We start from the raw sequence: 288,358 nt of genomic DNA on the forward strand, positions 1-288,358 counted from the left end.
TAAGATCCCAAAACATGCGATAAGGCGCGTTAGCAGCAGGGATTTAACACCTGCTCTTACCTGGTGTTAAGTCGGATGACAACCTGCACCATGAAAGGGAGTCCAGCCAAGAGCCATACCAGAAGAACAAAAGATGCCATGGAGCAACTGATCATGCAGCACAGAGCCCCAAGAGGACCACAACACCCACGGCCACCACCCGCCCACCCCTTAGACCCCCTCCAGGACTACCACAGAGGCAGTGCAGACAAAGACAGCGGACCTTCAGAAAAAATGCACCAGCCTCACAGACGGTAAGTAACAACTGAACACACCACACACCTCAACTCCACCAACATACAACTCACAACTCTGGGAATGCACACGTTATAAAATCACATAGAACATGACAAACAACATGCCCAAATACCAGAAACGACAACACAACTTACTGTGGCAACCTGGGCTAGCCATGTGCACAAGCCATCAACAGCTTGGCACCTCAGCCACACAATAGCAGAATGTGGGGAGAGGTGGGAACCAGGCATGTGCGAAGGAGGCAAGTGACCCATGAATGTGAATGTACACAATGCCAAGTGTGGCGTGGATGTGCAGGACAGACTTCAGTATGCAGACCACAGACATTTCCATGTCGACATACACTGCTGGTGTTTGGAGTGTACTGGACAGTGGAGGCAACCATGTTACCTCAGCCAGTGGGAAAAATCACGGAAATGTAGCTTGTTACGTCCCTCCCTTTAAGCGTGAGCGGAGTGGGCTGACCTGGCGTACGCAAGACCAGCGTAGGGGTGTGAATAAAAAACCCATTGCCCTGGGCGTGGTTCTCTTCCGGAATGGCCAACGTGTCTGCCAGTGCGGAGCCTCTCACCCCGCCATGAGGCCAACGCCGTGAGTGGTGGTGCCTGCGATCCTGTGCACCTGCTGCACCCCAGGCCCCTGGTCCCCAGACCCGTCTTGCCTGCCCCTGCGCACCCAGGCCTCCCTGCTCACCTGCCGACACTGGCGGGTGTCAAAGAGGGCCCACCACATGCAAGCTCCAAGCCTGAGGCCCGCGACCTTGGCAGCCTCCTCAAACCATCGCTGGCCTACGCAATACAGGCCCCCAACACTCCTTTCTCGTTGACGTACTCCACCGCTGCCTCCAGCCTACACTGCGGTCTAGTAGGTCACACATTTGGAACTGAGTCTTCATTTCATGATGGCCGAGTCCATATGTTAATGGGTCGTTTTATATCACTGTACTCCCTTTGATGTGGTGCCACCAACTCTGTGCATGGCATTCCAATGACACATGTCTATGGTACCTTGTTGACTACTGCCTTTGGCCTACACTGCGGTTCAGCACCGCAGAGTTATCTGTGTACTGCCTACACTGCGGTCCACCCGGCCTCACACAAATCCAGTCCAGTTCAGACCAGGCAGGACACGCACACGCTCGGACCAGGCATCGTCGCACACGCTCAGCTCTGGTGGTTTGACCTCCGTCAACCACAAATCATTGCCACATGCCATTCCAACGCCGTGTGTGAAACTTCTAGGAGGAGCTGGCTGAACAGCACTTGACCCGCGATGACCGTTGCCTCCGGCCTACACTGCGGTCAAGTAGGTCACACATTTGGAACTGACTTGATTTTTTAATGGTCGAGTTCATATCATTGTACGCAAGGAGAGGAGTAAGAGGAAGACGCGATTCAGTCCGGAGGAAAAAAGATCATCGTTATGGAGGTGATCGAACACTACCAACAACTGCTCTGGTGCCAATAACTCTGTGCATTGCAAGCCAACGAAACTTGGCTGTCGGCCCCTGCTGATCGCTGCCTCCGGCCTCAACTGTCGTCCACCAGGGCTCCCACATCAAATCGAGTCCTGGCCTGCCCGGACGATGTATCGCCGCTGGCTGCACACGCCACAACCGCCAGGACCACCTCCAACCAACAACTGCCAGAGTCGAAAGTGTCTTACAGCCAGACTATCAGAGTTGCTCACACCTGTCTTGGATGCCATCATCAGCTTGATACCATGCTCAGCTCTTCAGGTGCCACTAACTCAGTGAACCACAACTCATGGATCATTTCTGATTGAGTTTTGTGCTGTGGACAGCTCATGCAACATTGTCACCTCAGGCAGTGGGGAAGACCTGGGACGAAGATGAGGAAGATGAGGCAGGTGTAACGCACCCCACTGCAGCTGCAGCAGGAATATCCCGAAGCGACACAATCCTAGACAATTTCTTCACATGAACACGCTCAGCTCTGGTGCCCTAACCTCAGTGCACTGCAACTCACGGACACTTCTGTTTGAATATTGGGTGACCTCTGTACTTGCTCCGGCTACCACCATGATGCTTTGTGACCCTGGTAATAAAAAGTTGCAGGCGTACGTGCCCGTAGCCAGTTCAACTAACTATCAAATTGCGTCCGTGTGCTCATTACGTATGCATGATGGCCCGAGCCCTACCACATTACATTGTGCAGTGTACAGCGGACGCAACCATGTCACCTCAGGCAGTGGGTAAGACCTTGGACATGTAGCTTAGTCATCCACACTTTACACATAAGGAGTGGACTGGGCCGGCGTACGCAAGTCCAGCGTAGGGGTGTGAATGATTATCCCGGGCCCTGTGGGTGTGGTTCAGGACTGGAAATGTGCAAATGCGTGGGTCTCTGTCGCAGTGTGGGTGTCCGTTGGGGAGTGTAAGTGGTCCCTGATGGGAATTAGACACTCACGTATGTAATCTAGTTCAGCTGACATGAGGTCGAACGCCACCCGCACGTGTTCAGCCACCTCCTTCTGGCAGTCTAACACCTGGCCTTGGAATGTGATATGTGCTTCGGTGAGGTGCTGGGAGCCAGCCGTGGTGGTGGGTGCTTCCTGCTGTGTGGTCTGTGCAGGGGGTGGGGTCTCCTCGAAGCAGCTGGGCTGCCCTGCTCCTGGAGGTGGGTTGCCTAAGATGTCCAAGAGCTGTTGTAGGGTGTCAGTGTCGAAGGTGAGGAGGTCCTCTTCATCATCACTGATGAGATGTCTGGTCTGCTCTGCTGGAGGTGTTGATTGTCCCTCTGCAATGTGAATGGGAGATGCATTTTCACATTGTGTTGACATGTATGTTGACGCATTGTTCACGTTTATATACTGTTAGACCTGTCAGCCCTTTGGGTGGTCCCTCCTCGTCATTATTTATTTTGTCCCACTTCTGCCTCAAACCCTGTTATAATTTTTTTTCCTTTTTGGGAACCACCAGACTTGTTAGTGTTGATGCAGGGTCAGGGAGCCATTTTCCCTACCCCTGGAACTTCTGTCTGAGGGCCTGAGACACAAAATGGTGGCCATCCATTGTCACCTGAGACATAACCAGAACTCACTGGAGGTTTCATGAACCTCCTGGAACATTCTAGAATCCTGTGATAGTGGGAGGCAGTTTAGAATGTTGGGAGGCCATCTCAGAGGGGCAGTTGGCATCTGACTGGAGAGGAGAGAGGACAGAGATAGAAGGAGGTCGGAGTAAGGCAGCAGAGGTGGAAACCAGTGCTTGGAGTGGGGTCCAGAAACCCACCCTTGATGCTAGTCCCTACTGACCAAGCCCAGCCTAAAGCCCTGTGTGGGACCAAGACCAGAAGAACCATCGTAAGGATCTGAACATTTGGAACAGGCCTTAAAGAGGAAGAACAGCAAGCTTCTGACCTGTTCGGCGGTGTCCTCCTGGAGTCCTGATGTCGAGAAGCCTGGAGACCTGGGGCCTGAGGTAGAGAAGCGGCGCTGACAGAAAGCAGACGTCGTACCCGGAGCCGTCAGAGGTCGAGTGAGGGCGCCGACGGAGGTCGTGAAGAGGCACCGGAGGTCGAGTAGGGAGTCACCTGAGGTCGAGGTGAGGCGTCGACGGGGGAGTGAAGTCCGCCCACCGGAGTCACCGGAAACTGAGGTGAAGCGCGCCGGAGGTCGGGAGTGGAGATCGCACTCCGGAGACACCCGGAAGCGGGGAGACCGTGTCCCTGCGACGCCGGAAGGCGACATCGAGTCGAGACCGCCCAGCGACATCGAGTCGAGACCGCCCAGCGACATCGAGTCGAGACCGCCCAGCGACATCGAGTTGAGGCCGGCCAGCGACATCGAGCCGGGCCCGCCCAGCGACATCGATCCGGAGCCGCCTCACGGCGTCGACACGGCGCCGAGCGGAGCCGATCGTCGTGGAAGGGACAGTAAGTGGTAGAGGGGGCGTCTAAGGCCCCGTGGAGCCCTAGAGACCATCCTAAGGGTTAGAGGGGTGTTAGGACCAGCCTGGGAGTGCCAGGGGTGAACTGAGACTGGTACAGTGACCTCTGTAAAGGGCTGTGTAGTTGGAGGGCCAGATCTTTAGGTTACCCTCATTCTGCCTCAGCTTAAGCCCCAGCCTTGACCAATCTAGGTGGGACACCCCTATGCCATCCAAATGACCACAAGCTGTGTATGGGCAAAGTAAGACCAAGTGACCTCATGAAAGTGATCTTATCTGTAATTGTCATTGATTGCTTTACCTTAATTATTGAAGGTGCTTTACTTATTGTCTTCCACTAATTTATTCTTGCACTGTATTTATTGTCTGACTGTATTTATTTGCCGTCTGTATTTATTGCACCTCTATTTATTTCTTGCTTAATGATGACCTGAACCTATCTGTTGGAATTCCGAAGTAGTATTGTTTATTTGACCTGCTCTTTTGAAGGAAAATCCTATTGTATTGTATTTATGATGTGAAGCCTGCAACTAAGAGAAAATAAGATAAAGACATATATATTTTCATCTTGTCTTCCATAATTTTTACGGTGTAGTGTCGTTTTTGGAACGGATGAACGCATGGTTATTGTGAGGGTGTGACGTACGCTTAACACGGTGCCTGACCCCCAACCGCTCGAGCAAAGCTACCACTGTGCTGGGAACCTGGTGACCGCTAACCCGGTTGCCCGGTTTCCAACATAAAATTGGTGTTCAGCGGTGGGATAGAGTTGTGCTTGCGTCTACTCAACAATAACTTTGGGTAGTCCATAGGCCTACTCCGGGAGTTTTCTCCAAGCGGACTTCCTAATTTTGAGATTTGTTTTTTCCAAATTTACTTCTGGTGGTGGGAGGAGGTATTACAAAAGGTACCCCCCTGCATAGCTTCTGTAAGCAACTGTCTTCTATCCTGAGTGGGCAAAATGGAGTTTGTGTTGGAGGATGTGGAAACTTACACTGTGGCCCAACTCAGAGAGTTTTGTCAGCGAGAGGGGGTGTTTTGTCCCCAAGGTGCAAAGAAGGGTGTGCTCCAGACCAGCTTGAGGGGTTGGGGGGAGGCACGACGAGAAAGTAAGGTTGAGAAGGAGGACAGGGATGGAGAGACTGACAGCGAGGGGGCCGGTTTGTAACAATCTGAGGTGGGGAACCTATTAGCGGGGCCCAGAACACTTTCAAGGAAGGGCAGCAGTGTCTCTAGCAACGGCTTATTAGAAGCAGAATTAACTGACCGGAGGGAGAAAAGACAGCTCACCTGGGAGTTGGCGAAGCTGGAGAAAGAAAAGGAGGAACAGAGGATGGCTCACGAGTTGAGGCTCAGGGAGATAGATCTCCAGATCCTACGGGTCGGGGCACACACTGTTCCTAATGGTGGCAGCGAAGGCAGAGAAATCACCAGGGAACCCAAACCCTATCTGCCAAAAGACATAGTAGCCAGCTATAGTGCGGGAGATGACATCGCCAAGTGGCTAGCGGCCTATGAGGTCTCTTTAAGAGCCCATGGGGTTCCAGAGAAATATTGGGGAGGGGGATTGTATAAATACATGCCTCCAGCTGGCAGGGATACATTATTGGCCCTGGAGCAGGATGAGCAGACCCACTACCCCACCATGAAAGTGGCGCTCGTGAGGAAGTTTGGACTAACACCCGAGAAGTACAGACAGAAGTTCCGGGGTAGCCACAAACTGGGCACACAGAATTGGGTGGATTTCCTGGACTATGCAAAGAAGGCATTAGAGGGTTGGATACAGGGCAGCGAGGTGAGGGACTACGAGGGGTTGTTTGATTTGATGTTGAAGGAACACCTGCTCGAAAAATGTTTCCCCGAACTGCGTCAACACCTGGTGGATAGCAAGCTGACCAATCCCCGGAAGCTTGCTGAGGAGGCGGACATTTGGGCTAGTACCCGGGTGTCCACAAGGGGGACTGGAGGGGACTATCAAAAGACCGGACAGGGCGCCCCCCAGAAGAAAGAGGGAGGGGAAAAGAAAACGGAGTTCTCTAAGGGCCCCCAAAATAGTTTCCAAGGGAAGGGAAAGGGATTCACCCCTAGGGCTAACCCACCCAGAAACCCTAATCCTGGCCAGAGTCAGCAGCCAAGGGATGTCCATTGCTTCGAGTGCGGTGGTGTCGGACACTATAAGGGAGATGTGAAGTGCCCGAAAAGACCACCCCCTCCCATCGGAGGAAAGGCCCCCGGAGTAGCAAGTGTAGTGCTCGGGGAGGAAATGCCTTTAGATAAGGGAAGGGAGTGGGCGGGTGTCACTTTAGTGTCCCTGGGAGAACGGGAGATGGTTCCCAAGATCCAGGTGCCTGCAAATACCATAAAGTATGGGCAGTGGGTCACCATCAACGGCCAAAGAGGGGAGGCTCTAAGAGACACAGGAGCCAGTATGACTATGGTACGTGGCCAACTGGTGTCTCCAGAGCAGGTGATTTCCAATGTACTCCACCCTGCCGCGATGGCTGACGGCAGAATGGGCCACTATCCGGTGGCCGAGGTTCCATTTGAATGGGAAGGGGTTGCAGGGTTGCTTCGAGTTGCCGTAAGCCCTGCCGTGCCAGTCGATTGTCTGCTGGGGAATGACATGGAGCATAATGCTTGGAAGGAGGTGGAATACCGGACTCATGCTGAGATGCTGGGTACACCTGACTGGGCCTGTGTCAGCACAGGGTCTGCGACTACCCGGAGGGGGAGTTCGTTTAGGTGGGAGCCTGGAACAAAGGTACAGCCGGCTGCCGACCAAGGGAAGAACCGAGGGCAGGAGGAGCCTGCCTCGGCATCCGCGCCCCGTGTGACGGATAGGCCACCGGAGGTGGTGGACCAGGAGTCCGCGGAGGGGGATGTTACCGAACTGGAGAACCTACCCATCCCGGCCGAGTGGCACGTGGAGGGAGGGCCGACCAGGGAGGAATTCTGCAAGGGCCAGAGGGAGTGTCCTACCCTTGAGGGACTGAGGCGACAGGCCGAAGCCCAGGCAGCAGGGAACGTTGAGGGGAACTACAACATTTACTGGGAGGATGGCCTCCTCTACAGTGGACCCAAGGCACCCATGCACGGATCGTCACGGGCCTTGGTTGTCCCTCAACGTTATCGAGCCTTTCTCCTGGAATTGGCTCATGAGATCCCCTTGGCAGGACACCTGGGGCAAGACAAAACCTTTGCCCGTCTTGTCCCACACTTTTATTGGCCTCAAATGAAAGTGTCGTCCGACACCTACTGCCGGACGTGTGTGTCTTGTCAAGCCAGTGGGAAAACAGGGGTGAAGCTGAAAGCTCCCCTGGAACCACTTCCTGTCGTTAGCACCCCCTTTGAAAGGGTGGGCATTGACATTGTGGGTCCGTTAGATCCGCCTACTACAGCTGGTCACAGGTTTATCCTGGTTCTGGTGGATCATGCCACACGGTACCCAGAGGCTATACCTCTGAGGACCATTACTGCACCTGTTGTGGCTAGGGCCCTGATGGGAATCTTTACCCGAGTGGGTTTTCCTAAGGAAGTTGTGTCTGACAGGGGGACCAACTTCATGTCAGCATATATGCGGGCCATGTGGAAGGAGTGTGGAGTGACCTACCGGTTCACCACCCCTTACCATCCCCAGACCAATGGTCTGGTGGAGAGGTTCAATAAAACCTTGAAAGGCATGATCAGAAGTCTGCCTGAAAGCCTGCGGAGGAAATGGGACGTCCTCCTACCCTGTCTATTGTTTTCTTACAGGGAAGTGCCACAGAAGGGAGTGGGCTTCAGCCCCTTCGAGCTTTTGTATGGGCACCCTGTGCGTGGACCTCTCGGCCTGGTGAGAGACGGATGGGAAAGAACTCCCAGAAAGCTTCCCCAGGACGTGGTGAGCTACATGCTGGCCTTCCGGAGCCAAATGGCTAAGTTGTGGAAGCAAGCTTCTGACAACTTGGAAGCCAGCCAAGCAGTGATGAAGGCGTGGTATGACCACAATGCTCATCCGGTGGAATTGGAGCCTGGCCAGAAGGTGTGGGTGATCGAACCAGGAGAGCTTAGCGCCCTCCAGGATCGCTGGTCAGGACCCTTTGAGGTGTTGGAGAAGAAGGGTAAGGCTACCTACTTGGTGGATCTGAAGACCCCTCGCCAGCCCCTACGGGTGCTGCATGCCAACCGCCTCAAACCCCACCATGAGAGGCCCGAAGTCATATTGCTGATGGTGACTGACGGAGCAGAGGACGTGGAAAGCGAGCCTCTCCCCGACTTATTTGCGTCTCAAGAGAAGGATGGGTTGGTGGAGGGAGTGATTCTCTCCCCGTCCCTAACTCTTGAACAGCAGGAGGACTGCCGCCAGGTCCTGGGGCAGTACTCTTTGTTGTTCTCCCTTGTTCCGGGTAGGACTCACCTGTGCGTCCATGATGTGGACACAGTAGACAGCCCACCTGTGAAGTCAAAGATCTACCGGATGACAGACAAGGTGAAGGCCAGCATTCACAGTGAAGTCACTAAGATGCTGGAGCTAGGAGTGATTGAACCTTCCAGCAGCCCCTGGTCCAGTCCGGTGGTATTAGTACCAAAAGCTGTACCACCGGGTGCCCAAGCGGAACTGAGGTTCTGTGTGGACTACCGGGGACTGAACTCAGTAACCAAGACTGATGCTCATCCGATTTCGAGGGCGGATGAACTGATTGACCGGCTGGGAGCTGCCCAATATCTGAGTACCTTTGACCTTACTTCCGGGTACTGGCAGATCTCTCTGACTGATGGAGCTAAGGAAAGGTCAGCCTTCTCCACGCCCAAGGGCCACTACCAGTTCTGCGTGATGCCCTTTGGGCTCAAGAACGCACCTGCCACGTTTCAGCGTCTGGTGAACCAGATCCTCGCTGGAATGGAGAGTTTCTCTGCTGCTTATCTGGACGACATTGCCGTCTTCAGTAACAGCTGGGAGGATCACTTGCGTCACCTGCAAGCTGTTCTCCAGGCCCTGAAGCAAGCTGGTTTAACGATTAAGGCCAGTAAATGCCAGATCGGGCAGGGGTCGGTAGTGTACCTTGGACACTTGGTGGGTAGGGGAGCGGTGCAACCCCTCCAGGTGAAAATCGAGGCCATCATGGCCTGGGAACCCCCCAAGACTCAGACTGAGGTCCGAGCTTTTCTGGGCCTCACCGGATATTACCGCCGCTTCGTGAAGGGGTATGAGACCATTGTGGCCCCCCTCACGGAGCTTACGCCCAAGAAGCAACCTCGACGGGTAGTCTGGACGGAGGCTTGTCAGCAGGCCTTTGTGAAACTGAAGCAAGCCATGTGCGAGGCCCCGGTCTTAAGGGCCCCAGACTTTTCCAAGGAGTTCATTGTCCAGACGGATGCATCGGAACATGGCATTGGGGCAGTGTTATCGCAACTCAATGAAGAGGGTCTGGATCAACCCGTGGTCTTCCTATCCCGGAGACTACTTCCCAGGGAACAGAAGTGGAGTGCAATAGAGCGTGAAGCCTTTGCAGTGGTATGGGCTCTGAAGAAGTTGCGGCCATACCTGTTTGGCTCGCACTTCCTAGTTCAGACCGATCACAGACCCCTTCGGTGGCTGATGCAGATGAAGGGGGAGAATCCCAAGTTGCTAAGGTGGTCTATCTCCCTACAGGGAATGGACTTTCAGGTGGAACATCGGCCTGGAGTGGACCACGCCAATGCAGACGGTCTCTCAAGGTATTTCCGCCTTAGTGATGAGAACTCCCAAGGGGTTGGGTAGCTCTCCCCACTTTCAGCTGGGGGGGACGCGTGTTAGACCTGTCAGCCCTTTGGGTGGTCCCTCCTCGTCATTATTTATTTTGTCCCACTTCTGCCTCAAACCCTGTTATAATTTTTTTTCCTTTTTGGGAACCACCAGACTTGTTAGTGTTGATGCAGGGTCAGGGAGCCATTTTCCCTACCCCTGGAACTTCTGTCTGAGGGCCTGAGACACAAAATGGTGGCCATCCATTGTCACCTGAGACATAACCAGAACTCACTGGAGGTTTCTAGAACCTCCTGGAACATTCTAGAATCCTGTGATAGTGGGAGGCAGTTTAGAATGTTGGGAGGCCATCTCAGAGGGGCAGTTGGCATCTGACTGGAGAGGAGAGAGGACAGAGATAGAAGGAGGTCGGAGTAAGGCAGCAGAGGTGGAAACCAGTGCTTGGAGTGGGGTCCAGAAACCCACCCTTGATGCTAGTCCCTACTGACCAAGCCCAGCCTGAAGCCCTGTGTGGGACCAAGACCAGAAGAACCATCGTAAGGATCTGAACATTTGGAACAGGCCTTAAAGAGGAAGAACAGCAAGCTTCTGACCTGTTCGGCGGTGTCCTCCTGGAGTCCTGACGTCGAGAAGCCTGGAGACCTGGGGCCTGAGGTAGAGAAGCGGCGCTGACAGAAAGCAGACGTCGTACCCGGAGCCGTCAGAGGTCGAGTGAGGGCGCCGACGGAGGTCGTGGAGAGGCACCGGAGGTCGAGTAGGGAGTCACCTGAGGTCGAGGTGAGGCGTCGACGGGGGAGTGAAGTCCGCCCACCGGAGTCACCGGAAACTGAGGTTGAGCGCGCCGGAGGTCGGGAGTGGAGATCGCACTACGGAGACACCCGGAAGCGGGGAGACCGTGTCCCTGCGACGCCGGAAGGCAACATCGCGTCGAGACCGCCCAGCGACATCGAGTCGAGACCGCCCAGCGACACCGAGTCGAGGCCGGCCAGCGACATCGAGCCGGGCCCGCCCAGCGACATCGATCCGAAGCCGCCTCACGGCGTCGACACGGCGCCGAGCGGAGCCGATCGTCGTGGAAGGGACAGTAAGTGGTAGAGGGGGCGTCTAAGGCCCCGTGGAGCCCTAGAGACCATCCTACGGGTTAGAGGGGTGTTAGGACCAGCCTGGGAGTGCCAGGGGTGAACTGAGACTGGTACAGTGACCTCTGTAAAGGGCTGTGTAGTTGGAGGGCCAGATCTTTAGGTTACCCTCGTTCTGCCTCAGCTTAAGCCCCAGCCTTGACCAATCTAGGTGGGACACCCCCAAGCCATCCAAATGACCACAAGCTGTGTATGGGCAAAGTAAGACCAAGTGACCTCATGAAAGTGATCTGATCTGTAATTGTCATTGATTGCTTTACCTTAATTATTGAAGGTGCTTTACTTATTGTCTTCCACTAATTTATTCTTGCACTGTATTTATTGTCTGACTGTATTTATTTGCCGTCTGTATTTATTGCACCTCTATTTATTTCTTGCTTAATGATGACCTGAACCTATCTGTTGGAATTCCGAAGTAGTATTGTTTATTTGACCTGCTCTTTTGAAGGAAAATCCTATTGTATTGTATTTATGATGTGAAGCCTGCAACTAAGAGAAAATAAGATAAAGACATATATATTTTCATCTTGTCTTCCATAATTTTTACGGTGTAGTGTCGTTTTTGGAACGGATGAACGCATGGTTATTGTGAGGGTGTGACGTACGCTTAACACGGTGCCTGACCCCCAACCGCTCGAGCCAAGCTACCACTGTGCTGGGAACCTGGTGACCGCTAACCCGGTTGCCCGGTTTCCAACATATACAGACTGCATGACAATGTACATTGTGACTGTTTGGGACGAGATTACTATATGATGTGAGACAGTGGACATTTGAACTGCATCACTGATGTGAGGTTGTACACGTACATTTTCATCTCACAGTTTCCTGCTATGCCAGATGTGATTGGCCAGTTTCTACACACAAGCGAAACCAGTTGTGTCCTCTGTTCTGTAGTGAAAGTGTTGCAGTTTGTACCACATTGTCATCAATGTTGATGTGCTGTTATTGCTATGTGTGTGCTGCGTTGTGGGAGAGTCGCCCCTGCAGCTGTGATTTTGCTGCCCCTTATCCCTTTAAGGTGGTGTGCCTTTGACTTCTGTGCTTCTACAGTGCTGAGTTGTTGCAGACTTGGCTAATTTTGGCTCTTATTCGTATTTTGTACTCTTGGGCATGGTTTATCCGCAGATATGTTGTTATCGTCAGGGGTTGTTTGTGCACGTAGATGTGTCAGAGTGTGTCCTGCTCCTTTCCGGATGTGTTCCACACTCAGCCACCTCATTGTCGTAGCGTGCACCATGTCAGGATAATTGGACTGCAGCCATGCTATTCGTCATGCAGTGTCACTTGCATTGTCAGTGTGGCTCACAGACATGCAGCTTTGCTGGTTTTAACATGTGTGCATGGGTTGGTTGTGAGATTAGTGCTTTGTGGGGAGGGACCCCTTTGTGCCCATAGTGGACAGGATCCTACTTGGTGTTTGTATGTGTGCTGCAGTGTGCCAAGGGGATCAGGGACATGATCCAGAGTCATTGTGGGTGTGCAGTGTGCTCTACGCACTTGTGCATGTGTGCCAATTTGCCCATCTCACCCGTCCCCCCAGTCTCTGGTCGGTACTCAACCTGTTGATGTTGTGTCAGGTCATGTTGAGCAGTGTCCGGATCCCCAACTCCTGGCACTGTATCCCGACTGATGACTGTGGCCACCATTTTCTCCATGTCATCCAGCTCCTGGTGTGCCGCTGGACCCCCCACCTCCAATCTGCGTTGCTGCTTTCAGGTTGGCATTGAGTTTCTTCTTGGTTTTGCCCTTCACATCATTCCAGCGCCTCTTGACCTCTTCCATTGTCCTCCTCAGCGCTGCAACTGCATTCACATGGTCCAAGATGGTATGCCATATTTGCGTCTTTGTTGCCAATGACACGTTGGAGGTGACGGACAGTTGTTGGTAGTGTTCTATCACCGCCATAACGATTATCCTGTTTTCCTGCGGACTGAACCGCGTCGTCCTCTGCTCCTTGGCCTTCCGTGACCCCGAGGTTCCTTGCTGGTCGTCTGTGGGGCTTTTGGGGTTCGCGTTGTCCTCTGCACTCGGTCCAGGTGCGTCCATAGTGCTAAGCTGTTACATTTGTTTTAGGATGTTTTTTTTTCTCTACTTTTATGGTGCTTTTTCCCGCATGACGCGTGGGAATTGCAGGTCTGTCACTGGTTATCGCTGATTTTCGTATCGTGATTTGGGACATCGCACCTTTTTTCACGCTCGTATTTCTTATTTTTCCGGCGTTGCGTTAATTTTATCACGGTCATTAGGCACGTTATCGTGAGACTATCGCATTGTGCCGCCGGGTTAAGAATACAACGTTAACATGGCGTTATTTTCTCGCGATAGACTGCGATGTCAAAGTTGCGTTAAGCTAAGTTTCCGATAATTATCACAAGTTCTTGTGAATATCCCCATCATAGTTTCTTTTAAACATCTAAACATTAAATAAAATAACAAAATAAATTTTAAAAAACAAAGGCAGAAAATATCACAGAGCCCGTTGGAAATAATATTCTATCCACAAATTATATGAAATTATAATTATCTATTAAATTGGAAAAATGCAATTTGTGTATCGCAATTAAAAAAAAAAACATTAACCACTTAATATCAATTATTGAATAATGTATTTTAAAACAAATACCCACCCAATCTCCCGATAAACCTCCAACTTAAATGAATAGAAAAATAAAATGTAATAAACATATAATTGAAAATAGTTAATATAAAATGTATTAAACAGTCTACCTAACCAATAATCCAATAAGCTCAACAATCTTAAATAAAAATGTAATACATAATTAAACATAAAAAGAATAGTACCAATAACTAATAAAACATAACTGGCAAATGAAAATGAATTTATATATGTAAATATATATATATATATATATATATATATATTTTTTTTTTTTTATTTTTTTTATTTTTTTTTACATAAAGAGTACCCACCCTATCCCCTCTAAACCAAACAATTTATAGAATATAGAAAACAATGATATTTCCTTTAACAAGAATAATCTCAAAATAACAAATATAATAACACAATACATATAACAATGCAGTGGAATATTACAATATTACACAATACCTCAATATGTTGGTCCATGTTATTTTTCCAGTCACGTTATTTAGACCACAATATGTTTGATTGATATTTTGGTAAAACACTTGGCATCATTCACACCCTGGACTCTCAAGTTGGATCCACTCTCTTCCTTTCTTTTCAAGGACTGGCTCCTCCTTCTGTTCGAAGGACCCCAGTTTGTTCACATGGGTACAGCCAGGCCCCCAAAGGTCCCTTTCACTTGCTGAGTCCCCCATTGTCCCATACTGTCTACAGTCACTCAGTGACGTAGCTAGCCCTTAGACCGGACCGTTCAGTCCGGTCCCAGTGTCTGCCGCCCCGCGGCAGCCACATTGAAGAGCGGGGGGTGCTGGCCCATTCAGCAAGACTGTTGCCACCCCACACATTGAAGAGCTGGGGGTTGATTGCCGCTGCTGAGATGGCACGTAAAAGCTGGGGGGAGGATGGTGCCCCCAAAAACTTGTGCCACCCGGGGCGGTCCGGCCCACCCCCTTGCTATGCTACTACAGTCACTTCCTCCACATGGAGACTCTTAGGGCTCTACACACACAGCTAAAAGCATCAAAATTCACCAATGTGCCAGTGATACACAATCCAACTTGAAAGTTTCCTCCACTACAGGCATCCAATGACTTAAACACTACCTTCATCTCAGGCAGAGCTGGATCATGACAGCCAAAAGAGCTCCGAAGACAGCCCTAGGCTGGAGCCACATCAAGCTTCAAGTGAAGACGCGAATCCACAGAGAGTCCTGGATGACCCCAATTCTCTCTGGTGGTGCTGAATAACATACTGTTTCACAAAGGAAGGGGAAGGGAGACAGAGAACACTAGAGTGCTCTCTATAGCAGGTTGGTGATGGCAGAACCCAAACTGGAATGACAGCGGCGGGACCCAATGCCCGCTCTAAGATGCGAGAAGGAGTGAGCTGAATAACTACAGTAAAGGTATAGAGGTCCATAAGCAAACATATTCTAAAGGTGTAATTTGAGAGAAGATCTCAGCCCCACAGACCAGTAAGCTTACTCAAATCCTAGGTCGGTGGAGCAATCATGAGAGCAGATGTCGACCCGGTCACCAGTGAACTCACCCAAACCCTATGTGGGTGGAGCAATCGCGAGAGCAGACGTCTACCTGGTCACCAGTGATGATCCCCAGGATGCCCAAGTATCTGAAACTCCATTGGAATAGCAGATGGTTGATTACAGCACACGCACAAAAAGCCAAAAGGTGAGCAGGGAAAGGGTGTGTAAGGGAACTGGGAAAAGGACAAAAACAACAAAAGTGTAGGTCACCAAATCAGTTGAATAAACTAGTGAAGCGTGGAGACAGTGCAACTGTGAGTCATTGTCAGGTAAATAGGGTATGGAGTAAAGCTGTTTAATACCCTTCTGCCTCTATCGAGCCAGGAATGATTCACAAGCTGGAGGAGGTCCAACACCCACATGGGGGTTAGCAGTCTAGTTTTCCAACTTTCCGGTGATCTGTCTTCTGCAATCTCCACTTCATGTTCTGTCAGAGTTTAGTAACCCAGAAATTGTTACAAGGGGCCTCATTCAAAGGCCCCAGTCCCTTTTCTTGTTCTCTACTCCTTAACCAGTGACAAGCATACATGGGAAATGTCAGAGCAGTAGATTTGCCAGTCTGGCCTACCATATCAGATAGCACTGGGCTGCTGCTCAGCCTCCATTTTGAGTTGGATAAGATGTGAGCTATTTTGCAGGCCTTAATCAGTGAAGAATCTGGGAAGAGAGCCTTGTAGAGATGCTATGAGACACAGAGCTGTATAGCTGGTGTATCATGGGACAAGAATATTGTTTTTTAAGTGTATTTTAATATCGTAATTAATATTGTTGTTTAAAATATTATTGTATGTAATCTTGTTATTTTATAGTACATTTTGTGTAAATATTTGTTATTTTTTTTATACATTTTTAGGAATGGTATGTTTGGGTCAAGGGGAATATTGTGGGGAGAACTTTTTTGTTTATATATGTATGTATGGCTATAATCTCTCGAGTTCGACGAGTGTGGACTGCCCAGGTCTTCACGGTCTTGCTCTGCCAGACGAATGGGTGACCCCTTCCAGTAGCTCCAATGCCTCCTGAACTATCCACTAGAAAGCACCTAAGTGGATAGTGCCTCCCAGAAAAAGCCCCTGTTTGGAGGAAAAATAAAACCTTGCAAAAAAAAATTCCAGAAGATGGTCACCACGGGCAAAAGTAGTTGGAATTCAGGAAGTTCCAGAAACAGGAGCAGGATGGAACTTGCAGAATATCAGGACAGGACAGGAATCCGGACTAAGGAAAACAGCAGGAAGTGTAGAAACCCTCGGTGGGACTGACGAAGTGTTGCAACGCAAGGGCAAGGCAGTTCTGATCTCCTGTTATACACAAAACCCAAGAAATGACAGGGGAAAGGAAACCATGATTGAATGTGAAAAGACCATAGGGGAACTAAGGATGGCCGCCATGTTGGATACAGCAAATTACTTCCTTTCCAAGGAATTCTATAAAGAAGAAACACCAAGAGCATGGAGCTCAGCAAGGTACCTCCTAGCAGCAAGCCTCCAAGATCAGAACGGAGGCACTGAGGACAACACCAGTGGGTCCGGCTGCTGTAAGGTAAGCACACAAGACGGGAGCGGTGGCCTGCCGGACATCACCTCACCCTCACTGCAGAACAAGCATTGGCATAGCCAATAGGTCTCGCCTTTGGGACCTTATAAGTGTTTAGCCATGCAACAGTTGCATAACTAAATGCTTATAAGGTCCCAAAAGCGAGCCCTATTGGCTATGCCAAGCGGCCGTGCGGCCGCGAAAGTGATCGGGATCGCGATCAAACATCAAAGCGGCCGCGAAAGTGAAACTAATCACGGTAAAAAATTTGCGCGCCCGCGCTCATGCACTGTAGCTCTAGACTGGCCTGGTAGCACTTTTTGGAGCCCTCTCAATAAGTCTCACCAGACCAGCGCATGCGCTGGGTCAGGCGAGACCTAAAAAGCACATGCATAGTAAATTTAACCCCCTCAAAGTCCAAAGCTTTTCTAAATGTGGCTTAGCTTGTCATGGACATACACAATCTACCTTATTTGAATTCAACACTTTCCATAATGTGGCTTAGGTTGGAGTGTGAACAATAAATGTATCCCCTCAAAGTTCAATGCTTTACCCAATGTGGCATAGATTGGAGTGAGAATGTTAAATTGACCACCCCAAAGTCCAACACTTTCCCTAATGTTAGTTAGATTGCAGTGGGAATACTAAATTTAAACCCCTCAGAGTCCAATGCTTTGCCCAATACTGCTTAGATTGGAGAGGGAATATTAAATGTACCCCCTCAAAGCCCAAACTTTCCCCAATGTGGCTTAGATTGGAGTGGGAATAGTAAATTTATTCCTGCATGGGAAGGAATGCACGACATGCACTAGCGGTCCTGCTGCGGTCCTGTTTAAGACTCACAATGAGCCTTTAAAGAGCACCACCGCGGGGTGCCCGCCTGTCAGACCACAAAATTACTGGTAATCTGGCAGTCGGACTGGCGATGGTGAGTTTTGGGGGTCCTGTAGCAGAGCGGTGGCGTGCTGCCTGCTCCAGGACCACGGAAACATGTAATAAGGCCCTTAGATTGGAGTGGGAATATTGATTTTACCACATCACTGTCCAAAGCTGTGGCTTAGATTGGAGTGGGAATAGTAAATATTTCCCCTCAAAGTCTTACTCTTTCCACAATGTCGCTTAGATTGGAGTGGGAATAGTCAATCTTTTCCCTCAATTTAAAAAGCTTTCCCAAGTGTGACTTAGGTTGGAGTGGGAGCAGTCAATGTACCCCTTCAAAGTCCAACGCTTTCCCCACTGTGGCTCAGATTTGGGTGGGAAAAGTCAATCCACCACCCCAAATTCCACCACCTTCCCTAATGTGGCTTAAAATGAAGAGAGAGAAATACACTTACCCCCCTCAGAGTACAACACTTTCCCAACTGTTGCTTAGATTTGAGTGGGAATATTAAATTTACCCCTCCCCAAAGTCTAACACTTCCACAATGTGGCTTAGTTTGGAGTGGGAACAGTGAATCTTTCCCTCATCTTCAGCACTTTGCCCAAAGTGGCTTAGATTTGAGTGGGACCAGGAAATATGCCCCTTGAAAGTCCAACACTTTCCCCAATGTGGCTCATGTCAGAGTGGCAATAGTAAATCTACCGTCTCAAAGTGCAAAGCTTTCCTCAATGTGGTTTAGATTGAATTAGGAATAGTTAAATCTACTTGTCTAAAAGTCCAAAGCTTTCTCAATGTGACTTAGGGGATGATTACGTGTTTGGCAGTGTGGGAGCGGACCGCCACACCAGCTCCCCGCTCCCACATTGCCAAACTCGACCACCCGCCAGATTAGGAGTTTTCTCCTGGTCTAGTGGGCAGTGCTGTGGCAATCACAGGTGGCAAGCCTTAGGAAGGCACCACAATGGGAACACCAAAGCAAGTTCCTGCACGGCAAGGACTGTGAAATCCATGCCAAGCAGAAACTGGGGGTGCATACAGACAGCGGGACACAACATGTGCCCCCCTACATGCATCCCTGGCCCAAATGCAACAGGGGGCCCTGTGGGGCATCTTTAGTTTCCTCACGACCAGCCTTTTTATGGTGGGCTCACCACCATGAAAAGGGTGAATGTGAGGAAACTCGTAAACTGCTCGGCGGTGCCGCAGCGGCATGCTTGGTGGTGCCACAACGCTGCAAAACCGCTGAGGGATCATGAATCCCTGGCAGTTGCAGTGGTCCTTTGGTGATCCGACCGCCAAACTTGTAATCGGGCAGTCAGACCACTGGTGTGGTTATGACGGTCTATTGAACCGCCATAGCTATAATCAGGCCCTTAGATTGGAGTGGCAATAGTAAATGTAACCCCATCAAAGTCCAACGTGGTGCCCAATGTGTCTTGGATTAAACTGGCAATAGTAAATCCACCCCCTCAAAATTCAGCGCTATGCCTACTGTGAATTCGATTGGAGTGGGAATAATAAAATGCGCTCACTCAAAGATCAACGGTTTCCCAATGTGACTTAGATTGTAGTGGGAATAGTACATTTAACCCCCTCAAAGTCCAGAGCTTTCCCTAATGTGGCTTAGATTAATATGGGAATAGAAAATCAAACCCCCTCAAAATCCAGCCCTTTCCCTAAATTAGTTTAGATTGGAATGGGAACAGTTAATCTATCCTCTCAAAGTACAACTCTTTCCACAATGTGGCTTAGATTTATTTATTTATTTATTTGTGAGTTTGTACCGCGCTGGAATCGACTCCCAAAGGAGTATCTCCGCGCCTTTGGTCGGCCCTAATGCAAAAGGTAAAGAGGATCCAAGCAGTATATCATATTACTTTTGAAATAGGAAAGTTTGTAATTGTTTCCTGAAAGGGAGGTGATCATCGCAGAGCCTAAAAGATATTGGGAGGCTATTCCATAGAATTGGACCAGCAACTGATAGGGCTCTGTCTCCCTGTCTTGCTTTTTTTACTCTGGGTACACACAACAGAGCCTGCTCACTGGATCTCAGAGAGCGCATGGGTACATAGGGGGAGAATTTGTTGGACAAATATACAGGGCCTGTCCCATGCAAGCATTTGTGTATAACACAACAGATTTTAAACTTCACCCTCTGTTTGATAGATAGCCAATGAAGCTTGTTAAGAAGAGGTTTGGAGGGAGTACGAGGGGGCCGGATTGGAGTGGCAATAGTAAATCTACCTCTCTTAAAGTCCAATGCTTTCCCTAATGTGGTTTATACTGGAGTGGAAACAGTAAATTTACCCCAGTAATGTTCAACACTTTCCCCAATGTCGCTTAGATTGTAGTGGGAATAGTAAATCTAAGCCCTCCCTTCAAAGTCCAACACTTTTCCCAATGTAGCTTAGATTGGAGTGGAAGTAGTAAATCTACCCCCTCAAAGTCCAATGCTTTCCCCAATGTAGTTTAGATTGGGATGGCAATAGTAAATCTACCCACTTCAGAACACAATGCTTTCCCCAATATGGCTTAGTTTGGAGTTGGAATATTAAATGTACCCTCTCAAAGTCTAATGCTTTCCCCAATGTGGCTTAGATTGGAGTGGGAATAGTAAATCTACCCCCCTCGAAGTATAACTCATTCCTCAGTGTAGCTTTTATTTGAGTGGACTGGTGAATTTAACCCCCTCAAAGTCCAGAACTTTCCCCAATATAGCCTAGAAAGGAGTGGGAATAGTAAATCTACCCCCTCAAAATATAGTGTTTTCCACAATGTGGTTTAGATTGGAGAAGGAATAGTAAATGTACTTCCTCAAAATTCCATGCTTTCCCAGTGTGGCCTATATTGTAGTGGGAATAGTAAATGTACCCCCCCACCCCTAAAAGTCCAACACTTTCTCCAATGTAGCTTAGATTGAAGTGGGACTAGGAAAGCTAACCCCCTTAACATCCAACGCTTTCCTCGTTGTGGCTTAGCCTGGAGTGGAAAAGGTAAATCTATTCTCCTCAATGTACAACTATTTCTCCAACGTGGCATAGATTGGAGTTGGAATAATAAATACATATTGTTCAATGTTTTTTGTTTATAAATATCTTTTTATTGAGAGTTCATAAAGACAAAATCAATCGATACAGAACACATTTATAATAGAATTAATATGGTACGGAGCACGTTGGTACAAAAACATTTTCAAATTTCATCAATTCGGAACTCATAAAGTGCAAAGTGGAAAAATAGAAAACATAATCGAGTTTCAACGATTCAGATCTTAATTGTAAAGTGCAAAGTGCATAAGAGAAAACAATTTAGCAGACTGTTAGTTAATATGATATAGTTAAAAATTGAATGCTGTGAGAAGATCTGAAAAAAAGACTAGGTTTCAAACACACTCCAAAACTTCTCATATTTCTTAAGTGCCCCTGATCTCAGTGCATATTTCCTTTCCCTGCCCTGGATTCGTAGTAATTTTGCCTTCCAAGCCTGAAAGGTTAGTACTTGATCGGTTTTCCAGGACTGCAAAATAAGAGATCTGGCTATTAAAGAGGCTATGAAAAGGGACTCGTCGTAAGGAGTGTGGCTCATAGAGCAGCCTAGAACAGGAACTAAGTCGTCAAATATTATACTGGCTTTAAGCTCCAGGGAGAGGTATTTTTCAAATTCCTTCCAGAATGGCTGGATTTTTAGACATTCCCAGACAATATGTTTCCAGTTCCCTTTCTCCTCACACCGGAAACATTTATCGGCAACTAGGGGGAAGATACTGTGGAGATAAGAGGGAGTTCTATAAATCAACCATTTATTATAAAATTGCATGCGTCTAAAATTGGCACCACGAAAAATTGTTTTATTAAATTTATTTATCTTATCCCATACATACTGGTTGATTTCAATATTTTCCCTCTTCTTCCACCTCTCGATGATCTTACTGGAGGATTCCTGCCCTTTGTCTTCTTTTAATAATTTAATCCAAATACTCATCTTTTTTTAAATTTTATTATTCAAAGCTGTCGAGATAATTTCTTTGTGGTATAGATTTCCTATATCCAACTCTCTAAGCCTTGGATTGAGCATACAGAAAGACCAATTCAAGGTGGAATGATAGAGATGTACCTGTCTAGAAATTTCATCCCATGACTTCCACCTATTTCCGGTAAGAAAGTCTTCAATCTTTACAAAGCCATTTTCTTTCCAGAGATTTATTGTTTTACTATCCATGCCTCCCTCTTCTCCCAAGTTAAAGTTGTTCAAATCCGTTGTATTACTTATTCTAGGAATAAAGTAAAATTTCAAAAACTTAATTTTCTGTTTGAAAATCCACTGGAGGGACTTGTAACGAACTTTCTTTGGATCTTTTGTGGTTCTAATCGGATCAGATATTTTTACTTCTGACAGCATCTTCTTCATAAAAAAATTGTCTGCCTCGTTAATGTCTGAAAAAAAAACCTAAAACTGTGATGTGCAAAAGATGCAAAGTAATATTCTCTAATATTTGGAAGGGACAGCCCTCCTTGTGAAGAAGGAAGGTATAAAGTGTTGTGTGCAAGCCTAGGAGATTTTTTAGCCCAGAGAAAAGAGGAAATCAGGGCGTCCACTTTTTAAAAAAAAAGAGACCTGGATTACACAAGGTACAGCATCAAATAAAAAATTAAAAAGAGGTAGAACCGACATTCGTATTAATGCTGCTCGCCCCAGTAAAGACAGGGGTAATAAATTCCAACGATCTAAGAGAGGCCCAACCTTTTTTAGCGAAGGTGAGAAGTTTAATGAAAACAGATCTTCCAGATTATCCGATATGAATATTCCCAAATACCTCTTTGGGGATGGGTTATATATTTGCCTAAATTCTGGTGTTAAAGTGTCAACAGTGCAGTTTACTAGAATAATTTCCGTCTTGTTAACATTAATTTTATAACCCCCTAGTTTTTGGAAAACCGAGAATATTTTTAAAATTTTCAATTGACTAGAGGGTTTAGAGTCTAAAAAAAGGGCAATATCATCGGCGTATAATTTTATATTAGTCATGCCAGCTACTGGGGCTGTTTCAGTCCGTATATTCCTAATCGCAATCGCCAGAGGTTTGATAAATAACGCGAATAGGATTGGCGACAGGGGACATCCTTGTCGCGTGCCTCTTGTGACCAGACATGTCCCAATATTAGAATTGTTGATGATAATCTGTGCCCTAGCATTTAGATATAGATGTTTTAAAATAGTGATGAAAACCTCCGGGAAATTAAAACTGTGCAAAATAGCAAAGAGGCAGTCCCATGACACTAGATCGAAGGCCTTCTCCGCGTCTAACAGCCAGATTTGAGCCTTCACTTTATTAGATTTAAAAAAATCTAATGCCTCCAATACAAACCTTGTGTTTGAATGGAGATGCCTGCCTGCAATAAAACCACACTGATCGTTACCTGCCAGACATCCCACTATTTTATTCAATCGGTTTGCTAAAAGTTTTGTAAATGTGTAAAAATTTTGTAGTCTGTGTTTAGGAGACTTATGGGTCTATATGAATTTATATTCTCCTTGTCCTTTCCTTTTTTTAAAATGCTAACCACCACAGCTGAATGAAAAGAATCTGGCGGGGAGCCTCCTTGGAGTAGGTCATTCAGTAAAAGTAAAAATTCTTTATGTAAAGTTCCCCCAAACTTTTTTAAAAATTCAACAGGAAGACCATCATCACTGTTAGCCTTACCGTTGGGCAGGGAGCTAATCACCTCTACTAATTCTAACACTGAGAAATCCTCTGTGAGGTATTTCTTGCCCCCATCATCCAATTTCGGAATTGGCAGTTGCTCTAAGAACTCCCCAATAGAATCAGATGATGCCCCTTCGGTCGCTTGATAGACTCCCTCATAGTGTTTTAAAAACATCTCGCCAATAGAGGCTGTGGTCTTAGCATACAATTTTGTAATGGGGTTGATTAATTGATCTATTCTATTGCGAGCCTGCTTTTCTTTGGCTTGCCAGGCCAAGAGCTTCCCTGTGTATTCGCTCTCCTCATAGATCCTCTGGGCATAGAGATTACTATTAGTTTCACCTAGGTCATAATAAAAGTCCTATCCAAACAAAAGATGGGGACCCAGGAGCTGATTATGGTCCAGTGTTCACGCTCCTCATGCCTAGCGATTACAAAAAAAAGAACACTGTTCCTATGGTCGGGTGCAAATAATCACCCAGGCCTATCAAATAAAAGAAAAAGAAAAACCCAGAAAAAGGTAAAACCCCAGGTATAGTGCGTGAACCTACTAGAGAAGTGGGAAGAACATGTCCTTTTACTTGTTGCCCTCACACACCCCGAAGGATGTCATGCTTCATCATCGGGCAGGTGCTCCTCGTTGGGCCGGCGCTGCAATTCCCAACGGGTCCCCCGAAGGGTCGCTTTGTCGGAGATCTTTTAAGGACTGCCGGATGGTGCATGTGGGTGTGCGAGGAAAGTGGGTGCTCTATATAAAGGTGCATAGTAACGTGCAAGATAATTAAAAGCTGGCCAGGGAGTGTCATACAGCATGTGTAGAAATGATGAAACCCTAGGCAGCATAAAAAGGAATATTGTCCTAAAGGGCATAGTATGTCCTCATGTAAAGGGTCTAATAGGTCGACATGTTTCACGCCTTTATTGCCATACAGGTCATTGGCGTTTCTTCAGGACCAAAACAACAATTAGAGTGAAGTGCACGTGATATCCAAATTTAAAATATAGGTACCCTCTCAAAGTTTCAGGGCTGACAAGTAGGACTGTGTTATGGCTACAACCTATTGGTTGTGAACGCTCCTGATGTTAACCTAGGGGAAGAAACACAGGAAAGAAGACAAATTATGATCATCAGACTGGCTTGATGTATCATGGTGTGCCACGGTCGTGTGCACACAACCACACCCACAAAGACACATAAGGCAAAAGGGCAGAATATACTCCTATAAAACATCCAAGGAGGTGACTCAGCTACTGTAGGGTGTACTAACACATATCGGGTGTCTACTCTGTACTCACGATACTGGTCGGGGACCGGCTCCCATCTTAAAGACCCGTCCATCCATCCGCCAATGGTGCATTACTCCTGGCGGGGAAGCGGGCTAAATATACTCAGGGAAGTCGGAACCCGATTGAAATCCCCTTCCGGGGTGTCCGGGTGAGCTCCCAAGTCATGCGCATGCGTGAGATGCTATCAAGGATGCGCATGCGTCAACCAGGGAGACTACATCCGGTGACAAGGTATCGGCGTTCTAGTTGAAAAATGCATGTATAATGACATTGGCTCTCACCAGGCAGGTGTCGGGACACAAAAATTAGTGTGCAATAATACCCGCCACCCACAAGAGATGCTGGTGTGGCTGGGCCAGTATCTCTGCAAAAGAGTCAAACAGAGTCCCGTAAGGTAGCCCACACTCATTGTGGCTATAACCCCAGTAGCTAAGATACCTCAAACAGAGCAGGAGGTAGGGAAGTAGATATCCCAAAACAAGCCAATTGAATGAAGGCATGAATCTATGTATAAAAAATTAATATATAGAAAAAAATTTTATTATACGCCCGCAATATGGGACCAAAATGCCTAGTGTGTGAATAATAAAAGTCCCTCATCCTGCTCTTAGCCTTGTAAAGTTTTTGCCCAGAGTGCATCGATCTAACCCTATAGTGTTCTTGGGTTGCCTCCGTAAGATCAGTTTGAAGTTTTATTTTCTCCTCCTTTCTTGCCTTCTGCTTTGGTATTTCTTTAGATGTTATTAACCCACGCAGAGTAGCCTTAAATGCGTCCCAAATCGTATGTATTGGGGCAGTGCCTCTATTCTGTGCAAAAAACTGCTCAATGAATTCTTCAATGTCTGCACACCATTGAGGATCAAGGAGGTTAAGATTATTAAAAAAACATCTTCTAGCAGGGCTTATATCTTGTGATCCCAGCTTTACCTCCATGTAGACTGCCGCATGATCAGAGAAAGCATTAGACAGATGAGCATAATTATATAACTCTAAATCATGAGAGGTTAAAAAAAAAATCTAATCTAGATGCAGAGTTATACTTTGCTGAGTGGCATGAGTATTCTCGTTTAAGAGGATTCGAGAATCGCCAATGATCCATGATATCAAGGTCTAATTTACAAGTTTGAATAGCCAAAGCAGTTTGGGGTTTATTTTGACGACGATCTTTTTTGGAAGAGTCCAGTGAGGGATTCTGAAGAAAATTGAAGTCTCCCCCCCAGAATATTAACCCAGGGAGCCCTGTTATGGCATTCTTTAACTGCAAAATAGGCAAAGAGTCATCTAAAATTGGTGCATACATTGTAGCGAGAATTATGTCTATATTATTTAATTTACCGTGTGCAATTGCCCATCTACCTCTATGGTCTGTGGCTGTACCAGCCAAAGTAAAACCTACATGTTTTCCTATTAATATACATACTCCTCTCTGTGCCAACCCAGCTGAGGAAGAGATCTTATGGGCGGCCCAGTTCTTCAAAATTTTATCTGAGTCATCCTGATCTCTATAATGGGTCTCTTGTAAATAGATAATGTCTGGGTTAAAACATTTTAACCAGCATTCGATAGCATTATTTTTACGAACATTATTAAGACCATTTGTATTAAAAGAGATAAACTTCAAGATATTATTAATTCTTTCAGAGGAGACTGATAAAACATGCGAAAAGGCAGCCGTAACAGATAAATATGGCTAAGGGAATTTTAAACCTCAGCCTGTGTAAATGAGCATTAAGCAACATATATAGATAAGTAATCAGACAAGAACTACCGCAAATAAACTCTTTGTGCAAATAGGCAGATAGGGACTGCAGTTGTATACTAACAGCGGAACCTTGCTTTGTGCAAATACGCCAATAGGGAGCAGGAACATCTCTCTGAGCAAATAGGCAAATGAACAGTACAGTTGTACGATACCAGCAGAAACCTTTCTTTGTGCAAATAGGCGAATAAACAGTGCAGTTATATGAAAATAGCAAGACCTCTCTTTGTGCAAAAAGGCAAATGGATAATTCGGTAGTGCAACAATTTGCAAATGAGCAGCAAAAACCATTTCTCTGTGCAAATAAGCAAATAAACAGTGCAGTTATATAATAGCAGCAAAAACCTCTCTTTGTGCAAAAAGGCAAGTCAAGAGTGCGATTGTATAATAACGCCAAACCCTCTCTTTGTGCAAATGGGCAGACCATAACGAAACGTATCAGTCTAGATGTTAAAGCAAATGACCTTATCCGTACCATAACTGTGTTGAACTTAATATTAGAACAGATGATTCTTCAATGTATGAACTCTCTATTTTCCCCCCCCTGCAACACCCCCCTTCACCTCCCCCCCGCCCCACCCCCTCCCCTAGAGCGGACGGTACCCCCCGTGTCCCACTTCCGTCCTTCTCTGATGTTTCTTCTTTTTGGATGCCATGTCATTGCATCCTTGTGTGCTTCCTGTCCCCGCCATGGGCCCACCGTTTAAATAGAAAGACAATTAGCAGTGAGCTATGCACCTAAACCTTCGGGGAATGTCTGAGCTTCGTATAAGTTCGTAAAAATAAAAAACTTCCCTTTGGTCAGTACTTTAAGTTTTGATTGCTGCACAATCATAGCTTGGGCTCCCTTGCTTTTAAAAGAGTCAATCAGTTTAACGAAGTCCCTGCGTCTGTGAGCAGATGCTGCTGAAATATCTGAAAAAATCCGAAAGTTATTCGCACCATCGTCGTTGAATGATTTTTTAGAATATGCAGTATTTAAAATTTTCTCCTTTACCCTAAAATCAGAGAAATTAAGCAAAATTGTACGCGGATATTTCAGATTTAACAAGGAAGAAATAATGTTTTTTTTAAGCATTGTTTATTTTTGGTTTGTACCTTTACATGTGAAAGTAGTCTTTATGTGTCAGTGTAACATTTATAACATGCTATGTTTTACATTTTGAGTTATCAGGTGAAAATTGAAAAAATTGACACACTCTTTTTTCAGGTAAGTTTTATTTATTGCATACAGTAATTTTAGTAATATTTATTAGCATTTCAACATACATTGTCATACCTTTCTCATCAACAAAAAGATGTTTAAACATATATTTATTTTGTCTTTTTTCATTTATTTTTAAATATGTATCTTGAATATTTGAAATGTGTATACTTTCTTACATGCAAATATCATATATATTACATTATTATACATATTATATATGTACTTTATACATTGAATCTAAACATAATTATATTTTGTTTACATACATACAATATATTCTTCATGCAAACAATGTAGCAGGCGCAGCCCGTGCAGGTAAGAGCGGTGGGTGGGATTTCGACAGATGATGACGAGCAAAAATTAAATAATTAATTACTTTTCCCTCGTCATCGTCCGTCGAAATCCTCCCCCCCCCCCCCGCCAGTCTCACCGTTCTTACCTGCACGGGCGCAACTGCAATGTAGTTTATACATTATATATTCTTTTTAATATATTTTTACATTATTTTATATACTCTGTCTACCTTCTTAAAATAATTGCTGCTTTGAGAACAGTGTATGTGGTGTAACATGAGTATGCATAAATAACAAAACATCTTTAGGAGAGAATGAATCTTTATTTCCAGTCTTTAAATATGTAAGAATGTGTTTTGGCGACAAGCAAAACCCATTTGAAGCCCATCAACTACGATATTAATATTGTCTGTGCAAACAATTCTCTTAATTGATACCAGGGTAATACCTGTACAGAGTAATTAACAACTTCAAAGTAAACTTTTGCAGCGTCAGCACGGTTTTTCTATGTGCCTCGTTTTTCTTTCTAACCTAGAAACACTTTTTTGTTGATTTCTGCACATTATACAGCAGACGGTCGAATATGTCTACTGAAGGTAATCCTTAGTTATGCAGAAAATGCTGGGGTCTGAGAGTCGTGTCAGTTTTGTGACCCTGCTTATATGCAATATTTTGGGGGGTTTCGAGAGGCTATTGCATGTTTTGAAATACAATCATTCATTTCGTAGGAGCTGAAGAATCATTTGGGGGTGACTATGAAGGGTGACTTTAAATATCAGTGGGGGAAACTTTTACTTTGCAAGGGGCACAGATTTGTATTACATAAGAGTCTGCAGAAACCCTACTATACTAATAAATACCTGTTGATCTTACAGTTGCTAACATTTGAAAGAGGGCGGGCAGGAAGGGTGTGGCCCCAAGTAAATGCCAGAATTCCTTTGTCCTTGTGTTTTGGCATCTGAGCATGGGGCGCAACTCTCCTGGGGGCCAATTACAAGTCTGGCGGTCCACGGACTGCCAGACTCATGGGGGCTCGGTGGCAGCGGTCTCCCGAATGCCCTATTATGATTAGGGTGATAAGACCGCCATTGCCCCGCCACGGCCGCCACGGAACCGCTGTTCCCTGGCGGTGTTACAGCGGTAAGGAGGCATCAATATGCTTAGCAGGACAAGCATATTAGGAGTTTCCTCCCCACCATGGTCTTCATGTTCTTGACAACCCTGACGGAGAGGAAAGAAAGTGGGTCCTACAGGGCCCCCTTGTGCATCTGCGCCCAGGGGTGCAGGCGGGGGACACAACATGTGCCCCACTGTGTGCATACACCCCAGTTCCAGCACGGCATGCACTTTTCAGTCCATGGTGTGCAGAAACTGTTTTTGGTGTTCCCATTACATTTTTAGAGGCACCGCTGTGGGAAGGCCCAAAGAAAGGCCGCCAGACAGGAGGAAACTCCTCATCTGGCGGGTGGCCTGACCACGGCTTTGGCGATGCAGCAGCAAGGGGGACCCGTCAATGTCTTAATCAATGTCTTAATCAGGCCCCTGGTACCTAGGACACGGATACAGATTTAGCACCCTCAAGAAGGGCCCAGACCACATTGAGGTTGGGTGGAGAGAGTTTCAGGGACCAACTGGAAAGACCCTTACACACTGAGGCACAATTCGTCATGGGAGGGGTCACTGCAACTTTCCAAATGAGGGCCAGTGCAGACTCTAACCTTTAAAAGTGGTTTTGATGGCCATCACGAGGAAGGGTCTAGTCTTCCTCGTACTGCCTTTAGCAACCCATCTGCAGATGAGCTGTGTTTCTGCACTCTCCTGCGCATGCCCTAAGGCCTCAAATACCTATGGGCCGGGAGGAGATGAACTATTTCCTACACTACTTAAATACCATTTCCCCAGGGTGTGGTCATTATCATGCTTCCTATTCCCAAGCGTATCACTTGGAAATGAGGCATAACGTGCAAAACCAATATTTTAAGCATGGAATTCTGCCCGGGTTGTCATTTTCATGTCCTTTTCTCCCTATTCAATTTCAGCAGGTTTGACCGGCAGAACTCTGTCAGGGGAAGTCCAACTTTCTGATCCTGTTTGCACAGGGATTAAAATTCAAGACCCAGCTTGTAAGCAGGACCTAAATATATATTGCCGCACGTGCAGTAAACAGGCCCGGACTGGCAATGCCGGGCACCGGGAAATCCCCCGGTAGGCTGCCAGGGGTGGGAGACGTTTTTTTGGCAGGGGGCCGGTTTCATTGCTGGGGCCGGTTTTTTGGTCCGACGCGAGTCGCGCGACAACGGAGTTAGTAAGAAATCGGGCAAGCACCACTACTCTCTCTGTGTGTGTGTCTCTCTCCTCACTGCGCATGGGTGCAGGACAGAAAAAGCACAATATCAAGCAAAAATCAGATTAATTCAGTTCACTGACATCACTCCCAGGCTCTGGACTGATGATTCTACACACTGCCTGTGCCTGGGCTGCGCCGCCGCCTTCGCCTGCTGCAATAATTTATTATTATCAGTATCACCTGCAAATAGGAGGTGGGTCGTCACTCGAGTCGCGCTCGCGCGCAGTCGCAGAAATCGCGCCCGCGCGTGTGCGCGGACCGCGGTCTCAGTTCATCCACCTTAGGGTGGGGCGGCCGTCCCGTGTGGTGACATGCGCATTGGGCAGACCCTCCAGGATTTCGCGATTTCGCGATTTGCAAAAAAATCGCGAAATCGGCACTTTTGTAAAAATGCCACGATTTTTACAAAAGTGCCCGCGAAATCCTGGCATCCAGAGCAGACCCGCCCCCTCCCCTCTTCTATTGGCCCAGTGGCTCTTGCCACGGGGCCAATAGAAGGGGGGTCCTCACAGCAGGCAGGCGCGAGGTGTGATGTTTATCTACACCCCTCACCTGCCTGCTGTGCTGTTCTTTCACTGCTGCTGACGACTCACACGACTCACCTGCCTGGCTGGTGCTGGACTCGGCACTTTTGTAATCTCCTACGAGTAACTCCTGAATCCACCCACAGCCACTTCCCACCATCTTAGGCCAGAGTTAATATGCTATTCGTGGCCGTGACGTAGTTGAGGGCACGTGCTGTGAAAGGGGTTAAGTTCAGGTCGGCTCCTATGAAAGGAGATTTACATTGGAGTCTGTGTCTTCGGACTTTGATGTCACGTGACAGCTTGTTTGAAGGTCACAGACTGAGGTGCCCAGAGTTCAGACCGTCTTTTACCCACGCGTGTTTGGTACAACAAGGGAGTTTGTTTTCGTCGCCTTGTTGGCCTCACTTTAAAAGATCTCATTCTAGTTCTCTCTGGATGCATCTGCAGGGCTCGTGATTTGCACCCGGTCTCACCATCTCCGGGTTCACTGAGCGCCGTCACGAGCTGGAGGCCCGGTAACCAGGTAATCCGCTTGGAGCGGGCATCATGCCTCCGTGCCAGGCACCAGCAGCCCGGGGCAACCGGCAGATCATTAACATATATGCTAAGTAGTCTTGGGCTGAGGGGCAGCCCTGCTCAATCCTAGATTCTGGCTGGAGGTCTGTTTGTCTCTTGATGGGTCCGCCGGACAGCTGGCAAACACATCCGTTTTTCGATGCATTTCGCTCCTGTCTGGGTCAGTTGATGTCTGCAGTTCAGATCAGGTCGCCAACAGGAGTTAAAAGCTCTATAAACCAGGTATACCTTTCCCATGTTTGTTGTGCAGCGTGGGTGAGGGGCATGTGTGGGGGGTGCTCGGTGTAGAGGGAGGAACCATTGTGACTCGGATACCAAGTGCTGGGGTCACCTAGTGCATGGTCGGTTTGTTAATCAGACCCCCCAGATTTGGACTGCTCAGAAGAACTGCAAGATTAACACGACAAGCATACAGGTACCCTGGGCATGTATTCAGTAACAGGTTTATGTCCTATATGTAGTCTTGAAGACAAACAAAGTGTCTACATTGTAAATAAACCAAATATACATAGCTTTATGTTGTTAAATAACTCAAAAAACAAAGAGATCTGTGTTTGTTGTAGGTAAAACTGCCAAATAAAACGCCGCTAAATTGCCGCTAAATTTCCATATTTGTGCCGCTAAATTTCCATATTTGTGCCGCTAAATTTGCTAATCCATGCCGCTATATCCTGGGGGGTCTGATTGGGGTTACAACAATAAAAAGTGCACGTGATCCCGACGGAGGAGCATTCGATTCCAGAACAACAACACAGCCAGCCACTAAGAAGACAGAGAGACTGAGGGAACGAGGCACGGGCACCCCATAATTTATTTCTAATTCTAGCCTCTGCCTGCTGCCTGTCCCTCCCTCACTAGTACTACCGAGTGTCCGTCCGTCGTCACCCGCAGAGGTGAGTCAGTGTGTCTTTAGCAAATATGATAAATTCAACATGGCATAGCATTGGTTGGTAATGGCATTTGTTTGGCACTACTGTGGGCCGGGCCGCGGGCCGGGATTAAACAAAGGGTATAGGCCTTTCCCCCGGCCCAGGGCCTTGGCCTATCGCTTATACCTTTTTGTTGATCCCCGGCCGGTTCTGCGCAGCGCACTAGCGCCCTGGGCGGCCCCTGAGTCTGGATTGTGGATTTAGAGCAGGGCCGGCTTTAGGGCGGTGCGACCGGTGCCACCGCACCGGGTGCTGGCTTCCTGGGGGCACCGTGTTTGAAAGTTTATTATGCTTTTGAAGCACCTGCTGCAGCGTTTCTTTTCCCGCAATTACCAGGCCTCACATAAATGTCAAGATAACTGGTGTGATTAATTATCTTCCTGGAGAGAGCTCAGCATTTTGTATAGTTGAGGTTTTGACTTGGGTGAAGTTAGTGCAGAGGGTTAATATGCCTGCTGCAAAGAACGTGTACCAAGTAGATTACAGAGTGCGTATGATGTCAAAAGATCAGCTGGTTACTGCTTTCAAAAGAGGCATCCTTTTGTTACTTGCAATTTATAACTTAAAGTCCTAATATAGAATAGTGGGCTATTAACTTTCATCCTAGAACTGCATACACACTGCAAAGTATACATTATTAGATTATTAATGTTGCAAAAAGGATTAATTAGGCTAGAAATTGATTCTTATTATTAAAGAGAACTCCCAACTATGCGGTTTCTTTTTCGACTCTGAGTTTGTGCTTCTCCACACCAAGCACTCTTAAACTATACTGCCTACCAGTATGGATGACATGTGACTCCTACACTTTTAGTCCTTTGGCTTACGTAACATTTCCTATACACTGATTTACACTCGTATGATTGATTGTCTCTGTGTAATGTGTGTGTGATGCAAAGTGCTCAGACACCCTACACTGGTATGAGTGGCGCTATATAACTAATTCAATGCAGCTGAGAGAGTGTGGTTATGGACACTTGGTCACTGTTAAAGGGTGCTAGTGAGAGAATCCGTGGTGGAGGTGGTCATGACTCATGGGGGGGGGGGGCGCCAACTAACAATGTCGCACAGGGCACCAGCACTAAAGCCGGCCCTGATTTAGAGTCAGGCATTTAGATCACTGAGCAGGCCTCCTTGCTGTTCGTGAGCAGGGGCCTGGGGGGCAGACAACACAGCGGCGATGCCGACTGGTGCCGGAGCGAGGTGGTGGTGGTGGTGGCTGGCTCAGGCTGCCAGGCCTGCCTGTGCCTGCCAGCAAGACTCCGGCTATGCTAGCAGCACCACTACCTACCAGGCCTGGTTCTAGAGGGTGGGCCAGGCCCTCCCAAACATGAGCCTCCTTGGCCCTCGCAGTGAATCTGCCACCGATGTACAACAACAATAACAACTGTTAACTTGTGATTTACGATCCGGCTGCAGGGCAACCATTTGTCTGTTGGTAGTTCGGAATGCAGATAAACTGAATTTTATGGGAATAGCTCAGTGGGTTACTACCTCTGTCACAGATATCCTTGTGTTACTTGCAGTTCAGAAGTTATTATCTTAACATAAGACAGTGACCAATGAGCTGTCATCAAAAAACTGCATACAAACTTCGCTTTTTTGTGTTTCGATGTAGTTAGAACTTCTCCATTCTATCATTATTCTAATGTTACTAAAAAGAGTTTGTTTGGGCAGTTATACATTTTTATCAGTAAAGCCAACCCTGCCCACTGGAGTACTCTTTAAATCCTGACTTTGTGCTTCTCCCGACCAAACCCCCGTAAAATTTACTGCCCACCATGGATGAAGTGATTTCTACTCCTTGTAATCCTCATTGGCTTATGTGACATTTCGTGTAAACTGATTTATTGTCTCTGTATAATGTGTGCTGTTATGTAAAGTACTGTGACACCTTACACTGATATGAGTAGTGCTATACAACGAATGGAATGGGTATGAGAGAGGGGCAACGGAGAGATGAGGGGCACTAGTGGAGGGTGGCAGTGAGGGAATACCAGGAAGAGGTCATGGGGTGCTGGGAGCTACAGAGAGATGAAGGGTGTGGGTGGCAGTGAGGGAGTCAGAGGAGGAGGTCACGGGGTGGGGGGAACTACAGAGAGCTGAGGGGCACTAGTGGAGAGTGGCAGTGAGGGAAGCCGAGGAGGAGGTCATGAGGTGGGGGAACTACAGGAGAGATGAGGGGCACTAATGAGGGTGGCACGAGGGAATCTGAGGAGGAGGTGGGTCACAGGCTGGAAGGGAACTACAGAGAGATGAGGGGCACTGGTGGGGGGAGCAGTGAGGGAATCCGAGGAGGAGGTCACGGGGTGGAGTGGAAACTACAGACAGATGAGGGGCGCTGGTGGAGGGAGCAGTGAGGGAATCCGAGGAGGAGGTCACGGGGTGGAGTGAAAACTACAGACAGATGAGGGGCGCTGGTGGAGGGAGCAGTGAGGGAATCCGAGGAGGAGGTCACGGGGTGGAGGGGCTACAGAGAAATGAGGGGCTCTAGTGGAGGATGGCAGTGAGGGAATCTGAGGAGGAGGTCATGGGGTGGGGGGGCTACAGAGAAATGAGGGGCACTAGTGGAGGGTGGCAGTGAGGTAATCCGATGAGGAGGTCACAGGGTGGAGTGAAAACTACAGACAGATGAGGGGCGCTGATGGAGGGAGCAGTGAGGGAATCCGAGGAGGAGGTCACGGGGTGGAGGGGCTACAGAGAAATGAGGGGTCTAGTGGAGGATGGCAGTGAGGGAATCTGAGGAGGAGGTCATGGGATGGGGGGGCTACAGAGAAATGAGGGGGAATAGTGGAGGGTGGCAGTGAGGTAATCCGATGAGGAGGTCACGGGGTGGAGTGGAAACTACAGACAGATGAGGGGCGCTGGTGGAGGGAGCAGTGAGGGAATCCGAGGAGGAGGTCACGGGGTGGAGGGGCTACAGAGAAATGAGGGGTTCTAGTGGAGGATGGCAGTGAGGGAATCTGAGGAGGAGGTCATGGGGTGGGGGGGCTACAGAGAAATGAGGGGCACTAGTGGAGGGTGGCAGTGAGGTAATCCGATGAGGAGGTCACAGGGTGGAGTGAAAACTACAGACAGATGAGGGGCGCTGATGGAGGGAGCAGTGAGGGAATCCGAGGAGGAGGTCACGGGGTGGAGGGGCTACAGAGAAATGAGGGGTCTAGTGGAGGATGGCAGTGAGGGAATCTGAGGAGGAGGTCATGGGATGGGGGGGCTACAGAGAAATGAGGGGGAATAGTGGAGGGTGGCAGTGAGGTAATCCGATGAGGAGGTCACGGGGTGGAGTGGAAACTACAGACAGATGAGGGGCGCTGGTGGAGGGAGCAGTGAGGGAATCCGAGGAGGAGGTCACGGGGTGGAGGGGCTACAGAGAAATGAGGGGCTCTAGTGGAGGATGGCAGTGAGGCAATCTGAGGAGGAGGTCATGGGGTGGGGGGGCTACAGAGAAATGAGGGGCACTAGTGGAGGGTGGCAGTGAGGGAATCCGATGAGGGGGTCATGGGGTGGGGGAACTACGGAGCGATGAGGGGCGCTGGTGGAGGGTGGCAGTGGGGGAATCTGAGGAGGAGGTCATGGGGTGTGGGAGCTACGGAGAGATGAGGGGCACTGGTGGAGGGTGGTAGTTAGGGAGTCTGAGGAGGAGGCCATGAGGGGGAGTGGCTACGGAGAGATGAAGAGCACTGTTGGAGGGTGGTTGGTAAGTTATCTACAGAGAAAGAGGTCAAAAAGACTTTTGTACCAGCACTAAAGCCGGCCCTGTCAGAGCCTTTCTGTTTTTGTTTATTTAATTAACAGTCATGTGATTAGGACAACTGTAGAGCATACTTTAACATGCATGCTGAATACATTTACTGCTATATTCAATGTTTCAAGTTTGAAGGTGATTTTACTTTTGTTTTTTACTGGGAATAATGAAAGTGGAATTGAATGGTGGCTGATATGGGGCTGGGTCCCAAGGTCAGCTGTGAGATAAGGTGTAATGGAGAGGGGGGGTAGAAAAGTGGATAATCAAGTCTGTAAGGGATTGTGCTGCAGAGTGAGGGGTCAGGTGGAGGTAGTAATGAAGAGGGTTTCTCCCTGAAGGCTCGCACAGAGGGAGCCCGAGTAGAGTCACTTGCTAGATGCTCCCACCTTAGAAACCTCCTCTTCCCATCAAAGGGACATTACATGGAAGAAAAACACTTTTTTAGAGTGATAACATTTAGAAAGAGTGTGTTTTACTGTACATTATAAGACTAAGGAGAGATAAAAGTAGGGCCTAGAAGCAGGCCTGGCTAGATATATAAGCGATAAATCGGGCCAGCAGTGGCCCACCCGAATGTACGTTTGGCCCACCCAAAAAAAAATTCCAGGAGCCGGGCCTGCTACCTACACCCCCCTTTTGCAGGCAACGCTTTGGTTCCTCCTTCCACCGGCGGAATCCACTGCTGCCGTAGCGAGGTGGTGGTGGTGGGTGGGTGGCTGCCTGCGCCTGCCTGTGCCTGCGAGAGTCTGGCTATGCTAGTGCAGCACTGTGGATATGTGTGACTGTGCTCCCATTGGTGGCGCTGATGTGCTGCTTGACTCTTGGGGGGCTGTAACTGGGGCGAAGTTTGGGGTCAGCAAGTCTGCTTAAAATATATTTTTCAGCACAAGCCCCAACTTGGGGCTTGTGCTGAAAAATATATTTGAAGCAGACAACAGGGCTTTCTAGAGTTTATTTATTTAACATTTTTTTTAACACGACTGAGTCCTTTTGTTTTGTTTTCCACTGGCCACTGCCTGGTGTTGCCACTGGGCTCTGGCACTTGCGCCGCTTAGGCTAACGTGGGGGGCCTTTTTTAGCTCATGTTCAGGACAAAGGCTTTGTCCTGAACATGAAAGATAAGTCTGTTTTTTGGGAAGGAGTCCATGCCATGTGGATTACCGAGTTTAACAGAACATACTGCCAACCCGTGGCAGTCAGCCTGGTCGGCGCCACGTTCAATCCTTACATCAGGGTGGTTGTTTTAGTGTAGTCCGCATTGTTTCCTGAATTAGGTTAGATGTTTCAATTCGGTGTCAAATTATTGTGTGGTGCACATGGATTTTTCTTGTATCTAGATGTCATTGTGATTGTGCAGTCAGTATTCACGCTAAATAACCGATGTAGTGTGCTGAGAGACAGCGCATCTTAACCGGCTGCTAACACGGTGCCTGATTTTGTATTCGCTGTAGGAAGTGTGCTTCGTATTCAAGGCACACAGCGACAAGATGATGAGCTGCGCACAATATTTACATGCCTTTACTTATCTCAGTAATTTCAGCATCGCATCGACAATATCGGCGAGTGACCTCAACATAGAAGAGGGCATTGCATTGAACCACAGACATAGGCAAGTCAAAGGTGGCAGCTGCTTTTCTTTAAAGATGGTGTTTATTTTAGGGCCACACCCTTGCATTCTCCTCTCGCTGCCATTATGGGGATACATTAAATAAAAACAGTACTAGACAAATCACATCTCTCGGGAAAGCAGCATTTTATTAAAGCACTCCAAAGTGTGCCCCTCGTGCACATTCTTATTAATAAAGTTTTCACCAACTAATGCGAACAGAATTTGAAGCTGGCCTACAAGAAGTGTCTTATGGGCTCCAGGATCATTCGCGATTCTGATATAGGATTGTAATTTAACATCTTATGGTGCAGGTTATAGAGTAAAGGGCTTAGCGCTGCTACCATCTTCTTCAATGTAACTTTTGACCTCTAATGGGCCTTTGTACACTTGTATCAGTTCCATCTGTTGAAGGTCGCCCTCGGTGCGTTCCCTATGCGCTGGCTCAGTTGCTTCATGAATCATGACCTATATTTTGTTCAATTTTCCGGATTTCAGGCCTGATTTCACAAGAAAGGAGTTTGCGCTGGTAAAATGCGCACTTGCGTGTTCAGTGCTAGTGTCTCTTTTGAAAGTCGCCTCCTGCTGCTAGGGCCTGCTCTATTGCTGTGAGAGGAAACCGAAACGGCCCCAATCAGTTCTGCTTGGCTAGCGAGTTAGCACTTGGCAGCCATGTGCCAAACAACACTGACCCTGGCGCACATAAACAGACACACACTCAGGGAGGCGGTGACGTGCTGGTGGGTGCAGTGAGGGAGGTTTGGGGGGGGCAGGGCGTGACTATACCAGCAAGTTAAATCGCGCACTTCTATATGGTGCAGCTTTTTATGTGGTTGTACATTCTGAAGCAGCGCATTGATTCAAGAAGATAATCTGCGACCTCCCCCAAAACAGTGGCTTCTATTTCCGCGCTGTGTTCTTTATCTCGCAAGTACTGCTACCTCACTGAGGCCGGCAATCAAATATGTAATCACACAAATATGCGAAATCTATAGCAATTTTACACTGACTCACTTCATGTGGCCTGCCACTACAAAATGATATAAATAGAACATCATGCTGCAATAAGGAGGAGAGCCTGAGGCCAGATCACCTAAGAGGCATTGATTGGCACAGGTACCGTACAGTAGCAGAAATCACGCAGTCTCGTAGAAATAACACCGGCCTTCCGCATTGAAGTTTCTGCCTAACTTTTCAAAACATTCCCATTACAGTTTGCATTGCATTGCCTGCTCAACAATCTTGTTGCTATCTCTGAATAATTGTAATACTGATCTGTTGAGAATGGGACCAGATTTACCATACCACACTAAATGTCCACCACTGTGACCCCCCGCCCCCCCCCCATGGCACAAGATCACTAAATTGTACTGATAAGGGAGTTAATTGTATGTTATGGTTACAAGGCCAGTGTCATATGTTGAAATCCCCCAGTGATGCAATTAAAGCCAGGAAATGCTGGAGAGGAGAGAAAGGAAAGGGGGGAATAATGGAAATTTGGGGAGAGAAACTTGGAGGAGATAACGAGAAAGAGGTCCTGTTCACTCATAAGCTTGATAAAGGATCCATTTTGCCCTTTAGCAGCAGGTCCATGTACACCATAGTACCCCCTAGTAGTGGTTGCTCACTGCGCTTGCTCGATACACACCATGTGGGGGCTGGTCTCACTTTTACTTCTCTCTGATTTACTACTTGTGCCTATTTTTGGTGCTCTCTGAAAGAATGTCTATGGGTACATATGACTGGGTGGGTAACCTGGTGCTCTTGAAGGTCATCATCTACTATTTACTGTGGTTTGAAAGTTGATACAATTGAACATGTAATGAAAAATGTGCTGTAAAATTCACAATTTTGGTCGGTTGTTTTCCAAAATTTTCTTGGGGGGAGAACCCCCCAAACCCTCCTAATAGCGGTCAGGCTCGCTCGCTGCGCTCGCTCACTACGCGCTGGACGGGGGCTGGTCTGCCAAATTTGACGGGGGCTGGTCTGCCAAATTTTGCCAGGGCTGATTTCAGTTCCCAGTCCGGCCCTGGCAGTAAAGTGTTTTTTTTCCCAGTGGTCATGGTTCCCGCCTGGTGGGTATGTTCATGGCACACAATGGTTTAAATGGCTCATGTGTAAAGCATTTGTATACACTTGTTTGACAATTAAGCTCTTAAACTTCTTACAAAACAAGCACTGTCAAAGCAAAAACGTTTTCCCAGTGAGAGCTATTGGCTTTGGCAACGTTTTCTTGCCATGCCGTAGAGCAGCGCGGCTGCTGTGTAGCATGGCTAAAACGAATTTTTAAAAGTGCTATAATGTCGCTAGAATTAATACATTTTTTTATATGTTCATAAGTGCTACTCATGTCATAGCACTTTATGTTTAATTTTTAGCTCTGTGCTCCCGAGGCAACAGGGAGGGAGGGAGAGAATAATGCATCTGGGAGGAGAGGACAGGCGAGAGAGGACGGGGAGCACACCGATAGCGGAGGGGGCACAAGTGAATTTTGGAGCAAGCACAGACAAGAGGGTGGTCGGGTTGAGCTGGGGGCAAGCACGTGGACAACGAAGTATGGGGGTAGGGAATGGGGCATAAATGCAGGCAAGAGGGTGGGCTGGTTGGGCTGGGGAAAGCACATGGACAACGAGGTATGTGGGAGGAAATGCGGCATGCACGCAGACAAGAGGGTGGTCGTGTTGGGGTGGGGGTAAGCACATGGACAACTAGGTAAGGGGGAGGGAATGTGGCATGCACACAGACAAGAGGGTGGTCAGTTGGGCTGGGGGCAAGCACATGGACAACGAGGTATGGGTGAGGGAATGTGGCATGCACACAGAGAAGAGGGTGATCAGTTGGGCTGGGGCAAGCACATGGACAACGAGGTATGGGGGAGGGAATGTGGCATGCACACAGAGAAGAGGGTGGTCAGTTGGGCTGGGGGCAAGCACATGGACAACGAAGTATAGAGGGGGAGGGAATGTGCTAAGCACACGAACAACAGAGGCTGGACTGGGCTGGGGGCAAGCACATATGGACAACGAAGTATAAGGGGGAGGGAATGTGCTAAGTACACGAACAACAAAGGGTGGACGGGTTGGGCTGGGGGCAAGCACATATGGACATTGAAGTATAGGGGGAGGGAATGTGGCACGCACACAGACAACAGAGGGTGGTAGGGAGGGACTGGAGCAAGCAGACTGACAACAGGCAGTGGGCATGAGGTACTGGTGGCACGCACACACAATGGAAGGTGGTTGGAAGGGCAGGAGCAAGCCTGCAGACAACAGAGGGTGGGGAGGAGGGGCTGGGGCAAGCAGCCGGACAACGGAGGGTGGTAAGAGGGCTGGTGGCAACCATACAGACAGTGGAATATGGTCGGGAGGGGCAAGCATGTAGACAACGGAGGGGGGCAGGATGGGCTGGAACAAGCATATGGACAATGGAGGATGTCAGGAGGGGCTGGGGGGAGCAAACGGACAATGGAGGGTTGGGTGGGGGGTTGGTGCAAGCACACCAAGGTAAGGTAAGCAGGAATCACTGGGAGAGAACACTCTTTCAGAGTGCTTAAACAAAAAAAATAAAGTGGCACCTGAAAAGGTGAGTAGTCGTCTATGCTCCAGGGAAGGGACAAACACATGAAAGGAAGGAAGCCTACGTAAGCTTAAGAGTAAGAAGCAAGCAAATGAGAGCGACAGTGAAGCAAATTAGCATCTATTTCCTCCTGTAAGAGAGCAATAGGTCATGCAAGGGGCAGCACGTGCACTGTCTTAGGTGAGACCTAAAAAGGATTTCCAGAATTCCCACTTAAATTATCCATCCAGTTATGTTCCTGAAGGTGTTCACTTCTTCCATTGTATCTTGAGCCAATACTCCACAGAACTTTGAAATGTCAGGAATTGTCAATTCAATTCAAAAGCTTTATTCGGTATGTAAAAATACAACCATATAAGCAGAACAACACACATAAAATATATAGCAACCAAAAGTATCTTGTACACTGAACATGACAAAAGACAATATGTAAAAGCATTGTTAAAGTGCATAGTGCTTCCTTGAGTAATTCAGAATTAAACTTAGTTTACCAACAGAGCATCTACATTATATTTTTAACAAAGTGCACGTTCCATATAAAGTGTCTGGTATGTGCAGATGTACAAAAGGTGCTAAGTATAGATCAAAACCAAAAATACATTATTCATCCAGAATTCACTCAAACTACAAAGTACATATAAAAGTCTGAGCGCTACCTAAATGTGCAAAGTACATAACAAAATATAACTAATCAACACAGACTATGGACTTCCTTATATTCATGCATTTTAGCACATAGGATGCCACAAAAAAACAGGTATCAGGACTTTCCAGAGTTGTTAAAAACTTCATTGCTGATTTAGTAGAACGTATCTTATGTTTTAAAAGGATAGGTTTTAGATAAAATTTCCTAAAATGACAATAAAATTTGCAAAACAATAAAAAGTGACAGCAGCTTTGTTTTGAAATGTTATCACAAGGACATGGCATACTAGATTTGATCTTCATATCAGGGAATGAGACTAAATGATGCACAATCCCTAGCCTTAGGCGGGTTAGGACAAATCTGTGGGAGTTATGAGTCACAATCGCAAGATATGTCTGAAAACCTCTCCTTAAATTCAGATCAAGGTAAGAAGCAACAGTTATTAAATTACTGGACTGATTCTCTCTAGCCGCATTCTTATGTGCTAGAAACCTTAATTTTATATCTTTCTTTGGTATCAGTGCAGCTGCTTCGGGGTTCAGACGAATATTACAATCAAACAGAAAATTAAACCAGTGGTAAATATAGCTCAGCCATGGTATACGAGACACGTTATCAAGTTTCAAACAATCCTTAATGATTGTTTGTGTAAATACTGTCTCAGTTTTAGACCAGATGGAGCGCCAAAGTAACAAAGGGCGTAGTGCAGCTAGGTCCATGATAAAATCGATACCAGCTTCCATATGAGTTAAAATATTGGGAACTGAGGAGGGGGCACATAACAGTTTCTTCAAAAACTTATTTTCATCATTCTGTAGGCTATTAACAGAATGGTGTCCCCATACTCCAGCCCCATATAAAGCGGACGAAATACACCTAGCTTTGTAAATAGCCAACATATCTTTCATTCTCCTTTGCCCTAATTTGGCCGCGAATCTAAAAATACTACTGGTATTTCTATTCATCTTTAACCTCACATTCTCATCCTCGTTAGTCCATTTCCCGTCCCTAGAAAATGTTATCCCCAAATAACAGAAACTGTTGACCGATTGTATCTTAACTTTATCAATAAAGAAGGAAGAGTTAGATTTCATCCTCTTCCCACAGGTCATAACAAAAGTCTTAGTCTTATTGATTATCAGTTTCCTATCTTTGGTAAATAACACAAATCTATCTATTAGGCGTTGTAGGCCATTCTGCGTTCGTGATAAAAGAACCGCATCATCTGCGTATAGTAAAATAGGAGTAGCGCTTCCATCAATCACAGGGGCGTCTGAGGGCAATTTACTTAAAATCGAATCAATTTCATTTATAAATAGTGAAAATAAAAACGGAGCCAAGACGCACCCCTGGCGAATTCCTCTTACAACTTTAAAAAAGGGCGTGCATTCTCCCATAGGACCATAACGTACTTTACATGAAAGTCCGGAGTATAACCGGGCCAGAAAGTATACACACTCTTTGGGGGCACCCAGATCTAGCAGGGTGTCCCATAAAATATTGTGATCTACAAGATCAAAGGCGCTGCTTAGGTCTGCGAAACAGAGGAACAGATTACCATCCTTAGCAACAGTATATTTATGTATAAGGAGGTCTAAATTAACGCACTGCTCCAACGTCCCCAGACCTTTCCTGAATCCGAATTGTGCCTTTGAAATTATCGAATTGTCCTTGGCCCAAGTCTCAAGTCTATTTAAAATTATTCTGCTCATAATTTTTATAGATGCGTCTAATAGGGAAATGGGACGATAATTACTTGCCTCAGACCTGGAGCCCTTCTTAAAAAGGGGAATGAGTATAGACTGGCCCCAGGAAGTTGGCATCTGTCCCTCCACTGCTGCGTTAAATAACCTGGTCAGAATGGGGGCCCACAGATGTAACTCGGATTTATATAAATCCAGCGGGACCCCATCCGGGCCAGGCGCCTTGCCACCTTTGCTGTTACTTAGACCCTCATAGACCTCGTCCAGGCCAATAGCCAAGGGCAATCTTGGCCAGGTAAACTCATTATCCTGATGGGAATCTAAAATGGACCTATCCGGGTTAAAAATATTTAAAAAGTGATGCATCCACGATTTGCAATCAACATGAGAAGTTATTTCAGGCACTGTATCATTTTTTAAAAAAGGGCTGTTTATATTATGCCAATATAGTTTACTATCATTTATTTCGGCCGCAAAGCTGAGATTGTTCCAGGCCTCCTCTTGGAGAGCTTTTTTCCTCTTAATAAGTGATGTTTTATAAACAACACGACAATTTTTAATTATTGTACAGTTTCGAGGTTTGGAGCTCAACGCTTGTTTTAAAGCATGGAGAGCCTGAGTACAGCTTGTGTCAAACCAACCAGTGTTGATTTCTTTTTTCCCCTTATATGGTTTTGTAAGTAGATTGTCAATTGTTTCATTAATTGTACGTAGGTGGTCAAGTACAACATGCGGATGTACCTCATCACCAATACAATAATTTACTTCCATGTTGCATTTTCTTAAAACCTCCTCCAACAATTCATGAGGGACAACCTTTGTCCATTTAATCCTAAACCCATTAGGTCTTACTGCCTCAATATTATTAATACAATTATTGGCATCAATATTTTTGTGACCCCAACTGTGCAGTGATATCGAGATACTATTGTGATCACTTAAAGTTTGCACGTTAACACACAAGTTGAAGTATGCACAATCGTTAGACAGTAAAATGTGGTCAATATATGAGTTAGCTCCTCTTCCAGTAAAAGTTGGACAGTTTTCATTAGTACTGTTTTTCGTGCAGCTTAACATATCTAGGTCAAACTTAGCTAGCATCATATTTAAGGCGGTACCGTACGCACAATGTGGGAAGTGTAAACAATCGTTTTCCTCCGTATTACCGCATTCCCTTCTTAATCCACATAAGTTGTTCGTGGCAAAAGGACAAGGACTTATATTGAAGTCACCCACCCAAAGGACGATTGACTGATGGCCTGAAACTGCCTGTGTCTTCTCAATTTCTTTTTCTAGCTGAATCAGAATTTTACCTCTGTCAGCAGTGAATACATTATTATAAAAATTTATCAGCAACAAATCTTTCCCTTTATCAAACTCTAGACATAATACCTGAGAATGGACATCCACTGAAACACAACTTTTAATTTTGCAGGAGTTTAATTTAGTTGATACTAAAAGCAAGAGACCACCTTTGGCTCTTCCAGCGATCGAACTCACTGCATTCAAACTGTGTGCTGAGTATCCCTCAATAAAAATAGGTTCCTCGCACCAAGTTTCCTGAAGACATATTATGTCATACCCTATGTTAATAAAATCCCTCCAGAAAGGGGTATCTAATTTCCTTTTCAAACCTGCAATATTCCACGCAACAACGCGGTAACCTGTATTAGAATCACAGTTTGCCACTATACAATCGTTTACTCGTTCTACATTTGCAAGGGAGTCTGCGATGGGGGGCAAGGTTATAGTCTTGGTCCGTTTAATTCCTGTGCTCACCATAACAGCATCCACTTTATTAGATTCAGGTAGAGAGGGCGAAAGGACAGTCGCTATTATATTAGACAGGTCACAGATAGCTTGTTTATCGTTCGACTTCCTGGTATTATCAAGCAGTCAGTCGTTTTCCTCCAATGAGGACAGGGCAGAATATCGGTTAAAAAGGGGGAGGGTATAATCCCTCTGCCTACTAGATGGCTCATTTCCATGTGTATCCCCTCCATTACAATATATCGGGGCTCTCAGTGGCAAATTAGGAGGGTAACCAGCCCCCCCCCCCCCTAGTTAAACCAGATTCGTAATGCTCATCCTGTTGGGGCCGTGGTAATTGCGAGCAATTCAAATAACTATAAAAATAACCCAGAGGTCTAGCAGAGACTGAATTAACTTGGTTGGGTAAGGAGGCGGCTCTTAGGAGGACGGTTGCCACATGCTGTGGGTATTTAAAATTAACTATGATACAGTCCCCTCTGGTAGTTTTCCTGCCTTCCCCTATCCAGCCAACTCTGCGGGTAGACAAAATATCGTTAGAAAATGCCAGCGGAAAACCACAGTTTTTGTTAAGCCAGGCAAGTGACTTGTTTTTTAAAGAGTCGTGAGTTTCCTGCCTGGAGTTAAGCATACTGGAGTCGACCTCAGGTACATTAATCAATACCACAGCGTAGGGTGCACACTGCGGTGGGAGGTTAACAATATGGTTTCTCTTGTGATTAAGAAGCCCAGCATCTCCCTCAGCTACAGGCTTCTGAACATTCTGTGGGCGTGTACATGCAGAGAATGATTTGCCTGATGAAGTGGCTAAAGAAGAAGAAGGAAGTACTGGTATCGCAGTAGATGACGCATTTACAGACCGACTTAACTGGCTACTATCCCCCGGAATCATAGAAGCTCCCTTACTGTAAATACCAGACGAATACGACGTGGGTCCCAAGGCACCATCTGTTGGATTATGAAACATAGAGGCCTGAACGGCCGGTTTGGGGGTTATCAAAAGGGAAAGTCGATTTTCATAAGAATCCAAGAGACCCTTTAAACTGTCTACTTCTGCAGAGACTGAATTTAACTTCGCCAGCAAGGGGCTAATTAAAGCCTCCAGTTTGGACTCAATAATTGAAACCAAATGTCCTATTGAGGATGTATGAAGGAAGACCCCCTCAGCTTTTTCAATAATCCCCAATATTTCTTTTAAAGAATCTGATGTGACCCCCTTACTTGATTGAGATGTACCCTGCTTTTTAGGCTTGTGAGACACCACCCTCTTCACTGGTGCTTTCCTACACGCCCGCACTTTCCTCTGCATAGGAGAAGAAGTTGGGGTGGTTTTTGAACAGGATGCTATGATCTGTGGGGGGGATGGGGAGGATAAGTCATTTAGGAAAATAGGTTCATCGATGCTTTCAACATTAACCACATTAACCACATCAAGGGGTACGTCAACAATCACGTCTACAGTATCAGTGTCAGTATTAGCCCTACAACTTTCCAAAACAGACGTTTCGGTATTGGGTGCTAATGTGTCCACTGGGGATACTTCAAGGCTCGATCTACCCAATGAGAGTCTCCGATCTTTGTTGATCTTATTTACAACTTTTACCAGGTAGTTATCCATAGTCCTCTTTTCTCCTGTGCCAGATTGATTAGACGACTTGCACTTCGACAGCATGATGACAAATACAATAGCCTGAGAGACAGGTGTATGCGTGGAACAGATCACTTACAGGTCCGCTGTAGATCGAAAATCCGTGGCCCTGCCCTGCCTCCTCCTGCCCCGGACGGCCACAGACGGCCCGCCCTCTGCCCGGGCTCAGCCCGGCGTCGCCCGCGCGCGTCCCGCGACGCGGAGGCAGCGTCACTCTTTTAAGCGCCTCGTGGCGCGAACGGGACGTCCGCGGGTTCAGTGGCGCTTGGAATGCTGGGGGATGTAGTCTCCGGCTCTGTCCCCACTCTGCGGCCGCTGGTGTAAATGGCGGCGGCGGGGGACTGCAGGACAGCAAGTAATTGGCTCTGGCAGGTTGGACACCAGCAGGACACTCCACGTTTGGTCAGGTTAGTCTGTTTGTCTGCATCTGTTGGAGCTGTTTTTCCTTGGGTCAGTCCAGTCGCTATGAATGTTTGTTGACTCCAGTAGTGGCGGAAGGGCTCTCTTATGCGGACGCTCATGGGTCTTCGAAAATCTTCCACGGACTCCACTGGCACCAGCCCAACCAACACAGCGTGCAAGAAATACGTGCTGCCGGAGGGAGAGGCAGCGATAAAACAGCAGGTTCGCAGGAATTGTCACAGGAGTGGTTGTGGCCTTGAGTCCTCAGAATCGTATGTTGCAATATATGGTCCACCTCCTGATAGCCCCACGGTCTGACTGTATACACAGACTTAATGGAGTGATCAAGTCGGGGAAGGAAAGGATGGGAACAGCGGGGAAGGAGACCTGTAATGAAATCAATAACTTTTGAGAAAAGAGAACAACAGGATGTTTACAATATCACCCCCATAGCAATCCTTTTTACTACTAATACCTGTAAAGTAAAATAAGCCTGATTCCAAGACAGGGAAACCGTGAAGAATGAATTCACTATGATCTAAGGAAATGAACAAACAAATCAATGACCATTCCTGTTTATCAGTATACCTAACTATCATCTATATCTTCTAAGAGATGTGACATACCAAAGGGTTCATAGAGTTGGCTGTGACAGGGGAGGAGAGCCGCCTTCAGGAACGCTCGATCAACCCCTGCTATGGAATATACAAATAGGCAACTCCAGACAATAGTACAGGTTAATAGAAGTGTGATGGGGTTGGATAACCCAAAAGCAATATACTTGTAAGCAAACCCAATTCCTCTTGGGTTTTATCGTGATTCTATAAACCCTATAGATGCTCATAGACTGTGCTCCGTTTTCCAAAGTATATACACCATAAGAGTCAATACGTAACCAATGGCAGAGGTTTCATAAATGTATAGGATACAAAGTTCCACAAAGAAATGTTGTGATCCCAATAGCGCCTTGGGAATTAGTATGGCGATCAGTGTTAGTATTTTATAACATAGAACAGCGTTAATCCAGTTCCGCTCATTCTCCCTGCATGAGCTGGGTTACCAACTCGCCACCCCGAGAGAACAGAGGAACACACGTTACCAGGTGATCCAGCAGCAGCGCAACCAGCGCACGCTGCAAATGATAACGTAAATACAATTGAGGTATTTCTATAAAGTAAGCTGCTTGAGTAACAGCCACAATCAATCAAAGTGGCCACTACTGCAGGCATACAAGAGCAAGGTTTGAAAGTTGAAATGGAGATCTCTGCTCGTTATAACCACATCAGAGCTGGAAGTTGACTGGACCAACAGGGGGCAAACAGCAGATGTCCTCGTCAATGGAACCACCCCGTCAGCATGGGACAACACCTGGTGGCCAACCACCCTCGGAAGCCCGCCTACCCCCTCAAACCACGCCAAGAACCTCGGCATCATACTCGACTCATCACTCACCATGAACCGACAAGTGATCGCCATCACATCCAGCTGCTTCAACACCCTCCGCATACTCCGCAAGACCTTCAAATGGATCCCCGAGTCAAGGAAGACAGTTACCCACACACTCATCACCAGCAGACTAGACTATGGAAACTCCCTCTATGCCGGCATCAACAAATCCCTACTCCGCAAACTCCAGACTATACAGACCACTGCCGCCAGACTCATCCTCGGCATCCCCCGGCACGAGCACAACAGCCAAAACCTGCAAAAGCTCCACTGGCTCCCCATGTAGAAAAGAGTCACCTTCAAAATCCTCACTCACGCCTACAAATGCCTACACAACAACGGACCCAAATACCTCAACAACAGAATCAACTTCCACGTACCCAAAAGAAACCTCCGATCTTCAAACCTCGCACTGGCTGAAACCCCATGCATCCACAGAGCCCGAGCAGGCGGAAGATCCTTCTCTCACATGGCAGCCACGACCTGGAACGAGCTACCGGCAGACATCAGACACGCTCCCTCCCTGAACACCTTCAGGAAGACCCTCAAGACTTGGCTCTTTGGCTAAACTGACCTGCAGACCTCCCCTCCCCCAGCACCTTGAGACCCTCACGGGTGAGTAGCACGCTTATAATCCCCTGATTGATTGATTGATTGAGGTGAATCAGAACACGCTGAAGACAGGCCATAGCGAATAAGAACTTCAGCACAAGAAACAACAAGGACTAGAAATGGTGGTGCACGAAGCACCCTATCGGACCACCTCTCGTTCACGATGAAGCTCCAGGCACGGATTAAGAGGCACCCGACAGGTGCGCGGAAGCTCTTTTGTTCTCTTGCTTCCTGGAACGTGGTTGCATCAGTTACGGCAAACTCCCACGGGCTCATGGGAGTTGTAGTTCTTCCGGAATTTGTAGGTATCCGATGAACACATGTCTCCACAGTGTTCCACGGACGCCTCTTCGATGCGTGGCTGTGGGACATACGCTAAAAAGTGGTGAATGTCCTGTCCATCCTATTCAGAGTGCATAGACATTAATACACCCAAATAGGGCAGACGGGCCATCTGGAGATCTGTCAATCCACCGAAACGTCAGTCAAGATAAATCTTGAAGCCACGTCATGTCTGTGGCTCAAGCAGGGTGAAGCGAAGAGGTGGGCCAACCTAATCACACCATCTTGGGGTGCTAAGGTTCTACGTTTCCATTGTCAGTATCGAGTTTTGAGCTGTGTTCCTCCTTCCCACCCCTATTGGGATTGCGCAGGGACTATTGACTTTGTGTGGTTTGTGTACAAAATAAGCAGGTAATAACAAATATCACATGCCAACATTCTAAAACTCAAAAGTGGGAGATTTAAAAAAAAAAATCAGGGGATGTATTTTCCCCATTGATTTATGTTACGAGGCAGTTTTAGGCGGGAGACTGAAATGAAGCCATTTTGGCTTAAAAAATCGTGAGTCTCCTGCCTGAATCTGGTCTGTTGGCATGTCGTTGCCACTTTTGAAAATGAAGTAGGGTCCTTGGAGGTAATTAGTCCAGTAGCCAGTAGTGTAGATGATGTAGTTTATTCAGTTACAAGTAAGATAGTAAAGGCCCCACCGGGAGTAGCACCCTGCTGCCCAGCCCCACTCTGCTGCCCAGCCCCACTCATTCCAACTGAGCACTCATCCAGACCATGCACCCATGAACATTCCATTCATCACACTCACACAGGCTGTGCAGCAAGGAACTAGGAGACACAGGATATAACAGTATGAAATATAATCAATATCGCCTGAGAAATGTCACATGTGGCAAACAGGAAGCGATAAGGACATTTTTACTTTGACAGAGAAACTAGGCCATTTATTTGAGACGTGGAGCTTAACAGGAAAAAAGGGGCTGTTTGCAAAGTTTGAATGAGCCTGTTTATCACCCTGGAGTGAGGCAGGCCCTGCACCCCGGGGCACGGCGGGAAGGCCCAGCAGAGACGAGTGCCTGTAACCAAGGGGACTGCAGGCTGGCTGTGTACACTCGGCTCCAGGCCTCAGGCGGGGCCAGGCGCTGCGGTCACCTCGGTCCGAGGGGGCGCTGGCACCGGGCAGTGTCCGTGCGCTGCCACTTGGTTTACCGAGCACCGGAGGCGGGTGTGACTCAGGGGTGAGGAGTCTGAGACAGAGAGGCGCTCACCTCAGGCGGAGCGCTACTCTAGCGCCATGTGGCGGAACGCATCGGAGAGCTTCGGCGCTGTACAAACCAAATATTTTGCGAGGCACAAAGGCGAGGTGAGTGCAAACCGCAAACGTTCATGTCATGTATGTAAGGTGGGTTTGTAGAGCACTGGGTCGTGAGGGTATCGAGGCGCTGGATAAGGCTCATCCCAACTGCACAGAGTGGCGAAAACCCCCATGATTAACGTTTTATGTAGGTGTTATTTTCATCTAACGCAAACCGTAACATTGACTAAAAGAGAACGGCGCAGCATACAAATAAAGCGATAAAAATGCAATGACGTCAGTACAGATATTAATCAAAATGCGGACAGTTCTGTTCATTAATAATTCGCGCACTTACATCCAATCCCTCCGAAAATGGTGACGAAAGAGTGGCTCGGAAACCTTCGAACAACGCCCGACACGAGACTAAAAGGGATGAAGCAATGAGTGTGGGGTTACGAGAGGTACTGAGAGGGTAGTGGGGCATCGGGGGAGGGGCAGAGTAGGGAACACAGCATTCTGAAAAGCACACAACAGTCCAGGCGCCCGTCGTCACCTGGACTCCTACCACACGTGCACGCCAAGCAGATAGAATGGTGGGTGAATGCACCCATGGAAACAGTGACGCCCTTCACAATGAACACTTTCCTATCACCAGGGCCCTCTCTGACTCCAGGAGCTGTACGTGTGGGCAAGGGGTTTGGTGAAAGCTACTTAAACAAAACTGACTGTGACGAGAAGTGGGAGTAGCAACGCATTGTGGATTGTTCACTACACAGCTCACTGTGCAGTTAGTTTTCATAGCAAAGAGAATTCCTTACATTCTGTATATCCACATTTTGAAATGCAGCGATTCGCCCACCGTGGTGCCGTTATGATGTCAGGTCTTCGGTAGGAATTGATCGCGAAAAAATGACTTTATAAATAATCAAAAGGCACTTCAATCATTCTTTTTTTGGTAGAACTTGTTTGACAGAAAAACAAACAAGATAGGGGGGCACCCCTATTTAATACCCCTTTCTTACTTTTGACATCCATAATTTGAATTCGCCCCCCTCAAGACGCGCAGCCAGCGCGGGAGTTTGATTGGCTGCGCCTGGCGTCAGTTACAATAGTATATCAGCCAGCTGGAAGCAACGGCGAGTCTGGCGGGGGGCGGGTCCTAAAAATGAAATAAGAGTAGAAGTAAATGTGGGGAGCATCTGACGTTTAAGATAATGGGGAAGAATGGGGCAGTGCCTGAGGCGAAATACAATACTCGGCCAATGAAAATAGAATCTTGCAGCATTTCCTGCCAAGTTCCCTAGATTTGAAGTCCCATTCACTGAAAAACCAGCAGAGCAAGATACAAAGTGTGAATGTGTCGCTTTCCTGCATTACCAGTAGGTGAAAAAATAACAAAACAGAGGACCTGCAATCCGATGGAGAGAAAGGGCCTTCAAAAGCAAATTTCTTTTTTTCGGGGAGCTAGTTATGTCAGCAACTGTCATTTAAGTAGTGCGTTTGAAACAAAAGTGTTGGATAAGGTATCTTTATTCAATTTTTTTTAAGTATTGGACTGTGTTGTAAAGGTTGTTTTTTGTTGGCCTTAGAACTCTGTGCAGTTTACCCTTGTGAACCAGAGGTGAAGTGCTTGCACCCTTCATTTCTAAACATGATGACATTGGCATACACATGTAATTTACTTATAGGTCCCTTGTATATGTTACTATATGTACCTGGGGATTGTAAATTAAATGCTATAAGTATGCTGCAGCATTCATTGTGCCACCCACTGAAGTAGCACTGAAAAGCATGTCTCAGGCCTGCCATTGCAGCGTTACTGCAGTTTAAAACTATCATTTCAACCAGCAAAATAATCCTTTTCCAGGCCTGATCCTCTTAAAAATAATAATTCAGCCCTCGAGCATGCCCTCAAGTCTCATAGGGCAATGCGCATGGAATTTAAAAAGGAGGACATGTATACATAACGATTTAGATGTCCTGGCATACAAAAAACCTCCAAAGTCGTTTTTCCCTGTGGCAAGGCTTGCCTCCCAACGACTAACTCTGGTGTATCTTATTATATTTAATGAATGCTAAATCCAGTTAGAGAACAGCCAGACAAATACTTCTTCCACTCATTCAAATTATCATTTTAAATTCTCCCTAATGGTAAAGTCAGATTGGTAATAACTGTTTTGGAAATGGCACTTTTAGAAAGTAGTGTCTATCATGATGGGCAGTGATCCACTTGAGGTAGTAAGGGGCAGGGATCAAACGAATGTATTGAAAATGTGTACACTCCCTACGCCAGAGATTCTTTTGTATCTTGTCACAGACTGCATCACTAATCTGTGTCTGCATTAGCCAATGACGGCTTCTTGTTCTTTCATAAACCTTTGTCCACTCGTATATATTTAGTTTGAATCAATACACCATCACCTTGCACAGGAAAAGACATGGCATGTATGGAAATGATTATCACTTAGTTAGATATCTTTACTTCAGACACAACTACATATGCATTATATAATGTGCGACTAACAAACAGTACACAATAGTGACGAATTTACATGAACGCCACATCGAAAAGAATCCACAGCATACATTCACTATAACATTACTGCAAAGTAAAACGTAATAAATTTACATTTATACATGTCCAACATATATATTCACATATTGTATTTAGTGTAACGTAACGTCCAACAATAATAACCTCCGAATATTAAATATTTCCATTAGATGAGGGTCTTATTTTGGTCCAATTGTCTTGTTGAGATGTTATAGATTGGAATTAGTCCTGACGTCACCATCTGTACGTTTGTCATCTGGTTGGGATTTCTCCTTGGAATTAGTTTCAATTGTACCATCCTCTGCTTCTATTGCGTCCCCTTGAGTGTCCCCGGCTAGGATGCAAAAAAGAAGTGGAAGACTATTGGCCGGATTGATTTTGAGCTACACTCATTAGAGGTTCTACGTCACTAGAGCTGTCTGAATAGGATGAGGTATCTGAATAGGATGAGGGATCTGACAAAGAGATGATTTTTCGCTTGCTTCTCCCTTGAAATTGTGTCAGTTCAGGCGTATCTTTTTTTAATTTTAACATTGCTGATGTCCCTCTGTAGTTTTGATTTCTTGAAGTCTTCAGTGTTCTTTTTGAATATCGCGGTGTCTTTTTCTGTTTTATTCAACAATGTTCTAGTATCTTTGATCGCTGCGTTTTTCAGGAGTGCTCTTTCCAGTTCTTTAATCAATTCCAGGTCTTTCTTGCTCAATCTCTTGGCTGTCCTATTGGATAAGAACATCCAATCGTGTGAGCATTTGGTTCCAAAGAAGTTGAAATCGCCAATGTATTCAGGGACGTCCGCAAATATGATCAGAATATTCTTTGCTTGGAGTCCTAAGGGAACTGTACCTGCTCTTAAGTATTCCAATAGCACCTCCCCATGTAGACCAGTCCTAATTTGTTTTTTCTTCTGTCTGGTGATTTTGTCAACCTCACTTTGTTGACCATAACTTTGTATGCTACTTCCAATGTTAAGAGTAGATGGTCTTTTGACTAGCTTCTCTATCTCCTCTTCTCTGAAGCTTGACGTTTTAGACTCTGACATACTTTTGAACTGTGAGTGTTTTTAAGAAAGTTCTTAAACACTATTGTGTAAGGTGCAAACTGTGAGGTGTAAGACCGCCAAGAGTGAACAATAACCTGGTTATATGTTCCCTGGTATGTGCCGGTGCAGCAAGAGGGAATGCTCTCTGATGCTGAGGGAGCTCTCTTGTGGGTATGCACCCCCTCTGAATGTGCCTATCAGAATGGGGAGGGATCCAGTTGAAGTAATAAGGGGTGAAGATCAAACTAATGTATTGAACATGTGTACACCCCTACACCATAGATTCTTTTGTATCTTTTCACAGACTGCATCTTTAATTTGTGTCTGTATTAGCCAATGGCGGCTTCTTGTTCTTTCATAAACATTTGTCCACTCAGCTCACACACATATACATTTAGTTTGAATCAATACACAATCACCTTGCACAGGAAAATACATGACTTGTATGGAAATGCTTTTCACTTATTTGTGTATCTTTACTTCAGACACCACTACATATGCATTATATAATGAGCGACAAACAAACAATGCACAATAGTGACAAATTTACATGGATAGGGTAGAGGGAGATTACTACATCCTGACAGAGTTAAAAAAGCCCAGAGTTTCTCAGGAGAATACTTAAGGCAGCGGTTGCTTGTATGTGATAGCGTTATAAACGGGAGTTTGCAACTGATCGGACTTTCTCTCGCTCTCCATTGTGCAAAAAAAGTTACATGAATGTTGTGAGAAGTTGGCCTGGTATATGCTGTCCACTAGTTATAGTGGGCACCTTGTACCAGTCCAAACAACCTTTATTGATGATTAGGTTAAAGACAACCTTTATTGAAAGCTATTCTAGTGGTAGCTATGGAGAGCAGCCTTCAGGCTAAGTCTCGAAGGAATGTAAAGCAGCTTGGTTTACCAGATTATAACCTCGTGAATGACCAAATGAAAGGAGAACCTCACAAGGTATATATAAAATATATGTATTTATTTCTAAACACTCTCTACTAACCTCTTTATGAGATTAGAGATTAAGATACACAATAGTAACACACTGGAACAACAGTAAATAGCACAATACACAGTGGGCTCCAGGGGGAGACCAGACCATATACTAAGAAAGTGGTATAAGAACCACAACTTGACTAGACACAGTGCCTAGAGCACATAGAATCGCTGGGACCCCAAGGAACAACCCAAGTTAGTGACACAGGGGACCCACGGGGGACGCGTGCAGTGTGAGAACACAGCCGCGAGCTCTGTACAATCCTATGGGAAAGTCGCGGTTGGAATTTTAAAGATTAAGGACACTTAGGAGAGGACTTTGAGCAAACCCTTTCAAACTTGGAAGGTTCTAAGGCCAGCACCCATGTGAGCACCGGAGTACTCGTCCTACCTAACCCAGGAAAGCCGGGTGCATAGGTGTCAAAGGGTGTCGTGAATCTTCGTCGTTTTCTATGGCGAGATGCTGCAAAGTGCTGCTGCCGTGAAGAGGAAAAGTGTGCGGTGTGATCCAAGCCTGGATCAGAGGTGTGAAGAACCTGAAAACAGAGGGGACAGAGTCTGGGTCACTTGCCAGTGACCAGGGGCTCGGTAGACGAATGCCCATTGATGTCGGGTGCCTCAGGTGCAAAGAGGTGAAGCTTGACTCCGCTGCCACGGGGACCAGGAGATGTTGACAACAACCACAGTCCACAGTCAAGCTGTCCCACAAAGGATATCGAGTGCTGGGGGGTCAGTTTCCAGATTGGAGACCAACAAGCTTTGGCAACTGCAACCCACGCGGTGAGAGTAAAAATGCTTTGGTGAGGACCAGCAAGGTCCTGGGGACTCCCCAGGCTATGGAGAGTCAGGGCATGTCAGGAGCAACCAGGAAAGCCCATTGAAAGTTAAAGTTCCCTTCTCAGGGACCCACAGGTTGACGGACCAGGGATCGCAAAGGGACCTCGAGAGGAATCACTAAAAACCAGCCCACGGAACACTCATGGAGTGTAGGCCGGTAATCTTCAGTGGAATCACTGCTCGGTGTATGGACTACAAGTAGCCCAAAGCACAGCCTCAGGGATCGCCAAAAAGCATATGCTGCTGTAAATGTTCACGATGTCCAGAGGTACCGGTTACACGGTCCCCACGAGAGCTGCAGGTCTCAGGTTTGCTGAGAACACGGATCAGCCTCAGGGACACTTGGAAACCCACCTCCTGTGTTGCAAAAGTCTTCGTAGTCCTCAGGAGCTTCGGAGTTGCAAACCAGTCAGATGCATTGAGGTGCCTGCCTTGCAGGGGAGTAACTCCTTTACTCCAAGGGAGATTCTTCAGTTGTACAGCAGAGCGTAGATCATCGAAGGATACTTGGTTTCTGTAGCAGAGTTTAGTCCAGGTAAAATCTAAAGTCCTGTAGTCAAGGGTGCCTACTTTATACTCAAGGAAGGGGTGGGACAAACTCTGGGGATCCACCTATGGGAGGGTTAGGACAGAGGTGGCTACACCCATGTCCTTTGTCCAGTTTCGCGCCAGAGCAGGGGCTGATAGCCCCTGCAACCGGTTTGAGCTGGACTATGCACAGGGACACCAAATGTGCCCCCAGTACAGACATCACAGCACTCTCAGAGTGCACCCACCCAGCCACAATACACTAAAGCCTGTCTGGGGGGTGGTCACACCTCCCTGTGACAGGAAACCTATTGTCCATCCTCCCCTGCCGGAGTGTCGTTCAGCAGCAGGAGGGCAGATGCGTGTCTGTGGTTGGCAGCATCCATTTTGTGATGCCAGGGCTTGCAAAGCTGATACCGGGTGTACCGGTGCTGTCATATCCTCTAGTAGGGTGGAATCATACCTCCCACACCAGTTACTTGTGTGGAGTTATGATTCCAAGGTGTTTGACACCAAGCACAACATGTTTCCATGCAGCCGTTTTAAAGTTAGCATTTACCGCGAGGTTATAATGCACTTAGGAGTATATGATTTGGCTGCATCACAAACAACCCCGGAATATAGGTTCCGAAGGCTGCAGAGGGACTCTGCTAATGCATGGGCACCCTCTCAAATAAAACCCAGCAACCTGCCTTGAGGATTGATAAGGCCTGCCATAGGGGTGACTGATAGGTTTATATGTGCAGTGATATGGACAGATATAGGTAACCGATGTCTAAGTAAGGGGTGCATACACCACCTTACACAGGCTCCTGAAGCAGACCTGTTGTGTCATTTTGAATGGTCTCCCAGGGGTGGCATAATACATGCTGCAGCCCCTGAGTGGCCTCTGGGGTACCTACGTCCTGGGTATATAGTATACCATATACTAGGGACTTATTAGGGTACCCCAGAATCCAATCTGTGGTGTACCTAAAGTACATGCAATCAATTTAAAGAAAAAGCAGCTAGGCTGGGGTCCTGGATAGCAGGATGCCAGCCAGGCTAAGTCGAAAACAGTGAAATATCAGCAAAAAGTGGGGGTAACTATAAGCAGATCCTACTCTCCTACAAACGTCACATTGAGAAAAAGGCACAACATACATTCAATATAACATTACTGCATAGTAAGATGTAATAACTTTGCATTTATAAGTGTCCAATATATATATTCACATATTTTATTAATTGTGAAGTAGTTTCCAACAATAATAACCACCGAAGTATACATACTGCCTTTAGCTGGGGGTCTCAGCTTGGTCCAATTATCTTGCTGCGAGGTCTTAGATTGGAATTAGTTCTGATGTCACGACCTGTATGTTTGTTATCTCGTTGTGATTTCTCCTTGGAATTAGTTTCAATTGTATCGTCTTCTGCTTCTGTTGTGTCCCCTTGGACGTCCCTGGCCACACTGTAAAAAAGAAGAAGTGGAAGACGATTGGCCCGATCGACTTTGAGTCGCACTCATAGAAGGCTCAAAGTTAGAAAGTTGGCATTTTCCTGCCTAAAGTTTCTGGGGCCTTTTTGGGAGTGGCACGCTGTCCTCGCTTGTTGATGGTTCCCCTACTGGGAAGTGTGTTTTGGAGCTAGACAGAAGACAAAGGGCCTGGGTGTAGAGGGGAGTGGGTCTTCCTGACAGGATGGCTGAGGAGAGTTGTGCCCTGACCTCATTACACTTTAAAGGACAGCATACAAAGCAGCCTGGCGCCTAGCCTGCCCCTGCCCTTTGTTTGACTAGCCAGGCTGGAGCCAAACCCAGGGAAGAGGGAGAACAGACCAAGACTGGTTTAGGGGTTTGTTCTACACCCACAGCCTAGTACTGGGTATCAAAGGGACACCCTCAAAATCTGAAATGAGGATGCTCCTTGACCTGAGAAGATTCAGAAGAAGGGCTGCCTTGCTGTCTGAAGAAGGACCCCTCCCTTGAACCGAGGACCCCAAAAGTGACTCCAAGGGTCTGTTGGCTGAGTTCCTATTTGAGCTACAGGTACCCAACAAGCTTCCAGAGACCCTTCCTACCGTCCAGCCAACCAGATCCAACTGGACCTGATCTGGTCCCCTCTGCTGGCCTCTGTGGGAGTGAGTCCTGACCCCTAGTGCTGTCCTCGAGCTCCTAGAATCTTGGCTGGAGTCAGAGTGTACTTTTTCCTACTTAGCTGAAAGCCTCACTGGACCAGACACAGAGCGGCGCAGACCGACCCACAGGCTCGCATAGCAGCACCACGCAGCTCCTGGTCGGTGGCTTCACAGGACCGGATGCAGAGCCTCACATCACAGCACCTTGCAGCCCTTGCATCCCACACTTCAACAAATAATGCAATTTCTTACAGACTGCATCCTACTTTTTGACACATGTGGAAAATTATATTGCAAACCAGTTGATGATTCCAAAGTCCGAATGTGAACACTTAAATATGGTAATTAAAAAAAACTATTTCTTGAATTGCTAGGTAGGACGCAGAAGGTTACTGGCAAGTAGAATGCTACCAGTTCCACTGCTCCACTCTCCAGCAGACAAAAAGGGGGCCAAACAACATTTGGCAGAAAGTATTTTTAAGAAGAAAATAAAACTACATACACAATTGCCAAATATAGGTCTGAAAGTCAAGATTACCTTACTAGTGAGTAAAGCTGAGAAATATGAACAGATGCATGGGTGGTTTTGAGCATTCCCTTCTTCCCCCATACAGCAAAAATATATCACAAGGGATCTCTTGTACTTTCATCCTGTTCTTCACCTGACAGGGGACACACGTCTATACTTTAGGTGCTGGTGATCTCCAGTGGAAAACCCAACTCAGAGTTCCTAAACCCCAATATTAGCCAAAAATGCATTTCTTGGAGGATTGTGACAACCCTTGAATACTCCCAAAGGATATGTGTTAGACTTGGCATCTTTTGGCGTGTTTCCCCTGAGTTTTTGCTTTCTGACCTCCCGGTTTTGACTCCTTTGGTCCTGGCTTAGTGTTTCTGCGCACTTTCCTCACTGCTGATCAGTGGTAAAGTGCAAGTGCTCCTGTGGTAAAATGTGTTATGGATTGGTGTTTCCATGATTGGCCTATTTGATTTATGTGTCAGTCCCTAGTAAAGTGCACGGTGTGTGCCAGGGCCTGTAGATCAAATGCTGTTGGTGGGCTGCAGAACTAGATTGTGCCACCCACACAAACAACCGGTAAATGTGACTCTGGCCTGCCATTGCAGAGCCTGTGCGCAGTCTGGTACTGCCATGTCGACTTGGCAAGTGCTCTCACTTGCCAGGCCCTAACCTTCCCTTTTCTTACATGTCAGCCACCCCTAAGGTAGGCCCAAGGTACCCCTGTGGGCAGGGTGCAATGTATGTGGAAGGTAGGACATGCCCTGGTGTGTGTGGCATGTCCTGATAGTGAATTACTGCCAATTTCGTTTTTCACTATTGCAAGGCTATCTGTTCCCCGTAGGACAGAACGGGAAGTTTGTTTATAACATCTTATAAACATAACTGTCCCTGGGAACTAGGTGGGAAAATAAAGTTTAGTATGCCTGAACTCAGAATCTAAAGAGGCATCTTTTAGTGAAGGTGATTTGTAGGTCTCAACTGGCGTTAGCAGCGCGCATGCGCTGCCCTCGCCATGCGAGTGCCTTTTAGAATCAATACAGTTGCGGAAGATACTTTAAGCCGTTCCCTTGTTTTCAATTGGCACGCGTCATCGTTTATGTTAAATGCTGGCGCGTGATTGAAAACTGGGCTTTGGGGTTACCACCTTGTCCACTTTTAGGACCGCCCATCCGGACAGGCCGACGCCATCTTGGTTTGCTATGACATATTGTTCATGGGCTTACATCGTGCTCGCACACACAGAGGTTGAAAGATTATCATCACACCGGGTGGAGTCCGAGGCTCGGCTTGTTCTTTCCACTTCCATTCCTAGGAAGCTCGGAAGGTCAGAGGTCGCCTGCCCGGTGCTCTGCGCAGATTTTTCTATTTCACAGCCGCTGCAAACAGAAAGGACATGTTTTGGTGAACTCTCCCACAGGTAAGCAAACGCCTGCCAGTTTAGACCTCTTGCGCAGCGCTACTTTTATTTTTCCATCTTCGCCGTAGTCGCACATTTGCGGGTAGAGATGGTACTTAATAATTATTTAATTCCTTTATCTGTTTCCGAACTTCGTGTCTGTCACTGCTAAGCAGAGCATGTACTTGAGTAGTTTAGAGCTTCCATCACACCGGGTGGAGTCCAAGGCTCGGCTTGTGTTTTTTGGTCACGGCGCCTGCAGCCAAAACAGAGCAGGCTGCCTACTATGTACACTACAGAGAGACTCCCGCTGAAACGGTGGCATGAGGGAAAACCAAGCACTGGGAGCTGGGAACGAGGCTACACAGAACTTAATTTATAGAGTGCTTGCAGTTGCAGCCTCAGCCGTGAAGCGCTATACAGAACAGGTACGGCTTATGATGCAAGTCTGTGTCACTGGAAGGATGAAATGTCGTACTAGCCCTGCTGGATGCAGTATCACTAATCGGCAGATTAATCAAAGATCTCTGCCACAGGTGCACTGTGATACTGAGCTGCTTCGCTGGCTGGATTACATGGAGGGTCGCACAAACCTGGGCTGTGGGGCAAACATGCTGCCCTTTGCACGCCTTAGCCCTGAGGGGTTGGTGGCATAGACTCCAGTGACTCTCTAAAAGACCCCAGCACTGCAGGTCTGGGACTATGTTTATCTTCACTCCTGAGCCACCTTCTCACTTACCTCACTGTGCTGACGTCACGATCATCTGCAGTCCGGACCGGACCCCGCAGGGTGTTAACCTACTGGGCATCACCCCTGCACGGCATGTGGCGTCGCTCCACCCGTCCTGCTCCGGTCTGCTCCAACCCTCAGTGTAAACATCGCCTGCTAGAGGTGGATCTTCGGAAATTACGGAAGGGGCGTGGCCAGCGAGCATGAGGTCATTAGGGAACACGCAGACGTTTCAAGGACGACCCTCCCCTTTTGCCTTCCTCAGTCATACAATACGTGGCAGCTTTTACACTCCTCGGGCTCTGCAGGTTCCTTTCAGTAGCCTGGCTGTGACGTTATAAACTAAGAATACCTTGTTACAGTGGCCGTTTGTAATGCAATAGGCTGAACACGCTACATTCCAATGACTTGTGATGTCATAGCTCACAACCCTGCATTACACTGGCTTTGTGATGTCAGACTTACAGCGTACAGCCCACTGGCTGTGATGTCATGGGCTTACAGCACTCCCTTCCAATGGTTGTTTGTGATTTGATGAGCTTAGAATGAAACATTCCATCGGCGGCTTGTGATGTCATCAGATTAGAACGCTTAAATGTAATGGCTGTTTGTGATGTCATGAGGGTAGACCGCGTCACTCCAACGGCTGTTTGTGATGTCATGAGCTTAGAACGGTGTATATCACTGGCTGTTTGTGATGTCATTAGCTTTGAACACTTCATTGTAATGCTTGGTTGTGATGTCACGATCTTAACATGCTCCTTTCCGAGCTTAGACCGCTTAATTACCACACCAGTTTGTGATGTCATAAGCTTAGAACGATGCCCTCCATTGCTGTTGGAGATGTCAGAGTGGTGTATTGTACCGGCAGTGGGATATTACCCAGACGAAACGTTGCATTACATCGTTTGTGACTTCATAGCGGCGCTCACGCAACTTTCACAGCGTGTAAGGTCAGAGAGAACAATACACTGTACTGACTATTTTTGATGTCAGTTGGGGCGTATACATCCAACAAACAGCTAAGGATGGCAAGAGAAAGGGCAATCACCATGCACCTCACTAGGGACACATGCTTAAATCTGGGGCTCTCCATTACTACGGGCTCCCTGTGATGCACCAGGACTACAAGACCCAAGAGTAAGCCAGTACTCAGCGCGGCATGGCTAAACACTTATAAGGTCCCAAAGGCGAGACATATTGGCTATGCCAATGCGTGTCTTATATGGTATTTGTCAGAACATCGCATGGTAAATATTTGCTAATAGAATGCAGTAATAGCGGTACAATGCACAGGCACACATTCCAAGTGATCCACGTCCATCCTTGTACAACAGTGTGCAGTAACAACATCGATTCATATTGAATGTTCATCAAAAGACTGTGCAAACACCAGTCCAATGTAGAGGACGGCACACATTTCACTAGTTTATTTTGAATCAAAGTGTTGTAATAACAGTACTCTACATGCTATGGGCACATTACTCCGTTGTGTGGTTACACTAGTACAATGCACAGGAGTGGCTCTACACAGATGCTGGGCGGGAGGACTCTGACCCCCTGCCCACCTTCCCTGGACTACATCTTCCAGAACACAAAGAACTGGCTGAATGAGATATCTGGACTATGTATCCGAGCATGCCCGAGACTCTATATACCAGAACTCAAAGGATGAATTGATGAATCGAGAAACGGATGAGCTCACCCCTCCCCTGACATGAAACAGCTTGATATCTGTGGCACTACATATCCCAGAATACACTGTGTTTCACCCAGTAAAGTCAATCTACATAATACAGCATCCTAGTGCCTGCAGTTTCAGTCCTGTAGTGGGCCGCAAGTCGACGAACAGCGCAAGCGGTTCATGGCAAGCAACGGCGATATGTCTGTCAGATTATTTATATGATGTGTGCATGTATGTGTATCTGTCTTGGTTTCTTTCTGTGTCCACTTGTGCCTGTATGTGCTTGAAAATGTCTCGGTTTGTGTAGCCATCATTACATATGCATGCGTCGGTTTGCGCATGCTTGCGTTGTCTGTATGTCTCGCTGCCAGTAACTGGGTGTGTGTTTCTGTTTATGTGTCTGCGTCCACATGATTCCATGTGTCTGTCCATTTCCTGGTCTGTCAGGGTATGCATTTATGTGTCTGAGAGTACGGGCCTTCCATGGATAATTCTGTGCGAGGCTCTGATTTGTGTCTGTGTAGTTGTCTGTATGTGTATGGGAGTGCTTAAGATTACTGTAGCATTTGCATAGTGGTTTCCTGTTTGTGAGCCCGACTGTGAAAGTATGTGTGGGTATATTATAATTTGTTGAGTTTATGCATCTGTATGTCTGCGTCTGACTTTAGGTATGTGTCTTTTAGGTGTTTATCTGTTTGTGTTACATGCCAGAGAGCCAAGAAACAGCTGACAAATTCTGGAAATAAAGGCTGGTCAGCCTGGCAAACTGTAAAAGAGGTGTGTGTGGGCCTTAACCCAAATGCATATCTCGAGCTGGACATTATGATCGCTGTGTCTTATCCTTGGATGCAATCATGTTAATTGCCCTACTAACATTCTGCAATGATCAAGCTTTGTACCGATAGGCGCAGAGAAGTTATGAAAATAAGGAATAGCATTAATGAAAAGGGAAGTGATTACATGAGGCGCGAGCTCGACTCGCTCGGCCCTATCTTCTGCACCCTCAATTTTAAGCAGGGGCAGCTCCTCCGCAATGGCGAAGCAGCATCGCACCACCGGCTCAGAGCCAGCAGCAAAAAAAATAAAACGATATTTCATTATTGTTTTATTTTTAAGCGGCTTGCTCAGCCAGCGTGTGCAAGGAGGGCGTGGCCGAGGCATGGGAGTGGGGAGGAGTGCTTTATGTACTCCCTAAGTCCTCATGTGTGTTTGACCGGCCGTCTCAGGCCGACTAAAACACACATGGGCACTTAGTTTTCTCGAAGCCGGCTGTATTGAACAGCTGAGTAAGAGAAACCCCACAGACTCCCTGAGTGGAGCCTCTTTTCAGCCCTCTCAGACCAATCCCGCTCTGCTCTGGAGTGTGGGGATTGGACAGGGAGTCTGAGACGTAGTCCCAGTGTCTGCTGGGACAAGGAAGACCCAGCACCAAGGCATGACGTAGGAGGCAGCCTGCAGCAGGTACGTTGAACTTTTTAAAAACATTTTTATTATTATTAAAATCCCTCATCCCCCCTACCCCGCACCCCTTCCCGCGCTCCCCTCCGCTCCCCTCCCCCCACCACTTTTTAGGTCTCGCCTGAGCCACCGCATGCGCTGCTCTGGCGAGACATTTAGTGAGTGGGCTTTTAAAAGTCCGACCACAGCTTTGTGTGGCATACAGTGTGCGGTTACGCGCACAGGCACGAGCAGAGGCGCCATCTGGCTTTCCTCTCACTCGCCCAAGCGCGCGCGCCTCGCTTCAATGCCCCTCCCCTCCCCCACCACAGAGCTCGTTTCGCAGCTTGTTTGTTTCTTCATTTTAATTTTCTTGAAGAGCCCTGCTGCTGCCATTTGCTGCCAGGCCACTCGACATTCCAAAATCTGCCTTTGTGCACCTCTTTCGTCCTCATTCACTCTGTTGCTTCCCCACCTGCCCCCCATCTAACCTCCATTGCTACTGCACCCACACAGTTCTTCAAATAATACTTTTTGGGGGGGAGGTTCCTGGCGCTGCCATTTGCTCTTAGGTATTTTCACATTACAGTAAGCTTTTTCCTTCTAGTAAAATTTGAGGATTTTTTTGTTTTTTCTTCACCAGTCTAAGTTGTGAGTGAAAAGTCATGCGCATTGAGTCCTATTAGCTTTACCAGTGCTTGTCGGCGTGTCCTCGATACGGTTTGTGTGGCGAAGGTCACGGGAGAATAGCTGTTCTGTAAAACTGCCGCAGGGCAGAAAATAAAGAGGCATGAGGTTCACCGGGTGATGCGAAGACTTGAGGGTCCGTAGGCAGGCTCGCATTGACGTCAGCAGGCTCAGTCCTGAACCTCCGCTGCAAAATACTCCCTAGCGTAGATTAATGGTAATTGAATCAGAAAGCACTCAGAATCACCAACTAATCATGCCAGTCAGCCAGCTGCTTTGTCAGGATCCCACTTCATCACATATAGTATAGGTCGCGTGCCAGGGCTTCGCTGCACAACAATCAAAGATTATTACTCCTGGCTGAGGAGTGCATTTTAGCCATCTGGTAGCGACGCACATTTTTCCCCTTTTCTTTATATGTTTTTTATTACAAAGGTTTATTTGCAGAATTTGGGAATTTACAGCTAAGCATTGAATTAACCACCACTGCCTCGTATGTGACAGTTGTTTGCAACGCTGTACTTGCGGGAGATTTAATTTTGTGTATTTATCGCTTTTGTTTCTCAAGTATCAAAGCTTCGCATTGTGCAGTTCATTTCAGTTTTCCGTGTTGTTAATTTGACTGTTCGTGCCCTCATAAGTCATTTCCGTGGGGTAAAAAGGCTTGAATGGCAGTGTCTGCAAATGTACATTATCTTCTTTCCCATGCCTCTCTTGAGTGTATCTAGAATATGTGGCTTTTGGTAACTCACAACACGTATGGAAATGGCGGCTCTTTAAAGCTTTGGGATTACATCAATTTCTACAGCCAGTAAGGGTAGTTATCACGTTTTGTTTTGTTCTCCTACGTCTATATAACATGAACATTCAAGCTTGATTGCACACAAACAGCCATGCTTGGTTGCACTTACTTACAGAAGTCAATGGCACCGATGTTGCAGTTGACTTTGGGATGTCCCTTAAAGATCAGCCACGTGCAGCGGATTTAGAGTAGCAAGGGATCTGCAGACTGCTCTGAGGCCGTAGCCAGGGCTTTAAGTGGGATGAAAAAATTGGGGGGTCTCTCAAAGGGGCGTGGCCAATGTATTTTAGGGCGTGGAATAAAACACGTAAGCTTAAAATCCCTGTGCTTAGCATAGAGTGCCGCCTGACTTGTATTTTGCTGATACTCTCATTGCATCCAGATATATGATACAACAAGTAACATCATACTTACAAGAAGTCAAGACTATTGGCTTTGTCAATGATTGTTAGTTGCAAAAGATAAATAAGCAGCAACTATGGCTATTATATAATATTGAAAATGCTTCCACTTAAAGCCCTGGTGACACCACGACAATGCTGCTGCTCCTGAGTTTAAAAAAGAGAAGGGAAATCCAGAGGGAGCATGACTCTCTTTAAAGGATTTCCCTTCCCCTATAAGGCTCACCTGGCATGACGTCATGCCGTAACTTCTCCAGAAGTGAGCAGTGTGAGCACGCGCACATCGATGTGCCTGCTGTCACTGCAGTCCGGAAATAAACGGACCGCCTGTGCCAGGGCACAAAACAGAGCCCGACAGAGACCCGTTTCGAAGCCCCCTTAAAACAAGCATTGGCATTGCCAATAGGTGTCGCATTTAGGACCTTATAAGTGTTTAGCCATGCAACGGTTGGTGTTGTTGCACCAAGGATATTCTGCTGCATAACTAAATACTTATAAGGTCCCAAAAGCGAGACCTATTGGCTATGCCAATGCTTGTTGTATTGGTGATTTGTACAGGTAGCGTAACAATGGTACACGTGCATATAGCAGATTGCTGAACATACAATATAATTGAAGCGCATTTACGACTTTTTAATGATATAGTGTTCTAAAACAACGTCCAATAAAACAAGCAAAACAAAATTCGTCTGTAACTAGAAATAATCAATAACTAAGGTGTGCTTCCACTAGTCCTCGTTCAGAAATGCAGGTGTCACCTAGAGGTGGGATGAGCCAGCCACTGAACGCTTGAGCCTGGCTCACTCCGGGGTCCCCGAGCCCAAAAAAGAACCGGGCATGAGGCGATGTGGCCTAGTAAATACAGATGCCGACCATACAAGGGGAACCAGATACGAATCCCAGAAAACCTCTCGGAGCCGAAAACAAAGGTGTAATGCAGTGCGTGTCTGGGTGAAAGTGATGTTATGTTCTAGGGCAAGGTTTGTGTATGTAGCAACACTGCCCAAAAAGTAGATTCTTCAAATCACACCAACCCTCCTTTACCTCATCCTGCAAGAAGTATAGACAAAGTATTAACCTTTGATGTCCCCTGCTTCGCCAAAGTGTAGGATCCTAGGCAAAAAAACGATTTCACTGAGCCTTATTTCTGTTCATTATAAACAGGTGACCAGCTTCAAATACACGAGTTCAGAACGTGCACTTTAAAAAAAAAACCCTCATGTTTAACTGCCGATAATGCTATAGTGTTGCTTCATGTAGAACAGGAATCTAGGCCACGTTCATGTAAAACCACTGGAATCATTCAATTCCGCGGCTATTGTGTTTGGTATATAAGTATGGATTTGCTACAAAATCCATTACCTCCTACATAATTAGCAGATTTTATTCCCCAAAAATCTTTCGCGCTCAAACATTACAGTTAATAAAAACGCGGCGAGTGACGGATATATTGTGCAGTGAAAGCCCCCTTGCAAAAATATACTGTTCACTTTTAAGTTGGCTGCTATTCCATTTGAGAGTTACCGCCGGCCACAGCTTGCAGTGCATGTGCGCGAGTGGTGCGCGCGCAGCAGTAATCACGCCATATGGCGCCTCTGCTCAAGCACACGCCTCTGCACATGCACTGCAAGCTGTAGCCGGCGGCAGCATTTTTTGAAGCCCTCACTTTAAGTCTCGCCAGACCAGCGCAAGCGCTGAGTCAGGCGAGACCTAAAAACTGCCCGTGCTCAGCACCAGTGAGACCCGGCACACTTAAAGGCAAAAGCCCCAGCTGTAGCTCAGTTTCATATTGGAGTTTTGTCAGCCTCTGCTGCTTACAGCGTTGTGAGTGGTCGTGATATTCTTTAAGGTTATACAAGCTTGGGTTGGGGTAGGAGTAGTTCATTCATCCAGGTAATGTACTGATGGGCGGCTACTCTTCTTTCTAGATACACAGCCAATATGTTTACTGATTTTCATCAAATCTTTAGAAGTTCAAGTATCTGCTGCTGGAAGGTGGTGTCCCAACCACATGTGCCAGCCATCTGGTGCTTTGTGATCAATTCATCGGGCTCTTCATTGTACTATCCAGTGTTGTTGGTAAGTGCATGAATCCCTCAGGATGACGTGAAACAGTTGTTGGGACTCCGGGACTTTTCCGTAGCCTTTCGAAGATTTAATGAAAATCATCATGCGGTGCAGCTGTTTATTAAAGAGGGTCATGCTGTCGGAAACAGCCAGTGTCTGGGAATCCCACCACCATCCACCTAGAGCTAGGCATGGTGGTCTGCCATAATTTGGTTTTCTACTGCATTTTTTTAAATTGTTTTGAAGTATTTTTATTGTAATTGTTCTTCTAATAAGGCGGTACAAAAGGGGGTGGTGATGGACGGAGCATCAGAACCAATCAAACACTCACACCCAGTCAACAGATCTGGGTTTGATCCATCACCGTTCTTTAGCCCACTCTGCCACCCCAGTTCAGACATGGCCATATGCAAATCAGTCGGACCCTGTGCCTCATGGGAACAGTCCAGCCCGAACTGCCAAGCCATACCTTCCCTGGACCGGAAACAAGCTTCCTAGGACCGGTTTCTGGCATTTCAGCCGTCTTCAGCCAGGCTTGCTTGAATCCAGTGGAGTTAACTAGAGTTGATGACACAAGCAGAATAGAAGGACAAGCAATAGTGAGGACGGAAGAATTATATAGCTAACAAAATTGATACCACAAACAAGATGGCCTATGCTAACAGAAATTATTTCAGATTTTCACAAACGGCCCTTTTAGCATATGCTGAAGACATTTTCTTATGCTTTCAAAGGAATATGAAAACAAGCATTGGCATAGCCAATGGGTCTCGCCTTTGGGACCTTATAAGTGTTTAGCCATGCAACAGTTGATGTTGTTGCACCAAGGATATTGTGCTGGAAAACTAAAAAAAGCGAGACCTATTGGCTATGCCAATGCTTGTTAAATTTACAGCACGTGTACAGCGCTTTATCAAGGTGGGTGGAATACACTAGTCAGGTGTACAACTTGCTAATGAACTTTCCGGCGCTGTCCACAAGGGGGCAATGGCTGACACACAAAAACGGCTTCAGTATGTAAAGTTCTGTTGGAGTCATGGAGAAAGAACTTGGTTTTGTGGGAGGGTAATTATGTGGGAAGGCGTTATATGGTTTTATTGCTCTTCATTCTCTTTTGCAACTCGGGCTGTGTGATTAGGACAGCCCCGTGGGTATACTGCATGTTACTGCGTGCAGCCTGTGGGTCAGTTTTCAACCGTTACATCAATCACCCTTTATTCAGGATAGCTTGGCGCGTTATTTACAAAATGTGGGTGTGCGTGTAAAGGGAACACTACAGGTTTAATATTGTGTTTGATAGCTGTCACTCGTAGCAGAGTTTAAAAAGTCGCTTTATAGTGCAGTATGAGCATGGTCCCCTATTAATGCAATAAACATTTATATTTACACCTCTCACTCACTGCATGTACATGTGACCTATTTATGCCAAGGTGTTTCCTCTATGTGTGCCTAGGAGTTAATGTGTAAAGGCAGCGGATGTGATCGTGCATTTCCCCGATGATGTTGGAGTCTTCGTAGTGCTAGGAGTGATTGGTGCACATTGTGCAGGAGAAATACTAAATGCTTTCATCAGTCAGCGTGACCCCCCATCGGTGCATGTACAACATGCAACTCTCCTCAGAGACCTGCAGCTCTCATCTGTGCATGTACAACATGCAGCTCTCTGCAGGGATGTGCAGCGCCCATCGGTGCATGTACAACATGCAGCTCTACTCAGTGACCTGCAGCTCTCATCGGACATGTACAAATGCAGCTCTCCTCAGGTAAGCCATGCTACTTTCATTGGTGCATGTACAACATGCAGCTCACCTCTGGGACATGCAACCCTCACTGGAGACTTAGAACACACAGCTCTCCTCAGGGACATGCAAGGCATGCACTTAATTACTGAGTTAAAGTTTAACATAAATGCAATATACAGCCCAGTAGCATCCAAAACAAAGTTACCCATAATAGAAAGTAGTTTACAAATTGTTAATTTGTCATTGGAAGTTCTGATGATTCGGGTTTTCATCAGGATAGTGTAAACTGATGACAGCCAACAAAACCACCTAATACAGGTGGCCTTTCTGGAGAGCTGTCATCGGGGCCATGCGCTGACCAAGCTCCCTGAAGCTTCAGGTCTGATGCGAGACCAAGCCCAGGCATTAACCTTGGGGCATGATCCGGCAGAGGCTGTCTGTCAAGGAGGGCTCTCCGCTGCCATGGGCAGGCTAGGCTCCCTGCAGGAAGTCAGAGTTAGGCGGCCTTCCTGGAGGCCTCAGGGACATGCAGTTCTTCTCAGGGACATGCAGCTCTCATCAGTGCATGTACGCCATGCAGCTCTCCTCAGAGACATGTAGTTCCATTCGGTGCATGAACAACATGCAGCTCTCCTCAGGGACGTGCAGCTCTCATCGGTGCATGTACAACATGCAGCTCTCCCTAGAGAGCAGACTGACCTCCTGGTCTACGCCCCGGTCCAGGTGACCCTTCTGGACCACCCAGGTGAAATAGGCAGAATACTGGGCCCATGCGACCACCCTAGGGGGTTCCTACTGGTGCCGGCCATGATGGTGGCCTGCCTTAAGTGAGGTCGATTCCCAGACCAGCAATAAGCAGTTCTTTATGTTGCTATGGAAATGCTCCATTTAGCCAATCGTATTGAGCCTTCCTGGACCGCCGTCCCAGGGCCTGGTCCCGTTCATGGCATTCTTGGAGGTCTCTCGTTGCCTCGTGCTATGCTCACCTGACCTCTTGTGCCCCTTCCGGTGAACCTGGGCAGGGCTCTCGCCTCTCTAGCCAGGCTCTGGCGCCTTTCAGAAGGGCTCTCTCTGGTGCCCTCAACAAGCCTCCCCAGCCAGGCCAGGCCGCACTGATTGATGGCTGGGGCCTGTTACATCTGCCTGGGTAAACAATACCGACTGCATAGCAAGACGAGCTGGGAAGAGATAAGGTCGGCCGCTTGGGAGGGAGGGACATATGGAAAGAGAGGGAGAGAGGAAGTGTTGCGATCTGGGCTGAACACAAACAAATAAAGCAGGGCCATAAAAGCAGCAGGGCCATAAAAGCAGCAGGGCCCTGCAGTCCGAGCTCGGCGGAGGGAGAGGGGAAGAAATGCCCGAGGCAGTAATGAGAAGACTCACCCAGCCCCCTTTCCACCTCACCCCAATCAAACCGGTCCTGGGAACCTTAACACCTGCGCGCCCTCCCCCACCCAGCGCCATCTAAGTGTGATAAACTGGGACCTTTTATTGCAGTTTTATTGCAGGTGGCGGCGGAATGGGCCAGGAGGGGCCATCTGCCAGGCGGCACCGCCCCAGGTACATTGTTGGGTCCTTCTCTGGCGTGCATGGGACCTTTATGACAGGGAGCAGGGGCAAGGCAGGAATCTGCCAAACCGAGGGGGGGAGGGGGTGTGGGCAGACCGTCCAGAACTGCAGGCAAAGGCTGGGGTGAGGCAGATAGATGTGCTTGGGAACTCACGGGACCTGGGTCCCAAGTCAAGAGAATGTGGGTCAAAGTCAGAGTGAATGCGTGAATAAAAAACATGAGTCTCATGCACTAAGACAGGGTGAGAGCAGCCGGGAGGCGTCAGAAGTGTGGCAACGTGGACAGAAATGTAGGAGTGGATCTCAGGGATACCGAGAGGGAAGGGACGAGCCAGGCAAAAGAAGGGGCTACAAGAAACAGAGCTGACGGGGAGAGGATAGAAAGTGGGAGGGAAGAGAGAGTGGAGGGGAACTACAGAGATACAGAGGGACAGTGACAGAGAGAAACTGGTGCAAGAGAGAACACAGGCAGAACAGAAGTCTGGAGGGAGACAGGAAGAAAACAAGTGCGCGCGCCTCCGGGACCTGGGCCCAAAATCAAGAGAATGTGGGTCAAAGTCAGAGTGAATGCATGAATAAAAAAACAGGAGTCTCATGCACTAAGACAGGGCAAGGGAAGCCGGGCGGCATCAGAAGTGTGGCGACGTGGACAGAAATGTAGGAGTGGGTCTCAGGCATACCGAGAAGGAAGGGACGAGCCAGGCAAAGGAAGGGCTGCGCTGAGAATGTTGGAAAAAAAACCTCAAGTAATATCGTGCAAAGCTTGTGAAAGCTTAATTAAATAAATATAACATCCTGGGAAGCGTGTGCTCTGAGCATCCCCTACATGTTTTAACAAGCGCGCGCGCCTCGCGCTGCAAGTAAAAAAAAAAAAAAAAAAAGAGGCACGTCTGGCAGTGGTGTGCGATGTGCGTGCACCATGGCAAGAGTGGAAAGCCAGATGGCGCCACTGCTCGTCATTGTGTGCCTAACCGCACGCTCTATGCCAGACAAAAAGCTGTGGTCAGGCTTTTTAAAGCCCACTCGCTAAATGTCTCGCCAGAGCAGCGCATGCGCTGGCTCAGACGAGACCTAAATATCAGTTATATCTATCTGCATCATTTCATTAATTTCCTGATCATTTGCTAGTCGGGCATTTACATTCTTAACATTTCATTTAGTCGGTATATACGAGGTACAAGTAGAAACACAAAGGGAACAAAGCATTGGGCCACATTGAATACATAGGCAACAAGTGAAAAGAATAGCAAGAATTTTTCATAGGACTGACAGTAATTTCCAGCCCCATACAGTAAACATGTTCCATAGCCATCCAGTCAAAGTCCAAGTCCCTGAATCCTGGTGGACTTCAGTGGCTATTTTGTGCATCTTGGAAATTGCATCAAAAACAGAAGGGGCGTGGTCAGGCATGTGTACACAGCAGCTGCTCCCAATAATGTGACATGCTCCACCACGGTCGGCTAGGATCACATCAAGTACCATCCTATTTTGGAGCGCCACAATTCTCGCAATTTGTAGTTCTTTTGCTACAAACTCTATCAGCACTTGGTTTCTTCTCCTTAGGCATATTTATTTCGTCAACAAACAACAAAACAGATGGTGCCCTAAGGTCCTGGGCAGGCGTTGATCTCTTCATTAACATTGAGACGAGTAGTCACAAAAAGACTACCCCCCTTTGAAGTCAGTCTTTAACCACCCAGCACAGTGGCTCAAACAGTCTTTTTCAGCAACAAAGTGTCTTTCTTCCTGGGTCGCAGCTGATATCGGGAAGTACGAGGATTGTGTGGTCCGGGAAGACTTTCTCAGATTCTTCAGGTGTCGCAGGTCGTCCTTTCTCTGTAACCAGGATGTCTCGGTGATCTGCCAACACAGCTGGGCACACTAGGTCTTGCAACACTTTTCGGCAGTGTGTCACATGGACCCAGTTTTTACGGTTCGTCACTGGAACTGCAGTCCTGGTAGCCAGTAGTACCTGCTCCGGTGCTTGCCACCTCGGTGCTAGGGAACTGGCTCTCTGGAAGGACTTAGTCTCCATGGCGCAAGCAGTGGCCCTCACTTTGCGACCTGTCTGGAAGAGTCTCCCGAACCTGTTGATAAATAGAAGACAAACTGTCAGTCAACTGAGACAAATAGTCATTCATCAATACATAGGGTACATCATGTATAGGGCGTGGCTTGAGAGTCCCCCAAATATTCATTGGCTTTCCAAAAACCACCGCATACAGTGTGAAACCAGATCGTGTATGTGGTATCGATCTAATGGATAGCAATGCTAAAGGGAGTGCATCAGGCCATTTCAAAGATGTGGAAGCCTGTATTTTAGCCAATTTTAGTTTTGGAGTAAAATTGTAACGTTCCACTAGCCCTGCTGATTGTGGGTGAAAAGCAGCATGATACTTCTGCCTAATTCCCTTTCATGAGATACTCAACAACTTGCCCAATGAAATGGGGTCCGTTGTCACTCCACAAAACTCAACAAATGCTGAATCGGGGAAAGAACTCCTTTAGGAGCACCTTTGCTGTAGTAAGAGCTGTATTATCTTTCGTAGCGTATGCCTCCACCCATTTATTAAAGGCACAAACTACTACCAGAACATGCTTCAGGTTGTTACAGCACTCAAGCTGGATATAATCCATTTGCAGGACCTCAAAAGGTGTAGTAGGTATTGCGAACCTTCTTGTTGGAGTTCGTGTTCCCTTTCCAGGATTATACTGGAGACAGATCAGACAGGACTGGGCTATTTTCTTAGCCGTACTGACAATCTCTGGATGATCCCAAACTTGCATAAGTTGCTTTGCTATTGAGGAGGCTCCAACATGTGCTGGCCCATGTGCCATGTGAATCATAGGGTGTAAATAGGCTGTGAGTAACTTCCATTTTGTCATTTCTTTATTCCTCCAACAGCCCTCATCATCCAATGTTCCCTCCTTAGACCATTGGTCTAATTCATCAATAGAGACATATTGTTGCATATCCAACACCTCTTGCCTGGCATCATGCCAACATTCAGCCTGCGATTTAACTACATTCATAGATGTGGTACTACGCTGCATTGCGGTCTCTCGAGCTGTGTAATCCGCAAAGGCATTGCCTGCTCCTATTTTATCGGTCACTTTCTTGTGGGCGCTACATTTAACAATTGCCACTTTCTTAGGATAGGCCAAGGCAGTAAGGAGATTATGTACTAATTCCCCATGCACTATTTGTGTCCCATGTGAAGCAGTGGTGGTGCGTCCATTGGGGGCGTTGGGGCGTTGCCCCCCCCACCCCCGCCCGCGCCCCCACCGTAAACTCTTAGTTTATTTAAATTGAGTTCAGCTGCAGCGGCTCAGAGGGAGAACTGACAATCATGACTGTCAGTCAGCATGACGTCGGACCGCCCACCCCCTTCAGAGTCTGAAGGGGGTGGGCGGTCTGGCGTCATGTTGACTGACAGTCATGATTGTCAGGGGCAGGCAGCAGTCATGCGCACTGGTGCCTGCTCAGGCTGGCGCATGCCCATTAGGAGAGCGAACCTCGGTCTCCTAATGGGCAGGCGGGCAAAGCATAACACTGCCCTGGCCTGCTCTAAGCCAATCCTGGTGCTGCTACAGCGCCAGGATTGGCTGAGAGGGGTTTGCTAGTACTTCCCAGCAGTGATGCGGCTGTTCCACAGTTGGCGCCAGAACGGACCCGAGGCCGGCGGCGCGGACCTGGTCAGGTAGGAATCGGATTGATTTTATTTTAAAACTCCCTCCCCCGGCCCCCGGCCCCCTCCCCCGCGCGACACCCCCTCTTCTCCCCTCGCGAGCCGCGACTGGCAAGGGGCTTGTAAATTTGCCCCAAAATATGCAATTTCGATGCGATTACACATCATATGAGCATGACTATCACTTGTGGTATTATTGCACGAGCCCTTTGTTTGAGTCTGGTTTTACTGTGTGCTAGCATTTTACACGAAGCCAGGCTATGATGTTCTAGTTGACCTTGGTTTATGTGAATACCTATGTGTGTTTGAGCTCTACCCGCCCTTTTGTGGCCCCGATTAGATTGGAGGTGCTGTGCTTGCTTCAACACCCCAACGCAAATATATTTTGGTCCGGAAAGTTGAGCAATGCTGCCTTGTACACTGATTTGCACCGGTGAACGAGAGAGATGCTTTAGGGTTCGACCTTTGTGTTGCTGGTGATAGTGTAAGGTCACTTTCCTAGTCAGTATGCAGTTTATTGGGTTACGCGTTCGCCACACACGTCTGTGTACAACTTCTGAGTTACAGATTAGCATAAAATGCCATCGAGTTAAGGCAGCTGCTGCACAGATGAGGATATATATGCACGAAGGAGCACGTTCTATCTAAATCCTAGACTCGTCCTGGCGGAGCTGAGCAGTCGCGCGCTCTTCCGCTAGTTAGACAGCAATGCCCATTGTTTGAAAGTCGGGTACATAATGGCATTTATTTACATGCGCAGCCATAAAGATAAGCCCCAGCTATCCTCCCAGCCCCGAATCCTGAACCTCGTCACCCCGGCATTTACAGGAAGGCTCCTCGGCTCAGGTAGTAAGGAGATTGTTAAGGGAAATAACTTGTGTTTTACCCAATATTGCACGCAACAATAAACTTTATTGAAATTGAGATGGGGAAAGAGGCTGCGTTCAAAGCACACATTTCTGCTTGGCATAGTTTATAATCGTGGGGGTTTCACCAAGTTAGTGTTCCTTTTATCTGCACTGGATATGAAAAATGTCCTGTGCGCCATGTGGCTTTTTAACTGTAATTATGGCGGCCGCACCTTTCGCAACGCTTGATGTTTAACGTTCATTCTTGTTTTGTGGGCACTAGATATGGAAAATGTCCTGTGCGCGATGTTTTACTTTAGTGCTAGTGTCACACGCGCTTTATTTGTTAATATGGCGGTTGTGCAAGGGGGAGTGAGTTGCTGGCTACTCTACTTTCTATTACCTTCTGTGTGGGGCCAAAGCTTGACTTCCTGATCACAATGGCTTTGCTTTTCCTTTGTCACTTTATTTTGCACTTTTTACAAAGAGAGGAACAGAGAGAGATGGAGCTAAGCAGAGGCAGAATGAGAGAGTGTGGCAGAAAGAGAGAGGGGCATAACGGGTATGTTGAGCTAGAGAGAGAAAAAGAGGGACATAGGAAGTAAGACAGATATAGGTATGAGCATGCGTACACAGTTATCTCTACTATAATCAGACACTGAAACAGACCATTGAATGTTGGAATGTAAAATCTTGTCCCACTTTGGGGTAACTTAAAATTGTCTGCTCCAGGAATTTTTAAATATGATAGAATGTTAATTTGCTTTGGCAAGTCATGCATTGTAGACTGCACTTAACACACATGAAATGACACATGGGAGGCCTGCTTTGGCAGTGAATTGGATCTGGAATTTCGGAGTTTGGGTTGCATGGTCAATATTTGTGTGTCACTTTCATAGGTATTTAGACTGTGTTTCTGTTTTATACTGTTTCTGCCTACATATTGAGCCACAGTTTTGGTTGATTTTGATTGCAGTGGCTCAGTTTATTTGGTGATTCACAATTCCAATCATGGGTAAAACATGGCTTGTTGAACATAGATGAGATGTACTTGAAAATAATTGTTGGATTGCAGTTCAGGTTTTCAATTTGACAAATCTTTTACTTCTTACCACCGAAATATGAGTGTCTTCCTGGTCGAGGACCACACTGATTTTTCTCTTATCTGTCTTGTATCAAGACCCTGCTGGACTATGGGATGAAAGAAAGCTTGAATAAGCAGCTACCTATGTTATTTAACATCTCTTTATTAATGTAATAACTGCACTTTCACAATTGCTTTACTAACCTTCCTGCTTTCTCAAATTTGCTTGAAAATGCACCATTTGTCCACTCGTTTTTTCAAACTTTTCTCGGGGGGGAGATCCCCCAGAACCCCCCTTAGGTTGTTCGGGCTCGCACGCTCCGCTCGCTCGCTGCGGTGCAGTATGCCAATAATTTTACGCCCCACCACTTTCAAATGTCACCAGCCGCCACTGATGTGAAGTGAGAAAGTCTCTTTCTTTCCAAAGCTGCCTGAAGTCATATGCCACGCCAAAGACGTATTGGCTATCAATGTAAATGTTAACAAGCAAATCTGTACTAAGCTCACATGCTCTTGTCAGTGCTATCAATTCGGCTGCTTGAGCTGACTTCTGTGGGATGCGAGCTGTCTCAAGTACTGTCTGAAGTGTCGTAATGGCATAAGCAGCAGATGTAGTGCCATCAGGCAATTTCAGGCAGGATCCATCAACCCACAATTCCCCATCAACACTAGAAAGAGGTGTATCCTGTAAGTCAACACGACCCTTTGTTTGTTCTTCAGTAAGGGATATACACTCATGTGACTCTTGTGACTGAGACTGAGTAGCTGGAAGTGGCAATAATGTTGCAGGATTCAGAGTCAAACATCTTTTCAACGTGATATGAGGGGCCAAAAGTGTCAGTTCATATCCTGTCAAACGGGCACTAGTCAGATGCTGTGTTTTCGTTTGATTTAGCAAGGCATCGACTGAATGAGGTACTAACACTAATAATCTATGTGACAAGACTATTCCCTCACTCTGACGTATGGACACAGTCGCTGCCGCTTGAAAACAACCAAGCAGCGTGCGGGCGACTGTATCATGGACAGCTGAGAAATATGCACAAGGACTTTGTTTATCACCGTGTGTCTGTGTTAAAACCGAGAGAGCACAACCTTCCCTCTTGTGTACATAGAGTGTGAAAGTCTTAGTGTAGTTTGGAGTTCCTAATACTGGTGCAGAACAAAGCTTGACGAAGCTGTTGGAAAGCCTTCTGACATTCAGTAGTCCATGGGAGAGGCATCGGAGTGTCTTTAGTCAAAAGGGCCAACAAGAGTTTAACAATGTACGAAAAGCTAGGGATCCACTGTCTACAAAACAAAGTAAGGCCAATCAATGCACGAACATCCTTCTGAATATGGGGCACAGGAGTATCTAAAATGGTCTGAATGCGATCTGGTGTAAGTGCACGTTCCTCCTTAGACAGGAGGTGACCTAAATAGGTAACCTGCTGTCTACAAAATTGCAATTTCTTCCGAGAGACTTTGTGATGATGAGAGGCAAGAAATGATAATGACAGTGTTCCTTCTTTACACTGTTCAGGGTTATCGGCAGCCAACAAGATGTCATCGACATATTGAATAAGAGCCACCCCTTTCGGCACAGAAAAAGAATCAAGCTGCCTTTTCAATGCCTGGCTATAAATGCTAGGACTCTCTGTATACCCTTGTGGAGCTCTACAGAATCTGTATGATCTATTATTCAAAGTGAAGCCGAACAAAAAACGACTTTTCAAATCTATGACACTAAAGTGGCAGTAGGAGAAACCATAGTAAGAAGTGTCGTAATGTCAGACCGTGTATTGGGGGACCACAATTTTGTTAACCTCTCGTATATCAATAATGAATCTGTAAATTTTAGTGTCAGTGTCTCTTTTCAAAATAGGAAGAATAGGGCTATTACAAATGTTATAAGGTACTTCTTCCACAACCCCAACCTTGATCAAATCCTGAACAATGTGCGTCAATGCTTCTTCGCCTTCCCAAGATATTTTATATTGGGCAATTGAGGCAATGAAGCACCTTGCTTCACTTGAATATGCACTGGTGGAATAACCATTTGGCCCACATCGGTATCTGATGTAGCCCATAAAGTACTAGATAATGATGTCAAAGCAATATCTTCTTTAAGAAGACAAGACCTCTCAACCATTGGATAATTATCATTTAAAATAACACACACACCTTCTGGGGAACAACGTATTGTAGCACGAAAATGTTTAAGCAAAAATGGACATGCTGCAGTGAATTTATCAAGACTAAATACAAGTGGCTGTGACAGTGGGCTAGATGTAGGTGTCCCATCGAATCTTATCATTGCGCCAGACAGGGGAGCCCTAGGAACCAATTTTTTAGACAGAGCACGAGTAGCTCCTGTATCAACCAGAAACCGAACAGTAGAGCCCAAGACATTTGCATCAACATAAGGACCTTTCTGATCTACTGGGACCTCAACCGGTTCCTTACCCCATCCTAGGCATTCCTATGCGTAATCTGAATCTGCAAGACCAGCGGCCGAATAATCTGACATTTGATATTGATTGTGTCTATCAAAGGTATTAGAATAATTTGGTCCTTGTTCAACTGCCTCAAACCTGGGAAGAGTTCCTATTCCTCCCCTATTTCCTGAATTCCCTGGGCGTCCTCTCATACTTCCAATACCCCGTTGATACTGCTGACCTCGCAAAAGGGTGCACTCAGAACGCCGATGCCCAGTCTCTTTACAATAAACACACTGATCAGAAGACAAAGTTGATCGAGAGAAAAGGGGTACACCAGGGGTATATACTGCATGTCCGCCTCTACCACCACCTCTCAATGGTGGACCATATACTTGAGCCAACATAACTTTCGTCTTTCAATCCTTTACTTTCTTATCCTCTTTGCCTTTTGCTTCCAATTCCTGACGCTCATAATACTGGGCCATAGTCAAAAGGGAGACTGGGAAGACGCAGTCCATGAACTCTCGCTGGCCTTGGCTCAATGGTTAGAGTGGCAGACCTCGATGCAGAGCACTGGTCCGGGACCAGGGTTCGATTCCCGACGCGGCAGGGTCTCGGGCTATAAATTCCTCGGACCTGATATTCTCGCATCAGTGCCTATTCTAGTCATGGGTCCCACGCTGCAACTCTGGGCAATAGCTTGCTTAGTCTCCACAACGGCCCCAACAGCGCTGGGATGCCTGGCTTCACCATGGGGGTGCCCAGGAGTGGACACTTCACACGGATAGCCAGGAAGGGTTCCTACAGCGGTATGAGTACAGCGCGGAGATACCCCCAGGGGTGATTGGCGCTATATAAGCACATACACATTTACACCTTTAGGCGACTAGCTATTTCTGGCAACATGTTGGCGACAAATTTGTCGACGAACAGATGCTTCTCCGGTCATCTGTCAATGACTGTCCACTAAAGTCATGGAATGTCTCTTCAAATCGTGTGAAGAAATCAGATACTGACTCATCCGCTTTCTGTTTACAAGACGCTAACATTGTCCAATCTATTTTATTAGGGGGTATGAGAGTTTTCAACTTAGTCACAATAGCTTTGGGAAGATCTAATATCTCCTGTTGTGGTTTCTGCGCAGGCTCTCTAGATTCATCTATTTCTTCTAAATGTACCCAAGTATCACCATATGCTACATTATCATCTGTTTTCCGAATTGATCTCCACATATCAGGGGGTAAAATAAGTCCAAAATACATATTGATATCTGGCAAGGTCATAGTGCAGGAGCTAATGGCTCCTTCCACTTCTTCATAGAAAGCAGCCGGATTTATTCGCGGATCAGGCAAAGCAGCCTTAAGAGCCATAACGTCTGCTCTACTCCAAGGAGTATAGACCCAATTATAAACAAAATATCCCATCGCATCATCTGAATCTTTATCGGCACCTGTTCCCGCACCCTTCGGAGGAACATACAGAGGCGCAGCTTCCCACATTGGTTTCACAGTAACCACAGTATCACCAGGGTCATTGTCTGTCCACAAAACTTCTTCTTTTTGCACTAGGGTCTGAACTGTTTGTGCAGTTTTAACTTTACTAGCTGATTTTTGCTCCGCTTTTAAACGTAGTGTATCATGTCTTGATTTAACTACTTGCCTAAATAGATCAGGTATATTTGAAAAAAGGAAAGTTCCATCATTTAATTGTTTATAATAAGTTTTTAGAAACGTTTCTAAAACCAAGTATTACCTCCCAGGTGAACTTCTATGCAAAATATAACTTCTATAAATCCTTCCACTGCTGAACCATCGCTACAAGGTCTGGAGCAGAAGTAGTCCCGTGAGCTTCTTTGCGAGCAGTGGATCTGATAGTGGCTTTTCCGTCAACAGTCAAAGTAGAGCGAGTCTGCCGCCCATCTTGCTTATCTATATCTTTATCATCCGAAGAAAAATGTTCTTCTTTAGAAAGATCATTCTCAGGGGCAGAGGGAAATTTATACAGGAGTGGAGGTCGATCTAACAAGATGGAATCATCCAGAGGTTTATTAAGTATGGGATAAATGGGGCGCCTAATAGGGTACTGGCCAGTTACTTCTAAATGCTGCCCCCTTTCCTATTTTTCTTTTATTGCCTGCATCTCTTTGTTTTTTAATTCTAACGCTTTTTGATACATCGTTTTTCGCTGTTCTTTGTCTGCTGTAGCGTCTGCTTTCCTCACTCTCTTGCACTTCTTTCTCCTACATTCGTACACAATCAAACATATCTTGTTGACTTTTTTTCTTTAATAAACACTGCTCTAGATATTGAAGCTTTTTAAAGTCAAATGACCCATTCACAGGCCATGGTAAATCCGGATCCTTTTTCGTATATTCGTTCCATAGTGTATTATACATTATGGAAGAAATACCGATTTAATATACATGTGTCTATTAGGTGTTCCCTCTAAGGGAGCCGGCTGACTTTTCTAAATCCATTTTGGTACAACCAAGACAGCAACACAGCCTACGGAGTGTGCTGGAAACAGGCATGCTGCCAAGTTTTTGTAAAATATTACTTTTCCAAAATATTCAAAAGTAGAGAAAAATCTCCACATTACCTGCCTTTATCTTCTGCAAAGGATAAATCAAACAAACAAAACCAGAATCTTGGCCAAGCAAATCAAGAGTGCCGCTTCAGCGACCTTACCAAACCAGAGTCTCCAACTTCCAACTGCCAAGTTCTTGATCGACCCAATGGGCACTGCAAAATTAACACCAAAGGATACCTCAGTCAGGACCGGCCGCCACCTGGAGGGTCAAATCGAAAAATCACTTCAGCTGCAAAGACAAGGGTCTCGTCACTCAGGACATCTCCTCAGTAAGATTCCAGTCTTCCGTCAAGACCACTCCTTTGGACGGCCGCATCTCCAATGAGGACCCACGTGTCGGGCGCCAACTGTGGAAATGTGCTTTTTAATGAGCACACCGGTGCAGGGGTCGCCCTTCTCTTGTCCATGGGTCCATAGACCAACAAAATAGAGGTTGGCACTGAAGCTGGAATTCAAATAACAAGTTTAGTAATCACTCATGAGTGGGACTACTTCCACACAGCACTCTCAAGTGCTGCCTGAGGTAGTACACTGAAGTCACAGAGCACAGGCCTTATATACAGAGTTTGTTGCAGAGTAAGCATGTAGTTATAAATAGAAGGTACAAGCATACACAGGAAGAACTACCTAGAAACATGGGCAGATGGGAGATCACTAAGTCAGCAAAGTGGGAGGGGGAACAGAACTGCTTATAGCAGTAGAAAACAGTTGACAGTTATATCTTTAGCCAGGTGCATTCTAGAAGCTACAGACCTTTGCTCAGCACATTGCTTTTAGCTCAGTACAGAAGGAGTTAACTAGAGTTGATGACACAAGCAGAATAGAAGGACAAGCAACAGTGAAGACGGAAGAATTACATAGTTAACAAAATTGATGCCACAAACTAGATGGCTTCAGCCTATGCTAACAGAAATTATTTCAGATTCAGAGTCCCAGGTCTGTGTTCCACTATAAAGTCAATTCTCTGTAAGGAGATGGACCACCTCAAGTTTTGGATTTTCACCTTTCATTTGCATTAGCCATTTGAGAGGTCTGTGGTCACTTTGAACTAGGAAGTGAGTACCAGACACGTATGGTCTCAGCTTCTTCAGGGACCAAACTACAGCATAGGCCTCCTTCTCAATGGGACTCCAACGCTGCTCCCTGGGTGTAACCTCCTACTTATAAAAGCAACAGGCTGGTCTTGGCCTTAATCATTGGTCTGGGATAGGGCCGCTCCTATACCTAGCTGAGAGGCATCAGTCTGCACGATGAATTGCTTGGTATAGTCTGGAGCCTTGAGAATTGGTGCTAAGTACATTGCCTCTTTCAGGTTGTCAAAAGCCTTTTGACAGGTAATGGTCTAGTTTACCTTTTTGGGCATCTTCTTGGAGGTGAGTTCTCTGAGGGGAGTCACAATGGACCCATATCCATTCACAAATCTCCTGTAGTACCCGGTCAAGCCAAGGAATGACCTGACTTGGGTCTAGGTTGTTGGAGCTACCCAGTTCAGGGTGGCCTGATCTTGAGCTGTAAGGGTTGCTCTTGGCCTCCACCAACAAGGGGGCCCACGTATACCACTGTTCCTTGCCCTATCTGGCAGTTTGCAGAGCTTTTAAAAACCTTCCACAGGTGGATCAGGTGATCCTGCCAGGTGGAGCTAAAAACAACAATGTCATCTAGATATGCTGCACTAAAGGCCTTCAATCCAGCAAGGACTTGATTCACCAACATTTGGAAGGTGGAAGGTGGCTGGGGCATTCTTTAAACCAAAAGGCATAATAGTAAACTGATAATGCCCATCAGGTGTGAAGTTGTGAAAAATCCTGTCTTTTCCTTTGCTCCTTGTGCCATGCCAATCTGCCAGTACCCTGCAGTTAAGTCAAAGGTAATTAGACAAATTGGGTGCAGACAGATTTCTATCAACTCATCAGCTCTTGGGATAGGGGGAGCATCTGTCTTGGTGACAGAGTTGAGCCCTCTATAGTACACACAGAACCTCATTTCTCTCTTTCCACCCCGTGGATGAGGTTTGGGAACTAGAACCACTGGGCTGGCCCAGGGGCTCTCAGAGGGTTCAATTACTCATAACTCCAGCATCTTGCTGACTTCAGCTCTGATGCTTTCCTTAACTTCATCAGACTGTCGATAGATCTCATTTTTGACAGGTACATTGTCCCCAGTGTCCACATCATGGGTACACCAGTTTGGTTGACCAGGCGTCAAGGAAAAGAGCTTAGCATACTGCTGCAAGACTTGCTTGCAGTCAGCCCGCTGTTGGGCAGAGAGGGTGTCTGAATAGACAACTCCATCTACTGACCTACCTTTGCAGCTGTAAGAGAGGAGGTCAAGGAGAGGTTTTTGGTCATACCAGTGCTTCTGGAGCTCCTAGCTGGCCTAAAGAGTTTTGGAAGCTTTTTCCAAGTACTCTGTCATTCTGGGCCTTTGGCCTAGTACATAGTCCACAATATCTTGTTTGGGTTCTTGGAGAGGCTTCTCCCAACCCTCTTTTACAAGACACAGTGGTCCCCTAACAGGATGGCCAAACAGAAGTTCAAAGGGGGAAAACCCTACTCTCTTCTGAGGCACCTCTCTGTAGGCAAAAAGCAAGCATGGTAAGAGGACATACCATCTCCTTTTGAGCTTTTCAGGGAGCCCCATAATCATGCCTTTCAATGTCTTGTTATACCTCTCAAAAAGACAATTGGTTTTTGGGTGATGGGGTATAGTAAACTTGTACTGCACTCCACACTCTTTCCATATATGTATTAGGTAAGCAGACATGAAGTTTGACCCTCTGTCTGAAACCACCTCCTTAGGAAACCCTACCCTGCTGAAGACACCAATGAGGGCTGTGGCTACTGCAGGAGCTGTAGTAGTCCCAAGGCGAATTGCCTCAGGATACCTGGTGGCATGATCCACTACCACCAGTATGAATTTGTTTCCGGATGCTGTGGGAGGTTTAAGTGTACCCACTATGTTCACACCTTTCCTTTCAAAGGGAACCCCAACCACTGGTAGTAGAATTAAAGAGGGCCTTTGGGTATCCACCTGTTTTGCCACTGGCTTGACAGGTGACACAGGAGCTGCCAAACTCCTTTACCTTTTGAGATATCTGGGACCAGTAAAAGTGGCTAACTAGCCTTTCCCACGCTTTAGTTTGGCCCAGATGTCCAGCTAGGGGGATGTCATGAGCCAAAGTGAGTAAGAACTCCCTGCTCTTCTGAGGCACTACCACTCTCCTAGTGGCTTCAGGGTTGGGGTCTCTGGCCTCAGTGTACAGTAGTCCCTCCTTCCAATAGACTCTGTGGGTACCACTGACATCTCCCTTTTCCCGTGCAGCAGCTTGCTGACTCAGGCTCTCAAGAGTTGGACAGGTCTGCTGTCCAAGGCACAGCTCTTTCCTAGTGGGTCCCCCTGGGCCTAAGAGCTCAACCTGATATGGGTCAAGTTCCATAGGCACAGTTCCCTCTGGGGCTTCCAAGTCCTCTCCCTGTGGAGAGAGGTCCAGAGTTTCTGGCTGCTCAGAAGCTGGTTTCCCAGTCTTCTTACCTTTCCTCTTTGAAGGTTGAGCTATTCTTTCATGTGCCAACATTTCTTTTTCACCCTGCTTCCAGCTCTGTGCACACATTCTCGGGGATATCCAGCATTGCTGCATGGGTTTTCAATTCTACCTCAGCACATTATGAGGTCTCCAGGTCATTACCAAGCAGACAGGCAGCTGGAAGCTTTGGACAAACCACTACCTGTTTCAGGCCAGTCTAATGTCACCATGGCATGGTTAATAGTAACACTGTCAGTGTTGGGGACAGGGTAAGATTTCCCAATCAGGTATTGCTCTGGGGAAACCAGTGTGTCTCTCCCCATAGTGACACTGGCACCTGTGTCCTTCAGGGCCTCTATTCTAGTCCCATTGATCCAGGGGTATTGCAAATACTTCCAAGTTGGGGGGGGAAACAGCTAAAGTGGCAAACTCAACTTTACCCTCAGTGACTAGAACTGCTTCAGTGAACCCTGATTTCCTCTGAGCACACTGTTGATCCTATCTGGAGACTGACTACACCAGTAGTAGCTGTAGGAGGACTCGGGAGGGGGGGGGGGGGCGCTTCTTGCTAGGACAAGTAGCATCTCCAGTTAAATGTCCCCACTTCTTACAGTTGAAACACCAGGCCTTTTGGTTATCATACTTCTTCCCTTTGTATCTATTACAGGACTGAGAAGAGTTTTGGGACCCACCCCCCTGGGCAGGTTTTTGGGGCCCTCTAGAAGTCTCAGGCTTTTTATCTTTGGGGTTCTCACCCCCTTTCCTCTGGGGAGGTTTTGTAATCCCTTTATTTTTACCCCCCTCAGTGGCTGTTTTTGTTACCCTAGTCTTGACCCAGTGGTCTACCTTCTTTCCCAATTCTTGAAGTGAAATTAGATCCAAGTCTACCAAAAGTTGATGTAACTTTTCATTAGTGTAATTACTAAAAATATGTTCCTTTATAAACAAATTGTAAAGTAAATTGAAATCATGCACATTATTTCCAGTTAACCAACCATCTAGTGTCTTAAGTGAGTAGTAAACTAAGTCAATCCAGGATTGGTTATGGATTTTGTGAGCCCCTCTGAATCTAATTCTATTTTCTTCAGTTGTGAGTCCAAAGCCCTCAATCAGGGTACTCTTCAAGAGGTCATAAGACACAGCATCTGCCCCTGTAAGGGTCAGGAGTCTGTCCCTGCAGTTACCAGTGAACAGTTCCCAAAGGAGTGCCCCCAGTGTGATTTCCTGGCTTTTCTCATTTCACAGGCCCTTTCAAAGGTTGTGAACCATTTTGTGATGTCATCACCCTCCTCAAATGTAGGGACAATCCCTTTGGGGGGGTTTAGGGTCATAAGATTGCTCTTTATCCTTATTATTTAAGTTGCTGCCACCATTGATGGGTGCTAAGCCCATCTCTGCTTTCTCTTTCTAGAGCCAGAAGTCTGGTCTCCAGATCCAATGTTTTTGTCAACCTTACTCAAGGTTGGTCTCCTCATTGTGGCTGTCCTCAATGGGCTTCGAAGCACCTGACCCACCTGTGTGGGATGTAGGTACTGTAAGTTGTATTCCTGGATTGAGGGGCACTGGGGCCCTTCTCTCCCTATGAAGTGGTGCGGTTATTATCCCCTCCCTCTTCCTCCTCTGAGAGGTCTTCACCATTCTAAGAGGGGTGGTCCTTAGCATACCTTGTTTGGAGGGATGGGACCCCATGTTAATATTTTTAAGTTTACCTAGAGACCTTAACTCCTTAAATTCTAAGTGGAGATAAGGGGTGAGGTTGAGCTCCTCAACCTGGTTCTCTATGAATTAGATCACCATCTGGTGTTGGGCTTGGCTGCTTGCACCTTATTTTTAAGTTTTCTATATTAGGCATATGACTACAGCATTGTATGAACCTCAGGGAAGTGGAGAGGTACAAGTTCACAAACAAGACATTTGTGGGCACGTAATTTTGCTTCAGTGGATAAGTTGAGAAAAGCTGTGGTTGTACCACATAACTCCTCACAATACCACTGAGGTGTCACCTTTCCATTTGAGAGGTTGAGATCCCATTTCAAAATGGTCAGTGGTTAAAAAAAGCTACAAAGTTGTAATTATGACATTTTTGTTGACGTAGCTCAAAGGGTGGAGGTTAAACAACTCAAAAGTAAGGAATATGCTACTTACCAGTATGCATCTGTTCTTGGCATGTAGAGCTGCAGAGTTGTACACTTAGCATAGATCGCCATCTGGTGTTGGGCCCGGATGTTTGCAGTTTGTTTTTCTTCTTGGACAGTCTTTGGAAGTCACGAGTTTGGTGACTCCTCCTTCGGTCCGTACTGCGCATGGGCTTCGGCTCCATCCTCAGATTGTTTTTCGCCAACAGGGAAATGATGGAGCGTAGTAATAACAGTGAGAAACCCATGTGTTGTATCTAAATAAGATGTACTGGAACGGATACAGGTAGCCGGGGAGGCGGGTGGGCGTGTACAACTCTGCAGCTCTATATGCCAAGAACAGATGCATACTGGTAAGTAGCATATTCCGTTCGAGGCATATGAGCTGCAGATTGTACACTTAGCATAGATTATATAGCAGTACCCAACCCTAGCGGCGACCACCGGTATCCGTTGCAGCTGTTTGAAAAAGTGTCTTTAGTACAGCCTGGCCCACCCTAGCTTGCTGCTTGGAATGCACATCTACACAGTAGTGTTTTGTGAAGGTGTGCGGTGTAGACCATGTGGCTGCCTTGCAGATGTCATCTAAGGGTATATTCCCTAGAAAAGCCATAGAAGCCCCTAACTTTCTTGTAGAGTGGGCTTTAGGGGGAACAGATAATGTTCTCTTTGCCTTTTGATAGCAAATTTGTATGCATTTTACAATCCACCTAGCTATCCCTGATTTTGAAATGGGGTTGCCTTTATGTGGTGGAGATAAGGAAACGAACAATTGTTTAGTCTTCCTGAAGGGTTGCGTTCTTTGTATGTAGTATAGTAACGCCCTTTTTACATCAAGCGTGTGTAAGGCCCTTTCTGCAACAGATTGGGGTTGCGAAAAGAAGACAGGTAATTCCACTGATTGATTGAGGTGGAAGGGGGAAATGACTTTGGGCAGAAACTTCGGATTTGTGCGAAGTATGACCTTGCTGTGATGCATTTGTATGTAGGGTTCCTGTATGGTGAACGCCTGTATTTCACCAACCCTTCTAAGGGAAGTGATAGCTACAAGGAAGGCTGTTTTCCAGGTGAGAAACTGTAGCTCACATTTGTGCATTGGTTCAAAGGGCGGACCCATTAGACGTGTAAGAACCAAATTTAGATTCCATACAGGGGAAGGTGGTGCCCTGGGAGGAATTACTCGTTTAAGGCCTTCCATGAAGGCTTTAATAGCGGGCACTCTGAAGAGTGATAAATGCTGCCTGTTTTGTAGATAGGCAGCGATCGCTGCTAGGTGTAGGCGTATGGATGAATATGCCAGGTTACACCTGTGAAGATGGAGCAGATAGCATATTATGTGCTGTATGGATGCATCTAGAGGGTTGATTGTATTGTTACGGCAGTAAATTACGAATCTTTTCCACTTTGCGGCATAGCATGCTCTAGTGGTAGGACGTCTGGCTTCCATGATGATGTTCATGCAATCAGGGGGAAGGTTAAGGTATCCGAATTCTAGGATTTCAGGAGCCAGATCGCCAGGTTGAGCTGAGCTGGGTCCGGGTGCCTGATTTCTCCATGGTTCTGGGTTAGGAGGCATGGGGATAGATGCAATTTTTGATGTGGTACCACTGACAGTTGTAGTAGCGTGGTGTACCACGGCTGCCTGGCCCACGTCGGAGCTACCAGAATGAGTGTGAGGGAGTGCTGTTGTAGCTTCCTGACCACTAATGGAATTAGTGGGAGAGGTGGAAAGGCGTATGCAAATCTGCCTGACCAGTTCATCCATATCGCATTGCCCTTGGACAATGGGTGTGGTTATCTGGCGGCGAAGCTTGGGCATTTTTTGTTTTCGTGGGTGGCGAAGAGGTCTATCTGAGGATGCCCCCACTGTTGGAAGAATGGGTGAAGAACTTGTGGATGCAGTTCCCATTCGTGTAGTTGTTGCGTTTGTCTGCTGAGCAGATCTGCCATGGTGTTTTGTACGCCTGGAACGTGCTGTGCCAGGAGAAAGATGTTTTGGGGAATTGCCCATCTCCATATGCTCTGGGCTAAGCGGGAGAGCTGGGGAGAGTGTGTCCCCCCCTGTTTTTGTATATAATACATCGCAGTCATATTGTCTGTGCGAATGAGGACTGCTTTGCCCGAAATCTGTTTTTGGAAAGATTTTAGGGCTAGAAAGATCGCCAAGAGCTCCAGGTGGTTGATGTGGAGCGATTTTTGCTGTGGCGTCCATAGACCTTGCATGGTGAGGTGTAGGAGGTGCGCTCCCCAGCCGGAGAGCGATGCGTCCGCTGTTAGAATCACCTGAGGAACCGGGTCCAGGAACGGCCGCCCTTTGGAAAGGTTTGTGGTGTTCCACCACTGCAGAGAGTGATGTGTGCGGCCGTCCACCAACACCAGATCCGTCAGCTGACCCTGGGCCTGGTTCCACTGTTGTGCTAGGCACTCTTGAAGTGGACGCATGTGGAGTCTTGCATGGGGCACTATGAAGATGCAAGACGCCATCATTCCTATGAGCTTCATAAACACTCTTGCTGGAAGAGAGTGTTGAGGAAGGAATGTTTTGCGTAAGGCTTGAATGCTTGTGATTCTGGCTGAGTTTGGATAGGCAATACCCTTGGAGGTGTCTATAGTGGCCCCGAGATATTGCTTTGTGTGAGATGGTATGAGGTGGGACTTTTGGTAGTTCACCGTGAAGCCTAGCTGGTGGAGCAGTTGGATGGTGCTGTTTGTATGCTGCACACATTGGTCGTAGGACGCGGCTTTTATCAGCCAGTCGTCCAGGTAAGGGAAGACGTGAATGTGTTGACGTCTGAGGTGTGCTGCTACTACTGCTAGGCATTTGGTAAACACCCGCGGTGCGGTGGTGACCCCGAAGGGGAGAACCGTGAATTGGTAATGTTGCCCGTCCACCACGAACCTGAGGTATTTCCTGTGAGAGGGGTGTATTGGAATGTGAAAGTATGCGTCTTTCAGATCCAAGGTTGTGAGAAAGTCTCCCTGGCAGAGGAGTGGGAGGACTTGCTGTAGGGTGACCATGTGAAAATGGTCTGAGTGTATGTAGGCATTTAGAGGCCGGAGGTCGAGAATGGGTCTGAGGGTCCCGTCTTTCTTTGGTATTAAGAAATATAGGGAGTAGACCCCTAGATTTTGTTGATTGACGGGGACCTGCTCTATAGCGTGTTTTTGGAGGAGTGAGAGTACCTCTTGTTTGAGCAGTGTGGAATGTTCTTGAGACATTGGACGGTGCCTTGGTGGGATATTGGGTGGGGTAGATGTTAGTTCGAGACAGTACCCTGACCGAATGATTTGGGTTACCCATTTGTCCGATGTTATGGACTCCCATACGTGGATAAAGTTTTGTAGTCTGCCCCCGACCGGAGTGGAATGGTCTGGGGGGAGCGGAGGGGAGTCATTGTGCGGGGGGGGTGGCAGAACGGGTGTTGTTGGTTTTGCCCCTGCCCTTATTGTTACCCCTGTAACCACCTCTCTGATTGCCCTTTGAAAAGGTATTTTGAGGAGGGGACTTGTAGGAGGTAGAGGCGTTATCGGTGGAGGAGCCTCTGCCTGTGCCACGAAAGGACGAGCGTCGAAAGGAACGTTTGGAGGCTTGTGTTTGGAGTGCCCCCATAGACTTTGCTGTGTCTGTGTCCTTTTTCATCTTTTCCAGCGCTTCGTCTACCTTTGGCCCAAAGAGTGTTTCCTGGTCAAAGGGGTGATTGAGTATGGATGCCTGGACTTCAGGCTTGAAACCTGAGATCCTGAGCCAGGCGTGGCGACGAAGCAGGACACTGGTATTTATGGCCCTAGAAGCAGTGTCGGCTGCATCGAGGGCACACTTAATGGAGGTGTTTGTAATTAGTTTACCCTCCTGTATCAGGTCATGAGCCTTGTGCTTGTATTTTTCTGGAAGGTGCTGCATAAGAGCCTCTAGTTCGTCATAGTGTGCTCTATCATATCGCGCAAGCAGTGCTTGTGTGTTTGCAATGCGCCACATGTTTGCAGCTTGGGAGGCGGTGCGTTTACCAGACGCGTCCAGAAGTTTAGATTCTTTGTCTGGCGGTGGGGCATCTCCTGAGGATTGGGAGTTAGCCCGCTTTCTAGCTGTGGAGACAACTAGGGAATCTAGGGGAGCAGGGCCCTTGATGTAAGCAGGGTCTGTGGGTGCCGCCTTATACTTCTTCTCTATTCTAGGGTTCAGTACTCTGGCAGGGTCTTTGAACACCTCTGTAGCGTGCTTGGTGACACCCTTAAGCATGGGTAAAATGGAAGTGGATTTGTCTTGTATATCAAATGTATCCAGTAGGAAGTCTTCTTCTACTGGTTCACTGTGCATGTCCACCCCATGGTAGTGTGCTGCTCTCTGCACTAAATGGTGAAACCCTAAGGAGTCCTCTGGAGGAGACGGTCTTGATGGGTATAAGTCGTCCTGAGGTACATTGGGTATATCAGGGTTATTGTAATCCTCCCATGGATCTGGGGTCCCTGGTGGAGTGGGATCCATTGGGGCGTCCGCCGGGTAATTGTCCGGATCCCCATCATCCGGATCTGGGGATGGGGTTGGATCGTAGTGAGGTACAGGTGGCGGAGACCTGTGAGGTGGAGGTGGTGGAGGAGGTGGAGGGGGTAGGGGAGGCGGTAGTGGGGAGGGTACTCTGAGGGGAGAAGTAGCAGAGTCCTTCCTTTTGGGTGGAGGAGGAGGAGCCGGAGCATCAAGGCGTCTTTTCTTGGTAGTTAAAGTCAAAAGCCCAGTCTTAGGATCTTTGGACAAAGTCTTTTGTAAAGGGTCTGGTGTAAACAGAGCCAATGGTGTCGAGTCGTCTGTCGGCACCGGTGATTTCGGAACCGGGGGTTTCGATGGTCTGTGTGCGCCATGCTTTTTTGAGGTCTCCGGGTGTTTCGGCGTCGAATGATGTTTCGGCGCCGGAGCATCGGTGCCGACAGATTTGTGTTTGGTCGGCACCGAGTGTCCAGGCTTCGGCACCGGTGGTTTCGGAGTCGAGCTGGATTTTGCAGTCTTCGGTGCCGGATGCTGTTTTTCGGCACCGGGTGTCGGCTGGCTCGATCCCGAGCTGCCATGAGACTTTGGGAGCTTCGACACCGGGCCCGAAGGTGGGGTGATCGAAGTTTTGGTTTTGGTTTTGCCCAGGCCGGCAGGCGAGGGAGTAACCTGAGTCTCTTTGGTTTTCGGCGTGGGGGTAGGAGGGGGCATATTACTCACGGCCCGCTGCGCTGGTGTAATGTCCTCCACGTCGGAGTCGTCGGCCTCGGAAGCGCTGACGACGTCTTCCTCCTGTTCGGTGTGTGTTTGCCCCGAAGCTTCGGCGTCGTCTCCGAAGATGTCCGGTGGAGCTGCGGAGGATGAGTGCGCCATGGTGCGTCGAGCTCTTCGATCGAAAAGACTTGCAGGCGGGGCAGTCTCTAGCCTCGTGTTCCGGAGAGAGGCAAAGGTTACACACCTGATGGAGGTCGGTGTGGGGAAATTTAGACCCACATTTTGGGCACTTTTTGAACGGAGTCCTTTCCATCGGCCGGGACCGGAGTCGCGGAGGGCCCGAAGGCCGGTGTCGATGAACGGGATGGAGAAAGTGCCGCTTCGAGAGATGATGAAGGAACTCGAAGAATCGAGGATTTTCCGTCGAGGCTGGAACCGTAGAAGTTCGAAGCCGGAGCACGAAGTATCACATCCGAGCCCGATGGCGGAAAAAAACAATCTGAGGATGGAGCCGAAGCCCATGCGCAGTACGGACCGAAGGAGGAGTCACCAAACTCGTGACTTCCAAAGACTGTCCAAGAAGAAAAACAAACTGCAAACATCCGGGCCCAACACCAGATGGCGATCTATGCTAAGTGTACAATCTGCAGCTCATATGCCTCGAACATGCTATTATGATGGCCATATGAAAGTCAAAGAACCTTTTGCTGTTGGAGAATGGGTCAGAATTCAAAAGCCTGGCATTGTACATAAAGGTGAAATTAAATTTAGTAAACCTATTAAGATTGTCCAAGTCAATCGCAATTCTGTGGTCACCCAAGACAGTAAAGTATGGAATGCCAAATGTGTTAATGGTATCTTAGTTTCTCCTTAAGGGAGAAATTTGTTGCTATGCAATTCTTCCTTTACCCATCTTTCCCTTTAAATCTCGGTGTACTTTTAATCCCTGCACCTGCCAGTTAGTCATAGTCGCAATTAGAATTGGGATCACTTGTGGTTCTCTTGCATCACTATGCTCGGAGACATGGATTTAGCAGTACTGTGCCTCTTACTAAAGTCCTGTTTTCCTTATTTTGGACTTTGTGATTTATTTCTATTGGAATTTTACAATAGTGCCCCCAGGGAAGGCAACCAGTAGCCTATGAGCTACTAGGTTCCCTCCCTCCGGATGCCCACCCATAGCATTAAATTTGATTTAACCATTAAATCTGTCTTAATGGCAGTATTCTTTTGAAACTTGTGGTACCAACTTGAGTAGTTCCATTCAGTAGTTAGCCAGGCTGAGATGTCAGCCTAGTGTACTTGTCAATGGGGTTAGCATTTCCACAGTAAGGATGACAATATGGGGGGGGGGGGTCGTACATGTTCCACTTCAACATGGAGCACCCTGCATTAGGACTCCAATAGACCTACAATAGGGGCGACTCATTAAACATATTCAAGACCCATGGGACCCAAAAATAATGGCCCCGGACAGAGTAAAGGAGCAAGGTTCATGGATGCTGCTGAACTGTTCAAGAGCTGGCCCACTGAATGGAAGATAGACCACTTCCTCTTGAGAAGGACAGAATGTAGGGGATTTTTTCAATAAGCCCTTACCACAAAGAACTGGTCCTACTGCCACTTCAGCAATGCGAGTGGCCACACCTCATTTATTCTGCCACACAAGAAGCACCTTGGTGCAGACATTACAGCAGCATGATGTGTGATGGTCTCCAGGTACTGGTGGGGTGGCAAGGGTAAACAGGTCAGAACAGACGAAGAGCCAGGACTAAAACTCAGATACCGCTGTGTTACTATCCTTCCTTGCAACAGGGACCAGTGCACCTCTACCAGTGTGGCTTTGGGTCTCAAGAGTAACAAGCAAAAGATAGAAAAATTCAAGCAGAGGCATGCATTCACTTACATTCCGAGGAGCAGAGCAGGCGAGGGCCCACATTTAAGGACAGACCGACAACTTTGAAGTAGCGACCATCATTGGTGAAGCCGGTTCAATGACAATAGGGCAAAGGGGTGAGTGGCCACCACACTAGGGGTACCCTTACCTCAGAGGGGAGAAACCGACCACTTTCAACAATCAAGTTGATCAAAAAGAAGTACTCCTGAAATGATAATGTCCCAACCCCATTCTAGGTTCTGCCCCAACCCTTGACAGTAGGGGCTCAGAACAAAGAAACCTTAAGTGGTGGGGGTGAATCTAAATTCAATACAATTAAATCATGCACTTCAGTCTTCCTCTTTAAGGAGACACCAAGGCTCCTGCCTGGATTGTTCTGTGACCACAGACTGGCACAGTCCATGCCATGGGATGATGCAGTAGGGTACCTCAAAAGTAGCATCAGTCTAGGACAAAAGGGCTGAATGGCACAGTGCCATAAGAAGTGAAAGCCACACTGCTTCTTGAAAGGACTGCTCAGAGATTTGATCCATCAGTCTAGGAGACTGAAGTATTAAGGACTAACCAGCTCCATGTCAATCAACTGCAATTCAGAGGCCCGAGACCTTGTGGTAGTTGAAAGGCTTCGGTAAGACTTCCCTTACCAGAGTTAGTTCCATTTTTCATGCTCAGCGGTTTAGCTAACGGGCTGATGTGACTATCAGCTACTGCCAGTCTTAGTGTGAGGCATGAAGAGCTTGGGCTCCTACCTTTTCTTTCAAGATTCAAAGGAGTGGGGGGAAAAAAGCACCACTGAAGAGAAAGCTTCACATCTGCATGCAAGACAAGTGAACTGCTTCGAAGATTCCAGATTCAGTCTCACACCTGGTGTTCTATGGGTAAAGAATCTCCAGGCAGAAGCAGCCATCAAAACATGCCATCTACTACATAACTGGCACAAACTTTAGAGAAAAGCTCATTACATTCATACCACTAGTTTAAGGTTCCAGTTGCACAGACTGTACTCTGCACCATGTCACTCCACTATATTTAGAAAGCCTTTTTTTTTTTTTTTTAGAAGTCTGCTGGTTTAGTTGGGTGATGCATAAAACTCTTGCCAGCAGTTAGCCACACCTATTTTATGCAACAAAATGAAATAGCAGATAAGAGTAAGCCCAGAGCGTAGAGGATAAAAGGCTTGCCTATACAGTAAAGCTTGAACAACTAAGGCCGCAAGTAAGGAGTCGTTTGAGAGCACCATATCTTTTATTCACAGAAGCCATCTTCCAGTGACCAACAAAATGCATTTCAGCTTTGTGGTTTGTTTCCAAGTCTTTAAACCAGCCGCACGTAGTATCCTTCAAGGGAAAGTCCTGTTCATGTCCACAAAGGACCATCCGGCACAGCAGTCTGCAGCATTACTGTCATGGCCTTCTCAAAGCGGTTTTGTAGCTGGAGCGGGTTGTTTCGTCTGCAAGAAAAAGCACTCCGTTAATTGTCAAAGGTAGTTAGCTCAAAAAAGATAACAGACTGGATCTGGAGCAGGACAAACCCACCTATTAGTCATTTCTGATAATGAGACTGGGGCGGGAAGTCCAAGAGATGTGACTTACATGGATCCTCCAAGGTTTGCCTACCCAGAATCTCCCGCAAGTCTTGAATTTAGCTAAAGAGAAACCATAGTCCCCACCCCCTTGCATTTGTGGAATCACCGGGCTGACAATTCTTACCACCCAGCTGATAACAATGGTACCTCACTTGTGTCAGTGAGTGGGGGGGGGGGGGGGGGGGTCTGAAAGACTGGCCAGTTTAGGGGTGAGGCCTTTGCATGCTTATTCTGGGCAGCCCCCCCACCCCCCACATATATACAAAACCTAATCCTGGCACTGTATAGCCTAGTTGAGTAAAAAAAAAATACCCAAATGTGTGATTGGTGCTGTAGTGAAAATCTCCTCAATGACCAATATTACCCCTTTGTAATGGAAAACCCTCTGCTGACACCATTAAAGACTTCCAGAAATAGTACAGGTAAGCACTAAAACTGCTTACAAGCAACACGTTTTACTGTACTGCTGAACAAAAAAATAAGGACAGCTATAACGAAGTTGCAATCGGGTGTACGCTTTTTAAAGGTTACAAATGTGCACACAAAGAGTTTCACAAATGTTTAACTCTGACAAGTCCTATTGAAGCGTATGACAAAATTACATAGCAGCTCCAGTATACGGACACCCAAGCATTGGTGGTGTAAAGACTGGACTATGGATATGCGGTCCTCTCAGGAATAGCAAAATCACATTTGGCTCCTCTCAAAACTCAATGCAGCAGCCAGAATGGTCACTGGAATCAAGAAATTCGCTTATTTCTCCTGCATTCAGACCTTAAGTGGCTCCCAGTCGAAATGCGGGTTAGCTTCAGGACAGCCTGCCTCACACAAAGCCCTGCACACCGGCAAACCTGAATATTTGGCGGTCAAACTAAAAAAAAAATGCCGGTTAGGCCAGAAACCTCAGAAGCTCAAACTCCCTCCTAACTCATCCCGATGAACACTTGAAAACAAACTGCAACGCAATCCTTCGCCAGGAGCGCACCTAAAATCTGAACTCCATTTCCCCCACATCAGAACTATTCCCTCTTTTGTAAAATTCAAAAGCCAACTCAAAACCTTATTGCTAAACCACTCCCTAGGGAACAGATAGGAGCAGTAAGAGCAGGAAAGCAGACACCTTGCACTGCTTCGACTCCTGGTGTCCAAGACTTCGAAACAGATACATCCCCACAACCTGCACTGCTAATAGTTTGTGACTCTGCAATGTATGTTGTAAAGCACTCGATAACCTCAGGTCAGCGCTATATAAAACTTTATACTTGCAAAACTCCCATTAAGTGAACATCATGCATTCAATGTATTTTTGGGAAGCTTTTGTACACTAAAGTGAATTAGAACAATGGCAGTCTTTACTGAGTTGGGCCTTTGCAGAGTCCCATAAAATCTCTGGAATCCCACAAGCAGACGTTCAGCACATCATACTGATTTTTAGCGACATCAGCTTATTGCACGCTGTAAAACCAGCATTAATGCAGTACGCCAGAGGCCACTGCTAATTTGTACTCCAGCTTTCTCAAAGTGAACAGTGGACACCAGCCACAACTGCCTTAAGAAACTAGATGCAGGACACATCCTAGCACCCTCAATTATGATGCCAAGGAGCCATGTGCTAAGTAAAAAACGAGCATTGGCATAGCCAATGCTTGCCTTTGGGGCCCATGTGTTTAGCCAGAATTTTTGGCTATGATAGAGCATTGTGGCTGCTGTGCCTTACGCTGAAAAGTTTAATAAAAAGGGTCAAGCATTTGTTACCTTTATACAAACCAAGACGACATACAATTGAAATACCAGATTAAAAAAATTAACAAAATTGTGGTACTGAGTGGTATTGTGGACTATTTATGTTGCATGGAGTAGTGTAATTACGTGGTACGGAGTGGTATGTGGAGTGTATTTATATTGCAGAGTAGTGTAATTATGTGGCGTGTAATTAGGAGACAGTGGTATTAGGGGAAGCGTGTTCAGAGCTCAAAAGCCCTTACTTCATGCCTCAGACCAGCGCATGCGCGCTGGCTCAGGCGAGACCTAAAATCGCCATGCAGCAATTGGCAGAGTTCTTCCCAGAACTTTAGGCGGATCAGAGTTCCAACACCTGCTCCTATACAGGACATACTCCATCCACTCGGCAAGCATACATCAGCCTCGATCAATCCAAGCAGGTGAGTCCTTAAAGGATACAAACTCCAAATCTCACATCGCAGAAATCAAGTCACCAACACTCAACACATGGCTTGTTAAACAGACACCACTTACCAGCTCAAGACTGCAGCGTCCCCCGGATGCGTCCTGTAATAGAAAACAGGCGTCAGGTCGGAGCTAGATTAATGCATGGAGCCAGCATGCATGGCCCGAGCAGTCAGTGCGCTGCGAGTTGTCTTCACAGGAAGTCAGAAACTCTAGTCTGTGAGAGCTCATCATTTATGCTCGGGTGTGTACATGTAAGCCTGCCAGCCTGATAAGTCCGCACTTACCAATAAACACTAGAGTACAGGGGAACTGCCAATCTAAGCAAACGGATGAGAAACGGTCCTAAAACCACATTTGGGGATCTCAGTTCAATAAGCCTTCTTCCACCGTCACAGCAGGACTATAGAAACAATGGTTAACGGGGAGGTCAGACGTACCTTCTGGTCAGGGAGAGAAGCTGTACTCATGGTTGTGCCACAGGGCACGGCAATGCCCAGAATTAAGAGGGATCTGTAAAGGTAAACAGGGACACGTCAGACTTGCCTAAAGAAACAAAAACAGCAGCAGGGCACTAGGAGTGCGTCAGTGCGCTGCGAGGTAGCTTCATTAGCAATCAGAAACTCTAGTCTGTTAAAATCTCATCATGTACACTCCAAGGGCAAGGGTAACGCAACAGGTACAGTGTACATACCGTGTGCAACGCCTCAGCAGGCAGTGGTTGGTGCCATGTGGGACTGTGCCCTCCAGGAAGCGGTTTGTTCTGGAGCTTAAAAATGAAGAAAACCGAAGAGGTCAGGGGCGATTGAGAAACTGAAAAAGGACATTAATGCCTGCACTAAATCCTGCGAGAGCAAGCTGTCAACAGAAGCACCCAAAAACGCAATGGACCCATTAGGAGTCAACCATAGGGTCAGGAAGGAATATGCTACTTACCAGTATGCATCTGTTCTTGGCATGTAGAGCTGCAGAGTTGTACACTTAGCATAGGTCGCCATCTGGTGTTGGGCCCGGATGTTTGCAGTTTGTTTTTCTTCTTGGACCGTCTTTGGAAGTCACGAGTTTGGTGACTCCTCCTTCGGTCCGTACTGCGCATGGGCTTCGGCTCCATCCTCAGATTGTTTTTCGCCAACAGGGAAATGATGGAGCGTAGTAATAACAGTGAGAAACCCATGTGTGTTGTATCTAAATAAGATGGACTGGAACGGATACAGGTAGCCGGGGAGGCGGGTGGGCGTGTACAACTCTGCAGCTCTACATGCCAAGAACAGATGCATACTGGTAAGTAGCATATTCCGTTCGAGGCATATGAGCTGCAGATTGTACACTTAGCATAGATTATATAGCAGTACCCAACCTTAGCGGCGACCACCGGTATCCGTTGCAGCTGTTTGAAAGAGTGTTTTTAGTACAGCCTGGCCCACCCTAGCTTGCTGCTGGGAATGCACATCTACACAGTAGTGTTTTGTGAATGTGTGCGGTGTAGACCATGTGGCTGCCTTGCATATGTCATCTAAGGGTATATTCCCTAGAAAAGCCATAGAAGCCCCTAACTTTCTTGTAGAGTGGGCTTTAGGGGGAACAGATAATGTTCTCTTTGCCTTCTGATAGCAAATTTGTATGCATTTTACAATCCACCTAGCTATCCCTGATTTTGAGATGGGGTTGCCTTTATGTGGTGGAGAAAAGGAAACGAACAACTGTTTGGTCTTCCTGAAGGGTTGCGTTCTTTGTATGTAATATAGCAACGCTCTTTTCACATCTAGTGTGTGTAAGGCCCTTTCCGCAACAGATTGGGGTTGCGAAAAGAAGACAGGTAATTCCACTGATTGATTGAGGTGGAAGGGGGTAATGACTTTGGGCAGGAACTTCGGATTAGTTCGAAGTATGACCTTGCTGTGATGCATTTGTATGTAAGGTTACTGTATGGTGAACGCTTGTATTTCACCAACCCTTCTAAGGGAAGTGATAGCTACAAGGAAAGCTGTTTTCCAGGTGAGAAATTGTAGCTCACATTTGTGCATTGGTTCGAAGGGCGGACCCATTAGTCGTGTAAGGACCAAATTTAGATTCCATACAGGGGAGGGTGGTGCCCTGGGAGGAATTACTCGTTTGAGGCCTTCCATGAAGGCTTTAATAGCGGGCACTCTGAAGAGTGACAAATGCTGTCTGTTTTGTAGATAGGCAGCGATCGCTGCTAGGTGTAGGCGTATGGATGAATACGCCAGGTTACACCTGTGAAGATGGAGCAGATAGCATATGATGTGTTGTATGGATGCATCTAGAGGGTTGATTGTATTGTTACGGCAGTACATTACAAATCTTTTCCACTTTGCGGCATAGCATGCTCTAGTGGTAGGACGTCTGGCTTCCATGATGATGTTCATGCAATCAGGGGGAAGGTTAAGGTACCCGAATTCTAAGATTTCAGGAGCCAGATCGCCAGGTTGAGCTGAGCTGGGTCCGGGTGCCTGATTTCTCCATGGTTCTGGGTTAGGAGGCATGGGGAAAGGTGCAGTTTTTGATGTGGTACCACTGATAGTTGTAGTAGCGTGGTGTACCACGGCTGTCTGGCCCACGTCGGAGCTACCAGAATGAGTGTGAGGGAGTGCTGTTGTAGTTTCCTGACCACTAATGGAATTAGTGGGAGAGGTGGAAAGGCGTATGCAAATCTGCCTGACCAGTTCATCCATATCGCATTGCCCTTGGACAATGGGTGTGGGTATCTGGCGGCGAAGCTTGGGCATTTTTTGTTTTCGTGGGTGGCGAAGAGGTCTATTTGAGGATGCCCCCACTGTCGGAAGAATGGGTGAAGAACTTGTGGATGCAGTTCCCATTCGTGTAGTTGTTGAGTCTGTCTGCTGAGCAGATCTGCTATGGTGTTTTGTACGCCTGGAACATGTTGTGCCAGGAGAAAAATGTTTTGGGGAATTGCCCATCTCCATATGCTCTGGGCTAAGCGGGAGAGCTGGGGAGAGTGTGTCCCCCCCTGTTTCTGTATATAATACATCGCAGTCATGTTGTCTGTGCGAATGAGGACTGCTTTGCCTGAAATCTGCTTTTGGAAAGATTTTAGGGCTAGAAAGATCGCCAAAAGCTCCAGATGGTTGATGTGGAGCGTTTTTTGCTGTGGCGTCCATAGACCTTGCATTGTGAGGTGTAAGAGGTGCGCTCCCCAGCCGGAGAGCGATGCGTCCGCTGTTAGAGTCACTTGGGGAACCGGGTCCAGGAACGGCCGTCCCTTGGAAAGGTTTGTGGTGTTCCACCACTGCAGAGAGTGATGTGTGCGGCCGTCCACCAACACCAGATCCGTCAGCTGACCCTGGGCCTGGTTCCACTGTTGTGCTAGGCACTCCTGAAGTGGACGCATGTGGAGTCTTGCATGGGCACTATGAAGATGCAAGACGCCATCATCCCTATGAGCTTCATAAACACTCTTGCTGGTAGAGAGTGTTGAGGAAGGAATATTTTGCGTAAGGCTAGAATGCTTGTGATTCTGGCTGAGTTTGGATAGGCAATACCTTTTGAGGTGTCTATGGTGGCCCCGAGATATTGCTTTGTGTGAGATGGTATGAGGTGGGACTTTTGGTAGTTCACCGTGAAGCCTAGCTGATGAAGCAGTTGGATGGTGCTGTTTGTATGTTGCACGCATTGGTGGTAGGACGCGGCTTTTATGAGCCAGTCGTCTAAGTAAGGGAAGACGTGAACATGTTGACGTCTGAGGTGTGCTGCTACTACTGCTAGGCATTTGGTAAACACCCGTGGTGCAGTGGTGACCCCGAAGGGGAGAACCTTGAATTGGTAATGTTGCCCGTCCACCACGAACCTGAGGTATTTTCTGTGAGAGGGGTGTATTGGAATGTGAAAGTACGCGTCTTTCAGATCCAGTGTTGTGAGAAAGTCTCCCTGGCAGAGGAGTGGGAGGACTTGTTGTAAGGTGACCATGTGAAAGTGGTCTGAATGTATGTAGGCATTTAGAGGCCGGAGATCCAGAATGGGTCTGAGGGTCTCGTCTTTCTTTGGGATTAAGAAATATAGGGAGTAGACCCCTAGATTTCGTTGATTGTCGGGTACCTGCTCTATGGCGTGTTTCTGGAGGAGCGAGAGTACCTCTTGTTTGAGCAGTGTGGAATGCTCTTGGGACATTGGACGGTGCCTTGGTGGGATATTGGGTGGGGTAGATGTTAGCTCGAGGCAGTACCCTGACCGAATGATTTGGGTCACCCATTTGTCCGATGTTATGGACTCCCATACGTGGATAAAATCTTGTAGTCTGCCCCCGACCGGAGTGGAATGGTCTGGGGGGAGCGAAGGGGAGTCATTGTGCGGGTGGGGTGGCAGAACGGGTATTGTTGGTTTTGCCCCTGCCCTTATTGTTGTTGCCTCTGTAACCACCTCTTTGGTTGCCCTTTGAAAAGGTATTTTGAGGAGGGGATTTGTAGGAGGTAGAGGCATTATCGGTGGAGGAGCCTCTACCTGTGCCACGAAAGGACGAGCGTCGAAAGGAACGCTTAGAGGCTTGGGTCTGGAGCGCTCCCATAGACTTCGCTGTGTCTGTATCTTTCTTCATTTTTTCGAGCGCTTCGTCTACCTTTGGGCCAAAGAGTGTTTGCTGGTCAAAGGTGTGATTAAGTATTGATGTCTGGACCTCAGGCTTGAACCCTGATATCCTGAGCCAGGCATGGCGTCGAAGCAGGACACTGGTGTTTATGGCTCTAGAAGCAGTGTCTGCTGCATCGAGGGCACACTTAATGGAGGTGTTTGTGATTAGTTTGCCCTCCTGTATCAGGTCATGAGCTTGGCGTTTGTATTTCTCTGGAAGGTGCTGCATAAGAGCCTCTAATTCATCATAGTGTGCTCTATCATATCGCGCAAGCAGTGCTTGTGTATTTGCAATGCGCCACATGTTTGCAGCCTGGTAGGCGGTGCGTTTACCAGACGCGTCCAGAAGTTTAGATTCCTTGTCTGGTGGTGGGGCATCTCCTGAAGATTGGGAGTTAGCCCTCTTTCTAGCTGTGGAGACAACTAGGGAATCTAGAGGAGCAGGGCCCTTGATGTATGCAGGGTCTGTGGGTGCCGCCTTGTACTTCTTCTCTATTCTAGGGTTTAGTACTCTGGCTCTGACAGGGTCTTTGAATACCTCTGTAGCGTGCTTGGTGACACCCTTAAGCATGGGTAAAATAGCAGTGGAACGATCTTGTAAATCAAATGTATCCAGTAGGAAGTCTTCTTCCACTGGTTCCGTGTGCATGTCCACCCCATGGTAGTGTGCTGCTCTCTGCACTAAATGGTGAAACCCTAAAGAGTCCTCTGGAGGAGACGGCCTTGATGGGTATAGGTCGTCTTGAGGTACATTGGGTACATCAGGGTTATTATAATCCTCCCATGGATCTGGGGTCCCTGGTGGAGTGGGATCCATTGGGGCGTCCCCTGGGTCATTGTCCGGGTCCCCGTCATCCGGGTCTGGGGATGGGGCCGGATCGTAGTGAGGTAAAGGTGGAGGGGGTGGTGGTGGGAGGGGGGGTGGCAGTGGGGAGGGTACTCTAAGGGGAGAAGTAGCTGAGTCCCTCTTTTTGGGTGGAGGAGGAGGAGCCGGAGCCTCAAGGCGACGCTTCTTAGTAATCACAGTCAAAAGGCCAGTCTTTGGATCTCTGGACAAAGTCTTTTGTAAAGGGTCTGGTGTAAACAGAGCCAATGGCGCCGAGTCGTCTGTCGGCACCGGCGATTTCGATGTTCTGTGTACGCCCTGCTTTTTGGAGGTCTCCGTGTGTTTCGGCGTCGAATGCTGTTTCGGCGCCGGAGCGTCGGTGCCGACCGATTTCTGTTTGTGTTTGGTCGGCGCCGAGTGTCCAGGCTTCGGCACCGGTGGTTTCGGAGTCGAGCTGGATTTTGCAGGCTTCGGTGCCGAGTGGTGTTTATCGGCACCGGGCGTCGGCTGGCTCGATCCCGAGCTGCCGTGAGACTTTGAGTGCTTCGACACCGGGCCCGAAGGTGGGGTGATCGAGGCTTTGGTTTTGGTTTTGCCCAGGCCGGCAGGCGAGGGAGTAACCGGAGTCTCTTTGGTTTTCGGTGCGGGGCTGGGAGGGGGCATTGTACTCACGGCCCGCTGTCCTGGTGTTACGTCCTCCAGGTCGGAGTCGTCGGCCTCGGAAGCGCTGACGATGTCTTCTCCCAGTTCGGTGTGTGTCTGCCCCGAAGCTTCGGCGTCGTCTCCGAAGATGTCCGGTGGAACTGTCGAGGATGAGTGCGCCATGGTGCGTCGAGCCTTTCGATCCCGGATCGTTTTCTTCGATCGAAAAGACTTGCAGGCGGGGCAGTCTCGAGCCTCGTGTTCCGGAGAGAGGCAAAGGTTACACACCTGATGGAGGTCGGTGTGGGGAAATTTAGACCCACATTTTGGGCACTTTTTAAACGGAGTCCTTTCCATCGGCCGGGACCGGAGTCGCGGAGGGCCCGAAGGCCGGTGTCGATGTACGGGATGGAAAAAGTGCCGCTTCGAGAGATGAAGATGATGAAGGAACTCGAAGAATCGAGGATTTTCCGTCGAGGCTGGAACCGTAGAAGTTCGAAGCCGGAGTACGAAGGATCACATCCGAGCCCGATGGCGGAAAAAAACAATCTGAGGATGGAGCCGAAGCCCATGCGCAGTACGGACCGAAGGAGGAGTCACCAAACTCGTGACTTCCAAAGACGGTCCAAGAAGAAAAACAAACTGCAAACATCCGGGCCCAACACCAGATGGCGACCTATGCTAAGTGTACAATCTGCAGCTCATATGCCTCGAACTTAACATTCAGTGCTCTGGTTAAGGTTCACTAGATATTCACCGGGCGAGCTCTAGACTTGGTTCCCTTTCGCGCACCTCGGAGCATGTGCAGGCCACTAAACCTAGATCATGCTGTAAAAGTGGTCTTCTCCCTGGAGGCGCTAGTCCAGAACTTTTGCCAATGGACCTAGTTAGTACTATGGGCAGTGGAGTCTCCCAAGAGATGCTTATCTAGAGCTTCTACAGACCTGGTGTGTGTTATGACCGCAGTCTTGTTACCCAGGGGCACTAGTCTAGATCTGCTCTGGAGTTAGTATGTTGACAGTGGAGTCTACTAGAGGAGCTGGTATCGAAATGTTGAATTGCTGCCGTAGTTTGCAAACCAGACCTTAACTGAATATTAAAGCGGTTGGTCAGTCAGCTGGAGCTACAAAGGAGGCCTGCTCAGCGCATACAATGTAATCACTATGCATCAGGTGAAACACGGACTATGCTGAATGCTCATCACGGCAAGCCCCCCCCCCCCCCCCCCCAACCAAAAGTCCAGCTTATATGGGCCTTCTGTGAAAGACTGATCTGAAGGGCAGTCGGTTGTAGACTCACCTGCCACTGACGCGGTATCCACCACAGCTTAAGAAGGTCACATGGGGCTATGCGAGGAGGGAACGGTATCAGTCGCCTTCAGGCCTGTAAGGGGAGGAGAAACGGAGTTGTATCACTTGTGCTTTAGACGAGGAACGTCACTGGGGAGGACAGTCTGCTCAGAAAATGCTTTATCATCAAGAGTCAATAACACGGAAAATCATCACCGCAGGCCACGCAAGTATCAAAGCAACAGGACATCCACGCAAGTCAGGCATTGCTGGGTAGGTAGTTACCTTAAATGTCATGAAGCCATCTGCAGGTACATCCGGTCTGCGCAGGTCTCCTGGAAGGAAGCAAGCAACATTTCAAAGAACTGTTCCATCAAAAGATAAGGAAGCAAGCAACATTTCAAAGAACTGTTCCATCAAAAGATACAATAGTGTAGCGTGTCCTCCAGGTCCAATTTGTACGGAGGGCTTTCCTAGTGAGATCGGAATTAGGGCCCAAGTTAGTGCTGTACAGTGGTCTCCGATCGAGGCGCTAAACTAGAAAGTCTGGCAATAGACAATGCCATGGACAGCGGAGTCTCCTCCCCGGAGGAGGTAGTCTAGAGTAGGGGTTCCCAAAATGTAAGGCTCCCGAGGACCCCCACTGAGTCTGGAACCTGCCCCCCCCCCCTCAACCCAATTACATTTTAAACATTAAAACAATTTGCAAAAAAAAAGTACCCAAATACTAATTACCACTGACTATATGGAATATTTTTTAAACAAAACCCCTAAAGTTTGGAAAGATTGGTGCCACATCTCGATTATGTAACAGTTGGTTTTACTTCATGATACGAGATTTCTACCATGACTGGGGTGCAACACAAAGCAGCTCTAGCGAGTGATCTGACCAATAGACAGGGAGCTCGAGGCCCCCCTCCCCCCAAAAAGGGGGGTATTCTACAACACTCATATTGTGTTTGCTTTTAAAGAATAGTAATTGACTGGGTTGTGCACCAGGAAAGGACAATCTGTTGACGCTTTTAGGATTTCTTCACCATCACTCCTTAACAGGGACTCTAAGTCTTTCCATAGACCCATTCAAGTGTAATTTGATTTATAGCATACCTCATACCAGTGTAGTGTCAGCACTTCACATAGAGATGGTTAGCATTGATTCAACTAAGTTTATTTCGACCTAAACGAACTGTTTTAGTAGCATCAAGATAAGGAGACTAAGGAAAAACATGACCCAACTAGTATCATACAGCTCTGATGGCAGCTCATAGCTCACTGTGCTAGATTAGGATTGTAATCAAACTGCACAGTAACAAAAAAAAGTGAACCGTAACCCACCGAGCTATGCATATAAAACACTTTAAATGCAGGTTACATATATTTTGCAGCAGGCATATTAACCATCTGCGCTCCCCTAGATGATCAAAGCGGTTATTGGATAAAACTCACTGGAACTATCGTCACACTTATAGTTGGCCAAAAACTGCCGATAATACAAGGAACTGTGCAGGGCATTAAAACGGCTGTCCTCCTAGAGATGCGCCAAGGACCCCAGGGCCAGCCGTTTTCAAGCCACTGGTCTAGCGCTTCTAAAGACCTAGATCTATGGACAGTAATCTCCTAGAGGCACTAATCTAGAGCTTATCTGAGCTGTTGCTAGGAATGTTCGCAAACCGAACCAACTGACCCACATTAAAGCGGTTGGTCAGTCAGCGGGAGCTACGAAGGAGGCCTGCTCAGCGCATACAATGTAATCACTATGCATCAGGTGAAACACGGACTATGCTGAAAGCTCATCACGGCAAAGCCCCCTCCAGCACAAAAACACACATTAATGGACCTTCTGGGAAGACAAATCTTACTTCCAAGGACAGTCCCGAGTTGTAGACTCACCTGCCACTGACCAGAGCCACCAGTTGAAGAACCTCACTGGGGGTTATGGCAAGGAGGGAAGGGATCAGCCGCCTTCAGCCCTGTAAGGGGAAGAGAGAGCGTTGCATCACTTGTGCTTCAGGCGAGGAACGTCACTGGGAGAACAGTCTGCTCAGAAAATGCTTTGTTATCAAGAATCAACAACACGGAAAATCAGCTCATCACTGCAGGCCACGCAAGTAGCAAGGCAACAGGACAACCATAAACGTCAGGCATCACTGGGTAGAGTTACCTTCAATGTCATGAAGCCAACCGCAGGCACATCAGATCTGCTCAGCTTTCCTGGGGGAAGAAACACAACTTCAAAAGAAAGCTCCATTTAAGGGTACAATAGTGCAGAGTGTAATAAGAGTGGCATGACAAACTAAGCAGACCCTTGCTAGTACTGTCCAGTGGTTTCCCTAGAAGCGCTAGTCGGACAGTGGAGTTTCCTCCCATAGGTACAAGCCTAGAGCTACTTTGGAACGCTGCCACAATAAAGTGGTTGGTCAGGCATCTGGAGCCCGAAAGGTGCTCTGTTCATTGCATACTATGTTGTGAGAAATACATTTAAACACAAAATTTGACTTGCACACTGTATTAGGAAGTCACCTTAGAATGCCTTCTAAGCCTGTGTAGAAACGTAGCACAGAAAAAAGACATGTAGAAAAATGCATCTGCTTTAAATATGGAAGACTCGCTTTTAGAAGGCAAACTATTATGCATTCTTTTAGCAAAGTTAATCACACATAGGGACAAGTACTTGGTTCAAGTGTGTAGAAAAAATTAGTAGGAAGAAAAAGTGCAGTAGGCTATGAACGTGCTTCTGTAACAAGCCCCAAGCCATTTTTCTTCTGACCCTAACACAGTTAAATGACATCTAGTATTTAGCTTAACACTAGGGTGTGATACCTTCATTGAACGTAGCTATTGCTTAGGTAAGAATATCCTCAATAGAACTCTTCCATGCTACTACGTTTGCAACACTGAAATAACTATTGGGAATTGAATGCAGCAGCTCACGCCACCATCGGATTAGCAGTTACGATTGACTGATCCCATTATAAACAGTACACATTTTTTTATATAAAATAGTGTTGAAAGCTAGAGGGAATTCTTAGCATCATCCGTCACTGTACTCCCCCGGTCCTTGTTGCTGGAAGCTTTTGTTCCGACTCTTCTGGAGCAAGCAATGCTACTGCAACTATCAGAAGTCACCATCGCAGATTTATTTTACTGATTGCTACTGCAGTGGTGGAACTCGGCTGAGTTTCCAGAACCTCTTATGTGGAGTTCCTGACTTTAGGAGCGCCGAAAATCTTTCCCTTTCGTAGATACCTCCTCATGGGTTCTTTAAGTTGTATTAGCTAGTTAGCGACAAATCTTTAGGGAACACTTTCATTTATGCCGTCACTAATCAAGCTTTTATTTGACTTTTCTGTTATCTGGACTAACGGAAATAAAGATGACAAAAACCATGCTAATCCTTTAAAGATTAATAAAGGTGTTGGAAACTTCTACAGCTTCAGCACGGACTGAAAATATAGAACCAGACTGTTGCAAATGGAGCTAGGGCAGCAGTACAGGTCAGTGGCAAAAGTCCAGCCGACCTGGTAATCGCCATCGGGATTTCGAGGGGCTAAACCTCAACTTGGTGTTTGGTTTAAGACTTTGTTACTAATCCTTGGGAGCCAATGTAATCACCATGTATTGGGTGAAACACAGGCCTACTTAATCAGGGACTATCACACCTGTAGACTCACCTGCCACTGACCAGACCTCCACCACAGCGTCGTCACTTCCGATTATGGCAAGGAAATGGATCAGTCGCCGTCAGGCCTGTAAGGGGAGGAGAAACAGCGTGTATCACTTGTGCTTTAGATGAGGAACGTCACTGGGGAGGACAGTCTGCTCAGAAAATGCTTTATCATCAAGAGTCAATAACACGGAAAATCATCACCGCAGGCCACGCAAGTATCAAAGCAACAGGACATCCACGCAAGTCAGGCATTGCTGGGTAGGTAGTTACCTTAAATGTCATGCAGCCAACTGCAGGTACATCCGGTCTGCGCAGTTCTCCTGCGGGGGAAGAAACATTTTAAAAGGGTGCCCCGTTGAAGGATACAAAAGTGTAGTGTGTAATCGAGCGCCACAAAGACAGATTATAAGCGATGCACTCCACTAGCACCTGCGCATGAAAAGGTAGGCCCAACCTGGACACAAGTATACAAAACCAGCACTGGCAAAGCAAATGGGTCTCGTTTTCGGGACTTTAAAGGGTGGAGTAGACCGAACCATCTTCGGGGGACCATAGCAAGTAATAAATATGCAGACGCAACACTGGTTCGATTCTTCCATTTTTTCTACACTTATGGAGCAGTAAACGTTGCCGTGGTGAAGACCACGGCACAAGAAATTGCCCAGCATTTTAAAGAAGCTTGCTGTCAAGGAGGGTCCATCTTAGTAAAGACGCCCACTTCAGACCTCGGCTACAAGCGCCCTGCTACCCTTTTGAGGATGGTACCTTACCAGGAGGTAAAGTACTGTGAACTGAAGAGCTGGTGCTCAGTGCATATGTTGTTATCAGGTGGTCAGGAACACGGACTATGCAAGATGCTCATCACAGCACAGCTTCTAGCACAGCCATCACAGGACTGAGGCCACTGAGAAAGATGGCCAACACCACACGTAGGCGTCCGAAGGGCCAGCTCAGTTACATGCACAAAAGATGGGACTGTTGCAAGTTCGCATTACCAAATGGAGGGGTTCCTACATTGTCTTCACCTATTTCAAGTCTTTAAACCACTGAAGAACCATCACACCGACACTCCAAAACATAACTATGCCCTGAAGTACAAAGTTTAAATGCTTTCAGTTATCCATCTCTAGAGAAACCTACCATAGGATTTGAAGAAGTCTTGGGTCAACATGGCGTTAAACCTAATAGTGTTCTTCAGGTCAACATCTGCCAGCACAACTGTCCGATACTGCAATAGCAAATCCATAGAAAAGGATAAAAAAGCGCCCATACGGATCTTAGCAGACTTTCTATTTGTAGCACAGGTTATCCAGTATTGTGCTAACTCAGACGTACGTGTGAGTTGAGCTGAAACTAAACGCAGCCAATTAGGACTTATTGGAAGCGACTGTCTTTTGCTCAATCGGTTGAGTCTCCTCCCAGGGGCGTGGCCCTCTGATGTTCTGCCACTCAGAAAAACTGGAGTCTTTCAGTTTGTCGTACTCGGATTCTATAGAAACACTCTTCTTTCTCACTTTATCTTCCAGCGCCGGGTCAAGCTTCCCTCGCAGCTTCTGGGCATCGTATCTTATCTGAGTGAACTCCCGAAGACCAAAGGAGCCACCGACGATGAGGAGGAACATAGGAAGGCCATATCGAAGCGTCTTATTCTTTTGAAGTGCGCGCCGCAACCCAGCAAACATGTCTGCAGCGAATTAGGCGTCCAGGGAGACGAGACTTAGTAAGTCAAATTGTGATCTCTGGTCCGCAACCTATATAAAAAGAGTTAAGAAAACACATTTTAAAAGCAACACCACAACTAAAACGGTATTACTACAAGATTCATCTGGAGTGCATCAGTGCGCTGCGAGGTAGCTTCATAGGAAAATCAGAAACTCTAGTCTGTTGCTGTCATCATACACACTCCAACAAAAACTGGTACAGAGTGCAGAAATGTACATACCATGAGCAAAGGGAAGTTGCGTCTGGAAGGCCACAGTCCTTGTAAAGCACTACCTGCAACAGAAAACAGGGGCTGGTTAAGTCAAGCACAGCAAGGACTGATCTGGGTTAACAAGATCGGAGCATTAACCATTTAATAAATTGAAGGCAGCTGTACTCCGACAAGCATGGCAGAGTACCACTAAAAGGATCTAATGCAGCCTGCCTTTTCATAGAGCATTCTACCCACAATAGCATTAATATTCCAATAGAATGTCATTGTCCCTTGACCCCCCACCCCCAAGGCCCGTGCGTGCAGTTCATGCATTTTAATGACAGCTAGAGCCTGGCTAGCAAGCCAGGATCCAGCCCACAGCTTTTTGTGCAACTGGCGGAATTCTTGCAATTTATGTCAAAGCTAACAGTGTCACCGAAGAGATTGGCTGTGCCTGGCAAGGCTTCGAGTCATGCCGTGCAGCACTCGAGAGACACGTGGGCGACGAGCAAGGGTGCCGAACAGAGCTTAATTTGCATTAAATAACCTGCTAGGGTCTTCCTAAGAAGATACTGCAAAGACAGACCATGGTTTGCTGGAACAACAGACAAGTAAACGAGGGAGAATACCCCCCCCCCCAAAAAGACATCGGGGCAGCAGTGTAGTGTGGGGAGGCGAAGGCAAATTAGATTAAGGACCGGCAAAGGCTGTGATGGAGCAGGATTTCACAAAGCGAAACTTGCTCGGAGCAACACCTCTAATGCGTACTAACAGCAAGTAGAAAATCATGCACCTTACACACGGGAAAAAGCTTTGCACAAACCGACACCAATGTGAAATATATAGAGGACTAAAACCTATAATTCAGTGAGCTTGCAAGGTAAGAAAAATACATGTTTAGGCCACATGCGCAATTCATAGCTGCATGTTGCTTCAGAATATGAATGCTGCTTTCCCGCTTACAGCTTATGCTGGGATTAGTACATGGGAGGGGGTACTCAGTAAAAATTACTTCGTCATAATTAATAAACGTTAGTTATTGTTTCTTGCATATTTGCTGCAACTTCGGTCGCAAGCTATCCCTTCTCTTAGACTGTTTCCATACAGGTTCATTTCACTTAAATTCATGAAGTAAGTTTGATGCGTCATTACCAATAACTCTTAAATTGGTTTATCGACCAAGTAGAAGGAAAGTTGATGTACAGGTTATAAAGAAAAACAAAGAGGAGTAGAGAGGTACCACTCAGCGAGTGGGGGAGGTGGATACTTCCTCCCAGTCAGTTATACATAAACAAAAAGGATCCACCCACAAGTACAAGAGATCACCCAATTACTCAATGTGTATCCCACGATCGTGGAAAATACACATTAGTTGTTTAAATACCCCTCACACCAAAAGGGCCCTTGGTGTCATGCTTCATCATAGGGGTCTTCCTGCTCCTCTACGGGACAGGGCGTGCTACGACCTACGTTTGCGCGGGAGCACTGTTGTTGGTGAGACAGCTATGTGTGATGCGGGGGTGTGAGAGGAAGGGTCAGGAGTGAATAAGGAGGGAATTAAAAAATACCTGGCTCTCCGGTCTAGGAAAATTTATTCTGCCGGTCGAGCTGGTATTGTTAAAAGGTGGGGTAAGGAGGGTGTAAGCCTCAATGAGCTATATCTCCTAGTGGTGTTGACATGTTTCGAAGCTTCCCCATGCTTCGTCAGGACCTTAAGGATCCCTTCCTGTCACTGTGTTGTGTCAAGTAACAAAGATTGTGAGAGAAAAAAAAGAATGTAAAAGGAAGTAAATAGCCTCCACGATATCAATGCCTTAATAGGTCTTACATAGTCCTATTAACCTAGAGGGAAATAAAAGGCGTATTAATTACATATGAAGTAGTTCAATCCATTGTGTGATTACGGTGATCTGTAAAAAAAGGTGAAGAGTACTGGTCTCTTGACGCTATCCGTAACGTTATCACGTGATCAGTGATGAAAGTACTGTGTGACAGATGGACATACAACATTAAACATAACACACACATAACAAAAAGCACACACTCTAATAAAAAAGGGGGGGGGGGGGGGGGGGAACTAGTTCAATGTATATCCATGCCAGAATCAAATTCCCCACAAAAGTATGGACATACTTGCTCACAGGAGATAAGTAACCTCATGAGCTCGTGAACGAGTGGTGGGCGTGCCAAGTGGGCTACCTGCATGAAGAGGGGGAACAGGAGAGGCAAAAGTAGGCAAACGACCAAAATACTAGCGTTGTCAAAATGTTACCTCATTCTCACTGAAGCGCCATACTTGCGACTCCAGGGATCAGTGTCCCGCCAAATCAACCACCCCGGTCGGCTCCGTCGATAGAACTGAATCGGACGGTGCGCGTTATAAATAGCTACATCAATTAGTGTAATTGCGCCTAGGTGGTAAACGCCCAATGCGCGCTGATCCTGCAAACGGAGACCCGGAATCGGAAGTAGACCGTCCGGGTCATTCGACCAATTGCCTGAACCAGGACCGAAGGGGGAAGGACCCCATGGGAAGGACCTGGGTGTCTTGATCCACTGCCTGTCTAAAATACCTGATCGGATTTAAACGGAGTAGATGTTGCAGTTATCTGCCCATCGAGGCTACCTGATGAAATAAAAATAAGGAGTAGGTGCTCTAGTTGACTAGGACTTGTGATCGGAATGGTCACCCGGAATATCCAAATAAGCCTGGGATTATAGGAGATGGATCTCAGGGACATAGGTGTCCAAGCCAATGCCTGCATAAATATCAGACTGATCGAGAACAGACGGTGGATTAAAGGAATGGCAGGTGTAGTGGCCCAATCGGTTTCAAGAGAGCGTGGTACTAGTGGGCAAGGGGTGTATGAACTAGTACTCAGTCTAAGTGCATGGAGGGATTGGTACAACTCCATACACGAAAGGTAGGGGTCACATTAGTGATGGACTGAATAGCATGACGTCAATAGGGAGAACCTGACAGAGTGCCAAGAAATGTACAGTGATACAAAAATGATTCCAAGACTAAAAACATTGAACCTACATTCCTAACAATAGGAGGTGGCAAAAAAAAAAACACATTGGAGACGAGGTACCTGATAGGGACAGTTTTAGAATAATCGCCCCCAGACAGATGAAAACTACAGTGAGGTTGTAGAGCCTTAGATAGGAAGCCATTCAGTCTGTAGTTGGAATTCTTAAAGATGGAACTGGTTCCATGGTATATCGTCATTTAAACCATGGATGCGAGTACCCAAGCGAAAAACCCAACGCTGCTCTTTTTCCAGAAGGCCATGTTCGCTGCCCATTTGTTCAATCACTTTATAGATCATTAACGCCATGTCCACTAGAAATATAGTGGTTGGACATTTTGGTAGTACTACGCCCGCATCTGACATTACTGCGGTGTTCACCAATGCGTGTCTTGATGGGTCTCGTGGTCATACCCACATAATCACCTGCCCGTGTGGTCTGGAGTAAGTAAACAACGTTTTTACTGTTGCAATTAGTAAAGTTCCTCTGGTCCCATTTCTCGCCATTGCGGAATTGAATAGGTCTGCTTCTCTTAGTGAGTGGGCAAGTACTACAGTTGCCACAGGGATGATGACCCTGTACTGGAGGTAGCAGACCTTCAATTCTGGGCTGGGATGTATTCTTGGGTCTGGTGTGGACAAGCATGTCGTTCAGGTTGCGACCCCTCTTATGTGCAAACATGGGTTTCGTGATGTTCAAGCCACAGCTGTTGAGGAGACGCCAGTGTTTATTCACTATCTTAGTGATCCTGTTGGAGTGTGTTAAAGGTGGTCACACAGATGGGCCTTTCAGTCTGAGTGACCACTTTGTCTTCCAAGAGAGCCTTCCTGTTATTCCTTGCTCTCGAGGGCTTTATCAATGATCGGCTCAGGATAGTTGCGCTCAGTTTCAAGCGTAGTTCGGATGCTTGTTTCTTGAACTCTTTGACCTCCGTGCAGTTTCTCCGAAGACAGAGGAATTTGAGCATAGGGTAGATTTATCCTAAGATGACGGGGATGAAAACTGTCAAACAAGAGTAAACAGTTCTTGGCTGTTGCTTTAAAGTGCGTGGTGGTTTTCAATATGCCCTGCTCCGGGTAGATTTTGAGATCCAAGAACACCAGATTGTGAGCTGACACAGTATGTCTGAATTTCAAGAACAAGTTCTGTTGATTGAGCCACTACATAAAAGCATCAGTTGAGTTTATATCACCTTCCCACACAACCAAAACATCGTCTATGTATCTTTTCCAGACTTTGATGTGAGGGAGGAAGGGATTCATTGTGTGTAAGATCCTACTTGTCTCGAGATGGTGTACATAAAGACCCGCTAGACTAGGAGCGAAGGTACTCCCCATGCTGGTACCGTGTAGTTGCTCATAGATGTCATCACCATACATAAAGAAATTACGGGTAAGTGCTAATGACACATTCCATCACCAGATTGCGTGGTGTATGGTATTCCCACGGGGCAGAAAAAAGTACCTCCTCAATAATGAGTAATGTTTCATCATGGGGCAGGCTGGTGTACAGGCTTTCCACATCAAGTCCTACGAGTAAATTCCTAGTAGGGTCAAACTCAATATCCTGTAGTATTTGCAGGACATTCTTGGTATCGCGAAGGTAGGTGCTAGTACCTTGAACCAGTGGTCGAAGGAACGCGTCCGCGAACCTGGACAGTGGTTCCAAAATAGAATTTACGCCAGACGATTGGTCTACGGGGGGGGGGGGGGGGGGGGGGGGGGGGAGGGGGGAAGAGTTCAGATTTTTATGGATCTTAGGTATCGTGTAGAAGTACGGGATCCTGGGGTTGGTATTGACCAGGAACTCCGCCTCCTTCTTAGTAATCCAATCATTTGCCAGGGCTTCCTCCACCATCATGTCAATTCTGATTGATTCGGTAGGATCTATCTGTAGAACGCCATAGTTCCTGCGATCGTCTAGTAGTTTCCTACATTCAATGTCATAATTGACTGTAGTTTGTAACACAATTGCTCCCCCCTTGTCCGCTGGTTTGATGATAATATCATGGTTCATGGGATAGTTCACGAATGGCCTCCTTTTCTTCCCTCGTGGTGTTATGAAAAATTTTACTGTTCACTGTTGGAATCTCCTGTATCTCCAGCCGACCTGGTAATCGCCATCGGGATTTCGAGGGGCTAAGCCTCAACTTGGTGTTTGGTTTAAGACTTTGTTACCAATCCTTGGGAGCCAACAATGTAATCACCATGTATTGGGTGAAACACAGGCCTACTTAATCAGGGACTGTCACACCTGTAAACTCACCTGCCACTGACCAGACATCCACCACAGCTTAAGAGCGTCACTTCCGATTATGGCAAGGAAATGATCAGTCGCCGTCAGGCCTGTAAGGGGAGGAGAAACAGCGTTGTATCACTTGTGCTTTAGATGAGGAACGTCACTGGGGAGGACAGTCTGCTCAGAAAATGCTTTATCATCAAGAGTCAATAACACGGAAAATCATCACCGCAGGCCACGCAAGTATCAAAGCAACAGGACATCCACGCAAGTCAGGCATTGCTGGGTAGGTAGTTACCTTAAATGTCATGAAGCCAACTGCAGGTACATCCGGTCTGCGCAGTACTCCTGCGGGGGAAGAAACATTTTAAAAGGGTGCCCCATTGAAGGATACAAAAGTGTAGTGTGTAATCGAGCGCCACAAAAACAGATTATAAGCGATGCACTCCACTACCACCTCCGCATGAAAAGGTAGGCCCAACCTGGACACAAGTATACAAAACCAGCACTGGCAAAGCAAATGGGTCTCGTTTTCGGGACTTTAAAGGGTGGAGTAGACCGAACCATCTTCGGGGGACCATAGCAAGTAATAAATATGCAGACGCAACACTGGTTCGATTCTTCTATTTTTTCTACACTTATGGAGCAGTAAACGTTGCCGTGGTGAAGACCACGGCACAAGAAATTGCCCAGCATTTTAAAGAAGCTTGCTGTCAAGGAGGGTCCATCTTAGTAAAGACGCCCACTTCAGACCTCGGCTACAAGCGCCCTGCTACCCTTTTGAGGATGGTACCTTACCAGGAGGTAAAGTACTGTGAACTGAAGAGCTGGTGCTCAGTGCATATGTTGTTATCAGGTGGTCAGGAACACGGACTATGCAAGATGCTCATCACAGCACAGCTTCTAGCACAGCCATCACAGGACTGAGGCCACTGAGAAAGATGGCCAACACCACACGTAGGCGTCCGAAGGGCCAGCTCAGTTACATGCACAAAAGATGGGACTGTTGCAAGTTCGCATTACCAAATGGAGGGGTTCCTACATTGTCTTCACCTATTTCAAGTCTTTAAACCACTGAAGAACCATCACACCGACACTCCAAAACATAACTATGCCCTGAAGTACAAAGTTTAAATGCTTTCAGTTATCCATCTCTAGAGAAACCTACCATAGGATTTGAAGAAGTCTTGGGTCAACATGGCGTTAAACCTAATAGTGTTCTTCAGGTCAACATCTGCCAGCACAACTGTCCGATACTGCAATAGCAAATCCATAGAAAAGGATAAAAAAGCGCCCATACGGATCTTAGCAGACTTTCTATTTGTAGCACAGGTTATCCAGTATTGTGCTAACTCAGACGTACGTGTGAGTTGAGCTGAAACTAAACGCAGCCAATTAGGACTTATTGGAAGCGACTGTCTTTTGCTCAATCGGTTGAGTCTCCTCCCAGGGGCGTGGCCCTCTGATGTTCTGCCACTCAGAAAAACTGGAGTCTTTCAGTTTGTCGTACTCGGATTCTATAGAAACACTCTTCTTTCTCACTTTATCTTCCAGCGCCGGGTCAAGCTTCCCTCGCAGCTTCTGGGCATCGTATCTTATCTGAGTGAACTCCCGAAGACCAAAGGAGCCACCGACGATGAGGAGGAACATAGGAAGGCCATATCGAAGCGTCTTATTCTTTTGAAGTGCGCGCCGCAACCCAGCAAACATGTCTGCAGCGAATTAGGCGTCCAGGGAGACGAGACTTAGTAAGTCAAATTGTGATCTCTGGTCCGCAACCTATATAAGAAGAGTTAAGAAAACACATTTTAAAAGCAACACCACAACTAAAACTGGTATTACTACAAGATTCATCTGGAGTGCATCAGTGCGCTGCGAGGTAGCTTCATAGGAAAATCAGAAACTCTAGTCTGTTGCTGTCATCATAAACACTCCAACAAAAACTGGTACAGAGTGCAGAAATGTACATACCATGAGCAAAGGGAAGTTGCGTCTGGAAGGCCACAATCCTTGTAAAGCACTACCTGCAACAGAAAACAGGGGCTGGTTAAGTCAAGCACAGCAAGGACTGATCTGGGTTAACAAGATCGGAGCATTAACCATTTAATAAATTGATGGCAGCTGTACTCCGACAAGCATGGCAGAGTACCACTAAAAGGATCTAATGCAGCCTGCCTTTTCATAGAGCATTCTACCCACAATAGCATTAATATTCCAATAGAATGTCATTGTCCCTTGACCCCCCACCCCCAAGGCCCGTGCGTGCAGTTCATGCATTTTAACGACAGCTAGAGCCTGGCTAGTTAGAAAGGATCCAGCCCACAGCTTTTTGTGCAACTGGCGGAATTCTTGCAATTTATGTCAAAGCTAACAGTGTCACCGAAGAGATTGGCTGTGCCTGGCAAGGCTTCGAGTCATGCCGTGCAGCACTCGATAGACACGTGGGCGACGAGCAAGGGTGCCGAATAGAGCTTAATTTGCATTAAATAACCTGCTAGGGTCTTCCTAAGAAGATACTGCAAAGACAGACCATGGTTTGCTGGAACAACAGACAAGTAAACGAGGGAGAATACCCCCCCCCCAAAAAGACATCGGGGCAGCAGTGTAGTGTGGGGAGGCAAAGGCAAATTAGATTAAGAACCGGCAAAGGCTGTGATGGAGCAGGATTTCACAAAGCGAAACTTGCTCGGAGCAACACCTCTAATGCGTACTAACAGCAAGTAGAAAATCATGCACCTTACACACGGGAAAAAGCTTTGCACAAACCGACACCAATGTGAAATATATAGAGGACTAAAACCTATAATTCAGTGAGCTTGCAAGGTAAGAAAAATACATGTTTAGGCCACATGCGCAATTCATAGCTGCATGTTGCTTCAGAATATGAATGCTGCTTTCCCGCTTACAGCTTATGCTGGGATTAGTACATGGGAGGGGGGTACTCAGTAAAAATTACTTCGTCATAATTAATAAACGTTAGTTATTGTTTCATGCATATTTGCTGCAACTTCGGTCCCAAGCTATCCCTTCTCTAAACTGTTTCCATACAGGTTCATTTCACTTAAATTCATGAAGTAAGTTTGATGCGTCATTACCAATAACTCTTAAACTAACTGGTTTATCGAACCAAGTAGAAGGAAAGTTGATGTACAGGTTAGACATTTATACTGGCGATATGGACTAGTAAATAAACATTGAAAAACTGATGCATTGAAACAAAATTGACACCCGCACATCAGCGCTATGGGTGAATGAGTATGGGCCACTGTTGGAGCGATTGTAAGTATCAATCCCCGATCAGTTGTTGGGGATTCGCTGGATCAGCTAGAACTTTTGTATACATTGTAAATGCAAGTTAAAGGAATATAGGACCCACTGCACACTATCACAACAATGAACATTAAAAAAAGGGAACGGAGTGTGAAAAAGGAATACAACGGATATAGAGGATAAAATATAAATAAATGACAGCGAGTGTACTACAAGCAGCTAAATAAAGAAAAACAGCCGGGCGTCCATATCCTGGAGATGGCCAGCCGGTAAAATGAACTTACAGGTGCTCGGATCACTGATAAAGTAGGCGCAAATGAAGCCAGCTGTTAAAAGCATTAGTAGAAAAGTGGGGCCTCTAGCCAACAAAATAGAACGAAACCTATCAAGGGAGACAATCACCAAGTCGAATGGAGCATATGCACCTTTTTCAAACAAATACACCCTTATTAGTCAAGGAGGATATTCGAGTAAACACCTCAAAATTATATTTTGGAAATATGATCACCACTGTCTTAAACACAGGGAGGCCGGCGGGACGAGCTCGAGCTCCACTTTAAGTGCAACCGTTACACCAGGCGCCTTTAAAATCCCCGCGCGCCCTCCGACAGTTCGCCTCTGGCGGCTCAAACCGGAAAAGAGGCCGATAGTTCCAACCCGTTAAAACGCATCGAACAAAGCAGATACCATAGTTGACTCGGAGAAAGTCACGCCACTTTATTCCAATGCTGGTAAAGCGGCAGAAAAATGTGCATATACACAAATCGTACCGACGCAGAGCACGTGGTGTTGCATCAGAGGTCGCGACACATACATTTTGAAAACTGTTGAGGGTATTCCTCGCGACCTTAGGCATTCCAAGATGGCCGCCGAGGGCACGCGGGCTGCTCCGCACACCTTACCAACATAACGACGAGTCCGCGCGTATAGCGCCATCTACAGGAGGCACCATGAAGGGCACCCGTAGACGACCCCCCCCCCGGTCGCAGATACTAGGGTACATTTTTGGACCGGGGCAAGTTATTGGAAGTGGTGGTGGGAGGGCCGCCGAGATTAGACAAGTGTAAGAGGGAAACATGCAGTCACTGAGTGTGTAAGGGGAGGGAGGAGGTATAGTAATTCGTCGCCGAGCAAACATGGGATGTTGAAACGTTCTAATGTAAACGAGAAAAATCAATACCAAGTTTGAAAAGCCTGAATTTCACAAACCGCGGTCGTTTTCGCATTCCGGGACTCGAGGTCCTGGCGTATTCGAAGTAACGTCCCGAACATTGTAAAACGACTCTGCCGGGATGCAAATGAACCCCCCTTGGATCAGCGAGTACCGACGGCTCGAGAAAACCAGAGAGCTGCTAAAACCAGCGAGGAGATTAGACCCGACCGAAGGCAGGCCGGTATGGAGTAAAAAAGACGCATTCCACCCACCTCTGGTGGCGCGGCTCAGGCGCCTAGCACTGTCTCCTTTCCGGGTTTTCCTTGAAAGAGGCGGTGTTTCTGAGCCCGGTGTCTTTTATAATCCGCTCGATCCCTCCCACAGGGGTGGTTCTTTCCGTTTACGAGGTAGAAGACCCCTCCTACGGCTTTACAACCCTCCCGAGCCCTTCCCTGGAGGCGGTGCTTTACTCAAGGAGGACCTGTAAGGCCGTCAGTCTCCCAATAACTTCGAACCCTCATGAGCCCTCCTCCGGGGCTGGTGTTTAACAGAAGGGAGGGAGACACCTCACAGGGCATCATAACCCTTTCCCCTGGGGCGGGGTTTTAGGGTGACACTCTCAGAGCTTTATAATCCTCATGAGCCCCCCCCCCCCCCAGGGGTGGCGTTTTACAGGAGAGGGCTGAGGGCTCTGTATGGGTTTTATACAGACCCTCCAGGATACTGCGGCACAGACAAGAGTATTTTGCAGCACAAAATAGGAACATTTGCAGCACACTACTAGGCGTTTAGCAGCGCTTTTTGCTACACCATTTTGATGGCATTTATTAGTTTGGTTTTAGAGTTAAGTTTAAACTATGAACATAAACCTCGATATGGTCCCAGTCTACCTTTATGTCTATGAGAATAAAAAATTAGCTAGCATTCGCGCCAAGAATTTTCAATTCTATTAAGGACACAGAGGCGAGGATTATGCTTCTATGTCAGTCCACGGAGGCTCAGATTATGCTTCTCTTTGCTTTACTGCAAACAAACAGCAGCCAATAAAACAACTTTAAACATCAGCATACCCCGGAAGTACAACCCCCTCCAGTAGTATGCCCCAATCACTGTCCACACTATCACATATAAGGTCCAAATTACGCCATCACTTCCTCTTTCTTTGCTGCTGCAGCAGCAGATAAGTGCTTTTCCCTTACTTTTATCAATATTTGGTAGAGTGTGGGGATATTGTGTGTTGGTTAATATTATCGATTTTTACCTGTGTTCATGGTTGTTAGAACTTGGTTATTGACTGCGACGCGGCTCCGGAACGTCTGTTCCCGGCTCCGTTTTCGCTGAGGTTGTGGCGCCTCGCAGCGCGCGCGCGTCGATAGCCTGCTGCGGGCGTTAGGGGGCGGTGGAGAAGGAGGAGGCAGACGCGACTCGCTCGTGCACAGAGAGCGGTCGCGTCGTTAGCAGGACGCTCTGGCTGAGCGCGCAAACTCGTTCTTCACTCATTTTGAACGAACGGCTCCTCGCGCTCAGTTCCACATGACTGCATACATCTCTGGCCTCAAGTTCTGAACGCTTACCGGAGCGTGTGACCGGATTAGAGCACTGCTCTAGGGGAGTGTATTGGGGTTGCTCCTTCCACCTTGATCATAGGCAGAACCTTTAGTTTAGTTTTTTCTTTGGTGCTCCTTGTTGAGAGCAGGTTCTGTCAGACCCCTGGGCTGCTCCCCCCCCGTGAATCTCTTCCAACTCCTCTGAGCTTGTAGCAATGGCGTACTACGCCGAAGAGGAGGACCAGTGGGTTGAATGTGACAATTATGAGGACTATGAGGAACCGGAACACTTGGAAGAGAATTTGGTGGAAGCCCTGGATACCCACGTCCAGGGTTCAGTTAATGTGGCCTTAATCAAAGCCCTCAAGCCTTTTACTAAGCCCCTCCTTAAATATGGCAAGAGGAAAATGAAGGCTAAACACAGTGATGCAGGCACTTCTCGTTCCTCGGCCAAAGTTTTGGCACGAATGGCAAAGAATGTAATGAGGGACCATGGTTCCATGGCTGCGTATGACACGGATGATTCGTTGCCAGCTACTACTACCACGTCGGACTCAGATGACGAGTCTGTGAGACCCAAAAAGAAATCTCATAAGGTGAAGCATACTGCTTACAAGGCTGATGACAGCCAGGCTCCTAAAAATCTGCTGTTTGACCCGCAGAGCCTTATTCATCCACGGTCTTCGGAATGGGTTCCCTGTCCTGAGGTGGCACATTATGTAGGGGTGAACTTGCGACAGGGTTTCGAGAAGGAAGTGCGGGCCACATTGCGCTCAGAATGCCCGAGACCATCCCTGACTGGCAAGGTGGCGGACACGTCGGAATTAGATCCTAATATGGCCACATTCATGCGGAAATTCGCTAAAGACCCGAAAAAGGGCTTAGATAGAGCCTGGCGGGGATGCCAGGATAAGCTGTTGGATGTTTCAGGTCCCCTCACTAAAATTCTAGACGCGGCGGTCAACGCCAAAAATCAGAATGTGTCTTTGGACACCTCTGAGATTATGGAGTGGGCCCAGCGGGCCCTGTGCTTTCTAGGAAATGCAAATGTGGCGCTATCTACCGAAAGGAGGCGCTCGTTCTTGATGAGAATAGATTCTCAATTGGCGGAGATGGCCACGACCGAACCGGGTTCTTTGGCCAATGGCATGTTGTTTGGCGACAAATTCGTCAAGGAGATGGGCAAGTACGTGGCCACCTTTTCAGCTTTAGACAAGGCGCAGGCTAACATCAAGAAAGTGTTCCACACTGGTGTTTTTGATAGGGCCGGACGCGCTAGAGGTCGAGGGTCCGGCCGTGGTTACAACCAGACCTCCCGAGGGGCGGAACAAAGAGGCAGAGGAGGTCAGAGGTCGCAGTTTTACCCCTCCCGCAATAGAGGTGGCCGAGGTCGAGGCCACAGAGGATCCTATCGAGGACAGCAGAACTCCGGAGATAGCTCCTATTCAGGTAACGATGTTGAATGCCTCAGAATGCATGGTGGGAGGTCGTATTGCGTTGTTCCTTCACAGGTGGCAGGAGATTACGACCGATCCCTGGGTGTTACAAACTGTCCAGGGTTTCCACATAGAATTCTACAGCACTCCGACTCAGAGTCGGGTACCGGGCGCCCTACATTTTTCCCTACAAGAACAGAGTTTCATCGACAGGGAGGTGGAGGCACTACTCCAGAAGGGTGCAATAGTGAGGACTATTCCCCATCCTCGGGGTTTTGTAAGCACGATTTTCCTAGTCCCGAAGAAGGACAAAGGGTTCCGTTTGGTGCTGAATTTAAGAGAATTCAACGCTTGGGTGGTGTACCGACATTTCAAGATGGAGGGCATCCATTTGTTGAGGGACATCCTCTTAGAGGAGGACTGGCTCGTTCGTTTAGATCTAAAGGACGCCTACTTGGCGGTCCCGATTTTCCCACCACACAGGAGGTTCCTCCAGTTTCTCTGGCGCGACCAATGGTTCGAGTTTTCCGCGATGCCCTTTGGTCTGTCTTCCGCCCCTTGGTGTTTCACCAAACTAATGAGACCGGTGGTCCAATGGTTGAGAGAACGAGGGGTCCGCCTGATCATTTACCTCGACGACATTCTAATTATGGCACAATCACAGGAACTCTTGTTGAGACATCTTACGTGGACTCTCCAACTGCTACAGGAGTTGGGTTTCCTTGTGAATCTGGAGAAATCAGTCCTGATTCCATCGCAATCGATGGAATTCTTGGGTTTTCAGATCAACTCCCTCACGTGCCAATTGCTCCTTCCTTTGAAGAAGAGGGTAGTGATCAGGAAGGAATTGAGGAAAGCGCTTGCCTCTCCGACAATCTCGTTACGGACGTTGGCTCGCCTAGTAGGGTTGCTGGCGGCGTCCATTCAGGCGATTTTTCCGGGGCCCTTGCATTACAGGGCCCTGCAGAGACTGAAAATTTTGCATCTACGCAAGGGTCTCTCGTATGCGCAACAGATAGCCCTCTCACCGGAGGCTCGTACGGAGATCCATTGGTGGTTAGACCATATGGAGGCCTGGAACGGCAGGGCCATTTTCTCCTCCAGCCCGGATGTCGTGATAGAGTCAGATGCGAGTCGCTGGGGCTGGGGAGCGCGGTGCGGGACCATGGAGACAGGGGGTCGTTGGTCTCAGGAGGAACTGAAGTTGCATATCAACTGCTTGGAACTCCTAGCGGGAGCGTTCGCGATTCGAACTCTGGCCCCGCAGAAGGTGTCTTGTTGCATTCTTCTACGTATGGACAATGTGTCCGCGGTGAGGTACATCAATCGCCTCGGAGGGACCCGCTCTCGCCTCTTGGCGGAGATAGCCAAGGACTTTTGGCATTATTGCCTGGACCATCGTCTAGTGGTGACGGCGGAATATATTCCCGGGTCGTCCAACGTGATTGCCGATTGGAATTCACGGCATTTGCGGGACAGCAGCGACTGGAAACTGCATCCCAACTGTTTCAAAGCGCTGAATCTCAAGTGGGGACCCTGTGTGCTGGACCTGTTTGCGTCCAGACTCAACACTCAACTTCCGCGATTCTACAGTTGGCGGCCGGACCCTCTAGCGGTCGGATCGGACGCCTTTCTTCACTCGTGGACGACGGGCATTCTATATGCCTTTCCACCATTTGTCATGATTCCGAGAGTGTTGGCGCATGTGCGCAGACAGAGAGCAGAGGTAGTCCTGGTTACTCCTTGTTGGAAGGCGCAGGCATGGTTTCCAACCGCCTTGAGCTTGGCTTGTGCGCCTCCGGTGCGGCTTCGGTCGTTTCCGGACATCCTCACGGATCCTCAGGGACTGCGCCACCCGTTGGTGTTGCAGAACCAACTGGGCCTCATGGCCTGGAGACTTTCAGGCGTCGTTGGCAGGTGCCGGGAGTTTCGCAAGACACTCTCTTTTTCTTGTCCCAGGCTTGGGCTCCATCCACACACAAGCGATACGAATCAGCTTGGAGACGGTGGGTTAGTTGGTGTGGTGAGCGACAGTGTGATCCCGTGGGATCCGATATTCATCTAATAGTGAATTTCTTGTCGGAATTGGCCAAGTCCGGTTTGGCGTACCGGACGGTAAATAATTTTCGATCGGCTATTTCAGCGGGTCATCCGCATGTGGAGGGCAGGCCAGTGGGGGAACACCCCTTGGTCTGCAAGGTAGTGCGAGGGATTCGTTTGGTGAACCCTCCTCAACCTCGGTACACCGCACTTTGGGATGTGTCGGTGGTTTTGCGTTTTTTGAGGAATTGGCCAAATAATGAGGCACTTTCTAGGAAACAATTATCGGCAAAATTAACAGTCCTACTGTGCTTAATTTCATGTAGACGGGTATCGGATGTGCGAGCACTGGATTTGGCAGGTAGAGTATTTACTCCTTCGGGAGTTTCCTTTACGATTTCCAGACGTACTAAGACGCACTCTCAGTGTATTACGTATCCTGCCTTCCCTCATCATAGCAAGCTGTGTGTTGTAAAGTGTTTAAAGGTTTATGAAGATTGTACTAGGGAATTTCGATCTGATGTTTCGGGACAATTGTTAATTGCCCTTCAGCGACCTTTTCGCCCGGTCTCATCTGCAACCCTGGCCAGGTGGGTCACTTGGTTACTGGGCCTTGCGGGGGTGGATGTTTCCATATTTGGAGCTCACTCTGTTAGGGGAGCTATGGCCTCTAAGTCTTTGGGGGCGGGTTCCCGGTTGCAAGACATCATGACTGTGGCGGACTGGTCGACTGATTCCACATTTAAAACGTTTTATCATAAACCTATTGTGGATGTAGCTTCGGTGGTGGTAAATCAACTTTAAACTAGCATAATCTGAGCCTCCGTGGACTGACATAGAATGAAAAATTGTCTAGCAAGCGCGACAAAGAATTTTCAATTCTATTAAGGACACGGAGGCGAGGATTATCCCACCCAAGCAGTTGGCATGTTGGCATACTGATGTAATTATTATGATGTTGTACCCACCCGATAATCCTGTACAGTGACTTCATAGTTGTTTTGTACGGGTGTCACGATGTCAGTTTCCATTTCAGGAGAACAGACCAAACAATCTTGAGGTTCAGGACGTCTGGCATCGGCAAGGATGATTCGATTCATCGGGGGTCAATTCATCTGGACAGAGGACAGTTGTCGTCTTTTCCGGAGAGGATATTCAAAGTTCAAGGTTGGACGCACGTCGATGGAGCAATCGGTGGTCCAGTGTTCGACGGTCAAGTTGGTGGACTGTGTTGAAAAGTTTTTTGTCATGCAAAGAAAGAGGAAGTGATGGCGTAATTTGGACCTTATATGTGATAGTGTGGACAGTGATTGGGGCATACTACTGGAGGGGGTTGTACTTCCGGGGTATGCTGATGTTTAAAGTTGTTTTATTGGCTGCTGTTTGTTTGCAGTAAAGCAAAGAGAAGCATAATCCTCGCCTCCGTGTCCTTAATAGAATTGAAAATTCTTTGTCGCGCTTGCTAGACAATTTTTCATTCTCTTTCTATGTATTGCTTCTCACAGCAGCCAATGAAAACTTGTATTGTATAAACAGAAAACTACATTTCCCATGATGCTTATATTACATCACATCCTGCAATGCCCCATAAGAGCCACAAACACCGGAACCTTTCCTCTTTCTTTGCTTCGAACATTAAAGTCCAATAATATAACAAAAGCCCCAACAACAGCTTCCAACGTGGAAGAACCAGGCCAGCTGGGATTAACGTCATCTTCAACCAGGATTACACTTAATCCATCTTCTTTTCAGACCATGAAGAAAGGGAGAGAGAACAACCCGTAACTTCTGTGTAATCAGAATATAAATGCAAACGGGTGGGTAATAATTACAATACTGTAATGTAACCGGGTGGGACAATCCTAGCCTCCGTGTCCTTAATAGAATTGAAAATTCTTGGCGCGAATGCTAGCTAATTTTTAGGTCTCGCCTGACCCAGCGCATGCGCTGGTCTGGCGAGACTTATTGAGAGGGCTCCAAAAAGTGCTACCAGGCCAGCCTGGAGCTACAGTGCATGTGCGCGGGCGCGCGCGCCGCACTTTCCCGCGATTACTTTCACTTTCACGGCCGCTTTGAAGTTTGATCGTGATCGTGATCACTTTCACTTTCGCGCTTTGCATAGCCAATAGGTCTCGCTTTTGGGACCTTATAAGTGTTTAGTTATGCAACTGTTGCATGGCTAAACACTTATAAGGTCCCAAAGGCGAGACCTATTGGCTATGCCAATGCTTGTTTATTCTATTACAGGACCGGAGGCTTCGTATTATGCTAGTTTAATGCTGATTAAAGACCACAGAGGATATATCACCCACCGGCTTGTAATAAAATTGTTTAAATGTTGACTCAGAAGACCAATCTGCAGAACGCATGATATTTTGAACAGTAGAACGCAACATGAATGTTTTAGAGGCCATGGCGCCTCGAACAGAATGTGCACCAAAGACTTGAGTATTAATACCTGCTTCCTGCATAACATGTTTTAACCATCTGGCTATAGTAGCCGCAGTGACAGGTTTGTAAGGTTTCTGCAAGGCAATCAACAATTGCACCACGCCATCAGGCCGAATAGACCTGGTACATTCTTCGTTGGCCTTAAGACATTGAACCACACAAAGCTTAGCATTATCAGGAAAGGCATGATATTCTACGCTGCGTGACATAGTTTTAGTCCTAGACGTGATGTTAAAAGAAACTCCTTCAGGAGTAAATACTCTACCTGTAATATCTAGAGCCTTAACGTCTGCAGAGCGTCTACAAGCCGCCAGGCATAACAGCATGGCCAGTTTGGATGATAGTTGTTTCCTTGTCAGGATATTGTTACTGGGCCATTGATTAAATAAGGAAAGAACTAATGAGACATCCTACAAGGAAGAATATTTCGGCCTGGGTGGATTAGCTACTCTAATACCCTTTAAGAGTTTACATACTAGAGGATGCATCCCAACGGGTTTGCTCTTAACTTGAGCATGGCCCGCCGATATGGCGGAATGGAAATTGTTAACAGAACGGTATGCCAATCCCTCAGAAACTTTTTCAGACAGGAAATTTACAACAAAGGGTAAGTCTACCCCCACGGGATCCACGTGTTGTTCCACGCACCAACGAACCCAACACCTCCAGGCTGAAGAATACCGTTTCCTGGTAGAGGGGGCCCACGCTTGGCTGATAAATCCTGCAGCTTGGTCCGAAACCCCGGCATTTGCCAACATTGCCGGAAAGTCTCCAGGCCATCAGGGACAACTGCCCCGATACTACCATCGGGTGCATCTTTCCATGTGGGCCCTGAACCATGGGATCCTCCTGGGGAAGTCGCAACTCGCCTCCAGCAGTATCGGGAACCAAGGCTGCGACTTCCACAAGGGAGTCACCAAAATCACTTCCGCCTTCTGGCGCATCACCTGTGTGAACACGCGGGGAATGAGAAAGAAGAGTGGAAACGCATAATTCAAACTCGGGGTCCAATCCTGTGAAAAAGCATCCGTCGCCAGAGCTAATGGATCCGGCCTCCAGCTGAAAAACTTTCTCATTTGGTGATTCAGTCTGGAGGCAAACAGGTCGATCTTGCAAAGACCCCAGATCTCCTGCAACCACTGAACCATCTGTGGTTGGAGCTGCCAGTCGCTGTAGTCTTTGAGATGGCATGAGTTCCAATCCGCCACGACATTCGACTGACCCGGAATGTACTCGGCTATGACCGAAATCTGATGACTCAGGCAATAGTGCCAAAAGTCCTTCGCTATCGCCACCAACATTGAGGACCTCGTGCCCCCCAGTTTGTTGATGTATTGAACCGCCGAGATGTTGTCCATTCGCAGAAGGATGCAACACAAGACCTGTTTGGGTGATAGTGTCCTGATCGCAAACGACCCTGCAAGAAGTTCTAGGTAATTGATGTGGAGGTTTAGCTCGTTGAGGGACCAACGTCCCCCTGTGGAAATATTTCCGCAGCACGCTCCCCAGCCCCAACGACTGGCGTCGGATTCTATGACAACCTCCGTAGTGAGCCGAAAATGGCTCTGCCGTTCCACGCCTCTACATGGGCAAGCCACCACTGAATCTCCTCCCGTACCTCTTGTGAAAGAGGAACTAAGTCCGTGTAAGAAAGACCCTTCTGCAAGTGTTGAATCTTGAGCCTGTGAAGGGCCCTGTAATGTAGGGGTCCCGGAAATATTGCTTGAATGGATGATGCTAGAAGGCCCACTATCCAGGCAATCAGCCTGAGTGAGACCATGCGTTTGGATAACAGGGAGCACAGCTCCTTCTTGATGTCTCGAAGTTTGGAACGTGGAAGACTGAGTTGAGCCGTCTGAGAATTGATGACGAACCCCAGAAAATCTATCGTTTGTGTAGGGCACGGAACCGACTTGGGTTCGTTGAACACGAACCCCAGGTTCTGTAAGATACGAATGGTCATGCGCAACTGCTGATCTGCCAACGTTGGAGACTGCGCCATGATGAGAATGTCGTCTAGATAGACAATCATGCGAACCCCCTGTTCCCTGAGGTAAGCTATCACTGGCTTCAGAACCTTGGTGAAGGACCACGGTGCCGAGGAAAGTCCGAAAGGAAGGACCAAATATTCGTACCACCGATTCCGCCATTGAAATTGAAGAAATCGACGGTGCGGACGAAATATGGGGCCGGACAAGTAAGCGTCCTTCAGGTCCAACCGGACCAACCAATCCCCTTGTTTCAAGAGGTCCGTCAACAGATGGATGCACTCCATCTTGAAGTGCTTGTATGTCATGTAATGGTTGAAGTCTTTTAAATTGAGAACCAACCTGTAACCTCCGCCTTTCTTCTGCACCAGAAAAATATTGCTGCAGAAACCGCGAGGGCCCTCGTCGCAAGGCGCTATCGCGCGTATCTGCAGCAATCCTTCGATTTCGGAATCTATAAAATCGCACTCTAGTCGGGAAAAAGAAAGCTGTCTGGGCCGATGGACCTGAGACGGAGTCTGGAAAAAATCTAGATGAAAGCCCTGAACTGTTTGTAAAACCCAGGCATTCTGCGATAGTTGAACCCAATTGTGATAGAAATATTGAGTACGTCCCCCCAATGGTAGAAGGAATAGATCCGGGGCACTCTCCTGTAGATTCGGTGTTCTGGAAACCTCCCCGATAGGATCCTCTATTAAAGCGTCACTTGTTGAAGCGTTGCCTGGTGGGGTAGAAGGTACCTCCGCGGGTAGAGTCCCACTCTCCCCTGCCGCGACCGAAGTCTCCTCGCTGAGTACCTTGTGAATACTGATGGCCAAACGAGCGTCCCCTGCCTCGTCTAGCCCTGTTGAAAACCCCGGCCTGAAAGACTCATTTTATTCCTGACTGCGCCTTATCCAAGGTCGTGAACGTGCCTATGTATTTGGCCACATCCTTGACAAAACGGTCCCCAAAAAGGTTTCCGTCCGCCAAAGGTCCAGGCTCTGCCCCTGCCAACTCAGTTAGATTAGAGTCCATGCGCATGAGTATGGATTTGCGCTGTTCCGTGGAAATTGCGCAGTTGGCATTACCTAAAAGGCATATTGCTCTCTGGGTCCATCCCGCCAACACATGGGAATCTATGGTGGTCCCCGATTCTTGTACCTCCAAAGCCATCTCCAAAATCTTAGCCAGAGGGCCGACAACATCTAAAAGCTTATCCTGGCACCCTCGCCAGGCGCGATCTATACCTTTCTTTGGGTCCTTTTCAAACTTTTTTAGAAAAGTCAGAAGGCTGGAATCTATTTCAGGGGGTTCAGCCACTTTGTCAGAGATGTCTGGTCAAGGGCATTCAGAGCGAAGTCTGTTGCGCACCTCCTTGTCGAAACTTTTGCGGAGATTTTCATGCAGGTACGCCGCCACCTCGGGGGCGGGCAGCCAATCCGATGACCTGGGATGGACAATGTCAGTGGGGTTGAACGTAAAAGGAGTAGGGGTTGTCTGTGGGACTTCCACATTCTTGGCCTTCCTTGTTCTCTTCTTAGGAGGGGAATCATCTGGGGTATCAGAGTCGGTCGTACCGGGATCTGTATCGGTATCTTGGGCCGTATCCTTCACCGCATCAGGGCGAGGAAGTGAAGAATAAGAGGCAGAATGGGGCCAAGGCTTAGGCTGCGAGCCTTCTGAGGGAACACCTGCCGGGGCAGTGAAGCCATGACGCTTCGCAAACTTCTCGAGTTGCTTGGTTATAGGTTTCAATGCAGTAGCTATCGCTTGCTGCACAGTTCCCGGAACTGCTTTCTCCAGGGCCTTGTTGACCGACTCCTGGACCGAGGCGTCCAGGGCCTCAACAATGTTCTCTTTAATGGAAGGGGTACCCACCTCCTCTTCATATAGGGTGTCATCCTCCTCATAATGGACCCAATTTTCCATTGCTGATCCAAATTTGTAAATGTATCTGCTCATAAGGCCAATAGGAAGGAGGAGTAGAGGGGGGAGCCAACCCACAGCACACATCAGAAGGAAAGGTACCTAGCTCCTCAGCAAAGCTGTATCACAATTATTCCAGCCCTCAGGGCGTAGTGGAGCCAAAAAGAGCCAGTATGTCCAAGGAGGTGTGCTCCCTCCAGGCCCAAATCGTTTTTGCAGCCAGCCAGGCGTAAACCAGTGCTCAATGATGAAAAACCCGGGTGAAATGAACAAAAACGAAAGAAAAACGGGCAGTATCGACGTGCGTAGCACAATCCTACCAAAATATAGCCCAATTGGGCTACGCACGTGGAAACAAGACAAAAAACAAAGTGAACAGGCTCCAAAGCGCACCGGCTGACTAGGGAAGCCTCGCGCTATAATTTAAACATTGGGAAACCCCACCGAAAGCAGAGCAGTACCGGGATCCCTAAAATGCAAATTTTATGACACACGCGCTAGACGCGCTGACAAGAGAGCCGGTAAGCCCAAATTCCAAATGGAGACAAGCGCGCTAGAAGCGCTGACCCCAGAGCGGGAAGAACGCCCAGCAAAATCAGCTGAAGCAAGCGCGAACACGCGCTGTCAAACATGCGTTAAAGCCCCACCGGGCAGCCTGATACGCGAACAATTAGCGCTCCCAGCGGGAGTGTCACAGCGCCCCAAAGGGCACGCACAAGATACGCGAAGCAAAGCGTATGCTTACAGTAGTTAAAGAAATGAATTAGCATATACTGTAGCGTGAAAAGTAAACACATCACCAAGAATGCAATCAACATAAATTCTATAGCACTTAACTTTCTGCGTGAGCAGCAAAGAAAGAGGACAGGTTCCAGTGTTTGTGGCTCTTATGGGGCATTGCAGGATGTGATGTAATATAAGCATCATGGGAAATGTAGTTTTCTGTTTATACAATACAAGTTTTCATTGGCTGCTGTGAGTAGCAATAAATAGAAAGAGAAGCATAATACGAAGCCTCCGGTCCTGTAATAGAATCAGTGTGCTTAATTTGTAAAATTAGAAGTGCAGGTGCTCAAATCTTTGTCAGGGGCCACACCTACTTTTCTTTGGCTCCACCCACTTCTTCCACTGGTTCCACCCACTTCCTCTATTACCTCCACCCACACCCTCAACTGGCACTGCGAAAAGTCAGATGAATTTCAGCAAGGGAGCCTGCCTTCCTCATAGTGAGGTTTTGATAGGAGGTTCCCCTGCCCTGTGAACATTTTGAAAAAGATTAAATCAAAAGTGCATTTAAAGCACAATTTTGGAATAAATTAGATAAAATCACTAATGCACCGAAAAGGGACAATTCCAGTGCTCTATGTGCTGATTTGGGGAAAGGACAATACTGGGGTAGGGTATGCCCTTTTCAGGTCTCACCTAGCGACGCAGCGCATGCGCGTTGCTCGCCTTGGCAAGATCTATTGTTTTCTCTTTCTGTGCCGAAGGGAGACAGGAGATGTGCACGCGTACGGACAGGAGATGTGCACTCCGTACGCGTGCACATCTCCTGTCCCCGGAGGCTGGTGTTACACAGCGAGCGCATCCCCCGCTTTCACTTTCCCTCCCCCCCCGTCGGCTCCAAAACAGGCGAGGGCCTGGGGGAGTGGGGAATGGCGAGGAACAGAACATCTGTCGGTGGGTGAGCGGACCAGACAGGACATAGTGAGAGAAGTCCACAACCTACCGATTGCTGTCAAAACACGTGCCGTTTAATGAAAAAATATTGAATTCTCAGTGGGCTCACATGGACACAAGGGGAGGCGAGGAGCTTTTTGAACGGCACGTGGGAAAGTGAAAATGTCATATCTGCTGAAGAGGAGCTGCTGTTTTTCATTAGAAATTGCCATGGAATGTGCAGGCTGCGCGGACCAATCCGTTTGTTAGTAAAATGGCATAAACTACCAGTAAAGACCCGCTTTGTACAACGCTGAATTATGGACCATTACTCCATCACCCAGTTTGAGTGTGATTCCATCCCACATGTTGCTGCTGCTACTCATATTACAAAAGTACATTTGATACCAACTCACAGATTTTTTTTTTTAAACCTCGTACACATAAGGATGTTTCCGAACGCGCGCTGCTCCTACCGTTATGGTAACATGTTATAACAGCAAACGTTCTAACGGGCAATGATGTTTGGCAATCGCCTGTCATCGTTATGCGCTATCGCCTTTGGGTCTAAACATGAAGTGGCTGGGCAGTTACATATTAATAATGCCCTCTGGGACTTCTGTTAATGACATAAAAAGTCAATTTTATAGCTTTCTTCCCAGTAAGTGGGTGGGTTCAAAACACTTAACAAACAGGGTCGGAAAGCACACATAGGTAGCACTATAAGTGTTCGATATTAGCAGGCAATTGTAAAGACACTATGAGTTTGCACGTTGCTGAACTGTTCTTTGTTTGTTTTTATAGCACTTGTATGCTTGCATGTTTATGTTATTCTTATATTTGTATAGCTCCTATAGAGGCAATTCAGGGCGCTATTCAAATACTTTCGATGTTGTAACTTAGCATATGTACTATTAGGTAAGACACTCATTTTATGGGCACTTTTATCAACCCATGGAACTTCACTCTCCTATTTGTTCTCCCGCAAAGTTTGTAAAACTGAGGCAGCCTAGCTGGTTGGGAATGTGTACCCCTTTACTCCCGTGATGAGTCCCCTTGACAACTGAGTAATAAATATGCAGTGCTTTTTTACCCACATGGATTCAGTAGAGTACCTACACAGTTGAATATTCAGGGCGCTGTTCTCAAAATAGCGGACGTATCCGCAGTGTGGTAAGTAGAGATGACATACTCACTACTACGCATTCATACTCTATTAATGTTGTTAATGAGAAGAGAGCCCCGTTCATGATCCCTGACTCCATCTGTACATGATGCAAAGCTGTGAGCCTGAGTTCACTCGCACTGTAGCCGTTTGAGCCATCCGAGGAAGAGGTGTTGCGCCGCGGCCAGGGCGACTGACTCCAGAATCTGGGGATCACGGCTCGGTCCCTGGCGCCGGCGGCAGATTAGCCCAGCACCATGTGACTCTGGGCAATAGCTTGCTTAATCTTCCCGACGGCCCCAAGCGCCTAGAGACCCTTACGGGTGATTGTTCGCGCTTTACAAATGTGGATTATTATTATTATTATATCCATGCCGAGATAAGCACTCTTATGTCTTAAACTTCCCCAAAATCCACGTGACTACCCAAAATGGTATACCAGACATGCAAAGAATAGCAGGCAATATTTTCCTGATTATTTTAGTAGGTCTCGGGCTCATAAACAGGAAGAACAAAACACATTAATATAGACATGCAACGCGTGGGAGCGTGAATGTGACGCCCGGAATAACACACGCAGGCATGTAACTTCCTCTGCCCGGGTCCATTCCCTGTCTCTAACTAACTCCGAGAAGCAGCCTCGGTGTTCCATAAAGCAGTTAACAGTACACACGTTAACATGCCATATAAAATGTAGGGCCTAGCTCCTCGCGGTAGCTAGCATGTTGCGGGTCAGTGTCTTGGCGAACTATGTCTGTAATCTATTGGCATTGTAAATGACAATACTTTTTATTATGTTTCAAAAACCAAAACATAAATAAAAGGCATTTTCTTTTACAATGTCAATAGCTCAAACTCGCGTAAATGTGAGACCGGTTGCATTGCAAATGCTTGTTAATAGAGTCTATGAGATCAAAGATACAACTTTTACATAGCTTATGCGACAAAATAAACCAAAATGTTGTGAAAACAAACACTAGTCAAAACAGAACAGATAAGCTGAATAAAATCATGAAATACACTTGAATGAGTCACTGTCACTTCCAGTGGCCGAAGGGGTTTGGGATTCAAAAATAGCAGAGTTAGTATTCCGTTAAAGCGATTACTTTTAGAGAAACAATTAAAAAAGATGATTAACAATTGGGCTTGTTACTATAACTTACTCCCTGGCATGGAGCTATATGTGCATTTATTAGACATTCTGAATAGTAAAAAACATGGAACTTAACTGGCGTTTCCAAATGTAGTTCTGTATCATAGAGAAACTTACAAGACAGATATTAGAAAAGAGACATATATATATATTCAAAATATGACTTTTTAATTAAAGATTTACATAATAACAAAGCACAGAAAAATGTAAACTCCCCCAAAAAGTAACTAAGCCAAAATAATAGGTAGTGGCTGGCTGGGTAGTTTGAAGTTCCGTATCTCAAGTCATACCCATTAGTGCAAAATGACCGTAGTACCATACAAAATATAAATAAAGACAAAATAACTCAAACTAAAATATAGATAAATACAGTCAAATAAATACATGTTCTAAAATGAAAAACGGAAAAGTATTGTCTTATAAAATCAAAATAAATAACATATATAAAATATAACAATAAATATAACATCCAAACTACGAAGAGACATAAATATAACAAAATATTAAATGAATTGACACTGTCAACAAAGTGTTATAATTGCAAATAAATAACCTATATAAACGAGAACAATAATTAAATATCCAAACACAGTAAAGCCTAACTTTTTCAAAACATTGCAGTGACACGTGTTTTGTCAGTTGGAATTGGTTAGCATCTATTTTTCTAGAAATGCCCACTAACAGTCTAAATTGCTTGTGCATTCCAAGTCTTCCTCTTTCCTTGCTTTACTCCTAGTGTCATCAGCTGCTCTTCGTCCTTTTGCAAGCCATGACTGAACATAGGGGATGGGGTTGAATCTCTTCAATGGTGAGCCAACAAGATTAAAAAACATTAAAGAACATGTTGTTTCAGTCAGCAACGATGCTCTTGTAGATGTGCATATATGATTCATTTGAGAAAAGTTCCGCTCACATTCTGCAGTACTGATAGCAATAGTGTGTAAGGACATCAAAAGCTCCTTGAACTGCCTTTTAATTTCTTTTCCTCCAGATTCCTTAAACTCTCTGTAAGCACATATGGTTTCTCGACTGGCAATGTTGAATATTTTACACAGTGACTCAATTTCACTTTCCCCATAAAGAACAGGTAGCTCATCAGGCCAGTACTGTTTGTATAAAACTTTCACTTCGCTGATCAGTGTATCATACTCAGCCTTTTTGTCAGGAGAATTAGTACCTCCTGTAGACAACAAACGATGTCTTAGATTTTCAGCAAGGCTACGAAAAAACTGTCCCTGTTCAATGATTTTATCAGTGGTCTTTCCTTTGTGCAACATCACACCTTGGAATATATTTTCTTCTATGCCCTTTTTACATTGTGAGAAATGGTTCCCTTGCCTGTCTACCATTGCCTCAAACACTGCAATTTGCCGACAAATAGCTCGATGAGCATCAATGATTGTAGAGTCACGTTTCTGTAACTCGAGTGATAACTCTGATAACTCCTGAAGAGCAAATATGCGTCTCTTGGAAAGACGTCCTCACGTTAGCACTCAATAGCGGAAGAGCCGCTGTAAGAAAGTGATACAAACGGTATTGTTTGGTTCTTTATTTTTTTAATTCATATTGACTTCATATGACTATTTCCGTAGTATGTTGTAGTTCATACTGACATTAGTGAATTCAGACCACGAGATAGTTTACTACAGTATGTCCATAGTGTTTAGTAAGCCATTTTTTGCAAATATCCCCGATGCATTTCGGGACAAGCCCTTCGTCAGGGGGAATTCTACGAAAGAAATAAAAGGAGGACATGAGGCTGGGATCCAGGATGTATGCAAACGAAGGTAAATAAACAGTAAACACTTTAGTTGCCGAGTATAATATCAGCGAGGTAAACAGTGTTACAGCGGTGAACCAGTGACAACGGAGTAGACGCCTAAGGGTCTATAATATATCGAGTAGGTGAGCAACATGCTTAACGGTACAGTGGTGGTGAGCTGGTGACAAAAACAGGGGTGACAAAGTTCCCGTATCGTATACAGAACTGGAGCTGGTAACATGCAAAGCGAGAAAGTGGTGGTGGTTAAATGTCGGCGTTCGCGGGGTGAATAAAGTTAAAAAAACGAAGGATAATCCGTGCTGCATGCCAAATGGCGGTGACTATGAAACCCGTGATGTTAAAAGTAGCGTAAGTCTGACGAGTGAGGAGAAAATTATCCGGAAGGATACCGCGGGTAAATGAATACCTGAATGGCGCCGATGGTGTAAGCAGTATAGGAATCTCGTCTGAAAGGGTGAAGACATGCAAGCTAAGACCCGGAACTAAATATCTAATACCCGGAAATGGTGGACCAAGTGAAAACGCGCAAGCGAGTCATGTGACTGAAAGGGTTAGAAGAAAGACTAACGAGCGTAGGTGGGTGATCAGAGAAGAAGAAATCCAAATTCATAAAAATGAAATAAATAAAAATAATGAAAAAAGGAAAACATTAGTAAACAAGAAAAAGCATGTGTACAATAAAAAGGAAATAGGCGGAAACAACAATAATACGAGATAAGGAAGAATTATACAAAGAAAAAGAATTTGAGAAGATCAGCGACAGGATACATATAAGAGTACATGATAGGTTAATTACAGAAAACAGCTGAATTCAAAGCGTTCATTAAGACCATGCGGGTAAACCGAATTCAATCTGTGTATCCAATAAAGTTCGCGCTGTAACAGAACAGCTCCATTGTCTTTCCCTCTTTGGATCTTGACTTGTTCTAAAATCAAGAATCTCAGTTGACTGCAATTGTGATTATTTTCCATAAAGTGTCTTGCCACAGTTGATTTCATATTCTTAGTTCGGATGTTGCTTTTATGCTCTATGAGTCTAGTTTTCATTTTTCTTTCCGTTTTACCCACATACGGGAGTCCACATGGGCATTTGAGCAGATACACTATGTTGCTGCTGTCACACGTAGCTGTAACTCTGAGTTTGATGGGTGTTCCTTTTGAGGGATGCATGAAGGTCGTACCCTTAATGATGTTGTTGCAGCCACCACAATTTAAGCAAGGGATGGTTCCTTTGTATGTTTTCGCGGAGTCTGGAGGGTTCTTGTTAAGAAGTTGCTGTAAATTTAGTGTTCTTTGGTAAGCGAAAATTGGCAAATCGTTAAAAATGCCTTTGAAGTCAGGTTCCGATTGTAGAAGCGGCCAATATTTCCGGATAGTGGTTTTGATTTTCTGACTTTGTCTTGAGTATTTAGACACAAAAACTATACGTGAATCCTTTGAAGTTGTGGAAACTTGTGTGTGTAGGAGTTCTCTGCGATTTTTAATTTGTGCTCTTTTGACTGCTTCTTGCAGAATGGGATCAGGGTAAGCTATTTTCTTGAATTTGTCGATTAGTAGACGACTTTGTTCCTGGAAGATCTCATCAGTTGATGAAATGCGTTTAATTCTCAAAAGTTGAGAATAAGGTAGGTGTTTTTTTAATGATTTTTGGTGAAAACTGGAGAAATGTAGTAAGTTATTGCGGTCGGTGCTTTTGGTAAATACTGATGTGATTAATTGATGATTGGATATGGAAATGTCAACATCCAGAAAAGTGATATGATTATAGTTGATTTCATGAGTAAATTGGATGCGTTCATTAATTGTATTGAGTTGTGTAATTAGAGTCAGTAATTCCGTCTGGGAACCTTTCCAAATAAGAAAAATATCATCAATGTACCTGTAAAACATCAGTAAATTTTTCGACCAAGACTCCTGGGTTAAAATGTGATCCAGTTCAAAGCGATGCATGAAAAGATTGGCATACGCTGGGGCAGCACAATTTCCCATGGATGTTCCGGAGAGTTGAGTGTAGTAGTTGTTGTTCCACGAAAAATAACTATGATATAAAGTGAAGTGTATGAGTTCGAGTAAGAAAATTTTCATGTCTTCATCTTTGTCAGTGTCAATCAAAAAGGATTCAATGGCCTGTATTCCTAGGTTGTGTGGAATGGAAGTATACAAAGACTTGACGTCTATGGTACATAGAAGAAGCTGGTCAAAGTCTTGAATCTTTATGTGATTGAGTTTGATGAGAAAATCCGTAGTATCTTTCAAATAAGTAGACATGGATTGGACAAGAGGTTGCAAATGTTTGTCAATATATTTGCCGATGGGTTCATGGATTGAGTTTCTAGTGGAGACAATGGGTCTGAATGGTGGTTTCTCAAGGTTTTTGTGGATCTTCGGTATCATGTATAGGTACAGAACGTTTGGGTGTTCTACAATGAGAAAACGTTTATCTCTATCATTGATGGTGCCAATCTGTAGTGCTTTATTGATGATGGTTGACAAGATAAGAGAGAATTCCGTAGTAGGGTCAGTCGTCAATTTTTGATAGGTGTTTGGGTCGTTTACATGGGTTTCCACGTTTTCCATGTAGAAAGAAGTGTCCAAAATAACAAGAGCACCGCCTTTATCCGCCTTGCAAAATGTGATGTCTTTATCCATTGATAATTGTTGGATGGTGTTGTGTTCTTTTACAGACAAATTACTGGTTTTCGATTGTTGTTCGGAAAAAAGTTGGGTTAACTCCTTTCCTACAATTAATTCGAAGTTGTCAAGAACTTTGTGGCTAGTGGGAGCCATGAATTTGCTTTTCGGACGTAAGTCCATAAGTGTTCCTTTGTCTTGGGTCGTAGATGATTCGGTGACGTTGGTGAAAAAATGTTTTAGTCGGAGGTTTCGCATGAATTTGAACAAACATACTTGGGTTTCCAAATTGTTTGTATTGTATGTAGGTACAAAAGAAGACCCTTTTTGTAGTGTTTGGATTTGCTGAGGTGTTAGAGTCTTTTTTGAAATGTTGATGACTAAGTTCTCTGGCTCCTTGTTGATTTCGCTATGGGCGTATCTTTGGTTCTTACGTTGGGACCTCCTGGTTCGTCTCGTGCGGATGAGCCTCTCCAACTCCTGAGCTGGATGGCGCCCAGCTCCATCCCGTTTGTTGGACTGTTTACGTTTTGAACTATCTCCGCCTGAACGATGCCTGTATCCGTGGCAGTCCCTTGTTTATTTTTAGAGATCGTCATATGCACCTGGTGCTGATTTGCTAGCTTCGCTCATTTGAAATATCGCGTTACAGATTACCGCTACGCACTGGTGAGGAGGTTTCCATCCGTACCCTTCACTCTTCGGCGCTGCCAGACGTAAGGAACGCACTTATCGTTATCTCTGTGCCCTGTCCATTTGGAGCGATATTTCTAATTTCTCTAAAGGAACAGTCCCTGATGCTACTTATCTTTTACTTGGACCATATTGCTCCTGAATGTCTACCTGAAGGTGTCCCTGCCTCGGACACTTTCCTGTTTAGCTGCCTGATACCCTCTTGAGTCCTTGAACGTCATTAAGAGGAGCCCTCCTTAACCCATATCAGACTAAAAGGTTTCGCTGTGTCCCACACGTTTAACATCACCGTCGCCCTGATGAAGGTGTAGCCCCGTTCCGGGCAAACACCGAAACGTGCGTTGGCGTTTACTTGCATGTGCCTACCGGAAGACTTCGCCTATCTACAATAACCTGGGAGTGCACAAATTCTCTTTAATCCTCTTTGCGTCCAATTGTATATTCTTTTGATGAAAATGGCTTTTAAGTCAAATATATATATAAAACAAATTTTTTGTTTGTGTAAATATGCTCTGTATTGAACCCACGAATGTGCTGTATGAATGATTGTATGTATGTATGTCTGTTGTTGTGTGGGACCTTTCAATATCTGTATTGTAGAACTCATCAATTTTGATTAATTTTGTGTACGAATATCATTATCTTGACCTTCGTTTATTTAAATAAATTTAGTATTGATTACTTTTTTCTCTTTGTTTCCTTGCCTATTTGGGTCAGCTCTTATTCTGTTGTTTTCTGATAACCTAGACCCTAACTTGGGCTTATATATATCCTCTTTGAGTAGGCACTCGGTGTTCTTTCTCTTCATTGATTCTAGTTGTCCCCTCTCCCTTCTGCCTACCTATTCTACTCTTAGGGGCCCCCCTTCTATTGGATATCTCGGGTTCAAAACCATACGCTGGCCTGTTCCGCTTTGCTTCCTCATAAGCTACTCAGAATATTCTGGCTGTTACTGACATTTGTAAAGATTGCACTTTTGCGGTTACTTTCAATAAAGGAGCTTTTTTTTACATTTTCTAAGATTTGTAAAGTTGCAACATGAGCTTTGCTTTCTGAATGTTCTCCAGTCTTTTTCTTCAATGATTTCTGCTGTTGTTCTATATTGGTGCCATATGCCTTCACAGTAGACTCAGTCCATTCTTTGGACAATTTAATTCCCCTAGATTTCTCAGCACCAAGATCACGGACTTGGCGACACACAGAACAGCCAAGGTTAGGGCCTTTAACAATTAACCACGGATGCTTGCGTTGGAAATATATTTTTTGGTCATGTTTTTAACCTTTAGGAAGAATGCCTCAGTGATATGTCAAACTGTTTGCTAGTGCTTGGTATTTCCACCGTCTCTGCAGCAATCTCCACAGCATGATGCTGCTCATCTCTAAGAGGACTATCTTGTGTCTTTTTTTCTGTAGGGGTGATAACGCTGCTGCTAGTAGTGGTGTCACTCTCATCTAGTGCCTTCTCTCGCACTTCATTATCTTCCTTGTTCCCTTCATCCACTGGAAGTACATGGTCTTTTCTAGCAAGTTTGGTTGCAGGCTCCTCATCATTTTTGGGCTTAAATTTTGTGAAGTAGCTTGAAATCTTCTTCTGTCCAGTGTGTGACATTCTAGGGAAGCAAAGTGAAAGAAAACACGCTAGACGTGCGAAGTGCGATGTCAATTCGTCTAAGTAACATGCACAATTAATATTTATTTGCAGTTTGCACCAAAGACATTTCTGCATCTCTCTCTCTTTCGCTCTCTCTCTCTATACTTTGATGGGCGCATGACACACCTTCTTATCTGTATTTCTGTCTTGCAGGCTGTGACTTACAGACTGCCCAGAGAAGACCCGCCGTGCCTCTTCAAGATTGTTGTTTTTTGTTAAATCTGTAATAAACGTTTTATTTGGATTATATGATTTGAAAGTATGATTTCCATTGTTCTGGCCACACCTTTATGTTAGGTGTTGTGATTGTGTGACTTCTGGCGATTTGTTTGGTTCATGGTTTTGTGGAATTGATGTGCATTCTCTTTGTCCAAAGGGAGAAGGGGGGAGATGGGATCCGGGGGGGAGGGGGGCGGTGGTTGTTGTAGCCCTATTGGGGCTCTCCGAGCTGCATGTTCTGTTGTTCGGGGGCATCTGTTGTTCTTCATGTTTGGCTCTGGGCTGTGCTCCCTTGTCTGGTGCCGGTTGTCGTCCGACTTTACACCAGGTCAGAGCAGATGTTAATTTCCTGCTGCTACCGCGCCTTATCGCATGTTTTGTGATCTTATCGCCGATCTGGCTGGTCGTTGAGAATGTTGAGGTGTGGTGTTGTCGCTGATTTTTCCTCTGGAACGCCGACTCTGCATCTCATTAGAGATAGTTGCCGGGGTCATCTGTGGCGATGTTTTTTGAGGATGCTCTCACCAGAAAACTGGTGATATCGGCTGTTAGCACCAGTTTGTGAATGGGGCGATACATTTATCGCGACTTTGGCTGCGATAAAGTGCCGATAACTCGGCGATAGCTCCTTGAGAATATGCCCCAGGGTGTCTTGTGTCTGCTGAGTGCGTGCATGTCTGTCTTTCGCCTTATGTCTGTGTGTTTTTGTGGTGCATGTGGATGTTGCTGTGGATGCATGGTCAGGTTTGAGTTGCTTTGGTCAGGAATGGGAATAGGGACTGTGGATGGGATAGAGGCAAGTGGGGGTTTCGAAAGCTGTATTTGGGATAATTCTGCCATCAGTGTGGAGGCTGGAGCCTGAATGGATCTCTGTAGGGAAGACATGTCAGAGTGAATGCCCTCCAGGAAACATACCATCTAGGTCTGCTGATTGGTATGGACCTGGAGCATATTCAGCACTGCTGTCTGACCCACCTACATCTGTTTCAGGAGGTCACTGGCCTCTACACTCAGGGCAGCAGGGGAGACAGAGGCAGTGAGTGAGGTGCCTGGTGCACAGGAGACTCCTCCCCTCCTAGTGGAGCAGCCACGGACAGAGGGCTGGGGAGCAGCTGTGAGGGTGGAAATGATAGGGGTGGGGGTGGACTCAGTTGGAGTGGATACAGTTCCAAGGAGAATCCACCCCACCTGGGAGAGCTCACTGGAACTGGACTCGGACAAAGATGTTCCAGCCGCCACGTCGGTCAGCTCCTCAGTGGCGCTCCCATCCCCCTCTGTGCCACTGGTTCCCTCTTGCTCACTGGCATCACGAGAACCACTGTGGTCAGCTGCTTCCCTAACAGTAATGGCACTGTCTCCCTTGCTGCCCTGGTCTGCTGCGGAAAAACAGATTAGAAAACAAAATTAGCTGAGATGTTGATATGTACATGGTACATAAGTGTAATAACAACTCTACCCACATTGGCTAACAATAATAATTTCTACTTGGATCATAGCATTAGGTCCTGCAGAGTCAATAGCACATTACTGCTATCTAAAAGACATGTGTGCATTCTCACATAATGGTGTCAGGAACACAGTTTGATGCAATGTCATGTTTATCCTTCTCAACATCTTAACCACATCTATGTACCAGCTGATGTTTTGTCTCCCACTCCTGATGCCCTCATAGTATACCACATGTGATCCAAGGGAGAATAAACCTTCTACTAAGATATGGAAGAACACTGCAGCCTTATTATACAACATACAGTGATCTCTCCCTATTTCAGAGCTTGTGGGACAGCAGGTGCCCTGCTTCAGTTAACATAGTTTGATAAGTCACCATCAAGATGGAGGAGTAATGGAAGAGGCCAGTTCACACGGATCACATTACTGTTGCACATTTGTCCATTAGCAGATGAAGCAGTTCTAAGTGTCACATTTGTAACTCATAAAGAAGTTACACGTGGGATATAGGCACAACAAGGCAAAATGTATGTCTCCAAGTATTGTGTCATGTCAGCACAGTGCAATTAAAAAATGTACTGTAGGCAGATTGCAACAATTTTAACAGGTTGCCATGTAAACACAGCTTATCACACTGCCAATGACAATGACTTAATATTACTTTAGGGACATGTGGCTTACCATATCACCAAGCCAGGTAGAATGATTGTGTGGTCACAATCCTAATGCCTAACATTTTACTTAATACCTTTTGACAACACTATTTGGGGCCCTCTAATAATTCAAGTACTAGCAGCATGTTGTTCTTTTGGATTTATTCCATCATGGTCAGATTCAATCTTGGTCCCAATTTCTAAGAAGGGAGACCGCCACAGTCCTATATGATACAGACCAATATCGCTGTTAGACTCTTTAGTTAAGGTGCCCGGTTGCATTTTATTGAATAGACTACAGGTCTGGCCGAAGACGCTGGTATTATAACAGAACTAAAATATGGTTTCCGACAGGGCTTAGGTACGATTGAGCAGGCATTACATTTAAATATTATTCTGGGAAAATATACGTGGGCCAATCAGGGCAAGCTATACTTGGCCTTTGTAGACCTCAGTGCTGCTTGTCATTGTGTTATGCATGATAAATTATGTAGGATTTTGGAAGACTTGGGTGTGGAAATTCCACTCATTGACTTCATGAGGCAGCTATATTGCGACACTAAAGCTATGGTTCATTACGGAATTAAGGGAGAGTGCACTGCAAAGTTTGCAATACGGAAAGGGGTAAGACAAAGATGTCTTTTGGCCCCTTTTTTATTTACACTGTATATTCATTGCTTAGGCCAAGTGTTAAAGAGGCAGTGTCAGGATTTGCCACAGATTGTTAAGCGTCCGATACCAGCCTTATTGTACGTGGACAATGACATTTTAATGTCCCAACTTGGGCTTCAAAGAGTTATAGCCAGCTTTTCAACACTTATGCATAACCTGGGCCTTCGAGTGAACACTTCTAAAACTTGTAAAAATGTAGAAAAGATAGCGCAAAATGGAGAGATATATTTAATGATAATAATAAGGTCGAATTCACCAATAGATGTTCTTATATGGGCATTCTTTTCGACCATAGGGGGACTTGGTCCCAGGCTTTCCAAGCAAGAAAATTACTATTTTCGGAAACCACTGCCGCACTAGCTAACTTTGCCAGAAAACTGGGAAGACTGCCAGTCGTCGAATTATTACAGATTTATAAAACAAAATGTGTCTCAACTGCTATGTACGGGGCTGGCATATGGGGCTATGCCAACACCCAGGTCTTGCAGCTACTCGAGAATGCCTTTTTTAGGTATTCGCTGGCAGTCCCAAGTAGCACAGCCACCCATGTTTGCCATTTTGAACTAGGGATGCTGTATTTATCAGACCGTATAAAAATTCAACCTGTTTTATTGTGGCACAAGATTTGTTCTACAGTAAACACTAGTTTTAACCAGGATATTTTAAATGACAGCGGAAAATTACAGGAGGCGTCTAGTATCCCTTGGCTACAATACGGTAAAAATTTCATGAAAGACCTTGGGCACCCTGAATATGTCGACAACCCTGGCAGTATAATTACAATCCCAAGAAAAACATTCAAAACTAACTGTTTGATGCTTTTGGAGACTAATCGATTTTCAACTGAAATTTTAAAGCCCACGGTACAGGAGAATCAGAAGTTATTAAATACTTGTAGCATACAGCCGTATCTTAAAAATGTTACCGGGGCCTACAACAGGATGATGTTTACCCGTTTCCGATTGGGGAACTTTCACAGGTTAATCAGCTTCCCAGTCATGAACGACTGGTCTAGTATTATGAGTATGTGCCCATGTGATGATATGTCTTCGCAATCAACAAAGCATGTTATTTTATTCTGTACATTTTATTCTGTTCCAAGGAAGAGGTGGATTTTACCTATTTTAAGGCAAATAGGCCTCAGATAATGTTGTCCAGCGTTTTTAAAATTACAATTTTTAGAGCATGAAGTGTTCACTAGACCTATAGCCTTATATTTAAAAAGTGTAATTAGATGCAAGAAACCTATTGGCATGTGGATCTGGTATTTTAACCTATGTTACACTCACTATTTTTATTGTCTTTTTGTAATGCTGCTCTGTTTTTTAATATCACGTGATGTACTGTGCTTTTATGATTCATTTTCTTTTAAATCGAATAAAGCTCATTTGAATTGAATTTAAATTGACAACACTATTTCTTATTGTGTACATCCTGCTGATGTCCACATCTCACAAGGACAAGGCAGCCTATCCCTCCCTGATAAATATCATCAGTCACATATTGTCCAGCTTAGATGCTGTTGTGTTCTTCTCCTGAGTATATCTGCCCTTCTCAGATGTCGGTGAAGCCACATTTCCAGATATTTGAGTTACAGTGCTAAACCATAGGTTTATTTGCACACAAAGATTAATGTCCCTTGTTACAATCATCAATACTGCAGTGAATGTGTAACTTCCACTTTCATGGACTTACCCCCCCCCCCCTACAACCTAACACCTACTTTGTTAGGCACTCACAGATATCTGTTGTCACCTACACCTAGTCCAAAACATGGAATCAGCTTAAATTTAGATAAGATGTATTCTGTCACTCACTTATGGTAAGGTCCAGTCTGACACGTGAAATCAGTACACATAAGTATGAATATTGCCAGCTGCTACATTGGACAACAGATAGCACCAGTGCTGTTTGTAAATTGTTTAACACAGCTCAATCTCCACTTACCAAGGCCTGCAATTACACGGTGCCTGCTACCTGGTTGTATTGCATGGCATGTCACAGTCAAGTTCACAAGCATCAAATAACCCTTAACGTTTTGTTGTCTCAGAGAACATGGCAAACAATGGTATTTGTGATTAACTATGTTGAGCATCACAGAAATATATAAAGGGGCTCTTTCTTGCACACTGAGTTGTCATGTGCCTATTATACAATGGAATTGCACTACTAGTAATACCCAGCTTCTTTTAGTCTTACATGGCCCTGATTCAAGGGACCTAACCATGCAACAACTATTGTTACATATGCTACATGATACACATTACATGGGCCTCGATTGTCGCAACACCTAAAAGTTATGACACTGGCTGTATAATACCATGCATGTACCCATTCTGCAAAGTTCATCAAGGCACATAATCACCCCCTCCTTGCTGCTGTTTGGTTCTTAACTGCCCATCGACGTCGGGATAGGTCACCGCCAAGAAGCGACACATTAGCGGGGTCAGGGTGCAGTGCGCACCCCTCCTGCCTGGAGGTGTCAGTCCCAGCTGGACTTCGGCGATCTTCTTCGCCCAGCCTTTCAGGTCCTGCTACCGTTTGCAGCAGTGGGCACTGCGCCGACGTGTAACCCTCAGGGAACGCACCTTCTGTGTGATAGTTCTCCTCAGGAAAACCTTCTGATGGGCGTTGACCTGTAAGGATGACATGGTATCAGACACTCAGTACCCATGCAAGATGTACATATCCATGTACTTTGTCACATAGGTCAGGAATAGCTATCAAATACAATATCCAAGTTAGCAGACTACAATTCCCAACACAGTACCTGTTGTCAAACATGTAATCTTAACTTATTTCATGACACATTTTCATTTCCGGTTGACACCACATTCTAAGCTGACCATGCCATAAGTGACCATGCAACACCTCTCACTACACTATGAATGGGAGAACACGTTTCATGAAATCTCATAACTGCTCACCTCTGCGCACCTATGTCGTCTGCAGAAGGGAACAGTAGCATTTTTGCCCTGGACATACACCTAACTACTATGGTGATTTACCAATCATTACACTGTGTCAATAACACATTGCTGTTAAACCTGATCTACACGTGCCGTGAATGGACATTATGACTCATACATCTGGTCACCTTCCTACATCTGACATAACCATTTTGGAGCACTGTGATTTGCCAAGTGAGGGCTGGTGACATGACTGACATAACGCTGATATTGCATCAAGCGTATGGAGTTGTTGGGACTGTATACAGTAACAACTTAACCACACATGCAAACGACATTTCGCATTCACCATTAGAGTTAGTTTAGCTATGACTTCACAAGCAAATGTACATTGAAATGTGACAGAAAACAAGGCAACATCATGTCAAACTGATGTGCACATGCCTAACTAATACAACATACGAAGTTTGTGGTTGATGATGAGATATTCACATGAGAACAGTGATATAAATTCCAGACCTGTACTGACACGTACAACAGTGAACGTGTCCATCACATTTCCAAACACACTTTTAAACAATTGGCTACAGAGTTAGATGCGTGTCTCATTGCAACAATCTGCCATATGTGCATGTTTAGCTGACATTTAAAATATGTATCCTGTCTGAATTGTTCTCACCTGCTCCTCTGGTGTGCCATACATCTGCTTGTACAAGGGAAGGACCGTGTCCACCAGCATCTTCAGCTCCTCTGGTGTGATGGCAGGAACCCTGGACCCTGTACAGCGAGACATTGTAGCTCCCAGAGGATGTGAACAGCAGAAGGATGGGGAGGCCCGTAGAAGTGCAAATTCTGAAGGCAAGTGATCTGTATTGCAAAACGCAATACTTATATCCAGACTGCATACGCGGTCTTCTGTGCGGGCGGTCAAAGGGATAGGTCTGTGCCTGTTGCATTTTCCGAAATCATCCAATGGATTCAATTGCTGACTGACACTCCACCTACCACGCGGTTCAAAATATCCGACGGTCCATGAGTAAGATTGCTACATTAGCAATGGAAGTTTATCGCATCGGTCTTCACTGCAGGCGCACACAATCAGCGAGCCGCAACTGTCACCATAACAAGTTGATGCCTATGGCTGCGTCCGCCTCGGTTCTGAACCACCTACCGTGACTTTTGAATGAAGGTTCAGTTGGGGGAAAAAGCTTGAAAATTTTGTTGTAGGTACTACACCATGCCTGGATGCACCATATTGCGAGTTGAAGGAGTATACAAATCAAATGCCCACATTGACATAAAGAAGTCACCTTGAGCGGACCATGAAACACTTGTTTGCAGGCTAAACCAACATGAAAGTACACAGTACAGTTTCTGATTTTTACCTTTTTCTCAGGCAGTATGCGGCCCATGTCCATTTACAGGTATAAATACACCATATAACAGTGTTGGAAGCTACTGTCACCCAGTGTGCGATCTGTGTGATGTCCATGTGGAAAAGGGGGTGTGTGTCTGATGTACAGTATCCTACTTTCCCAGAGGGCCTATACACTCCGAATTCAAGCACCCTACTCAGACATTGTAACTTAATGGGACATTGAAAGTGGCCTTTGTGTACCATACTTAAGTGCACATCTGCACTTTGAGAAAGATGTACATTGTCATTGGGTTGTGTATGTCATTGTATGTGCAATGTAGACATGAAAGCATGACAGTGTACACCATGTTACCTTTGTCTGCATGAAGTGCTGAGTCAAACTCAAGATATATGTGGTGTACATGATGCAACACATAACATGATCCTACTGTGTTTATGACCAAACTCGCTCAGTCATTAGACATACCTAAGTCATGTGTTCTTGGCTTGTGAGATTTGGACTATGTCCTGCTTGATTTGGCATAAAAAAATGGTGTCACTAGCGATATGAGTCAAGTGTACCTTCCTTCCTGTGTACATATACATTTGAGACATAATCAGAAATGTCATGTATGCTGTGGTATGTTTAAAATATTTTTGTAATGTGAAATCTAGTTTGCACTGCCATGGACTGTTATGTGTGGTTATTTGGTCTTAGGTGTTTGTCTAAGTACATGTTGCTGGGTACATTGTGATCTAACACCTACTGTGTTAACACTCCACACATAGGTATCTCGGAGGAGCAGTAAGACAGCCCCCTGTCTACAGGCCCTTTCCTGACCTACAAACCATGGAAGAGAGGGACGTGATCAAAAAAGTCTGTCTCAACAAGGCCACAATTTGTGAAAGCAGTTGGCACCTTCATTGCGTCCACATCGCTACTATCCTACACCACTGACGCCCAAAGTTAAGGTCATGGCAGTACTGTATTTTTGGCAACTGGGTTGTTCCAGTACACAGTAGCAACATCTGGCGGAATGACCCAGCCTATGTTAAGCAATGTACTTTGGGATGTACTGCAGGCATAGACCAGACACATGGACAGCTACATCAAGTTTCCCAAACCAGGGGAATTGACCAATATCAAAGGTGAATTTTATGGGTTTGGGCGAATCCCACATGTTATTGGAGCAATTGATGGGACACATATTCTTGCCTTGATTCCACTACAGGCTAATCAGCAAGAATATCGAAACAGGAAGCACTTCCACTCAAGCAACGTACAAGTGGTGTGTTTGGCAGATATGTGTATTTCCCAAATCTGTTCCCAATTTCCCAGATCAGCCCATGATTCGCACATTCTAAGGAACAGTGTCATACCCCGTTTGATGACTCAACTACTTCCAGAGTGGGCCAGGCTTCTTGGTAAGTAATGTGTTTAATGATGTTTGTTGTGAGTGATTCAGTGTGTCTATTTAGTAAATCTTTGCTTGAACGTTGTACTCATGTCTATCTTCCATTTAGGAGACGCAGGATACCCCAACCAGCCATGATTACTAACGCCATTGTGGAATCCAGTCACTCCAGGAGAAGTCCGCTTCAATGAGGCCCATGGTAGGACATGGCAGATAGTGGAGCCGAATTTTGACCTCCTGAAGGCAATATTCCACTGTCTTGACAAAACTGGAAGAGCCCTACAATATTCTCCTGGAACGGTGTGCCAGATCACCGTTGCCTGCTGCATGCTGCACAACCTGGTAATTAAGAAGGAACTCGCTCTGATTGAAGATGAAGGAGACCAGCAAGTGTCACCGGCTGAGAATCGGGACTGGGCAATGAAGTCAGTGGTGAGGAGGAAGGAGTTGACTTGCGCCAAAAGCTTATCAACAACTTCTCTTCATGACTCTAAGTATTCACAGAGATGTATTTCCAATTCCATGGTGCTTGTTGTTGTGTAGCTGCATGATATGTGTATGTACACATGAGAGTGTAGGATAAGTGTGCCAATGTTTATGCTGGACAGGTTTGGGTTATGGTCATAGTTACATGCACACTGTGTCATTTAGGCCTAACCAGTGTTAATAGTGACATTGTTCTGGTTGAAGTTTCAGTTTGTTATTATTTGTAAGACATAATTTGCCCATATCGTATTTAATTTTGTTGTTTCAGTTCACTTTGCCATGTCATCAACTGAGGGGGGTTTCTGAGTTGTGCCATCACCAGGCATATGATGCTGTGTCTGAGTGCAGCCTGGACATGGAATGATCCTGGGAATGTATGGCACAGACTTTAAGGATACATAACTGTTATGACACCTGTTTGCAATAGTAGGAATAGAAGTTGCTACAACACCAATGGACTTTCATCCCATCGTGTGTACTTTGTTTTACAATAAATGTACCACCATGTGCTCAAAAAACAATGTGGTTGTGGGGATAGACCATGGTAGTTCCCATTCATATCACCTAGACGATCAATGTTGGAAAACTTGATGTAGCTGTAGATGTGTTTCCACCTTGTATGTCACATTGCAAATGCCACACCACTGACATATGCTTGTTACCTATCTTAAGATGCAGTACAACTTGTTGTAATGGGACCAGTTTGCACTGGCCAGTAGTACAGTTGTGTGTGCTCTTCTTTTGTCCACTGATTGTTTATGGCATTTGAGGTGCTTGTGATCTTCTACCAGGTGTTCACAGAAAATAAAATGTGTGTTTCACATTGAAGTTTGCGTTGTCTGATATAGCTCCTTCACATTTTTTGTCAAGTTTTTTTAACATGACAAACTAATTTGGTGGCATAGATTGTTGAGTGGGATGTCATTTTGTGATGATTGTTCATACAAATGTCTATCTGTGAATATGACAAAGGTTTGTATGATACACTGAATCTGTATGACTATCTTGTGGTGCCACGATTGATTGACTTTGTGGCACTTAAGTTACAATTTACATGTACTTGTTGACCTAGGTTGATTACTCTTTCATCAGAGTGCTTAGGTGATACTCACAACAATTTGAGAGAGATATCAAAGGCACAACATGAGCTGGTATTGATGTGCAAAGTGTTTTTGTTTATAAAACATGGTGGATAAGTGAAGACACAGAATATGAATCAGTGATAAAAAAAAATGAAAATAGAGAAGTTGAAAGTGTTGTTAAAAAAATGAAAATAGAGAAGTTAAAAGTGTTGTTGGTTGAAATCTAAAAAGTCATAGCCACAGTTATTAAAATCCAACAGTGTACTTCCATCTGATGTGGAACAGTTGGTATGAATGAATAGTCAACAAAGTGAACGGGAAGTGCACAAAGAAGGATATCAGGTGCACCTTTTTTTACTGCCTGGGGGTTGTGCATTGCCATTTGACCCTCCCTTATCTTTCTTTGGACAGCCCAACCCACATTTGGGAGGGGCAGGGGGGGCACAACTGCTGGCTCCTGGGATATGGAGGATTCTTCACCAGTCCCTCCCTGTGGCTTGGGCAGATGTGGAGACGTCGCACAGGTGTGTGCAAATGCCTAGCAGAGGGTGGAACTGATCTCCCTCAGCACCCCTATGACCTCGTCCATTTGCTCATTGAAGCGCTTGAGTCTTTTGTCTTGGGAAGTCAAAGTTCTGGAGGTGTTCAGAAACCTGGTCCATTGCTCCCTCGTACCCCTCATAGGCATCAAGTACCCGGGAGAAGTTGACTTGGGCATCAGTGGCCCCAGTTGATTGGCGATGGGGATCCATACATTCCCCCATCTCCTGGGACAAATGCCACTGCTAAATGTGTCTCTAAGTGGAATGTCCCTAAAATTGTGGAGAATTTCTCTCACTGGCCTGTCCCTCTCCTCTTCTGGAAATTCTCTCTGCAGAGATGTCTCCCACTAGTCTAATAGCCCTAGGTGGTAACCCCCAATATATTTCCCCTGGGATAAGCTAATTAAAGCTTTTGTATATGTATGAGTCTGATCATAAATTAGTCCTGAAGAAGGTGGAGGATAACATATTGTGCCACTAAAACACTGCATCGATAAACATAGGTGAGATTACTGTTTACACAATTTATTGGATTTTGATGAGTAAAGAATTGATGTGGAAGAACAGATTTCAACTTAATTGTGCAATGTTGTTTGATATGTGGAGAAGATATAGTTTGACTTTGGGTTCTCACTATTGTTGCCAAACTATGCTTGATGTGTTTAGTCGGCGTATTGTTATGAAGATAAAATGTTAATGACTAATCATATTTTGATAAAAGCTCAAGATTAGCGACACTCTTCAATTTGTGCATAAACAGTTGCAGCATAGGTAAGGGAAAACAATAATTTGTTGTTATTCCCTATCAAGTAATACCTGCATTGTCACACACGTGCCTATAAATACCTGAAATCCACCCTCTTGATCCCAGGTGAGTTGTTACCAATTTTTCAAAGAGAGGCAATTCTCTCGAAGCTGCCGGGTGCAGGTTCCAGGTGACTGGGGTGCAGGTATTGCAACCTGTCGGTTTATTTTACCTTGAAGACTATTTTGCATTTCTCAAACGTTTTAATTCGCCCTTGAAAAAATATATCTGAGAGGATCATGAAGTCTTCTTCCTCTATTTCTTAAAGTGCACCCCCCCCAGAGTGTGTGCATGCCCCTGCTCTTTCTCTCGCAAAAAATACCTTTTTTTGCCCACCTCTAAACCATCCTCTCATGACCTTAACAAGCGATTTCCACTCTGTTGGCCTCATTTACAATATTTTGACCCACGACAGCGCAGCAAGCCTTCCTGCTGCGCTGCAGTGCGTCAAAAGAAAAGGGCAAGAGTGCGCCGTATCTAAAAGATACAGCGCGTTTCTGTCCATTTCTCCTGCGGCAGCTCACAATGGGCTGCCGTGCACCAACGCCGGCATTCTTGCAAAACGATGCAGAGGTGTCAGCATTGTTGGGGTGACACCTGTACTTGCCTTCCTGCACAAAAACAATAATGAGAGGTGTTTTCCTCTTTCTATGTGTGCTGCCGAATGCAGCACACATAGAAAAAGAAAAACAAGGAGAAATAAAGGTATTTCTCCTCGTTGCGCCTCCCTTACGCCTCCCAAGGGGATGAAGGAATCTGACACATTTCCAAGTTTACGAAGCCTTGTAAATCTGGGAATGCATCAGATTCCATGGATGTTACACAGGAACACCCACAGCAACACCCATGGAACGCCTCTTTCATGCAAAGAAATGAGAAAAAGGGGCCCATATTTACAAAGTCATGACAAGCCATGCAGGGTGGCTTTACGTGGCCTTGTAAATAAGTGAAGCACCGGTGGCGCACTGGGCTTGTAAATAAGCTCCTGTGTGCCTATATTTACATCTCTACCTTCTACCCCTTTTCTCTTCCTCACCTCTGTCTCTACCTCACGCCTCTCTCTGCACCACACTGCCCTACTTCCATCTCACCTCCCTGTATCTCTCTCCTATCTACTTCATCAATCCCTCAACCTAATTTCTCTGTTTACCTCACATCTCTATCTTTCTCTTTCCCACTACCTCGCTCTCCCCATTCACTACTCCCGCATCCTCATTTCTGTAACTCACATCACACAACCTCACCTCTTTCTTTATACACAAACTCTCTTTTTCCCTTTCACTACCGCTTACCATCCCAGCTCACATTTATCCTCCCCATTCACTTGCTACCTCATCTTCCACCAACCCTCTCTTTCTATCTTTGTTCCCGTTACCTCACCTCTGACACTACCTTACTCCTTTATCGCTACCCCTCTTCCTTTACCTCTGTTTCTGTCTTCTCTCTCAACATGCACACATTCCCCGAAAAAACACAGTTAAAATTGAGCTTTGATTCTGGCTCAAACACATAAAGCCACGGAAATTCTCCAGTTATGGTCCTAATGCACACAACACATTCATAACCTGGAGTCTGCGCTTTTGTTGTTGTTTTCGTGCCATTGGCAGACAAGTGTTTTGTGCCTGGCAGGCAGTGCAAGTTGTAGCACGTGTTGTGCGTTAGAAACAATGAGTGGTGGATTTCTATGGTTATATGCATTTGAGCCAGGCCATTGACTTAGTTTTTAATAGTTTTTTCACAGAGTGTCATTGTAATTTTTTATTATCTTGTTATTTTGCAACCCACGCTGCTCCTATGCCACCGCAGGAGGACCAGCCCTGCAATGCATTCCTGCGCATCGCCTGGCGTGGGCAACCAGTCCCCGCTCAGCATGGCTGTGGGCCTTGGACCGTGGGAATGATTGCAGGGTAGGACTGCAGCCCAAGTGCCAGGGTTGCCTTTGGTGAGGCCTTTCATCTTTTTTCTTCGATTCACAAATTCCAAATATGATTCATGAATCTCACGCAAGCCCCACACCCTGACGCTTACTTCAGAATTGCATGTCCTAATTCTGAGCAGTGGCGGCTCCTCCGCTATGGCGCAGGAGCATCGCCTCACTGCTTTTGAGCACTGCAAAGCACGAAACATAAAATGATAATAACTTTGCGTTATTATCATTTTATTCTTCGTGCTGCTATGCGGGTGGGTGGGTGGGGCTGCAGTGCTCTGTAAGCAGGGCAGGGAAGAAGTGGTTTGCCCACTCCTAAGTGCGCAATGACTGTTTGGTCGGCCCTCTGTGGCCGGCCAAACATTCATGCACACTTTCCCTGTCCTCCATGTAGGCTGCATTACAGCCTGCATGGAGAACAGTGTCATCCCTACAGCCCCTGGCTGAGCGTGTGCATGATACGAGCATGCATGTATGTACAAGTAGGCATCAGTGCCACCACTAGGTGGTACGGTAACCACAACATGAGAAAGGAGAGAAGCGATGACTTTAGAGCATTAAAAATATTTTAACACCTCTTTCATAGGGTCTCCAAGGTGGGTCCATTTTTACAAACAAGATGGAGGCAATGAACCTCATTCTTGAGTCAGGCATCCCACGATGAGCTTGTATTCACTTCCCATTCCCAAGCACTTGACTATTTTTCTTCTGTCTCGTACAGGCAGAGTCCCCTTTAAAGAGGTTGCAAGCACGCCTGTGTGGTGAGATTGTATCTCACTGCAAGAATTTTACCCACTCATCTCAGGTTTTTCAAATGTTTCGCGTGAGGCGCTGGTTGTTCCTGTGCCCTTCGCAAGGGGGATGCATGTGCCTATGCCAGCAACTGAGCTGCGATGCCTTCTGCACGGCTAGAACTCCCACAGGACATACCTTACAGTAGGCCACGCTAGATAAGGGGGGGGGGGGGGTGAAAGCTTTGCAGGTTTTTCTATGAATTGCACATTCAGCAGCATGCTGTTTAGAATGAACGCTTGCTGTACTTTGGACTATGACTACAGTGAGAAGACTATCTTTCTTCTGGACATGAGTCTAAAAATGCATGGGTCTGTAGGCGGACTGCGGAAAGCAGCCCACCTGCTGCAAAATACCTTTCTACCTCATCTTTCATCGTACTGAAAGGGCAGGTTTCTAAAAGACTTCTTGTGGGCATTCTGAAAGCTTCCCTGGGAATGCATTCCACCCATTGCTTACCATTAGCTTTGCGCTTTATAACTGATATTTTCTGGATTTCTATTTGCTGGCTTTATTTGTTTTAGGCTGTCCAGCTTGCCTTCGTCTCTCCCGTGGAGACAAGCTTGTCCACCATCGTTTCTTGTATTGTTCAACGAGACCTCTCTTTCTGTTAACAGGGCTTCTCATTTTGTTCTTGTCAGATTTGCTGTGCATTCAAAGACAGCGGTCAATGTGAGGCTATGTCTTTCGAGGGAACTTGGGGGAGATTTACTAAGCTTTTGCGCCGTGTTTACGTCACAAAAGTGACGCATATAAGACGCAAAATCTTTTTTTTGTAATTTACTTTCCAGCCCTAAACTTGTTTAGGGCTGGAAATACCGTCAAAGTAATGCGAAGCAGCGTATTGCGCTGCTTCGCGTTAGTTTGCGCCATGGGGGCGTACCAAGAGTGGTGCATGGGCGTTCACATGCAACCACCCATGGTTTCTCCCGCTAAACCCAATTTACTAAAAACAGTAGATTGTGTTTAGCGTGAGAAAACTGCGCCCTTTTCAACTAGGCGCAAGGAAGGAGAAATGCTTTAATTTCTCCTCCCTTTTCAGACTTTGCACGGGTGCTGCACTGTATCGCACGCATACAAAGGGGGAAAGCTTTCCCTTGTGTCGAGCATAGTATTTTGTACAGGAAGAGGACCCTTCCTGTACAAAACCTATGCTCAACTCATGCACACACCCAAGCGCTGCAGCGCTAAAGTTGTGTACATGGCGCACGACAGCTGTAATTGGCGCCGGCGCAAGGGGAAGGGGAGGAGAGAGCCATATCTTTGAAGATATGGTGCTCTCCTGCTCCCTCCCTGTCGTGCAGCGCAGCCTCATTGGGGGCTGCGCTGTGTTGCGTGACTTTATGTAAATCTCCCCTTGGTGTTTACTTATAAAATGTTTTTTCTAACTCACAACAAAATTTAAATGTCTGTAAATAAACTGTGCAAATATTACAGAATATATAAAAATTAGAAATGCATAAATAAAGCAAAGTTGTTTAATAATTTGGAAGTGTGGTGAAAACAAATATTTTAATATAATCAAAACAGATCGGTTCAATAGGTGATGCTATTTTCACACATTTTCGTTTGTGCGCTGTATAGTTTTATCAGTAAAACTGTATGTGAAAAAATAATGGTCATTTCATCTGCACTCTAAGCCACTCCACACCACTCCACTCTATGACACTCCACTCTACGAACTTCCACTCCACTCTTCCACTCTACCACACGGCTCTCCACTCTACAACACGCCACTCCACACCACTCTAAGCCACTTCACTCTAGGCCACTGTACTACTATCTACATCACTCCACAACACTCTACTCTATGACACTCCATGCCACTTTACTCCGTGCTACGCAACTCCACTGTATGACACTTAACTCCACGCTATGCCACTCCACAATACACAACTCCACTCTACTGACCCTCCAGTCTAAGCCCCTCAACTCTATGACACTCTACTCTACTCAACTTTACTCCACTCTACGCCGCTCCACTCTATGACACTCTACTCCACTACATTCTACTACACTACACTCTGCGACCCTCTACTCCCCTCAATGCTACTTCACTCTAGGTCACTCTACTCCACTGTACACCATTCCACTCTAGACTCTATGCCACTCTACAACAACCTACTATAGGCAACTCTAAGACACTACTCTACAACACTTTATTCCACTCCACACCCCTCCACAACACTCCACTCCCCTCCACTTAACTCCAATCTTCGCCACTCTACGGCAGTCTTCGCCACTCTCTACGGCAGTCTTCGCCACTCTCTACCACTCTTCGCCACTTCACTCTACGACATTCCAGTCCACGACCCTCTCCTACACGCCACTAACTTTTAGCCTTGCTGAACAGCAACCACGCTGGTGTACAACATGGTTAAAACACATTGGCAAAGCAAATAGCTCTTGCATGTGAAACCTATTGGTTTTGCCAATGCTTGTTCTAGGAGCTAGCATTGCCACTGCTTGAGTTATTTACAGAAAACTAAATTAATAATGGGATGGAAGTAATCAGAGTATATCTCTTATTAATATTAGTTCAAATAGCACTTTTAAGTTTTCAAAAATACATTCTTTTTGTGAACGAGCAAACACAGCTATTGCAGAAGGCAATGAAATGGCAGAACCTTGGGGCTGGGTTGGCAGCTTCTGCCTTGTATATCTATCTACCCCAGCATCGCTATATATTCAAGTGCCTTCTGTCCAGCTTTTCTTCAGATATGGGCTTGGAAAACAAATCTGACGCTATAAAAACAGACAGCATCCCCATCACAGTTCGAGACAGATACCTGCTGAGAGCCTTAGAATGTACTTTGTACCCTGATGCAAAACTGCACCCCTCCAGAGACACACTGGCCCCATAGTTACTGTCTGCTCTCTTTTCATTCATTGCTTTCCTCTTTAAATCCTGCATGTTGCACAGTGCACTTGTCGCTGGTGACCACCCAGACCACACACCAAGAAAGAACATATTCCACAAACAGAATAAAATGCAGCTAAAAGGTATTGTGTGATATCAACAAAAGGATATTATTATCAGAGAGCTACAGCCGTATTCATCCAAACCAAAAAGAAGCAAAGGGCGGGCTTTAACCTCCCAAAACAACAGCTCCTTATTACGCATGTGCATACTTGGTTACCACAGTTTTATAAATAAATATAATGTCTTTTCTGCCACCCCGCTAGGTCAGTTCATGCACGTTTTCGCCAGACTGCCAGATTCTTCTCACCTGCTCCGATGACAGCCGCCTCTACATCTGGAATGCCAAAAGTGGGAAACTTCTATGTAAAGTCAAAGGTCATACAGGTAACAGCCATGTCTACAATTACCTTTGCATGTAGTTGGCCAGCTGGAATTCTGCCTCACAGAGGCCCCGATTATGAGTATGTCGGTGTTTTCTGACCAGGGATTGGAATCCAAGACCGGTTTCGCCCTAGTTATGGGCTCATTAGTCGGATACAGCTTGGTTCCAGTGACAGAGTTAGCATGCGACCCACGTCTGGGCATAACTTGGGCAAAACAAGTCCTAGGTGCTGTAGTGTCTTGACATTATACGCACTAGGACCCTTGTGGTTCTGGGCTGCATCCAAACAGGAATTACGTAATCTTCTAGGAGGTGTTAAGGTGGGTTCATAAAAGTTTGGACGCAATGCGTGCAGTGTGTGATGGTATGTGGAGGAATAAAAACATCTGTTACAGAGATCTGTGTGTGGCATGTTCATTTGCATGCTTCCGGGCTGGGGAAGATGCTACAGGTACTACCCCGAGCGATTGCTAGACTTATTGCAAACAGCCTCCAATCACCTTTAATGTGTTTCATGTACTGCCCCAGGTGGCATGGATATGCCATGATGCGGGTCCCGTGCTCACTGTGTCACCGTAACCAAGCTGTACCCAGCTGATAAGCCCATAACTAGGGTGAAACCGGTCCTGGGTTGTTTGTGTTCCAGTTCAGGGAGGACGTCACTTGGCAGTTTGGCTGGACTGTTCCCATTGGAGCAGTGTCAAGACTGATTTGCATATAATAACAAAAACAGAGAGGCAACAATAGTAATTGAACATAGATAAGAAAGAGGTTCTTGAGTCTTCAATATTGTGTCTGTATTCTTCTTTAATATTCTTAATTCAACACATGTGCAGGCAACGCATTTCACCCTACACAGGGCTTCATCAGGGTAAGACACGTATGTCACAGTAGATTTTAGAATGGAGTACAGCGTCATCAAAAAAAGGCGAATGTTGAGGTGTAAAACCTTCCTTATGCACTTGTGTGAGTCACGTCCGCCGCATGGATCTTGGTTGAACTATGCGTAGTGAGGAACTACGTGTTTAAGGATAAAATCCAGCAATGAAGGCTGATTAATCACTTATTCGGGCATCATGAACTCCCTCGAGTCCGAGATATGTTCAAAGTAGTGTGGGCCGTGTACAGCTCGCCTTCCTTTTCGACGTTGACAATGGACCTGGAACGCCGACGGCATTCTATTGAGGTGGGCAACATTATATAAAAAGTTTTTATGTTTACTTGTGTGGCTAATTGGGCTGGGCGGCCTCGAATCCCTTGGCTGCTTGTCGAGATTATAGTGTAGTTTCTGATTTGCATATGGTTGGGTCCAAACTGATGTGGCATACTGAGCAAACGAACGATGGGTTGGAGTGCTAACCCGAGCTATTACCAGTGGTTAGATTTATTGCAAGCAGCCTCCCATCACCGTTTGTGTATTTCACGACTTCGCAAGTATCCTGGTCTTAGGTCGACTATGGAGGGAAAATGATAACGTGAGCAAAGTTTCCACTCCCAGCTCTTCAGTTTTCTTTTATCCTGGTACTGGTGCACATGACCTCTTCGGTGATGAGTAGAAATGATGATGAAGGTACTGGTTAAGACAGCCAGTACTGATGGCCAATCCTAGTCAGCTGCATGTTTGGAATGTCCATGGGCCCCTTCCATCATCCTCAGTGCTTCCTGCTCTGTTGACTCTCCTGTAGCCAGGCTAGCTCAGGAGGGTGTGGAATGGCTCTCTTTGTAGACACATTTCAGAAGAGGACGTTGGTCACACTCAGGAAGGAGAAGAGTCACCATGGACGTGGAAACCTGCACACTTCAAAGGAGAATGGATTGGCCATTGCTTCCACTCTCAAGAACACCTGATTTCAGGGAGGAGAACAGGAGATGTGTGCATGAGGGTTGACATCTCCATGAGGACACTAGTCATGCACAATGAAGACCACCATCTTGTTCAGCACACACATGGTGTCAAATGGACTGTAGGACTCACCAGTCCAGTCCCCACAGATTAAACCCCATACACTCGACCTTCAAAGCAGGCACATTTCAAACATGATGAAGGCACAAGACCCCAGTTATTGAGAACCGAAGAGAACTCTACACCAAGAAACTTACCGGGGTACAGATAAAAAGGCTTCTACTGCTCACTACGAAATGTGCTGCCACCACTGTCAGTCAACACAGCCTGTGGAGCGAGGACTGCAGCCACTCTCAGTAAAAGGGGATGTCTTTAGATGCCCCCACTGACATCAGAGCCCAGCTCTGTAGTCAGTGGGGTCACAAAAAAGGGGAGAACCTCCAGAGGGCCTGTTGAGCTCATTGGTGTAACCATACAAGTGCTGTCCAAAAACCTAGAAGGGCTGAGCACAGCTTCACCACCTGCCATGTTATCGATGATATTTAAATTATGTGCATTCTTATTACTGAAGAAATGCAAATAGACAGTGCTGCCCCTCGGCCAAAGAGATCTCGATTGGGCACTTTATTCCAAAGAATGAGGTGTGTTATTTTAGGCTGATTTCATTAAAGCATTTGGATTGGGAGTGAAATTAGGGCAGGATCCCAGAGTTTCTGTAGTCTGATCTTTCACTGGAGGTAACTCAAGTATAAAAGAATCTATTACATTTAAGAAGTAAGCTGCCTACGATGCATATCCCCAGCACTCATACTTTCAGTTGTGACAGGTAATATTTACAGGTGTGCAATATTTCATTCAAAGTGTTAAAATCGAGGATGAATCAGTTAACAAATGACTATCAGTATCCCGCTGAGAATGTCTCCAGCTATCCATAGGTCGTGGGATTCCTGCGAGAAGCGTGGGTGCAAACCCTATGAAACTGCGGCCATCCTGCAATGGATCACCGCTGCTGCCCCATTAGAAGGGTGGGACATCTTCAGAGAAGTGCTGGCACTGTCCCACTGAAGACCCATCAGCTCTGTGTAAAGTGCCGCTACCCTCCACATGCCACCATGGCAGCCATTCTGAGACTATTCGTGCATAGCAGGTGTGTGGAGGTGCACCAGCTCTAAAGTGGTGGTGGAAGGATGCGCTTCATGCTGACCAGAGTCTGTTGTCCTTTCGCTTAGTTAGAGAAGTTCCGTCTCTCCAGTGGTTTTTAGTGAAGGTTCAGATTGGAAATTGTCTGAGTAGGGTGTCCTTGATGCAGTCAGGAATCTACACAGAGCACTGATAGGTGGGGTGTTGTGAGGTGGTGTGTGTGTGTGTGTGTCGATTGACTTTAACGTTTATTTGGTCCCGCTGGGACGCATGACTCTTGCTCATCCAAAAGAGGCTGTTTTGTTCAGATGCCAATTAGACTGATTCGATTCAGTGTTGTGCGCCTGTGTGTGTGGTATTTTCCATCAAACCTGTGCTCTATGGCTTCTAAATGTTGGTTTGTGACAGGGTACCGACCCACTAATGATGTGGCAATGCGTAGCAAACTTTGTGGCTCTAGAGCCGTGTTGTGCCCAGTATGGTGCGACGGTACATGTGTAAAAAGAACAATTGATGGACAGACTGTTGAACAATGTCAAACATTTACCCCACTACAGAGATCTGGGCCTAAATCCATAGTTTTTTGCTCCCCATGCCATTCCAGTTTAGTCCCAGCCTTACACCCTGCTCCCTATGGGAACAGTCCAGCCCGATCTGCCATGCCAAGTACTCCCGGGACTGGAAACAAGCATCCTAGAACCAGTTTCGGGGTTTCACATCTCATCAGCCAGGCTAGCTTGACTCAAGCGGCATGTAGAGCATGGGACCCATGTCTGGACATACCCGTCCCACTCGGAGTGACAAATGCCAAAACAACAATTGATGGACAGAATGTTGAACAATGTCAAACATTCACCCCAGTACAGATATCTGGACCAAAATCCATCATTATTTTGCTCCCCATGCCATTCCAGTTTAGACCCAGCCACATGCAAATCCTTATTGGAACAGTCCAGCCCGAACTGCTAGGCCAGGTCTTCCCCCCCTAGTACCAGTTTCTGGTCCAGGATGCTTGTTTTCAGTCCATGGAAGACCTGTCTTGGCAGTTCGGGTTGGACTGTTCCCATGAGGCACAGGGTCAAGACTGATTTGCATATGGCTGGGTCTGAACTGTGGTGGTGAAGTGAGCTAAAGAACAATGATGGATTCAACCCAGATCCGTGACTGGTGGTGAGTATCTGAAACGTTTCAGCACTCCATCCATCATATCCACCTGTTTGCTTTCTTCGCCCTAAGTTGGCAGCGTATGCCCAGACGTGGGTCCCTTGCTCACTTTGCCACTGGATTCAAGCTAGCCTGGCTGAAGAAGGGTGTTACCCCGAAACCAGTCCCGGATGCTTGTTTCTGGTTCAGGGAAGACCTGGCTTGGCAGTTCGGGCTGGACTGTTCCCGTGAGGCACAGGGTCAGACTGATTTGCATATGGCTGGGTCTGAGGTGGGGTGGTGGAGTGATCTGAAGAACGATGATGGATTCAACCCAGTTCTGTGACTGGAGGTGAGTGTCTGAAAAGTTTCAGTGCTCCGTTCATCATCTCCTTCTGTTTGCATGGTACATGTGTGGCTGTGTGTTTAATGTGTTTTTTGATAAAGGGCAAAATATAATTATTTATTTGAGGGTTTTTATAGAGCATAATTGAATAGACAGGGTAACTGAGAACTTTGAAGAGATACATATAAGAATAACACAAATAATGTTAGCAGCCAAGCACGTTTATAACTAGTCAATATATGAGGAACGTTTCGGCCTTTATTTGGGTTGTGTCATGGCCTAATGACGAGTGAGTAACATATGTACTGAGTTCACTGAACTAACAGTAGAAGATTAACTTTGTAACATCGAGGTGACCAGGTAGTCACAGCCTTCAGGTTAGTGTTGACGTTGCGCTAGAAGGGTTTCCATCTCTGTTTTGAATGTTCCCTGGGATGATATTGTCCTTACTGATGGGGTAGTGGATGGATGTAGTTCTGTATCCTGGATGTTGCATGCTTTTGTGAGTGTTTAGACTGCCAACTATTTGACAGATCAGATCTGTGTTAGATGTATGGAGCTGTGGTGTTTGAAGTCTTCTGTTTGGAGGAGTGTGTCTTTCTTGCTGCTGGGCGCTGTTGGGATCAGTTATATGGTACATCTGTGCAGTGCTGATGCTTCTGAAAGGTAGCTATGCCATGTTTCCATCCTGCTTCAAAGTGTTTTGTCGGCTGCTTTGAGATTGATGTAAAATATACCTAACTACACATTACCTTCTGCCTCCCTCCCTACAGGGCCAGTGAAAGCTTGCTGCTTTTCTCCTGACTGCACCATGTTCGCCAGCGCCTCCTATGACTGCTCCGTGAAGGTCTGGAGAACAGCCACGGCAGAGTGTCTACACACACTGATGGGTGGGTATAAAAGGGAAGTCTTGTGGACCTGTCTATCAAGATTCACTTCCATACATGGTAGTCCGCGTCACCAGCACATCTTGGAGGACATGATTGAGTGCGTTCTGTGGGAGGGCACCCTTCTCCTGAAGGGTCCACACAGAAGCCTGTTCATTATAATGAACATGGTGGTGCTTCAATCTTACTGTACAGCACAGACTCTGAACGAATGCTTCCAACTATTGGCACAGGATGAGGCACATGGATGAGGAGCAGCCGTCTGAAACTGAACTCGGACAAGAAGGAGGTCCTCATCCTCGGCCCCACCCCCTCTGCATGGGACGACTCCTGGTGGCCGACCACACTGGGAACAGCACCGTCAACCACGGACCACGCACGCAACCTAGGATTCATCCTCGACTCCTCCCTCTTCATGTCGAAGCAGGTCAACGCTGTCTCCTCCTCCTGCTACAACACCCTCCGCATGCTCCGCAGGATCTACAAGTGGATCCCAACCGAAACTAGAAGAACGGTGACCCAAGCCCTCGTCAGCAGCAGGCTGGACTACGGTAACGCACTCTATGCAGGAATCCCGGCCAAACACCTACAACGACTGCAACGCATCCAAAACGCCTCCGCCCGACTGATCTTCAACATCCCATGCCGCAGCCACATCACTCCCCACCTGAGAGACCTACACTCGCTCCCCGTCAAAAAAGATCACCTTCAAGCTCCTCACCCACACACACAAAGCACTCCACAACACCGGACCAGCCTACCTGAACAGCAGACTCAGCTTCTACACCCCCACCCGCCAGCTCCGCTCCACCAGCCTCGCCCTCGCCGCCGTCCCCCGCATCCAACGAGCAACCTCCGGTGGCAGGTCCTTCTCCTTCCTCTCCGCCAAGACCTGGAACACCCTCCCTACCCACCTGCGGCAGACCCAGGACCTGCTCACCTTCAGAAGACTCCTCAAGACCTGGCTCTTCGAGCAGTAGCAGCACCCCCTCCCCTCAGCGCCTTGAGACCCTCACGGGTAAGTAGTGCGCTTTACAAGTGATTGATTGCTTGATTGATTGATGAGGAAAGTGTCATTTAGGAAAACAGATACATATTACGAGAATCGCATAATCCCTCTAGTCATAAAGCCAGGATTCAAATCCAGGTGTCTTGGTTCCAAAGCTTAACAAATCACATCTCTGGTACCGTGGCCTCCTCAAACATGACTGGCTCATATGCCATTAGCGCCGAAAATTACAAATATTGGTGTTATCTGTTGTCTGGCCTATTCTCCGGGGTCTGCAGAACCCAGATGCTACTGCGGGCTCACAGACATGCAAAGCCGGCTGGGTTTAGGCTTTTAGTGGGGAAGCGAGGGTGGAGCAGTCCTGCGTCCAGTGAGAGGCTGCTCTGCGTGGCTAAGCATCGACTTTAGGCAGCACAAGTATTACAATCAATAAATGCTTTACACAGGGAGTGTATTCTTTTGTATACATGAACGGGATTATGAGTTATAATGAGGAAACATGCAGGAACATTAAGACGTTCCATGGTAAGGGGTTACTTGGGGAATTCGCAGTAAACACAATCCTGCAACATTCTGTGCCAAGCAGATGGGCGGGAACATGCAGGGAATGAGGGTTATAATTAACCACGTTTAACCCAGCATTAAGCAGGTATTCTACCTACCGACGTTGTGGTGGAGATAGGGGCTGAACCTTATTAATGAGGCAGCGCTAAGCCATTTAACGTGGCTCAACGCTGCCTTGTAAATAAGGCCCCCTTTCATGCTATGGTTAGCGGATTGTTTATGTGCAGGAAAGGTCACCTTCCTACACATAAACAATCCAAGGCGTGTTGCTTATTCCATGTGTGCTGCACATGGCAGCACACATGAGAAAAGGAAAAACAAGGAGAAATAAGGCATTTCTACTCGTTTTGCCAACTTAAGACCAGGTTTTTCCTGGTCTTAATTTTGGCACTGCCTCCTATTTACGCTGCCCTTGTAAATAGAAGGCAGCGTCAGAAACAATGGGGCATATGTACAAGCCCCTATCACCACCACAACGTCACTTTTTCCGATGTTGTGGTGGCGATAGGGGCTTAGCATTATTTACAAACCAGCGTTAAGCCACTTAACGTGGCTTAATGCTGCCTTGTAAATAAGGCCCCTTTTCACTCTATGGTTAGCGTGAAATGGTTGGGCAGTGGGTGTTATGCTGGGCGTTCCACCGCAACACACATTGATTTCTACTCTGCCCCTATGCACAAGGGCAGTGTACATAGGAGGCAGCACCAACATTAAGACCAGGGAAAACCGGAGGGCATATGTACAAGCCCCTATCGCCACCACAGCGTCACTTTTACTGATGCTGTGGTGGCGATAGGGGCTTAACCTTGCTTATAAGGCAGCGTTAAACCATTTAACATGGCTTAACGCTGCCTTGTAAATAAGGCCCCCTTTCATGCTATGGTTAGCGTGAAAGGGGTGGGCACAGGGTGTTGTGGTGGGCATTCCACCGCAACACCCATTGTTTTTACCAATGCCCCCTATGTGCAAGGGTGGCGTACATAGGAGGCAGCGCCAACATTAAGACAAGCGAAAACCTGGTCTTAAATTGGCAAAACGAGGAGAAATGCATTATTTCTCCTCATTTTGGCATTTTCCATGTGTGCCGTCTTTTGCAGCACACATGGAAAAAGCAAAATGCCATGAATTGTTTATGTATAGGAAGGTCCCCCTTCCTGTACAAAACAATCTTTAAAGAAAAATGCCATTTTGTTACTTCCATGTGTGCTGCTTTAAGCAGCACGCATAAAAGTGCCAAAATTGCATTTTAAGATTGTTTATGTGCAGGAAGGGACACCTTCCTACACAGAAACAATCCTCCCCTGCACAAGACACCCTTGCACAATGGTGCAAGGGTGCCTGCGTTGGTGCCACACTGCTAAGTGAAATGCCATCGCAAGGGGAAACGCAAGGCCGCACTATATTGTTGTAAATATGGTGCAGCCTTGCATTTCAGAAGTGCCGGAGAGAGGCTTTAAGCCAGGAAGGCTCACGCCTCTCTCCGCTACTTCCTTGTAAATATCCCCCCTGGTCTTAACTTGGCAAAACGAGGAGAAATGCATTATTTCTCCTTGTTTTTGCTTTTTCCATGTGTGCTGCCTTGTGCAACACACATGGAAAAATCAAACTGCCATGGATTGTTTATGTACAGGAAGGTCCCCCTTCCTGTACATAAACAATCTGTAAAAGAAATGCCATTTTGTGACTTTCATGTGTGCTGCTTGATGCAGCACACATAAAAGTGACAAAATGGCATTTTAGGATAATTTATGTGCAGGAAGGTACACCTTCCTACACATAAACAATCTTCCCCTGCACGCAGACACCCTTGCACTATGGTGCAAGGATGCCTGCGTTTGTGCTACACTGCTAAGTGTACCACCAGTGCACGGGGAAATGCAAGGCTGCACCATATCCTTGTAAATATGGTACAGCCTTGCGTTTCAGAAGTGGCAGAGTGAGGCGTTAAGCCATGACGGCTAACGCCTCACTCCTACACTTCCTCGTACATATGCCCCAATGGCTGTTGCAGTGGAACGCCCACTGCAACTCCCACTGCCCGCCCCTTTCACGCTAAGCATAGCTTGAAAGGGGGCCTTATTTACAGTTAAGTGGATTAACGCTGCCTTGTAAATAAGGCGAGGCCCCCATCGCCACCACAACGATGGCGATAGGGGCATTTACATAGGCCCCATAGTCTTTCAGCAATGAAAGGGGGGCTGGGGCAGTGTCAGTCAGCTTACACAGTGTGAGCACACGTGCACTGAATGGGCTGTGCTGAAGAGTCCTCATAACAGAAGGATACAGTTGAATTTGTGCTATTCTCGAGGACATCCAATGGTGTCCGGGGGGATGTGTCTTCTTTCCAGCTTGCGATCAGAGCTTTGAGGGTGCTGGCTCACAGACAGAGCTTTGGGTCCTGATGCAGTAGGTCCACAGTGGTACCAGCCCACCACACAGCCCATTTCTGCAGGGGTAAAGCAGGAGCTCATAGGTGACTGCCCACCTCGCCGGGCATCTCTTGCAAGGTAACATTCCCGCCTCACGCCTGCTGAAGCTCCATCTCACGCTGCGCCTCTCCCTCACCAGCTCACGTCTTGCATTGGCTCACACATGGGAGCCTCTCACAGGACCCAACAATGGCCTCCGGCCTTCAACAAGCAAGCTGCTTAGCTGCTTGTGTGTCAGAATATTGTAGTCATAAAAATCATTTGACATGAATAATGTGTAGCAAATATCAAACGAGTGTTTGAGTATTCGTCTTCTTTTGTTGACAGAAACTCCCAGAACCCCACCTGCCCCAATAAGGTTCTGGCAGAATGTAAGCATTCTCAAATGCAACCCCCACTTGAACAATTCTAACATTCCAAGTTCTGTAAGTCAGGCTTGGAAAATTACAATTGCAGATCAGACATTGTTCACCCCAAGGTTGAACATATTTGTGCAAAATGCTTCGTGATCAGACCACCAATGAAAAACCTGAGCCGGTTCAGAGGCTGGCCCTCCTTGCTTTCTTTTCTTTCTTTCCTTTCTCTTCCTTCCTTGCTTTCTCTTTCTTCACTTCGGCTATCACTTTGTTAACTTTCTTCCAGTGTGCTGCACTCTGCCATAAGGTGAGTGTTTTGTTCCAGGGCAGTGCTTATTTTCTAAACAAATAAGTCCCAGGGCCCAAAGATATTGCTTAGAATGCAACTGCAGCTTGCACCAGCCATCGCCACTGCCAGTGCTGCACAATGCAATACCAGTGGCCTGGACGCGCTTAGTTCATTTTAATTGCTAAACTGAAATGATCTGCTTAAAATAAACAGACAGCGCCACCATGTGGTAGACCGTCATAAAAAAGTGCTGTGCTAAAAATGAATGCCCATATTTATCATTTTTTCAGGCAGCGGAATGCTGCAAGCCACCTAGGTGCGCTGCGTGAAAGGACAGGAATGCAATGGGGGAGATTTACAATAACTCCATTCAACGCAGCGCAGCCCAGCCCTCAGCGAGGCTGTAGCCATTTCTCCAACGGCCCTTACTCTCCAGAGCCGTCTGAGCACTTTAGTCCGGCGGAGACAGAGGCATACGTGGAGCTCTGCAGCCCTATAAGGTGCCCTGAAGAGGCCCACATGCGGGTCTGCAGCCTTTTCAGGTGTCCTGAAGAGGCCTATGTGGAGCTCTGCAGCTCTATCAGGTGTCCTAAAGAGTCCTACCTGGAGCTCTGCAGCCCTACAAGGTGCCCTGAAGCGGCCCACATGAGGGTCTGCAGCCTTTTCAGGTGTCCTGAAGAGGCCTATGTGGAGCTCTGTGGCCCTATCAGGTGTCCCCAAGAGGCCCACCTGGAGCTCTGCAGCCCTATCAGATGTCCTGAAGAGGCCCACCTGGAGCTCTGCAGCCCTATCAGGTGTCCTGAAGAGGCCTATGTGGAGCTCTGTGGCCCTATCAGGTGTCCCGAAGAGGCCCACCTGGAGCTCTGCAGCCCTATCAGGTGTCCTGAAGAGGTCCACATGGAGCTCTACAGCCCTATCAGGTGTCCTGAAGCCTGAAGAGGCCTACGTGGAGCTCTGTGGCACTATCAGGTGTCCTGAAAAGGCCCACCTGGAGCTCTGCAGCCCTATCAGGTGTCATGAAGAGGCCCACCTGGAGCTCTGCAGCCCTAGCAGGTGTCCTGAAAAGGACTATGTGGAGCGCTGTGGCCCTATCAGGTGTCCTGAAGAGGCCCACCTGGAGCTCTGCAGCCCTATCAGGTGTCCTGAATGGCCCATCTGGAGCTCTGCGGCCCTATCAGGTGTCCTGAAGACGCCCACCTGGAGCTCTGCAGCCCTATCAGGTGTCCCGAAGAGGCCTATGTGGAGGTCTGTGGCCCTATCAGGTGTCCTGAAGAGGCCCACCTGGAGCTCTGCAGCCCTATAAGGTGTCCTGAAGAGGCCCACCTGGAGCTCTGCAGCCCTATCAGGTGTCCTGAAGAGGCCCACCTTGAGCTCTGCAGCCCTATCAGGTGTCCTGAAGAGGCCCACCTTGAGCTCTGCAGCCCTATCAGGTGTCCCGAAGAGGCCTATGTGGAGCTCTGCGGCCCTATCAGATGTCCTGAAGAGGCCCACCTGGAGCTCTGCAGCCCTACAAGGTGCCCCGAAGCGGCCCACATGAGGGACTGCAGCCTTTTCAGGTGTCCTGAAGAGGCCTATGTGGAGCTCTGTGGCCCTATCAGGTGTCCTGAAGAGGCCTACCTGGAACTCTGCAGCCCTATCAGGTGTCCTGAAGCGGCCTATGTGGAGCTCTGCGGCCCTATCAGGTGCCCTGAAGAGGCCTATGTGGAGCTCTGCGGCCCTATCGGGTGTCCTGAAGAGGCCTATGTGGAGCTCTGTGGCCCTATCAGGTGTCCTGAAGAGCCCTATGTGGAGCTCTGTGGCCCTATCAGGTGTCCTGAAGAGGCCCATGTGGAGCTCTGCGGCCCTATCAGGTGTCCTGAAGAGGCCTGTGTGAGTGGGAAGATGTTAGAGTAGTGTTCGTTAAAAACAGCACACAGGATGTGAAAATGCACAGCGTGAAGGAAGGCTATGTGTATGTTTTGTTAACTAATGAGTTTTGAAAATCAATCAAAATGACTAAACTAAAATTAGAAAGTGAATCCGCAAGAACCAATAGGGTTCCATGTTAAGTATTTATCTAAGAACGGAATTTAATTGAAAAAATATTGTGATTTAGTCACCGGAAAGCTGATTCACATTAAATGTTATAACTTTGTTTTTATAATAGAAACCTAATCTATAATGCACCAGTACACACCAACAAGTAATTTAACCTACAACTCAGAAAAGGTTCTTCCAGTGAAATTAACGTTCACCTCCAGCCTTTGGGACTAAATTGTAGTTTTGCCTCTTTAGGTTAAGGTCTCAAACTGCTGGTCAACTATTATTGTGTGAAGTTGCATTGGAGCCAGCATGAGTGATTCCAGGTCCACTGGGGCAGAGTACTTCACTGGCACATTATGAAGTGTGGTCAGAAAAGGTCTTTCCTCAGGAACATTTACAAAACCCAGTAGGTAACAACTCCAAGAACTATGATACAGCTATCAGTAGCTGCATTGGGGTTAACAGCAGTAGGAAGTGAAACCATGGGAGGGGACTCACTGGACATCTGATTTAAGCACAATACAAATCCGAAATACATGTCGCTGATTACCCTTACACGTCATCCATGGCTCTAAATAAGCTAAGTTAAAGTGGAGAAAGTATTTATGAGTTTGGCTTTCGAGGGTCATCGTGTCTTCTGTGTCCATCATGAGACATGTATCTCCATGTAAAGTAGCCAACTAGTTCCTCTCACCCCTCTCTTCTCGCCTTCCTCTAGGAGTCTTTTGCATTCCACTCGCTCTCTGGAGGGGAAGCCTTGCGTCTTGTGAGAGGCACTTCCGGATCAGAAGCGGTTCTCCAAACCTTCCCTTAGATAACACTTTTTGCAAGGGCCACTGGGGTCAGCTGCCAAGTCCATGAACTACGTGTTCCTGGAGTTGAGGTCATTACTTTGCAATTGGAGTAGCCCTTTCAATAGCAATGATTGTTGAAAGGAAAGTCCAGTGCTCGTTAGGTGGGGTCCAGCCAACATGGAGCCATAGCCCACCCTATTTAGCAATCTGCCCATTCATATATGTATATATATATGTATATATGTATGTATATATGTATATATCTATGTGTATGGCATTTCTATAGCGCAAACCTAAGCCAAGAGACCGTGGAACATGGTAAAGGGTAAAAAGACAAGCATAAAGTGAACTTGTAATAGGAGAGGTAGCTTGTTTGGGGCCATTAACTCATTATGATGTAGTGGTCTTTAAAGAGGTGTATCTTCAACTCTTTCCTGAATTGCAGCGGTGTAGAGGTAAGTCCTGATGGTTACCTAAATGTTGTTCCATAAATAGAAAACACCTGCTGCCTGTTTTTTCTTTTTTACACTTCTTTATCTGCAACCTGAAGAGGTTCCTTAAGCTAAATAACCAAATCATCTTTTTGTAGGCCATCAGAAGAGTGTCGAAACTGTGTGCTTCAGTCCTGACTCCAGACAGCTTCTATCTGCAGGCTGGGACCAAACGGCTGTCCTGTGGGACCTGCAGGTACAGTACCGGGGCATGTCAGTGTCCAGTAATTGAAGCTCTGGTGCATCATCTGAGGGTGGTACCCATCTGGTATCTCTTTTAGTAATGCTAATTTTGTTCAAAATACATAAGTTCAGGGACCCACAGATTTTCATGAGAGCCCGCTGACAGTACTGCCAAATGCCAGCGCTGCTGAATACCATGGGCTGTTGGGTCTTGATTTCATCCCATGTCTCCTTCTTCCACCACCTTGCACTTTCTTGCTCTTTAGCTCACTTTTGCAGATACATTTTCATTTCTGCTTTCTCCCATTGACACCGTTTTCCTACATTTATTTTCCTCCTTCCTCCCTTTTTTGCCTTTCATTCTTGCTGTGGGTCAAAGTCTGATGATGAAAAATAAGATCTGATTCCCACAATGAGCGTCCGTGCCCCGCACCAGCACAAATTAATCACTACCCTTGCTCATTCATGCCATTTGAAAGGTCTTCAGTAAGAATCAGTGGATAAAGACACCCAGAAGTCTTGTCTTGTTATAGCCTGTGGGGCACATAACAAATCCGAGTAGATTGATTGAATGAGAGTAGTAATGAACAGTCTTATGTTGGCTGCTTGCATAGTGCTAATGCCACCCTTTGGACACCTCAAAGCGCTAATGAGGAACAGAAGAAGATAATGGGATGCGAGAGGGAACTCCTAAGATAATAGGGTTGTAGAGGGGAGAGGGAAGGAGAGGGTGGCATGTCAATTCACCTGCCTCATTCCCCTTCTTCACAGGCCATGTTTTAATCAATACAATGAAGTGGGGATTTAATTTCGAAAACACCTTAAGAAGCGATTAGTTAATGTACCTGGGCATTGAAATTAACACCAATTGAATATTGAAATCACATTTTTTCTGCATTTTCAGCAAGGTAAATGTCTAAAGACCTTCTATGGACACCAAGACGTCATCCAAAGCTGTTCCTTCTCGTTGAACGGCCGATATATGGTAAAGACAATATACGAGATATGACCTGCTCTTTAAAACATGTAATTAATCAGCTTTCTTTGGAGATGCTGCAGCATGTAGGAAATATATTGCCAATGTTTTCATATTCAAAACAAAATCTACCTTCAGTTGGTGTTTGTCTTGTGATGGACGTTGGGCGTCATGGATGTCAACGAGGGATAGTGAAGAGCTGCGACTATTTGCACTTTCTTACTCCTTGCACTGGCTGTGCTACCCCTGATCTCAGCAGCAATGAAGACAGCAGCAGCAGCTGAAAGGAGACAGGCAGTCCACCCCTGTGTACATTCCGCAGTTACCTGTGCTTGTCCTGCTCCCAGCCCCTCAGCAGCAAATCAGAGGCTCTTGGAAGGCTGAGGCTTGGGAGAGGAGTCACTCTTGTGTCAGTGTGGGTCAAAGTGTGCATGATGTCTCTTCTGCTAGCTCCTCCAATTTGGTGAATCAGTGTCTATTAGTACACTCAGGACATCGACCCCAGGCTTGTCGGATATAACTGGCACCCTCATATTCACAGTTTTCAAGAAACTACCGCAAGAGTTCATGCTACAAAATCTCCTCACAAACAAAAATATGATAGACAAATGTTACTGCTATCCGTCATGATTTATGTCACAAGATGCAAGAACTGTCTTATTTCATCGCAAGTACCGTGATCAGGGCTTTAAGTGGGATGCAAAATCTGTGCTATGCATAGTGTGCCGCCCGACTTGTATTTTGCTTTTTCTGTAATTGCATCCAGATATATGATACAACAAGTAACATCATACCTACAACAAGTCAGGACTATTGGCTTTGTCAATAGTTGTTAGTTACATTAGATAAATAAGGAGCAACTATGGCTTGTATATAATATTTTAAAAGCGTCCACTTAAAGCCCTGGTGACACCACGACAATGCTGCTGCTCCTGAGTTTAAAAAAGAGAAGGGAAACCCAGAGAGAAAATGACTCTTTAAAGGTTCTCCCTTCCCCTACAACGCTCACCTGGCATGACGTCATGCCGTATCTTCTCCACTAGCGAGAAAGTGAGCAGTGTGAGCAGGCACACATGATGTGCCTGCTGTCATTGCAGTCCGGAAACAAACGGACCACCTGTGCCAGGGCACAAAACAGAGCCCAATAGAGACCCGTTTCGAGGCCTCCTTTCAAAAACTGCCGGTGCTCAGCACCGGTGAGACCCGGCCCACTTAAAGCCCTTACTGTGATGAACTACACTATCGCTCTACACCCCATTCTCTACCTCCATTTAAGCTTTGTATGAAAGTTACAATTTTTGTACATTCTCTGTCAAAAATCACTTTAAACTTTTTGATCCAAAATAACAGACACTACTTTGTTCCGTTGTCAAACATCAACAATTAATTTTACTTTCTTTTGGTGCTTGGGACCGGGCGGAAACTGGAAACAGAGCTTTAGTTACATCTGTCTTTGTTTTTCAGGCCACTGGGTCCTGGGACTACACGGTTAAAGTCTGGGACTTGCAGAATGATGGTCGCTGTAGGACCCTTGAAGGACACACGGGCAACATCAGCTGCATTTGCTTCTCTGTGGCTGGAATGATGGTAAGAACTGGTCCCAATGCAGCCTGCCCTCATCATGGGTTCAGACTCTATTGCACTAGTTACTATTTATGCCTTTTCTTTAACTTATACAGCTCCTTTATCCGAAGCAATGTTACACAAGCATTGGCATAGCCAATAGGTCTCGCCTTTGGGACCTTATAAGTGTTTAGCCATGCAACAGTTGCATAACTAAATACTTATAAGGTCCCAAAAGCGAGACCTATTGGCTATGCAAAGCGGCCGCGAAAGTGAAAGTGATCGCGATCAAACATCAAAGCGGCCGTGAAAGTAATCGCGGTAAAGTGCGGCGCACATGCACTGTAGCTCTAGGCTGGCCTGGTGGCACTTTTTGGAGCCCTCTTAATAAGTCTCGCCAGACCAGCGCATGCGCTGGGTCAGGCGAGACCTAAAAAACACCTGGCACAAAATTATATGATATCAGCTGAAACTCAATCAAGGCAAAAAAAAACACAGCAGGGCTACTGACGAGTTAGAGTGGGGCAGAGCAGATGATTTCTCAAACGTTTTACGCGCTGTCGGTGTCGGAGAAAATTCCAAGTGAACCGATAGGTTGTTGAAGATTTTTGGACACAACGAAGATCTGAAACAAGAGGCAATACAAGCAAGCCTAGGACAACCCAAAAGACCCAACCAGCAGAATGTCAATGTCTAGTAGAAGGATAGAGTAAAACATTGGCATGGGAAGAAGCACGTCCCTAAGTTCATTTGAAAGCAATATTGAAAAGAAAGTAGACTAGGGAACCAGCACGCACAAATCAGAGCGAAAAGGAGTAGGAGGATCATAAGTATGGCTCCCTGTTGTCCGTTTTTACAGATTTTCACAGATATATACAGACAGAAACCATTTATTTTCTTGTCTGTATTTATTTTTAAATGTGGATAAAAATAGAATGCAAAGGGAGGATTGACGAACAGATTGAAGTGGAAGGAGAGCGTATTGTGGGAGTCCTACGCAGATGACAGTCTAACCAAGATGGGGCTTGGTATTGAATAAGACGGTCAAATTAGAAGAACAACACAGAGTTTGTTGCTGTTATACAGTTGAAAACAACATGTACGTCAAACTGAAGAGATTTGTTTATGAAGCGAAAGATCAGTTATAACAAGACATCCACACATTGTATTCTTTTGTATACTGGCATTCCTGTTATTCTTGAGACTTTCAATAGCTCAGTGAATACATCTGTTCTCATAATTGGAGAATCCGTCATAAGCGTCTCCACCGTTGCACCTTGAAAACATTAAAGGACTCAATATTGTACCGTGACATGTTCGCACTATTGAGGCTTCCTTACTGAATCTTCTACAGGTGGGAAGCCAAGACCCCCAGGCACACTAATTGTTTTCTCTCGCTGGTAAGAGGGTCAATCGAAACACACTGACGTATATTTTCCTGAGATGGGATATTGTACAATGGTGGGCAGTCCACCCCTTGACATCATCAAACTCATTTTCTAAAGTCAATGATCAACCAAACAGAAGCCATTTATTCATGAGTAACCAAGGTCAAACTCAAACCGGTCGTCTTGAAGCAATACATTATCTAACATCATGCCAAATGTATAGTGAAACCTAGAATGCTTGTGCATACTCTGGTGTAAATGTAAAACATCATAACTGCCCACTAGCCCCATCTTACCATGGTCACCTGTAGCTAATTTCTCAACAGAGAAGCCCTCTGTGTGATTGTCCTTAGAGGTGCATATTTAGAAAGGCAAAATTACAAGGTCCAGAATGCAATGTTTATTCAACTAAAAGCTTGGTCTGCTTCAAAGTAAATCTCATGACCTGGGGATGTGGGCAACTTATACATTTTAAATGACACACAAGTCTTGTAATAAGGTTAAAAAAACTTTTTGAACCATTGTCATTTTTTAAATAGTTTTTTAAAGTGAGACAAATCTCCTTTTCTGTATGATATAAATATGCACAGCCAGTTTCCACCCCCATTAAAAGTAGACACTGTGCCAATTTACTGATCCTCTTTTCTTTCTGTAGGCCACTGGTTCCTGGGACAAAACCGTACGTGTGTGGAATCCACACAAGGGGGTGCTCATCTTCCTGCTGGCAGGGCATCTGGGCTGGCTGAAGAGCTTGTCATTCTCCAGGGATGGGATTCTATTGGCTTCGGCAGGATATGACGAGATGGTAATGTCCCTCTGCGCTACAGCAACTTTGTTTTACTCAAATTACCGTCATGTGTCAAGGGTGGAGAGGATGTAGCTTTACGGCTAGAGCAGTTGACTTCGGAGCTGGGGAACCAGGTTCAAGTCTCCGCAACAACGCTCAACATCCCGTGATTCTGAGCAAATCACTTAATCTCCCCGTGCCTAACAAAAATGAATGTGTCCATATGTAACGAAACTGGTGCTCATGTAAAACGCTCTGATACCCGATTTCTCGGGTCTAGTTCGCGCTATATAAAACTCTAAAAAAAAAAAAAAAAGGGTCACTGTCTGGTTCATTTATAACCCTTGCCTTTGGTAAATTCAAGATGTCAGACAAATTCAATAACACAAAATAGATTCCAGTCACCAGGTGCATCTTTACTAAAAAAGAAACCGTTAACTATTGATCCAGTTGTGGTACAAAAAAGTCATAAACCTCCAACATTAGGTTTGGGTACTGTATTATTCGCTCAAAATATTCAATGTTTTCTTTAGTAAGAGATGTTATATTTATATTTCACTATGATTTTTAAATAGTTATTTTAATGAATATTATAATTGCACCTCTATATATTAGCTGAACTACTTTCAATTAGATCTCCTCTCTTTTTGTTATTCTTTCCCTTTTCTCACTCTTTCTGTATCTTTCCTTATTCTCTCTACTTCTCTTTGTCTGTTATAATAATCTGTTTTTCAGTGCCAGGTTACCCTTCTGGGTGAATGTGCACTTTTCAATTGTGTTTTTTTCCCCGTAGTTTTATATAGCACAAACTTGACCCGAAGGTATCAGATATCAGAGCGCTTTACATGAGCACTAGTTGCATTACACAATACACATATGATGTTATGTAATTTTTACATATTTTTTTAAAGCTATGTTTTTCTTTTATTTTTGTTTACCTAGGCTATTTCATTTACTAACTGGTCTTACAGATTACACTAATGTCACATTGTAAGATCTCTCTCTCTCTCTCTCTCTCTCTCTCTCTCTATATATGAAGTCTGTAAACAAGAGGCGCTAACAAGATTTCGTACCAGGGGATACAAAGAATCAATACTTAATGAGGCAATTTATAAAGTGGATTTAAAACCTAGGGCAACACTCCTATCCTTTAACAACCGTCAGGCAGTCAATGATAACGTGAACAACACTCCCAGACTCATCACTGCGTATAACAGACAGGAAAGACAGATTAGGTCTATTGTCAAGCGCAATTGGCCCATTATTATGACAGACGGGGTTTTAGCTCCCATTTTACCATCACAGCCCACGATTACACATAGGAAGGGACCTTCCATGACAACTCAGATCGTTAAACCTTTTCCTGAACTAGCTGCTGCCAAACAATGGTTACAACCAAAGCAGGGGTTCATTAAATGTTCCACCTGCAGAGCATGCAAGTTCGGAGTGAATACTGATACATATTCTACCCCCTTCAGTCCCAATATGGTCAGAATTCAGGGTAGGTTTAACTGCAAAACAGAATTTGCAGTTTATGTTCTGACGTGCACCTGTGGCCTCAGATATGTGGGAAGTACCAAGCTGCAGGTGCACGTCAGAATTTTGCAACACTTACGTGCCATAGTGAATAATGATTCGTCTTATCCAGTAGCTAGGCACTTTAAGTCGGTTCACAACAATGATCTGAGTTGTTTAAAATATTTTGTAGTGGCAAGTGTACCCAAACCGCGTTGTGGGGGGAATAGAGAAAAAAGTCTAAGACAACTGGAATCTAGAATGATTTTAGAACTAGATAGTAAGACCCCCAATGGCCTAAATAACACAGATGAGATGTATCACTTTCTGTAAATTATATGACAAACATACGGTTAACAGATCCTTCTGCTTGTTTTTTCTGAGCAATTTTTTGAATTTTTGCATTTTTTGTCTTTTAGTAGAGGAGATTGCGGTTCTTCTTCTTTTCATGCAAAAAACGTCAGTTGGTTTTGTTAGGTTTTAGCCCTGATTTTAACTTTGTTGGATAAGGGTTTTTACCTTCCTTTACCTTGATGTTTTTAACCGCCTATTTATGTATTTATACATTCTATTGCATTAGCACTTTATGGGGATCCATTTAAGGATCAGGTATTTAGCACCTTTATTCGGGTATGTTTTACTGTATAAGATTGTCTGTTTCTACTTTTGAATGCCTCTTGAGATAGTACAGCATTTAAGCTGCTATTGGATACTAGTTGGGCATAAGAGGCTTGTGTGCACAATAGAGCTAAATATTTCTGACCAAATGAATGTTGCAATTATTTAACATGAATTTTTGCTTGGCCAATTTGCACAATTTTTAATTCTATTTATTAGTATATTTATATGCTTTTAGAATATATTTGATTATTGGCATTGTTTGGTTATAATATGTAATGAACATGACTATCTATATGCATTTAAGCAGCAATTAGTAACAAAATGTTGAGAAAACAGACCTACCTGAACATTAGCGTTTTGAAATGTTTTTTCTATGTTCATGCACCACGTGGTGTCAACACTCCATTCACTGTAAAGCATTTAAAAATGATGACGTATGTGTTTCAATCCGACTTGTGAGCAAGGGCTTCTGAAGCCCGAAATGCGTCAGGTTCGAGGTTCAGACGAATAAAAACTCCAAATGACTTCATTTCGTTGGGTTTGCGTCTCTGTTCACCATTTGTGTGGAGGTGCAGAGAAATTATCGTCTTTATATATATATATATATATATATATATATATATATATATATATATATATATATATATATATATATATAGATAGATAGATATATTTGTTTATTTATTTTTCTATGCATCCATCGGCTACCGCTCCACCACACGTCACGGGTGCAATTCCCCGCGTTGGTGAAACGCGTACATGAATTCAAACAATGACCTTCCTCCACGGTCACGAATGAGACACACACTGGGGAGATTATTCAGGACAATTTATTGTTTCACCACACGACCACAACACCAGACAAATGCGTTTCGGCTTGCGCCTTCCTCAATGTCTGTGTAGTTTAAAAAAGCAAACATATTTAAAGAAAATATACCGTCAACATAAAAGAAGGAAGCAGTCAAAATAATTCAATGACATAGAAGAAGTCCTCTTCTATTCCATGTTCTCAACGATTATATTTCGGCCATCTTGGAGTGGTGTAGTTAAAGTTCATGTTATGAGGCAGTGAATATATATAACATCATCCATAACGTGAACAAGAAAATCAATGTATTTAAATAGCACATTTGTTCACACAAATCATTGAATAAAAGCGAAGATCTGGTTAAGGGTTTTTTCCCTTGCATTTTCCCTTGCATGGGATGTAAGGCATGTAAAAACAGCAAAAAGATAAAAGAGTTTGAAGTTCCAGGCAGAAAAACAAAAAGAAAAATAAATAAATTAATGTACTGCAACTGAGATTACACTGTCTACTGCCTAATCTGTCCTTGCGACAAGAAATACGTAGGCAGCACAATTCACCCCACCAAGAAAAGAATCTTAGAACATATGAGGGCGATAAAAAACCATGATGAAGCATATCCTGTGGCGCGCCACTTCTCTGAAAAGCATAAAAGCAATCAGAATCTGCTAAAAAAAAATGTGTCTAGATCAGATCTCCAAAGAAGAAAGAGGGGGAGATGGAATTAAAAAGTTACGGAAACTAGAGTCCAAGTATATTGTTGAACTACAAACTAAAGCCCCACAAGGCTTGAATAATGAAGAGGAATTATGAGTTCACATTCCATAAATGAGACGATCAGGAGCCAATAGTAAGTGAGCAAGTATGAGTGGTGGAATAGTTTAGGATATTTTGTTAAAATTTACTTTGCAGGGATAATGTTTGAAACTATTATGGCTGATTTTAACTTTCCCCTAAACAAGGATGTCTTAAATAAACCATGTGCCCATCCAGGGCTTAATTACAGGAGACAACATTAGAGTGGAATTATGAATTGAAATGCTGTATATGGATTGTATGCCCATTCAGGGATGAATAATCTTATCCAATGATTTGTGTGAACAAATGTGCTATTTAAATACATTGATTTTCTTGTTCACGTTATGTATGATGTTATATATATTCACTGCCTCATAACATGAACTTTAACTACACCACTCCAAGATGGCCGAAATGTAATTGTTGAGTACATGGACTAGAAGAGGACTTCTTCTATGTCATTGGATTGTTTTGACTGCTTCCTTCTTTGATGTTGACGGTATATTTTCTTTAAATATGTTTGCTTTTTTAAACCACACAGACATAGAGGAAGGCGCAAGCCGAAACGTGTCTGTCTGGTGTTGTGGCAGTGTGGTGAAACAATAAATTGTCCTGAATAATCTCCCCAGTGTGCGCCTCGTTCGTGACTTGAAAGGTCATTGTTTGAGAAGATAGATAGATAGATAGATAGATAGATAGATAGATAGATAGATAGATAGATAGATAGATAGATAGATAGATAGATAGATAGATAGATAGATAGATAGATAGATAGATAGATAGATAGATAGATAGATAGATAGATAGATAGATAGATAGATAGATAGATAGATAGATAGATAGATAGATAGATAGATAGATAGATAGATAGATAGATAGATAGATAGATAGATAGATAGATAGATAGATAGATAGATAGATAGATAGATAGATAGATAGATAGATAGATAGATAGATAGATAGATAGATAGATAGATAGATAGATAGATAGATAGATAGATAGATAGATAGATAGATAGATAGATAGATAGATAGATAGATAGATAGATAGATAGATAGATAGATAGATAGATAGATAGATAGATAGATAGATAGATAGATAGATAGATAGATAGATAGATAGATAGATAGATAGATAGATAGATAGATAGATAGATAGATAGATAGATAGATAGATAGATAGATAGATAGATAGATAGATAGATAGATAGATAGATAGATAGATAGATAGATAGATAGATAGATAGATAGATAGATAGATAGATAGATAGATAGATAGATAGATAGATAGATAGATAGATAGATAGATAGATAGATAGATAGATAGATAGATAGATAGATAGATAGATAGATAGATAGATAGATAGATAGATAGATATTCAATATCAAATTTTGGATGTAACACCAAAATAGAAACTTTTTCCGTTTGACAACACAAAGTTTATTTCAATGAATATAATAGTTTATTCTCCTTTCACCTTGGGTTTTAAATAGGTGGTATGTTTCAGCCGGTATCCATACAGATTTGATGTTCATAGTAATACTTAACTCATAAGGGTCAGTTCCCCCGCCTAATCCATCTTCAATTTAATAAATGTGTCAAATAATTTCCCAATCCATTCCATTTCCCAAATCATTGCTTTCTAGCAGAGCAAATGTACTAGTGCCTCTAAAGAAAGTGATTTGTATACTAATATGGGGATCCTAGAAACCTATTTGACAGCATTATGGAAAGACTACTAGGACTCAACACACTGAAATCACAGAATTGTACAGTGTTTTATGAAGGAGAGAAATTCAGCATCAAGAGTTAATCACTACAACATGTTAAAATCACTCAGTTAGTCATACATCTACTGTGGATATGGGCTGACGTCACAAACTTCAATCTTCCATCTTTCTGAGGCCAAGTATCATAATTGGGTCATATATATGATAGTAACACATTACATACAGGCTTAGAGACAGCAGATGAGCAGTATGAAGCACAAAAAAGCAAGCTACTATTAGAGGAAAAACATCAACGAATTCCACTAGTATTAAATACTCTCACCCGGGCCCATTGTGTATCCACAGCAAACCCTCATAAGTACATTTCACCTGGGGTATGATGCTTACTCATTAACAATATGTGTATTATTCTTTTCAGTGTTAACTTAGTTAATAATGTGTCTTTTTAACAGGTGAAGGTATGGGATTGTGAACATGGAAAGTGCCTTACAACATTAGAGGTAATTTACCAAGCTGGATTTAGAAGAGGTGTTTACGTATTATCGATTATTATTGTTTATGTGCACGTATTAACCCACTTACCTAAAAAAGAAAACACTCATACAACTATTGTTGGTTAACCTGGTTTGCCCTCCGTCATGCTGGTAAAACACTCTGCTGCGCTCACACCCGAGCTGTGCCAATACAAATATCACCCCCAAAAATTACTGAGCACAGTGATCCTTGATATAGGTTTCACATTTATGTTCATTCTCTTCTGGCTAAGGTGTCATCATACCCATGTTAAGGTGAACCAGAGCCTTATACTAACAAGCATTTACAATGCAATGGTCTCGGCATTGTTAAAGTTAGAGCTATTGGCATTGCTTATGACATTATTTTTGTTTATATTTTTGTTTTTAAAACATTTAAAGAAACGGCATTGTTATTTACAATCTCAATAGCTTAATCACTCAAATGGGAGACCTATTGCATTTTCACCCACACACAGAGCCACCCACCCACACAGAGCCACCCACCCACACAGAGCCACCCACCCACACAGAGCCTGAGGTTGGTATCCCGCTGGATCAGAATCAGGAGTCTAAATCTCGTTTAAACGTGAGCTCTAAACCTAGCAGAAATACACAGCCAAGGTAATAAATGTCCTGGGTGGTATTACCATTGTATGCTGCTTCATGGTGGAAAACTAGAGCCGTTGTTGACACATTGGTCACTAGTGCCCTAGTAAATAGATGTGGCAGTGTCTCCAAGCATACACCAGGGAAAATAGCAGTGTTGTAACATAAAATTATGCCCCCCTCCCTCCAGATTGTGAAGAGGGAGGAGACACTTTGTCTCCCACGTCGCTTTGATATTCATTGGTTTTAAGATGAATGGGACCCCTGAAGGGCTGCCGCCTTACCTACAGCGCTGCCTTACGCCCAGGGCCCACCTTCAGCATGAGTGAGCTGAGCCCAGGCCGGCAAATATTCTGAGGGCCTCAGCAGGGAACTGCCTGACGTAATGCTATGCAAACACCAGCTTGTCCACCCCACCTGGTTTCAATTGAGTCCCATTAAATAATTAGTAATCATCCCTTAATGTACCTCAGCATTATTGTTAGCACCCCATCAACCCCCTGCCCTCCTCCCATCTTCCTCACACCTGCCCTCATAAACACATTTTTGTTTCCTCCCAGGGCGCTGTCCAGGTCAATCCAGGGTAAGACCGGCCCGGGGAAACAGCAAGGTTAACTGTACAAGACTCCTTATTAATAAGTAGGGACACTAGAAGCATGTGATAGTGCCATATAAACTGCATATTTTAACAACAAAAATGTTCTTTCGAGCTCAAATGGTTAAAAAATTTGTAAAAATGCAGCGACATGTGTTGAGACGCAGTGGAAGGACCTTTGCAAAGGTTGACTGCTCATCTTTCTGTAGCTTATTGCTATAGTTGGATGTTAAACTGGTACTAATGAGGTACAGTGTTTACACGTTTAAAAATGACTAAATCCTTAATACTATCACAAAATATTTTGCTTTTTCTTGCCGTATAATTCACTTAACCCTACCGCATAATTCCAGTGGCCCCATTAATAGGGTATGCCTCTCTCCGTGCGTCATTCACTAGACGACTCTGAGGCAAGACCACAGTTGTGTTGGTAGGCCTTCAAAGTGTTTGACCTCGTAGAGTAGCCTAACTGATCAATGAAATAAATGATTCTGCTAAAAACTGAACCTGCTTGGAAACGAACTAACTTCAGCATTGACAGCTACCATTGACATATTTGCCACTTGATTGGCTGGTGGTCACATTAATTGAGCTTAAAACATTCATCCATTTAGAATATCGTTATACGCGAGGCTGACCCTTAAACTCCCTTCACGCGCAGGCTCCAATGCAGCAGCGCACGTAGGCCTCTTCTTTATCGGCTCCGATAACAACTGACGTGTAACCCCGGCCTTCCTTCGGGAATCCTGCTTCTCCGAACCAACTATTTACAGAATGGCGCCTGGAAGGCAGGCGGAGCTGGGATTGCAATTTCGGACAGTTGTGGCGCAGCTGCCTTCTTCCCTCGTGCTCCTTCGGAGATGCAGAGTCAGCCTCGGGCATTCGCACCCTGCACCGCAGGGGTAAGAGGGGGCGGGGGTGGCTACTACCCCTGAAAGGCCAACACAGGCCCAGAGCTGAGGGAGAAAAGAGTGGACCTGGTTGAATCAACTGGTGGATAATTGATCACACTTATAAAGGGTGGCTCTACGAATTAAATCACTGGTCTCCCAAAGAGGCCAAAAAGTTAGAATGGCTATGTGAATTCGATATTTGCAGACACCCCAAGAATGTACAATAAATGAAATAATGCAAATGCTTGCTAATTTTATAATAAATCAATAATGTGTGGCTTGTAAAAATAGATGGGCGCGTGTGTGGCACGTCATTCGTGGCACAGGGCAGGCTCAGCTTCTGTTCTAAAAAATCAAAACAAACCCCTACATAGAAGATTTCAAACGTTAACGAGCACACAATTCCGCTATTGTTTCTACGAGTGCAGTAATTTACAAAAAACAGACAAAGGAATGGGCAGTGCTATTGCATCGCTTGTATTATGTATGTATTCCTGCCGTTTCCCGCCTTCTCGATACTGCCTCCTAAAATACAACTATCTTCTGAGATTCTGGAGCATAAGAGGCGCCGAGGAGGGATGCAGTAGAGACCCAATCATTAAATCTCTGAACACTTAAGAAAAGGAATGCAAATACTCCCCAGGGGGCGTTTTAAATGCAAATGTTGTTCCGCACACGAAGGAATCTGCAGAGAATTCCGATCTTTGAACGAAGAGGAGACACGGCCCGGCTCCTGCAGGGAAATTTCTGTGGAGATGGGGCTGAACACAGACCGCTCGAGGTAGGTTAGGGTTCTGAGATCAGCACAGTCACTGCACGCAGACATTCCATCCCTATTAAGAACACGCTACAAAAAAACCTTGCCTACCGAAAAATGTCATGGACCTCGCCACGTTAGGTGTCCTGACAAATTCCACGCTCAATGCAGCTGCCAGCAGCTTAGCACCCAGCAAAGGCAGCGCAGGAAAGACCCCTCCCCCACACAAGCGAAGCGTGAGGCCCAGCCTGAACTTGGGGGTGGGGGCAGGGTTGGGCGGAGGACCCTGCACATGCCTTGTTTAAAATATTTTAATTCTCCAACTGCCTAACTGCGTACAGCACACAACCTCACTGAGATGTACTCCGGTTGGTGTGCTGGTGACAGAAAAGCGGGAGGGCATTTGTATAGTGCACACACGAAATCTGAAGAAAAGGCACCAAGGATGCGTGCGCGGTCTAAACAACCTCCCATTGCTGAGCAGCCAAGACCTGCCTAATGGAACGGCGGACAGTTTTTTTAGTGGAAAAGCATCCTCGAATGTTTGAACAGATGCTGAGGACCCTCTGCACCCTCAGTGAAAGACCCCTCTAGTTCTCACCTTCGTTTAACAGCGACCGGTTCGATGCCTTTCACAAGCAGCAGCAGAAGAAACAGACACCGCCTCCCACAACGGAACTGCAGGCAAACACCCGCCCCTCTCCACAGAAGGGGTCATAAAGAGAGCACTGCACCGATTGGTTCTAAAACCTGTCAATCAAACCTAAAAAAAACAACAATCACGGTAAGACCCTTCCCCGATTCGTTCCAAAAATAACGTAAACAATGTGACACGATACTTTGCGCGTGATTAATGGAGGCATGTAAAATTTAATTTTAAAAATGAAGGGGGTAAAAAGCCCTAATGCGTTTATGTGTTCGCAGAAGGAGCGCCGCACCGACCCAGAACAGCTGGTGAATAGTAATTACACACCCGGTGCAGGCGTCAGCGCGAGACTTTACCATGGCAACAGCGGTCCAATAGAATGCCCCCAAAGAGGTCTCCACGGGAGCCGACAGCAGGGGGAGAGGACAGGCACACGACTGCCTTTCTGCGAGGCTGCGTCCTTTTCGGATTCGGGGGCGTGTTTTGCTGTTGTCTCCTCCCTGAGACTTCTCGCAAAAAACACGCCCCCCGATCCGAAAAAGACGGGGCTTCAACGGAGTGACTGGACCTCTTCTCCAGTGGCTGGCCAGCATTTAAGAGGCCAGCCAATGGAGAACAGGATAGAAGAGGGGCGGGTGCAAGCCCCTCTTCTCAATAACATTAAATCTCCGGACTTCCGGTCTGCCGACCGGATGGTCCCGAGACCTAAAAAGGAATATCTGGCCCTACTCATAGCCAGGAGGGCCATTGCCATGATATATAAGGATGCCCTCCTCCCCAGTATACCCTATTGTTTTGTGGTGATGCTGAAGTGGGGTAAGGCCAAATTGGTGGCGCTCCATAGAGAGGAGGTTAGAGTCCTGCGCAACGTCCCCGTTGCCTTGGAGTGAGATATGCTCCTACATGAGTTACAGGTGCTTTTTCGATGAACCCGGTGTTGATGCGTTAGATGGGAGACCGGGACCGCCCAACACACACTATTCCTACCTGCGATTTTCACCTAGTATCCCCTTCCTCCCATCCTCTCCCCCAGCCTTTACTGTTCCTAGACTCATAACCCGCCTCACCGAATCTTGGTCCGTACGCAATGCCGGAAACTGCATCGTTACATTGGGGAGGGCCTTGCGTCCTTGCCCAACACGTGATTAGAGCTTGTTCTCATGGCTATTATCAAAGGAGCGGGGCCCCGCTTAAAAATCCCCCCAGCGAGGTTTGCTAAAGGCCATGCCAGGAGACTCGCTGTGTACAGAGGCATTCAGTGCACCAAGACCAGCGCGAGCGAGTGCCACCTCTGCCGCGTCACAGGAAGGGGAATACGTAAAGTTATCACCAGGATAGGAAAGGCAGAATTGTAGTACTAAAGCGGAGCCCCACACAGAAAGGGAGTTGAATCGCAAATACAACAGGTGGAACCAGGGTGCGATCACGAGACACTTTACAGAAGCTTCGCCTGGAGGGAACTGTGCTTCTTTATAGCGCAAACGTGACTCGAATATATCGAAGCGCTTTACAGGGGCACCAGGTACGTTACACAGAGTTTCAGACACTGGTAGAATAAGTGATTTGCCCAGAATCATAGGCTGTTGCGGCTGCGCCGAGACTAGAACGTTGGACCGCGGTTCCGAAGTCGGCAGCTCTGGCCAATGGCCATCAGGCCACATCTGTACCTGTAAATTCACCCCCTTTCTACAGTCCCCTAATTGTGTTCATCAATCGCGTGACCTACTTCCAGACACACACATCGCAGTCCCACTCTTCCTATAACAGAGCAGGCTGCTACAACCAGGTTTGAAGTGCAAGTTTGAAACTTGGCTGGTACGACCAGGGAATTCGAATGAGAAACTCAGTCACACTGGTCTCACTGGCATCTGATCTGTATTGACGAAGAGGACCTGGACTGAAGCAAGGGCTGCTGTATGAAATAAACACAACCCTTTCTATCTTGCTTTATTGCCGCCTGCATTAAAATAGGTCATCCTTTCACTTAAAGCTTTATAACTCTGGCATTAGCTCCGCAAGAGACTGAGAGTCAATTGAAGTCACTTAGCAGTGAGTCTTCAAACAAGCATTGAAGACGGACGGATGCAAACACGGACCTTCCACTGGACGTGAGCGATGATTGCGCCACACAGGGCCTCCATATTTACCCCCAAGCTTCCACCTCCATTAACTTTCACAGATCAGATGTCCAGAACAGCTGCCAGCAACATCTAAAGTAACGTGCCACACCACAAAAATAGGCCCTTCTATTAGTGAAAGTCATGTCTTCCCGGCAGCGTTTCTTTAAATTCCTTTCCCTCGTGCTGCTGTGCGCTCCTTTCTTTACCGTGGCTGCAGCCAGCGCGGCCTTTCTTTTTCAAACTGCTGCAACTGGTGCCTGTAGCCCTGTGGGTTAATTTATATCGACTGGAGGGAGCAGCTTGATGGTGTCCGTTTGTTGCGTTGCGCGCCATAATAACCACCAGTCAGTCAAAACGTGACAAATCCCGGAAGAGCTGAACTAAACTCAGTAACCACCTCCCAGCAGCTTCCATTATCCAATGAAAAGGCCGCCTATCAGTGCAAACACGAAAACAGTGCTAATCGTTCCCACCCACTACACTGTGTTGCTGTCGGCCAGCCCCACCCCTTCTCCTTAATGTGAATGAGGCTCTGCTGACCGCGCCCAGGGCCACGTCAAAAGCGCCCCATTTGAAGCCCATTCACTGCTGTTTGGTGCAGCCACTCCCCTCAGGATAATGAGACTCTCCTCGCTTGTGCGTCGAGGGCGGGGAATTATCCTCGCCCAGTTCAGCTTCAGCACATGCGCAGGAGAGGACTCTCGTCTGAGGGTACGTCCGACCTCTAAAAACGTCCGATATTATGTTACTTTCTTAGGGTAGATGAGCATGAAGCAGTGAGCATGCCATGATTTAAAGTTGGCAAAATGCTCCATGAGATGTTAATTATTTTCTCCCTTTTTCTCCACTCCGAAGCTGGGAGAGCAACGCCCCTTAATACCGGCCGCCACTGCCCCCAAAGATGAAATATAAAATGATATTTAATAACCAGTTTATTTTCCATCCCCCGAGCGTCAGGACGGGTTGTGGGCCGCTGCTGAGTGACAGCAGCATGACACTCAGCAGGGAGGAGGGTCCGCTGCTGAGTGACAGCCGCATGTCACTCAGCTGGGAGGAGGGTGGGCTGGCTGTGAAGTGTTTAAAGTGCGCACGCTTTTTTGGCTGGCGATCTTGTGATGGCCAGCCACACAGGCACACTTTAAACCTCTCAATCCAGCTGTTTTAAGACAGCTGGGTTGAGAGGCAGTGCAGGCCTCCAGGGCGCTGTGGAGTACCGAGTGAGGCTGCTCCCACCTATCCTGGCGCTGCTCACATGCTGCATGTGAGCAGCGCCCGGATTGGGCAGGGGAGTTCCAGCATCTGGTTTCAGTGACAGAGAGGTCCAGAGCGAAGACGTTGCATCAAGTCAGGTACTTTTTTGTAATTTTTTTTTTTTATATTTGCCCTGTGCAAGCTCCCCATCCCGGTAGATGCCAGCCGCCACTCTCAACCAGTGCCAAACAGATGGTATATCACATGTGCTGAGATCTTGAGGGTTTGTAATGGTTATGACGTGTCAGTTTAAATTAGTTTCACATGATGTTTGTTGATTATGTAAAGCTGAACCAATGTCTCCTGACGTAACAACCCCCATTGTTTATAGTATATCGAACATGTACGCTGCTGCTGATTCCATTCTCATTCTGTAATGGTGTCAATACTGACTATGCTACTTTAAAAATCTATAAAAAATGGTTTATAAAATAGTAAAAAAGGTATTATCTACTATGGAGTATACTTGACTGACCCGCCCATCCTTGCTTGCATCCTGTCAATCAGTGAATACAGTAAAGTATCTAAAGTGACTGTACTAAACTCCATACTTACAATTAGTGCAAACTACTCAATTATATCCAGACACAATTATTGTATAGGGCTTCGAGGCCTACAGGTGCTATTTTGGCACAATACAAAACATTGCATTTAATAGAAAATAGTTCAGGTTACAACAAAAGCATTGGGGGAGACACATTATTTTGGGCAAAAAACGTCTATCCAGCCAACGTGGCACCTGCATTCCTTTACCTAAAAACTCTGAATTAATTTGAGTCGTTTTCACTTACAGCAAAATTCGAGTCTTCAATGTTTTGGAAAGAAAAATGGTCTGCAAGTGAATAAACAATTCAATAAAAATGCCTGGCTCCTACCAGATAGTGACCCAGCAGAGATAACAATAGCTTCTGAGCCCAGGCTCACTTTAGGAACTCCACAGAGGTGTGTCTGTGTGTCTATCCTCCAAGCCATTCTGCTGCAGCTTCCCCCTCATAACAGAATTGCAAGCCTCAGGGACTGGGATCTCACTCAAACACCCCCAGCTCCCTGTTCCAAATACTTGTGTGTCAATCACAGTGCACATGACTCTCCATCAACAGTGAGTACCTTCCTACCGAGCCCTCAATGATCTGTACCAGAGGACCGTTCTTCACCCCTATGTCTTCGGTCTCTGCCATGTCCACCATCTTCAGAGGAAGAGCTACCTTCAGACAACAACTGAAGATGGACCATCTTCAAGGTCCTTCGAGGTCAATGGGCATCTTTGGAAATGCCACACCTGCAGAATATGCTGGACCTGTGTTAATGGTGGCAACCATTGGTGGGCAGGTTTGCACCTCGTAACTTTCAGCATGGGTCTCAGCGTGCAAACCAACCAGAGAATCACTCAGGAGGCTAAACAAACTAAACAGGATCCCAAGCTGCGTTTTACACTCTGGCAAGTGTGTGACCACACCGCCACAAGCCTGCGTGTGCAACCACACCCAACGTGCAAGTTTAGTTGTGGTGGACAATCAACCAGTGCAAAGCCTAGTTCGGAGTTTTAGTCGTGCTTAATCAGGTGGTAATCTCTCACCAGTGAAAAATAGAATCTGTGCTCAAATCCGTATTATCACATCGTCACTCTCCGTATGTCCAGTTTGCACTCTTATGATGGACAGTTAAAAGCACCTTGCTAAAATGAGTATTCATTAATGCACTAGCATTTGTAAAATCCCTACAACATCCCTTACCACATTTAAGAATACAAGAAAGGGTAGAAGGACAATTTTTATTCTGTATACCCAACAATCACATCTTTTGGCGAATAGTGCGCCCAAATGAAACTTCTGCCTTCCAGGTTCAACATAAAGAATTTCGAAAAATTAAACCAAACTTTAAATGAGACAAAACATTTTGGGCCTGGCGTAGAAACCGCTTTAACTATTGTGCTCGGCTCAGGTTTAAAAAAAGAAAAATCATAAAAGATATACATATATTCAAAGCCTTTCTGTAAGCCCTCTTCATCAGTTGGTCTGTTCAGATGTTATTCAAATTTTGCTTCCACCCACCACAGATTACAGCACGGGGAAATAGACAGTCCACTTTATACATTAGCTGACTGCATTTTTCCTGATCTCAAGAGCACAGTTGCCTGAAAAGTAGTGTACATCAGTGCATGGGCGGCTGAACCACTCCTTTATTTTTATATTTTCCGTGTTTGGTAATTTTCTGTGCATCTTGCATATGTTTACACAAATATAAATACATTTTTAAAAGTAAACCTTGTACACATTCTAAGGCTAGATGTGTTGGCTTTACCAATTGTTCGACATTTTTCAAGAATGGGGTATTTTGCATTTTGTTTTCTACATATAATGAAATGTTGAATTAAACTTTTAAATAGGAACCAATTTTCCAAATGTAACAATTAAGCCTTGGGACTAGCATATTAATAAGACGAAGCTGGTGTGGGCCTGTCCAGTGATTCTCCGAGCATGTGGTGAGGTAGCGGGGACCATCTCTGACGCGATGGGCCGAATCATGCTTGCTAGGGCTCAGACCACAACCAAAGGGGACAAATACATACAGAGAATCATAGACATCATCCTTGTACTCTTTAAAAGGCAAACAGCGATGTCCTGTAAGGCTAGTGCAGCCTCAACACTAAACGCTGGCGTAGGGACCTACTGAAGAGGCTCAAAGCGGAAGTAGATGTTATTGCGAGCAGCCAATCGTGGGAGGCGGGAGCCAAATTGCTACTATTTGGGAGGTTTATATTATGAACCTGAAGACTAAGAATGACGTAAAGCCGCCTTCAGTCACAACATGCCCGCCCACCATACTGACTTGGAAGGACAGAGTACCAACTACTGAGACAGATATGTAATCACTACAAATACTAGGATTGGCGGTCGGCCTCCCCAAGAAATCACACACGCAGTGGAGGTACTCACGAAAAGGGCTACAGGGACGCTCCCCGCCCCCACTTAGAACAAAACCACACCCACATCTCACAAACGCGCACTCGAGTAGAGTGAGTTATTTGTATTTCACTCATATACTTGACATGTGTGTTTGTTTCACTAAATGCTCCCCTCTGTGAGGAAGGGGCTCTGTTACTATAGATGTAGAACTTCAACGACATAGTTTGTTCATAGCTACTATTAGCCTGTGTTGCTCGTTGTTACCTAACTGAAACTTAATAAAGAGATTTAAACAAAAAAAGAAGCTAACCCTTGAGTTATAGGATTTTCTAGGTCTATGAACACCATTCTATTTCCTACCAACAGGTCATCAATGTAAGAGTACATACAGGTGTATAGATTTAATTTTCTTAACTCCACGAATACTTACCTTCATGATACACTTGTAGTTGATATTGTGGCCCTTATCCAAGCACAGATACCTATTAAAAAACTTTGGTAGTATGGTGGAATATGTTTACTCTAGCGCCACAACAACAAATAGATGGATATTGAGGGTATAGTTAAGGACAAGTTGTCAGCACTGTGATGTCAACAAGTGTCGAAGGATAAATATTTCCACTTATCCCTGGCATTTTCATGAATTGATATGTATGTAATGTTACCATTAAGCATATATTTTACATAATTCTTTTCTAGTTCCTGCAAGCTACTTGATGAAACACTTTCAAGCACACAAACAGGAAATACCACCTGGTTTCTTAATGGGCGTTAGCTACTTAGGACTCTACAACGTCAGAATGTTTTAAATGCCTCCTCCATCCCTTGAATGAAACATTAACACATTGATTGAATGATCCATATGGTCAAAAGAGTTAACTTTTCAGGAAGGTCATAGAATTCAGAGACGGGATACATCAGATTTTGCACCTACATTAAAAGAGTGCATCTTCATGCTTTGCCTATAGCTGCAGAGATGGTGCATTGGCGTCCCATATATAGATTGATGCTGCCTCCCTAAGATTGTCTGTTTACTATAGGTAATGAAATGATCTTCTCAAAATTGCGCCTTTAGTTAAACCGTGCGTCAACAGTCATTCACATGCTTTCTAGTTAAGTGAAATACTCTGTTTGTCTTGTTGCAGGGAATTTTGGATCCAGCCTACGCCTGTGCCTTTTCCCCAAATGGAACCTTGGTACTATCGGGACCCATAGAGCAGGCAAGCCTGTAGGGAAAGCGGCCATGAAGACAAAGGGACTTGTTAGGAAGTGGCACCAGCTAAAGTACTCTGGTTGGACTGTTTCACTTGCAGGAAGGATTGCAAATTCAGAATATCGCTGGCAACGAAGACAGAAAAAACATGGTTCAAGGACAAGAGATGTGTCTGAAGATATCCTGCTGCAGAGATCAAAGCCAATTCAAGTCATCAGAATGAACTGGTCACCAGAAACATATTAGTCGTAGCCAAGTCATCAGAATGAACTGGTTACCAGATACACATTACCCGGAGCCAAGTCATCAGAATGAACTGCTCAACAGATACACATTACTCGAGCCAAGTTATCAGAATGAAGTGGTCACCAGATACACATTACTCGGAGCCAAGTTATCAGAATAAAGTGGTCACCAGATACACATTACTCGGAGCCAAGTCATCAGAATGAACTGCTCACCAGATACACATTACTCGGAGCCAAGTTATCAGAATGAAGTGGTCACCAGATACACATTACTCGGAGCCAAGTTATCAGAATAAAGTGGTCACCAGATACATATTACTCGAGCCAAGTTATCAGAATGAAGTGGTCACCAGATACACATTACTCTGAGCCAAGTTATCAGAATGAAGTGGTCACCAGAAAGATATTATTCGGAGCTAAGTCATGAGAATGAACTGGTTACCTGATGCACATTACTCGGATGCAAGTCATCAGAATGAACTAGTCACCAGATACACATTACTGAGAAAAATCATCAGAATGAATTGGTCAACAGATGCACATTACTCGGATGCAAGTAATCAGAATGAACTAGTCAACAGATACACATTATTCGGATGCAAGTCATCAGAATGAACTGGTTACCGGATACACATTACTCGGATCCAAGTCTTCAGAATGAACTGGTCACCTTATACACATTACTTAAATGCATGTCTTCAGAATGAACGAGTCACCAGATACACATTACTCAGAGCTAAGTCATCAAAATGAACGGGTTACCAGATACACATTACTCAGAGCCAAGTCATCAGAATGAATAGGTTACCAGATAAACGTTACCCCAATATAAGTTATCAGAATGAACTGGTCACCAGACACACATTACTCGGATGCAAGTCAACAGAATGAACTGGTCACCAAATACACATTACTCAGATACAAGTCATCAGAAGGAACTGGTTACCAGATACCCATTACTCGGATCCAAGTCTTCAGAATGAGCTGGTCACCAGATACACATTACTCAAATACATGTCTTCAGAATAGACGGGTTACCAGATACACATTACCCGGAGCCAAGTCATCAGAATGAACAGGTTACTAGATACACATTACTCGGAGCCAAGTCATCAGAATGAATGGATTACCAGATAAACATTACCCGGATATAAGTTATCAGAATGAACTGGTCTCCAGATACACATTACTCGGATGCAAGTCAACAGAATGAACTGGTTACCAGATACGCATTACTCAGATACAAGTCATCAGAATGAACTGGTTACCAGATACACATTACTCGGAGCCAAGTCATCAGAATGAACTGGTCACCAGATACACATTACTCAGATCCAAGTCTTCAGAATGAACTAGTCAACAGATACGCATTACTCAAATACAAGTATTCGGAATGAATGGGTTACCAGATACACATTACTCGGATGTAAGTCATCAGAAGAAACCGGTCACCAGATACTCATTACATTGAGCTAAGTCATCAGAATTAACTTCATATGAGCTGGTTAAATTTGAAACAATTTGCATGAGATACATATTACTCGGATGTCTTTAGAGAGAAGCTATCTGGAGCAACTGTACCTCCCATGAGCAAACGACTCTATAGAAACAAACCAAGACTTCAACTTACAAATAATGAGCTGGTCACCAGATACACATTACTCAAATACATGTCTTCAGAATAGACGGGTTACCAGATACACATTACCCGGAGCCAAGTCATCAGAATGAACAGGTTACTAGATACACATTACTCGGAGCCAAGTCATCAGAATGAATGGATTACCAGATAAACATTACCCGGATATAAGTTATCAGAATGAACTGGTCTCCAGATACACATTACTCGGATGCAAGTCAACAGAATGAACTGGTTACCAGATACGCATTACTCAGATACAAGTCATCAGAATGAACTGGTTACCAGATACACATTACTCGGAGCCAAGTCATCAGAATGAACTGGTCACCAGATACACATTACTCAGATCCAAGTCTTCAGAATGAACTAGTCAACAGATACGCATTACTCAAATACAAGTATTCGGAATGAATGGGTTACCAGATACACATTACTCGGATGTAAGTCATCAGAAGAAACCGGTCACCAGATACTCATTACATTGAGCTAAGTCATCAGAATTAACTTCATATGAGCTGGTTAAATTTGAAACAATTTGCATGAGATACATATTACTCGGATGTCTTTAGAGAGAAGCTATCTGGAGCAACTGTACCTCCCATGAGCAAACGACTCTATAGAAACAAACCAAGACTTCAACTTACAAATAAATGGAGGTGCAAGTACCTCAGTAGAAATTGGAATTCTGCACTCTGCTGCTGAGAAATTGGGGGAGGCAGGAGGGTCATAGAGAAGACACTTTTCAGACATCACTGCAGATGTTGGTCTACTTCCATAAAGGTATCAGTGACCCAAAGAATCTGGAAAAGGTTTTAGGGACGGTAGACCATGTCCACATCTTAAAGTTTAATCTCTGATCTAACAATGTACTAATACAGATTCGAATTCGTCCTCCTGAACTGGGTCTGACTGTGCAAGAAAGACAAACACTTAAAATAGGAAGCATAGAAAATTAACAAAGGTTTTTGAAAGCTCTTTAAATTAATCATCAACAAGTTCATAAAATTGCTCAGTGAATACCAGCATTTGGGATGAATGTATAAATGTTTTCCATGCGTACGAAATTAGGAAACATTTATATGGTATTAGAATTTCACATCCCTGGGAGTGGATGTTGCAAAATGAATTCTAGAAACAAATACTGGAAACGTGGTCATGCCTGTGAGTTTTTCTGCCCTGTTTGTTCTCCAGTGTACCTAGAATCCTGCTTGTCTTTTGTGGGTGAGTCCCATGTTTACAGTGTTGTTTATCCCAACAGGAAGTCACACAAGTGAAACCAAAACTGGAGTGAGGGTGGCTACAGCCCCCACACCATGAGGTGAAAGGTAGTGATGGTAGTTAGACAATAGCCCTGAGACAGACTTTTAACTTCCTTCCTTTTAACCATCCATTCAGTTACACGGTTTTGTCTATTTCTCCAGTGTGTGTGAATTCACAATAAGCAAGTGTATAGGGTATAGTGTTCTCTCTGTGGGACTCTGTGCCTGGGTGCACAAGTGGGGGGACTTTTGTTTAGGACCAATCTCCATAAAACTGGTCTAAGCAGCTGGGTGAGGGAGGCGTTCCATCTCCTAAGTTTGCTCAGTTTAGGTTTGCTAGAGTAAAGCCTGCCCTCAACTGGTGGTGCAGGCAGTCACCTGGCAACAGTAGGCGTCTGGGTCTGGCTCACATCAACATGGGTGAGTAAATTGAAGACCCTTCAAGAAACACCGAGCTCACAAAAGAGCCCTGCAGTCCAGCTGGTCTGTAAGTAAGATACAGACCACAGACAGGCATTAGTGGGCAGTGGCACTGTAGAAAAGCTGCTCGTATATGTCAATTCTGGTGAGCCTGCAAAATTCCCATCCCAGAAAGATATGGAGGTTTGGAACCTGCCGAAGTTTGATGAGGTGTTTCCTTTCCGTGGCCAAAGCTAGCTGTCCAAATCTGCTACTGTTTCAACCATCTCTCTAACCCCTACAGGCCCAGGGATAGCATTGTTTAAACTTGTGGCTGGTGCCCAACAATAAAGTCCAGATGCTCGTCCTAACAGAGGTGGCTGCACCTCTAGACATCAATGAAATGGGCACAGCTCCTTGGCACCCTAAGCCTAAAGGCCCATAGGAATCAATGGGAATTGCATGCGCGATTTGCGAGTACCAAAAAGGCACTCGCAAATTGTGCATGCAATTTCAAGGGTGCCAAAAGGACACCCTGATGCACCCCTGAAAGTGCAATTAAAAAACATGTTGCACACACACCTGCCCCAAGGCCATGTTTGTGTGCAACATAGAACTTTGAAAAATTCACTTCTGTGCATTTTTGCAAAGTTTTCGCAAATTACCATCAACTTATAAAATATGAAATATTATTTCGCGGAGCATTTGTGGGTTATAATTTAGTGATCTCCTGGAGAAGCAGAGAAACACTGGATACATATAGAGAGAATACTGTCCAGGAAACCCCTAAAGGAGACCACCTGCCAACCAGAAGAACACAGGCCCGCAATCTTTACATCTCAGTCCTAACAAAAACAACCTCTGTGATTTGGGATAAAATAGCTGTGGGGGCACACCACCTACCCTACTCCATTCACTTTGCTACATCAAAATCCAGCTTCTCTCCAGGTCTGGAAGAGAAATGTTTGCAAGATGGAAAGCAGGAGAATGTTTATTGTTAAAGGACCTGTTCTAAAGGGTGTCATTAAATCCCTTCTTGAATCTAAGTGTACCTTTGAAATTACAGAACAGATAGACTACAATATGTGCAGCTGCACCATTGGGTAGGCCAACCTAGCAATAAAACAGCAGCCACCAGACAGTTTTCTGCTCTTGAGACATTTCTAGCAAAGTTTGGAACCACCAAGGGGCTAATCTCAAATATGTATACCATAATCAATTACAAGAATATCACCTCAAAATGGAGATACCAGTGACAATGTGAGGCGGATTTGGGGACGGAATTTATTGATTTGTAGTTGGATAAAAGTAGTCATGCAAAGCATCTCCAGAGCCTAACCCATAGGGACACAGAACATATAGTCAGAATGCTGTGGTACCTCCCACCATACAGGTTGCAGGCTAACTACCCATGTCAGGCAAGTGTTGGAGATGCACAACTGAGGAGTGAACATGACTACATATCCTGTGAGACTGTTCTAAAATCAAGATATATTGGAAAGGGCGGCTGAGCCATATAGACAAAATGGTGAGACAACCGATTGTGAAATCTTCTGAAAATATACTATTGAAAGTAAGTAGGTGTGTGGCCGACACAGTCAAGTTAGAGGACGCGTCCTAAAGATGCTCGTGACCTCCTCTAAAATCCTTCCTGACCCGTCATCCTGGGTCTCTTAAACTGCCATTGCCAACTCACTCGTCCTCCCGGTTACGTTGGGTGGCTGTTGGACAGGCCACATGAAGGGCTTGCTCCCTCCCCGCATGACACGGCCCAAGCCCCGGCCCTCCAGGTGTGACCCACAGGACCAGCCCGCAACCCGTCTCCAGACGGAACTCCTGCCCCCGGAGATCTGTGTATCATGGGGCCGACCCACTCCCGGCTCCCCCGTCCGGACCAGCCGCCATCTTGGACACTGCACCACGAGGCCGCGTGGCCTCAGCTCGACCCTAACCCTGGGTCTGGCCAGGCCCCGCCATCCCGGCACCACCATCCACCCAGGAGGTGAACGGACCACTTGGCAGGTCGATGGGAGAAAGGAGTGTCGATGGCTCTCCCCCGCCAGGTGCCGATCGCCCTCCATCTCCCCCGGGCGCTGGCTCCACCCCCTGCTGGGTGTCTGGACTCCCTCATCCCGGACCTCCCGACCTCCAAGTGCGAGGGTCCAGACATCAAAGGGCGCCAGACCTATAACTAGGGCAGCTCCAGAGCAGGGAGGCAGTTGTATCCTGGAGTCGAGAGACACCGCGAAGAACTCATCCTTGTCGGACTACCGGCGCTGCCGTAGCCCTGCCTGGTGAACTATCGTCCTGCCTGCTGGCGCTGCCGCGGCCTTCTACATCCTCCATCCTCATCGGGACCTGCTGGCGCTGCCGCGGACCGTGTAACGACCATCTTCATCGGGACCTGCTGGCGCTGCCGCGGACCGTGTAACGACCATCTTCATCGGGACCTGCTGGCGCTGCCGCGGACCGTGTAACGACCAGCTTCATCGGGACCTGCTGGCGCTGCCGCGGACCGTGTAACGACCATCTTCATCGGGACCTGCTGGCGCTGCCGCGGACCGTGTAACGACCATCTTCACCGGGACCTGCTGGCGCTGCCGCGGACCGTCCAAGCTAGAACACCAAGCTCGAGGATTGTGAGCTATCCATCATTGCACCTACCAGATTGGTAACCAGACTGTCCCGCTACCCCCTTTCCCAAACCCAGAGACTAAAATCGAGGGGACCCCGGAGTCCAGACCTCCTTGTACCATTCCATCGTACCTTAAGAAACTGCTTATAAAGAGCGTTACAGCCTATCCTTGTGTGGTGTACATCTGTGGGGGGGGGGGAAGTTACTTGTCTGTACGATCGCTGGAGACGGCTCTCCCCGGAGACCTCTCCCCTTGTCCTCGGCCGACCCTCCCGGTCCATCTAACATTGGTGGCCAGCGGCGAGATCCGAATCAACGCGTAATCGTACAGAGAGTAGCTCACCCCACGACAAAACCACAATGTCAACCAAAGAGAGCGGATCTACCGAGAAATTCCAGATGGATAAATTGGAAGAGTACAGCCATCGTGAATTAAAACAATTCTGCATGGAACTAGGCATTGCTACCACCGGCCTGAGTACCAAAGACGATTTCAAGCACGCCATTGAGTCGTGGGCAGAAACCGGGGTCACCAGATCCCCAGACCGAAACAGTGCAGCGTCAGAGAGGATCGCCACGGCTCCCGAGGAGCGAGGAACGGGCCTTTCACAGGAAGAGATCCAAGAAAGAGAAAAAAACAGACTACATGAGTTAGAAATGGCACGACTCAAAATGGACGGTGAACTAAAATTAGCCGAGCAAAAACTGAACCTGGAACATCTGCGGCTCCGAGAAGAACGGGAAGAAAAACAGAGGCAGAGAGAGCTCGAAGAAAAAAGACTAGCGTACGAACACGAGCGCAAACTGGCAGAAATAGACCTACGGAAGCAGAACAAAGAACCGGAGGTGCCCGAGCGACCGTGCACGCCGGGAGCAACAGAAAAGAAAGTCCACATCCCCAAGGATGTCGTTCGAGAGTATGTCCGGGAGGACGACATACAACAGTGGTTCAAGGCCTACAAGATCGCCATGACCTCCCACCGGATCGATCGAAGTGACTGGGGAGCCGGCCTATGGGGGAGGTTCGTCAACGAAGGCCGTGATGCCCTGCTACAGCTCCCAGACCATCAGATGTCATCCTATGACCACATGAAGGCTGCCCTCCTCACCCGATATGGGCTCACGCCCGAAATGTACCGCCAGAGGTTTCGAGACTGCACCCGGATCCCGGGTACAACTTGGGTGGAATATGTCAACTATTTCAGCCGAGCCTTCGAGGGTTGGATCAAGGGAAGCCACGTAACGACCTACGAGCAACTTTTTAATCTTATGGTATGGGAGCACCTCTCTAACAACTGCTTCGTCGAGCTCAGGCAGCACCTCCTCGACAGTAAATTGACTGACCCCCGGCAACTCGCTGCCGAAGCTGACCGGTGGGAAAGCACCCGAGTGGGCCGGAGAGGGCCACACGAGCAGAACCGGAACCACCAAGGTCAGCACCGTCCCCGAGGAGGAGGAGGAGGAGGCCAGGGGCGAGGGAGAGACACCGCCCCGGCCACTCCCGCTGCCAGCACCCCGCCCCCGGCCGGCCGGGGCAACCCCCCGATGCGCCCGGGGTTCCGAGCCAACGTCACGTGTCACCGATGCCAGCGAGTCGGCCACTACGCCAATGACCCGAACTGCCCGCAGAACCAAACGCCAAAACCCCGCCAGGTAGCTGCCGCCGCCCTGGGGGGAGAACAAATCTCCGAGGAACAAGAAGAATATGAGCAGGCACAACAAGAGTGGGAACCGGCCGCCATGGTTCTGGCGTGCCTAGGGGGAAGAGACATGGTCCCGCGGGCTCCCTTACCCGCCAACACCAGAAAATATAGCCAGTGGGTGAACATTAATGGGCGCCGGGCTGAAGCACTACGTGACACAGGGGCCAGTGTGACGGCCGTCCGCTGTCACCTGGTAAAACCAGAGCAGATCCTGCCGAACATTCTCTGCCCCGTCCGTTCGGCCGACAATTCCGAAAGTCTATGTCGGATGGCCTGCGTCCCCTTCGAATGGGGAGGAGTCTCCGGCATGTTGAAGGTGACGGTCCGAGATGATGCCCCCGTGGACTGTCTCCTGGGGAATGATCTTGAGAGTTCCCCGTAGGCCGCCGTCGAAAGGAGAGAGCACTTGGGGATGTTGGGCCTCCCGGACTGGGCGTGCGTAACCACCCGGTCCATGGCCGCCCGTACCATCCCCCGACCAGAAGAACCAGAGTGGCCAGCACCTCCTCCCCCGATCGCTCCAGTAGAGGACACCGACTATACCGACCCCCCAGAGCAAACCCCCGAAGGGGTCGCCCAGCCCCAGGACCTTCCCGACCTAGCTCAGTGGCGTCAAGAAGGGGGGCCCACCCAGGAACAGTTCCGTCAAGAGCAAAAGACCTGTCCCTCCCTCGAGGGACTCCGCCAGCAAGCCCTCGCCCAAAGCGCAGGGGACACCACCGGAGCCCATTGGATCTATTGGGACAACGACCTACTATACAGTGAACAGAGAATCGCGGAGTTAGGGGCCAGCCGAGTGTTGGTCGTGCCCCTCCGTTTCAGAGACTTCCTGCTAAATTTGGCCCACGATGTCCCTCTGGCGGGACACCTGGGCCAGGACAAAACCTACAGTCGCCTGGTGACACACTTTTTTTGGCCGAAGATGAGAAACGACGTCCTCAACCACTGCCGGTCCTGCCCCACGTGCCAGGCCAGCGGGAAGAGCGGCCGCAAACTCAAAGCACCTCTGCAACCCTTCCCAGTTGTCACCACCCCGTTCGAGAGGGTGGGAATAGACATTGTGGGGCCCCTGGACCCCCGTACAGCACAAGGACATCGGTTCATCCTGGTACTGGTGGACCACGCCACCCGCTACCCCGAGGCTGTGCCCCTGCGAACGGTACCAGCCCCGGTGGTCGGCCGGGCCTTAATGGGGATCTTCTCCCGGGTGGGCTTCCCCCGCGAAGTCGTCAGCGACAGAGGCACGAACTTTATCTCGAAATATATGAAGTCCCTCTGGCAACAGTGCGGGGTCACCTACCGATTCACGACCCCCTATCACCCCCAAGGAAACGGACTAGTCGAGCGGTTCAACCGCACGCTCAAGGGAATGATTGGGGGGTTGGAAGAGCCCCTCCGTCGCCAGTGGGATGTGCTACTTCCGTGCCTCCTCTTCGCCTATCGGGAAGTTCCCCAGAAGTCCCTCGGCTTTAGCCCGTTCGAACTCTTGTACGGGCACCCTGTACGAGGGCCCCTCAGCCTAGTCAAAGAAGGGTGGGAGATGGCCCCCCTAAAGACCCCTCCAGACGTCTTCAAGTACCTCCTGACACTACGCAACCAGACCCGGCGGTTCAGGGAGATGGCCAAAGCAAACCTTGAGGCCAGTCAGGAGGACATGAAAAAATGGTACGACCGCAATGCCTCCTCCATCGAATTTGAACCAGGCCAGCAAGTGTGGGTGATGTCCCCCACCGAACCATGTGCCTTGCAGGACAAGTGGACAGGGCCCTTCAAAGTGGTCGAACGCAAAAGTCCCGTCACCTATCTCATCGATATGGAGTCTCCCCGGAACCCCCTCCGGGTCCTCCACGCCAACAGACTCAAGCCCCACTTTGTGCGCTCAGAGCTCAGCCTCCTGATGGCTACAGACAGTGGAGCAGAAGAAGACTCCGAGCCTCTCCCGGATCTCCTGACGACTCAGGAGAAGGATGGTTCCGTGGACGGGGTTCGGCTCTCTGACGCCCTCACCCCAGAACAGCGCCAAGGCTGCCGGGACCTCCTGCTGCAGTTTTCTACCTTGTTTTCCCTTACCCCAGGGGTCACCCCCTGGTGCTTGCACGACGTGGACACTGGGGACAGTCCCCCTGTCAGACACCGGGCCTACCGCGTACCAGATCGGGTGCGGGCCTGCATCCAGGAAGAGGTATCCAAGATGCTCACGCTCGGGGTCATCGAGCCCTCGGATAGCCCCTGGGCCAGCCCGGTCGTGCTAGTCCCCAAAGCTGCTGCCCCCGGCACCATTCCTGAACTCCGATTCTGCGTCGACTATCGGGGCTTGAATGCTGTCACCAGGACCGACGCCCATCCCATCCCCCGAGCGGATGAATTGATCGACCGCATGGGGGCTGCCCGCTACCTCAGCATCTTCGACCTGACAGCGGGCTACTGGCAGATCGGCCTCACACCCCGGGCCCAAGAACGTTCCGCCTTCTCTACCCCCGATGGCCACTACCACGTCAAGGTCATGCCCTTCGGCATGAAGAATGCCCCAGCTACTTTTCAGCGACTAGTGAACCAGGTATTGGCGGGGCTCGAAGAGTTCAGCGCCGCCTACCTGGACGATATCGCTGTGTACAGCCGCCACTGGTCCGACCACCTCCACCACCTCCGAGAGGTCCTGCAGGCCCTCCAGCGGGCCGGTCTCACAATCAAGGCCGGCAAGTGCCAAATTGGTCAGGGATCCGTGACCTACCTCGGACACCAGGTGGGGAGCGGTCTGGTGGCCCCTCTGCAACTCAAAATTGCTGCCATCCAGTCCTGGCAGCCCCCAGTCACGCAGACCGAGGTCCGAGCCTTCTTGGGGCTCACCGGCTACTACCGGCAGTTCGTGAAAGACTATGGCAGCATTGTGGGGCCCCTCACGGGACTCACCTCCAAAAACCAACCGAAGAAGGTTAACTGGACCCCCGACTGTCAAGCGGCCTTCGAGAAGCTGAAAGCCGCCATGTGCACTGCCCCTGTGCTCCTGGCCCCCGATTACAGTCGGGAATTCATTGTGCAAATGGATGCCTCCGACCATGGCATCGGGGCGGTCCTCTCCCAGCTGAACCCCGAGGGGCTGGACCACCCGGTGGCCTTCATTAGCAGACGCCTCCTGGCCCGAGAACAGCGCTGGAGCACAATCGAGAGGGAGGCCTTCGCAGTGGTGTGGGCCCTCAAAAAGCTCCGGCCCTATCTCTTCGGCACCCACTTCCGGGTGCAGACAGATCATCGACCCCTGCAGTGGCTAATGCAGATGCGGGGGGAGAACCCCAAACTATTGCGCTGGTCCATCTCCCTGCAGGGGATGGACTTCACTGTGGAACATCGGCCGGGCCAAGACCACGCCAACGCAGATGGCCTGTCACGCTTTTTCCGCCTCGACGAGGAAAGTCCCCAGGAGGATGGGTGACTCTCCCCGCCTTCAGCTGGGGGGGGGACGCATGTTGGACAGGCCACATGAAGGGCTTGCTCCCTCCCCGCATGACACGGCCCAAGCCCCGGCCCTCCAGGTGTGACCCACAGGACCAGCCCGCAACCCGTCTCCAGACGGAACTCCTGCCCCCGGACATCTGTGTATCATGGGGCCGACCCACTCCCGGCTCCCCCGTCCGGACCAGCCGCCATCTTGGACACTGCACCACGAGGCCGCGTGGCCTCAGCTCGACCCTAACCCTGGGTCTGGCCAGGCCCCGCCATCCCGGCACCACCATCCACCCAGTAGGTGAACGGACCACTTGGCAGGTCGATGGGAGAAAGGAGTGTCGATGGCTCTCCCCCGCCAGGTGCCGATCGCCCTCCAGCTCCCCCGGGCGCTGGCTCCACCCCCTGCTGGGTGTCTGGACTCCCTCATCCCGGACCTCCCGACCTCCAAGTGCGAGGGTCCGGACATCAAAGGGCGCCAGACCTATAACTAGGGCAGCTCCAGAGCAGGGAGGCAGTTGTATCCTGGAGTCGAGAGACACCGCGAAGAACTCATCCTTGTCGGACTACCGGCGCTGCCGTAGCCCTGCCTGGTGAACTATCGTCCTGCCTGCTGGCGCTGCCGCGGCCTTCTACATCCTCCATCCTCATCGGGACCTGCTGGCGCTGCCGCGGACCGTGTAACGACCATCTTCATCGGGACCTGCTGGCGCTGCCGCGGACCGTGTAACGACCATCTTCATCGGGACCTGCTGGCGCTGCCGCGGACCGTGTAACGACCATCTTCATCGGGACCTGCTGGCGCTGCCGCGGACCGTGTAACGACCATCTTCATCGGGACCTGCTGGCGCTGCCGCGGACCGTGTAACGACCATCTTCACCGGGACCTGCTGGCGCTGCCGCGGACCGTCCAAGCTAGAACACCAAGCTCGAGGATTGTGAGCTATCCATCATTGCACCTACCAGATTGGTAACCAGACTGTCCCGCTACCCCCTTTCCCAAACCCAGAGACTAAAATCGAGGGGACTCCGGAGTCCAGACCTCCTTGTACCATTCCATCGTACCTTAAGAAACTGCTTATAAAGAGCGTTACAGCCTATCCTTGTGTGGTGTACATCTGTGGGGGGGGGGGAAGTTACTTGTCTGTACGATCGCTGGAGACGGCTCTCCCCGGAGACCTCTCCCCTTGTCCTCGGCCGACCCCCCTGAGCTAGGGTGATTGCATCTTGTCTGGGGGACGCTGAAATTTGTGAGATCTTCCTTGGGTTTGGCCTCTGATCCGGGCCCTCGTTGTGAGGCGAGGGGGCTTTCCCTCCCATTGTTCGGTAGCCTCAGATCATCTACTCTGGCATTGCGGATCCCTGGCAGGTCCTGTGGAGCCGATGGATTGGTCACTGCGATATCCAGAGTGAGACTTCTCTGGACAAACATAATATCATCTACAGTTTGATTGCAGAGGTGACCTTGAAGTTGAGAATTTGGAGGGTTGGGGAGCTCCTGCATTTGTCCACTGGTGTTACCAGACGCATGCTGTCCTTGGCGTGAGTGATGGTGGTAATAACGTCCTGTCCCAAGCATTCCAGCGCCTGGGTCAGATCGAACTAAGGAAGGGACCCCTCTCTTTCTTTCCTTCTTCATTGGTGTGTCCTGAGGTGTCACAACAGCTGCTGCTAATGAGGAGGCTTAACTTGGTTGATTCCCTGTTCCATGATGGTGGGGAAAGTTAAACATCAAGTGCTGGGGTCTCAATCTAAAAATCACAAATTCACCACAAGTGTCCCGAGGCCAGCAAGAGATTACGGGTGGCGATTCTCCCTAACCACCACTCCCTGTGCCCTCTGCATCCCTAGTTGCACACCTGATCCTCCAGGGCATCCAGGTAGGCTGTGGAATCTAAGATTGGGAAAGTCTGTAATGACGTGGCCCTGTTGCCGCAAGACCTCACAATGTGACGGGCGAGAGACAGAGGTGGAGAGTCAAGTTTCCGCCTTTGAGAATGACTTCTCTGACTTAAAGTCCAAAGTAAATACGATGCTTGAGATTGTTTGAACCCTAGAAACTAGAGCGGAGGATGCAGAAAACCGCTCCTACGGGAGCAATCTCCATATGGTGGGTTTTTCCGAAGGGGCCGAGGCCCCCCACCTAGCCACCATGTGGATACCTGGTGTCTCTCCTTGATGCGGAAAGGATCCTTGTCGCAATGTTTATGGTGGAGCGAGCACATTGCTCATTAGTACAGGAACCCCCTCCAGGGGCCCCTCCTCGACCGTTAATTTTTTAAACTGAGACGCCATTCTTCAAGAGGCCACCACCCACAGTAAACTCTTCTACCAATCATCTCATATCATGATTTTCCCGGACTATACGAAAGCAACACAACTGTGGCGTAAATCCTTTGATGCTGTAAAGCAGAAACTCAGGGAAATTTTCATTCCGTACACGCTGCTCTTCCCCGCAGGGTTGCGGGTCGTCTATGACTCACACTCCCAGTTCTTCCATACCCTTGATGCTGCCTGGGAATGGGCGACCAAGCAGTCTCTCTGCAGATATGACCCTCCAGGCGATGCAAATGTTATCCTATGAGAGGAAAATCAAATACAGCATACAGATAGAGTAAAGCAACTTATGAGACCACGCTCCTAGACTTAAGGTGAGTATGGGGCAAGGTCCAAAGCAGCATCAGCAGGTCACATCCAGTGGTACTAGGGTGGCCGGGTGCAGTGGTGCTATACAGAGCTAGGTGCCCAGTGTTAGTCTAAAGGGATCGGTCTTCATGAAAAAAGACTGCAGGTTTTGACTGGGAGGCCAGTCAGGCTGAACCAACAGGAGGGCTCAGGCCTCACAATGCTCAAAGACGTGGGGACACCTTTGGTCCTCTTTTCCACGGGCAAGGGGCAATGTGTACAGAGGTGTCCTTAGTCGTCAAGTTTTTGTCACCGGGAGCCATCATGCTAAGAGGGACCTGCAAACAGAGGCTGCAGGCGGTGGCGAGAAGTCCACAGTGGGAAAACGCAAGGTGGCCTTCGAGTCTAGAGGGTCTAGGGACCATGTTGGCACCATTGGTCAACTTTAGCTTGGGCTAGGCGGCTCAGGTGCAGTGGTGCTTTCCAGCGTCGGGTTTTTGCCATCTTGGAGCCTCACAGCTGTCTTTGGTACCCGCAGGATTGAGAGGAGATGTTCGGCTGTTCCACAGGAGTTCTTGGGCAAAGTGCTGGCAGTTCTCTCAGACTTTGGAGACACAGCAGCTGCAGGACAAGGCGTCTTTTGGCGCTATTGTCAAAGTCAGCAGGCAGGCCGACAGGGTTGGCCACAAGTCAGTTGCTGGGGATTCTGTTCTTGCCTCTTGTGACTCCTCATGTTCGTCTTCTTCTTTCAGGTCAGCAGGATCCAATTCTCTGGTGCCAGGGTCTCCCCTAAATACTACATTTGTTGGCGATAGGGAGTGTAAGGTAGTAGCCAATGGCCTGTCTACCCTTGGGGTCACTACATCCCATATATGACCACTTCCTGTTGGAAGTGAGCATAACCCTATCCCAGAATTCCTGTAGGGGTGGTACTAGCCTGAGAGAGGGCTCTCCTCTCTGACTGCTAATTTTTCCATCTGTCCAGGTGCCAAAGGGGCTCTGGAAAAAGGAGGGCGGCATCTTCTCCTGTGAGGGAAGTCAGATTTGCATACCAAAGGCAGTGGACTCTGTGGAGCTCCCTGCCTTGAAATGCTTATTTGCAGGTCATCCTGTGGGAGGGGGTGTAAACCCCATCTTTCCGGGTAGGATTTGTTCTTCACTTTCTGAGAGCAAAGACCCTCACCCCTAGGGGTCAAAAACTCATCTCTCGTGGTAGGCTGGCTAGGACCAGTCAGCTGTCATACCAGTAACTGGTAGGTTTTCAAGGGGCCCCTCTAAGGGTGCCCTCTGGGTGTTTCTATTAATAATTCCAAAACTGTAATCAGTGTGGGCTTATTAATACGAGAAGTTTGATACCAAACATCTATGTTTCCAGTGAAGCCATCATGTAGCTTGGAAACTCGTTTTCACCAACGGCCAGAACATGTTCTTGAAATGGCTTCCCTGATCACTTGTATTGGCAGAAATTTAACTGACAGGTACACGGGCATATCTGCTCATGCAGTTATACCTACCCATGTAGTATTGTGCACCCTGCCTTAGGGCTGGAAGGTCTGCTGTAGGGGTGCCTTACCTAAACTGCATGCAGTGTCTGCCGGCATGGCACACAGGAATGAGTGCCATGTTGTGTTTTCACTTTTGTCTGCACCATGACACACAGCCTGCAGTGGTAGTCTGTGGGTGCTTGGTGAGGTGTTCCTTAGGTGGCACAATATGTGCTGCATCCCTTAGGGACCCTCTTTAGTACCTCAGGTACCATTTACTAGAGGCTTACAGAGGGTGATAAAGGTATTGCCAAATGGGGTACAATTACACGTTTTAGCAGGAACCCAGTGCACTTCCAGTCATAATCACTTCTAATACCAGGCAAAAAGTGGGGATGACCATTTCAAAAAGGGGCTTTTTCCTACAGTCACCCAGGTACTACACAATCCACTGGGTAGATATGTGGGTGTGACTGGCTCACTGGAGGGGAAGCTCTACAATCACCTTAATGTTTATGCTGCCCCCTCTGCTGCAAAAACAGACTATGATTTAACTAATTGCTGACTTGCCTTACGGTGTGCTACTCCTTGAAGGAGACTTTAATGCTGTGCTGACCCAGTTTTAGACATTTCTAGCCCTGTCTCTTGAAACCACCAAGCCCTCTCCCAGTCTCTAAACCTCTGGAAAATCTTCCTTCGGTCTTTACGAAGTTTGTAGGGTTTGGAACTCACAAGTCAAAGCTTATACCCATGGCTTGGCCTTTACTAAAACTATGTCCTGCATCGACCATATATTTCTCCCAACGGTGGATATCTCTGCCACAACGGGAACCTCACAGTTCCCCTGGGGTATTTCGAAAAACTCTTGCCTCTTCGACTGCAAATCTTAACCCACCATAAACATCCTATGTAGCGCCTCAATGCATGGTTCCAAACTGAGCTCTAGGAACCCAGGTGCCAGATTGCTAGGTTCAGCTGTTTGGTATCTGGCTGTCTGAGCTGACCGTCATGCTGAGTGACCCATAGTACATTGCCCCCAGACTGTAGATACAGGTACCTCGGGGCAGTGATGTCACCTTACCTCGGGGTCCCGCACTTTAAGAAGTCTAGGTAAGGCAGCAGCATAAGGGCGCTACCATTAGGAGGCGCTAAATACATGGAAAGGGCCAAAATACATAGCTACCTTTTATTAGTGGTCAGGAGCAGCCCAGCACCAAAATACCATATACCTGGGATCATGCTACATAGTCCCTGTACACCTAAACTCTAGCCCTGGCAGCTGCTCTGCAAGGAAGGCGGTGCAGAGACCCCCGAGGCTGGTACGAAATAGGGTCGGTACTGGGAGACCTGACTGGGGGAATGAAGAGAGGATGGAGAGAAAAAGTCATAGGAGAGATGAAGGTAGGAGGAGGGAAACGGAAGTGTGTGGGGGAAAAAGAACACGTGGAAGAGATTGAGGCCGAGTGTCAGCGGACGTCTGAGGGAGAGTGAAACAGAATCATACAGAAGGGGAGGGCAGCAAGGCACTCAGAAGGATGATCTTTTAAACTAGGAGTGAAGGAAGAGCAAAGATAGAACTAGACTATGGGGTTGATTTCACCTAAAAACAAATCATAAAAAGCACACTGACTGCCACCTCAGCCGCCACTAGGTATTTTAGCCGCTTGCTGTTCCAGGCTTTATCATCTATATTATTTAAATCTGGTTTGATTACGAGAGCAGAATGTCTGGCGATGCAATGCTGCCCTCCAGTGGACAGATGGACGATTACACAAGCGCGGCTGCGCAGACGAGAAAAGCACGAAAGTGAAAGATAATAAGAAAAAAAAGCGACCGCCATCTGTTTCCAATTACCGGGTGCGATAATTGGAAACAGATGGCGCCGCTGCTCGCTCCCGCAAAGTGTATGCCATACGTGCACGAGCACTCATTGAAAACAGTGCAGTACATGCACGAGTTTTCCAAAAAGTACAGACTGATTCCAAGAGGTCACTCCTAAGCAGCGCTTGCGCACCGATTAGGCTCAACCTAAAGAACATGGTGGCTGCCCATACTGGTTGCACGTAGAACATGACCAGACTAGTGAGATATCCTTGTTACATTTTTGGAGGCGCAGGTGTCTCTTGGGAGGTTACCGGGGGGGGAGGGGGGGTTGAAAGTGGTAGATCAGAAAGTACCCATTCTCTTTGGAAACTTCATGAAGTAGAGCAATGACACTCATCTGTTACCCTTTTCTTTTTGCATTTCAGGTTCATTGAAGTGTGGTAGGATTTTGTTTTGTTGTTAATTGATGTATAGTAGTATTGTTAGCTAATTTGTTTTGGTTCACTTTTGTAAGGGGGCAGGGATGTGTAATGGTTATTGCACATTCCCTTTAAATGCACCTGCAGAGCTCATGCCAAGAATGTTCAGTCTCCATGAATGAATGTTAAGGGCAGGGGAGCGATTGTGTGTCACACTAGGCCTCATGGTGCAGGAGTGTAGCATAGCATGAAAAATGGAGGGCGGCTACAGGGCCTGCACGGAGGGGAAACAGATACGGATTGGTGCATGCAGGCGGAGACGGTGGTCTACGAGAGTAGAGGTTGCCCACATAAATGGACGAAGGTTTGGGGGCATTGGAATGAGAGTAGAGGGATGCTCTCTGTGCCCGTTAGTAGGATTACTCAGCTGGAGGAGGACAGAGGATGAAAGTAGGATAGTTTTGCCACCGGGGTCTGAAAGTTGGGATAGATTGAATAATGTAGAGATAAAGGTCATGCCATATGTGAAGCCATGTAATCTGAGATCCAACGTCGAATTTGATGATTTACCGCCGTCATGTTTATTACCGCAAAACAAAAGATTTTCAACAACAAAAAATATTCAGTCTCCATGGAGGAATGTTCCATTGTAAGAATAGAGCATACTGGAAGGCTGCACTGTTGGTGGTGTTACTGGATTAGAAGCCAATGAACTGTGACACATCATATTAACCGGTAACATTTGAAGTGCATTGTGGTTCGCAGGACAGGAAGATGGGCACAACTATAACCATCAACAAGAAACTGTATTCATTTGGTCCACTTGCATAGAGGTATGGTAAGGAGTTCCTCTCAACGGTATTTTTTGCCTCTGCAAAGAAATCCCAGCCCAACACTCAATACTACAATGCAGCCACCTAGAAAACCTTGCATCACACTTCTTAGATACACACTACTTAAGCTTTGATGCAAAAGCCTCAAATTGCCCCAGAACGCCTATGCATGACTAACAAAGAGTTCTGATTCCCTAACTGACAAGCTCACCACCGCACTAGGCCTTAGTGTATGCCAGATTAATGACAGTCTGCAACCCAAAAAAGAATCCGTTTTATCTGACCACATCACCCACTAGTAGCCGGTCTCTTGACAGTTAGATAACTGACCACTTCATTGTCTTTCCAGACAAACTTGAACCTTCAGGATGGTCAATCAATATATGTTCAATAGTGAATTTATCATTTGAACACATTACGGCTAAAATAGACAAAGAAAAATTATTTGACTAACTCCAGCAAGTCTACAGTGACATAATATTTGTGGTGCCCCCCCCCCCCCCCCCGAGACAAGAAAAATGTCATCCTAACTCCCTACTGATACCCCAGATGCAACGGGAGACCAAGATTGGAGTCTCAAACTCATCCTAGGAGCACAGGCAGGCTATCAGGGACTCAGTTTGACTGGGAGGACAGAAGCATCCAGAGAGCAGGGTCGGACTGGCCTATAGGGCAAGCTGGTACTGCCAAAGCTGGTCTGACAGGTCGGTGTGAGGGTTGTTGTTTTGGCTGTTTGTACCGTTGATTTCTTCTATATTACTAGACCTAGTCTACAGCAAGTTCAAATGCATGCAGTCATCAGTACATTGCAGATAACCTAAAGAGCTTCAACACTACCCTGATCTGCAAATGTGGGGCACTTTTTTTTAGGTTGAGCATTCAAGACCTCTTGTATTTACTTTAGTATATACTTATATGCGATTGTACTTTGTGGGCTCTGGAGATCAGCCATAGGACTGGTCTGCTTCCCCTTAGGGTCTTTTTTTCTGTTCAACTGCATCTATTTAACTGTCTTAATAGAAAACGACCAGTAGAGGTCAGTAAAATACCATTATTGCTTTCTCCTGAGGGACTTTATTTTTCTGGCAACTGCCTCTATTTAACTTTGATAGAAAATTACCAGCAGAGTTCAGTAAAATACCACATTCACTTTAGCATTCTCTAGATTCCAGTCCATAGAAATAGTCTTCCACGAGCACCCATAGACAATATTTTTTTCAAATCTTGTATTTTCAGTGATATGACCACTGAAGGCCCTGATTTTATATTAACCCCTTCAGCGCTGGGCGAATTCCGCCGCGGTGCTGAAGGGTTCGAGCGCGGGCGGGCTCATGACGGAACGGTTCCGTCATGAGCACAGCTCAACCGTGGCTCATGACGGAACCGTTCCGTCATGAGCATGGAAGGGGTTAAAAACAGAGCTTTGGACTATACCATTTCCTGCAGAAAGGCAATATTTCTCTCCATGTGTTCCCGTACTTGGCCTGTCATGCACTTTGCTGCTTACTTGCCCTCCATGTTAAAGAACAGTAGATGTTTCAGCACCCAGGCTAATGTGCTGCATAGTTAAATACATATAAGGCCCCAAAGGCGAGACAGATTGCATTGTAAATGCTTGTGTGTTTTTTTTTTTTTAAGACAATCGGCAAATGGGGCCATCTTATAACCCAGTACGACCCTGGCAGATGGGGGTTAAGTGGCATTTTGTATAGCACTGCACCATCTCCAGGCTACTTCAAAGTGCTTAGAACAACACAGAATAATACACAGTTTACGTCCAGCAAGCCTCGCACAATTCTCTGTTCAGCTCCAATCAATGTGAAGGTTCTTAGTTTAATTACTCCTTAAATATGTTTTCTGAAGTCCCTATGTACGCCAGTTAATGTTTGCAGGTTGACAAACTGAAGTAACAAAACAGCAATATCAAATCAAACTTTATTCGATTTTTGTAATACAAAAAATCATAAGAGCATACATGACATTGCAAAAATAAATATGACATTTTGACGCAGTATTAAAATAATTCATTAGACAGTCATGGTTACATAAAAACTGTAGAGTAAATGGTGCTATGTCCTGTCATTTAACACATTAAAATAGTTTCCTACACCGGATTATACTTTTTAAAAATGAGACTTTCTCTTGTAAAACATTCAATGTCTAAAATCTGTAGTACAATAAAAGCTGGGCGGCATTGCCTCAGACCCCATAATTTTAAAAAGGGAATAATCCATCTCCTTCTGTTTGCAATGTAGAATTTACAGAATATTACTACATGCAAACTGGTTTGCTGGGAGACCTCGTCACACGGGCAAGGGCACAGAGTTTTAGACCAGTCGTTTGTTCAGGGAAAGCTTACCAAACGATGGAAGCTGTTAAGTCTGAAGCGAATCAGAACTAATCTATCATACTCGTTTGGCATATCAGTTAAATAAGGTTGAATGCCGTGGTTACTGAACAGCATTTGGTTTTGAAGTACCATCGGTCATGAGGATTCTCCAGCAAATCTGATTGCCTCCAGATGAGCCATACAAGACTTTTCAAAGGCTTTTCTGGAAATGTTACCCATAGACAGGGGGTCATCAAAATAGCCCGCATGCCCCATATCATTCGTGAAATCTTTAATATATTTCAACCAGCATATTTCAAATGCATGATCCAGTTTGAGGCTGCCTCTTAGGATTTCACGGTTAAATTCTGTATTAGTTGTGGGCCAAAGGAGGACCGGTTGTACTTTTATTATATCTTATGTACGACACTACCAATTCTGAGTGACAAATATAGGTCGAAGTGCTGCGTGGGACTGCCAACAGAAACCTTAAAAAGGTATTCTCGGTATTTTGAATACAATTTACGTTGCAATAGCCCCATATTCCAGCACCATATATGGCCGTGCTAACGCATTTCGCTCTATAAATGTGAAGTAGTTCCACTGGAGGTTTCTTCCCTAACTTCTTAGAGAAATTTACCAAAGCGGACGTTGATCGCATCAAATGCAAGTTTCTAGTTTTAATGGCTTGGGTCCAAGATCCGTTGGAATCAAATAAAATTCCTAAATAGGGATATGTTGTGGTCTTAGCTACCTTTTTTTCGTCGATGTAAATGGCTCTGCTCTTCGCATTGCTTTTCCCACAGCTCATAATAAAAGTTTTGGATGTGTTCCCTCTCAGGCCCAGATTTTTCATATAATCGTTGGGTCAAGGACCCGTTGTAGGGCCAATGGAGTACGGGCCATTATCACAGCATCATCAACGTAGAGAAGGGCAGGCAGGGGCAGCTGGCTATCTGTGGTAGATCACACTTCCCGAGCATTGTCTGTCCTAATCCATTAGTATATAGTGTAAATAGAAAAGGGGCCATAACGCAGCCCAGCGTGACCCCCCTCTTCACGCTGAAGGGCTCCATATACTCGCCATTGGACCCATACAGGACTCTACCAGACGCATTGCTTTACAATTGCCTCAGGAATTGGATTAGCGCTGCCTCCACCCCCATGCTGGCTAGTATATTTCATAATTTCTCATGAATGACAGTCGAAGGCAGCCATGAAGTCTACGAAAGCCAGGTGTAGTTGGCCCTTACTTAATCTTGTGCATTTACCCATCAAAATACTGAGGTTCAAGCCTTGCTCCAATGTGCCCAGTCCTTTCCTACATCCAAATTGCAGGTCAGATAGAACTTAGTTGACTATCCTCTACCCAGTCTTGCAATCGATTGAGTACTATAGGCCCTGCCACCTTAGCAAGAGAAGCAGCGAGATGGGGTGGTAGCAAGCTGGATTTTGCATGTCGCCTTTTTAAACAAGCATTTACAATGCAATGGTCTCGGCATTGGTAAAGTTAGAGCTATTGGCATTGCTCATGACATTATTTTTGCTTGTGTTTTTTGTTTTTAAAAAATTTAAAGAAACGGCATTGTCATGAGCAATGCCAATAACTTTAACAATGCCGAGACCGTTGCATTGTAAATGCTTGTTTATTATCTATGTAGCGTAGATCTGGGAAATGTATGTGCCTTAAGCCGCTTTAAGACATAGCTATATGTTCCTAAATTGGCTATAGCTATGGTAGTCTTTGGGAGCTTTGTATGCGCTGCTCCTGAGGAGAGAGTGGTGATTGCAAAATAGTGCGAGATTCACAAACCCCAACCTACCGGAACCAAGTTAAACAACAACCTGGAACCCTGATTAGTGATGATACCCGACAGGGAATGAGTTATGATTTCTTCATTTAACTCCTCAGATTCCACGGTTCGCGCAAAGCAAAGTGTGCAGAATCATTCAGATTCCCCAAGGGAACCGTTGGAACGTACATACGTCAAACTCCCGGCGCCTATCAATGGGCTATTTCTGCAACGAGAAATAAAGCCGTAAATATAACACACAGATACAGTAACGCACACGGGCCACGCGGGATGGACTAACTGAACTATAAAGTGGCACTTCATGTAAAAATAAACAACATTCCCGGCATCAGTTGATCATAATCCGCACAGACAAACGTGCAATAAATGTACACCCAAATTAACGTCCATCTCATAAACTCTACACCAGTTTATTTTTAATTATTTCATTTAAATATGACACATACAGGTTAAAATGAAGTTGACGGCTGTATAAGCCAAAAGCTTGAAATAAAACCAACAATTTGAATAATTTTGTTCCACACTCTGACCACTGATAACATGAACATGCATTGAGCAAAGGCCACAGCCCTGGAAGTAAAACTAAATAAAATAAAGCTCCAGTGGGAATCCCACAGGAAGAAAACGTGAATGTTTCGAAGGGCGGCATTTCGTTTTTTTAACAAAGACCTAAAAACTTCTGGAACAAGAAGACACGAACAGAGGGAAGAAAAGGAGACGAACTAGTAAAAAATAAAAGGCACACACACTTACCTGCAGGGGCAGGGCGGAGGGGCAATAGCTGCCTGGATTATTGCTAGGAGCACAGGACTGGAGCCCACTCACAATACGCGCGAACTAAACATGACGCGCTGCAACACGGAGCTCCATGGAAAACCGCCCAGAACTAACCCTCCTCGACATGTTGGGGCAGCCCTGAACGCCTGTACCCTCTCGATGAGTTGGGCAGAGTTGTTTCAGACTGTGCTATAATGTTTAAGAGCCGTGTACGGATGCGGTTTCTACATGTTTGGTTACACATCTTTCGCCACTTTTTTTCCCCTTTCTTTTTTCGTCACGGACAGGATGTTGCGCAGGAAGGGGTTCCTCTTAAAGACGCCGCCGCTCGGAGCTGTGAAAATGGGGGAGTACAATGCACCACGGCACCCCCCTCCCGCGACAGAGATGCGGACTCGCCCCCTGAAGAGGTGGCTTCTTTCTCTCTCTCAGGATGCAGTGGAAAGCGGCACTCGGAGAAAGCAGGGCCCCGCAAAAGCCATAAGATTTCATGTCAGGTTATCAACTTCTAGGTACAATTGTGAACACCTTTTCTAGACAATGAGCAGAATGGGGAAATGCTGGCCAGCAGCGACACAAAGGCTGCTTACATAGCCCTAGAAGAAGTGTGGGCAGGGGGAGAGGACAAGCACACCGCTGCCTTTCTCCGAGGCAGAGCAGAAATGCCTCGGAGAAATGCAGCGTCCTTTTCGGATTCGGGGGCGTGTTGGTCTTCTCTCCTCCAGCCAATTGAGACTTCTTGCAAAAAACACGCCCCCGATCCGAAAAGGACAGGGCCTGAACGGAGTGACTGACCTCTTCTCCAGTGGCTGGCCAGCATTCAAGAGGCCAGCCAATGGAGAACAGGGGAGAAGAGGGGCGGGTGCAAGCCCCTCTTCTCCAAGACATTTAATCTCCGGACTTCCGGTCTGCCAACCGGATGGTCCCGAGACCTAAAAATTGGTACCACTATGGATTCGGACCATGTTTTAATAAAGCCAGTTGCACAACAGGCTGCTAGCACTAGGAGTGGGCCCGATAGATCAGTGTTCAACTTAAAAAAAAAAATCTATGGGTACCCCGTCTGGGCCCAGTGCCTTGCCTCCTTTGCTGGCACTGATTGTAAGGAGTACTTCCTCCAGAGTGAAGGTTAGTGCTATAGGGTAGTTTAATGATGGCAAATGCACTTGTGTGTCCGTACTGGGATTTTTGCTGTCCATATCCTCCACCTTCCAATACAGACTCGAAAAATGTTCCACCCAGAGTCCTTCCTCAATGGCAGTGGCAATTTCTATATTTGGAATGTCAATGCTTTCGAAGAATGGAACTTTCACCACCCGCCAGAAGGCTGTGCTATCCTTGTTTTTGGTAGCCTCTTGTAAATCAGCCCAGGCTTTGTCTTTTATTTTGTTTCTGCGTAATTTCAAAGCGTTTTTAGTCCCTCCTGCAGACTCTTCATTTCGTAAATGTCCTTATTGGTTTTATGTAGGGCATTTTTAGGTCTCGCCTGACCCAGCGCATGCGATGGTCTGGCGAGACTTGAGAGGGCTCCAAAAAGTGCTACCAGGCCAGCCTAGAGCTACAGTGCGCGGGCGCGCGCTTCACCGCGGTTACTTTCACGGCCGCACGGCCGCTTTGATGTTTGATCGCGATCACTTTCACGGCCGCTTGGCATTGCCAATGGGTCTCGCTTTTGGGACCTTATAAGTATTTAGTTATGCAACTGTTGCATGGCTAAATACTTATAAGGTCCCTAAGGCGAGACCCATTGGCTATGCCAATGCTTGTTTAGGTTGGAGTATGCTTCAGTACATTTGTGGTCAAACCACACTGAGCTCCTACTAGGACTATTAGCCTCAACCTTTAGAGTATTTCTTAATGTGTCCGTAATCTGGGCATAGGACTCCATAACTCCGTGTGTTGTAGACATATCTAAACAAGTTTAAAAAGATTCATACCTACACTTTACAATTTTCTCAGTGAAATCAGTAGCCTCTATGTTCTTCCATCTCAGTGAGTAGCCATTATGATTGGCTAAGGCTATGTCCTGAGCCACATGTAACGTTTTTCTCTGGGAATGTCGCAACTTTGTGAGTGTAGCACTCAGGGGGAAGTGGTCACTCATAACATTCTTATGCATGTTGTAGCCCAAAATACAGTTTGAATACCTATTGGGAGCAATTATAAAATCAATACTAGAGCTCAGACCACTCCCATTGAAGGTCTGAGCAAAAGGGATGGGTGGAGAACATAATAGGTTAACAAAATCCAAATATTTGGTTTTAAAAATCCCCAATAAAAGGAACGGGAAAAATGGGACAGGCTGCAACAATCATTGTCCATTAAACCACAAGTAATGTCGCGTTCTACTGGACACAAGGTAACATTAAAATCCCCTCCCCAGGCAATAAAGACATCTGCCCATTCATTCTATACGTCATGTACATCATTCGTAAATTGTTCCAAAATATCCACCTCTTCCTTTCGGAATATTGTTCTAGAAATTGATCAGCACAAAACTGTTCTGATGGTCCAGCTTTACGGTCAAGATCTGATAATGCGTTTGATGTAATTAATAGAATCTTTTGAGTGTGCAACAAGATTGAAATGTAAATACTAAGACCCCCTTTGGGTCTTCCATGACTTGACGGGATGGCAGGCGTGTGGAAGGTTCTGAAACCGTTTAAGTGTATTAATTCCACGGACCAGGTTTCCTGCAGACAATGTATATTAATTTCTCAGCAAAGTTAAACCAGTGGATTTAACAGTTTGGGATCGTAGGCCAGCAACATTCCAAAATAGGACAGACACTGTGCCCATTATTAGGTCTCGCCTGATCCAGCGCTTGCGCTGATCTTGCCGAGACATTTTGTATACAGGCCGTGGCCTAAAGCTTCAGTGCACGTTAACGTGCACGCGCCATGTGCCTTTCCTCCGTAGCAAGCGATCGTAATCGCGATCACTTTCACGGCCGCCGCGTTGCCAAAGCTTGTTAATGCTTGTTTTGTTTGTTGTAGAATCTACTTTAGAATTTGCTTCAAACTAGGCCGTTGTCATTCCCCCACCCCCTTGCAAAAAACCTCAGCCTACGGCAACTTTTCCATCTACTTCATGTTAATTTTTTCTGCTATTCACATCACCCACCCCTCGTTCGCCGCTTCCCTACCTCGTCCTGCTTCTCGGTTACCCCTTGCACCATCCATACCAGCGGTTCCCGGAACGCACGTTCCCTCACCCCCCCCCCCCCATCTCGAGTCCATTCAGCCGGTTTTGCGCACCCCGTGGGCCGCCCTCACCTCCACCAACGCCCTGACAGTCGCGAGAGGCGCCCCAGACGTCCTTCCTTCACGGCCTCCACGCGGTCCGCGCCACGACGCCGCAGTCCACACTGCTCCAGTGTGTGCCTCTAATGGCAAGCAGCTGGGCTGCGGCGTCTGCTCGGAAACGGACCGGGAGGAATTATTCCTTTGAAAATGAATGGAAAGGTGGTCTCAAATTATTTAACATTGCTTTCAAGGTGCTGTGACTTCTGGAGGGGCAAGTGACGGGCGAGGCAGATGGATTTATCTACAAGAAAGTCTGACAACAGCGCTAAGCATTGTGGGACTTGTAGTTTTGTTTTCTGAATTTTTATAAATCTCCACTTGCTTCAATATATTGCTTTTCTGCTAACTTGTATCTCGCCCAGTTACTCATTTACAACTGGAGTTACTCGATGACGCACAACAGAAGTAGACAAAGCCAACAAAAGAAAAAACAAGCATTTGCAATGCAATAGGTCTCCCATTTCCTCGAGTTTGAGCTATTAACATTGTAAATAACAATGCCTTTTATTTTTGTTTTTAAAACATAAATAAAAGGCAGTGTCATTTACAATGCCAATAGCTTAAACTTGCGTAATTGCGAGACCTATTGCATTGCAAATGCTTGTTTTTTTTAGCTATTTGTCCGGACGTGGAGTAATTTCGGGGAGCGCGAGTTAATTTCCCAGGTCGTCACCTAGTGTACGTCCTACCTCCCTTCGAGAATAAAAGATCCATTTCATTGTGGGTAGTATTTACACGCAGTTCCCCACATGCCTTGTCTAGATTCCGTAATTCTAGGGAAGACTCCTTAAGGCCATAGCCAAGTTTATCCAGGGCTACTAATGGATGGGCAGGCGACCTGACCAAATCGGTTGTAATGGTTGTATTCAGTCAGTCAATCCATTTCATCACGGGAGGGAAGTAAATCAAAGCGACTTCCCACCGCAACATTATACTCCTAATCGAGTATCACGAGTCACTTGTTTTATTGCCTCATCCCTGTCTAAGTGGAGGTTGATATAAATATCAAAGAGGGAGCATGTTAATACCAGTTATTGTATTATTACCCCCCTCCATAAGATATTTTTCACTAAATGTGGAGTCTTAAACGTAAGTACCACGCAGGCCCCATGAAGGGTTTTGAGATCTTTACCAAGCCAATGTACTCTGCGGGCCATCTGATATTCCATAAAGAGTTTTCCGCAAGTCCTATCTTTGTACTCAGCAGTGCAGGGATTTATTTCTTAAAGTGTCCCACGCTTCCGTGTCATGTGCCCCCAAACTAGGTACATTTGCTAAGATGACTGTGTAACCGCTGTCGGTAGATCCAGAAGATTAAAATCAACATTCTGTGTTAGATGGAGGCATGGGATTATGATGATGCAATGTCTGTCTGGATTTGCTAGCTTGTAGATCATGGGCCAAGTTATCCCTATTTGATGTAGCTTTCAAATTACCAGTGCAAAGCCGTGTAACTTGTTCGGTCTGTGCTACTATGGTGGATTCATCGTGATTTTTTGATCTCCGATTAGGTCGTGGTGCCTCCGAACATTCAGGGTTAATGTGGTGAACAGGGCGACTAGCTACTCCCTGCTTAACTGTGAGGTTGGCCAAGCTAACTTCTATCTGGGTAACTATCCTCCATGATGTTAATGAGGTTCTCATGAAGGAGTCTAGTTTTTCTACTAGCAAAGTTAAATTGCCCACTTCGCCAACCTGAAATTTGGACTGGATGTGGTTCTCTGCTTCCGACAGTAAACATTTTTTGGCCATGACGTCTTTTTGCGTAAGTGGTTTGGGTCTACGTGCCATACTATTTTTCCCCACCCTTCTCTGCAGCCTTGCTTACGGCTACCGGTGTGGATGGCACATGTGGGGGCTGTACAGGAGGGTCTTGGTCGCAGAGTGTAACGTGTCTGACAGGTTCACAATACAGCCATTCTGGGGAGGCAATGTCTTGTGAAATAACTTGTGGGAGCACAGTAGAGGGACCGGCCATAATAGGTGTCTCAGCATTCATCATGGCCTTTGCGCCTAATGTGACTGAATTTAGTGACTCAGACTGTAGATATCTGTTTCTCAATTGCCCCCATGGCAACTGTACGGTAGCTCATGGTGTTATGAGTTATTGTGGCTGATTTTTTAGTTGCTGGGACAAAGTGATAGTAGCCTCTCTCTCTTCCCCATTTGTGCCCACAAAGATTTTAAACCGGAATAGGACAGAATAGACAAATGACGAAGACAATCGATTAAGGTCTCTTGTTAGTGCACAAAGGCGGGCGAGTTAGGCTAACAAATTGGTGGATTGCTGCCCTATACGTGTTGGATCTAAAAAAACATGAGTTAAATGTTTCAAGGTTGTGGGCTGGTGGAGTCTTCTACAGTCCAGTGCAAAATAAACGTTCTGACTAATTGGCCTCAGATGGGCTAACCAGAATTAAAATCACGGAAGTCCAAGCCATCCCCCTCCCCCCCACCCTTACCTCGTGTAGGGAAGATTTCTCGAAACATAATATCCGCAAACCTGGAGGATGGGCCTTGCCTCGATCGTGGACGGGCCCGCCCTTGGCCCGGGCGTGTCCTGCGCTGCGGTAGCCCGGGCTGGCTTTTAAAGCACCTCCGGGCGCCGATGAATAGCGTTGCAGCTCCGGCGTGGCAGGCTGGGACAGGTGGTCCCCCCCTCTGGGTGCATATAGTAGGAGATATAGAAGAGATGTAAAGACGGGTTTCCCGCATTGGCTTTTAAAGCGCCTCCGGGCGCGGATGAATGGCGTCGCAGCTCCGGCAGGGCAGGTAGTCCTCATATGGGTGCAGATAACAGGCGATATGGCAGAGCTGTAAAGACGGGCTTCATCAAGTATTTCTGCCCATGTTAAGTGAAGTTCAGGACTTATGGGTTCTGGAGTAGCATGCTACTCTCCGAAAAAGCGCTTAAGACACCTCGTCGGGGGTAGTAAGCGCTATATAAATGCAATTACAATACATAAAAATGCACACATGCTTTGGGCCTCATTCGGATTTATGTAGCAAGTCTTACCACCCTCAAATCTACGACATACAGGACCATTCTTCTTTCGTCATTATTAAATCCTTAAAGGGATGCACTCAGCTCATAGTGAATACATGCGGCTTGCTGTTCCAAGTAGTTTGGAGTAAATATCGATATTTGTCTATAAACAAAATAAACATGCCTAGAATACTCAACCATATAGCCTTTATTTTGTACAACACATTTAAGCTTTCACAGCAAATTTGCGCATTGGGTATAGACGCTCTTTTCGGACTTGTTTTTTGGTCTTCAAACCCTCTTCGTATTTGTTGAGTCTACGGCGCAAAGCACGAGTCTTCCTGGGCCTCAAATCAAGGGGCTTGTACTTCTTGCCCTATTAAAAAAAATATATATTTTTTAAAACAGTCAAGGAAGGTGCATAAAATAGGTAGTAGTACAAAGTGTGTGGTTTGTGCAAACAAGCTCTATGTAATTGGTCATTACAAACATGTATGCAATAACTTGACAAACTCTGATATTATTTGTATCAACAAAGAAGCACAAGTCAAAGCCAACTAGTACTAGCAGGTACATCAAAGTCAGAAATCGGTGGACAGGTGAAAAAATTGCATGTACTTAAGACTACAACTCACTAAACCAACACTCAAAACTCCATTACTAAAATGATTTATACACATCAGTACTTCAGATGCCATGTTACCATATTGGTAAAAATCTCCGCTACATACATGAAACCCTACATACATAACCAGCAGGTGTCTCCTTTGGCAACTACTGGCTTTTCTAATGATCATTATCAAAGCTGTCATGGGCGGGTGAAGGCGCAGATGCCTGCTGCAGGCACATCCACTATGAACGAAGCCCTGAGAAGTCAGGCAAAAGCAACATGGAAGGCATGGATCGGTGGGAAGCAGCACAGAGAGCACTGAGGAAGAAAAGCAGAGTGAAAAAATAAATGCGGCCATGGAGGGGGTAGACACAAATCGGGGAAAGAACATTGCGGTTAAGCATGCAATGGCAAGTGATTAATGAAGGGGGTTAAGAGAAGCACTGGGAAAGTGCACAGAGGATGTGGCGGGAGAGAAGCACACTAGGGAGATAGCTGAAACACCTGCACTTTTGTGCAGTGCTTTAGACAAAACAATAAGTCGGTCCCAAAACAGCAAGCAGAGGAAGCACAGGAGCCAGCCTGTCAAATATGGTAAAGAGGCTATGCTCCATGGTAGGGACAAAAGATGTACATGGCAAGCCATAAAATAAGCAAACAAATGAAGGACAGTAAAGCCAAGGTAAACAATGAGCAGGCTGCAAGCCCCACTATGTTCTTGGTAATCCCACAATCTGTCTTTCGAAATCTAGTAGGGTTGACCTAAAAATCATTAGGGACAAAAATATTCCATTTATCTCTTCCGAACTTTTGTAAAAAGGACCCCACACTGCTTTGACAACTTCCAAATGAATTTACAAATCTTGACATTGTGAGGGACTATATTTTTGCACCTCACGAAAAAGGTCAGTTAAGTAAAACTTCATCTGCTCTGATAAGAAATATTGCACTTTCAACCTTGAAGACATTCAACACCTTTCACTCAATTCAAGGCTTTGCAATGTATTACTTGCAAGGAAAATGTATCCATCACAAGAGCAATATTTACAACAGTGCAAAGAGACATTTACTTTGCATTCAATCATGCTGTCTCCTTAAAAAATATATCAATTAAAACACTTCGTATTGACAGGCCAATATGAGGAGTAATGTAAATGAGGCACTAGTTCTTAGTATCCCTCAAGCTTGCCAGCCCTTTTTCACTACACATAAACCAGAATAGTTGCCATCATCAATGTTAATCTAAAACGATGTAGAAATTGCAAGCACAAACAATTAAGAAAAGTAATTGCCAGGTGGACCCACCCCACCCACAAATCTGGTTATAGGCAAACAGCCACAAGAAAGAAAAAAAAAAAAAGGTGGTGTATACCAAGCAGTGTTTCTTGTATAAGGAAAATTGTTTATGCCAAAAAATGCCTGCTGGCGCTTTAAAAAATAAAAAAGCCATAGAACATAGAAAGAGCCCCCCCTCCCCATAAAGCAAGAGAATAAACTCCAATAGTTCCCAATTACAGCGTCACATCGACCACACAGAAATACACTGCAGTATAGAAGGGATAGATGAGAAAGTCATGGGTTTGGCAAGGATGCAGACCTCAGTTGGCCACCATATAAGTTAGTTTGATGTACACATGTATGCAGCTACACTGTGCAAACACCACCCATGTTTCAGTCGAATAACGTCTCAATCATATCACAGTGAAGAAAGTAGTTTTGCTGGTAAACAGTGCTTAGTGTAGCTTAAGAACATAGTACAGAATGACCCAGGCCCTACAAAAAGGACTACTGAATTATTTTGTTACTCACTTTGTAAAATTTTCGCAGGTTTTCCTTCTGTGTCTGGTTGATGACTGTGAGGACTCTGGCAATGGATTTTCGGACAACCCGGCTAAAAAAATAAATAAAAAATAAAAAAAAATAAAAAGAAAATAGAATTAGCTCTTAGGGTATTCTCCACCAACAAAATGAAACTGTCATGCACATGTCTAGTTGACAAAATGTTCCTACTGGCTTGTCCAACCAACAAGACAGTAGTAACACTTGGAATGTTGCAAGTTCTGATCCAAAAAAATACCAAAATTATTTAGTGTGCTCTCCAATTGGATTTTCAATATTACTTTTAAGTGTTGCTTGCTAATAAGATGCTCGAAAAGGTTTACTTCCAAGTGGAAAGTGCTGCGGCAAACAAAAGATGGATAACCCCACTCAAAAGACCTGGGTTAAATCCATTGTTCTTTTGCTCACTACGACACCCGAACTGCCAAGCCAGGTGCTCCCTTGACCGGAAACAAATCCTGGGAAACGGGATGGGTATGCCCAGACGTGGGTACGTTGCTCGCTGTAACACTGGATTCAAGCCAGCATGGCTTATTAGGGCCGCTATTCCCCCAAACCACTCCCAGGTGCTTTTTTCCAGTCCAGGGAGGACCTGGCCTGGCAGTTCGGGCTGGACTGTTCCCATGAGGAGCAGGATCCCGACTGATTTGCATATCGCTGGGTTCAAACTGGGGTGGCGTAGTGTGCAAAACGATGGATTTAACCCAGATGTCTTGAGAGGGACAATGTTTGATTTATTCAGCATTCTGTCCATCATTTGTTGCCGCAGCACTATTTTCAAGTGGAGGCACAGACCCAGAGTCGAGAATCACACTAGTAGGTGTTTGGCAGGGCCACTAGAATTATGCAGGAGGATCCAAATTCTGCAGCAGGGTTGTCTAAATTATGCAGAAATAAAAAGGCAAATTATGCGACACACTGATAGTATTAATTCGTTGTTTTGTCATTTTTCCATGCGGTGACAGTTCACCTTATTAATACCAATTGAGCACCCAAATACAGCAAACAACTGAAAGATGAGCAGGCAATGTTTGTAAAAAGTCCTCTGGTGCTCAGTATCTCGATTCGCCATATTTTTAAAGCTTTTGTTCAGTTTGAGCTACAAACATTAGTTTGTTAAAATCGGCAGGTTACATAGATGATGGGTTATGTGGCAAATCCAGAATTATGCGAAAATCACTGCAGTCGCAGAAGCGCATAATTCCAGTCGCCCTGGTGTTAGGCAAACTGAGTGCATACGAGGCAGGTGAGAGTTTCCAGAATGACTGACTACTCGACCAATCCTCACATGAAGAGCAACCAGAGGACACCGATCCCTGTACATTTTTCATTGCCATATACAATACTCAAATACATCGTCCAGCACTCCGCAGGCTCCCTCAATTAATGAGGAGCGCCTAATTCAAAGCCAATACCATCTCAACAATGACCTCTGCTACAGAACAGATCTTCAAACGACATCCAATCCTTTCGAGACCCGACCCCCACGGTGAGGGAAATCCACCCATTTTGGCTACAAGTCTATAAACCCAGAGGCAAATGAATTAAATACGAACATAAATTAAAATATTCCACATAACTAAAAATAATGTAGCCTCAACTGGTGAAAGTGCATTGGTCACCTTGCTTGCATATACAAGGAGACCAGTGGATAAAGTCAAATTATAAGAATAAGGTTCCTAGTCAATCAATGGGGCACTAAGGCTGTAAAGCAGCAGTTTGCATTAACACTAAGTGCACAAACATGGTGTAGTTGCAAGACGTCCCACGCTCCATTCCATGCATCCTCATTTACCTGCTAGATTCAAGAGTTTGGTTCTGCCAACAGACAAAGTGCAGCATGTGTCCGCTCTAAGGGACAACCCACGCAGGGGACCAATGCGCTGCCCACCTCAACACTCAAAAGTCATATGTAGACTAAGAAAGATCTTAATGAAAAACAGGCATTGGTAAAGCAAATAGGTGTCGCTGAGCGCAATTAGCTTTGACAATGTATTGCAGTTATACTATGCAGCAGTTTGGAGGCTTTCTAGTGGCGCGAAATATAATTTAAGCTATGGTGTAGGAAGAATTAATGCGCTTTTTTAGTGCACCAGCGCTGGATGCATCAGTCTTTTATTGATCATTTTTGGCCATGCTGCACAGAAGCCACAGTGCTATTCAGGATAGCTAAAAATATTTAGCCAAGTATGCAATGCCCATGCTGTCCAGCATGAACAAAAAGCCATGGCAGAACCAATAGTCTAAAAGGCGTGAACTATATACTTTGCCAATACTGGTTAGGTCTCGGTACAACCGCCCTGTGATTCTGAACAAAATCAGTTACTCCCCAGGTGTGAAAAATATATTTTTTAAATATGACATTGGGCAAAAAAATCCCATCTCATACAGAAAGTAATGCGCACGTCTTAGTGAAAACCCATTTAGCAGCAGATAACATCAGTTGTAAAACATGGCTAAAATTTGCAAGAGGTTCAATAAGGACTAGAGCAGTGATAATCTAAGTGCGGCCCTCTTAACCTTTACACAGCAGCACTTGGGCTGCTGTTTACTTGAGAGCACTGATATTCCAAAATCTATTAATTAAAGCAAGGTGCAAGCATTTATACACATTTTAACTGAAGTTAAAGAGAAGCTAACTAAGTGTACTGTACCACAATCTCTTTTTTAAACATTTAGCAACAAACAAAAATCAAGTACATTTATAACATACAGAAACATTTCACCTCAGATCAGTGTATTCTAAATTACGTTTTTGAAGTGATAGTTTGCAAACATTTAAAAACATTCATGCCTCCCTCTACCTCAGAGGCCTTCAAACTGGGGGTGCCCTCACCCCCCGGGGGGCCTCAAGTGATCCTGGGGGGCGCCGGGCTCTCACCAGAAGAAACATTATGCTTTGTTTTCAGCCTCAAATACATGAGCAGCAGTAAGCATGTCTGCATAGGCCATCATGAATATCCTTTGTCATTTAAATCCTGGCTGGGAGAAGGTGTCAAAGGGAAGGGACTCAAAATCCCCCACTACCATTTCGAATAATCACACTGTGGATACTTTTACCCATTAGTAAGGCCTGCCTCACCAGAATAGTAGGTTTAGAAATCACATATTTGTTTGCATTTCTAAGACAGTGACAGAACTTAGCTACAATGTTAGCATAAGTCTAGACATATTTAAACATTGCCAGTTTAATAGTGCAATTGCAAAAACATTTGAGGGGGGTGGGGGTGCTCGGAATTAAAAAAGTTTGAAGACCACTGCTCTACCCTGAGGGCAATGCAAATAGTGAAAGAAGCAAGTCAGTAATGTTCACCGTCTGAGAGGCCTGGGTTACTATCATTCAAGGACAACACCTACCATCCTGTTAGCATCAAAAGGGGAGAGGGTGTGGCTTAACAGCTAGAGCAGTCGACCTCGAAGCTGGGGAATTGGGTTGGAGTCTCGGAAGGGATACTCAACATCCTGTGATTCTGGGCAAATCGCTTAATCTCCCTGTGCCTAACAAATGAATGTGTCCATCTGTAACAACTGGTGCTCATGTAAAGCACTAATACCCGAGTATAGTTTGCGCTATATAAACCCCCCCCAAAATAAATGCAGCCTTTGGTCACATGACAGGCCAAACTTTTTGTCCCCCTGGAAAAAGTTTGCATAGTACCTCACAGCATGATCAGAAGAACATCAGTTGGTACTTGGTCCATGTTCCAGACGAAAGTAGAGAAGTGAATCCGGGACGTGTTAGCCAATTAAAAGGCAGCAAATAAGAGTGCCAATGAAGTCAACAAATGTTCAGTTAACGCAAGCCCTTTGTTGTATACAATAGCTCTCACAAGCAACAGTGCATGCGTTGTCGGCTGCACCACAGCTCTCCCAAGTTTTGACTGGCCCCTTACTGACAGGCTTCACACGAGGTAACTCCCAAAATATCCCTCCCTATGCAATGTTAATATCATTTGTAAAGCTCAAACTGATACCCAAGGGTGTCCTGGCGCTGCCTACAGTCCTCCAGATGGAGTACAAATGAGACCAGGGTTACACGTCAAAAAGCCAGGTTTTTAAGGCTCTCCTGACTGCCAACAAGTCAGTACTGTTTCTAAAGGTGGAAGGGGAGGTCATTCCAAGCCCTGGCTGCACCAGCCCCAAAACTCCTGCCTCCCCAGCTGGCATTTTTCGAAGTAAGGACTATAACCAACTTTGCTCCAAGGGAGCGAAGTGGTCTTTTGGGGACATACCACTGAAACTGCCATTTCAGGTGGTCAGGACCTATGGCCTGAAGGGCTTTGCAGACAGTGATTTAAACTGCACACGTTTGTAACGGGTAGCCAGTGAAGTCTTCTAATATCCCCGGATACAGAAGCAAATGTAGCAGTTCCGGTGAGCAGTCTGGCGGCCACGTTCTGTAAAAGTTGGAGTCTATGCAGAAATCGCTCCTGTATGTTAAGGTATAGACCATTACAATAGTCCAGCCTTGACATTATTAGTGCAGTGATTACTGTGCGTTGACTATCCTTATGTAGAAAAGCTAAAATTCTCTTACATGTTCTAAGAACAAATGACGTGGCTGATGCTACCGCGTTTACTTGGTCACCAAAATTAAGTTTATCGCTGATCAAGACTCCCAAGTTTTTTTTTACTTTTCTAGTGGGGGGGGGGGGGGGGGGGTCGGGATAGAGCCCAAGGAATCCAGCCACCAGCTTGGGGTACAAAACTTGGGGTCATTACCAAACAGGATAACCTCAGTTTTGCCGGAGTTAAGCTTTAGACTATTTTGGGACATCCAATTTCTCACCGCTTCCATACAGTCATTGAACTGTTTTTCCGTCCCCCATCTCCTGCCCCGGTAGCAATGACACCACAATTTGAGTGTCATCTGCGTACGAAGTCAAACAAAACCCAAAGGAGTTGATAAGAGGGGCAATGGAGGACACAAGACATTAAAAGGCATAGTGCTAAGGGAAAACCCCTGAGGGACTCCACATGGCAGTGAGAAGGGTTTAGAGAAGAATTCACCAAGTGAGACGGTTTACACTCCGAGAGGAAGGACTTCAGGAGTTCGCATGCTTTACCCTGGACTCCACACCCTCGCAACCAGTCCATCAGCAAATCATGATGGACCGTATCGAAGGCCGCAGACAAATCCAGCATAATCATAGTGACCTTACCTCCACGGTAAAGTACAGACCTAATATCTTCTGTGGATTTTAAGAGAGCGGACTCTGTGCTATGTCCCTCTCTGAACCCACATTTCGAGGAATCCAGCACTTACGCTTCCCGAAAATAAGCACTTAATTGTGTATTCATTCTTTTCTCTGCCAGCTTAGCTGGGAGACACGAGATCGGCCAATACCTACTTGGATTTCTAGGGTTTAGACTGGGCTTTTTAAGCAGAGGTAATATTGATGCAGTTTTCCAGGCTTTAGGGAAGTATCCTTCTGCAAACAGTGCATTCATCATAGAAGTGAGCGTTAATACAATGGGTTCCGGGGCCTGTTTTAATACCGAAACCGGACATGGATCAGAAGGGAGCCTAATTTAGCCGATATAAGAAGCTTATCCTACCCATTACACAAAAACATGGCCAGCCCATGGCTCCATAAAAAAGCCACTGGCTACATCTCCCATAGGTTTCCCAAAACAACATTCATTTATTGCGGCTATTTATAAGGCCCTCGTGCTGTGGAACCTTAAGTCTCTACCAGATGCACTCACATCTTGGACAGCTTGGATGCAGCTCCACCAGTCACTTTAGCAACCCGGAGCTGCGACAATTCGACCTTGAGGTCATCAAGCTGTTTCAGAAGATCTTCCTTCTTCTTACCACGCAGATCACGGGCCTTGATTTTTGCCTAAAATGAAAATACAATACAACCATCAATGTGGTCAAACACTAAAATGCAATTTTAGTTCTCCGTGCATCTTTCTTTATGTTTTTACCAGAGCGTGTACTGGTCAAGAACATTTTTGCAAAAATGGGGGACCCCCTCTACAAGTTGTACTTTGCAGGCTAGGGAGAAGAGGGTAAGAGACTACAAACAACTAAATATACTCCCTCGTAGCCTATATGTTCCTTACATCAAAACTTTGTTCTTTTCAGATTATCTCATGCATTCACAACAGTGACAATAAACATTGAATTTTTCATTATTTTATTATTTCATTGCTTCATTTATTTCATAACATTTCAATGTCTTTTTCATGTACATCTTTTTCTTCAATCAAAATGATAGGTCTGATTTATAATAATTCATACAAAAGTCAAAATTAACACAATCGTTACATACAATTTTGTAATCAACAAATCCATTCAATAGAATACCGCCCCTAGATTGACTTCAATAAATAAAACCATACCACAACCATTCGAACATCCATACTCTCACAAAAAGTTCACATAATCAGCATCTGTACACGGTAGAGGTGATGTGTGGCAAAAGAAACCTCTGCGACCAAATAGATTTTTATGTTCAGAGCACAAAACTCAGCATAGGGTCGACGCACGTTTCGGTGGTGTAAGAAGGATAGTTAGACCACCTTCATTAGGACCTTTCCAGATACCAACATCACTATCACAGCAATCAGGGGACAGGATCAAAGAATGGGAGTTTTTTTTCCGAAAATTATCAGCCAACAGCTGTTCATGTAATCTCTTGCTATATGGTGTACACCATTTGGAGAACTGTGGGCCACTGCGCGGAGGGAACTGGATCTTGGAGAAAAAGAACATACAAATCATCTGAGCTAAGCCATGGCACTGAAGCGGAGCAAGGATTGATGCATAGGAATGTTAAGATTGATTAGAGGCGTACTTCTCTAAAAATCGTTTGGGACTAAGCCGGGCTCTTTTAGCGCATTGGACCACAGGATTAAGAGATAGAATCAGCACACTTTGATTAAAGAAATTATTTTTGACAGAGGCACTTTTTGCTGAATACAAAGGAGGATTCAACCATATTGCAAGAGATTACATGAACAGCTGTTGGCTGATAATTTTCGGAAAAAAACTCCCATTCTTTGATCCTGCCCCCCGATTGCTGCAATAGTGATATTGGTATCTGGAAAGGTCCTGATGAAGGTGGTCTAACTATCCTTCTTACACCACCGAAACACGCGTCGACCCTATGCTGAGCTTTGTGCTCTGAACATAAAAAATCTATTTGGTCGCAGAGGTTTCTTTTGCCAAACAACCTCTACCGTGTACAGATGCTGATTGTGTGAACTTTTTGAGAGAGTATGGATGTGTTCGAATGGTTGTATTTATCGAAGTCAATCTAGGGGCGGTTTTCTATTGAATGGATTTGTTGATACAGAATTGTAAGTAACGATTGTGTTAATTGTGAATTATAAATCAGTCTTATTTTGATTGAAGAAAAAGATATACATGAAAAAGAAAAATTGAAATGTTATGAAATATATAAAGCAATGAAATAAAAATAATAAAAAATGCAATGTTTATTGTCACTGTTGTGAGTGAATGGATGAGATAATCTGAAAAGAACTAAGTTTTGATGTAAGGAACATATAGGCTACGAGGAAGTATATTTAGTTGTTTCTGGTCAAGAACATGCCTTTAGGCAAAGAGAAATTCATGCATGGCTGTGATGTACTCTTATGATAAACTGGACCCTGATTGCCTACAATGCATGTTGTACATATTTCCTACTTGTACTACACATCTGCTGTAAGGTGAGGCTTTAAAGTCCAGGCCTGGCTAGTGCGTTGCAAAACTATGTAGATAAACAACAATTGTGTGTCAGACACGCACAAGAAACAAAGATAACTCATTAAAAACATGAAAGGAATGATCATGCAGTTATTAACCAGCTGAATATAAACAAAACAGTGGGAGTAAGCAGTTAAGTGAGACCTACATGAACTCAAAACAGCAGGTTAGTTAAGTCTGTAAATGAATCCGTTTCCTCGCCCATGAGTCTAGTAGCCCACCCAAAGCCTTCACAAAAAAAAACACTATTTACCACATTCCTACATGCCGCTTTACGACCCCAACTATCAACCCTTAGCTAGGAGGTCCATAGCAGCACTAACCAGGTGGTCACCGTGGGCAGTTTTCAAGCCTGGACATTCATGTGACAACACATTGCATTGTGGGTGCCGTAGTCTATGCTTCCTTTAACTACATGGGTCACAAACTCCCCCATAGCAATGAATTACTCGATTACAGGCCCAGGGCTGTAAAAACCGCGTCCGCAATGACCAGGAGCGACCAGGGAACGACAGCAGCGCTACACTGCTAGTCGTAAATGCACATCAAGCCCTCCTCATTAAACCTTCTACCGACATAGCCTAGCATTAATAACAAGAACGGTATAAAGCCTTAGTCCCCCCCTTAAAACAGTTTTATTCCAAGTCTCTTTCTCGTTACAGCGAAGCCAGAAACATTTGAAATAAGATGGTAGAGCGTGAGCTAAGCAGTTTATTCGTAGGCTGACACGGTCACCGACAACCTTAATACCAGGAACCGGGCAGATTAAGACGGATTCTCCGGGACTACCGCAAACTCACCATATTTGCTGCGAGCCGCCACCGGAAAGGAAAGCAGAGAGCCACAAGTCGAGCTCTTCCGGGTAACGGTGGGTACCAACTGTTGTGAATGAGGAGGGGTGGTACTGTTTAACCCCCACGACCGAGACGTGTTAGTACAGTCCAATTCCTACTGAATGTAGACATAGAAAACGCACTCGCCGTTTTAGCGAAAATGTCCACCATATTGGAGCATACCGTACGTATTTTACTTCAATTACATCTTTTACATTTCCAATTCTGTCACATATTTCGTAAAGAAATACTGTTGATGATAACATAGTCTTATAATACCTATCGACGCAAACAACTCGAATATTTAATTTAATCCAATACGCTATTTTTTCCGTATAAAACCTCCAAACCTTTTCTTCTTCTGTTTTACTCTTTCGCGCTCTGCGACACGCTTTGAAGTGCCTAAGGCCATCATGACATGTAGCGTCTTATGGTCTCATATGCCTCAGTTTCAAACTAGCCAGGGAAGGCTGAAAAACTGGCGGTCGCTGCTAACTAAATTCTGTTTATAATTCAGTCGCATTCCGTATTTTAGGTTTAAACGCATTTCCCCCACCCCCTACAGATTGTAATTATAATTGCATCTATATAGCCATTAGTTCTTGTTTTAAGAGTTTGCAAAGGCTAGGACATATAAAGAGAACTTCATATGAGATTATCTGTAGTCATTTGTTAAATAACTTTTCTGTTTTCGCATATGTAATGATAATCTGCACGCCAAAGTTGTACACAACTCCGCTCCAACCGCACACACGAGCCCCCCTCGCCTGCTCATGCTCAACTGTCATAACGTAAATAGAACAAAGAGAGTGCCGATGCTGCACTGAACTTTCAAAGAGATTTTGACAAATGAACTGAATTAAACATATCCATTTTATCCATTTTTTGATTGATTTTAATCAAAAATATTTTTAATGCAAATTTTTCTTGTTATTTTGCACGGTTATATTAGAGTGATTCAAGCATTTACAGAAATGATCAGAAAAAACTAACAATTACAAAAAGGTGCATTTCAAATATTTACACTACATAAACACATATAAATGACCACACAACTAGCGTACCTCAGACATTCAGACGACAGACAACATTCAATTTACAATTTACACTTCTATGTACAAGAAATAACAACAGGCCATCAGTGAATAACACTTGCACTATTTCAAAAACGCTTATTTTTAAGTTGTTTTTGCAGTTGATTGGCCAAAGGCGAAGACAGGTCAAGGTGGGTCAACGCGTTTCGAATCCCTTCACCGGGGATTCTCATCAGGACCAAAACTCTCTGGGAAACAAAAAGCGAACAGCACTGAATTAGACCAATTGGCCCCTCCACAGAAGTTTTAATGGGCCGCTAAACTCTGTTCAAGAACCTTACCTATAGCTTGAGAGTACGCAACCAAGGCTTTTAATGGATGATAAATGAACGTCCAATGGGAAGATCTGTGGACAGCAGAGTAGAAAAAGTTTTTTTAGAAAAAAGATTAAAGGAAAGATCACAACGTCTAAACTGATGTCTAATGGCTGCAAAAATGGATGCAATATGGAGTGGTGTGAAGATCGAAATCTTACTTGCAGGGGCATACGGTGTCTTATGAGTGCATCTATAACCCCTTACTCCTCCTGGTCGGAGTTGAATGTGCTAGTCAGGAGTAGCGTGTAAATTAATTCACCAGCCGGAATCTGGGGACAGATAGGAAACGTAGTCGTTAGACCATGGTTCTCCGTACTGTTAGCACTATTACCACACGCACACTAGCTACCTCCTATGAGGTCTCTTAATCGTATTTACCTTTTTGTCCCGTTAGTCGGACGCCATTGGAGCCATCGTGGACCGTGCACGAAGACGAATGCTTGGGCAATAAGTTGGTAGCCATTTTGTAGTTACATTACGGCATCCAATTACAGGGCGGAGCTCCAGAGGTTTCTGGGAGATGTAGTTTGGCCACGATTTGTGTCCTTACAACGGGAGAAAAAATTCACAGCAGAAATTCTTAGAACATCTTAGAGAATCAAAAGGTCGATGTAGTGGCAGCCTTTTGGATGTAATTTAGAAGTGTGATGTTTGGAAGCCCGTGGTTGTTGGAATCTCTGTCCCGGTTTCAGGCTGTATTTATCGGCCGGTTTTTTTTGACAAAAAACTTTATTATGCAATATGAATGAACAAACTGAACGGCATTGTATAGCTGAACACTCGGGTTTATACAAAAACAAGGGCTAGTTCATGGGCTATTCTTTGACCCATATGTTGATAGTCTTCTAAGATGTTCTAAGAATTTCTGCTGTGAATTTTTTCTCCCGTTGTAAGGACACAAATCGTGGCCAAACTACATCTCCCAGAAACCTCTGGAGCTCCGCCCTGTAATTGGATGCCGTAATGTAACTACAAAATGGCTACCAACTTATTGCCCAAGCATTCGTCTTCGTGCACGGTCCACGATGGCTCCAATGGCGTCCGACTAACGGGACAAAAAGGTAAATACGATTAAGAGACCTCATAGGAGGTAGCTAGTGTGCGTGTGGTAATAGTGCTAACAGTACGGAGAACCATGGTCTAACGACTACGTTTCCTATCTGTCCCCAGATTCCGGCTGGTGAATTAATTTACACGCTACTCCTGACTAGCACATTCAACTCTGACCAGGAGGAGTAAGGGGTTATAGATGCACTCATAAGACACCGTATGCCCCTGCAAGTTAGATTTCGATCTTCACACCACTCCATATTGCATCCATTTTTGCAGCCATTAGACATCAGTTTAGACGTTGTGATCTTTCCTTTAATCTTTTTTCTAAAAAAACTTTTTCTACTCTGCTGTCCACAGATCTTCCCATTGGACGTTCATTTATCATCCATTAAAAGCCTTGGTTGCGTACTCTCAAGCTATAGGTAAGGTTCTTGAACAGAGTTTAGCGGCCCATTAAAACTTCTGTGGAGGGGCCAATTGGTCTAATTCAGTGCTGTTCGCTTTTTGTTTCCCAGAGAGTTTTGGTCCTGATGAGAATCCCCGGTGAAGGGATTCGAAACGCGTTGACCCAGCTTGACCTGTCTTCGCCTTTGGCCAATCAACTGCAAAAACAACTTAAAAATAAGCGTTTTTGAAATAGTGCAAGTGTTATTCACTGATGGCCTGTTGTTATTTCTTGTACATATAAGTGTAAATTGTAAATTGAATGTTGTCTGTCGTCTGAATGTCTGAGGTACGCTAGTTGTGTGGTCATTTATATGTGTTTATGTAGTGTAAATATTTGAAATGCACCTTTTTGTAATTGTTAGTTTTTTCTGATCATTTCTGTAAATGCTTGAATCACTCTAATATAACCGTGCAAAATAACAAGAAAAATTTGCATTAAAAATATTTTTGATTAAAATCAATCAAAAAATGGATAAAATGGATATGTTTAATTCAGTTCATTTGTCAAAATCTCTTTGAAAGTTCAGTGCAGCATCGGCACTCTCTTTGTTCTATTTAGTTATCTTGACCTGGCCCTGCTGCCATCGAGTCAAAACCCAAGCTCGTCTTGCTAGTTGTCTGGCGGGTGCATACCCGAGAGGTTTTGTTTGACACTAATTGAGTCTCACTGGTTGTTAGGTTTTCCACATATGATTAGCAGCAGTTGACTGCAGTTTTACAAATCTTTCACGGTTTGTCTCGGTTGAGACGTTTCTAGTATCAGTTCTTTAGTCTCATTTCAACTATCCTTACTTGGATTCTTTGTTGTTTCTCTATATCTGTTTTTCATTTTATCATGTCCGCTAGCGACACATTTGCATACAGTGAGGAACACATACTGAAGTTGATCAATGACCCCCCATCATTCTCTTCCGCCGCATTGAGTACAACAGCTAAAATCAACAACGAATCTGATAAACTCATCAGATTAAAGAAAAAACAAATTAGGACAGACCTACAAATGAGTTATCCGAGATTTACAATCTGTAAAAAAATCCTTCAAGCTCTCATTAACCAACAAAAATTTGGTCCTTTTGACACCTTACGTGTTGCTTTATGAAATACACGAGGCGGTACATGTGTTTTAGTGATGATGCACATCCTAGCACACCTTTTTCCACCCTTGGCAATTGAGCCCCTGAACAAGCTGACTGAGGTTTATTCTTTCCTCGGTCAGAACAGTTGGTGAATGGATTATTATAATTTATCAAGAGCCCAGTGAAGGAAGACTATCAACATATGGGTCAAAGAATAGCCCATGAACTAACCCTTGTTTTTGTATAAACCCGAGTGTTCAGCTATACAATGCCGTTCAGTTTGTTCATTCATATTGCATAATAAAGTTTTTTGTCAAAAAAAAACCGGCCGATAAATACAGCCTGAAACCGGGACAGAGATTCCAACAACCACGGGCTTCCAAACATCACACTTCTAAATTACATCCAAAAGGCTGCCACTACATCGACCTTTTGATTCTCTAAGATGTTCTAAGAATTTCTGCTGTGAATTTTTTCTCCCGTTGTAAGGACACAAATCGTGACCAAACTACATCTCCCAGAAACCTCTGGAGCTCCGCCCTGTAATTGGATGCCGTAATGTAACTACAAAATGGCTACCAACTTATTGCCCAAGCATTCGTCTTCGTGCACGGTCCACGATGGCTCCAATGGCGTCCGACTAACGGGACAAAAAGGTAAATACGATTAAGAGACCTCATAGGAGGTAGCTAGTGTGCGTGTGGTAATAGTGCTAACAGTACGGAGAACCATGGTCTAACGACTACGTTTCCTATCTGTCCCCAGATTCCGGCTGGTGAATTAATTTACACGCTACTCCTGACTAGCACATTCAACTCCGACCAGGAGGAGTAAGGGGTTATAGATGCACTCATAAGACACCGTATGCCCCTGCAAGTAAGATTTCGATCTTCACACCACTCCATATTGCATCCATTTTTGCAGCCATTAGACATCAGTTTAGACGTTGTGATCTTTCCTTTAATCTTTTTTCTAAAAAATCTTTTTCTACTCTGCTGTCCACAGATCTTCCCATTGGACGTTCATTTATCATCCATTAAAAGCCTTGGTTGCGTACTCTCAAGCTATAGGTAAGGTTCTTGAACAGACTTTAGCGGCCCATTAAAACTTCTGTGGAGGGGCCAGTTGGTCTAATTCAGTGCTGTTCGCTTTTTGTTTCCCAGAGAGTTTTGGTCCTGATGAGAATCCCCGGTGAAGGGATTCGAAACGCGTTGACCCACCTTGACCTGTCTTCGCCTTTGGCCAATCAACTGCAAAAACAACTTAAAAATAAGCGTTTTTGAAATAGTGCAAGTGTTATTCACTGATGGCCTGTTGTTATTTCTTGTACATATAAGTGTAAATTGTAAATTGAATGTTGTCTGTCGTTTGAATGTCTGAGGTACGCTAGTTGTGTGGTCATTTATATGTGTTTATGTAGTGTAAATATTTGAAATGCACCTTTTTGTAATTGTTAGTTTTTTCTGATCATTTCTGTAAATGCTTGAATCACTCTAATATAACCGTGCAAAATAACAAGAAAAATTTGCATTAAAAATATTTTTGATTAAAATCAATCAAAAAATGGATGAAATGGATATGTTTAGTTCAGTTCATTTGTCAAAATCTCTTTGAAAGTTCAGTGCAGCATCGGCACTCTCTTTGTTCTATTTAGTTATCTTGACTTGGCCCTGCTGCCATCGAGTCAAAACCCAAGCTCGTCTTGCCAACTGTCATAACGTGACATGAGAAATCACTCCGACCCCCAAAAGTTCCACCAGTAGTTTTGACAATGACTTGAGCACAGGAACAGTGTGTGACGAAAGAACATCTACCTTAAATTACAACATATCCCCTTTCTTTACGGACAAAAGTGAAAATATATTTTAACAAACATAGAGAGTACACATATTAAGAAATATTACAATTAACGATTTGGCAGAACGTCAAAATATTTTTACACGTTGAACTTACATTTCACCCTGGCATCAGACATAAATAGCTTATGGAATAGCTACCAATGGAAATGACATTACCATTTGTTGGACTTGGCCCTTTTTCCCTCATTTTTTTCGTTTTTGCAGTGTTAAGGTGCAGGTGCTCCCTTCTCCCAAGATGGCTGCCACAGACCCCTGCTACTGCAGGGTGGTCGTTTTTCATAGTAGCACCCTAGCTGCCAGGAGCTGGCTGGGACCCACAACAATGTTGCGACACCAGCCCGCCTTTTTGTCCCATAGGTAGAGTGGGGAAGCTCCTGGAATATGCTGGAACCTTCTAGAAGGGAGGTGGGGTTTTACTTTTGGCGCCTTGGCTAGAGGTCACCTGACCTAGGGCTACTTAAGAGTGGGAGGGAAACTTTTGTGGTGAGTTGGCCATTGGGGTGAAGCAGAGCTGGAAGAATCCACCAGGAGTGTAGGCGGTAGGGCCTAGCCAGGGACTTATGCCTCTGAGAGTGACAGGATTTAGGTACTGCCTCTTAAGTGAGTGAGGTGCCCTGTGAATCCCACTGATCTTGCCCAGTAGTAGGAGGACCCAGAGACTCTCTGCCAGCCTGACTAGGAAGGACCTAGTCGCCCTCTCCATCCCTACCCCTGTAACAGAACCCCTTAAGGGCGCCAGATACATCTGCGCCAAAAGACTTCATCTGTCAACTGAGAACTGAAACCTAACTTTAAGAACTGAGACTGCATGACAAGAGCGAGCTGTAAGCCTTGAATGCCAGAGCTGAGACTGCGTGTCCAAGCTACCCTAGTGAACAAAATACTAAGCCGATTGCCAAGTCACCGGGGATCGACCAGGTACTAGCGCTGTGACCCCCGCGCTCCCTGTCCTGGTCTGGGACCCCCGGCAGCGTGCTCCGCTGAGCACCATATCCCCATCCTTAATTTGAGCCCCCCCCTGCGACGACGAAGCCAGCGCGCTCACCGCCGCGGCCTGGAGGCCTGGGAGAGTGCTCTGCTGTGTCGCGAGGCCCAGGCGAAGTCCGGGGCCCCGTCGCTGCCGTCGCAGCCGTGTGAGGAGAAGCGCAAGGTCGGGGCCGAGTTCCCCCAACGTCGTGAGGACGGACGCCTGCTGACGCCGAGACGGAGGTAAGCCCGGAGGCCGAGATCCCCCCTGGTGCGCCCCCTGCTGGTCTGGAAACCACACCGCACTTGGCCCGGGTTGTCCCCTCCGTGGGAATCCCCTCCCCTGCCTGCGCGACGGAGAGACCCCGCCGAGGGATCCTGTCCGTGTCCCCCCTCCTGTGTTACTGAGCGCGGTGCTCTGTGAACTGCACCGGAGCATACGGACTCGCTCCTCAAGTCCAGTAATCTTCCCCGCTGAAAGCCGTTCAAAGTACTGACTGACATTGCTCTCGTGTGGCGCTTCACGCCACCGATTCTGCTTCCTCAGCCGGAGAGACCGGGACGGCGAGTAACCCCATGTGTTATATGCACTGCTCGAAAGTAACTATATGCCAAGGAATGCGAGTAGCGCATTGTGTTATATGCTCTGCTCGAAAGTAATTACATGCCAAGGAATGCGAGTAGCGCACTGTGTTACATGTTCTGCTCGAAAGTAATTACATGCCAAGGAATGCGAGTAGCGCACTGTGTTACATGTTCTGCTCGAAAGTAAATTACTTGCCAAGGAATGCGAGTAGCGCACTGTGTTATATGCTCTGCTCGAAAGTAATTACCTGCCAAGGAATGCGAGTAGCGCACTGTGTTATATGCTCTGCTCGAAAGTAATTACATGCCCAGGAATGCGAGTAGCGCACTGTGTTATATGCTCTGCTCGAAAGTAATTACATGCCCAGGAACGCGAGTAGCGTACTGTGTTATATGCTCTGCTCGACCGTAGTTACATGCCTAGGAATGCGAGTAGCGCATTGTGTTATATGCTCTGCTCGAAGGTAATGTTATGCAACTGATTACGAGTAACGCGTTGTGATAACTGTTCTACGCAAACGTTTCCACATGCAACTGATTGCGCGTAGCGCTGTGTTTTATATGCCTTGCTTCACAGTACTAGGGGCCAGTGGTCACGAGGAGCGCTCAGTTCGACAGGCGCCATGTTGATGAACCCAATGTTCCCCCTTACCAGTATTACGCTGTGTTAGACGGCCTGTTCAGGGACAGACTTTACATAAGCGCGCACAGCGCTAGAATCTCCTGCATTTAACCAGCGGGCGTGGGTACATGAACGAGGTTAGGCACTGCATAGATATCACCCAGAGTGTCGAATGTAATGTCACAATGGTATTATGATTAGGGCTCCCGGTTTTATGGTATTTATTTTTTTGCCATTTCCGTCTGTATTTATCCATATTTATTTTTTGGGCATTTTTTCTGTATTTATCCACATTTATTTTTGCCACAAGTAAAAAACAACGCTACAGCTAGTATTTTTCCACATTTATTTAAATTGACAATGCACATATGTGCTCACTTAAACTAGCGATTTGTAGTGGCTTTAGCAGTGGTTTAAATGGTCCGGTACTGAGTAATTTGAAAAGGAGAGTACCTGTGCTTCTCAGTTCTGCTATAAAAACACTTTAGGATAGAGTACAAGCACTTATCAGGAGCAAACATGTGCCAGAGCTTCTGTATTTCCATCTAAAACCAGCTAGAAATCTGCCTTCAAATGTCTATGGTTTTCACAGCGAAAGTACGTAAGGTTACCTATATTGGTGGTGGTGTGTTTATGTGTAGCTAGACAGACAGATAGATAGATCCCAAGCTACACTTCACGTCCTTTTGATTCATATTATATATGTATACGTAACAATTAAGGACGTGGCATGTAGCTTGGGTGTTCTCTGCTGCCAAAAGCTGTTTTCAATACCCCGGGAGGGGAGCGTCGGCTCCTTCTCTGCTCATATCTGCCAAGGTTTCTCATTGCTATGTGTGACATTTTCATAGTTTCAGTGTAATTATGAGTGACATTGCAACGACGAGTGACACATTCTCACAAGCAAAATCGAGCACTGAAGATTAGAGGAACATATAAATATAAGAAATTGCTATAGCCAGATATATAACACAATAACTAACATACCCTAAAACAAGACAAGACCTGTTGGTGTAACTAATGCTTGTTAGCAGTATCAAATGAATGAGTAATTAATAATGTTTTTTGTTGTGAATTAGAGTTTAAAATCATGCAATTCTGGAAATATTAGACTGTGAATTAAGTATTACTAAGGTATGTGGAAGGGAAGCAGTCTTTAGAGTGCTTGAATCTATCACGTTTTTCCATTCATACTGTCCACTGCATGTTTAAACTCTTTATACACTTTTATTATTTCTCTTCCAACATCTCTCTGAAATTGTCCACAAGCACGTCATGTCAGTGTTGTTAAAATCTACAAAACAGATAGTAAAAGGAAATAGTCTTCGGGAATGCAGTATGGAATAAACTGTGTGAAATGTGAATAGGGTGTTTAGTACTCCTTGAACTTCGACTTCTTGCCAGTCCGCTCTGCTGGTTTTGCTGCAGAGGAGACTGGCCTCGGTGGACAACGATCTGCTCTCTGAATCAGACCGGCTGCCTGGGATCAACATTATGTTTGGGGGGAGGAGGAGCTCCACGGACTGCCAGATGACCCTTCGGTAATTGCAACACAGGGGGGAAAAAATCCTGCCAATACCACTTAATTTAAGAGGCAGGGACAGTCTATGGCAGCTCAGTTTAAAAGAACCAAACTGCCCGTTTCCACCTGGAATCTCTGCACTACTAGTGCATAGAAGTGACTGAAAGCGAGGCACTATCAGATCTGTGTGACGCTGCAGCCAGTTCCCCGTTCGGATACTGATCACCAGATCATGTTTTTTTCTTTTCTTTCATATGTCGAAGAGCGCACGAGCGCACGAGGAAAGCCTGTGGGGCGGCCAGCCCGACGGGGGGCTTAATTAATCACAAGGCAGTTGGCTCTCGACGGCGGGACTTCCTTCCAGGACAGGAGCTGCTAATATATAACACCAGGAGGAAATGATCACACATCCCAGCCTCGGTTCTGGGATGAAATCTCCAAATCAAGGCCTCAGGGGATGCCGATTGTCACGGTGGAAAATATTCATTTTTCTAATGCTGCAGCACTGTGAATTGAAGTGCTTAAAACGTGCACTGTATGCGGCCTGGTGTGGTAAATATTTAATTACCTGTACTATTTTTTTATGCGGTAAAGTCTAGTAAGAATAACTCAGTAAAAATAAGAGGCAGAATCCGTGGTATTAGAGGTTCTGAAAGGCTTTATTCCTTACAAGGAATTATGGTTCGAACCATAGGCATCAAATTCCATCACCACGAGGGTTCAGGAAGGGAAGGCAATACATTATTGACAAGTAAAGATATTTATATGAAAAGCATTACATTAAGACAGATGCAGGAGGCGTAACAGCTGATAATACAGATAATAATACGTAATGAAAGAAGGCGTAAACATAGGCGTAAACTAAAAACGTCATTAAACATGATGTCACAAGTGGGTGGATCCATAAGAGAATCCTGCAATGTCAGCAGAAATACCTGGCAGAGATGCGCGCGCAGCCGCATGACGTGTGATTGACGTGCAACTAGAGGGTGAAGGGGACTTGACATTTAGCTTCTACATGTGGAGACAGAAGTCTGGGGGGTCATGTCAACCTAACCCCAAATCATATCTAATATCTTATGTTTAAAGAACTGTATTATCCAAAAGGAAAGGTCTCTCGGACGGAATCTATTCTATACTGACTGTTAGTGCGTGTACAAGCGTCTGAGTGTCTACATGAGATGCGAGGGGGCAGGAATCTTCCATGGTAACAGGGCTATGAATTACTTGCATGAGGACAGTGAGGCCTGGCCCTTTGCTCGGTAGCTGGAAGGATGTTTACCTAAACTACTAGACAGGAATGCATTGGATGAGGAGCGGAGCAGATAATCTTGAAGGTGAAATACAGTTTTTGGCAGGCAACAGGCCGGATCAGGCACCGTTAGCCGCGCAGGGAGTAGGACAAAGTTCATGGATACAGATGCGGGCTCAGACTGGAGCTTTCAGAGGCAGAAGGCAGGAAAAGGCTTGATGGCAGAATTCAGGGCCTACTTGCCTGAACTGTAAAACGTGGAAAGTGAACCACATAAAGTCGGTGGCCTTTCATACTTAGGAACGGAATATCCGACTCATTCATGGCGGATCTGGAAGAGGACATGTTGACGGTGGACGCACATGTATTTGCGTCTTCATAACTGGAACTGGAGGGAACATACATGTACTTGTAGCACGTACATGGAGCCGTTGGGGTCTAAGATAGGGGACATAACTGATCATAAAATTCATATTTCCTCACTGGGACAGGAGGAGTCACAGGTGTTGGGGGAGGCTACGGCATGGGGTGAAAGCACAATAAAGCCTCGTTAACAAGTAAATGGTCTTTCAAAAGACCTGTGAAGTGCTCGGGTGCGGCTGTGTGTTTGCCCGGGAAGGAATTTCAAGCAGCAGGAAGGGGTCGTGGGTGGATTCGAGCAGGGCAGCTTGGCAACATTTTCCAGTATTTTTCCGTTTCTAAATATAAATACAGACAAAGGAAATATAGATTTCCGTCTGTATTTATATGTAAAAATCCGTAAAAACGGAAAACCGGGAGCCCTAATTATGATTCATGTATTACCTTGTTATTTCCTGAACTGCATCTGACCAGCTATACTTGGATAAACTTGAAGTATTTGCATAATTTAAACGGTGTGGCGTCCCTTATTGTGTGTGACTCTAGTCCATGAGAAGCGTGTGGTGTATGGTTGCTTAACACATAGCCCTCTGGTTGCCCGACCGGCTCGCGCCACGCTACCGCCTATAGGGCCTGGTGACCCCAGGTTCCTACATTGTTGGCCAGCGGTGGGATCCTTGGGACCTGTGACCATACAGCACCCTTCCGTGAGGCGAAGGCCGCCACAATTAAACGCCTGTTGTGTTCCAAAGCTCTAAAAACATTGATTGCTGCATTGTTAGTTCCACTGTCCAGGTTGAGAGTGCAAGAAGCCTGGTGAGCCGTTAACTGTTGCCTATACCCTAGGAATTTTTCTCCTTAGTGTCTAGGTCCCCACCTGCTAGAATGGAATTCCGGTTAGCTGACCTCGAGGGGTACACTGTGAAGCAACTAAGGGAGTTCGGGCAGGGGATGGGGGTGCCTGGGATGCGGAAGGCCAAAGGACCGGAACTCCGCACCGCCATTAGGGCATGGGTAGAAGCCCACCCAGAAGGGAGAGGGGATGAGGGGCAGGAGGCGCCAGATGCACCTCAAGAGGAGAGCGCCCAGGAGGTGGTTGACCTCTTGAACGTGGATATGTCTGAAAATGTGCCCCCAGGGAGACGTTCTGGGGCCAGTAGTAGGACAGGGTCTAGTAGGAGCGCGTCTCCCAAGGAGTATGAGGACAGGAGGGAGGAGAGGCAGTTAAAATGGGAGCTGGCCAAACTGGAACAGGAAAGAGAGAATAAGAAATGGGCAATGGAGGAGAGGAGGATGGCGCACGAGCTTCGGATGAAGGAGTTGGAGCTGCGTGCCCTCCAGATGAGTGTGTCCAGTGAGGACACTGGTGGCAGCATACCGGAAGCTCCACAGGAGCTAGGAGTTTATTTACCCCAGGATGACATCACCAGGGTGTCTGAGGAGGCATTGGGGTGTGAACCTGAAGGGGGTGGTGCAGGGATCTCCCAACCCAGCGAGGTGGGAGGAGTGGCAGATAGCCCAGCTAGGTCCCAGGGAGAGAGGGTTGTAGGGCCTCACGACCTATCTGTAGGAAGGCGTGAGACGGGGAGGTGTCCCGAGGTGCCCCAACCGAAGTATCAGGGCCTGGAGAGTTCCGCAAGGGAGCCCCAGGTTGGGAGCCTAGGCTGTCCCGATGTGCCATCCAGTGCAGGGGAGCCCCTACTGTCAGGAGGACCCAGGGCGACTGTAACCAGCGCGCCTGAGGTTCTGGGGTTGGCCCAGTTTCAGGGTTTAGATCCTGAGCTGGGGTGCCAGGCTCAGGGGTTGCCTGACCTGGCGGGTGGGGCCTCTGCTAACAGGGTCCCCCCGAAATTGACTTCCAGGGGTACTTTTCCCGTTAGGAGGGTGCTGAAATCTGGAAGGGGGTGCAGAGGGAGGAAGGTCTCGCCTCGGGCACCGGCTCAGCCTAAGGGTTTAGACCCTAGGTTGAGGAATCAGTTGAAGGGTCAAGGCCCTAGACTGAGGAGACAGTGGTGGTCTGAGGGTGCCTCGCAGGGTAGGGTGAGGAACCCCAGAAGGAGAGTTAGGGGGAGGAGAGCCTCGCCCCTGAAGGCTGGTCAGCCTAAGGGTGTGAACCCCAGGAGGAAGGACCAGAGGCAGTTTAGGACTGCAAGGAGGAGGACCGGAGTGGTCAACGGGCACTACAGGCCTGGGGCTACTGCCCCCCACTCCGCGAGATCACCCGGACCAGAGACATCTGGACGGCCCAGGGGCCGGTCCTGGCCACAACTAGCTAGGGAGCCCCAGTGGGGTGGTTTCGTTGGTCCAGGGAGGTTTGTTAGGGAACCATTGGATTCCAGAGCGGCGGAGAACCTGCGGGTGCTCCTGCCGTTGCGGGCCTGCGTCCACCTTTTCTCGCCCCAAGCAGGGAAGACCATCAAGGCATTGATCGGTCTACCCTGGCTTTCGGCTGGAAGGGGGTTATGTTGGACTTGGCCCTTTTTCCCTCATTTTTTTCGTTTTTGCAGTGTTAAGGTGCAGGTGCTCCCTTCTCCCAAGATGGCTGCCACAGACCCCTGCTACTGCAGGGTGGTCGTTTTTCATAGTAGCACCCTAGCTGCCAGGAGCTAGCTGGGACCCACAACAATGTTGCCACACCAGCCCGCCTTTTTGTCCCATAGGTAGAGTGGGGAAGCTCCTGGAATATGCTGGAACCTTCTAGAAGGGAGGTGGGGTTTTACTTTTGGCGCCTTGGCTAGAGGTCACCTGACCTAGGGCTACTTAAGAATGGGAGGGAAACTTTTGTGGTGAGTTGGCCATGGGGGTGAAGCAGAGCTGGAAGAATCCACCAGGAGTGTAGGCGGTAGGGCCTAGCCAGGGACTTATGCCTCTGAGAGTGACAGGATTTAGGTACTGCCTCTTAAGTGAGTGAGGTGCCCTGTGAATCCCACTGATCTTGCCCAGTAGTAGGAGGACCCAGAGACTCTCTGCCAGCCTGACTAGGAAGGACCTAGTCGCCCTCTCCATCCCTACCCCTGTAACAGAACCCCTTAAGGGCGCCAGATACATCTGCGCCAAAAGACTTCATCTGTCAACTGAGAACTGAAACCTAACTTTAAGAACTGAGACTGCATGACAAGAGCGAGCTGTAAGCCTTGAATGCCAGAGCTGAGACTGCGTGTCCAAGCTACCCTAGTGAACAAAATACTAAGCCGATTGCCAAGTCACCGGGGATCGACCAGGTACTAGCGCTGTGACCCCCGCGCTCCCTGTCCTGGTCTGGGACCCCCGGCAGCGTGCTCCGCTGAGCACCATATCCCCATCCTTAATTTGAGCCCCCCCCCTGCGACGACGAAGCCAGCGCGCTCACCGCCGCGGCCTGGAGGCCTGGGAGAGTGCTCTGCTGTGTCACGAGGCCCAGGCGAAGTCCGGGGCCCCGTCGCTGCCGTCGCAGCCGTGTGAGGAGAAGCGCAAGGTCGGGGCCGAGTTCCCCCAACGTCGTGAGGACGGACGCCTGCTGACGCCGAGACGGAGGTAAGCCCGGAGGCCGAGATCCCCCCTGGTGCGCCCCCTGCTGGTCTGGAAACCACACCGCACTTGGCCCGGGTTGTCCCCTCCGTGGGAATCCCCTCCCCTGCCTGCGCGACGGAGAGACCCCGCCGAGGGATCCTGTCCGTGTCCCCCCTCCTGTGTTACTGAGCGCGGTGCTCTGTGAACTGCACCGGAGCATAGGGACTCGCTCCTCAAGTCCAGTAATCTTCCCCGCTGGAAGCCGTTCAAAGTACTGACTGACATTGCTCTCGTGTGGCGCTTCACGCCACCGACTCTGCTTCCTCAGCCGGAGAGACCGGGATGGCGAGCAACCCCATGTGTTATATGCACTGCTCGAAAGTAACTATATGCCAAGGAATGCGAGTAGCGCATTGTGTTATATGCTCTGCTCGAAAGTAATTACATGCCAAGGAATGCGAGTAGCGCACTGTGTTACATGTTCTGCTCGAAAGTAATTACATGCCAAGGAATGCGAGTAGCGCACTGTGTTACATGTTCTGCTCGAAAGTAAATGACTTGCCAAGGAATGCGAGTAGCGCACTGTGTTATATGCTCTGCTCGAAAGTAATTACCTGCCAAGGAATGCGAGTAGCGCACTGTGTCATATGCTCTGCTCGAAAGTAATTACATGCCCAGGAATGCGAGTAGCGCACTGTGTTATATGCTCTGCTCGAAAGTAATTACATGCCCAGGAACGCGAGTAGCGCACTGTGTTATATGCTCTGCTCGAGCGTAGTTACATGCCTAGGAATGCGAGTAGCGCATTGTGTTATATGCTCTGCTCGAAGGTAATGTTATGCAACTGATTACGAGTAACGCGTTGTGATAACTGTTCTACGCAAACGTTTCCACATGCAACTGATTGCGCGTAGCGCTGTGTTTTATATGCCTTGCTTCACAGTACTAGGGGCCAGTGGTCACGAGGAGCGCTCAGTTCGACAGGCGCCATGTTGATGAACCCAATGTTCCCCCTTACCAGTATTACGCTGTGTTAGACGGCCTGTTCAGGGACAGACTTTACATAAGCGCGCACAGCGCTAGAATCTCCTGCATTTAACCAGCGGGCGTGGGTACATGAACGAGGTTAGGCACTGCATAGATATCACCCAGAGTGTCGAATGTAATGTCACAATGGTATTATGATTCATGTATTACCTTGTTATTTCCTGAACTGCATCTGACCAGCTATACTTGGATAAACTTGAAGTATTTGCATAATTTAAACGGTGTGGCGTCCCTTATTGTGTGTGACTCTAGTCCATGAGAAGCGTGTGGTGTATGGTTGCTTAACACATAGCCCTCTGGTTGCCCGACCGGCTCGCGCCACGCTACCGCCTATAGGGCCTGGTGACCCCAGGTTCCTACACCATTAGCATAACAATTTACTTCATCACAGTCTGAAAATGTAACTGGTACTCAATATTGTCTACAATGTTATCTACGAATTTTGTTGGATATCAACTCCCTCAATCTGTCCACAACTCCTCCATCACCACTTATTTACACACCACTCATTTCCTCATCACTCATCAACATGAACCCACTGCTTCTTTGCTCCTCTGCCCTTTCCCTCTCCATCTACCCTTGCTGGAGTGGGTAGTACAAAATTAGAATATTGCATGATATATGTTGCTCTTGTGATGTAATTGTAAGTTGCACCAGATGACATCGTTGGGTGAATATAAATGCTTTAAATGTTGCTATCATGCTAGATAATTACTTACACATAGGGGAATTAGTGAGGGTTTAACATTTTATTAGCCATTTCAATGATTTAATTGTGTTTTGTGTTTGTTTTGCTTAAGTTGACCATTTGGGCCTAAGTAAAGATGGCTGACCGAGACACACGACGCGAGTACTACCGTTTCACGAGGTTTTGGGTGAAGTGCGCCTGCGCCACCGCCAGCAACAAGTGGCCTCGTCCTGACCCCAGGCAAGATGTACCCATCAGGGTCACACTGGGAGAATCGTCAAGTTCACGAAACAAAGGACTGTCTTTAAAACCGGAACCAGCAAGTGTGATGACTTAACCTAACAGACTATGTGAGAACTTTACCGAATGACCCCAAACCAGCCAATCAGGACTGCCTAAAACTGATTTTCTTACATTTTTACATTAGTTTCATTATAAAAGTTGGTAGACAAAGTGAATTGGGGACTGACAGACTTTGAGAGCGGAACTTTTCTTTTTCCTGACGTTATGCTGACAGAGAGGACGGTGACGCGGCTGGACAGCTGTTATCCTGAATCTTTGAAAGACAGAATTGCTGCCTGACTTGGATGAATTAAAGACTTTTCACGACTTGATTGACTTAGAGGACGACTAATAGCCAGATTAGGTAAATATGATGTTCCGTGGTTTGATTTATGATTTATTAAATTTGCAATTAATTAGATAAACAAAATAATTATTTTAACAAACAAATGTGATGGGGGATTTATTTGAAGAGTCTAGAATCAGATTAAATGTAGATTAAAGAATTGAGTCACCAAATATCCAAATTCAACTAACTGATCTATCGACTAAATGGAGGGAATATCTCGAGGTTCTGAGTTTAATAAAGGTACTTAATGTATGTTCAGGTACATTAGGTTCTTTAGTTGAAAAGATATTCCTTTCATGTCAGCGTTTGGACAATTTATCTCTCCCATGAGAACGGATCAATGAAGTGTGAGTGTTGGTGTTATGGGCCCCACCAATGAATGTATTGAGTGAATGACCTAGTGTGATATTTGATCTGTGACGAAGGGAGGATTTAAAATTCCACGCTGCATCAGTTTTTCAGGTAGCAGAATGATGGTTGTTATTGTTTTGGTTTGGTGATTATAGCTTGTAAATTGCTTATTGATTATTGGTTATTGATTGATATTAGTTTATGTATTAACACTCTATGTTGAGTCGCGTCGAGTTCTATGTTGTTTGCACGGCTTCTGGGATGTAGGAAGTCGGAAGTTTGTAACGGTTCCTTAGTAGAGCAGAGGTAAGCGCTGCTCTCGGAAAAGACAGAATTGTTGTTGCCCTGTAGGTACGCAGGGAAAAACGTGTAACGATTGAAGTTGCATGACGCATTGTCTGGGTCCGATCCGGTGACATCGTCGCGTGTTGCCATTAGAAATAACTCCTGTATGAAAGAAGTGTATGGTAGCGAAGGTCACCTGTGAAGTTTTGGTCTTAGGTACCAGGAGTTCAAATGGCACTCCGATAACGCTTATCACTAGAAAGGTAATAGGTGCTCCCTAAGCTTGTTAGAAGGATAAAGTAGAGGGAAGTGCTACTTTATCAACGTATGTTATAATTCTGTAGTAGGACAGACTGTTCGCTGCTCTCGGGAAAGACAGGATTCTGTGTGAATGTACTACATTTTCTCGTGTGAAAGTGCGTGAATGTGAAGGCATTCGGGTTAGTTGTGAAACTCTAGTTTTATTTCTCAGGAGCATTGGGTCTCCAACCAAGTGTCTTAAATCTGGAGAAATGGTTAGCTAATGCTTGTTAGAAACGTAAGGTAGAGGGATGTGCTACTTTATCAACGAAAGTTACGATTCCGTAGTAGGGCAGAGGTAAGCGCTGCTCTCGGGAAAGACGGAATTCTCGTGAGAAAGGTCTATTGCTATTCCTTGGTTAGCGAAGCGGACAATGGTGGTGTTTTTGTGTTGTTACTAACAGAATTGTAAATTTGAAACAAAACTTACAGAGTGAATTTTGTAAAGGAGGGGTAGACAGGAGCAGGAGCTGCGGCAGCGCTGCAGATGTCAGAACGACCGCGCTGGGATTGGCCAGTCAGTCAGAAACGTAGAACTCTCCGGATTGGTGCGTTAGTGTACGCCGCGCTAGGAGTGGAGAATCACAGGATGACGCAGACGCTCCGGATTGGTGCGTTAGTGTGAGTCGCGCTAGGATTGGAAAATTACAGAGTGACGTAGACGTTCCGGATTGGTGTGTTAGTGTGAGTCGCGCTACAATTGGACAGAAAAGCGGTACGGTCAAGAGGAGAAACTAGAGATACACGAAAAGGCAGAAAAGATGTATTACGACTCCCCCCCCCCCCCCCCCGAAAAGGAGAAGAAATCCTGGTTTGGTAGAATTAAAAAATGGTTTAAGAAGGACAAACCGATTGTAACTAGGGAAGGACAATTACTTCCTCCACCGAAACCCCCCGCATCCTTTATGGTTGCGAAATATGGATATCACACCTGTATTTGGTTAGACAATTGGGTCAAGTATACTGAGAATGACGGAGTTTTGGCTTTTCCAGAACATGGTTCATTTAATTTGGCAGTTTTGAGAAATTTAAGAGAGAAAATGATGAATTTAGAACCAAGACCTAGACCGACACAATTTGGAGCATTGACAGAATGGGAAGATGAGATGCATGACCGAGAAAGACAGAGAAGTGGCGGAAGGTATAGGTACATGTTTGGTAGGTCATACGGACATGAGAATCATGATGATCGAATGATAAGGTAGCGGAATGCGAGTATGACTGAGGGTTTGTTTCCCGTAAGAACTGCAGGAGAAAATGAAGGAAGAAAATGCGCAGAAAAGAGACATAATGTGGAATCGAGAGGGTATGGAGTGAATGAATCAGAGGATGATGTTCTTGATGACATGTTCTATAAAAATCCACCCCCATATCGGCAAGAACCAGAAATATTAACACCGAGTGCCCCAATGAAAGAAACTTTACGAATCATAAAATCGGAACCAGAGTTTCAAGATTTGGGAAAAAACAATTCCATTAGAGAGGTAGAAAGGAAGTCCGGAAGTAGAATAAATGGTGAACATTCAGCGGAACTAGAAAGACAACCTTAGAATTAACAGAGAAAATAAGAGAATTAACCAAAAATCTGGAAGCTGTAACAGTTCCAGTAACGATAGGTCCAATAATGCCTATTTTCAATAATCAAAAAGATGGCGAACATTGTTTAACGGTCCCTTATAAAAGCAATAAACAGGTTGAACAGCCAAAACTGAGTCAAAATGACAATCCATTTAGACAGACAATAAGTATGATTGAACCAAATGTTTCAAATAATCCGTTTGTAGGCCAGAATTGTGCAGAAAGACGTAGAACAACAGTGGAGTCAATATTAGAAACACAAAAGGATTCTGGACAAGGTAATGTAGAGAAGTCAGTAGGACCATCTACAGAGGAATTAAGTGAATGGTTGAGAAGCTTGCAGAAGAAAGACAAATAATCTCAGTCAATAGATGTGGCCAAACTACGAATGGTACTGGAAGAGTTAATAGTAGGAACTATCCCCACGGAGAAGTTAAAAACCTACCAGGATGAGGAGTTGTTATTTCTGTGTAAAAGCATAACTTGGAGAGCAAAAAGTCTCCATGAAAGATTAGAAGAAGTGGCAAATGAAATGGGTATAGATATTGAAAAGGTAAAAGCCCTACAGAAACCATATTGAATAGATTTCACTGAAAAGGACATTGAAAATATTAATACCACAGGACGAATGAGTCAGATTAAGGAAATAATTATTTTGTTGGGGAGATGTGGACAAATGGAAAAGTAGATGGTATCGAAAATGAGATGATGCTTCGGATAAAATTTTTTTAGCTTTCCCTGTTAGAGAAAAAGAGAAGGTAGTAACAGAATACCCTATGAGAGAAATTCCAGGAGGAGGATATGTACATGTTCCATGGACTAGGCAAGATATTTTGTCATTCACAAATGACTTCCCTCGACTACGTGAGAAACCCGTCGAGTGGTATAGACAGGTAGACAGATTTGTGAAATTGTCCAAAGTATTATGGATTGATCTAAACAGTCTGTTTGACATAATAGTACCAGCAGACCTATGGACAGAGTGTAAAATAATGATAGATTGGCCAACACAGGAATACCCAAGAGATCCAAAAACAGGGGCTCCAGACCCCGAGGTAATGAAGAAATACGAACAGGTTATTTCCTTTCTGAAGAATAAGGTTCCACCTAAGGAGACAGATTGGGTAAAAATTGACAGAACGCATCAGGAAAGCAAAGAGTCAGTACATGCATATTATAAGAGGTTGATCTTGGCCTTTAAACAGTTTAGTGGAGATGAAAATCTGAGTGAAAAGGATCTAAGTCATTTTGTATACAGGTTCGTATATGGTCTTCGTCCAGAAATTAGTTAGATGATAAAACAGCATACTGTAGACTGGCAGAATAAGAAAATAGATGAGGTATTGAGACATGCTAAATATTTCAGTGATAAAATTGAAGCTAAACAGCAAAAATTGAAAGAAAAGGCTATGTGGGCCCAAGTGAAGGTAGCAGAGAGACAGGAAGCACAATTAGCAGAACAAGCGAATAATACAGGATCAAGACAAAAATTTAGTCCTGGGAAAGGTAAAGGAAATATAGAGGAAGCTAAGAAGAAATTCCTGTGTCATAATTGCGGTAGGATAGGGCATTGGAAATCCGAGTGTAAATTTCCATCAAGTACTAACAATGAAAATGCATCATTGAATCCATAGGTGCAGAATGAGGTGAGTGGTCAACCGCAGCAACAGCATCAGGTTGTTACCCAACAGAATCAGGTGCCAAAACCGCCTTTTCCACAGAGCAAAAATTCCCATAGGTACAGTAGTGAAACGGGATTCTATAACGGAGAACAGGTAAATAAACTGCCGTGCGCTAGCGCTGCTTCGCAGTATTGGCTGCAACGCGATGAGAGTGATTCAGAAGAAAGTTATTGACGGTGCCGAAGGGAGGAAGAAGAGTGCGTACTTGGTGCAACTCTAGAAGTAGACCAGGCAGGCCCATTTGTAGATGGAAAGATTAATGATGAAAGCATTACTTTCCTAGTTGATACTGGTGCTACTCGATCAACTGTCAGATCAGCTGATGTTAAGAATCTTCCTCTCTCGGATGAAATGATCCAAGTAGTTGGTGTATCCAACAGGCAGATTAAAACTTACCATACAGACCCAGTGAAAGTTAGCATAGGGAAATTTTCTGAAATGCACCGCTTTGTCGTGTGCGATACCAGTCCTGTGAATTTGTTAGGTAGAGATTTGTTGTGCAAAATGAACTGCACTATATTTTGTACCCCAGATGGTATGGCATTTGAAACCCCGGATGAAGATGTGCTGTATAAAATGACAATTACAACAGGGAAAATAAGGTTATTAAAACCTTTGCTGTATTTAACCCTGATGAATTACCTAAAGAATTAAAACAATCAGTTAAGGCAGAAGTTTGGGATTTCACAGGAGAAGACGTGGGATTAATGAGAAATGTAGATCCAGTAAAAATAACAGTAAAAGAAGGAGTAAGTTATCCAAATGTCCCTCAATATAAATTGACACCTGAAATAATTGAAGGAGTGACTCCTGTGATTGAAAAGATAATAAAACAAGGTATTTTGAGAGAAATAATGAGTAGTCCATGTAATTCACCAATAATGGGACTGAAAAAGCCTAGTGGGAAGTTCAGGATAGTACAAGATCTGAGAAAGATAAACAAAATTGTTGTGTCATGTTGTCCCATTGTACCAAATCCATCTGTGATTATATATCAGATTCCCCATGACGCAGAATGCTATACAGTAATTGATCTATGCCATGCTTTCTTTTCCATCCCATTGCACCATGACAGTCCGCAAATTTTTGCATTTCGTTTCAGCAAGCGTATCTTGGCTTGGTGCCGAATTCCACAGGGGTATACAGAAAGCCCCTCGATATTTAATCAGCTATTGAAGAAGTCTTTGGAAAGTCTAGAAATGCCCGAAAATTCAGTATTAGTCCAGTACATCGGCGACCTTCTTGTGGCGTCAAAAACCTGTGAGGCGTGTGAACTTGACACAATAGCCTTGCTGAATCATTTGGCGGATGAAGGACTTAAAGTGTCACCATCAAAATTACAATTTTGCAAGAAAGAAGTTCAATATTTAGGACATCACATTGAAAAAGGACTGAGAAAAATAACGATAGATAGAATCAGGATCATAAAAAGAATGAGTGCCCCCATGACCCAAAGAGAGGTGAGAATGTTTCTGGGAATGGTTGGATATTGTCGTCAATGGATTAGTAATTTTTCGTTGATAGCAAAACCTTTGGTACGACTGACAAGAAGTGATGTGAAAGATCCCATTGATTTGACCAAAGAAGAATTGGCAGCATTCAAAAGATTGAGAGATGGGTTGTGTGAAGCACCTGCATTAGGAATGCCTGACTATGAAAAGGAGTTTGAGTTGTATTGCAGTGAGAGAAATGGATGTGCGCTCTCTGTGCTAACACAGAAGCATGGAAAACTGAGGAGACCAATTGCATATTTTTCATCAATGTTGGACCCAGTTGCTGTAGCCTTACCTGGGTGTTTGAAAGCAGTAGCTGCTACATGCCGAAGTTTGGAACAGAGTGAGGGAATTGTGATGGGATATCCTGTAAAAGTGTTCGTACCTCATGATGTGGCAATCCTTTTAACAAGTAGTCACACTCAGTATATGACACATAGTCGGCTGACTAAGTATGAGAAAGTGATACTAGGTGCCACGAATGTAAGTCTTGTGAGATGTTTAAATGTGAATCCTTCAACATTACTGCCTGATGCTGAGAATGTGGAAGTCAGAGATGAAGCAGATCATGACTGTCTGGATGTATCTGATTTCTGTACAAAACCTCGACCTGACATAAAAGATGTACCCTTACCAGAAAGTGATTTTGTTCTGTTTGTGGATGGGTCTTGTTTGAGAACAGATGATGGAGTATTAAGTGCAGCCTATGCGTTATGTACGGTTGCAGCAGTGATGAAAGCATCATATCTGAAAGGAGTTAAATCGGCATAAGTAGCTGAACTTGTCGCTTTGACTAGAGCATGTAAGATTGGAAAGAGTGTGCGAGTGACTGTGATGACTGACAGCCAGTATGGATTCGGAGTCGTACATGACTTCGGTCAAATATGGCTGCAGAGAGGCTTTTTGACATCAAGTGGAACTCCCATTAAGAATGCTGAAGTGGTTGGAAAATTGCTTGAGGCAATACAGTTGCCTAGGCAATTGGCTGTTGTGAAGTGTGCTGCCCATAGTCAAAGTGATGATTATATCGCCACTGGGAACAAATATGCAAATGATATGGCACAATACTGTGCCCGAAATCAGAATTCCAATATTCGGGCTAAGGAAAGAGAGGTGATTTCTTGCTCTTTGATGTTTACTAACACTGTGGGAACATGGGAAGAAGTAAGACAATTGCAGGAAGAGGTAGCAGAAGAGGAAATGAAGAAGTGGGTAAAAGCAGGATGTGCACTCAGAGAGAAAGATCAGGTGTGGGTTTATCGGGATGGAAGACCAGTCATGCCTGATAGCCTGATGTCTGCCATGGCACGGATGTATCATGGTCAGGGACACATAGGGAGAGATGCTATGGTCAGGTCATTTAAACAAACCTGGTATAATGCAAAATTCAGACTTGTAGCAGAACGTCTTTGTCAGAGATGCCTAATATGTCAGCAATACAATCCAGGAAGAAAGACAGTAGTGAGTCTAGGAACAATAGGTCGAGAAGGAGGGCCTTTTACCAGAATGCAAGTGGATTTCATTGAGATGCCTCCCTATAACAGACTGAGGTATGTTTTGGTTATGGTCTGTCTGTTTTCCAGATGGGTAGAGGCATTTCCAACAAGAAGAAATGATGGGATGATAGTGGCAAAATTACTTTTGAGGGAATTCATCCCTAGATTCGGGTTCCCAGTGACAATTGAATCAGACCGAGGAGGACATTTTCATAATGAGATCATAAAACTGATTTGTGAAGCATTGAATGTACAACAAAAACTACATTGTGCCTACCGACCAGAGGCTTCTGGTGTGGTAGAACAGATAGATGGTACTATCAAAAACAGGATAGGGAAATTTGTTTAGCCACAGGTATGAAATGGCCTGATGTCTTGCCTCTGGTACTCATGACTATTAGATCAATTCCAGATAGAACTACAGGGTTAAGCCCCCATGAAATCATCATGGGACGAGCCATGCGGCACGTGTTTATACCAGTCAACAAGCTGATGACTATAACTGATGACATGGTGTTGGAATACTGTAAAAGCCTGGCTGACGCAGTTCATCCTGTGTTTCATCAGGTTGGAGCGGATGCCACCACCCTTGAAAAGAAGCCAGCCCATGATCTAAGCCCAGGGGACTGGGTGAGAATAAAAGTACACAGAAGAAGAAACTGTTTGGTCCCAAGGTGGGGAAAACCAAGACAAGGCATCTTGACCACAACAGCTGTAAAGTGTGCTGGATTGAAAAACTGGATCCATGCAAGCCATACATTGAGAATTCCAAATCCAGTAGACGGCAAGGAGAAGGAGTATTTTGATGAATCAGAATCCAGTACTGAGTCAGATGACGAAGAGCCAAAAACAAAAGAAAACCCTGAAAGGGGGGAAGCAGACCAAAGTCTAACATATGTCCCAAGAAGTATTTCCCTGAGAAGAAGGTTACAGATTTCTGATACCAGTTCAGACTCAGAGACTGAACAAGGAGCGAAGTGTTCAAAGGACAAATGAGAGAAAACCAAAGAAAAAGACAGTGAAGAGACAATAAAAGAGATTCATGAGAAGGAAGTGCCAGATGAAAGATTGAGAGAAATTCCACCTGAAACAACACGTTTAGATGGACAGGTGCCAGATACAGGGAGAGAGGGAAAGATTATTGCGGAAGACCCCCGAGGAGGTGTAGGGAACTCCAACATCCAGTTAGAAACAGGGACAAGTAGTCAGCAGGAAGATTGCGTGACGGAGATTCGAGGAGGGACAGAAGTAGGGAAAACTAAAGAAATGGTAGAAAAAGAAACTGTTGAGAGTAAAAAGCAAGTTGAAACAGAGTCAGAAGAAAGCGAAGATGAAATACCTGAAGGTCGAGTTCTAAGAAAGAGAGCTTGGAGAACTGAAAAGAATGATAAAGGAAGTAGATTGAAAAGAGCAGCAAAAGATGATGTTTGGCCGAATAAAATAAAAAGGTTGAGATACCGACTGACACGAGTAACTTCACCAAGAACTCAACAGGTGAATGAAGTGACAAGTCAGGTGAAATCAAAAGACGAAGAAACCACTGAAGTTAAAGAGAGCAAAAGAACCAGAAAACCTAACCAGAAGTATAAATCACCAGAATGGACGTATGTGGCCCTGCCTGAAGTAAAAGAAGAGGCAGATAGCCAAGGAAATCCAGAGGTGGTTGTACCAGGAGTGGTTGAGGAAGACGAAGAATCGGAAATCCTGAGAGTTATCTTGTCCGATATTGGAGAAGAAGCGGATGTTCACGACATTCTGTATACCGATCACGAAGGAAAAGTGAAGAATGACGAAATGCCAAACTGAATGAGACAAGAAAACAACTGATAGAAAGACAATAAAATACCGAAAAAGACAAAAACTGGTAGAACCAAGTAGGTGCTTAGAGCTTTGGGTTAGAAAACTAGTTGTGAAATAGAAGAGGCTAAGTCAAAAGACACAGTCCATTTTTGCAAAGATGGCAAACATAGATAGTAGAAAACGTAGATGTATATTTTTGAAGAGATGGTGTAAAATGTGTTGGTGTTGTGCAGGATTATTAATGCTTCTATGGAGTGTACTTGCTCTCCTGATCTCATTTAAAGTTACTATAGATACATTAGAAGGACATAGTGAAAACATAACTAATATAGGGAAGATTCAAAAAGTAGTTCCGACTAGAATAGATAAAAACTATTTACATAAAGACAGGTCTATAAGTAATTTTTCTACTAATGTGTTTTCGAAATTGTTGTATGAATATGTAAAAACAATGGATGTAAGGGACTGCTATGTCTGTATGCAGTTACCTGCGTCTGTATCGGAGGGAGTGACTTATCACCACCTTCCAGTGACTTATGGAATAACATGTAGTGTAATAGCTAGTTTATTTTATCAGACAGGAAAATTAGAATATTATTTTTCAGATGTAGATGCTATATTTTCACAAGTACCGTCAATTAACAAGTTAAATAAGGTAAAACCTGCAAAGGTGTTAGGTGAATTTTTCCTAGAGACTAAAGAACTAACATTAGAATACATATTTAAAAACAATTTGACTTGCAGTTTAAAGAAAGAGGAAAAAACATTTTTAGATATGGTTGAAGAAAGGAGACTGAAAATGCAAAGAAAGGCTTCAGAAGGAAAGGTGGAGAAAACAGTATGGGATTATAGAGATGGAAAAACACTTGAAAGGGGAAACAAGTCCAACTATGGCTTTAGATTGGCCTCGGAAAGGAAAATTGTGTATTAGAAGGAATCAAACTGCATATGTGTGAGAAAGAGCCGGGGGACCATTCAGCGGAGGCACTGAAGGAGTTAACTTCCTTCGGTCCTTCTCCTCTGCAGGACGAGGAACAACCCCTTCGGCGCCATAACCAATGGGAGACTGCAACGCAGAGACCAGGGGCGGAGCCTAATACAGAAAGAGAAATCCCGGAAGACGCCGGGGTGTGCGTGTTCGAGAGGCTGGAGGGAACAGGCCAGAGCACCCAGAAGAATCGAGGACGAGAAGTAGACGAAGCGGACAAGAATCGAGGACGAGAAGCAGACGGAGTGTCCAAGGAGCGAGGACGAGAAGTAGACGAAGTGGCCAAGGATCGAGGACGAGAAGCAGACGAAGTATTCAAGGAGCGAGGATGAGAAGTAGACGAAGTATCAGGGGGCCGAGGACAAGAAGCAGACGAGACCTGCCATCGACGGGACGAGAAAGAAGCCACCGAGTGGGAGGTGTGGACGGAAGACTGGTGGACACCCCCGGAAGACGCCATAACACCACCGTAGCTCAGGAGAGCTGCGGCCCTCGCGGTACGTGGGTCGGGGCAAGGGCCATAGCCAAACTGTTCTTTGGGTGCGATACAGAGCCAGATTGGCAGACCTGGTGGCCACGGGATATGTTCCCTCCGTCCTGTTCCTCTCAGGTTGCTAAGAATCTGGGGGTGAAGATGGATAACAGGCTTACCTTAAAATCCCAGATCCTGGGGGTGTCGGGCATTTGCTTTGGCATCCTCAGGATGCTGCGGAGGTTTCTTCCTCTGTTATCCGTGGATCACAGGGTGCTGACTGTCCAGGCTCTGATTGGGTCCAGGTTGGATTACTCTAATGTTCTCTACCTGGGCCTCCCAGAGTATTTATTGCAGCGGCTTCAAGTGGTACAGAATGCCGCTGCAAGGGCAATTTTTGGCCTTAGCAGGCGCTCAAGGGCCTCGGGCCTGTTAGCAACTTTACACTGGCTGCCCATTCGTAAGAGGATTGCCTTTAAGGCGCTGACCTTGGCTTACAAAGCTCTCCATAAGGAGGGAGCCAAGTACCTCCAAAAAAGACTGGTTTTTTACCATCCAACCAGGTCTTTGAGGTCGGAAGCCCTGCATCTTGCTGTTGTCCCCCGGGTACAGAAAGCGCGCCTTGGAGGCCGCTCTTTTGGACTGCTGGCTTCTCAGCTGTGGAACTCTTTACCACTGACGCTGCGGGGAGTCACCAGCCTATTAGCTTTTAGGAAAGGCCTTAAAACCTGGCTGTTTACTCAGTAGCCGGCCCTCCGTGAATCTTCTGGCCCATTCTTCGGTTAGTTTTATCAGGTGTTATGTTTGCTATGTTGCAGTATTGTCTCTTTCTCCATTAAAGCGCCGGGACACTCTTTTTGAGTAGCCGCGCGCTATAGAAATAAATGAATAACATAACATAACATAACAAACGGGAGGGGAGCGGGTGGTAAGTCCAAGGGACTCGGGGATTCACGGATCATTCACAATCACTTCATATCCCATCACTTCCCTCTCACAAGACCTCACTAATTTTCCTTTTTTTTCTTTTTTTTTGGCACTACGAGTCGTATAACCAGGACTACCTGAACCAGCACGAAACGCGGGGAAGGAGCATATTTTTTTGTAACATTGTTCATTCCTCTCCGTAGTTCTAACAAGCATCTATCAGGGGCACAAGCAGGGAACCACCCTTAATCTTATTTTGGTTGCATTAACGGTGACGGCACCATTGCACTGTATGATACTTTTCCGAGAAGGAAGAAAGAAAAGAGGACATATGCAGTGACCGCCTTTTTTTTCTCTCTTTGTTGTTGTTTTCTTTCGCCGAGGTTGCGCCACCGCCGTCCGAAGAAGAAGAAGACGAGCAAAGCCCCCATCGCCAGGTCCCTGGGCGTACCCAACAGCCATTTCCCATCATCACCTAACTTACCACATACCGTCAAAGTTTCTGTATTGACCTGGTATAATAAATGAAGCCATCATTCAACCGCCTCTAAGGCCTCCTCGCTTTATTTTCCACCCTTCCCTCTCACATCTGGTGTCAGAAGTGGGATCGGGGAAAAGAGAGGCAACCATGAGGAAGATGGCCGAAAGCCAGGAGAAACTAGAACGCTGCATGTGGCGGTTCCTTGCCATAGCCGAGGAGGACCGAGCGACCTTACATAAGTCCCTAACCGAACAGAGCCAGACCCAGGAGGCTGTGATCATCAAGTTGGCCGATACACTAGGGCAACAGAGGAGTACCGCAGGGTTCCCTTCCGTCGTCCTACAAAAATATGTCGAAGGAGAAGACCCAGACTTCTTCTTCGCGAACTTCGAACGAAAGGCCCGGGCGGCTGGCTGGGGTCTCGAGAAATGGGGCCAATATCTTGGTCCCTTGTTGTCGGGGGACCTTCAAGCGGCCTATCAAGCCGTGAATCCACTAGGCCTTACCCCTTATGATGAAGTTAAAAGAAGCATACTAGAGAGGCTGGGTATGGATGATGATATTTATCGCCTTCGCTTACGCCAGATAAAGGAGGGCCCTCAGGAGACTCCCCGTGCTTTGGCCTATAGGGTGCGGGATATGACTGACCGGTGGTTGAAGCCCCAGCTCTCAACCAAAGAGGAGATACTGGAAAAAGTATATCTTGAACAATATTTGTCTTCCCTACACCCACCAATACAAAAATGGGTGAGACAACATACTGGACTAACCATGGACCGGGCTATTGAGATAGCCAGTGCGTTTTATAGGGCCCAGGAGTCCCAGAGGGGACGCGAAGACACACACTGGAGGCATTCTACGGTTACAACAAAGACTTCCCGACCACCCCCACCTGTACGTAAGCCCGAAACTGTCGCCCTTCCTCCCGGACCCATCATAACAACCCCCCGAGCTCCCACTCCACCAGGCCCGAAATGCTACAATTGTATCACTGTAGGCCACATAGCCCGCTTCTGCCCCCAGAAGGAGGAACCTATGGAGGTGGGGCTGGTACGGAACTATTACTGCAGCCCTGCTGGGGCCTGTCTCCCCTACCTCCGAACCGTAAAAGTCAATGGAGAAGAACGGCAGGCCCTTGTCGACACAGGATGTCTGCAAAGCGTGATCCAACCACAGGCTATTCGGGGGGGGGGGGGGCAAATCCCACGGGACATGTAACCATTCAATGTGTGCATGGGGACAGTCGGCAATATCCCACCACAGAAATAGAGGTACAACACAACCCCTCCCTGACCGCCGTGCCACTTAAAGTAGGCCTCATCCCTCGCCTGCCAGAACCCTTAGTCATAGGAAACGACTACCCCCACATGCCCGACCTAGTGCAGGAAACCTGGGTGGATGGGGAGGACCGGAGAAAATCTGCACCCTTCTCACAGGAACCTGAACCGGAGTGTCCTCCAGGAAAACCACAAAAAAGCGGAAAACAGAAAAAAAGGAAAAAGAAGAACTATGGGAAACAAGTAAACCTAACCCAGAGCAAAGATACTCCCGTATGGCCCATCGAACCCGGGTTTCGGGAGGCACAACGAGAAGATCCTGCCTTACGGGAGGCGTGGAACAAGGCCACGGAGGAAGAGGATCCCTTGCAAGTAGGTCCGCAGTTCTTTGAAAAGAAAGGGCTCCTTTATCGTAAAGGAGGGAAGGACGGCCCAACACAGCTATTGGTGCCACAAGCCTATAGAGAAAAGGTTCTGTTTCTGGCACATAGCCACTTATTGGGGGGACACTTTGGGGAAGAGAAAACCGAAGACACAATATTAAAAAGGTTTTATTGGCCAGGTGTCTACTCCCAGGTACGGAGATACTGCAGGGAGTGTGCTGTATGTCAAAAGAATAGTCGGGCCCTGCCCGCCAGAGCTCCGTTACACCCATTACCTATTATACAGGAACCCTTTTACAGAGTTGGTATGGACATTTTAGGTCCCCTATTGCCCTCCCATAGTGGATGTCGTTTTGTGTTGGTGCTGGTTGACTATGCCACACGCTTCCCTGAAGCAGTGGCCTTGCGTCAACCTAACGCTTCTCCCATCGCTAAAGCCATGATCAACATCTTCTCGAGAGTAGGATTCCCTAAAGAACTTATCACCGATCAGGGGACGCCCTTTATGTCCCGCCTCATGAGGGAAGTTTGTGTCTCCCTGAACATCAAGCACATCCGAACCTCCTCGTACCACCCCCAGACAGACGGATTGGTGGAACGCTATAATGCCACCCTTAAAACCACCCTAAAAAAACTACTGAATCTTGAGACCAGGAAATGGGAGGACATGCTCCCCTTGGCTCTCTTCGCTATTAGGTGTCAAGTACAAAAGAGTACCGGATTCTCGCCCTTTGAGCTCTTATATTGCCGACAACCCCGTACATTCTCGGACATGCTAAAGGAAGAATGGGAGGAAGAAGCCGAAGGAGAAAAACCACTGCCCGATTACGTGCTGAATCTAAAAACCCATTTAGGATAGATCAGAAGTATAGTCCAAGCCCATTTGGAACAGGCCCAGTCCTCCCAAAAAGCTCAATACGATAAATAAGCCAAAACCCGCTCCTTCGAACACAATGATTATGTGCTTCTGATGAAACCCACCTCAGACCACAAACTATTGCGGCAATGGCAAGGTCCTTATCGTATTATAGAGAAGGTTACCCCGGTTACCTATCGTTTAGAATTAGATACAGGAAAAAAGACTAACACACAAATATATCATATCAATCTCTTAAAAAAATGGGAGGGGGCTTTGCCCGTACAAATAGGGTTCACCCAAAGTCATGAACCCCTGTTTCTCCAAAGTATAGACTCAGAGTTACCGGAGGAACAGAGGGAAGAGTTCAAGACCCGGCTTAAGCCCTTACAGGAAGTGTTCTCCCTATATCCTGGAAAAACACATCTAACGGAACATGTCATTATCACTCTCCCAGGCGAAAAACTGAAGTTATGCTCCTATCGTATACCGGAATTACTGTCGCGATCACTCGACGAGGGCAGCAGAACTACAACACCCAGAATGCTCTGGGGCGCGGAGGACGAACTCGCGCCCATCCAGGAAGTAGAAAAGGACGCCTCCCCCACTAGGAGGCGCTTGACAATCGTTTTGAACTCCTTTGAATGAGAGCCCCGACGAGGAAGCTCGTCCCCTAGACGCCGACGTTGCTCCGGATTGATCTTCACGAAGAACCGTCCCAGTGCGTTGTCCTTCACTGCTGGATTGTTTCCCGCGTTCCGAAACTCTTGAGGAGTCGACGGAATATTCGCCGGATTTCTCCAATCTGAACTTCAGCAAACGCTGCGTAGAGACGCAGGAACCCGGAGCTGAGTCCTACATCTATTTCTCCGCTCCCGTTGTGCCGGAACAACGGTCGAGCGCTACGAAAGGCTTTGAGTCTTCAGGGCGCCTCCATAAGAGAGGCGAGTGAACCATCTTTGATTTTGACCCGGTTTATACCCCCCTTTTCCCTTTGGCTCCTGAGCTGTGAGGAAACCGCTTGGAGCCCTGAGGGGGATTCACCACTTGCCCAAGTTGCATCACCGCTTGAGTTAGAGAGGGTGAGAGACAAGACGCCGGATTGTAGGGGGATAGAAACCCTCCCTTGTCCTCTAACCTCTCCCGCTCTGAAACTGCCCCATGCAGTGCTCTCCCCGAGGGGATTTCGTCTTCAGACCGCACGACTAGTATTGGGACCTGTGAAAGGCGCCAGAAACCAGGGGACCCACAGTGAGTACCAGGGCAGAGGGATTGGGTTTGCTAAGGTTCGAATTGGGTCCTCCCCGTTAACACCTGTCTACTTTCTCGTCCTTAGAGGCCTTTCTTGGGAGACCCGTTGTCGTACCTGTCGTGACCACCCTCAGACGACTATCACTACCCCTTCGTTTCTGTTTCCCTCTTTCCCCTGTTTTCCCCCGCTGGGTCCCGTGCACTGCATAGGCTGTTTTGTCGCAGTGGGCAGGAGCTGGAGAGGGAAGGAAGGGATAGGCAGCAATACCTCATCGTTCCTGCTGGCCGGCTCAGGTTAGTGGGTTGTGCATGTACTACCTCTGACACTCCGACTCTGTTGTGACAGATTGTCAAGCCCAAGATAGTATCCCAGCCCGAACGATGGATACCAACGTTGTCCTCACCTCTCTGGTGGAGAGCCTAACGGCACTTCAAGTTGAGGTACAGGCATCCCGCGCCGAAAACAGAGACCTTAGAACAGAATTAGGTACCCTGCGTAGAGAAGTAGCTGGAATATCACGCCAAGGGAGATCTGAGGCCAGGAGTCCATACATTAAAGACTGGACGCTGCCTCCCCCTGGTATGGCGCAACAAACAGGCCAGTTAAAAGGGAATGGGGAATTTTCCCTACGGAGCACAGCTCCAGTCACAGATTCAGTCCCCACAGTACATGTGCTACAGAGTACGAGTATACCTTTGGCCCCCCCCGAAAGGTTCTATGGTGAGCCCAAGAAATTCGAAACCTTCCTAAACCAATGTAGGTTACACTTTCTCTGTAAGCCTGCGGTCTTCCAGGATGAAGCGGCAAAAACAGCGTTCATGATGTCCTACATGGGAGGTAACGCAGCCAGTTGGACAATACCCCTGATGGAAAGAAATGACCCTGTGCTACATCACTTTGCTAATTTTTGCGCTGAAATGAGGAAGCTATTCGACCGCAAATCGCACATGTTAACACTGGACGAGAATTGATATCCCTGAAACAGGGATCACAAGATCTCCTTACGTACATCACCTCGTTCAACCGCCTGGTGGTGGAGACAGACTGGCCACAAGAGAAACGCACCTCCCTTTTTTATCAAGGATTGCGAGGGGAGTTAAAAGACGTTCTGTCCCAAGTGGTGCAACTCCCCCCTACGTGCGAGGAATTCATCTCACTCACGGTCCAATTGGAACACAGACTGTTGGAACGGAAGGGTGATCGAACCAGAGGGGAAAACCGTTTCCCGTACGTACGACCTAAAGTTGCCCAGGTTGACTCCCCGAAACTCCCGGATACTACTGAACCAATGCAAATCGGGGGAATAAAAGGACCCCTGACTACCGAGGAAAGAGAAAGACGTAGAAACATGAAGCTATGTCTCTACTGTGGAAAGAGTGGACACTTCATCAGAGAGTGTCGTTCCAGAACCCGTCTCACCGACAAAACGGGCAACGGACGCATGCAAGTATCCTCAGTACATCAAGAAGAGACGCCGGAAAACTAGAAAGCCCGAGTCTGGAAGAGATCCCTAGACCGGGTAGAAAACAGGCTGTGATCTCCCCTGCCATCGCTAACACTACCCAGCCGGCAGTAGCACATATCAACGTAGGAGTTACTCTCTGGATATCCTCAACGACACCCCTAGACGTACCGGCTATGTTGGATTCCGGTGCAACAGGAAATTATATCGACATTCGCTATGCGAAAACCATTGGAGTTCCAACAGAGAAGAAGCCGTTCCCAGAAGAAGTCAAGGCGGTAGATGGTACTGCGCTGTCTTCTGGACCCGTCCTCTATCAGACAGCATCTCTCCTCATGAAAGTGGGTATTGCGCACTACGAATACATCAGTTTCGATCTGATTGATGCACCTCATTTTCGGCTCATATTGGGTATGCCCTGGCTCACCTTACATGATCCGGTTATTAAGTGGGCAGAACGATCCGTCACCTTGCAATCAGAACATTGTGTGAATCATTGCACGGACCAAGTTATCCGCCAAGGAGAGACAGGCATCTCTCAAGCAAGCCTTCTGGCGTCCGAGTGTAAGGAAACAGGGTTTTGTTGTACCACTACCATACCAGAAATCTACCAAGAATACCTTACTGTTTTTGACAAACAAAAGGCTACTCGACTCCCCCCTCATTGCGCGTACGACTGTCAAATAGACCTCGTTCCAGGAGCCACAATTCCTTGTAGTCGTGTATACGCCCTCACAGAACCTGAAACGCAGTACCTCCAACAGTATCTTGCAGAGAACCTGGCCTCAGGCTTCATCAGGCACTCCTCATCCCCCGCTTCGTCCCCACTCTTTTTCATACCGAAGAAGGATTGTGCTGAACTACGGCCGTGTATCGACTTCAGGGCGCTCAATCGAATTACGATCAAAAATAGGTATCCCCTACCGTTGATTCCGGTACTACTAGACCAACTAAAGGGAGCCCGATGGTTCACGAAATTGGACTTACGGGGGGCCTACCATTTGGTACACGTGAAAAGCGGGGATGAGTGGAAGACGGCATTTAGAACTAAATTCGGCCTGTATGAATACCTGGTGATGCCGTTTGGGCTGTGTAACGCCCCAGCGGCCTTTCAGTTTTTTATGGACGAGGTACTCAGAGGGTTCCTGGAGACGTTCTGTGTGGTGTACATAGACGATATCCTGGTCTATTCAACCACCCCAGAGGATCACGAAGTACATGTGAAGGCAGTACTGGACAGGCTACAACAACATTCCTTATTCGCCAAACTAGAGAAATGCTTATTTCATGTGGAAGAGGTAGCCTTTCTGGGGTACATCATAAACGCGCAGGGTTTTCAGATGGATCAAGGCAAGGTCAACGCTATTACAGACTGGGAGGCCCCTCGTACCGTAAAAGCGGTCCAGAGATTCTTGGGGTTCGCTAATTACTATCGGCGTTTCATAAGAGACTTCTCCAAGATCATTAAACCCATATCTAGTCTCTTACGAAAAAACACCCCCTTCCGATGGGGAATGGACGCCGACCAAGCCTTCCGGGCCCTGAAGGACAAGTTCACGCAAGCCCCGATTCTCAGACATCCAGACACCCACCTACCGTTTGTAGTCGAAACCGACGCATCACAATATGCCATCGGAGGAGTACTATCGCAACGGCATCCGGAAACCGGGCAGCTTCATCCCGTTGCCTATTACTCGAAGAAACTGACCCCTTGTGAAACCAACTATACTGTCACCGACAAGGAGTTACTGGCGATCAAAAGAGCCTGTGAGGAATGGAGACATTACCTCATGGGGGCACGCCACACGGTGGAGATATATACAGACCACCGGAATTTACTCTTCTTAACGACAGCAAAGGCCCTGACACCCAGACAGTTGCGCTGGTCGCTTTTTTTTTCGATTATGATTTCGTTATTAAATACCGCCCTGGAACTCAACATGGGAAGGCCGATGCTTTATCGAGACCCGAAGAAACAGACAGCTGCACAAGAACGGAAGATGAAACACCTCCGCTGATCATCCCAGACCAGAAGGAGTCAGTCCTGGCAATCGCCCTGATCACCCCACGGGAATTCCTAGACGACCTGAAAGAAGCAGTAGCAAACGTGGATGCACGAACCTGGATTCAAGAACAACCCGAGCACCGCCATGAAAAGGATGACTTTCTGTATCACTTCCATGCCTTATATGTGCCAAACCCTCGTCTTCAACATAGAGTACTCCAGTGGACACACGATGCCCCACTGGGAGGTCATGGAGGCATCAATAAGACTATTTCGAGCCTCGAAAGATCCTTCTGGTGGCCTACCTTACGAAAAGACACGCAGGACTACGTAAACACCTGTTCGATCTGTGTACAAAGCAAGGCGCTTCATACAAGACCCGTGGGGTTATTACGACCAATCCCTATTCCCCCTCAACCATGGCACACCATCTCGATGGATTTCATCATCGAAATGCCCCCCTGTGAAGGATACACAGTAATACTGGTACTGGTCGACCACTTAACGAAGATGGGACACTTCATCCCGCTGCGGAAACTCCCTTCCTCTGCTGACCTTGCTCAAGTGTTTCTCCAACATGTCATAAAAGCGCATGGTATCCCGAGTATCTTGATCACAGATAGAGGGTCACAATTCACATCCAAATTCTGGAAAGCACTCTGCGAAACCCTCTCCATCGATATGCGAACCTCCACGAGCTTCCATCCGCAAACCGATGGAAAAACAGAACGCTTAAATCAGACCCTTGATCAATATTTGCGATGTTTCACGTTACAAAATCCTATGCAGTGGTACCCATTACTCTGGATGGCGGAATTCGCGTATAATAACGCGGACCACTCCACCTTGGGGTGTTCTCCTTTCTTTTGCCTTTATGGCTATCATCCCAACATGCTCCCTTTTGACTGGCCAGCGCAATCCAACCTTCCTAGCATCCAAGAACATCACATGCACCTACAGGCAGTAATGATTGAAGCCAAGCAGAATTTGGCTGCTGCCCAGGCCACTCACAAACGGTACGCAGACAGAAAGAGGGAGGAAGAACCCCAGTACAAAGTTGGGGATAGAGTATGGTTATCAACGCGTAACCTCAAGTTGAAGGGGGTAGAGAAGCTTAAACCCAAATACATAGGCCCGTACAGTATCGAGAGAATAGTGAATCCTGTAGCGATGAAGCTTTCCCTACCCGAGGCCTGGCGTATACATCCTGTCTTCCACGTGTCCTTACTCCAACCCTGCCCAGTAGACACAAGGCTCCCGGTGAGACCACATCCAGTAGACATAGACGGACAGGAGGAGTATGAAGTACAAGAACTCCTAGATTCCCGTATTATAAGAGGGAGGGTCCAATATTTGGTGGATTGGAAAGGCTTCGGAGTGGAAGACAGAACCTGGGAACCTGCACAAAATCTCCACTGCCCAGACCTATTGGAAGCCTTCCATAGCACACATCCCGGGAAGCCGGGTCGACCGCCGAGACGGCAGTCCTTGAGAGGGGGTTCTGTCGCGATCACTCGACGAGGGCAGCAGAACTACAACACCCAGAATGCTCTGGGGCGCGGAGGACGAACTCGCGCCCATCCAGGAAGTAGAAAAGGACGCCTCCCCCACTAGGAGGCGCTTGACAATCGTTTTGAACTCCTTTGAATGAGAGCCCCGACGAGGAAGCTCGTCCCCTAGACGCCGACGTTGCTCCGGATTGATCTTCACGAAGAACCGTCCCAGCGCGTTGTCCTTCGCTGCTGGATTGTTTCCCGTGTTCCGAAACTCTTGAGGAGCCGACGGAATATTCGCCGGATTTCTCCACTCTGAACTTCAGCAAACGCTGCGTAGAGACGCAGGAACCCGGAGCTGAGTCCTACATCTATTTCTCCGCTCCCGTTGTGCCGGAACAACGGTCGAGCGCTACGAAAGGCTTTGAGTCTTCAGGGCGCCTCCATAAGAGAGGCGAGTGAACCATCTTTGATTTTGACCCCGTTTATACCCCCCTTTTCCCTTTGGCTCCTGAGCTGTGAGGAAACCGCTTGGAGCCCTGAGGGGGATTCACCACTTGCCCAAGTTGCATCACCGCTTGAGTTAGAGAGGGTGAGAGACAAGACGCCGGATTGTAGGGGGATAGAAACCCTCCCTTGTCCTCTCACCTCTCCCGCTCTGAAACTGCCCCATGCAGTGCTCTCCCCGAGGGGATTTCGTCTTCAGACCTCACGACTAGTATTGGGACCTGTGAAAGGCGCCAGAAACCAGGGGACCCACAGTGAGTACCAGGGCAGAGGGATTGGGTTTGCTAAGGTTCGAATTGGGTCCTCCCCGTTAACACCTGTCTACTTTCTCGTCCTTAGAGGCCTTTCTTGGGAGACCCGTTGTCGTACCTGTCGTGACCACCCTCAGACGACTATCACTACCCCTTCGTTTCTGTTTCCCTCTTTCCCCTGTTTTCCCCCGCTGGGTCCCGTGCACTGCATAGGCTGTTTTGTCGCAGTGGGCAGGAGCTGGAGAGGGAAGGAAGGGATAGGCAGCAATACCTCATCGTTCCTGCTGGCCGGCTCAGGTTAGTGGGTTGTGCATGTACTACCTCTGACACTCCGACTCTGTTGTGGCAATTACGTAGGCTAGCTATAGAAAAAGAGGTACAACAGATGTTTCAATTAGACTTTATCGAACCCTCTCACTGTGAATGGAATTCACCTATAGTACTCGTACCCAAACCCGATGGGTCCATAAGATTCTGCATTGACTTTCGGGATGTGAATAAAATCTCCCAATTTGATTCCTATCCCCTTCCGAGAGTCGACGAGCTGGTGGAACGTTTAGGCAACGCAAAATACATTAGCACCCTGGACCTGTGCAAGGGATACTGGCAGGTACCCTTGAGCCCCGAAGACCGAGAAAAAACAGCCTTTTCCACCCCTAGCGGATTATACCACTTCACAGTCCTCCCTTTCGGACTCCACGGGGCCCCGGCCACGTTTCAACGGCTTATGAATATGGTACTTAAACCCTGTTCTGCCTTTTCCGCGGCCTACATAGACGACATCGTTGTCTACAGCACTACCTGGGCCGAACACCTCGCACATCTGGAGAAGGTAATCAGGGCCTTAAGAGACGCAGGTCTCACTATAAATCCTGCCAAAAGCAAACTGGCCGCCCGATCAGTGAAATACTTGGGTCATCTGTTGGGAGAAGGATATATAAATCCCCAAACTGAGAAAGTAGCCACCGTTGACAACATCCCGTTTCCTCGAACAAAGAAAGAGTTGAGGCATTTCTCGGGATGCTAGGATATTACCGGAGGTTTATACCCAACTTTTCACAAAAGGCCTCGCCTCTCACAGATCTTCTCCAGAAGAATGTACAGACTGAAAAAGAATTAAAATACCCCACTCCCGTCCTTCTCCACGCCTTTAGGTCTCTGAAATGCGCTTTGACCTGTCACCCAGTACTACTTAGCCCTGATTATACACGGCCATTCATACTGCAGACCGACGCGTCTGACGCAGGCTTAGGCGCAGTACTGTCTCAAGTAGACCCGTAAGGACAAGAACGCCCTGTCTTGTATATAAGCAGGAAATTGTACCCCGCGAGAAAAAATATGCCGTCATTGAAAAAGAAGCGCTCGCTATGAAGTGGGCCATAGAATCCCTGAAATATTAACTCGAGGGGCGAGAGTTCACTTTGTTCACCGATCATGCCCTGCTAGAATGGCTGTCCAGAAATAAGGGACACAATGACCGAATACTGAGGTGGTTCCTCGCATTACAGCCCTACCGGTTTCAAACCAAGCATAGGAAGGGTAAGGAACAGACCAACGTGGACTACCTTTCCCGGTATCCACTTGGCTGTATTCTTGCGAGCTAGAATGTAAGGGAAGGGAGATGTGAGAAAGAGCCAGGGGACCATTCAGCGGAGGCACTGAAGGAGTTAACTTCCTTCGGTCCTTCTCCTCTGCAGGACGAGGAACAACCCCTTCCGCGCCATAACCAATGGGAGACTGCAACGCAGAGACCAGGGGCGGAGCCTAATACAGAAAGAGAAATCCCGGAAGACGCCGGGGTGTGCGTGTTCGAGAGGCTGGAGGTGGAGGAAACAGACCAGAGCACCCAGAAGACTCGAGGACGAGAAGTAGACGAAGCGGACAAGAATCGAGGACGAGAAGCAGACGGAGTGTCCAAGGAGCGAGGACGAGAAGTAGACGAAGTGGCCAAGGATCGAGGACGAGAAGCAGACAAAGTATTCAAGGAGCGAGGACGAGAAGTAGACGAAGTATCCGGGGGCCGAGGACAAGAAGCAGACGAGACCCGCCATCGACGGGACGAGAAAGAAGCCACCGAGTGGGAGGTGTGGACGGAAGACTGGTGGACACCCCCGGAAGACGCCATAACACCCCTGTAGCTCAGGAGAGCTGCGGCCCTCGCGATACGTGGGTCGGGGCAAGGGCCATAGCCAAACGGGAGGGGAGCGGGTGGTGAGTCCAAGGGACTCGGGGATTCACGGATCATTCACAAGAAAAAAAGCACAATACGTATTCTTCATCTCCCATCATTTCCCTCTCACAAGACCTCACTGATTTTCTTTTTTTTTTCTTTTTTTTGGCACTACGAGTCGTATAACCATGACTACCGGAACCAGCATGAAACGCGGGGAAGGAGCCTATTTTTTGTAACATTGTTCATTCCTCTCCGTAGTTCTAACAAGCATCTATCAGGGGCACAAGCAGGGAACCACCCTTAATCTTATTTTGGTCGCATTAACGGTGACGGCACCATTGCACTGTATGATACTTTTCCGAGAAGGAAGAAAGAAAAGAGGACATATGCAGTGACCGCCTTTTTTTTCCCTCTTTGTTGTTGTTTTCTTTCGCCGGGGTTGTGCCACCGCCGTCCGAAGAAGAAGAAGACGAGCAAAGCCACCATCGCCAGCTCCCTGGGCGTACCCAACAGCCATTTCCCATCATCACCTAACTTACCACATACCGTCAAAGTTTCTGTATTGACCTGGTATAATAAATGAAGCCATCATTCAACCGCCTCTAAGGCCTCCTCGCTTTATTTTCCGCCCATCCCTCTCACATCATGATAATTATTTAATAGGGAATAGCGAGTGCCATGATACATACCGAATCATGGGTGGATGGGGATTTAAAGGCGGAAAAGATCCAGTTTTTCCTGGATTATATTTCATTTGTGGGAACAGGGCATATTATCGTTTGCCAGACCATTGGTATGGCACATGTTATGTAGGCCTGGTTTTTCCAAAGATTTTTCACATGGCTAGAGGAAAGATGGTGTACATAACTTAGGTAATAATTTAGTACGTTGTAAGAGAGAATCTTGGGCAGAAATTGTATGTGATATTTTCGGAGCATTGATACCGGCAGTGGGAATATCTCTGAATGCAAACAAAATTAGAAGACTTTCAACAGTAGTAGATCGCTTGTCAACAAGCACCGCTGGAGGATTTTTATTGGTAAACACTGAAATGGTTGCCATGCGTGCTATGGTAATGCAAAATCGACTTGCCCATGACATATTATTGGCAAAAGAGGGTAGAGTCTGTGGAATGCTGAAAGTTCAACATTGTTGTACTTACATTCCTGACGAAAGTAAAGATTTGAAAATTTATATTAAAAATATTGCAGAATTGCATGACGAAATTGTACCACTGGAGGTTGAAGGTGTATGGGAAAAGATTGGAAGGAAGATATCAGCTTTTAAAAATTTCTTAGTAAATTTAGGTGGTACCTTTTTAGGTAAGATATTATTTCCATTAACATGTGTGATTTTTATAGTATTAATGATAAGATTAGGGTGTATTTGTTGTAAAAAGAATAAAAACCAGAAAAAGTCAAAAAGGGAAAATTTAAGGAGAAAAGACGTAAAACAAGAGAGAGAATTTGATGAGATAGAATTGGAGGAAATTAAGGAGAGTATGTACAAATTAGCAAAAAGAGAAGAGACAGGAGAAACTGAATTATGAATAAAAACAAGAAATCACTTTGAAATTCCGTAAAGGGGATACAAAATTTTGATGGTGTGGTGATATAATCACCAAAGGGGGGATTGCTGGAGCGGGTAGTACAACATTTTGTATACCCCTCCATTGCTGCATGTTTATATTAATCCGAATAATCTATTAATTGTAATATTATTAATCTGTTTGAAGTGATAACTCACCAATTATATTAATGAAAGAATCACATGTGGGATTTGCGTTTGCATGGCTAAACTAACTATACTAATATATGTACGCATACTAATGGTAGAAAATTAGAATATTGCATGATATATGTTGCTCTTGTGACGTAATTGTAAGTTGCACCAGATGACATCGTTGGGTGAATATAAATGCTTTAAATGTTGCTATCATGCTAGATAATTACTTACACATAGGGGAATTAGTGAGGGTTTAACATTTTATTAGCCATTTCAATGTTTTAATTGCATTTTGTGTTTGTTTTGCTTAAGTTGACCATTTGGGCCTAAGTAAAGATGGCTGACCGAGACACACGACGCGACTACTACCGTTTCACGAGGTTTTGGGTGAAGTGCGCCTGCGCCACCGCCAGCAACAAGTGGCCTCGTCCTGGCCCCAGGCAAGATGTACCCATCAAGGTCACACTGGGAGAATCGCCAAGTTCACGAAACAAAGGACTGCAAGTGTGATGACTTAACCTAACAGACTATGTGAGAACTTTACCGAATGACCCCAAACCAGCCAATCAGGACTGCCTAAAACTGATTTTGTTACATTTTGACATTAGTTTCATTATAAAAGTTGGTAGACAAAGCGAATTGGGGACTGACAGACTTTGAGAGCGGAACTTTTCTTTTTCCTGACGTTATGCTGACGGAGAGGACGGTGACACTGCTAGACAGCTGTTATCCTGAATCTTTGAAAGACGGAATTGCTGCCTGACTTTGATGAATTAAAGACTTTTCACGACTTGATTGACTTAGAGGACGACTAATAGCCAGTTTAGGTAAATATGATGTTCCATGGTTTGGTTTATGATTTATTAAATTTGCAATTAATTAGATAAACAAAATTATTATTTTAACAAACAAATGTGTTGGGTGATTTATTTGAAGAGACTAGAATCAGATTAAATGTAGATTAAAGAATTGAGTCACCAAATATCCAAATTCAACTAACTGTTCTATCGACTAAATGGAGGGAATATCTCGAGGTTCTGAGTTTAATAAAGGTACTTAATGTATGTTCAGGTAAATTAGGTTCTTTAGTTGAAAAGATATTCCTTTCATGTCAGTGTTTGGACAATTTATCTCTCCCATGAGAACGGATCAATGAAGTGTGAGTGTTGGTGTTATGGGCCCCACCAATGAATGTATTGAGTGAATGAGCTAGTGTGATATTTGATCTGTGACGAAGGGAGGATTTAAAATTCCACGCTGCATCACCCTCATCTCCATTCTTAGCATATAATGCAACTCTTCTCTTATTCCATCTCTGCCTATTCTTCAATACAATATGCCAAGTATGACATTTCTTTACTTCCGTGGGATTAGAAAATGTACTAATTCATTCACTTTTCCTTGCCAATTTCACCTTAACCAACTATCCTGCTTCTATTTTACGAATTCTGATATCTGCACCTTTTCCTTCCTTCCACTTACTGTCAACCATGAAGGCACCAATTTGGTTTTTGCTTCTCTCCCTCTCATTCTTTTGAATGGAGTCACACCTGTAAGTCAATTTTCTGTAGCATTGTACGCCCACACTACCTTATTCACAGATTTTCTTACATCCTGTTTACCACTCATCGCCATTGGTATGGTGCCCTTCATCATACAATTCATCGGTTCCACCATGCCGTTGCCTTGTGGATTATATAGTGAAGTTTGTATGTGTTTTATGCCACGTACCCTTAAACAGTTTTGCATAAGGGTGTATGTCAACTGCGTGCCATTATCTGTTATCAAAATTGCAGGACAACCTTCCTTCATAAAAATGTATTCCAACTTTATTACAACACTTTCCGTTGTAATGTTCCTCATTAATTCCAATATCACTCATCTTGAAAATACATCTTCCACAACCATTGCAAACCTTTTACTCCACCCCCAAATAATCCATGGGGCCTACAACATCTATGTACACTTTCTCCCATACACTGTCACAATCATTCAATGAACCCATGCCTTGTGCTCCTACTTTCAATCTTTTTTCACTCTCCACCCACTCTTTCACATCTCCATCCATTTTTGGCCACCAATATGTGTCTTTTATGGTTCAAATCTCTTTATTTACATTTTTACATTGGGTGTAGCAACAAAGGAGTGTCACAGAGCTTAGCTTTAGGCTAATATAGTGATATCAACAAAAATAATTAGCAATACAATCCCCCCTAATGAAGACCCCCTCCCTCACGCACTCCCCAGAGTACTCAGTGAAGAAAAAGATTACAATTGCAGCAAAGATGACCATTGTATTAGTATCCACCGAGGGGGTAGAGGGAGTTGACATCAGTCAAACAAAGTATGTGTAGATATTTGGAACAAGTAAGTTCCCGAAATTCTTTCGAGAGGAGGTCAATGAATGGGCACCAGAGCTCCCCAAATGAAGTATTCTGAGCTGTAGGGGATAGAGTGATCTTTTCCATGCCTTGTATATGCTATAAGCGGCGAAGCACCCCCTGGTATGTGGGTATGTGGCTTGTTCCCCAATGCACGAGAATATTCTGATGTGCAGCCCCCAGAGCTAGTCCTATCTGCTTTCCCCGTCGGGATTTTAATGGAAAGGTCAGGGGATTAGGTAACCCTAGAATTGTGAAATCGGGGAAGTGTGAGTCTATTTTATATAGAATTTGTGTCCAATATTCAGTTATCTTAGGGCAATCCGATAGCAGATTTAGAAGTGTGTAATGAGAGCCAATACCATGCCAACAGTATGGACTCCGCTCCGGGTTGCCTGTATGTAAGCACACTGGTGTGAGATACCAGTAAGTGGTTATCTTAGTGGCAGTTTCTATGCTACCAGTATTGTGTGCTGGGTGGTGTGCTCTATGAAAGATCTCTCCCCACTCTTTCGAAGTCAACTGCCTACCTAATTCAATTTCTCACATTTTCTAGCCAGCAAGTGACAGGGGCTGAGAGGGTTGACTTATCAGTGATAAGCCGTTTATCGGAGATTTAGTTACCAGCCATTTCCCATAGGACGTGAGATGTCTTTGTACCCCAGGGCAGTTTACTAGGTGCATGATCCAGGGGTGTATTTGCATATAATGCATTCTCTCTGACTCTGGTAGTATATAAGAAGAGCGTAACTGGGCAAACAAGAGTATTCCTTCCTCATCAAACATGTGACCCTCCGAGTGGCATCCCGTTTGTCTCCATGTGGTAAATGCCCATTGATCCATGCCTGGGGGGAAATCGGAATTATCGAATTGGGGTGTCAATGGAGAGGGGAATGACCCAAGACCTCGTTGGACCCCCACTTGGTCCCAAGCCTCCATTGTCGGCTTGGAGATAGGAGACACATAGAGGCTCTTTGGCCGATGTGTTCTCTTTAAGAAGGGGACCTTCCAAAGGTGCAGTCCTGCTATTGCTCTATCTTGGAATAGCCAGCGTTTCGCAAACGCCTCTCTATTCCACTCTATCAGGTAGCACAACTGCGCCGCCTGATAGTATTACTGTAGATAAGGCAAACCCAGGCCTCCTGCATATGGGGGTTGGTAGCTCAGATCATTTTACATTCGTGGTCTGCTTCCCATTCAGACAAATTGATTAATTTCCTTCTGCAAAGTTTGTATCATCCCTGCAGGAGGTGTTCCCACTAGAGTCTGGAAAAGAGAACAGAACCCTAGGTAAGGCGGTACTTTTTAGGGCGGCTACCCATCCGAGCCACAAGAGCTGGTGATGTTTCCAATGGGATAAATCGTTTCTGAGTTGACGAAGTAGGGAGCCGTAATTCAATGTGACAATTGTTTGAATTGAGGAAGCTAATTGGATCCCCAAGTATATAATAGATATATGTGCCCCTTGAATCAGGTACTGTGTTTTGATTTGTGTCACTAATGTCGAGGGCAGTGAAAGATTAAGGGCCTGAGATTTATTGACATTGACCCAAAATCCTGCTTCCTGGCCGAAAGTGTGCAACTCGGACAGAAAAGCTGGAAGGCAATGCCAGGGTTGTCTCGCTACACCAGAACATTGTCGTCGTATAAGTTGATTGTGTGTTCTTCCCCACCGAAGATAACCCAAGTAATGTTGGAATTATCTAGCACCCGTTGGGCCATGGGTTCCATTTACAGAGCAAATAACAGGGGTGACAAAGGGTACCCCTGTCATGGGCCTCTGTCAATGGGGAAGGGCACCGATATTTGGCCATTAACTCTAACCGTCGCACTAGGGTGACTATAGCAGACGAGGACCCACGCTCTAAATCTCTCACTGATGCTAAAGTGAGATAAAGTTGCTCCCAGGTATGACTCATGTACACGATCGAAAGCCTTCTCAGCGTTAATCGTTAGTAGCATAGTCTCCCTATTTGAACGTTTGGCTTTATCTATCAGAATACGCTTAGTATTGTCGCTGCACTGTCTTTGGGGAATGAATCCTTCTTGGTCCGGTTCGATAATGTTTGGCATGTGAGGGCCCAGTCTGACAGCCAGTATACTAGTAAAAAGTTTTATATCTACATTTAGGAAATATATGGGATGGAATGAACTGCATTGCTGTTCATCTTTTCCACTATGGCTGCTGTTAACATCAATGAGGGGATGGATCCCAGTCTCGTAAATGAGTTAAATAGATTGGTCAAGATTGGGGTGAGGACGTGGCAAAAAGTGTTTTAGAAGATAGCCAGGAACCTGTCAGGTCATGACGATTTCAAGGATTTTTGGCCGGCGATGGCTGAGATTACTTCTTCTAGACAGATGTAGCAGTCCAAGGAGGTCACTTGTTCCAGGGAGAGGTGTGTCATATTTGCCTCTTACAAATATATGGAGGGGCTTTCCAGGTCTAGAGGTTGCCCAGTATAGAGTTCTTTGTAAAAGTCCTTAAACGGGAAGGCTATAGCTTTACCATCTGTTATCTCACTGCCATCTGGCGTTTGTAAAGAATGAACCCCAGTCACCTGTCTCTGGGCTCGTACCTTGTTGGCCAGAAGGTGCCCACATTTATTTTCCCCTATGTGGAAAGAATGGCGTAATTGAAGTGCTGCATATTCAGCCCTGTCTAAATCTATACGCGCCAACTGATGCGTCAGATTCTCGTGGCCCCGTGCTTTGATGGATGCGTTCTAGCTCCTTCACCTGGCAGGATAAATGGTCTCTCTTTTCTTTATGAATCCTGTTATCCGTGGCTGAGATAGGTATCAATTCCCCCCTAATTACTGTTTTCAGAGTTTCCCAGAGCGTGGCAATAGAGACGTCTGGCGTATCATTTAGTTCTAGGAAGGTGTGGAGTGCCTGGGTAAGCAGTGTCAAATATGTGTCTTTTAACCTCTTCTTTGTGAGGGATTGTCCCAAATGTCCTTCATGTGCCAATGCAATCAATTTCTGTCTTACTCCCTGTGGAGGCACCCATTTTTTCCCTCTCAAAACCAAAGTGTTGTTACATCATTTACTTAGTTCCTCTTGTATTTTGAAAACACTCCTTAAAGATGGTCTCACATCACATTCTCGCTTCCACCCCTCATGAATGCTTCTCACGCATTGCCTTATGTAGGTAAATTACATTTACTACTTCATAAATACCGAATGTTACCGATTCGGTATTTATGAATCGGTAAATGTAATGTAGGGAAAAAAATACCGAATCGGTAAGTGTCGGTATTTTAGAGTCGGTATTTACCGATTCGGTAATGGCAACCTGTATCTCATTGATTCCTATGGGCCAGGAGGCCCATAGGAATCAATGGGAAGCCAGTTACCATTACCGAATCGGTAAATACCGAATCGGTAATGGGGGGAGCTTAATCAAGGGTGGCAGGGTGTCACATTGACACCCTGTTGCACCCCTGATTTCTGCATGTGTGCACATGTGGCACACATACATGCCCTGAGGGCATGTGTGTCTGCCACATTGCACACATCTAAGGGCTAAAAAATGCATTTACTGAGTCATTTGTCATTTACCACCAACTTATAGTTGGTGGTAAATAACGACTCCCCACACCCACCACACACTCCCCCTACATCTCATTTCTGTATTCGGTATTTACCGAATCGGTAAAATTACCGATTCGGTAATTTTACCGATTCGGTAAATTACCGAATACAGAAATGAGCCCCCTACATGTCAAAAGCCGAAATACAGGTCGGTAACGGTATAATTACCAAAAATCGGCCGTTACCGACCGGTATTAGGCTACGTACATATGGCCCTAAGTCTCTGAAAACCTCATCCTTAAGTGCTGCCGTTTCCCATTCCTCCCAAGTCATTGATGCAAACTCTCCCTCCCATGCATCATCCACATACGCTACTACACAAATAATTCCTCCTTTACACATGTCTTCCTCATCAACATTCAATGGCAGCCTAAATAAGCAGTCTTCTTGCACGTATTTTCAGCCTGTCATGTATTCTACTTTGTATCTATAATCCTGCAGTCTTGAAGCAAAACTCACTAATCTGCTCGACCCCTTGCCTGCTCCTCCAGGACTCAATATTCTCACTAATGGTTTATGGTCTGTTCCTAATTTAAATTGGACTCCCAATAAGTATGTGCAAAAATGTTCCAGACCCCATGCTGCAGCTAAGGCCTCCCTTTCAATTACCACATAATTCCTTTCTGTCTTGCTAAGGGTCCTTGAAGCAAAAATGCTACTTGTTTCTCTTCCCCATCTTTGATTTGTGACAAGACCGCTCCAATTCCATGTGCTCTTGTATCAACCGTTAACATGGTTACTGGTTTGAATGGTGTTATAATTTCAGAATTTACTATTTAATTCTTCATTCTTTCAAATGCACTCTGCTGTTTCTCCCCCACCAAACTTAGCCCTTCCTTAACAAAACTCTTAATGCTTCTGTCTTTTCAGCAAAATAATTAACAAACTTTGAATAATATTCTACTAAGCCCATGAATTAGGGTAATTGATCCTTTCCTGCAGGAACTGGGGCCAAATGTATTGATCATACCAAATCTTCCTGTGTTGTTATTTCATGCTCAGAGGTCGTGTACCCTAAATATTCAATCTCTCTCAATAACAATGGGCATTTTTCTTTCCTCAATGTGAACACTGCCTCACTCAAAACTTTTAAAACCTTCACCAAAGTCTTATGTTCATCTTCTGTAGTTCCTGTAATCAAAATATCATCCTGAAAAAAAAAAATATTAGTTACATCACCAAATAATTTGTTCATCATACATTGGAACACACTGGCAGCTGATGCCAGGCCAAACGGAAGTCTTTTAAATTAAAACACCCCCTACATGGTAACAAAGGCTGTGTATTTCTTAGATTTGGGATGCAATCTTATCTGATGATATGCTGATTTTAAATCCAATCTGGTAAAGAAGTTCGCATTAATTACCATCAATACCATTTCTGAAATATTGGGAAACGGAAAACTATCCATTACAATACACTGATTCATTGATGTAAGATCCACACATAATCTTTCTTTGTGATCACTACCAGAGAAAGCCACTCTGATGCCTACAAGTGGTTCAATAAGTGATGGAGTTAGTAACTAAGGAAAAGTGATGGAGCTAGTAAATTTTCTAATCCCATCCTCGTCGCCAAATTGTTATGATAATCTGCACAACAGTGTCTTTGTAAACAACTCTTTATTCAATTCCATCTGCACTCATGAGACCCCCTTGCCTGCTCATGCTCAACTGTCATAACGGCACCTGTGAATTCAATCCAAACACAAAGTTCCACCAGTAGTTATGACAATGACCTGAACATCAACCTTAAATTAAAACAGCTTACTTTACTTATTCATACATGGCAACATTTTAATCTAGAATAGTGGGAGATTGTGACAATAAATTAGAGGGGATGAATTTTCCCAATTGACTTCCCAATTTTCCCAATTTCAGGCAGGAGACAGGTAAAAGAAACCATTTTGGGTTTCACAAATTAGTGAGTCTCCCTCCTGAATCGGGTCTACTAGCATTAGGTTTGCCACTTGGCTGTTTTTCTACCGGCACTGTCGATATTTCAATGTCCTGCCGGTACAAAAATAGGCAAAATCACCTAAAGTCGGTACTTTTTATCTCTTATCTGTACATACTTCAAACAGCAAATATAAATAGAAAACACTTTTAAATGTGTTCTAGTGCTGCATTAATGACCCCTAGGTAATAATGAAAGTAAACAGAGGCAGAAAAGACATCTTACAAATGAATACAGGTACGTTTCTTTAAAGTCCTATTTGATACAATGTCCGGTCCTATGCAAACTCGTAAAACAACAACAAATGGCCGTATTTTTGTCTTGGAGAAGTGGCAAACCCTAATTGGCATGAATGTGTCATGATTCGTTCCCTGCGCTCTCGTGCCCACCACCAGGTGGGTGCATAGTGGGACTTTCCAGTGTTCTAATAAGCTTCCAGACACTTCTCTGCATGCATATCCTGACATCCAGTCATTCGGACACTGTTTGGGAATTGACATCCATTCCAAATCCATTCCGAGTTTTGTGGAAGCCAGTCTGCTCATGCTGGAAACTCTATTACCTATAATCACCTGCTCACTGCTTCATTTCCACCCCTGCAGGCCAAGGATGGAGGGAGGAATTCAGCTCACTTGTGTCTGGCTGCTGCTAGCCTGCTGAC

The 288,358-nt window shown here is 46.2% G+C and overlaps 4 protein-coding genes and 1 long non-coding RNA gene across 5 annotated transcripts; 2 read left to right on the plus strand and 3 right to left on the minus strand.

Moving 5' to 3' along the window:
- The first annotated feature begins 50,829 nt into the window (after window positions 1-50,829).
- On the plus strand, window positions 50,830-200,123 carry WDR38 (WD repeat domain 38). The gene is made up of 9 exons (XM_085613765.1): window positions 50,830-51,075; window positions 161,493-161,613; window positions 166,857-166,973; window positions 175,023-175,120; window positions 176,012-176,092; window positions 177,548-177,670; window positions 179,690-179,839; window positions 185,744-185,791; window positions 196,726-200,123. The coding sequence occupies exons 1-9, from the start codon at window positions 51,007-51,009 to the stop codon at window positions 196,810-196,812; spliced, it is 894 nt and encodes a 297-aa protein (XP_085469891.1). The 5' UTR covers window positions 50,830-51,006; the 3' UTR covers window positions 196,813-200,123.
- LOC146868789 (cytochrome c oxidase assembly protein COX16 homolog, mitochondrial-like) lies at window positions 96,713-111,966 on the minus strand. Its single transcript, XM_085613767.1, has 11 exons — window positions 111,425-111,966; window positions 110,555-110,604; window positions 110,289-110,364; window positions 108,779-108,828; window positions 108,508-108,587; window positions 106,903-106,952; window positions 106,628-106,711; window positions 99,953-100,027; window positions 99,699-99,771; window positions 99,328-99,360; window positions 96,713-96,936 (listed from the first exon to the last, which is right to left on the minus strand). The coding sequence occupies exon 1, from the start codon at window positions 111,964-111,966 to the stop codon at window positions 111,652-111,654; it is 315 nt and encodes a 104-aa protein (XP_085469893.1). The 3' UTR covers window positions 96,713-96,936; window positions 99,328-99,360; window positions 99,699-99,771; window positions 99,953-100,027; window positions 106,628-106,711; window positions 106,903-106,952; window positions 108,508-108,587; window positions 108,779-108,828; window positions 110,289-110,364; window positions 110,555-110,604; window positions 111,425-111,651.
- On the minus strand, window positions 96,713-119,180 carry LOC146868788 (cytochrome c oxidase assembly protein COX16 homolog, mitochondrial-like). Its single transcript, XM_085613766.1, has 15 exons — window positions 118,639-119,180; window positions 117,769-117,818; window positions 117,498-117,577; window positions 112,227-112,279; window positions 111,425-112,035; window positions 110,555-110,604; window positions 110,289-110,364; window positions 108,779-108,828; window positions 108,508-108,587; window positions 106,903-106,952; window positions 106,628-106,711; window positions 99,953-100,027; window positions 99,699-99,771; window positions 99,328-99,360; window positions 96,713-96,936 (listed from the first exon to the last, which is right to left on the minus strand). The coding sequence occupies exon 1, from the start codon at window positions 119,178-119,180 to the stop codon at window positions 118,866-118,868; it is 315 nt and encodes a 104-aa protein (XP_085469892.1). The 3' UTR covers window positions 96,713-96,936; window positions 99,328-99,360; window positions 99,699-99,771; window positions 99,953-100,027; window positions 106,628-106,711; window positions 106,903-106,952; window positions 108,508-108,587; window positions 108,779-108,828; window positions 110,289-110,364; window positions 110,555-110,604; window positions 111,425-112,035; window positions 112,227-112,279; window positions 117,498-117,577; window positions 117,769-117,818; window positions 118,639-118,865.
- Window positions 121,604-128,329, plus strand: LOC146868790 (uncharacterized). The gene is made up of 2 exons (XR_014964272.1): window positions 121,604-121,737; window positions 127,953-128,329. It is a non-coding gene; the product is annotated as an uncharacterized LOC146868790 (long non-coding RNA).
- Window positions 200,124-226,706: 26,583 nt separating the features above from the next.
- Window positions 226,707-238,283, minus strand: RPL35 (ribosomal protein L35). Its single transcript, XM_085613768.1, has 4 exons — window positions 237,486-238,283; window positions 234,675-234,811; window positions 228,936-229,017; window positions 226,707-226,892 (listed from the first exon to the last, which is right to left on the minus strand). Exons 1-4 carry the CDS (start codon window positions 237,486-237,488, stop codon window positions 226,743-226,745), a joined length of 372 nt encoding a protein of 123 aa, XP_085469894.1. The 5' UTR covers window positions 237,489-238,283; the 3' UTR covers window positions 226,707-226,742.
- Window positions 238,284-288,358: the final 50,075 nt, after the last annotated feature.

Source organism: Triturus cristatus, chromosome 1_2 (assembly GCF_964204655.1).
Source record: "Triturus cristatus chromosome 1_2, aTriCri1.1, whole genome shotgun sequence".
In the NCBI taxonomy this organism is placed as follows: domain Eukaryota; kingdom Metazoa; phylum Chordata; class Amphibia; order Caudata; family Salamandridae; genus Triturus; species Triturus cristatus.

What these genes read in the sequence shown, in the direction of transcription:
- WDR38 (XM_085613765.1), top strand. Translation starts at nt 51,007, where the DNA reads ATGTGGCGGAACGCATCGGAGAGCTTCGGCGCTGTACAAACCAAATAT. An exon ending in CGTTGAACGGCCGATATATG is followed by an intron (nt 176,093 to 177,547) that starts GTAAAGACAATA and finishes TTTGTTTTTCAG; the next exon opens with GCCACTGGGTCCTGGGACTA. An exon ending in TCTCTGTGGCTGGAATGATG is followed by an intron (nt 177,671 to 179,689) that starts GTAAGAACTGGT and finishes TTCTTTCTGTAG; the next exon opens with GCCACTGGTTCCTGGGACAA.
- LOC146868789 (XM_085613767.1), bottom strand. Translation starts at nt 111,966, where the DNA reads ATGTTTGCTGGGTTGCGGCGCGCACTTCAAAAGAATAAGACGCTTCGA.
- LOC146868788 (XM_085613766.1), bottom strand. Translation starts at nt 119,180, where the DNA reads ATGTTTGCTGGGTTGCGGCGCGCACTTCAAAAGAATAAGACGCTTCGA.
- RPL35 (XM_085613768.1), bottom strand. An exon ending in GCATCCAAGCTGTCCAAGAT is followed by an intron (nt 229,018 to 234,674) that starts GTGAGTGCATCT and finishes TTATTTTTTTAG; the next exon opens with CCGGGTTGTCCGAAAATCCA. An exon ending in ACCTGCGAAAATTTTACAAA is followed by an intron (nt 226,893 to 228,935) that starts GTGAGTAACAAA and finishes TTTTTTTAATAG; the next exon opens with GGCAAGAAGTACAAGCCCCT.